At 34.1% G+C, this 288,358-nt stretch overlaps 1 protein-coding gene across 1 annotated transcript; it reads right to left on the bottom strand.

Moving 5' to 3' along the window:
• Window positions 1-60,830: 60,830 nt before the first annotated feature.
• LOC123393487 (bifunctional heparan sulfate N-deacetylase/N-sulfotransferase 4-like) lies at window positions 60,831-63,022 on the bottom strand. The gene is made up of 2 exons (XM_045085569.1): window positions 61,801-63,022; window positions 60,831-60,911 (listed from the first exon to the last, which is right to left on the bottom strand). Exons 1-2 carry the CDS (start codon window positions 62,776-62,778, stop codon window positions 60,831-60,833), a joined length of 1,059 nt encoding a protein of 352 aa, XP_044941504.1. The 5' UTR covers window positions 62,779-63,022.
• Window positions 63,023-288,358: the final 225,336 nt, after the last annotated feature.

Raw genomic sequence — 288,358 nt, 5'->3', positions numbered from 1 at the left:
ATAACATAATTAAAAACTATTTCAAAATTTCTTTATTTATTAGACAGAGAGAGAAAGAGAGAGAGAGAGAGCATGCATAAGCAGAGTAAACAGCAGGATGAGGGAGAGAGAGAAGCAGGCTCCTCACCGAACACGGAGCCTGATGTGGGGCTAATCCCAGGATGCTGGGATCATGACCTAAGCTGAAGGCAAATGTTTAACCAACCGAGCCACCTAGGTGTCCCACTTGTGGTAACTTTTAAAATATATTTTCTTAGCAACTTGCAAATATACAATATTGTTAACTATCAGTATCAGACTTCAGAACAATTTAAAAAACCAGAAATTTTAAAATTAGGAAATAGTTTTTCTTTAACAGAATCTAGGGATTTATTTATTGTAAAAGTAAATTTAATTGTTCAATCAGTTACTTTATTTTTAATTATAAATTTGTTTTAATTATAATTAGTCACTCAAATATAACAAACACATAAAAGCTGTCAAATATTGCTAATTATTATTAAGGGAGAACATACTATTTAATAAACAAAATTGGCTTTTTAAAACTTCAGCATACTATTACAGAAAAAGCAAGGATGGATTACTATTTTCTTTTTTTGTGAAAAAAGAATTCACAAAATTTTACTTCAATTCAGTTATACTTCATAACCATTTTTAATCAACACATATATTTTTCTTTGTTTTACCCACCAAACACATCACCACGATAGAGAGCCATATAATATTCTTTCTTTACAAAACATTTCTATGTAGAATACTCTTTTCTCCAGAACCCTCCTTCTTTAGCCATTCCTTCTTTCCCTAAACACTCTTAAATTCTCAGTATCATTTTCCTGCATTTAGGTGGTGGATATTTAAACACCAAGCAGGTTAGTCTGGGCAACATCATGTGTGGATTTGATTTTCCCTTGCTACCTAATTCACTTCCTTGAAAGGAAGCCATTTTATTTTCTAAAGGAAGCAAGTAAACATTCAGATGACAAGGGGTTAATTCATTGTAAAAATGAGATAGTTTTACAATGACATGTCTTGATATTTAGGAATAATAAGGCAATCATTTTTAAAAAGTTTTATCTAGAGCAGTGCTTCTCAAATTCTTTGAAATAGAGATCATCCATAAGCAAAGCAAAGGCTCCTTGTGCCCAACATCATAGCTCATTTCTAATTTAGGGGGCACAGAAGGGAGTGTAGAGTAGGATATAGTTGTTTGGTTATAACAGTCAGAGGTCTTTTTCCACAAAAAAATCGAAAAGAAAAATTTAATATATATCTACTGTATTAATAAAGGTATGACATTATGGGTCAGTAATAGGGTATGGTTGTGTTTGAACCACAATACACATTTTTCTCAAGATGTAGACGTTTTTGTTTTTTGTTTTGTTTTGTTTTTTAGATAAAATGCTGTTGAAACATATAGGTCACTAAACATATCTGTATTCAAATATTTTTATTAGTAATTATAAATGAAATTAAGCTAATAATTTATTTTCAAAAATTAAAAAAAAAATGATAGTCACGGGGCTGCCTTGGTAGTTCAGTTGTTAAGTGTGGGACTCTTGATTTCAACTCAGGTCATGATCTCAGGGTCTTGAGATTGAACTCCAAGTCCAGTCAGCCTCTGAACTCAGCCAGGAGTCTGCTTGAGATTCTCTCCTTCTCTCTCTGTCCCCTGCCCCACCCCTCCCTTGAGTGTGCAAACACTTGCACACATGCACTCTCTCTCACTCTAAAATAAATAAATACATCTTTAGAAAAAATGATAGAGTGTGTTTCTATAATTATTCTATTTAAATGAGTGATTTGTCAGTTATTTTAAAATGGATTATAAATCTTCCATTACCAATTAGTACCCTAAGCGGAGTTTTGCATATATAACTAAAATTAAGTGGTATATGTAGCAGATGTGTGTTATTTTTTTTAAGAATGAAAAATTCAGAATATTTTAAAAATAAATTATGGAGCTAATAAAGTGCTTATAAAATTGTTACTAGATTTATTGCCCATGCTTAGTAAAAATCCATCAATCAGTACAATAGAAAATTAAAAAAAATGAGAATATGAAAACTTGGATCTTCTAAAATTCTTATTTTATTTCAGAAAGTTGTGTCAATTCCTATAAAAATTTCTCTGTGAGAGAACAACTGCTACTTTTGTTAAGGTGATAATTATTTTTGAGAGAATCTATTCTTTCTGTGTAGCTCTCTCTTCAAAGCTACCTCCCACATTTTTTTTCTTTTTCTTTTTTCTTTTTGGTCTCAATATTCATGTAAACAGCCCAATTCTTGTTCTTGCTTACTATTTCTCTTGTATCCTTCTTTATCAACATCATGGTTGTCAAATAACTTGGGCTAAGGGAAGAACCATCATCTATGTAATACTTTGTTTTCATTTAGCTGTGCTTAAAAGAATGTTTTCTGGAGCACCAGAGTGGCTCTGTGGGTTAAGCCTCTGCCTTCAGCTCAGATCATGATCTCAGCGTCCTGGGATCGGGCCCTGCATCGGGCTCTCTGCTCAGCATGGAGCCTGCTTCTCACTCGCTCTCTATTTGTGATCTTTGCCTATTTGTGATCTCTCTCTCTGTGTCAAATAAATATATAGAATATTTAAAAAAATAAAAGCACGTTTCAGACATATTATGCCAAATGTATAATTGTGGATAAATTACTAACCTTGTCCAGTGGTCTTCTTAAATTTTCCTTCAAAATAAAATATACTACTAAGTAAAACACTTTTCAAAATATCCTCTAAAATATAAAACCCTTTAAACAAGAATTATACATTTATATGAAGAGTTTTATAAAATATATTACCTGGAAAAAGAGGATTTAGAATAGCTGACTTATGATGTATTTTCTCCCTTTATTGAGGATATCCCCAGAGAAAAAGAAAAGAAGCAGGGAAGCCAGTCAAATCTTGTTATCTAAATCTTTGGGTAAATTGACTGATTAGATAGCTAGAAGGAAGAGAGCTGGCTTCTGAAATGCTCTGAGAATGATGCCCTGTCTGAAAATTATCTTTACTAACAGAACTCAGCATCTTTCATTCTCCAAAGGAATGCCACACAAGTTATGAAACCCTAAGTTTATGAAATGGGCAAGTTTCATAATTTAAGTTCTCCCCACTATGTTAGGTACCCCAAAAATGCCCTTTAAGGATCCCACTTTATGGGCCAGAGTGGCAAGTCCAACATTGTAAGAGGAACCTGAAGTACAGACTTGATAGCCTAGAACATACTGTATTTCATATGCGCTTCTTGATTGCCGATATCCTTAAAATTGTTTAGTAAAGTGTGATACGGACGGAGTAAGAGATCGAATTCATGTCAATCTGATTGGACAATCTGTTCCTATTTGTTAGCTCAGTACTCTTTTTTTTTTTAAATTAAAGATTTTACTTATTTTGTTGGAGAGAGAGAGCTAGAGGGAGCAGGAGCAGGAAGGGAAAGGAATAGGAAGCACCCCACTGAGCAGGGACCCCGATGAGGGACTTCATTCCCGGAACCCTGGCATTGCGACCTGAACAAAGGCAGATGATTTACTGACTGAGCCACCCTGGTGCCCCCTAGCTCAGTATTCTTATCTGGAGAATGACTTTGATGAGGCAAAGATAGGTTATTCACTGACAACATTGATCTCATAAACATGAAGAAACAAAATGTAAACTCAAATACAAACTTAAAATTGGAGAATATTATTGAAAGTTTCTGACAGTTATCAGAAAGAATTTAAGCTCATTAGTAAGTTGCCATCTTTGTTACTAGTTCTATATAACGGCAACGATCAAAGAATTATTCTGTAAAAATAACATTGGCCTGCTATCACATGAATAATATATATTACATTTTTAGAGTTCACATATCCTGTGGTGTTGATTTATAACCATAGATGAACTAGAATTTAGTATACAGGGACACAATTTAAAGTGGTGGTTAAATTAAGATTTATTTACTTTCAAGCTTACTAGTCTTGGATATATTTCTAAAAACATGTTTAGCCAACATTTGTACTTACATAATATGACTTTATCGATAAAAATTATATAAATTCTACAAAGATTTCTTATACACTAAACCATTTTCTTAAATAATATCTATCAGGCTTATTCCTTTCTATCAAAGTGTCAGTATGGCAATACTGACATCGTCATTGAAGTGATTTTTGTAGTCCTAACAATTACTATATATGATTTTCCATTAACATTATTAAATGTAATATAGACTGCTTTACCTTCTAACATTCTTAGCTCTAATTCTAGAATAATAAAACCTTATCTTTCAACTTTTTTGGGTAGCTAATTTTTTATTTGATTGCATATGTATAAAACTGAACTTAATTTTCTATAGTGTAACAAACAGTGTATCATTGATTATTGAAGCTGATTTTTATTAAAACACATTGGTTTGGGTCAGAATAGACCTTTCAAAGAGAGATTATAGGAAGAAATCATGATTGTTGCTGTCTATACTAGAGAATAAGGTGGAGGTTAACTTTTCAGTAAGATGTATCTAAGCTCTAGTTTCTACATGTTCCCCAAACATCCCCCCAACATAAAAACTCACACAAACATACACACTCATAAGCCTACAACCACACTCAGGTACACATGTTCTCAGTCTCATTTCTTGAAGGAAAAGACTATATTACACACACACACACACACTCATACACACACAACTTGTTTTTTACATAAATTCCAGTTTAAAGGAAGAAGCCATGATATGGACCCTCACCATCTCTTTGGCTTACTGTCCTGCTTCTCTAGGCTAGCCAAATTAAAGTCAGATAGGAGAAACTTGCCTTTCCTCACTCACCATGTTTTTGTTTGTTTGTTGCCTTAATTCAGATTTTCATCTCAGATATCTTCTGTACCACAAAAGAGATGAGCAGACACAACCTTGTGATGTGTACTCCTTGGCAGTTTATAGAAAAAGGAGTCACTGAAGGGTTTTATGTAGGACCATACAGACTTAATTGATTCATGTTTTAAATGAATTCTTCTAGTACTTTTGTAGAAAATGAATCAAAGTAGAATCAATAAAAAGTTAAGAGGGTGTTACAGTTTTACAAAAGAGAGGATAGGAACCTTAAGTAACCACCATCATCATCATCATTAATAATAATAATAATAGAAAGAATAATAGGGGCTAATGTACCTTAATGGTTGGAGTTTACTACATAACCAAAACCTGACTTTATTTTGTGTTCACTATCCTTTTATTCTTTTATTTTTTTAAAGATTTTTTTATTTATTAATTTGACAGAGATCACAAGTAGGCAGAGAGGCAGGCAGGGAGAGAGAGAGGGGGAAGTAGGCTCCCCGCTGAGCAGAAAGCTGATGCGGGGCTCGATCCCAGGACCCCGGGTTCATGACCTGAGCTGAAGGCAGAGGCTTAACCCACTGAGCCACCCAGGCACCCCATCCACTATCCTTTTAAAACGAATACAATAGGTGTAGTGTTTCTCGTACTGCGAGAAAACTTGAGCAGTCTTCTGACTTTTCTGCTCAATCCCAGACAGTATGCAGTCCTAGTTTTTCACAGATTCATTCACTTGGTAATTAAAAATACTCAGATGGAAGTATTAATTGCATTAATCACAAGTCAGTCTTTTCTTTAAAGATTTATTTATTTATTTATTTTAGAGAGAGAGAGTGCACACAGGAAGGGGCAGAAGGAGAAGGCAAGGAAGAGAGAGATCCAGGTGCGCCACTGAACACCCAGTCTCATGCTGGGCTGACAGGGGGACCGACTTCACATGCTGAGATCAGGACCCCAGTGGAAAGTGAGTCAAGGGTTGGAGCTCAACTGACTCAGCCAACCAGGTGCCCCACAAGTCAATCTTTTAAGTAAAACTTTTCTCTTCTCTCCCTACCTCAGTCTACATCTTGTGTTGAAAAGGAGGTATGCTCAGCTTTTCCTTTCTCCACTAAGCCCCACACTTCCTCAAAGTTTAGTTGCTGTTTGACTACTTTTCAGATTCAAAGGAAGGATGATAGGGAAAAGGGGTAATCTGGCTGACCCCTTCTTTTTTGGGGTGTTTTCACAAGTTCTTTGAATGTTTCCAATGTTGTGAATGCCATGATATTCTCAGGCTGTATTTCTGCATGCTAGGTAAGGTATTTTATTTCCCTGTTCGCCTCTCCTTGCCATTGAGTTTAACAGGTAGGCAGCACCATACATATATTCCCAGAAGTTCCTCTTGGACAGGACTTAAAAATCTACTCCTTTTTTCTGTCCTTGGATTTATATTTGCTCCCTCTGAAACACAGATGCATCCTTTGCAACTGAAATGGGAAATGAAAGCCTGCTCTCACCTAACTTCTCCCCCAAACTAGTCTGTCACCTCATATAGTGATTTCTAGATTTATTGATGAGAACAATATGTCACAAAACTATAGGTAAAACATATCAGACTCTCTGAGTTGCTCCCTAAAGTGCAATCTCTGTTTGAGATGAAAAAGAGAGTAACCTATATTCTATCTTCTCTTGGGAAGAAGGAAGGATTTCATAAGATCTCTTTGAAATTTTTTTTCAAATTGCTCCTGATCTTTTTTATAGTCTCATAGTGAGAGTGAAGTTTCAAATATCATGGATATGGTTTTGACTATTTCCTTTGTAAATCCTTATCCTGATCTGATTTTATAATTCAATATCTATTGTACCTTGGTTGCTTGCTGGAAACTTAAATTTTAACATCACATTAAAGCACCATTTTTTTACATTTAACTTTTTGTGGACACTTATAAAAGCTTCACATGTATCAACTCACTACCTTCTCACAATAACCCTGAGTGGAAGAAATTATTATCTTACTGATTCATATAAAAGCACTTACAGTAGAGACAGATAGAAGGGCATAAATTCCAAGAGATATTTAGGGGATATAATCAGTAATAAGTCTTGATTAGATGTTAGAGGTTATGGAGGATTAGATACGACTCTTGGGATTCTTAGCATGAGTGTCTGGTTGGATGAACTTGCTATCAAAGAATAATAATTTTAAAAATGCAGAGTAAAAACCCTTCCAAAAGTGATGGGTACACTTTGGACAAGACCTGCCAGGGGTGATGCTTAACAAGTGGCTTAGTATTAAAATCTGAATCTTGGGGAAGAGATGGGGTAAAAATAAATATTGGAAAATATCCATCTATATGTGATTGCTGAAACCCTATTGATCAACAAAAAGAGTCAGAGAAGAAGATATAGGAAGCTAGAGGAAAACAAGGAAACTATTGTATGTTTGAATTTATGAAAACAGCATATCAGGAGATTATCACTGTATGAAATGATGACATAAACAAAATAAGAATTGAAAAAGACTAACTGGGAGTAGAAATTATGTGGTACTTAGAACACTTAAAAAGAACAAATTTACCACACAGATGTTGTAGAAGCCAGATGACATTGGGTAGAACTGAACATAGAATGTATTAGTTAAGATCCCTGCAAAAAGGATCCATAAAATTAAGATAATTAGAGGAGCATTTAATGAAGGGGTGATTTATAAAAATAAGGGGAATAGGGGTGCCTGGGTGGGTCAGTTCATTGAGTGCCTGACTCCTGATTTTGGCTCAGGTCATGGTCTTAGGATTGTGAGGTAAAACCCTGCATTAGGCTCTACACTGGGAGTGGACCCCATTTAAGATTCTCTCTTTCCCTTTCTCCCTGCTCACCCTCCTCTCAGAAAGGAAGGAAGGAAGGAAGGAAGGAAGGAAGGAAGGAAGGAAGGAAGAAGGAAGGAAAAAAGAAAGATCAAAAAGGCTAATACAATAGGCTAGGTCCTAAAAGCAGGATTCCATTATCACTTCCAAAGCTATGGATAATGTGATGGGACAGGTTGCCAGAACTGAGAGAAAAATAATTCTGTGTGGAGAGACCACCTGAAAGAGGTAAGAGTTCCAGTCAAGATACCCAGAGTGCAGGGTGGCTCAGTGGGTTAAGGCCTTCAGCTCAGGTCATGGTCCCAGGGTCCTGGGGTCAAGCCCCGCATTGGGCTTTCTGCTTGACGGGGAGCCTGCTTCCTCTTCTCTCTCTCTCTGCCTGCCTCTCTGCCTACTTGTGATCTCTGTCAAATAAATAAATAAAATCTAAAAAAAAAAAAAAAGAAAAAAAAAAGATACCCAGAGTGCAGCAACTCCACAGGTAAATGGATATTTTTATCTCACTTCCCTCCTGCTAAGATTCTACATGTGTCTCATACCATCAAAACTCAACTGGACATTGTAGGACAAAGTAGTTCATTGATATATTCCATACAGGTCAGCCTGGATCTGGAGAAATGAAGATATCCAGCCAAATATGGTTAAAAGAAGTGTTAAAATCAAGAGTAGACTACTGTTTAAAGAACTCTCAATAATAAGAAGAAAAATCAGCTGGCACCAGAAAGGAAGGCATGAGAAGTCAGAAATGAGTTGTTAGAATGAATAAGCATTGAGCCTGTTAACATGCTATGAAGAAGGATGCCTTGATGGAGGATGGGTTGAAAAAGTAGGATCCAGAGCTGGTCATTATTAGAACAAGATTCTAGAGGAGACAGAGTTAGGGTCAAGGCACAGGTTGAGGTTTGGTCTTATATAGGAAGAGAGACATTTCTTCCTCTTATATTTTAGAAAAAAATAAGGATCTATGCATATGTAGATATGTGTTATGTATGGGAAATAATATCTTAGAGACATCATCTGGGTGGCCTTCATTTTCTTCATAAAGTGTAGGATAAAACTATTAAGATTGAAGACTATTGAGTAAAGGACAACATAAAGTATCTTTTTAGATACAGAAAGGGCTATACAGAAAGGTGTGTCTCCACAAGTTCCAGTTTTCAGTTAAGGCAAGATAAGGTAAAAGCCTTCTGTGGAAATATTGAGACATCAGGGAAGTTGGTTCATAAGCAAACAAACTGCAGAGAATGAAGGTTGGGGTAGTGTCTGTAGTTGCAAGAGTAAAATATTTTTAAAAATATTTTTAAGATTTATTTATTTATTTTAGAGAGAGAACAAGTGCAAACAGGGGCAGAGGGAAAAGGAGAGAGAGAATCTCAAGCAGACTCTATATTGAGCTGGGAGCTCGATCCCCACCATGATCCCCTTGAGATCATGTCCTGAGCTAAAATCAAGAGTCAGCTGCTCAACTGACTGAGCCACCAGGCACCCCAGAAAATATATATATATATATTTTTTTTTTGTAAACTAGGAATAAGTGAGTATAAAGCATACCTAGTTAATTTTTTTTCTTTTAAAACCAGGAAGTCAATATATTTTATCTCATTTTGTGATTTTATTGCTCCTACTGTTTCCTGTTATGCAGTAAAGGACAGTGAAGAAGGAATATTCTTATGCACAAATCCATAAGTTATAGAGTTGGAAAACAAGAGTTTTGAATGCTTATAAATGGAGAGAGAAACAAAAGTAATACCCTTGCTGAAATATGTCAGAAGTTAACAAGCCAGAAAATGCCAGAGACATTTTCCTAACACTAATTATAATATAAAAATTACAAAATATGATCTGATCAGAAGTAGAATCTATTTGGATGATTTTCATAATTTTTATTCTTTAAATCTGAGCATCCAATAAATTCTTAATCTAATTTCCAGATAATTGTCTTACTTAGAAATTACATGAGAAATAGTTATTTTGAACTTAATTCTGACCTCCACAAAAATGCTTACTAGCAATGTCATCTTGACATAAACCTTAAGTCATAGTAGCTCTGTCATCCTGTGTTTACTAGAGAAAGAATGGAATTCTGACAAACCAGGCTTTTTAGTAAAAAATAATAAAATAGGAAAATTTTATTATTATTCAACAGTCAAAAATGTTGACTGAAAAGCCAACTCAAAAGGGATGAATAGAAGATGCTAAAAATGTAATTCAGATAATACAGTTGCAAATAATTACATTGAAAAATTTAAAGCAAGGTAAGAAAAATAAAGGGTTAGGTGGAAAATTCTCCAAAGATCTAGGAATTCAAAAGAAGTGTGTAAGATAAAATGAAGAATGGGTCACTAGGAACAAATAAAAAACAGTGTCATATTCTTTTGAGGACAGGGCTACAAGTATTGAGTTTCACACTTTAGTGGAGAAATGATAGATAATTTAGAAGAGTGTTAGAAGGATATTTAGAAATCTTGATACCATATTTTGTAAGGGATGGTTAAACAACTGTAACCAATGCAGCTAGTTGAGTTAATTCTTTTACTCAACAGTGTCATTATCCCCTTTATATTGGGTCCTGCTTCTCTATCCCTGCTATGATCTTAGGCATATTTCAAAAACTATCTACTTTACATTGTTGGAATAGTTTAATTTTCAGGGATCAAAAAAAAAAAGTCCCATTAAATAAAAGCTTTGATCCCCTATCTGATTTAATATACCTCTTCTCCCCAGATCAGATTTAAGGCGGTGAAGGCAGTGGAGAAGGAAGAAGCAGTCTACTCATTAGTTTTTCTCTATCTGGTCCTTAATGCCTCCTTTCTGGAACAAGCTGCTTCTGGCTCCTCCATGGCCCAGGGAATAGGTGAGTGGAAAAGGGCCAAGATCTTATTTGAGTAGCAGGGATTAATTGCTGATATCAATTCACTACTTGGGTAGAACTTTTGCAAGATGGGTATAGCCTGTGCCATCCATTCTGAAAGTATGGCTTCTTCCATTAACACTCTCTCTTTACTCTGCTCTGACAGGCATTCCAGGACTCTGATTCCTTGGCATTATTCCAAGTAAGAGTAAAGCAACAGTCTTCTCTCTTCTAATTTCTAGTTGGCTCTATTGAAGCTGTTTCTTTAAATAACTCTTTCCCTACCCCCCCATTCATGTTCTGTAATAATTCTGAACACCCTCATAAAGATTAAGCATGCATGTTGGGGAGTAGAAATCAACTTTTTTTCTATCCAAACAGAAGAGGGTGAAGAAAAGATTCTGAGTATGCATCTCTATAAATAAATTATCACTCTGAATGTCTTCCTTTGATTTTCCTCTTCTTTTTTATAACTGAGATATAAGAAAGGGGCAAAAAGTCCACCCATCATCCAATACCTCTCTTTAGAATGTGTTGGCACTTAATGTCCATGGACCTCAAAAACAAAACAAACAACAATAACAACAACAACAAAACAAAAACAAGAAAAGCCACGAAGAACATCTTGTCACTCTTGTTATCATGAAAAAGGCTTAATGTTTATTGTACTTAAGGGTATCTAATGACACGGAACATTAGAGACTTATTTCTCTATCTCCAGAAGGAGATTCAAGATCACCGGTGATGGATTTAGTGATACAAATGCGGGAAGGAGTCCCATCTATTATAAAGGGATGAGCTGCTCTTCTCTGGAAATTTTCAAGTAGATTTTGGAACTATTTAGTGACTATATAGAGCCGAATCATGTGTAAGCCTGTTCTTCTTCTGGAGGATCACAAAGTTCTTCCATGTATGGAATAATGTATGGAATATGCTTCTTAGTCTTTAGTAAGATTTTGAATTCTCTAATTAAATAATTAAAATGGTAGTCATGGAACAATCTGAAAAAGAAACTTAACAATAATCCTGACTGCATTTATAGTTTTCTTATTTTGTTTTAAATTTATTGTTTTTCAGTGGAATCATTATTAATTTTTCATATAGGAAAATTCTCTGCTCATAAATGTTTATTAGAATACTTTATTTGATAGACTAATTACATAACATTGTATTAAAAAGTTATTTTCTATCACTGGGTTTATTTGAGAAGTTTCAGGGTAAAAGCTGTATCAGTCTTCACTCAAGCCATTTAAAAAGAGAAAATTTAACAGACTTAAGTTAATGTTTTCTCTTTTCTGTACTGTCTCAAACATTAGAGCATGCGTACCTATTTGAACTACTAGTTAAGGAATAAGAACATCCCACGTGCAGCTAAGTGCATTGTGAATGTTTCCACACAATGAATGTATCAGTCACATATGGATGACTCCCCTGTCTCCTTGCTCAGTGGCTCCTTGTAAGCCGCATACCAAAGATTTAGCAAAAAAAATCTAATTCATTCTATGAAAGTCAACTATAAAATTCTGCTTACAATGGAGAATGTCATTACCAGTAAAGATACAGAAAGATAATGGGAGCATAACCTGGATTTATCTTATGCCACTGAATGCAGGCCAAAATAATTGAGATTCTAGCTTCTTTAGTCATCTTTGGAAACCAAGATTCAAAAAATGATTAGACTGCTTTCTTGGATTAAGACATACTAGTTTTAACAAGTAATGGGGGAACACAGAATTAACAAAAAAGTAAATGCTAAGTGTGCTTTTCATTTTAAAAATCTTACTTCTCAAAGAAGAATGATATTTTCATAAGGTTAGAAATTTTTTTCTAAGTTAACTACTACATAACTTTTCTTAATAGAGCTTTTTCTTTACTAGGTTTTTTTTTTTTTCTTCAAGATTTTATTTATTCACTTGAGAGAGAGGGGGAAAGCACAAGCTGAGGTTGGGGGAGAGGTAGAGGGAGAAGCAGACTCCCCACTGAGCAGGGAGCCCAAGGCAGGGCTCTATCTCAGGATCCTGAGATGATGACCTGAACCAAAGGCACATGCTTAATCATCGGAGCCACCCAGGCACTTGTATTTGAATACAAGTTCAAAGGAAACTACAATTTTTCTGTATATTTCCTTATTATTTTAATATAAACAGCTCTGGTTGCAATAGTTTATAGCTGTAAATGATTTTTTAAAAATATAGATTTAATCTAAACAATACATATCTTCAGTTTGAAATATACTAATTTTACGTGTATATGTATATATCATAATCAGTTTAAATTTTCTAACAAGGAAAACTCATAATAGTAAATATATATAATTTATAAAGTTATCTAGAATAAATTACTTCATCCAGTCATTTCAGTGGATGGATGAAAATAAAAATCTTTATGTATTCTCTTTTTATGTATGTAGAATCTGAAGTAATAGATTAATAAAATTATCAATAAAATTAATAAAACTGTGATTATATAATAGAATTCAAGAACAAAATTCTTCCTAGGACCTTTGCTCTATGTTTTTGTATCTTTTCTAAATATAAAGCATCGACATAAAGATATGTTTTAATGATACATGACTAATCAACTTCCTAAGTGTGATGTCTAAGAATTTTCTTAACTATGAAAATATTAAAACAAAACCATTATTGAATAGTAACAAAAACTCTCAAACATCATATTGTTATCACATAAGGAACACAATTATATAATATCTTTCATATTTGTTTTTTTAAGCTAATATTTTTATCAGCAACAGAAGAAGTGAAATAGGAAGCAAAAGTTATTTAAAATAGAAGACTAAAACCTTTAAAATACATAAGGCAGGAAATAACTTTTTACATACTATTTCACTTGGTAAATTATGTTGTATTTTAGGAGAGAGAAAGATGGAGGGAAAGGAGGGGACAGAGAAAGGATGTGTATACTACAAGTGCTTTCATGAAAAGAGTATTCAGATGATTTAGTTAAGATCAATAGGTGGTGTTCTGAAAGCTGTTTCTCCTTTGTAAGAATGGTGGCCATTAATGATTCTTTCAGAAAGAAAAAAAGATGGAAAAAGGACAGTATTCGGTAGTACAGTGAACATTGCTAGAGAGTAGTGACTCAAGGAAATAGAGCCAAAGCCAGAGAAGTAAAGGCAAATGAACAAAATGTGCCACCAAAGGAAGAGAAGATTATGGGTATCTCTCGAATTTTGAGTTGGACATATGACTGCTAATTCGTGGATCAAAAGTTGTGTCTATATATCCATAACAAAATGAGACATATATAACTTTGTCTTTTGAACTATCTATCTACAGGTCCTGAAAATTCCTATCAGGAACATTTTTTGGTTGTTCTTACTATATTGTTATGTATATGTATATGTATATGTGTATGTGTATGTATGTAGGTATGTAGGTGTATGATAAATATGTCTTTATCTCTAGAATGTTCTTTATGATGAGGGATTATTTATTTAAATATTTCTTCAGGGCATAAATTTAGTATCTGGAATATTGTGTTCAACAAATATTTTTATAATTAATGAATAAGAAATTGTTTTGAATAACTAATGCTGAAGGCCAAAGTTAGAATCCTAGTTAAATCTAGTAACTGTTAGTTCTGAGTTGCTATTACTGATGCAGATATTGAACAGCATAAGCCATCAAAATTATGCCAGCTTCCATACTCTAAATTCAAATTAGAAGAAATAAACTTATGAGAAAATATCTGAAGAGAGCAGCTAGAGGATGGAGAATGACCTAGTAAAATAAATGGGTCAACAGAGATGGAAATCTGAGGTAAGTTTATAGGTGAATTCTATGATGAACACATGTTTTGACTGCATCTGAAGGAAAAATCAGAAAGTCAGGGAAAAAATCATAAGTCAAAACCTCATCTATCTAGAATAGACTGTATATTTCGTGGTTTAGAATAAAACACCATTGTCTTACACATCATATATGTTCAATTAGTATTTGTTTAATGAGTAAATGGACCCAAGTGGAGTTTTCTTCACCATTTTATGCAAGTAAGAAACTATAAACAAGGACTACTGCAATAAATTTTAGAAAGTCCAATAACCTTTGTAATTTTCCCATGTTTGTTTCTTTTGTTGTCTTCAGACTTTTTAATGTAGTTATTGGCTAGAAAAATCATTACAATTAGATTTTTTGTAAACTTCAGAGGCAATGGGAACAGGAAATCTGAGGAAAATGATGACAACAGAAATGGGTACCCTAGGCAGAAGAAAGGATGATGAAAACCATCAAAGAAGCTTAAATTTCTGACTTTATGCAACAGAAGACAGCTAGAGAAGCCAAATTAGGTTTGACAAAGGATGCAATGGCTTAACATTCATTCATTCAATTTAACATTCTACCAAAAAAAAAAAAAATTAGCAGAGCGTTTTGGTGCCTCAGTCCATTCATTAAGCATCTGACTCTTGGTTTTGGCTTAGGTCATGATCTTGTGGCATGAGCTTGAGCCCTGCATCAAGCTCTGTGCTCCGCATGGAGTCTGCTTCTCTCTCCCTCTCCCTCTACTTGTCATCCCATTCATGATCTCTCTCAAAAAAATAATGATATATAAAATCTTTAAAAAATAATCACCCAATCTCTAATTGTATATTCATATAGAAAATTAAATATACGGTTTAAAATAGCTCAGGGATGAGACGACATGGATGGACCTAGAGGGTAGTGAAATAAGTGAAATAAGACAAGGAAAGAAAAATACCATATGATTTCACTCATATGTAAAATCTAGAAAACAAATTAAAAGGCCAAATCACACCTGTGAATACAGAGAACAAACTCCTGGTTGCCAGAGGGAAGGGTAGAGGTATGGGCAAAATAGGTGGAGAGTGGGAGTACAGGCTTCCAGTTATGGAATTAATCAGTCACAAGAATAAAAAGCAGAGCAGAGGGAATATAGGAAATGATGTTGTTGTTTTTTTTACAGTCAATGATATTGTAATAGTGTTGTATGACGAGAGATGTTAGGTACATTTGTGGGAAGACTAACATAACATATAGGGATGGTGAATCACTATGTAACACTGTGTGTCAACTATACACTAGTTAAAAAAATTAATTAAAAAAAGCTTTATGATAATTTATTTTCAAAGAGAACTTGTTGAACTAACTTTTTAATATGTGACTTTTTCCCTTTTAATATTAAATTATAAGCAATATTCTGGGGATATGGTAGCTTATCTCTCTGAATTTCCCATAAACATGAAAGTATAGAGAAACTAAAAATTATGGACTACATCTAAAACAAAAGTATGTGAACACATATGCCAATGAAATCCACAAAAATATATGAGTAGGGTCAAACTACCTAGAGGTACAAGATCCATGTAATTTCCCAACAGTAGAAGAGGAAACAAAGGAAAGTAATCGGATCTGTGAAACACCGGAGAAAATGACCCTGACATCACTGACAGTGCCCTCAAGAAAGTACTGTGTGCTGATTGTAGAGAAGTTGTTGAGCTGGAAAGGTTTTTATGCATCCTTTTCATAGAGGTCAAAGGAAAACACTGTGAAGTTTAGAGTAGCTAGAGAATCTAGGCATATGAACCTCAGAACTCACCTACAGAAGATTCCAGTGTGAACAAATTCTATACTGAGGGAGAAAAGAAACCTGTTTGTAGTAGAATGCAAATTGAGGAAGAAATGAAAATAGGGCACATGAATTGAAATAAAAGGTGTCCGTGTGTGTGTGTGTGTGTGTGTGTGTGTGTAGGCACACATATGTGCATGATATAATAGAACCAAAGCTATTCATACTGATTATATCAATAAATAGAAATGCTTTAACACATTTATTAGAAGAAAATGTGTTCACCTTGACTAACAAAGCTATATCTCTTTGCACTATTGTGGATTGATTTCTAGATTTTTTTGGTTAAAAAACCAAATCAAGGATAGAGAAGTGCACAGTGTATAATGGTTTTTTATCTTAGAAAAGAGGGTGTATATGTAATATATATGTATCTACTTATATTAAAAAAATAGAATGGTAAACCAAAATTAGCTTTTGAAGGGTAACCTACATGGGATTGATAGAAGATAGGATAGAGATAAAAGTCAGACTTCTTTAAGTATACCTTGTTTAGTGAAGTTTTCTTTGGAAGCATCTAACAATTTTACATGAATTTCAAACATTAAATTTTCAAAAAGCAATCTATAAATAGTAAAAATAAAATGAAAGAAATGAAGGTACATATGTATTTAGTTAGAGGTATAACCACACAGTGGGGTACTAGCCAATGGGCCTTTTAATCAAAGTAATTGTTCTATAAATTTCTACTGGGATAAACCTCAAGAACAAGAAGAACTTGTTATTAATAATTACATTGGTGTTATTATTCTAATAATGTTGGGAGATAATGCATATTGTGAGATATGGCAAATAAATCATTTGTGCTCTTTAGTTACTCTCAGTGTCATTGAATGCCTCTCAGCTTTGGAGAAAGGAGATACACATGTGAAACAGAAATAAAACCTGTGGTTTAATCTGAATTGAAAATATGACATTTAGATAATGCATTTCATATTAAAACAATGAACGTTCTCAGAGCAGGAACATGTATTTATTTAAGTGAATTTATATATATTCACATATATATATATACACACATATGTATATTTTTTAATTCACTCATTCCTAAGGATACGGAAAACAAAAAGCAAATAACTGTCCATAGTTGAAGACCAATTAATCAACACTCTTTTTTGAAAACAAGTAGGTTAAAAAAAAGGATCTATTTCTCCCTCCTTTATGAACTCTACCAGTAGCAACCAAATAGTAGAGATGTTTATCTCTTCTTGTCTCTACTACTCCAACTAATGAATAAATAAGGAATTACATCACCATTTTATAACACCTAATGAATTAATGGAGTGAGGCATTGATCATGAATGGCTGCTAAAACTACATAGACAACCAGATATTGTCTGGCTTCTGATAAAAGAAAACAACCTCCTTTTTGAAGAAGTCTTACTTGAATATTGAATCTGGGTCTCATCTTGTCTCTAGATCCAACTCTCAATTTATAAAAAGTACATAGGATTGGACAAATTATTTAACAAATGATTATTTTTTCTTAGATCTCTTTATTATTATTTATTAACTATAACTATTAAAACATGTAAATATTTATCAAGTGTCTCAGCCTTCCAAAAAAATTTTTCCAGTTAATTGAAAGAAAATTCAAACAGGTTTAAAAAATCCTCAATATTAAACAAGGCTATGATGCAAATCAATTCAAGGTGATTTCTGGTTAGCCATGTGCTGACAGCCTAGCTAATGATATTCTCTGAGAAAGATTACCTCTGAATGAAAGTGTATCCCTGAAATATGAATGTAAAAAAAAAAGATTAAATGTCTTGTTTTGAAGTTAATTTAATCACTGAGCTTTGATATCTATCTCCTTTTCATTTCAAGAATGTTACTGATCATTATAACCAGAATTTGGTGTTTTCCATTTATTTTTCCCTGACACATCACATTATGTACTGGTGAGATAGTCTGAGGCCCTGCCTATAGGTTTGAATTTTTTCAACACAGACTCAGTAAAGACTCTATCTATCAAATATTTGTGGGTGTAACTTGAGAAATAAAAAACAAGTGGTAATTTTTTCCTTATGAAGTAATGGCTTCTTGTGAGAGGGCTTAGTTACTCAGTAATGCATTCATTGTCATCAAATATTTATTGAATGTCCATTATAAGCAAACTTCTAAGGGGGTCTTAGAGATATGATTATTTACTTACTAAATATATTTAACAGTTTATAGTAGTTACTATATGCTGAACATCTTTACAATGGGAAGATATGATTTAAACTCAAGAGTTTGGGCTCAGATTCTGTGACAAAGGTTCTTAAATTTTTTTCCATTCACATTTTAATGTCCCAGTAATTTACTTCATGGTGTTTCTAGACTAAAAGAAATACATCTTAGAGTCCTATTATTGTGCATTTAGCTTCCTAAACTTAATAATAGTAGTATAGGTGGTGCCTGACAAATGTCCCTGTGTTTCTCTCAAATATTTAAAAGATCCTGGGAGTTTATTGCATGCCCCAGGGTGCCAACATACAAAGTTTGGGAAATACAGATTTACTTGTTTAACCACTACAGATGTAGTCCCTACTCCTTGTGTCTTTGAACACAAAGAAACCAGAAATATCCTATCAATTTTAAAAATTATTTTTAAAAATCAAAACAACATACAAACAAAATTATGACTAAAAATGCAAAATAAAATTCCAACAAATATGTATTTTAAAGTATTTGTTCTCAGTCATGGTCTTCTACTAATATACTTGAATGTGTCTAATAATTGGCAGAAGTATTATAAGAATGTTAAAGTATCCAAGGTTTGAGAATGATGTACATTTTAAAAACAAAAGCAATTCAAAGTTATCACTAACATGTACTTCATTTCCACATATTTTATTGAATGGAGGAAATAAACTATTACACACATATCTAGCTTATCAGAAATTATTCATTACTTATCTTTATATAAGATACATTCATGAATATAGTTAATATACTTGTGCTCATCATGGGGCATATCTTTTGCAGAAATATGAAGTCAGAAACTACCTTTTAAAGCTACATAAAGGCAGCGTGATAAAGAATATAGGTTTTCAGAAATGAGAGACATGGAATAGAACCCTGGCTCAAAAAATAAATAACTGTGAGGTCACGGAAAAACTACCAAATGTCTCTTTGCACATCAGTTTCCTTATCTATAAAACGGGCAAATAATATTCAATTTGCAACTTGTGATTTGAATGATACCAAGAATACTTATACATGTTATTAATGGAATCAATATTGAATAAATAAAATAAATAAGAGATATTAAAAAGTTGACTTCATAGACTGTTATATGAATAATCAAAAGGCACTGGTACTACAGAATGGGAAGAAATTACAGCTTGAGAGATCAAAAAAGATGCACAGGAGTGGCTTTTGGAAGTAGGTTAGAGAAGTGACTTTCAAAGTTTTTGCCATGACTACATACAAATAAATACATTTTTATTTGACTCATTAATTTTATATAATTTTAAATATAATTAGATTTTTATATTTGATGCATCTTGCTTCTAAACAACCTTCTAAATCATTTTTATACCCCATAGATTGGCAGAAACTGATTTAAAGAATGAGCAGAATTGGAGTTGGAACATTTATTTCAGAATCAAATAATACAGAAATTGGGCTGATCCTTCTAATAGTATGGTGGACATAGATATTGTCCAATAAAGTTATAAACATAAAATTATAAAATTATAACTGTACTTGGAATAAATTACAATGGCATATGTGTTTTATATCCCTGTGCTCACTAAAATTAAGAGAGGAAAGTTTAAAGATTCAAGAGTAATAAACACATACACACACACAACTGTAAACTGAAACATGAGTAGGGAGCAATGAGGAAGAAGTAAGTGAGTAGGGGAGGGTATATATATATATATATGGTAAAGGGTGTTTTATAGGGAAACAAGCTAAGTCTTAGAGCCATGGCAAGATGGGAAGGTAAAGTAAAGATTCTCCAATTAAATCAAGGGCCTTGTTAAGAGTTAAAATAGTCTACATCAATTGTAACTACTAATTCAGTAGTAGAAAATAATTCAAATTCACTCTGGTGAGAAGGATCCCTAAGTGTAGTCCCTACACATTTTCACAGGTTAAACTCAAAATCAAATGTTCCAAACATGTAAAGAAACATGCCCCCATGAGTAAAAGTCAGTAGGAAGGAAGGAAGGGTGGGGAGCGGATTTATACAACCAAGAATACCAGATACTAGAGTTATTAGAGGAATAATACAATATAATTATGTATGAATGTGTAAAGAAAAACAGATAAAGTAAGCAAGCAAAACAAAACAAAAATAACCAGGCAAATTTCACAAAACTCGCCAATAAACATATGAAAAGATTCTCAAACTCATTAGTAATCATGAAAATTCAAATTATATTACAATGGATGTTATTTCACACTCACTGGATGAAGAAGAATTAAAGTCTAGAAATGTTAAATGTTGGCAAGAGTGTAAAGCAATGGGAACTTTTATACTCTCCTAGTGGGAATGCAAATTGGTAGAATCATTTATAAAACAATTTGGCACTAATCATAAAAATGAAAATGTGCATTCTCTACAACTTAGCAATTCTACACATAAAAAATTCTAATGAGCTCTAATAAGAAAAACACATATATATGAGACCCTTTGCTTTTACATGCAAAGTCTAAGGGTAAGGGGAAAATAAACCTACATCCATAAGGGGAACAAGGAAATTTGCCTAGGTAGTAGGGAAAATTTGCCTAGGTTCTGGAAGAATTTACAGCTATAAACCAATTCTTAAATATGTTTGAAGTCCAAAATCATGAGCAAAACAAACAAGAAATAAACAAAAAACCTCATTGGGAAATTAAATTAAAAATTATCTTTTGTTGGTAGTGTTCCCTAGGAGATTGATATAAGTGAATATAGATCTCTTAGGGGAATTCAACTTCAACTGAGAACTGTAGTAATCTCCATAGGGATAATGAATGAAAGGAATGGACATGCTTTTAGCTGTGGAAGTTATTCAATAGGAACCTTCTCTCACAAGGGTGTTCTAGGTCTTGCTATTGCTGAATGCCTGACCTCTCAGCCATAGAGACTGACATTGAACATTTGACCTCCTACCATAACTTGAGACCGCTTTCCTCTGGAGCAGGCAGTGAGTATCTTTGCAGAAGTGACATCTGCTCCTAACATGGATTTGCCTTCCCTGTTTACAGTACTTTTGTGTTTTATTTTGCTTGGATTAAGGTTGAGATACAATAGCAAGAGTGAGGAGTATGTTGAGTCTTATTTAGTAGAAGGAAAAATTGATGTGAGAGAAAGGAGGAGGAATTGTTGTTGCAAAGTTCATGAGCAATCAATTACATATAAGGCTACTGATTCTTGAAATGGCAAAGGATTGGGGGTTATGGATAGTTGAAGTAGATCTCCTGGTACCTTGCCCAAATTACTTTTACCAAAAGGTATATCCATCTCCCACGTGCTGAAGTACTTTCTGCTAATGGCCCATAGCTGTTCCCTTCTATAAGAATCACTTATATCCTAGGTAACACAGGAACCTTAATGCTAGACAGTTACGCAGAACTAGCCCCAGGCCCCACTCCCATCCCAGACAAATGACTCTGAAACAGCTTATGCCAGAGATCCCCCATGGAGAAATATTGAAACTAGTTTCTAGCTGAGATCTCTTCTTCCCCACCTGGCCCTGCCCTGTTCTAAGCATTTTCTCAATAAATCTCTTAAACAAGAATTCCCTGTTCAGATTCTGCTTCTAGAGAGCCCACCCACAACTATATGGTCAACTAATTGCCAACAAGGCAGTGAAGAATATCCAATAGAAAAACGTATTTTCAAAAAATGGTGTTGGGAAAACTGGAGAGCAACATGCAGAAGAATGAGACTGGACCACTTTCTTTTCTTTATTTTTTCTTAAAGATTCTATTCCTTTGAGAGAGAGAAAGAGCACAGAAGGGGAGTGAGTATCAGGCTCCCCATGGAGTGGAGAGCCTGATGCAGGGCTCAATCCCAGGACCCTGAGATCATGACCCAAGCCAAAGGCAGACACTTGACTGATGAGCCACCCAGGCACCCCTGGACCACTTTCTTACATCATACACAAAAACAAATCCAAAATGGATGAAATACCCAAATGTGAGACAGGAATCAATCAAAATCCTAGAGGAAAATACAGGCAGCAACCTCTCTGAAGTCAACTGCAGTAACTTTTTTGCTAGACACATCCCCAGAAGTAAGGGAAACAAAAGAAAAAAATGAACTATTGGGACTTCATCAAGATAAAAAGTTTCTTCACAGTGAAGGAAACAACAAAACTAAAAGGTAGTCTATGGAATGGGAGAAGATATTTGCAAATGACATATACAATAAATGGTTAGTATCCAAAATCTGTAAAGAACTTATCAAACTCAACACCCCAAGAAACAAATGTTCCAGTTAAGAAATGGGCAGAGGACATGAAGAGACATTTTTCCAAAGAAGACATCCAAATGGCCAACAGACACATGGAAAGATGTTCACTATCACTCATCATCAGGGAAATACACATCAAAACTATAATGAGAAACTACTTCACACCTGTAAGAATGAGTAAAATTAACACAGGAAACAACAGGTGTTGATGAGGAAATGGAGAAAGGGGCACCCTCATGCACTGTTGGTGGGAATGCAAGCTGGTGTAGCCACTCTTGAAAACAATATGAGGTTCCTCTAAACCTTAAAAATAGAACTACCCTGCAACCCAGCAATTGCACTACTAGGTCTTTATCAAAAAGATACAAAAATACTGATTCAAAGGGATACATGTACACTGATGTTTACAGTAGCAATGTCCACAATAGCCAAACTATGGAAAGAGCCCAGATACTGATATTGATTGACAGATGAATGGATAAAGAAGACGTGGTGTATGTGTTTGTGTGTGTGTGTGTGTGTGTGTGTGTGTGTATTATATATATATATATATATATATATATATATATGAATACATATTGGAATATATATTGAGATATATGAATATTGGAATATTGCTCAACCATCAAAAAGAATGAAATCTTGCAATTTGTAATGACAGGAATGGAGTTAGAGTGCATTATGCTAAGCCAAATGAGTCAGTCAGAGAAAGACAAACACCATATGATTTCACTTGTATGTGGATTTTAAGAAACATGGGGATGAATATGGGGAAGAGCAAAAAAAAAAAAAAAAAAGATGGAGGCAAACCTTAAGAGATGCTTAACTACAGAGAACCAACCAAAGGTTGATGGAGGGAAGGTTGCCTGGGGATGTGCTAAATGGTTGATGGGTAGTAAGGACACCACTTGTTGTGTTGAGTATTGGGTGTTATATGTATGTGATGAATCACTAAATTCTACTCTTAACACCAATATTATACTATAGTTAACAAATAAATAAAAATAAAATTCCCCCAAAATTTTTGAAAAAAAATGGTGGTAAATTAAAAACAAAAAAAAGAGAGAGAGAGCCCAAACTAAGATAACTTCAAGGAAATCACTGTCCAGATCTTTATCTTCTGTATGTTCTTTTTCCAATTAATCTGTTTAGTATTTCCTGCATTCATAGTAGTCCATCTGCAACTTGTAAAGGACACCATACCACTTACCTCAATTCTGTCCTACTGTGGTACATTTTCATGATAGCCTCCTTTAATTATTAATGATTCACCATAAACGCATTGGTTTCTTATATTTCCCTGTTTGGTATGTATGTATGTATCAGATTAGATAGATATAGAGATGCATTTGGTAGTAAGAGTAATCTGTTAAGCTTGCATTTTAGCCCTTAGTTCTTTATTCATATATCTGAGGGGCACCTGGGTGGCTCAGTCAGTTAAGTGACCAACTCTTGATTTTGGCTTAGGTCATCAGCTTAGGGTGGTGCGATCAAGTCCCATGTTGGGCTCCTTGCTTAGTGGAGTCTGCTTCTCTCCCTCCCCCTTTACCTCTTCCTGCATGCTTACTCACACACTCTCTCTCTGTCTCTCAAATAAATAAATTAATCTTTAAGAAAAAAGAAATATGAATTGGGGTGATTGGAGTAATGACAGCTGTTGATTAATGTATCTTGCATTTCTGAATTGTTGTCAAATATTCATTGCACTTTCTTTTCATATTTTTGAATAAATACATCTCACATAGTCTCAAAATTCATCCCAAGTATGTACCTTTAGCTGGAATAAAAATCACATTCTAACAGCTTAAGTACTTAATGGTGTTCATTCTTTTAAATGTAATTGGAATATTTTCAAGATTTTTAAATTTTATAAATGAAACAAGATGGGATTGGGAGGGAGACAAACCATAAGTGACTCTTAATCTCACAAAACAAACTGAGGGTTTCTGGGGGGAGGGGGGTTGGGAGAAGGGGGGATGGGGTTATGGACATTCCGGGGGCGGTGTGCTTTGGTGAGTGCTGTGGGGTGTGTGGACCTGGCGATTCACGGACCTGTACCCCTGGGGATAAAAATATAAGTTTATAAAAAATAAAAAATAAAAAAAAAAGATTTTTAAATTTTACAAAATAAAATAGATAAAAACCACTGAGAAAAAATTTGTAAGATTTTGTTTCCAGATATAGTAGTAAGATAATTAAAAACCATCTTATCAGATATATCACAAACTCATCCAATTAGAGTCAATTTTTTTCATTTTATAAAATATTTACTATTTTAAAAATCTACTAAAATAAAATATGCTAGGACTCTAAAATAAAATGAGTCTAAAATAGACTCATTATATTTTAACAGTTTATATATTTATTTTTTACACAACCTATATATATTAATAGCACTATTTTTGGGTTTTTACATCACTGTTATTAATTATTCCCCAAAGATAAACACCAGATAAATAGCCACAAATTTGCCAAAAAAAAAAAAAAAAAAACATGGCTTTTAGCCACACATTTGCCAAAAATATCCATGGCTTTCTTTGCTTTGCTCCATAAATAATATTCTAATTACACATTATTAGCATTATTATAAATGTAAGAAATTAAAATAGCACATATATTTATGATTATCTTACAACATTTTAAAAAGGAATAATTAAAATCAAACAGACATTCTGTTTGATTTTAATTTTCATTGCTTTGTTTATAACCTATTTGATAAGATGCATTCATAATTTATTTCAGAGTAGTTTAGATATTATTATTAAAAATGTATTTTTAAAAATTTAATGGGGATAGGCTTTTTCTGAGAGCAAATAAGTCTAATTTGGCCAGTAGCCTTGATAGTAAAGACCACACTTGATTTTTTGGGGGTTTAATGTCAGATATATTGAAGTTAATTGAGCCAAATCCACAGCTCCATAGTTATGATGGCTATATATCTATGTATCTACATTTTTATGTTCTTATTAACTATCATCTTTTGCTTTCTCTCTAATTTCCAATAAAGTATCTTATGAAAAATAATATAATGTTAAAGTTGTAATAAAATTAACAATATTTTGATTTTTCCCAACCCTCGTTGAGTATCAGATTAGACAAAATGCTATTATGTGAATTAATATGTAAAGTATTTATTGGATAAATGTGGGAAAGTATTTTTGAGTTCTTTCCAGAAACTTATTAAGGGACAATCTCTAATGACTGGGTGAAAATTCATCCAGTTAAACAGCAGGAGCTTTATCATTTCTTACCTGAAAAAAATTTAAAAAGCATCTAACCTGGCTAACTTTTTTTTTTTAATATAATTTTTTATTTTTTATAAACATATATTTTTATCCCCAGGGGTACAGGTCTGTGAATCACCAGGTTTACACACTTCACAGCACTCACCAAAACACATACCCTCCCCAATGTCCATAATACCACCCCCTTCTCCCAAACCTGGCTAACTTTTTATTGATAGATCTTTAAAAATAGCCTTTTTTAAAATAAGAGATAGCTATGTGGGTTTTGTGTGTGTATGTATGTGTGTGTCAGGAGTGGGGCATAAGCATGCTTTCACATGCATCTACTTTGGAAGAAGTTAAAAGAATTGAATCATTGCTAAAAGACAACTTCTACTCCCAGTTACTGTTATATAAACAAGGCTTTTAACATTTACTTTTATAAAAACAAAAAGAATAGGAAGATAACTGGTGTTGAACTGGTCTCTTTCTAAAAGAAGACAAAATCATCCATGGAAACATAAACTAATTGAAAAAATTCTTTATTCAACTCCTAAAGAGATCATTTCAAATAATATATTTTATGCTTATTAATTCCTTTTCAAAGATCATTGCATTTTGATTGAAATCATACTAATGATGATGCCAATTCAATCCAGATGTATTTTTTAAGACTTAGAATTTTATTGAAAAAGAAAATAGAACACAATACAGATTTCAATGCATTTTTCTAGAATTATGTAAGAGATTTCCATATCTACATTACATTAGGCTAGTGTTTTTTGTGTGGTAAATTGAGTCGAATCAGAGTTGTAGGAGGAAAATAGATGAAAACAGGGGTTTCGCATATTAAAGATGGACTTCTCTGCGGTTACTCTGTGTCTCCCAGCCCCCCATCACCGTAACTGAGGATGCTGAATTATTTTTTATTGAAGACAGTTGTTGGAACCACTTGGCTCAAAACAAGATTTGTGCCTCATCTTTAGAATAGTGTACTCTATCAATACCAATATTTTGAAACTTATTTGTTTTGCAAGTTAGAGATGATAACCTTTCAGGAATGCACTGTGTTAAAAATTGACATTGGTTAAAAATGGTGACTTTCCTTTGGAAGTTGGGTAAAAGCTAAATATACAAAGGGTAGTAGAAAAGGAGACCAGTAAGATGTCAGGACCTCTCACCGTCTCTTGAGAACGTTGTCACTGACTATTGTAAACCACTCCTGCTAGGAATATCTTTGCAGGTTACACATAGGTCAGCCATTTGGTAGATCTTTGCTCTAGATATAGATGACCAGGTAGTACTAAGCACCTTCTTGAGAAGTTATAGATTAAAAATTTTTGTAATTGTGTTTTTCTCCAATGAAATTTAGCAGCTGGAGTCATAGGTTAACTGGACAGTTAGATACAAAACAAGGCTGGAGTGTGGCCTGTGAGATATGGGCAGAAATTGCAAGTGTATACAAGGGATTAAAACTTAGTGAATTGGGGGCACCTGGCTGGCTCAGCTGGTAGAGCATATGACTCTTGATCTCAGGCGTATGAGTTCAAGTCCCACATTGGGCATGGAGCCTACTTAAACCAAAACCAAAACCAAAACTGTAGTGAATTAGTTGGGAAATGAGAACGTGTGAGCAATAAGGATGATATAAACAATTTTTGGAGTTGGGGTGATAGAGAAAAATATAAGGTGATGGAATGAAAAAGGAAGTTTAAAACTGAGGTTATGTAAAATATATGCTTGATGCTATTTTTGTTATATCAATACAAAATAATCAGATTGTAGACTTGGAGTTTTTATACCTCATCATAGAACCTCTAGTCCATTATGGGAGTGACTTATTTTCAATACCTTGCTTTCGTATTATATCATCCATTAACAGGAAAGACCCTCATGATAATATTTTGGGTCTGTTCTATGTCGGTGTCCTGGGCAATCACAATCCTCAAACTTGTAAAAATACTGTACCACCATTGAAACTTCTCTGAAAGCATCAATTGCAATTATTACAAAGTGACCTTCCAGAAGTATGTAAACAGTAAGAGTCTACTTAATCTATCATAAATTATTCTGGCTTACTTGGTATATGTTGCTTTGAAAGTGAAGTAACACACGCACACACACACACACACACACACACACCACTTATTCAGTTGTTTTTTAATGGAATGAAATAATTCAGAGGCTGCCCAGAGATATTAAGATACTTATAGTTATGGTCATGGCCATGCTTTAGAAACATACTTCTAGGTTTCATAGAAATAATGATATCATTTTATGGGAAACTTTGCTTTCATTTTCAATAATAAATCGGGTAGAATTATAGCTTGTAATATTTTAGTCATGCTTGGTTATTGTATCCATGAATCTTAGCAGGTACTACTGGGAGGAGAATGCACAGTTTGTGAGAATCATAAAGGATTTATAGTCTGTGTTTGCATGTTCTCTCCCAAAAGAACTGTGACTAGTCACAATTCTAAACTGTGAGATGTGAGATGCTATAGTACATTAGATACTTACAACTGTAGAAATAAGTAGGGTGTACATGCATTGATAATATAATATCTCCTTTGAACAACAACAAAAAAAATAATATGTTTGTAACGCAAAATATTCAGTTCCAGAAACAAATCCTCTGATTAAACAGTGGAAAATGGTGAATAATCCTTTTCACCATGACCAAGTGGGATTTATTCCAGGGCTGCAAGGTTGGTTCAACATCCGCAAATCAGTCAATGTGATACAACACATCAATAAAAGAAAGAACAAGAACCATATGATACTCTCAATAGATGCTGAAAAAGCATTTGACAAAGTACAGCATCCCTTCCTGATCAAAACTCTTCAAAGTGTAGGGATAGAGGGCACATACCTCAATATCATCAAAGCCATCTATGAAAAACCCACCACAAATATCATTCTCAATGGAGAAAAACTGAAAGCTTTTCCCCTAAGGTCAGGAACACGGCAGGGATGTCCATTATCACCACTGCTATTCAACATCGTACTAGAGGTCCTAGCCTCAGCAATCAGACAACAAAAGGAAATTAAAGGCATCCAAATCGGCAAAGAAGAAGTCAAATTATCACTCTTCGCAGATGATATGATACTATATGTGGAAAACCCAAAAGACTCCACTCCAAAACTGCTAGAACTTATACAGGAATTCAGTAAAGTGTCAGGATATAAAATCAATGCACAGAAATCAGTTGCATTTCTCTACACCAACAGCAAGACAGAAGAAAGAGATATTAAGGAGTCAATCCCATTTACAATTGCATCCAAAACCATAAGATACCTAGGAATAAACCTAACCAAAGAGACACAGAATCTATACTCAGAAAACTATAAAGTACTCATGAAAGAAATTGAGGAAGACACAAAGAAATGGAAAAATGTTCCATGCTCCTGGATTGGAAGAATAAATATTGTGAAAATGTCTATGCTACCTAAAGCAATCTACACATTTAATGCAATTCCTATCAAAGTACCATCCATCTTTTTCAAAGAAATGGAACAAATAATGCTAAAATTTATATGGAACCAGAAAAGACCTCGAATAGCCAAAGGGATATTGAAAAAGAAAGCCAACGTTGGTGGCATCACAATTCCGGACTTCAGGCTCTATTACAAAGCTGTCATCATCAAGACAGCATGGTACTGGCACAAAAACAGACCCATAGATCAATGTAACAGAATAGAGAGCCCAGAAATAGACCCTCAAATCTATGGTCAACTAATCTTCGACAAAGCAGGAAAGAATGTCCAATGGAAAAAAGACAGCCTTTTCAATAAATGGTGCTGGGAAAATTGGACAGCCACATGCAGAAAAATGAAATTGGACCATTTCCTTACACCACACACAAAAATAGACTCAAAATGGATGAAGGACCTCAATGTGCGAAAGGAATCCATCAAAATCCTTGAGGAGAACACGGGCAGCAACCTCTTCGACCTCTGCAGCAACATCTTCCTAGGAACAACGCAAAAGGCAAGGGAAGCAAGGGAAAAAATGAACTACTGGGATTTCATCAAGATCAAAAGCTTTTGCACAGCAAAGGAAACAGTTAACAAAATCAAAAGACAACTGACAGAATGGGAGAAGATATTTGCAAACGACATATCAGATAAAGGACTAGTATCCAGAATCTATAAAGAACTTAGCAAACTCAATACCCAAAGAACAAATAATCCAATCAAGAAATGGGCAGAGGACATGAACAGACATTTCTGCAAAGAAGACATCCAGATGGCGAACAGACACATGAAAAAGTGCTCCATATCACTCGGCATCAGGGAAATACAAATCAAAACCACAATGAGATATCACCTCACACCAGTCAGAATGGCTAAAATCAACAAGTCAGGAAATGACAGATGCTGGCGAGGATGCGGAGAAAGGGGAACCCTCCTACACTGTTGGTGGGAATGCAAGCTGGTGCAGCCACTCTGGAAAACAGCATGGAGGTTCCTCAAAATGTTGAAAATAGAACTGCCCTATGACCCAGCAATTGCACTATTGGGTATTTACCCTAAAGATACAAATGTAGTGATCCAAAGGGGCACATGCACCCGAATGTTTATAGCAGCAATGTCCACAATAGCCAAACTATGGAAAGAACCTAGATGTCCATCAACAGATGAATGGATCAAGAAGATGTGGTATATATACACAATGGAATACTATGCAGCCATCAAAAGAAATGAAATCTTGCCATTTGCGACAACATGGATGGAACTAGAGCGTATCATGCTTAGCGAAATAAGTCAAGCAGAGAAAGACAACTATCATATGATCTCCCTGATATGAGGAAGTGGTGATACAACATGGAGGCTTAAGTGGGTAGAAGAAGAATCAATGAAACAAGATGGGATTGGGAGGGAGACAAACCATAAGTGACTCTTAATCTCACAAAACAAACTGAGGGTTGCCGGGGGGAGGGGGTTTGGGAGAAGGGGGTGGGATTATGGACATTGGGGAGGTATGTGATTTGGTGAGTGCTGTGAAGTGTGTAAACCTGGTGATTCACAGACCTGTACCCCTGGGGATAAAAATATATGTTTATAAAAAATAAAAAATTTGGGACACCTGGGTGGCTCAGTTGGTTAAGCAGCTGCCTTCGGCTCAGGTCATGATCCCAGCGTCCTGGGATCGAGTCCCACATCGGGCTCCTTGCTCCGCAGGGAGCCTGCTTCTCCCTCTGACTCTGCCTTCCACTCTGTCTGCCTGTGCTCGCTCTCACTCTCTCTCTTACAAATAAATAAATAAAATCTTTAAAAAAAAAATAAAAAAAAATAAAAAATTAAAACCAAAAATTAAAAAAAAAAAAAGAAAGAAAAAAAAAACAGTGGAAAATGGTTTCTTGAAATGATATATTGCATTTTATTTAGATTGTAACTATTGCAGTAAAATTGTTCTAAGTACCTCTAAACTTACTTAAATAAGAATATACTTTTGGAATTTCACTCAATTTTTATAGGTAAAATTCTTTCTTACGTTATAAGATTTTACTGAGCCAGGAGGTATTCACTGGCTTCCTTTATTTACTTTGTTTGTGACAAGAGTAGGTTATTATTTGTATTTTTTAGTTTTATTAAATTCTTACTTGCTTTATGATTTTATTTAGTTTTAAAGGTGTTCCCAACAGTAGTTCAAACTTTAGAGCCTCTACATAGTTTACCTAAGTTTATATAAAGCATATATTTCTGTAAAATATATGTGGAAATTGGCCTCTAGCTTCCCAAACATTGAAGGATTGCCTTGAAATTTTACACGAATCTAAACCTAAACACTTTTCCATCTCTAGACTTTTTTAAAGTGCTCACTTTGGAGCACATATACTAAAATTCTAGGCTTTCTTTTAAAATCAGTGGTTGTCTGTGGTTGTTCCACAAGCCAGAATTGTCAATAGGTACAAATTTATTTATTTATTTTAAAAATTAATTTATTTTGGAGGGAGAGGGAGGGGCAGAGTTGAAAGAGAATCTCCAGCAGACTCCACACTGAGTGTGGAGCCTGAAGGGGACTCAATTCCAGGACCCTGAGATCATGACCTCAGCCAAAATCAAGTCCAATACCTAACCAACTGAGCCATCCAGGTGTCCCAGGTAATCAGGTTTTAACATCATTTTACCCCTTATAAAATTTTTATCCAACTCTCTTCAGAAGACACATACATATAAATTTTCATTCACCTATTCATTCAAATATTCAGTGAATACTATAAACATTGTACAGCATTAGCAATTTAATTCTAACTCAATTAGCATGAATATTAAATACCTGCCTAGAGAAAGGTATTTAAGAAAGAATGATAAACACTTTGAAAACTTTATTGTGATTTCTGAGGAAAAACTACAAAATAAATGCTGATATGAGATGTAGCTGTAAACTAATTTAAAAGGAAAACCAAAAATATTTTATGTCAAAATGTCTGTGTATTACTTAAGCAATATACAAGTGTATATAAAGAAATAAGGTCATTTTTTTCCATATAGAGCTCAGTGAAAAACTATGGTGGCCAGCATAGCATATCCTGAACCACCAATAAATGGAGGCTCCAACATACATTATGGAAGATTAATTTACTGAGTCAAGGTAAAACTGAATGAGAAACACATTTCTCTCAGGGTCAGTGGCCATGAGAGACTATGTAGCTGAAATAGGCATTTAAACAAAATTTTGTTGTCTGATTTACAAAGAAATTTGGATAGTAACCATTGTAGAACATGCTAACTACTAGTAAAGGATTAGTAGTGGAATTTGAGGAAAACACAATATACTCGATGTACTGAAATAGAATGGACTTATCCTTTAAAAATGATGAGAGCTGGGGTGCCTGGGTGGCTTAATTGGTTGAGCATTGGACTCTTGATCTTGGCTCAGGTCAGGTCTCCAAAGTTGTGGGATCAAGGCCATGTCAGGTTCTGCACTCAGGATAGAGTCTGCTTGTCGCACTCCCTCTGCTCCTCCCCCTGCGCGCACTCTCTCTATCTCTCACGTAAATTAATAGATAAGATTTTTTTAAGATTTTATTTATTTACTGAAAGACAGATGATGTGTTGGGGCAAGGTCAGAAGGAGAAGAAGCAGCAGATTCCCTGCTAAGCTGAGATTCCCCTCCCCCCGACTGGGGCTCAATCTCATGACCCTCAGATCATGACCTGATCCAAAGGCAGACATTTGACCAACTGAGCCACCCAGGTGCTCTGATAAACAAAATATTTTTAAAAAATTATGAAAGTCATATATTCATTTTTCAACATATAAATGTGTGGACTCAATATGCTATACACATTAAACATATAGTATTATATGTCAATTTTATCTCAATAAAGATGAAAAAATGATCAGATAATTGTCTCAGTACTCTACATTTCATTATTGTCTGAGACCTAATTCTGTCTCCTTTTCTCTTCCATGCTCTTCTCTGCGCAGTTTTCATTGACTATTAAATTCTATCCTCTGCACTCTCAGACTACTTTACTATATACATGGATAGCTCAGACATTTACCTGATGAACACAATCACAAACAAATGGTGCTCAAGAATATAAAAATTTTCTTGGAAATGCAAAAGTCTTGTGTGCTATTTATCAAAACTATTGTTATAATAGCTACTGTCCTAGCATGTACTTACACTGTGGGGGAAGGTAGTCTGATGAAGAGAGTGAGGAAATATGAATTGAAATAATGTGGTCCCTCCAAAGTTGTCTCTGAACTTCTGATTTCCTTAGTTAACACCATTCTGGTTTTTTTTTTTAGCCTCCCATAACTACTCAGTTTTGACAGTGATATTGCCCCCTTCTTACACTGAGGGGATATCTATTTAATACCTAAAGTTTCATTGTTTCATTATCTCAGGCATGGAAACAATGGATCTTAATCATATTGGTTCTTAGTAAAGAATCTTTTATCTACTGAATCTCTATATGTTACCCATTGAATTTCTTTATTTTTTAAAAATATTTTGTTTATTTATTTGACAGAGACAGAGATCACAAGTAGGCAGAGAGGCAGGCAGAAGGGGAGAAGCAGGCTCCCTGCCGAGCAGAGAACCTGATGTGGGGCTCAATCCCAGGACCCTGACATCGTGACCTAAGCTGAAGGCAGAGGCTTCTGCTTCTGACCCTCCCATATGCCCCCTGAATTTCTTTTTTTCTTTTTCTTTTTTTTTTTAAGATTTTATTTATTTATTTGACAAACAGAGATCACAATTAGGCAGAGAGGCAGGCAGAGAGAAAGGGAGAAGTAGGTTCCCCACTAAGCAGAGAGCCTTATGTGGGGCTTGAACCCAGGACCCTAAGATCATGACCTGAGCTGAAGGCAGAGGCTTAACTCACTGAGCCACCCAGGCATGTCCCCCCACCGAACTTCTTTAAATGCTAATAAGTAACCATGAGTTTCTTAGAAAGAAAAAAAATAACAAAAATATATCAAGTTTAAAAATTTTATAACACTTAATAATAAATGAATATTTACAATATTGAAAACATGATCTATTTAACATGTTATGAAATGGTATGAAAAGATAAGACATGGCAGGTTCACTCTCAATATAAGAATCATAGAACTAGACAAACAGAACCTCTTATTATCTACTGTGAGGCAAGAAATCATTGAAGTCACGCCCTTAACATATGATTTGTACTAAATATAAAAGGAATATCAGATAGAATGTAGTTGAATTGAATTTTTTTGTGTGATTTGGTGCATTTATCTAGGGCAGTATTTTTTAAACTGGAGTCCTTGGATTTATAGCAGTGGTCATATATGTTCTCTGTTACACTCATATGATATACAATTTTGTATTTTTTAATGATTGTCCTTAGAAAGTATCATGCATATTCCAGATCAAGTGGAAATATGATCCTCAAACTTTTTGATTTTATATAGACTTAAACATATATGTTACAAAATATAATTATTAGAAAAAAAAGATAAAAACCTAAGGATTTGAAACCTGATGTTTTCTTTTGACATTCCAATGGGGTGCATCCGACTTACTTTGTAGACTGCTGATCTAGAGAAATATCAAAGGTCATCAATGGCTAGACTGCAATGAGGTTTATGGTATAGACCTGAACAATTACAAATCAAGAATTTCTTCATATGTTATTATTATCTGGAAATCTTAGGTTCTCGATTCTTGATATAATTCCTACCCATTGGTTGATTGCTTTATAAAATTCACAAAATCCAAAAACTCAAATCACGTTTGACTTGGAATTTTCTTTATTCCATTACCATTACATTGCCCATTGGAAACACCTGCACAAACCCATGAATAAATAGGAAGCTGTATCTCTACACCTATGTTATTGACTTGTATAAATCCTTCCACTGTTTGTTTGTTTTTTTTTTTAATTTGGAAGTAAAACAAAATAAAAATGAAGCTTTACCTGAATTCAATTTGTCAATCATATCAGGTCCTAAATCCAAACAGATTTTGTAGTTTTGTTTATACTTCCATTGTATAGCCTAGTACAGGTGATATTAATGCCTAATTTTGTCCTCTATTATAATGCAATCTATACAAAGTAATACTTATTTGATTCTGTAGTTAATGAGAAATAACATAGCGATAATTAATAAGTGGTGGGATGACACCAAGTAAAGGCCAACAGGATGTACAAATGAGAGAGTCACGGATGCCAAGAGAAAGTGTGAGGAAGCTGAACTCAAATGAATCTTGTACAGTGGATAGTACAATAGTCACACCATTCATATCACTCACATTATGGGTAACATTTAATTTAAGCAACAGCATCATCTATTACTTTAAATTAATGTTTATTTTGGTACTAACCATTGGGTAACTTTGTTTAAATTTAAATCATAGCTTTCACAGGGTCATAACTGAATGCAAACTATAAGTTTACATATGGCTTAATATTAACAGTTTTTTGTTACAATATAAAATGATTTAAATTATCACTGTGATTCATAATTGTTTTTCTTTAGAAGAGACTCAGAAAACATTTGAATTTTAAGAACGCTGATAAGGATATGATTAAAAATGCAATGAATAGTAAATTACATTAAAGTTATGATATTAGCTTATACTTTTTAAAAAGAGTGAAGCAACCCCTGTAGGCCTCTAAATTAGTTGTAATCATGTAAGAGTGATGGATATGTTGATAGAGTTAACTCAGTTTCAAAAGACTCTGGATTTGTCTTGGAGGTTCTTTCCAATTTAATTTAAGTTTCTCAGCCAGGGAGCAGCTCAAATGATTTGTAGTTTCATAAAGCATTCTGAAAGGCCATTTCATTGGCCATAGGAAATAAACTTAGAATCAGATTCCCTCTACCCAGTTTATGATAGAATGCCACTTTCACAATGTGCCATACAACTTTTATTAGAAATTGTTGTATCACCATAAAACCAAGCTCTTCACTGTATTTCTGGTCATGCTCAGTAAATAAATATTTATACTATCATTTAAGCATAGTTTATAGACTTCCAGGACCATGGATCTCAATATTAATATGATTTCTTTGTTTCTAAAAACTAATTGTGCTTCCTTTAAGAAATTTAAATTATAGGAAAAAAGAAATCATTCCTGTCTCGGGATGCCTATGGTCAGATATTTCAATTTTGAAAACTATGCTGCAGTAAATTCTAATGATAACAATAAATAGCAACAAATTTGAAAGAAAAAGCAACATCATTTTGGATGATCTTTTTTGTGTTTTTATGCTTTCTTTTTTGTGTGTCTCATTTATGCATACACACACATATATGGTAAAATTACCTTTAGGAATTAAAATTTCAATTTAAGTGGAATTGGTAGTCCTCATAGATTACATATTTTAGGCAGCACTTATTTCCGTAAGGATTTTAATAGAAATAAAAATAGATTAGTTTTAAATTTTCATATTAGTATATGTGTAGTTACAAATGCTTTCAATGGTTTTAACTTAATACTCCTGGTTTACTATTTATATTTATTTTTTGTCTCTACTTCCACTCTGCGCACACACACACACACACTTATAAAGGGGTTTATTTAAAAAGAACGTGAAAGCAAAATATATCATAAATATAACCATAGCAAGTATTCACTTTAGACCTAACACCTAAATTCAAATATGGTAGGTTGTCATTCTTGGAGCTGCTATTATTACTAATGATCTGGCCAAATTACACCGTTATGTCAGTGGTTTAGTGAACAATGTATCATAGCCTGTGATGGTGTGTTGGTCATCTAAGCTTGAGAAAAATGCAATCAAATAGATCAGCTAGACAGACTGCTTTATAGCAGATGATGTATTGCCTAACAGGAAGAGCATCAATATAGTCAGTGTTTATGAATACGTATTGCTAAATGAGGACTTTGCCAACGTAAGAATTGATATTTTGTATTAATGTATTGTCAAATAGGAAGAGTATTAGTATATTACACTGTAGTAACTTATCCCAAGATGACAAATATGTAGGTAAATCAGAAGTACATAATCCCAGAGGCTGATGCTTCTTCTGCTTATAAAAAAGAGAGATCTTTTTTCTCTTGAGTAATGGAGGTACATTTGTGCAGCAACCTCTGCCTGTAAATGGGAGTAGATGGGAAGGAAAGAGGAAATAGCCAAACAAAGAGTTGCTAAAATTGTTCTTTACAACAGATTACCTCAACTGGCAGTCTCAGGTGAACCTTAAGCAGGAGAAAGAAGCAGAGAGAGAGGAGAAAAAGATGGAGAAGGTGGACAGGGGTGAGAAGGCAAAGGGAACTGAGAAGGGAGGTGAAGAGGGAAAGGAGCAGGCGAGTGGAGGAAGAAAGTCTCAGCAATATTGTAATCCATGAGGGACTTGCAGAAAAATGTCAGCCAGAAATTAATTTCAGTTATTGAGGTGGGTGAAGGATTTTGTAAAGTTTGATATACAGTATTGGGTTTTACTTGCTTTTATGTTATGTACTATTATATTATAGTCTCCTTTGAATCTACAAACCTCCATCAAAATCTCTTTAAAATAAGTGCTCTATGTGGTATTTTGGGAGAAGAATCAAGAGAATGTGGCAATATGCAAGGGAACAATCCGGATGTAGAGACAGAATGCTCAGTTCTGTTTCTGTGTCACCCTCTGGTTGTACAGCTTTAAATAAATCATTCAATATTTATAGCATCTCATTTTTCTTATCTTTAACATAAGTATAATTATATAACCGCTTTAAAATTTTTGAGACGATTAGAGGGAATGTAAATTACCTATCACAATGTATACATTCAAAATATATATTTGAAGTATAATTTTTCAGGTTGTTAATAAATAATAGGAAGAAAGTCACCAGATCCTTTTCTAAACTTTCTCATTTATTTTTCCTCTTTTGTTAAGTTATGAATATGTGTTTCTAAAATTAGACAAATGTTTTCTTTGGAATGCTTTGTATTGCACAAAGTCTACTTGCTTAAAATTAAAATCTCAAATTGGATTCTTAACAGCCCTGTTTGTGTCAATGGATTGCCCTTCGCCTCACTTTCTAGTTTCATAATGTAAACTTGAAGTTATACTTATGATTCCCCGCTCTTTGTTTCACACATGCAATTCACGGAGTTCAGAGATATGCTCATCAAATATCTCAGGTTTATCTCTTCCTTCCAGTACTTATCGTGGCCACTCTGATGTAAGATCCACCACTTCAGTGAAGGAGCACTCCATGCTCCCTGCTTCCCTGATACAGTCCACTTTAGGATATAATTTCATGTAGGATATAATTTCTGCTGCAGCATACTACAACTTTCCTTGAAAGTCTCTCCTGGCAAACCTACACCACTCCCCTCTGTAGATCTGTCTGTAAGAGCAAAACGAAATATAAAGACACTGCTAGCGTTGGCTAATTTCATTTGTGACTTTTAATGCTTCCCCACAAGGACTTCAAAATCATTCATTGTTACCCTTCTTCCCTTTTGCAGTTTCCATGGGGAGTCCTTTCTCATCTCGCTCCTTTAACCTTTCTTGAATAACCAGGTCAATATTCAGCTTCATGAAATTGACCTAAGTTTTTTTCAACACTGTTTATTTTATTGTCATTCTTTAAACAGTAAAACATTCACTATTTTGTAGTTCTCTATCTCACTTACTACTCCCAACTATAATCTCAAAATGCAAGCTATTTTTTTCTCTCTCTTAATGGCATCACCCGTATTTAAAATGACCCTAGCTCAATCTTTAGAATAATTTGAAAATGTTTATTTTCTTCTTTTCCTTTGAGATGCTCACCACCATTATCCTTTTTTCTTCTTTTTTTATCCTTCTTCTTAAGTGGTGAATTTTTATTTGTCAGGTGTCTTCTATATCCATCCTGTCCTGTCTAGTCCCACTGACAGAGGGCTAATTCAGGTCTTATTAAAGTCTTTTGATTTATTGCCACAATTCCCTGAGCCATGTCTCTAAGGGCTTGTCTCCTGCCTCAATTCCTTCTGTACATCCTGCTCTGCTGTTTTTCAAAGACAGAACATTGGCCAATTTCCTGCTTAAAACAAAACAAAACAAATACTCAAACATCCAATGATTCTTCATTTATTGCAGAATAAAGTCTAAACTCCTTTATATGTTCTTTGAAATTCTACATTTGATATTTAAGTAATACAAAAATAGAATTTTAGTCTCCCTTTTAGATTTTACACACAAATATAAGAACAAGCTACACCTGATAAATATTGCAGCTTCCTATCTCAGAATTTTGCTGAGAGACTCTTTTGACTGGAGTGTTCTCTGGTGGCATTCCCTTAATCTTTGAAGACCTGGTTAAAACTCCACCTTCTCCACAAAATTTTATCTCTCTCTTTTTTTTTTTTAAGATTTTATTTATTTATTTGACAGACAGAGGTCACAAGTAGAGAAGCAGGTGAGAGAGAGGAAGGGAAGCAGACTCCCTGCTGAGCAGAGAGCCTGATGCAGGGCTCGATCCCAAAACCCTGGAATCATGACCTAAGCCCAAGTCAGAGGCTTTAACCCACTGAGCCACCCAGGCGCCACTTATCTTGTTATTTTTATCACAACTAATTTTCTATTCATCATTAGTAGCTACAATAACCATTCTTTAATTGTAAAGTGCTTTTGTCATATTTTTATAACACAATGAAATTATTTGCACACAGTACATTATTTGCATACAATAGCTGAATAAAGATCTTATTCAAAATTTCCAACTATTCATACTACATACTAGCCCTAATCATGTAAAACTGTACTTTGATTACTAGGAATTTCATTAATACATTTTATTGACAAAAATCCAATTCCTTTGACTCTCAGCCATGGCTAATCTAGTTCTATATAGAAAAACATCTCTTATATATTGTTGCACTCTATGACCACCAGTAATTGACAGATATCAGATAAATCTGAAGTGTTTCTGTATTATTACTAACATTTATAACTGAACATTAGCATATAATACTCTGTATTTTTATATTTACTGGAATTAGATAAAATTTTAAAGTAAGCATAAAGAGGTATGACTTGCTGATTAATAATTTTTAAATGACTATCAGAGACAAATATTCAGACCTTTGAAAAATCATTTTTATGAATGTTATTAGATATACAAACACATATACATATATAATATGTGCATTTGTATGGTTTATCAAGTCTAATGTTTATCATGGATGAATTTAATAGACAAATAATACCTAATTTTTAACTTAAGCTTCACTATAAAATATTTAAAAAATGTATAAGATAAATTTGGCAACAGAACAAATTATGAATTGATTCCTATCTTAAATTTCCATTTGCTAGTCACATCTTCCAAAGAGGACAGTCAGATTACAAAAAAAATATGTTCAAATAGAAACACTTAGAGAAAAAAAATCTACAAATATAATGATAAGTGGAAAACCTCAAGATCAAAAGTCAATACTGAGAGGTATTGCAGTGTTGTTACTGTTAAGACTCTGACACCAGACTTCCAGAATTCAAAAAACAATTTTGCTATCTTCTGATAATATGACCTTGGACAAGTTATCTAACCACTGTGCATATCTGTTGCTTCTTCTATGAAATGGAGTACTAGAAGCCCCCATGAATTAGACTGCTTTGAAGATTTGACTTAAAAGCCTGTGGAACACTAAGAATAATGCTTTGCATGGAGTAATAGTTTAAAAAAAGATCATCTTTTTACTGGGGTTACATTTTTACCTATTGCTTTGTAGTTAAAATTTTTCACTTTAATATTTCATTTCACTCATTATTATGACATCCTTATTTCATTTCTCTTTCAGTTAAATTAACCAACTCTGGTAAATACACTAAAACTATGTTAAAGTTATGAAACATCTGGCAAAAATTACAAAAAATTGAAAATCCAATTATTTTGTTTCCAAAAACAGGTGCTTAAAGGTATACAGTTTACATTTAGTATTAACTATTTAAATATTTCAATTTGGTTTTCCAAGGTTTTTGTTTTATTTGACTTAATAAGCATATCAATTCAACCATAATACTTGAATGAATGATTTGGATACACAGATACAGTTCTGTTATCTGTGGCTAGAAGTTTTCTACACAGCTACTCATATACATACACACATGCACACATACTTACAGGGCACACACATATCAGAATGGACAGTGTTCAGATATGTGATTCTTTTTTTTTTTTTTTTTTTTTTTTGACAGACAGAGATCACAAGTAGGCAGAGAGGCAGGCAGAGAGAGAGGAGGAAACAGGATTCCTGCTGAGCAGAGAGCCCGACGCGGGGCTCGATCCCAGGACCCTGGGATCATGACCTGAGCCGAAAGCAGAGGCTTTAACCCACTGAACCACCCAGGCACCCCCAGATATGTGATTCTTATTTCTCTACTGCTTGATGTCTTTTAGAAAGATGCCAATGATATGATTAAATCACTGTTGCAAAGCCCATAAAAAAGTATAGAATTTAGTAAATAATAAAGTTAGTAGGCAAATGCATATTGTATATTTACATATTTGTGTAAATACACATATATACATATATGCATATATATGCTTATGTATATAAATGTATGTGCAAATACACACATGTGCACTTGCCTGTTAACTTATATATATATGCCATGTGGGTATATGTACATATATATATGTATACATATACACACACACACAGGATCTTTTCTGTTCTTCTTACTATGCATAGGAAATAATAATTTTATCTTTATATAGCTATCCATCCATCAGAACCATTATTGTTACTAATAGTACTTTTTAAAAACTGCTTGAATAATGTTAATGATATTAAAGTATATTATTTTCCTAAGTGCTTATTCTTTACTTTCATTTGAATAGCAAAACAACTTCAATAATACCATTGCAAATGGAAATGCCATATATTTGACATTTTTTAAATCATGGGTTTATTGCAACAGGAGTTTTCAAGGTAATTATTGTATGACTGCTTTTTAAGTTTGGATGAGCTAGATATCCTAGTAAGATATTTGATCTATGTCCATTTTTCAACATAAAAAACAATCTTTTTGTTTACTGTGAAATTTTATTATTTTGCTCTGAGATTTTAAAACATAGTTGAACTTTCCCCTCTCCTTTATTTTTTCTTTTTCTTTTCCTTTTTGTTTTTGTTTTAACATTTTAAGACACTGCAATTAAGATGTGCTTTTCTAGAGCAGAACACAAAGCTTTGAACTGGTTTCTCCTGTTTTAAGGTGCATGCAACAATGTTTGAGTGCAGCATTTTCAGAACCTGTTTTAATTCAAGATCTCTTTCAATGCCCTTTTTTCAATAACAATGTTATAAGTGAAATTGTACTCCACAGAAACTCCAAACCTTTTTTTTTTTTTAAGTAGAGTAGAAAGTGAGGCTTAAGTAAATCATGTAAGCTTAGCAGACAGCAAAAATTAATTGTGCTTTTTTATTTTTAAAAATGGTTCCAGAAAATCAGAAAAGACTAGTAGCTGACAGTACAGAAAGTGCTCTTAAGTTATAAACACACACACACACACACACACAACTCAAAATTAGATTTAGAGGCCACAAACAAAGAACTTCTTTTTTTCTTAATAGCACATAGCACTGAACAGCAAATTATTAAAACTACTCCTAGTGTGATGAAGAGTAATTGTCGAAAGTATATAACTTCATCCCTCAACAACCGAGATAAAACAGGCAAACCAATCAACCAATCATCATAATGATTATATATAAATATATATACTGATTCTATAGTATTTTTAAAATATATATCCACCAAATATATAATATATATTGTATATAACAATATAGAATCAATATATATCTTTATTTATAAGAACTGGGAACTCCATCCCAGGACCCTGGGATCGTTACCTGAGCAGAATTCTGGCAGACATTTAATAAACCGAGCTATGAAGGCGTCCCAGTTTCCCAAGTTTTTTAACTACTAGTAACCAAGGAAAACAAATTCTACAAACACACACAAGAAGCCACAAGAAATCCTAAAACTTTTAAAATAGTTTCCTGGAACTCACCGAACTCACCTAAAGCTGTGCTATAGGAATTACTTGGAATGGCTTACTTTGAGGGTTATTCCCTCTAACTCCATACATCTCTAAAATCCTGTCATTTCAAGTGTTGTCTCTGGTGTTTCCTCAAATATTTCCCCTTCTACCACCACATAATTACCATATAAAAATGCTATATTATTTATATCTTATGTAGACAATTAAAATATGGTAACAAATGGCTATCTGATGCATAAATCATTCAAGTGGAATTTACTTATATTCCAGAGTAATGATACATGATTGCTAGTCAATGCCTTCCTACTTCATTCTGCAAAGCTTACTAGGTTCTTATTTGTGCCATTTGGGAAAAAAATTCAATAGGTTTTATGAGCCTTAGGACGAACAATTCTCATCAGTGACATTCTTACATCTCAATTTGGAAAAACAATTTGAAAGAGCAATTTGCTGTATTTACTGTAAATTACTACTACTTTTTTTCCACTATGAAAATACAAAAAAATATTTTTATTTTGAGAGGTCAAGGTCATCTTACTTAAGTAGCCTAAAAGCTTTAATTGCAATCAAATGAGTTGCTAATGTCATTCTGAGAAATTTTAAAATAAAATTTAATCTTAAAATATTTATGCATTTAGAAATTAAAATTTCATTTAAAAATATTCAAATAGGGAAGGAATTTAATATTTGAAACAAATCATACAGTTTAAGATTTGTCTTGAATATAAGGAGTAACAGGGAGTAAATTGTGAGGGTCCCTCTTAGGTATGTATTAAATATTATTTGGGTTATAGTATGTATTTGGAAATTTATATAATAAAGAATGATACATGTTTTTTCTCTAGCAGCAATATTTTACATCAATATTTTCCACATACCCAAAATGTTATTTTTTTTCTTTATAGGTCTAATAAAGCATTTTTAAAAGTGAGAAGCTTTAAAAATAATTAAGCAAATTATAGAAACTATAATACATGAATAAAGTAAGCAAATTTTATCCTTTAAGTTAGTATTTAAAAACAATTTCTGAGTAAACTGAAATAAGATTTTGGATTATTGCTCTATTATTAAAAATATGTGAAATAGTCTACAAGTTATGAGTACTTTATATGTAAAATGAAGCCAATGTTGGGAAAATAATAGTGTAAAAAAGCTTATGTAACTTTTGCATATTTTATTTATTTATTTATTTATTTTTAAAAATTTATTTATTTGACAGACAGAGATCACAAGTAGGCAGAGAGGCAGGCAGAGAGAGAGAGGAGGAAGCAGGCTCCCTGTTGAGCAGAGAGCCTAATGTGAACCTCAATCCCAGGACCCTGGGATCATGACCTGAGCTGAAGGTAATGGCTTTAACCTTTGAGCCACCCAGGTGCCCCTTCATATTTGATCTTATATATGAAGTGTTTATTGTATATAGTGGCTATTCTGGAATATTACATTGAATAGAAAATGATAACTTAAAATAAAAATGACTTTAGAAAACCATTTATTTATTGAGTTCAATTCCCTTTGTGAAATAAATTGAGGAATAATTAAACATTGCACATAGCATTATATATAGATGGATAATTAAATAGATTTTAAAAGAAGAAAGGTTAGATTATTCAAGGATAGAAGACAATATTTGCCAAATGTAAGTTTCACTTATACAGATATTCTTAAGGAAGCAAAGTGTTATTTCCTTTTTGTTTTAAAGATTTGTTTATTTACTTATTCTAGAGAGAACAAGCACGTGTGTGCATGAAGGGGACTAGCAGAGGGAGATATTCTTCAAGCAGACTCCCTGCAGAGCATGAGCCAGATGTGGGGCTCATCCCATGATTCGAGATCATGACAGTCTAATGCTTAACTTGTCTGAGCCACACAGGAAACCCTGTTTACTTTTAACTCATATTTATTTGGTGCTTTGTTCACTGCAACCTTCTTTTAGGTTAACTGCATCTTAAAAAGAAAAATAGATGCAGCAGATATGTGGTGTGAATTTCATAAAGCATTTGGATATCACATATTTTCTACCAAATATTATTTATGAGTTATTTTCAAGCAAATAAAAAAACACTTGTATTGTAATCCATTCAGTTTTCAAATCAAAAGAAGGGGTGGTCGACAAATTGTGCTGGCCTTTTCAAATATATATTTTTAGAAATTCTAAGAAAGTTTGGCTTTATAGCTCTGAAACATTTATTTTTATGTAAATGCAGTATTTTTGCACATATGTTCTATAAATTCTATTTGTTTCATTGTCTTAGATTAAAATTTCTTTATAATTATTATAATATTTAATGCTCAGTATATATTATAAGCTTAACAAAGGGTTATTAAAATTATTTAAATTATAGCCATTATGGAAAACAGTATGGAAGTTCCTAAAAAAATTAAAAACAGAACTATCATATGATCCAGCAATCCTACTTCTGGGTATTTATCCAAAGGAATTGAAATCAGGATTTTGAAGAGATACCTGTACTACCACATGTAACCACAGCATTATTTACAATAGCCAGGATATGAGAACAATCTAAATATCCATCAACAGATGAATGCATGAAGAAAAATGTAGTAATGCATCCAATGGTATATTATTCAGTCTTAAAAAAATATTCTGACTTATGCAACAACATGAAAGAACCTAGAGGAAATTATGCTAAAATAAAGCCAGACCCAGAAACACAAATACTGTATGATTGCTCTTAATGTGGAAACTAAAGTAATCAAACTCACAGAAGCTGAGAGTAGGATGGTGGTTGCCAAGGGCTGGAGGAGGGAGAAATGAGATGGTATTGAGCAGAGGATACAAAATTTCAGTTATACAAGATAAATAAGATCTGCAGATCAACAGTTCAGCATAATACTTATATATAATAATATTATATTGTATATTTAAAATTTGCTAAGAGGATAAATTTATGTTAAGTATTCTTACAACCATAACACCAAGACTAAGACTTAACACTAATACCAATCATAATGGAAGTGGGGAGAAAATTTAGAAGGTAGATAGTGAATAAGTTTATGTCCTCTTTTGGGGTGACTGTTTTATAGGGGTATACTTCAAACTCACCAAGTTGTATACATTAAATATGTACAACTTTTTACAATAAAGTGGTTAAAATTTTTAAAATACCATCAATGCCTTGACATTAGCTAATGTTAAATAAATGACTGCAAGTTTTAACTATGCAATACAGACTTCAGAAACTACTTTTAATTGTGTGTTCTAACATTTAAATGAGTAGAGCACCTTTTTTTGTTCATTTAAAAGTACTATGCTACTTTCATTTAAAAGTGCTATGACTTGATATATTTGTCATTCATTATATGCATTTGCAATCACATTGAATGCATCATAAAAGTTATAATATAACAGAAATATACTTCTTTATAACAGGAAATATACAACTTTATTATAAGTAACTAGAAGTATTTGTTTCATATATTATCTTTCTGAAGAGCAAAAATTTTTTGTAGATTTATTTTTCAGTTCAAGTAGGTGACACACCTAATAATGACAACTTGCAGATTTCATTATATGGATTTACTTTAAGCAATTAGGTGGATAAATTAAAAAAAAAACCTATGATCTCAGTTTAAACAAAATTAGTTTAAGTTAGAAAAGATATATACCACCACTGTGTTTATTGCAGCATCATTTACAATTGCCAAGACATGGAAGCAACCCAAGTATCCATCCATAGATGGATGGATAATAAAGAAGAATATATATATAATATATATAATATATATATATTATATATATATATCGCACACACGCACAATGGAATATTACTCAAACATAAAAAATGAGATCTTGCAATTTGTGACATGGATAAACTTAGAGGGTACTATGCTAAGTTAAATCAGTCAAAAGCAAATAATAAATAATTTGTTTATATGTGGAATCTAAAAAAAAAAAAGAACAAATGAGCAAACAGATTCTTAAAAACAGAGAATGAACTTGTGGTTGTCAGAGGGAAGTGAGGTGGAGGGAGAAAAACTAGGGGAAGGGGATTAAGAGGTACAAACTTCATTACAAAATTAATGGAGATGAAAAGTATAGCATATGGAATTTAATCAATAATATTTTAATGACGTTGTTTGGTGGCAGATGGTGGCTTATCATGGTGAGCACTGAATCATACAGAATTGTCAAATCACTACGTTGTATACCTGAAACTAATATAACATTGTATGTGAACTATGTTTCAGTGATAATTTTTTTTAAAAAAGAAGGTAAATAAAAATAGTTTACATTACTATACTGCATAAAATATAAGAGGCTATGAATTAAAAGACATACCATAATGTCTGAGATGATAAAATATGAAACTAAATGTGAGTCTCAGAATGAGTAAAATATAGTAATCAAATTATTGAAAATTATTGAAAAAACTTTTTCAGTAAGTTACAGGAATCATTTTATCAAACTCCATTACCAAGAAAATTATCTAGACAACAAACAAAGAGGCAACCCACACAATGGGAGAAGATATTTGAAAATGACATTACAGACAAAGGGCTAATATCCAAGATCTATAAAGAACTCCTCAAACTCAACACACATAAAACAGATTATCATGTCAAAAAATGGGCAGAAGAGGGGCACCTCGGTGACTCATTGGGGTAAAGCCTCTGCCTTCAGCTCAGGTCATGATCACTGGGTTTTGGGATTGAGCCCCACATCGGGCTCTCTGCTCACAGGGAGCCTGCTGCCCGTCCCCCCCCCCACCTCTCTGCCTACTTGTGATTTCTGCCTGTCAAATAAATAAATAAATAATGTTAAAAAAGAGAGAGAGAGAAAAAAAATGAGCAGAGGACAAGAACAGACTTTTTCTCCAAAGAAGACATACAAATGGCTAACAGACACATGAAAAAATGTTCATCGTTGTTAGCCATCAGGGAGATTCAAATTAAAACCACATTGAGATACCACCTTACACCACTTAGAATGGCCAAAATTAACAAGACAGTAAACAACATGTGTTGGAGAGGATGTGGAGAAAGGGAAACCTTCTTACACTGTTGGTGGGAATGCAAATTGGTGCAGCCACTTTGGAAAACAGTGTGAAGATTCCTTAAGAAATTAAAAACAGAGCTACCCTATGACCTTGCAATTGCACTACTGGATATTTACCCCAAAGATCCAGATGTAGTGAGAAGAAGGGTCATCTGTAGCCCTATGTTCATAGCAGCAATGGCCACAGTTGCCAAACTGTGGAAAGAACCAAGATGCCCTTCAACTGATGAATGGGTAAAGGAGATATGATCCATATATACAATGAAGCATTATGCCTCCATCAGAAAGGATGAATACCCTACTTTTATATCAACATGGATAGGACTGGAAGAGATTATGCTAAGTGAAGTAAGTCAAACAGAGAGAGTCAAGTATCATATGGTTCACTTACTTGTGGAGCATAAGGAACAACACAGAGGACATTGGGTAAAGGAGAGAGAGGTGAGTTGGGGGAAATCGGAGGGGGAGATGAACCATGACAGACTGTGGACTCTGAGAAACAAACTGAGGGTTTTGGAGGAGAGGGGAGTGGGGGGTTGGGTGAGCCTACTAGTGGGTATTATGGAGCGCACATATTGCATGGAGCACTGGGCGAGGTGCATAAACAGTGACTTTTGGAACACTGAAAAGAAATTTTTAAAAATGGGGACAAAAAAAGAAAATTAGCCAATTTTTACAAAATGTCAGGTACTATCCTTAGTACCTCAGTATCTGTCAGTTAAATTATTTAATATTCACGGACACCTGTTGAATATGTGCTATAGATCTCACTCTACAAATGAAGAAAAAGTGTGGTATATAAACTTAAATAACTTGCACATAATTATAGTTAAAGACCAATAGAGTCAGGATTTAATCCTTACCTCAAATTAATGTTTTAAGTATTATTTTTGCCTACAAAAAGAATAGTTTTATTCCCATCTAAATCAAGTTTCCTTCAGTGAAACATGTTCATGTTCAGAAAACAAGCAACTTGTATTTAGATCAGATTTGTTTGAAGCAGATTTTAAGATGGGAATGTAGCATCTTCCCATTATTCAGTTGCTAAACCAAAAACACCCAAAAAACCAAAAACCAAAAAAAAAACAAAAACCAACTCTCTGTTTCTCTTCTTTGCAGAAAGAATGCTATCATCCCTAAAAAAGAAAATTTTAAATCTGGCTTCCATTGCTGCTTTTCAAAAGTCACCAGCCAGTCTAATCTTTTTTTTTTTCTTTCCAGGAAGAATAATTTGTCTTGTATTATTTTGTGTCATTATAATATATCTAGGTAGGGAGTTATTTTTGATTTATCCTGCAAATTTTTTGTAAGGAAGCTTTCTGTATTGGAAAATTGTTGTCATTCATTGATTTTGAAAGAGTCAGAGTTATTATTGTTTGAATATTATATCTCTATTACCTTCTGGAGATTAGATCAGATTCACTAGTTTAAAAAAGATTTCATATTATATTTAAAAAATCAACAATATGAAATTATATTTTGTTACAGAGACACAACTAAGTCCATAAGACATAGAAAGGTTGAGAGTAAAATCATGCATAATGATTTAGTGAACAAAACTGCCAAAGTGGAACTATAATAATATTAAACAACAACAACAACAAAAAATCTTAGTTAAAAAAATATTGCAGATATGATAGAAGTCACTTCATAATGATAATGATAAAGGTTTTAATTCATCAGAAAGATATAATAATAGTAAATGTCTAAGAAGTCAAAAAAGCAGAACTGTATAATATATAAATCACAAATTGAAAGCATTAGCAATAATACTGTTTTTACGATAGTCAATGTAGATATAGGCATACCTCTCACGGATCAAACAGATAAAATATACACAGATCAGCAGACAAAAATTTAGAAAGGATACATAGGATTCGAGCAACACAATTAACAATCTTACGCAAGGATGAGAACTAGATCTCTGAACCTGGAGAAGATATAAGCTTTTCAAGCACACATGTAGGAGGAACCAAAAGAAAATGAAACATTGTACTCCCCCATAATACAACTCCAAATAAATTTGCAAACACTCACTATAAAGTTCATACTGAATTAGAAATCAGTTTCAAGAGGATACTTAAAACGCTTTATATATTGGGAAAATTTGAAAACACACTCATGATTGATTCAAAGGTCAAAAAAAGAAATGTGATAAAAATTAGAGAAAACTCATAACTGAATGATAATTATACCACTTTTAAAAAGCACACACAGTTATTTAAATTGTAATCTTAAAGTATATGACCCTGAAAACTATATTAGATGGGGAAGAAGGGTAACACTTAATGAGTTAGTTATATATTTTAAGAAGACAGAAAAAGAACCAGAGAATAAAACAAAAATTCCACAAGGGAAGAATGTACAAGGATAAAAGCAAACACTGAAAGGGAAATAAAAAGGAACAATGAAGAGTACTAAAAAAAGAGAAAACAAAATTAGCTAAAATGATCAATCAAGAAAATAGAAGAGGAAAAAATGGACATTAGAAATGAAACTGTGATATAACCACCTGCTAGAGAGATTAAAAATATAAAAAATTTTTATTGTGAACAAATTTAAACTAGACATATTGAGGTAATACAATGGAAAATTTTCTTAAAAATATAAATTATAAAATAACTCATAAAGATAGTTTAAAAAGAAAAAATATATAATAGTAATTTTAAAAGAGTTAATAATTTTAAAATATCCCCAAGTGAAACTTTTAGGTTCATATTATTTTATAGAGAACATTTAAATAACAGATAAGGTCAGTATTTCACAAACTTCTTGAGATAGAGATGACAAAACATACATACCAAAATATGCCCATAATGTATTTAAAACACAGATATACTTTACTACAATAAAAATTAAGTATTTTTCATCAATGAAATGACCTTTAAAGAAGTGAAAAGTCATGTAGTAATGCAGGAGAAGATATTTGGAAACATATCATCAACAGAGGATGAATCCAGACTATATAAAGAACTAAAAATCAATATAAAAACAAATGATTCAAAGTTAAAATGAGAAAACAACACACAGGTTTTGCAAAACATATAAAAAAGTAGGAGAGGAGAGATGAATAGGTAGAGCACAGAGGATTTTTTCAGGCAGTGAAAATGTTCTGTTTGATACCATTATGATGAATCCTTATCCTTACACAATTGTCCAATATAATAGACTATACAACACCAAGAGTGAAACTTAGTGTAAGCTATGGATTTTGGATGATTATGTGTCAGTGTAGGTTCATCAATTGCGAAATATATCACTTTGGTGGGGGATGTTGATAATGGGAGAGGCTATGTTATGTGCGGGGGCAAAGAATATATGGGAAACCTCTGGACCTTCCTCTCAATCTTGCTATAAACCTAAAACTGCTCCAAAAAACAAAGTCATAACAAAAAAAGTCAATGTGATGAAAGCAAAAATTGTGAGAGAACTGTCTCAGATTAAAATAAACAGATTATGTTGATAAGCATTATTACATTACAAATCTTGATTTAATCCTGAAAAACTAAAATAAGATATAAAGTAATTTTTAGCCACTTGGATAAATTTTTAATATAGTGTATAACAAAATATTGTACATTTAAACTTTCTCAAGTATGATACTGTTGTATTTATTGAAGGAGAAAATCCTTTTCTTAGGCAATCAACACTGAGGCAGTTAGAAATGAAATCGGATGTTTTACAATTAAAAATATGGAAATTTGAAAAAAAATGGCCATTAAGTACAAAAAAGTTATTCAACCTCATAAATAATCAAGAAATGCAAATAACAACTCATCTACAATTATATATCCACCAAATAGCAAAAAAAATTAAAAGTCTTACAAAGCCAGCATTGGGAAAAACAAATACTACACAGAAATTAAGTATCGCGAACTAGAATTATAATCATCAGTGTAGAAGAATCTAAGGAATCAAAGGGAAAAATTGCAGAAAATTTGTATTGTATGTATGGTAACATTCACAATGTATGGTATCTTTCAAAATTCACGAAATTACCTCTCCAGCAGAAAAAGTGGTATGTGACAGGGAAGGTGGTGGTAATATTCTATACCCTAAGCTAAGTGGTATGGACACAGCCATTTTTCTTCTTATCATGCTTTAAATAATATTCATCATATACACTCTTTAAAATGCATGAAATGTTTCAAAAGTATAATAATAAAGGAACACATCAGAAGAATATTTGATTTATTTGAAAAAAGAAAGTAGCAGGTGGAAATTTTCAACCTCAGCAAAGAGCTAGAGAGCGCAGCTCAAAGTAGACATGAAAAATTATGAGTTGAATGAAAATAAAATTCAATGTTTATAACTACTTCAATAGTTTAATCTGTTATCTTAATAGTAGTATTAGTATTAGTAGTAATAATAATAATAATAATAATAATCATCTAACTGCCTCAGGATTATATAATCAAGATGCTTTATTCATGATAATTTGTTTCAGAACATGTGTATTTCTATAGTAGTATAAAATGAGTAAGTTTTTGTTTTGTTTTGTTTTTCTCTTTAGTTATTCTTTAGAAATGAAACCATTTTGTGGTATCTTTTGATGATTATCATAACAAAAATATGGGGGCCTTAGCAAAAGAGGCTCATTATAATCTGAGCATTAATCACTATTTATATCATCACAGAGAATGACAAAATATGCAAAACTAATCAGAAAATATCCACATAAATATCCCCAGGGCTTTTAGGCGTTAACAATGAGATTTAAGAACTCGAATCAGGGTTGTTTTTCTACCTTGCTGAGACGTGGCTAGCCTGCTTGCTTTTACCAAAATATTTTCTAACATTTTCTCTTTCCCATGGAGACAATTGCTACATCTCAAGTAGCAAAATGAAGCTCATGGACTTTAATTGTGCTCTTCCCCTGGTGTATCAAGAGATTGTTCTCTACTCAGTAATTATCTATATTGTATACTGACCAAAGTGAGCGCTCATGTTCGTGTTAGATCCATTACTATTTAACCTGTTTTGAGTGCAAATGAATTCAGGGAATGTCCAATCTTAAATTAAAATTGAATTTGTATGGAAAAAGCTTTTGTTCTGTGCAGAAAATCCTCACTTAGTAAGAGGTCTTATTTTAAAATGTAATTTAAAAAAATAATAATAATTAATTGATACCCAGAAAACAGATTTAAATGAAAGTATGCCTTTAAAACCCTTGTTCCAATAAAAAATGCAGACATGTTCAGAATGAACACTGTCATCAAGATAATCATATGAAAATAATCACATGAAACTTAAATAAAAATCTTTCATTAAAAATGTAATTTCTGGGGCACCTGGGTGGCTCAGTTGGTTAAGCGACTGCCTTTGGCTCAGGTCATGATCTTGGAGTCCCACAATTGAGACCCACATTGGGCTCCCAGCTCCATGGGGAGTCTGCTTCTCCCTCTGACCTTCTCCCCTCTCATGCTCTCTCTCTCTTTCTCAAATAAATAAATAAAATCTTTAAATATATATGTATATATATATATATATATATATATATATATATAAAAATTTCTGGACACAATAACTAAAAATGAGGCTCTAGCTTTCTTGTTCCCTTTATATTTAACCCCTATACATCACTCCACATTTCAAGGATATTTATGATAAAGTCATTTGGTACACCTCACAGTCAAGTTAGAAAGGGGTCATATTGCAATTCTTGTTAATCACGAGGTCATAAATAAGAAGGAGAAAGAATTCATATTGCCAAATTCCAGATAAATGATTGTGCTTACTCTGTTGCATGAACACCATGCTGTTTACAGTTAGGCATTCCTTTAATTTTATTCCTTTGGACAATAAGCATTTATTGAGGTTTCAGGCTTTCTTCCATATAATTAATGAAGAGGCTGTCAGATGGCTACTATCTTAGTACATGAAAAAGTTTTCCTCTGTATGAAAGTAACTTGTCATAAACTTGGGTTTATTACAGGATATCCAAAAGATGCATTCAACCTGTTTTCCTTCCTTGATTTCCCTTTGGCGATCATCACTAAGATTAAGCTTGATGATATTTCCACCTCTGACAGTGTCCAAAAATTCAGACTTGCTTTTTTAAATGCCTACTGCTGAATATCCCTATACATTAAATCATTAGACCTTAAACAGAACGCCTGATTTTCCAACACCTTTTCTTCTGCCAGATTCTGCATATGTTAAAGCATACACCCAGGAAAAGCCATGATGCTATCACATCTCCACCTGTTTGTTCCTCCTTTGTGTATGTGCCTAAGTCCTGTCAATTCTACTTCTGCATAAACTCTCCTACTCTCCCCTTTCCATCCTAACGACCACCAAGCTAAATTGAGTAAATCCTAGAATTCAGGCTCTGTTCTAGCAACTTACCATGTCTTATTTTATTATAACCTCACTATAATGCTAAGAGGTGGGTCTTTTTACACCAGTGTTACAGATCTATAATCTGAGAATTGGAGAAGTTAATAAGTAGGTCCAAAGTTAACAGGTTACTGCTGGCACTGAGACTCAAACCCAAATCCACACCATTGTTTTCTAAAAGAAAGCATAGACATTAGTGACAGTCTGGGTTTGTTTGCTCTGCCACTTATTAGCTACATGAGTATCTTAATATTGCCAAGCCTCATTTTATTCATTCCACAAATGTACAAAATATTTCCTCTTAGTGTTGTTGTGAGTATTTAATGATATTCCTGTAAATTATTAGCACAATGCTTAGTGTATATGACTATGCTAAATAAATCATTTTCAAAAATATGTGAGAATTATTATTTCTATAATAATAATATATTATTATATATAATATAATAATATAATATATATACTATAATAATATAATGCTACCTCCTCCATGAAATTTCCCTAATTCCTATATATTCCTATATATATTTCTATATAATTATAATATAATTGTAATAGGTTCTTTGAGAGGTCTCCACAAAACAAAACAAACAAACAAACAAAAAAAAACATGTCCCTGATTCAAACAATGCATTTTTCTTCAATCCCAATTCTGATCATATTACTTTCTGGTTTAAAATTTTCAGTGACTCAAATAGTATCCTTCTGCAAGAAAGCTCTATATTATGGACACAACCAGTATCTTCAGCATTTAATAACACTTACTTTACTTCCTTACTTATTCATCCAGCCAATGCAGTCAACTTACCATTCCCCCAAATCTAATATTTTTAGCCAAATCTTAGCTTGGGTTGATCCATTGACCATGAATATACCACCCCCTCCAGATTTGCTAGTGTTATGTCATACCGTGACCGAGGACTCAAATGCTACCTCCTCCATGAAATTTCCCTAATTCCTAGAAGAATTCCTCTTCTTTGTTCCTATTCTTCACATTTTGTCATGGTATATTTTACGTTCTACCTTGTAATGCAGATAATTGTGAACATGTCCTGCCTATACTAATGAAATCAAGAACTGAATATTTTATGTTTGTGTAAATTCTATAATAAAAAATGACATTCAGAGCCCATAGATGAAATAATTATTTCTCACCTGTATAAAGATATAACTGGATTAAGTTACATGAAGTTAATAAACAAAATGTAAATCTTTTTAGTTAAATGCCCAATTTGGAAGGGATATTACTAATATATATTCTCTCTCTCTTTTTTTTCCCATTCTTGTCTTTTAAAAGTGTACTTTTATATCACTTTGGTAACTTTTTAAGTACAGACAATATTTACTTCCATAAATAAATCTCTTTTTTGGAAGAGAGAGTTTTTTCTTCCATTGACAAAGTCAAAGTCAAAGTACCACATGAAAAAATTCAGAAGAAAATCTGAGACATTAACATTGAGCTTATAAATCAAAGAAGAAAATTTTTTATTAAATACATCTATATGGTGGCTGTCCTCTTCCAAGCCTGGAAATAAAATTTAAGTTTTGTTTGAGTTTTTCTGAGATCACTATTCACTTTTGTCTGCTTATCTTTTGAACCAACCAAGCACCCTCAAATCATATACCTAATTCTTGCACCCGGGCATCTAAGGAGTCCATGAGGTACTAAGTGCAGTCCTTTTCTTAGAGTCCTGAAGATTAAGGCATTCTAGGTCAGTGTGAGGACTGCAATTTCAGCAAATCTTGCTGATGGCTCCTTTCTTCTGTACAGCATTATTGTTATGCTTGAGCTCTTGCCTTCCAAGTTCCCTGTCATGTGTCCAATGCTGAACTCCATGATGTCAAATGTTGTCACATGCTACCCTTCTTCTGTGATTAGGGCACTGCCTTCTATGTCATTTTTCTCAGGTGGAAGACATTCTTTGCCTACAGACTAATCCCAGAACTGGGTGCCTTCAGTCTGTTGTGTAATATCTTTGATAAAATCTAATCCCATCTTCCTGGGCCACTTTTTGGTTTTTATGCTACTGTTACTGGTTGCATGTCTTGCTCACTTACTTAGAAACTGCCAAAAACTTTCAGATGCTTCTTGCCTGATTGTCTGACTAGGCCATCCATGCAACTCCTATTGCCTGGATGGTTCTGCATTGCTAAATCTACACTGGTTGATAAGTGTCAAATATGGATTCCATTTATCATATATAATTTTTACTTTTCAGCTCCATTTTTGATAGTGATCCTTTCAGTCTCGGATATCAAGGATTCTAAAAAAAAATGTTTCCCTATTAATTTGTCAGATATAATAACCTGTTTGAGTTCTAATTATAAAATGTTAGAAAACTAATCTTTTCATTTACCAGTGTAGCCTCTCATCTTCTATATCAATATTCATAGCACCAGAAAGTTCCTGTTTTCTTAGATCATGACTTTAGAAATCATAAATTTTTTTTCTTTTTCTCTTCCAACCCTTATTGAAATGGTTAATCAAGATTTTAAAATTTTCTTCTATGATAGATTTCTTCTTTCCTATTCATAGTAATCTGATCTTTGTTAAATGTGATAATTCCTACAAATGCCTTTATATCTATTAACTTCCCATCTTTCACGTTTTGGTCATTCTATTTTCACAATATCTTTTACACTTTAAATCTCTGGGCATATGATTTGCAACTCAGGAAATATGTAGTCAAATAAGTGCATGGAAATATCCAGGTTAAGATATTCCTAAATCGTTTTATCTGGATCAAGCTTTAACACTAATCTAGGGTACAGATCCATCAAAAACACCATGTAGAGGGAAAAAAGAAAAAGAAAAGAAAAGAAACCAATTAGTTTGCTCCCCTCCTTCTTCTCCTCCTCCTCCTCCTTCCCCTCCCCCTTCCCCTCCCCCCCTCCTCCTCCTTCCCCTCCCCCTCCTCCTCCTCCTTCTTTTCTTTCTTCTTTTTCTTCTTCTTCTTCTTTTGTATTTCAGATTTATAACATAGTTTTTTTTTCTAGTTCTGCCCCCTACTTAAAATATATGTCACTTGTTTTGAGATAAACCTCAAAACTACCCTTAAATTATTTTTTGGAGGGGAGGGAGGTGGGGGCTTGGGAGAGCCTGGTGGTGGGTATTAAGGAGGGCAGGTATTGCATGGAGCACTGGGTGTGGTGCATCAACAATGACTCTTGGAACACTGAAAAAATAAAATTTAACATGTTTAAGTTTCCTTGTTATGTTCTTTCTGATATGTACATGTGTGAGAAAAACTGTCTCATTGTCTAATTTTGGAGTTGGTTCATGTACATGAGGATGCTAAGTAAGAGTTAATGCTAACGATTATTCAGGGAGTCAACTTAAAGAGAAATCCCCATCTACTGGGGTCATTAGGACATGTATCACCTTCTCATAAGAAGTAGGACTTAAAATATCTTTTGAAATAAAGGTAGATTCAGAGAACATATTTTAGTCAGGGCACAAAGACTGAGAAAAGAGATCAAGGTAGACATGTGCCAACTATGGCTGAGGAAGAGACAGTGAGCTAGCCTAATACAAGCAGCATGTATTGAGAAATATTAAGAATAAATATTGAGAAGATAAATTGAACTGGACCATATAGAACCTTAAAATAAGAAGTTTAGATTTATTAGGCAGAACATGTCTAATTGTCTTACATGCAGTAGATAGTTAATAAATAAATAAATAAATGCTTTTCTTTACAAAATGTAAAGACACACAAAAATCCTAATAATGATGTTTTTTTGCCAACAAAGTAACAACAGGAATTGATTAAAGCATCAAAATTATTGATAACATCAATAATAAATCTGATTTCCTTGCCGATGTGGAAGCTTACATTCACCATGTTCATGTTTTCAAAGCCCTTATTGGGAAAGAACATTTATTCTATCTTAGGAAACTATGATAAAAAAACATATTAATTTTACCAAACACCTATGACTGTACCAAATGTTCCAACGAAGAGTAAAGTATTTTCCATAGAAATCAAATTAGTGGGCTGCAAGAAGTTTTTTAGAATTAAAATTTTAATAAATAGTTTAGCCTTTTATTATTTTTGCTTTCCCTAAAAATGCATCATTACTCAACTGTTATGACATTGGGAATGAACATTACATACATATATTTAAGGCCATTAAGAAAATGAGAGTTGTCTTCAAAACTAGTAAAGAATAAATTCAAGTATACAAGACATTACCCTAAAAAGCCTGAGGTCATCCTGTTAATAGAAGTTTAGATGTACAATATTTTGTGATTGCCTTTAAGACCACACAGAAATATTACCAGGTCAAAACATGACCATATTCTCTGACTATATTGATAGTCATATTTTATAATCATTTGAAATATAATTAGTTTTTAGAAGATCATATACATAAATAATTTTTCTCTTATATCTTGAATTTTTATATATATGATAAAATTTTGGCAACAATTAAATGATAGTTACTGCAAATACCGGATCTTAATTTTGTTTGCCTTGGAAATGAACCTACTGATTTCTATCTCAATGGCTTTAGTTAGAGGAAGGCATGATAAACTCAGATAAAGTATGTAGGTTTCTGAAAAAGCTAGATACATGGTAGCTCAGGTCAGGTAGAACCATGAAGTGAAAAGAATATGGGTTTTCAAGTTCAATTAAAAACAAAAAACAAAAAACCCTGGGAGCCTGGGTGGCTCATTCATTAAGCTTCTTTCTGCCTTTGACTGGGGTCATGATCCTAGGGTCATGGAATCGAGTCCTGCATCGGGTTCCCTGCAGGGAGCCTGCTTCTCCTTCTGTCCCTTCCCCTGCTTATGCTCTCTCTCTGAAATTAAAAAACAACAACAACAACAACAACAACAACAACAAAAAACCGAAAACTTGTGTTCTTTCCACTGTATCAAATACTGAATCTTAAAAGTGTTAATTCTTTAGCAGTATGATCCAGAATCTCTATCTCAAAATGGGAAAATATGTTCAAGCTAAAATATGCTAATATATTTTTTTATCAACAGAGTGAAGTGGTTTTGTAGGCAAAACTGTTTAAATTTGTTGTTAAATGCTCCCAGCTATGTGCTCCAGGTTTAATTGTGGGAGTGGCCCAGGGAGAGTCCGATCATGTAAATAACCAAGAATTTTCAACCATGAACCATATGCTTTCCCATATGTGTTCTGTTGAGGAATGGAATACCTTTACTTTCTATTTCAGTATTACAGAGAGAAATTTTAGTTACCATGCAATACTCTTGTTTTAGTAAATTCAGGGAGAGTTTGAAGGAAGATGGGTCTCTCCTCATTTTTACCAGTGTATGATTAAATGTTACAATACCAGAAAAGGAATATGAAGGTGAAGAACATTGGAGTATTGAGAATTTCTCTACAAATAAATTTTTTTCTTTTTCCACAATATCATATTAGTCTAAAAATAAGGTCAAAATAAAATCAAATGCCAAGGGCTGGGACTAGAATTTTTATACTTGGAGAACTATTTCCTCTTGACCTTTAAATAACCAAAAGGGTAATAGCTCTCACATCCAATCAAGTTTCTGATACTCTTTGATAAACAGTTCTGAGGAAGAATCAGCAACAAAAGGGGTAACAAAAGGGCAGGAAGAAGTATTTTCTTCAAAGTGACAGTCCATGAGTGTGTGTGTGTGTGTGTGTGTGTGTGTGTGTACTGTATATAATTAAGATACATGTGCACATACATATACAAACTACATATATACCCATATACAGATACAACATTCCTGATCCTTTCTCTGCCTGTGACATTGTTCCAGCTTTTGTTAAATTTCGGTATTCTATTACTTTGTTGGAGATTATGTCACTTAAGAAGTCATCAGTGAATATTGTATAATGCATCAGGGAATATTGTATAATAATGAATAGCTATTTGTTTTTATTGAGAATAAGTGAAAGAGCTGAATTTGAAATAAAAAATTTGTTAGAGTTATAAAAACCTTTTCAATTCATGTTTTGTTAAACTGAAATTAGGAAACACTTTCCTTTTAGGATTTCAGTGTAGGAATCACTCAGAGAACTTTTAAAGTATATAACCTCTTCTTAATTTTATGATTTTGAAATAAAAAATAAAACTAGAATTTATACTAATTAAAGGAATAGCAAATACAAAACAAGTAAGAAAAAAAAAAGGATCTAGAGAGAACTCAAGAGGCATCACTTAATTCCTTTACAATAATGTCCAAAATAAAATATTTGGGTACCAGTCAAGTGATGTTTCGTTCAGTGGCTCATTAAAAGCGAAGTTCGCTGGTTCACATGTACTTTGAATGTTTTCAAAAAGTGATTTTATATCGCTGGTCTTAATCGTATTTTACCTTCATGGTCATAGGCCTTAGGATGGAGAAAAATGCTATCATTTTGAAGTAGTACTGAGGTTTCTTCTTTGGGGGATTAAAAAAACAGGAGTTCAAAAAAAACATGCTATGATCTTAATAATCTTTATTTCTCTCATAATTTTAAGTTGCGTGCTATTTCTATGTTTGCTAAACTTATTTGTCCAAGAATGAATTTAGTTATATATAGGACAAGGCAGACACAAATGAGAATATTGAATCAAGAGGAAAAAGAAGGAATTATTCTCAGAATTACCTACCTAACCAAGTGGCTTTTTCCTCTACCTAATAGCAATTGCAAGGTAAATGTGTTATATAGTCAATTTGATCATAACTGGAAGTACTAACACTGTTGTGTTACCCCAAATAATATGATAAGTTAATAAAAGAGATAATAATGGAAGACTTCTGAGTTCAAATCCAATATACTTTCTCTACAAACTGTATTTTTGCTCATATCTATATTTACGAATCTACGAACATTTCATATAAACAAACACTATGCTTATTGGAAGTTACAAAAGATCCTGGGTTCCTTCTCTACCTTGTATTTCAACCACCATTGTCAAACCAAAGTAGAGCCAAGAGATCAGTGGAGAGATCAAGTTTTATGATTACATTGGTCTTACTGCTACGAACTGCAACATGTGCTAAAATAAGGGAGACAGTTCTCAGGGTTCCACCTGAGATGTCTCTAAGAAGATTAAGTTCAAATGTTCTTTCGGATATTTTAGTTCTATCCCCTCTGAAGCATCTGGGTATGTGTGTGAGGAGTAGTCAAGGCTTAGTTCAAAACTTTTTTAATGCCTAATTAATCTCAAACATACCACATCTGAAAATTTTGTGTCATTAAGAATCCAAAATATTCAAAATTATATTTTATTAATACCACAGTTAGTGAAATAAAAATTACGATGTTATTTATAAATGTTCTTACCTTTACATCTTTGACATTCATCCTTGTTCCCTCTTTCCCAACAAAGATATCATCAATGTCCACAAGAATATATCTGTCCAAGGACAGTGTCAGCCTCTTCCCTGACAAGAAGGAAATGGCATCTATGAAGATGAGCTTATGTAGCCAAAAGTTTAAGTTGTTGCCGAAAAGAACTCGCTGAATTCCATCATGAAGTCCCAGATCCTGGATCACCGTCACATAGAGTGGTTTGCTGGATGAGGATGAAAGGGATTTTTCTGTCCGTAATTCAGTTAAAAGCACAGGCTGGTAGGTTGAATGATTATATTGGAAAATAGTCCAGTCTTCCCCAGGAAGAGGGCCTTTCTCAACCTTGGGGGCTTTGGTAATATGCAGCAAAGGAGACTGAGGGTTGACAAAACAGTCCTTTAGAGCTAGATTATTGAAAAGGTTTAATGGAAAGCCTTTTAATTGTGTACTTGGTAAGCTGTTCTCATTGGCTTTATGAAAACCGATTATACTAACACTGTATTCCACACAGTATTTTTCTAAAAGCTCTCGATTCCATGAGTCCATGCTGACATACTTCAGAATATTTTCATAAATAACTAAAATATATTTCCCTTTGCCATTATCTGTAAGAGGAGGTATATCCCCCTTGCCAGGGGCAATGACCATTTGGTACTGAAATCGGCTAGATTCCAAGATAGCTATGATATCTTGACCAAGTTGAGAGTATTGGCTCTCCACAAATAGGAGGACGGTAGGATCAGTTTTGGATGTATCAATAGGTTTAATTGTTTTTAGCTCCAGTGAACGATATGGTAGACTTTTGATGTCAGCACATTCTGCTTCTGCAGTGGTTTCAATAAGTGTCATTTCCTGTTTATAGCCAGAGTAGAGGAAATAGGCAGAAATGACAATGCTCACCAAGCAAAAGGTAACTAAGAGAACAATCAGTGTTCGAAAACTTCTCCGAAGCTTCACAATAAGATTCATTTTTTAAAATACCGCTTTGGAAGTTTATTCCAATTTCTTTTCCTAAAGTGCCATAGTGAATAAAGTATGAGATGGTGCAAATATCACTCCCCACAAGTTCATGTAACCATTGCAAACCATGTAAAATGTTTGAAGGGGTCACAAGTAAGTTAAAGCTGGAAGGCGATGGAGCAGAAGATCAAAAGTTGAAGAGATTTTGAATTTGTCCAACACCAAATATTGATGCAGAATCCTTTAAACATTATCTGGAAAAAAAAAGAAATGTAATGACTAAAACATAACTAGAAATAGAAGTATTTATGTGATAGATATGCTTATATACAAAAAACATACATATTGGAGATAATTTTAGTATGTTAATATGCTAAACTAGTAATAGGCTGAAGTTTATAGTCTAAGTTTTTATTATTAGAGTAGATTTGTTCATGTCCTCAAAAATACAGAATCTTAATCTTATTTGATTTTGGCAAAGAGTATACACACACACACATTTTTTAGATCATTTTTCAAACTAGCCATCTCAAAAGAGAAGAGAGGTAAGAAAGAAAGCTTTAGTGCAAACATTAATTACCATAAAGATGGCTTCTACAGAACTGGTAAGCATTATTTACATAAAAAATTAGGAAATCATGTATTTGTGTGGGAGTTGGAACAGTGAAACATGTTCTTATTTCTGTTCAGTATCTGGAGTGCCAAGCTGAGGGAATTATTTTGTCTTAAGTATACAGTTGCTACAGTTTTTTCCCTTCAATAATGTATCCTTTTCAGAAGTTACAAGGAGGCACTTGGTCTCCTTCACTGTAACAGCCAAAATAGATAAGATTTGTCCTCTATTCTTAAAACAAAGCGCAAAAAAAAACTATGGAAGAAAGAACAAAATGGGAACACCCATCCTCAGAGGCCTCTAATAAGAGGTCAGGAACCTACATAAGAAGGAAAGCTTTGACATGTTTGTCTCAAAACACATTCCTAAATTTGGCTTACTCCTATAATCAGAACTAAAGTGGAACTTTTATTAATTTATTTTTATCCATTATTAATTTTTATCCAGCTGTCAAATGTTCTATTTCCTTATCACTTTCTTTAGTTCAAAAGAAAAAGAATGTAAATATAATTAAAAAAAAACTTTCCCCAACTGGCCTCACCACAAATGGATATAATTTTCCATTATTAGATTTTTTTTTGAAGGATGACTATGATTTTTAGTGAATTTCTTTCTAGAAAATTTTTCTTCATTCTCCTCAAAACTGTTTTAGACTATTTATGGAATTTTCCATTTCCCAATTTGCCAAACTAATGTAAAACTAGTGGAAAGCAATCAAAGAGTTCATATTTTCAATCTGTGATACATATACTTTAATACATAATAATACTGTATATTATTGACATACAACATCATAAAAATCAAAGTAGCCTGTATTATATAATGTAAACAAGTTGTATATTGTATATATTGTATCATATTTTAACTACTTTATGGATTTTTGTATTTTGCTTTTAAATTTAAGGAATCTGTGTAATTAATGGTTATTAATGATTAAAAATTAATGATGAAAAAATCGAGTTATTATACTTTATAATATTGTGTCACTACTTCCGTTTTATATTTTTATGTTCTGAAATACATTTTTCTTAGTTGGTAATTTATTTATTTATATATTTACTTATTTATTTAAAAAAATATTTTATTTATTTATTTATTTGAGAGACAGAGGAGGACGCAGGCTCCCCACTGAACAGAGAGCCCAATGCAGGGCTTGGTCCCAAGACCCTGAGATCATGACCTGAGCCTAAGGCAGAGGCTTTAACTCACTAAGTCACCCAGGCACCCCTTAGTTGGTAATTTAAATAAAATTCAATAATAACTTGAAATAACTTTTGTTTATGTCTTAGATTTCGGAAAAAAAATTGAAACAATCCCCCAAATCCATAATTTGGGATTTTATAATTTCTACCAGATATTTTAACTCTTCATATGCAATATATATGTTTATATTTAAAGAAAGAGAAGACACTTGAATCTTTGCTTGTAAAAGACAGTAAAGCAATTTGTAAAAACTTCCCAGTGATTTAATATTTACTTTAAAGGAAAATTAAATTCTATGTTAGGGACTTACTAATATTGGTATCCCAACATAATTCTTTAAGATAATTAATTATTTGTTGTCCAAAAACTTTTCAAGTGTTTCAAAATTCTATTTCCTATAAATAAATTGAAATGTAATTTACTAAAAACAAATGAAATACAGCAATAAAAAGGCTTTGATTTGGTTAAAATGTATAAATCAATTATACCCTATCCTCTATTTTTATATGTATCTGATAATTTTCATAAAGTGTATTTTAAAATTAAAAATTAAATTAAACATTATATAATAAATATTGAAAGAAATCTGAAACTTGTCAAAGGAAATTAGCAAGTCTTGTATTATGTCTATTACTAGATTTCTCCAAGTTTATGTATTGATTTAGAAATCCATTTAAGCATACATGGAATTAGCCCATCCCTACCTTCCCACCCCCTACTTCACCCACTAGAGCAGAAATCTATTTAATCCACATACCTTGGGGGTTTGTTTAGTATTTTAAAAATAAATTTAGTTGGGAATTTAAAAAGAAACTAAATGTTTGAAAAGTTAATACTTTGTTAAATCCTTATCTGTTCTGACATTAAAGATGTGATTTTTATTTTTGAATACACAAAGGATGAGATGTCAGTTTTGCATATTAGAACAGCTCATGTTAATATGCAATAGTGAAAAAAATTAAAAAGCATATGGAACTAGAATTTGCCAACCAAAAGAATAAATAAAATTTAAATGTGACATTTATTTAACATTAATATGTTCAGAGTTAGAAGAATGATAGATATATATTATCACTATTGTAGATAAGTGAATTTGAATGTGTGAGTGTGAGTGTGAGGATGAGTGTGTGAGTGTGTGTGTGTTTGTGTGTGTGTGTGTTTTATCCTAAGGAGTTATCCTTCCCATTCAATCCTCCTACCTATCCTTCCCTAACAAAAATTATCCAGTGGAAGTGAGCAAGTCTGGGCAATAAAAGATGGTATAGCAAAGATGTTTACTTATGTTCTATGCCTGAAAGAGGAGATGGTTTGACATTGTTATGGATGTCTAAGCAATGTAGTCTGTGATTTGTTTGAGTCTCTTTTTGTGAAATATAGAAAAAAATTATACACACGCACACACACACACACACACACACCCCACACATATCTGCCCTCCAGTTCCTGGCATAAAGCTCCTAAAACACTTGTAATTTCCTAAGTGATAAGAGCACTAGGAGCATCTTTTGTTCTAATATTTGGTCTTTGACCCTGGTTCCTGACACAGAGCTCCTAAAGCCCTTGGAATTTCCTGGGTGATAGCAGTATCTTTTTTTCTAGTGAGGCAATGCTTATTGGGCTCCTGGTGGTCACTAGAAAGACCAAGCCCTATTTAGAAGCTTAGAACATTCAGCTTGGCCCTCATCTACAGGATGGGGAGAGGGAATTTGGATCAGTGATGGATCATGACCAAATGATGAAGCCTTTATAAAATTCCCCAAATTTGGAGGTCTGTAAAGCTTCCATGTTGATGGAGATATCCACAAACCAGAGGGTGATACACAGGGACAGAAACTCCTGCACTTAGGACCTTACCATACCTTATCTTATGTGTATCTTCATCTGGCTGTTCATTTGTATTTTTTATCATACAAGAAATTGGTAAATGAAAGTGATTCCAGGTTGTGTGAGCTTTCTAGGAAACAACTGAATCTGAATCCAAGGTTAGGTTGTAAGAATCCTTGATTTGTCTCAAAGTCAGAGAGAAGAACTTATCATACCAATTGAGTTAAATAAACTTTAATCCCAAGTCTGGTAAATCTGCCTTTCACATGTCCTAATACTTCTATCATTAAAAATTTGGAAAGGGAGGCCTACTCATTATTTTTTGAGACAAACTATCCCCCCAAACTGGGGGTCCATGACCCCTGTGCAGGCTTTGGTGAGAAATAAAGGAAGATTTTAGGTGCTGCCTTCCTTGTTCTCTTTCTTTTCTTGTAGCCTTCCAAGTGTGACTCATCACCTCAGTGGTAGTAGAATAAAAACCTCTCAGAAGCTGTCACTCTCTTTGAAGATTAGATAATGTGAAAACAATATTGTTTCATATATCTATTTTAAGAATGTTCTTTGACTTATTTCCAGAATGCATTTATAGATTTAAAAAGAATAGTCTGTGAAATCCATTTACCAAGGGTTCTCAATCATTGTAGATTTCTAGTAATCTCTGGTAGCAGTAGCAGCAGAGAAATTAGTAAACAAAGCAACTGTAGAAACTATTACAGTTATTGCTATTTTTTGGAAAGAAGGAAATTCAGAAATAAGCTGGGGACTAGGAATCACAATGAATGTATGAGTGATTGTTTCTTTTTTGAAGGAGATGCCATGAACTATACAGATTATCACAGAGGTTCATTAAAATTCACCTGATATTGAAAAAAAAAAAAAAGCAAACCCACAATATTTACCACAATAAAAAATTACACAAATTGTGTAAAAACACAATTACCAGCATTTACTGAATGGTCACTACTTGACAGACACTATGCTACATTTTTTGCACCCATCATTCTGTTTAGTCATTATCGATCTATTTTTAAAATGAGAAAATGGAGATTTAGGGGACTTACGAAAGGGTCTGAGATCATGCTATGAGTGATTTTTGATGCCAGGGTTCTGTGTTCCACTGTTGCATTGGTAAGAAAAACTGAGTTAGATGAAACCAAAAACCTAGCAGTTAGCATAATTAAATAATTTAACCCAAATATCAGCAAGTTTTACTTCAAAATTTCAGATACTCCAAGCCAGAAATATCCACCAAAAATGCAGATAATAATCTAGACATGAATTGAATTAGTGCAAAAGAGACTATGTTGTAAGTTGAAATGACCTAAGAATTTAAAATAGTTCAACTTCGACTTTTCATAATACACTGGGCAAGGGGGAACATATTTTATCAAGTATCTCATTTCCACATGCTTAATGAGTTTTGTCTTTGATTTTAGGAATATTATAAAGAATTAGCTCATATTTCACATTAATAAAGCAGCAATTTTCCATTGTGTATATGATGGGATTGGGAGGGAGACAAACCATAAGTGACTCTTAATCTCACAAAACAAACTGAGGGTTGCTGGGGGGAGGGGGTTTGGTGGAAGGGGGGTGGGATTATGGACATTGGGGAGGGTTTGTGCTTTGGTGAATGCTGTGAAGTGTGTAAACCTGGTGATTCACAGACCTGTACCCCTGGGGATAAAAATTTATAAAAAATAAAAAATTAAAAAAAAATAAAGCAGCAATTTTCAATAAAAAATTATGTTATGTAAACACTTAACCATTTATTCCCATGTATTAATGATACTTGCACTGTCTTGGGGAGAATTCCAAAATTTATAATCATCTTCCAAGAAAGATGGAGTTTTTTTCTGAAATTATAGTTCACAACACGTAAATGGAAATGAAATATACCAGAAGAGAAATACCAATGTACTTAGTGAAGTGAGGGTGAATAGTGCTTTAGAAAACGTTTGTTTGATAGCTTTGTATGTGTATGGTTTTTTTTGTTTCTGGATCCCAATGAAGGTTATTTCTTTTCTGGGTCAGAACAAAAAATTCTTGAAAAACACTGCTCTAGAAGGTGCAGTTAATTCAAATTATTTAACTTGGTATTAAGAGAATTATAAAGATCACAGAGGCTTTAGCTAAAGATAAATTTATTCTCTTAAGATTTTGAGTGCTTTCTGAAAATATCCATTATTGATTAAACAGAATTTGAGACTAATTGTTTGATATCACACAGGTTCATCTCTTGGAACTTCTTTAAGCTTCCAGACCTCAAAATATTGGGATATATATATATATATATATATATATATATATATATATATATATATATATATATATATATATATATGGTTGTTGCTGGAAAAAAAATATATATGAAGGCACAAAGTGATAGGTAGTTGTTATATTTAATAAAATATTATATTTAATAAAATTTAATAAAAATCAAAGTAGTAAGCTTGATTTATGATTTTCTGAAATAATATTTTCTACTCATACAAAACCAGATGACTATTACTAAATTGTCATACACTTCATATTTTCTTGATTTCAGTGGCATAAAATACATTTATTTTAGGCCCATATGTGTGCATTTTTATCAGCACAAACTCCTAAAAGTGTCATTTTAAATAAAATGATAATATTATTATCACCGAATTATATTGTAACATAATATTATACTAGGCACATGGCTCTGAGCTGTCAGCTATATTCACACTTCAAAACATTATGAAGGGAACTCAGTAAATATAAGAGTAAATGTCAGGTAATTTCTTTTATTACCATATACTGGAGATAGATAGATATAGATAGTACATACATATGGTGCATATTTACCATTTCATAGATCTTGTTCTCTAAAGCAGAAGAAATGATGATTTTCAAAAGAAAGAGTACATTTTTACTAAGATAAAAATGTAACTATCTATGTGTTTATCTTGTTTATTAGAAAGACCTGAAAACTTTGAGAAGAAGGAAAATACTAACTGGACATTGTTCTGCTTTGCCATATAAAGCTTGTAGATATAGCAGCAGATATGCTATTTGTAACCAAGTAGAGAGGTCTAGTCAAGGAATTGTTGCATTGAACTCTGTATCTATTTTTATAGACAAGAGTTCATCAGCAAATTTTACCCTTAACACCATTAAAATAATATCTCCAGAATCTGTAGTTCACAATTAAACAGCATCAAACAGCTTTGTAATGCCTGTATCTGTTCTAAGGGTCTCTAAAATTCAGATAATTCCCTTAGGACTTTGGGATGACTTTGAGATATATCTGTGACATCTATCTCATTTTTGTGTAGATTTGGGCACAATGTTTCCTGGGATATTCAGAACAAACTAGGACTATAGGTGTCTCAGTGGCTCAGTCAGTTAAGTCTCTGAATCTTGATCTTAGCTCAGGGTTATGAGTTCAGGCCCTTTGTTTTAAGCCTAGTTAAAAAAAAAAAAAAATCAAACTAGGACCAGTTTGGCTGTCTAAAATTCATTTCCGTTTTGGATATGCTCCTATTTTCTCCCTTAGGGAAGAGACAAAGACGTTCATCTAGCACCTATTCAACACATGAAAGTATTAACATTTATTAAGAGTATACTATTTTCCAGGTACACTGCAAATTCAACTGTAACTCATATCATTATAAAAATTACCTAAGTTCTTTTGTTTTCATCTGTTCTTAATTTCTTCTCTTTATTTACTATTTTGCTTCCATCACCAGAAAATCTTTCTTTTTTTCCTTTTATTTTCTCTCTCTTCCTTTCTTTCTCTTTTCTTCCTTTCTCTTTTTCCCTTCCTTTCTCTTTCTCTTTTTCTCCTTTCTTAAGAATCTTTCTTTTTTTCCTTTTCTTTCCTTTTACAGTTACCAATTTTTTTTTTTTTCAAATAAGATTTAATGTGAAGAGTAGGAGCATGCATCAGTAGGTCTACGTAACAATGTTTCCTTTTTTTCTTTCCACATAAGCACTGTATATGGGAACCACAAAAGGTAACCAAAGAAATACAATATATGGTGCCTCCTTGTTTGGATATAGTTATATTAACAATTTTGTCTCAAAAGGAAACTTTTTCTATAAATTGTCTCATTTACAAAGGTGATGTTAAAAATGTTTTTAAGATTGACACTGCTAAGTTTTTTTCTTTATGAAATTTATGTATATTATGAAAAATTTGAAAACATGGAAAAGTACAAATAAAAATATTTTTTAACAAAAACCTCTCATGTATTTCTTTCTATTTCTTTCTCTATATGTAATTTGTTTTATGTAGTTGTGTATGTTTACTTTTGTATGTTTTTATGTGGTTGCAATTATGCAAAAATAAATTTGTTCTATATAAGTTAAAAAACACAATTAGTTATTATAAAAGTGAAAATGATAAAACCCTCCTTATATCCCTCATTGCTTTTTCATTTCTATTCCTAATCATATCTTGAGGATTTCAGTAACTTCTAAGCCTGAAAGCCCTACTACCTAATTTCCCAATTTTCTTTTTTCTTTTTTAAACATTTTCTTTATTTTGAGAGAGAGAAAGAGAGCACAAGCTGGGAGGAGGGGAGAGAGGGAGAAGCAGGCTTCCCGCTGAGCAGGGAGCCCCTGATGCAGGGCTCAATCCCAGGACCATGAGATCATGACCTGAACCAAAAGCAGACGCTTAACCAATTGAGCCACCAGGTGCTCCCAATTTCCCAACTTCCTATTTTACAGAGAAAATAGAAAGTGAGGGTTGAACTAGCTGAACATCACCCTGGGAGTCAAGCTGACTTCCATCAATGTTTCCCAAACCTGGGAATTCTCACCTTACTTATTTGCCTCCTGCTTCATGGAAAATGTGTATTTCTTACCAAGACAACTTCCCCCCCTCTTTTCCAGAACTTCAAACTCTCTTTTCTAAGGCCTTAGTTAAAATCTGGGGATAATCATTTGTTAGTAATGACCATAAACAACAACTACTTATGCTTTGTTAGATACTTAAAATATTTTGATGTTTGAACGGCTTTAGTCTCCACCATTTGCTTGCTACTCTTAGTCTATCTGCTTGGCCCTGTATTTATTTTAGTTTGAGACTCCAGGTATAATTTTCTTTCTTTTTTTTTTCTTCCCCCAGGTTTAACTCACATCCATCTTCATAAAATTTCTTATCACAGATACAGTCATCCCAACCCAAGCAACTGCCTTAATATTTTTCTTTACCTTTAGAGTCAAGTTTTTTGATAGAGTTTCTCTTGCAAAATTTTTTTTTTTTTTATCTCATCAAACCCACACTTTACATGTTGAATAATTTGCAGTTCTGGATTGACCAAAGTTGTTTCTGCTATTGCTAAGTCCAATCAGCTCTTCTTCATCTTGGGAAACTTAAGTTAGAGAAAATCATTTCAAGAAAAATCACTCCTGACCTTGCAAAAGCTAGTTTAGATGGGTATATCTCCATTGTGCTCCCCTCGTACAGCCTCTATCACAGGATATTTTAATTATCAGTGATTTTCCATAAGGTCAGGGACTGATTATTCAGTCACAGGAATCTATACCGCTTTGTAGATCACTCTGCATGCCATATACTAAAGACAAAAATAGTCAATGACACTGGTTAAGAGGGAAGGCCAATTTTATTCAGGACTATTGTGATAGGTAATAGGGATGACTGCTATGGAGTTTCACAGTGGGATAAAGTGATTGGGCTCAACTCATACAGCATGGGTAAGGGGAATTATAGTCAAGGAACAAGGTAGAGGTCAGTGGATAGAAAACTAAGAGATAACATCAGGGGTTAGGGGTGGTTCTGGCTAAACCCACCTAAAAGGATTCTTGCTTAAGATAGGCTAGGGTGCTTAGATATCTTTTAAAGCATGGTGGAGGATGAGTCATCTGATCAAATACCAAAGGTATCTGATCAAATACTAAAGGTGATCAGATATTGAAGATGGCATAAATTGATGGTGAAATTGAATTGACTTCTTGTAAAACTAGATTTTATAAGAAAGTGCATAGATCGCCCCAGAAAAAGGTGCAGGAGACTGACTAAAGTTGGTCAAGCAAAGAATATTTGTCACATGCACAAAATAATCAAGCCAAATCAATTTATTCACATATGACATATATTTACCTTCATTCTATACCCCCAAGATACAGCTCAATGCAATTTTCTCCATGAAATTGTAAGGTAGAAGAACAAATCTCAGCTTCAGCTTCTTCATTACAAAATTAAAGAAACCTAATTTAGAAATGCTTACCTTTCTATATTTTTCCATTTTCATCACCCATTCCATTACCATTTTTCTCTTTTCATTACTCATTCATCAAGGGAGATGTGAAAGGATGCTCATCGAAGGATTGATCATCTCTATCTCATACTTTTCTATAGCATTTGAATTTTTTTTTAGAAGAACAAGGTACTATCTTTGTTAAAAAAATGTACTATCTTTATAAAAATATTTACAAAATAATCTAAGTAGAAAATTTTAAAAGGGGGTAAGTGTGCAAACATTAAGTTTGTTTTAAATTCTAAATTTCATAAATTTGGTGAATAATAAGCCTTCCCTGTTTATGCTGGTCCCTGGTAATATTTTTCTTCTAAATATCAGAAAAGCATGTTCTCCATATCTTTTTATCATAAATTTACATTTTTATTTAACCGATTCATGTTTCTTTCCAAAATGATTGTGGGTAAATTTTCAATAGATTAGTCTGTATATTAAGTTTCTTTTCACACTAGGTTTCTCTCCCTACCCTCAAACATAACATGCAAAATTAGATTACATAGTAGAATTTTAATAATCATAACTCAATCAATAATCACAATCAACCATAACTTAAATTGGTATTTCATATTTGTAATAGTTCTTTGGAACAATTAGCTCAGAATTCAAATCTAAAGTTTTAAAAACTGGAAAATAACTTACAACCAAATTATCTTCAAATGATGCATCAATTATTTCTGATAAGCCCAAATTGGAATATTTCTTTAAAAATACAAAATTTATATTTTTCTGTTACTAAAAGGGAAATAAAATACTCAGTAAAAAGAGTGGTAGATCCTCAAAAGTCAAAGTTTCATCTACCCCTGAGATAGGTCCTGGCATCTCTGATCAACTTGAATCTTCAGGAGTAACAAACATACTTCCAAACATTTGCCTCAGTTGATTTGCAGAACGTGTTCAAGACCCTAGTGCACACAGAGCACTGGGGTATAGGAAGCTGCAGCTCTGCATGTACAATAGTGTTTCCATGGTGGGTGGCCTTGCTAAGACACATCCACTGACTTCTGGATAGGGATACTGATGACAGGCCACAAAGCCAAGATGAACCTACCAATTGGCAATCACAGATGAGACCTTGAAGGGCACTGAAATGCCCTTGTGACAAGACAGAAGAGCCAATAATATGTGGGCTATTGTTACCATTGAGCCCATTTGTACCCACACACAGTGGTGGTCTGGAGATATTTGGATTATATTAATATTTGTATGTTGTCCCCAGAATTTACTTTATCTCAGGCTATCATTTTGTTAATACAATGATAAATATGATGCTTTTTAAACTTCGATCATTAAATTTGTACTAATGTTATTTTCTAGAAGATTTTTCTTCATGAACTTTACATTCAATCCTTGATCTTGCATTTCAGAGAATGGAAAAAGAAATTTTTTTTTCACTAGGTACAGAATCTGGCTACAAAGAACCCATAATGTCACCTCTGCCAAATGAGTGATTCAGGCTACAGACCTATATTCTTTACTTTTTTTTAACAATTGAAAGAATATTTATAGCTAATTTTTACAAAATAAGCCAAAGTAATAAAAAATGTTAAGAGATAGAATATTAAAACTAACATCTTTCCTAAAGTTTTAAAATGCACACCCAAAACTATAATAAAATTATGATTAAAATTATCAAAAAAGTAATATATTAAAAAGAAATAATTTGTTCTCAATCCAGTCAACATTTTTTAATAACACAGCCCGAAAAAATGGATTAATAAATCATACTTGACATTTGTTTTTTAGGATTCAAAATTTTAACCTATATATTGGTATATATCATTTATTTGAAAAGAGGAAATAAGATGTTTGTTTTTTAAATGCATTATTTCTGGATTTCTAAACAATCTTTGGCTCTTCTAGCTTTTTCAACACCAGAGGGCGATATGCTCTTGCTTTTATTACAAAACTAGAATGCACCAGCTCTCTCTTGACATTTTATCAAAAAAATAGAAAGTGATAACTAGATAAATACGGAGCGCATAGGCAGCTTTGCTCTCAGGACAAACACCCTACTGTTGACATTAGAGAAATATCAGATATTCCTAATATTAAAACATCAATTACCTCACAATTTTACATCAAATACATTTAGTCAATTCTCTTCTTTAGGTTTGTAATAAACAACCGATATCATATTGCTTGTTAAGATCCTGTTTCTAAATTCTAATTTTTTTAATTGAAGTCATTATCATCATCATCATCACTTCTTTTTCATCTTCTGTTTCTTTTTTCTGCTGTACCCAAGAACCCGAGAAAGGAATAAATGAATTATCACTTCTGCTTGATATCTTGCTAGATCTGGTGAACTTTTAAGACCTAAATCATTTTTTAAGAAAAAAGAAGAAGAATATCTATAATTCAAAGCTGTATAAAACCAGCTTTGCCATATATTGTTTCCAAATTATTTTCTCTAAAATGTATTTATTTCTTAATAATTTTAAAGGAAGGATGATATAGTTTTACATTTCTCTATTATCTAAGCACATTTGCACATTAATTTTATTTGCCCCCAAAACACATGATTTTTAATAATTTGAATCTTCTTAAATGATTAGTTCTTTTTCATATTCTAAGAGCAAAGAAATAACCTAAAATGAATAATAAACAAGCATATACAAAAGAGAAAAGTGTACACAATGATCTAGGTTGTCTCTCAGTTTACTCTAAGGTCTCAGTTCTGATGTGGAAATATAAAAAATAAGAACAACATTCAAATAACTTAAAATTGTGATTACAATTTCTGTTTAGAATGGAATTATGACATAAATAAGATTTCTAGACACGAACTTCTACTGCTCACAGTTATATCTTAGAATTGTAACATTATGTGCTTCCATTATGGTTTATTATTTACCTGAGAACACATAAAAATACCTTTTTATATGTAGCTGCTTTGCAGATGATTTAAAAGATAATGGATCATTAGGAAGTTGGACATGCACTGAAATATCAACTTAATCATCCTTAGTACTATTTACAAATGTATAATAAAATTTACTTCTACACATGTTTTGAGGGCTTTTTTTTCCAAAGATGATTTTCCTAAATTAGTCATTAAAATTTTGTTGAAGAAAAACACTTTTAGGAACTAAAAAAATCATGTTCAGTATCACAGAGTATGTCATAGATGGGTACTGAATAAGACGGTAATATTTTACAAACTGTAACTGGAATAGAAACATCAAGGTGATTGAAAATGCACTCCAAAAAATAGTTCTTAATTAGATTTAGTGACATCAATGTGCTTATGTTGTGATTAAGGCCACACGCGCGCACACACACACACACACACACATCATCATCATCATCATCATCATCATGATTATGGTACTTTTCAAAAAAGTGGCTATAACCCAATATTGCACAATCTTCATTGTTAGTATTGAAATGTGGGCAGACAATGCTACTGATGCCTCTGGAACATGGCTGTGGATGAAAACAACCTAACCTAAGGGGAATCATCTCTGGATCTGCTGCTTCATGCACTGGCTTCTGATTCAGAGTCTGCTAGGACATGTCCATTGGTTGGCTATCAAAGAGGCAGGAAAATAATTAGCTGTTATGTAATGTAAAAAGATAGAAATTCATAACGTCATGAATTTCTCAAGCACAGTGTTCAAACTGCTTAACAGAGTGAAGATAGAAGAATTTATAAAAATGTGAATCAACCTAAATGAGCTTAAGAATATAAATTAGTAATAGTAAAGCATTCTAGGACTAAAAATAAAATCAAAGGCTAGTTAAATCAGAACGATAGCAAAAAGTGAGAAAGTAGTAAATAGAATAAAAATGTTATAAAAACATTGTATTAAGGTCATGATATTAACCAACTTAGCCATTAGTAAGTTAACATACATATTCTGATTTCTAGTGCAACCAATAAAAAATATATGTCTTCAAAGCTAGTAGAGCAGAAAAAATGGAAAAACATGAAAAATACTCAATTAAAAAAAAAAGAATAAAGGAGAGAAAAGGGAGCCTAGAGTAAATAGGACTAACATAAAACACAAAATAAATAGGTATTTTTATTTTAATAATTACAATAAATATAAATAAACTAAATTACCTTTTAGTTTAGCAAATAGAAAGAAAAAAATCTAAACACAAGCATATGCTGTTTGCAAGTGACATACAAAAGGATGTGTGAAAACAAACATCTGGAAAAAATGTATCAGTATATTTTAATTAAAAGAAAGATGATAAAAGTATGTAAGTATTAGGAAATTAAATTTAAGGCAAAAAGAATTGCTAGAGATACAGAAATCACTTGATATTGATAAAAGTTTCAATTTGCTAAGAAATCATTAAAATGTAAATTTGCATGCATCTAATATAGTTTTATATGTATAAAACAGACATAGGCAGGGCTATAAGGTGATATTTACAAATTTCCAATCATAGTAGAAAACGTGTAAAGATTTCTTAAGAATTGATTGAAAAGCTGGAGAGATGATTAGTGAGGATAAAGAGGCCCAAACAACACGTTTCACAAACTTAGTCTAAAAGACATATTTAAAGTACGATACTTAATAGCTATAGAATACATACTGAACTTGGAAATATTTATAAAAATTAGTCATATGGAGCTCCAAAGCAAGTCTCAACAATTTTCAAAGAATTAAAACTCATGTAGAGTTGTACTATAATCACAATATAATTAACCTAGAAACTAATAACAAAATAACTAGAAAATTCTCATATATCCAAATTAAAAAAAAAAAACATAATCTAAAATAACTTATAGAAAAAAGTTAAATGGATATATATGTTACAAATTATGTCCCAAAGTAACACATGCCACAATTTGTGGATTTAGCTATTATGATGTTTAGAGAAATTTAGAGCTTAAAAAACACTGAAAAGAGAAAAACATGAAAATTAATAAGTTAATAAGGTAAGCATTCTTCCCAAGAAGCCATAAAAAACCATCAAAATAATAATAAAGATGGTACAAGGAAAGACATAACCAAAAAAGAGCAGAAAGTAACCAGATAAGAATGACAGTGAATAGAAAAATGAAGTCAAAACTTGGTTCTTTATAAAGGCTAGGGGTGTCTGGGTGGCTCAGTGGGTAAAAGCCTCTGCCTTCAGCTCTGGTCATGATCCCAGGGTCCTCGAATCAAACTGCACATTGGGCTCTTTGCTCCTCGGAGAACCTGTTTCCTCCTCACTCTCTGCCTGCCTCTCTGCCTAGTAGTGAGCTCTGTCAAGTGGATAAATAAAATCTTTAAAAAAAAAGGCTAAAAAAATTGACAAACCTCTGCTGATATTAAGATAAAAAGAGGTAATCCATACATAACTGATAGGAATGAGAAAGAGAAGATACTATATTTGCCTAGTTATTAAAAAGATAAAAGAAAATTATTTATCAAGTTATAAGAAATTTTTAAAATTTTATATCAATTTAAAATTTCAAAAAAGTGTAGTTTTATAAAATCAATTTTAAAAAGTCTCTATAATGGAATATTACTCACCCTTTAAAAAAGTGAAATCTTGCCATTTGCAATGATATGGGTAGAGCTAGAGATTATTAGGCTAAGTGAAATAAGTCAGTCAGAAAAAGACAAATACTATATGATTTCACTTATATGTGGAATTTAAGAAACAAAACAAATGAATCAGGTGTGAAATAGGGGGAAAGAGAGGCAAACCAAGAAACAGACTCTTAACTATAGAGAACAAACTAATGGTTACCAGAGGGGAGGTAGGTGAGGGGTGGTTGAAATAGGTCATGGGTATTAAGGGGGGCACTTATGATGAGTTCTGGTTATTGTATGTAAGTGTTGAATCACTAAATTCTATTCTATATTTGTAATACTGAGATTAATATTACACTGTATGTTAAGTAAATGGAATGTATTTATTTATTTTTTAAAATTTATTTTATTTTTTTCTGTGTTCCAAGATTCATTGTTTATGCACCACACCCAGTGCTCCATGCAATTTGTGCCCTCCTTAATACCCGCTACCAGGCCCTCCCAACCCTCCAACCCCCTCCCCTCCAAAACCCAGTTTGTTTCTCAGAGTCCCCAGTTCCTCATGGTTCATCTCCCCCTCCGATTTCCCCCAACTCACCTCTCCTGTCCTTCACCCAATTTCCTCTGTGTTATTCCTTATGCTCCACAAGTAAGTGAAACCATATGATAGTTGACTCTCTGCTTGACTTATTTCACTCAGCATAATCCCCTCCAGTCCCATCCATGTTGATACATGAAATGAAATATATTCATCCTTTCTGGTGGAGGCCTAGTACTCCATGGTATAGATGGACCATATCTTCTTTATCCATTCGTCTGTTGAAGGGCATCTTGGCTCTTTCCACAGTTTGGCGACCGTGGCCATTGCTGCTATGAACATTCAGGTACAGATGGCCCTTCTTTTCACTACATCTGTATCTTTGAGATAAATACCCAGTAGTGCAATTGCAGGGCCATAGGGTAGCTCTATCTTTAATTTCTTAAGGAATCTCTACACTGTTTTCCGAAGTGGCTGCACCAATTTGCATTCCCACCAACAGTGTAAGAGCATTCCCCTTTCTCCACATCCTCTCCAACACTTGTTTCTTGTCTTGTTAATTTTGACCATTCTAACTGGTGTAAGGTGGCACCTCAGTCTGGTTTTTATTTGACTCTCCCTGATGGCTAACAATGATGAACATTTTTTCACGTGTCTGTTAGCCATTTGTATGTCTTCTTTGGAGAAGTGTCTGTTCATGTCTTCTGCCCATTTTTTGATGTGATTATCTGTTTTTTGTGTGTTGAGTTTGAGGAGTTCTTTGTAGATCTTGGATATCAGCCCTTTGTCTGTAGTGTCATTTGTGAATAGCTTTTCCCATTCATGGGTTGTGTCTTTGTTTTGTTGACTGTTTCCTTTGCTGTGCAGAAGCTTTTGATCTTGACAAAGTCCCAGAAGTTGCCTTTGGAGACATGTCTTTAAAGAAGTGGCTGTGGCCAATGTCGAAGAGGTTACTGCCTATGTTCTCCTCTAGGATTTTTTTTTTAAGATTTTTATTTATTTATTTGACAGGCAGGGATCACAATTAGGCAGAGAAGCAGGCAGAGAGAGAGAGGAGGCAGCAGGTTCCCTGCTGAGCAGAGAGCTGGATGCAGGCCTCCATCCCAGGACACTGAGAGCTATTCACAAATGATACTACAGACAAAGGGCTGATATCCAAGATCTACAAAGAACCCCTCAAACTCAACACACAAAAAACAGATAATCACATCAAAAAATGGGCAGAAGACACGAACAGACACTTCTCCAAAGAAGACATCAGAAAGGATATATTGCATTTCGTGTATCAATATGGATGGGACTGGAGGGGATTATACTGAGTGAAATAAGTCAAGCAAAGAGTCAACTATCATATGGTATCACTTACTTGTGGAGCATAAGGAATAACACAGAGGAAATTGGGTGAAGGACAGGAGAGGTGGTTGGGGGAAATCGGAGGGGGAGATGAACCATGAGAGACTGTGAACTCTGAGAAACAGACTGAGGGTTTTGGAGGGGAGGGGAGGTGGGGGATGGGTGAGCCTGGTGGTGGGTACTAAGGAGGGCACAAATTGCATGGAGCACTGGGTGTGGTGCATAAACAATGAATCCTGGAACACTGAAAAAAATTAAATTAAATTAAAAAATACTTTTGTGATCCCATTCACAATCTTCTTAACCTCTTAAAATCTTTCATTGTGCTAATCAGAATACATGATCAATTATTAGCAAAATTCTTTCCATATATAATATAGTGAAACTCTTCTCTGAAAGTTTTCTTCATCTCCTATCCCTAACCAAAACCTGGCTCTCCCCTGAAGACCTCAGAGCCCTTTGATGATAGTTAGAGTTTCACATCTTGTTCTCCTACTATTAGGTCAGGAGGTTGGTTAGATGCCTTGTTTATTCCTTATTTTCCTTATTGTCACTTTAAGTTTATTGTCTTTTCCTACTCTATTAAAAACCTCCAATTTTCATCTAATAGGATTATACCACCCCACCTCTTCTTAAAGCAGTTATTAACTAATGCCTGGGTTAGATTTTTTTAATCCTAGAAAAATCTTAGATTTTGGATAACTCTCACTTTTTTTTTTTTTTTTTTTTCTTATTATTTATTTGACAGAGAGAGAAATCACAAGTAGGCGGAGAGTCAGGCAGAGAGAGAGAGAGAAGCAGGCTCCCGCCGAGCAAAGAGCCCGATGCGGGGCCCGATCCCAGGACACCGAGACCATGACCCGAGCCGAAGGCAGCGGCTCAATCCACTGAGCCACCCAGGCGCCCCAACTCTCACTTTTTTAAACTATTAGATATTCATATAGATAATTCTTTCAACACTATACTCTCAGGTTTTGAGTTCCTCTCTAATTCTGTTGCCTTTCTTTCTATAATTGCCATCCAGTCTCAGAGTCATACACTAGATCTTTTCATTAAAACAAATAAATGTATAACTGTAACAAATTCATAATATTGATTTTACATATTTTGCTATCTAATCTCGATCCCTATGTTTTTAGCTCACTTCACCTACTGCCCCAACTTCAACAATATTTCAAACCCCTAACATTTTTAAGCCCTGATCCTTTCACTTTTTACTTTCTCTTTCTCTCTCTTGGTCTTACACTTCTTCTTGCCCAGCTTAAATTCCCTAACCAATCATTATTTTCATTTCTTTTCATATACTCTCAAACCTTCTTATCCTTTCTTATTTTATGATGCACATTTGTCTAAACAAACTGGGTAAATCCCACAATCCACTAAATCTGTGTCTGTAACTCCGAAATTGAATAGAATTTCACCAAACAGACTATTTACCTCTTAAACTCATGATCAAAGGCTTCACATGGGTCTTTAATGCTGCTGGCAACCACACGGTATTTTTTCAGTTCCTAAACTATCTCTTCTCCTAGATGACTATTAAGTACCCCTTTCTTCTCTCTTCAAAGTTCCAACATTTCTTTTCTTTTCTTCATTCTCAGCTGATGATCTTGTTTTTTATTTCACAAGGAACACAATAGCAAGAATAAAAGAATTTCTGTAAGTTCTTTTTACCACACTTACCCACTCATTTGAGTAGATGTTCTTCACTGGATGAATTATCCATTCTGGCTAATGACAACCATTGTGCATTATTTCCAGGCTTTATCACCTCCTCCTTAAAGACATCCCTTCAGTAGTATTTTTCCCTGTTTCATGTGGTCACAGTGTTTTTCTTGTCTATGGAATATTTATGCCAGTATATAAACTCAGTTAAGAATTTATTACATTAGGGTCACCTAGGTGGCTCAGTTGGTTAAGCATCTGACTCTTGATTTGGGCTCATGATCATGGGATCATGGGATCAAGACCCTAAGCAGGCTCCATGCTCAGAAAGGAGTCTGCTTGAGACTCTTTCTCTCTCTATCCTTTTCCCTAATCATATTTGCTCTCTTTCTCTAAAATAAATAAATTTTCTAAAAAAATAATTTATTGCAATAGTTCAGATAAATACTTAAGACAATAGAAATAGAGATTAAAAATAAGAAGCAAAGTTTATATGGAGAGCAAGACTCAGAATAGCTAGCACAACACTAAAGGAAAACAAAAGAGGACTGACACTAACAAACTTCAAATTTCACTAGTAGCTACAGAAATCAAGACGGTATGGTACTCACAAAAGAACATACAAATAGACCAAGGGAACAAGATTAGAGAACCCAGAAATAAACTCCACAAAGATAGTCAACTGATTTTTTTTTTTTTAGATTTTTAATTTATTTATTTGACAGAGAGAAATCACAAGTAGACGGAGAGGCAGGTAGAGAGAGAGGAAGGGAAGCAGGCTCCCTGCTGAGCAGAGAGCCCGATGCGGGACTCGATCCCAGGACCCTGAGATCATGACCTGAGCCGAAGGCAGCGGCTTAACCCACTGAGCCACCCAGGCGCCCAGTCAACTGATTTTTGACAAAGGAGTAAAGTCAATTTAATAGAGAAAGGATAGTTTCAAGAAATGGTACTAAAACAACTGTATATCCACATACCAAAACAAACAAACAAACAAACACAAAGGAATGTATGCACAGACCTCAACCCTTCTCAAAAATTACCTAAAAATAAATCATAAATGTAAAACAAGCAAACAGAAAAACTATAAAACTCTTAGAAGATAACACCAGACAATCTAGATGATCTTGGATTTGGCAATGACTTTTTAGATACAACAAAAGCACAATCCATGAAAGAAAGAATTGATAAATTTGACATCAGTAAAATAAAAATTAAAAGTTTCTCTGTGAAAGACACTGTTAAGAGAATAAAAAAGACAGTCTAAATACTGGAAGAAAATATTTGAAACAGGAATATCTGATAAAAAAAACTGTTATTCAAAATATATAAAGAGCTCTTAAAACTCAACAATAAGAAAATGAATAAACTGATTAAAAATGAGCCCAAGATTTGAGCAAATACCTCATGAAAGAAGATATACAGATGCCAAATAGACAGTAAAAAGAGGCTCTTCATCCTATGTCATTAGAGAATTATGAATTTAAATAACAATATGCTTATAACTAGGTTTTAGAATAGCTAAAATCCCAAACAGTGAAAATACCAAATGTTGGGGAGGATGTGGAGCAAAGGGAACTCTTATTCATTGCTGGCAGTAACGCAAAATGGCATAGCTACTTTGTAAGACACTTTGACAGTGTCTTACAAAGTTAAACATAGTCTTATACAATCCAGAAATTGAGCTCCTTGTTACTTGCTCAAGACAGTTGAAATCTTATGTCCACACAAATACCTACATAGGCTGTTTATAGCGGCTTCCTTCACAATTGCCAAAACTTGGAAGCAACCAAGATGTCCTTCAGTAGGTAAATGGATAAACAAACTGGTACATCTGTAAAATAGAATATTATTTAGGGCTAAAAAGATAAGAGCTATCAAGCCACAAAAATATATGAAGGCATCAAACCAAATGAAAGAAGCCAATTTGCATGCTGTATAATTCCAATTACATAGCATCTGGAAAGGCAAAACTACAGTCAGTAAAAAGACCTGTAGCTGTCAGGGGTTGGAGGAGTGAGGGAGGGATGAATAGGTGGAGCACAGAGGATACTGAAGGCAATGAAACTATCCTTTCTGATACTAAAACAGTGGATACATTCATTACACATTTGTCAAACTCCAGAAAATGCCTAACGTCAAGAGTAAACCCTAATGTAAACTATGGACTTTGGGAGATAACAAAATTTCAATGTAGTTTCATCAATTTTAAGGAATATTGGTGGTGGAGAAGGCTAGCATGTGCACATGTGGGGAGGTACCTAAAACTACTCTAAAAAGTAAAGTTGAATTTTTTTAAAGCAAAAGCAGTTTCTCGATGTTTTGATATAACTTTCTAGCTCTTATAATTTTGCAGACCCTGTGGGTAGCATGGTTGGAATCATTTAAGAAGCACAAAATAAGAACCACAATAATTTATTTAAAAGGAATTCTTTTATTTACCCACATTTTCTAAACAACACTAAAGATTTCCAATTCATAAAACAAAATGGCACTTCTAAAATGTTGGTTTTTCTACTCTCCATTTCCCCTGTACCCCAAAGCTACTCTGGAAATTCTCACACGACAAAATTTTATCTCTGCCACCTGCTTCACTGTTTTTTCCCTTCCTTTCCTCTTATCCTTTCTCTCTGAGACCCTATTATATTATCCATTAACCTCACAGTCAAAAAGCAAGATACCCTTCTCTTTAGTGGGGGGAAATGGAAAAAGTTTAATACTGTTTGTTAGAGGTTCAAGGTTGTGAATACTCTCATATGAATTATTTTTATTCTGTCGCATAAGAAATAGAAGTATCATGACTTGGTGATTGAATGGATCTAAAGGGGTAAAAATTGCCCAAAGACTTCAGCCTTTCAGTCATTCATTCAGTACTTTTGAATGCTTACCAAGCGCCAGATGTACTATCCACTGAGAAACATTACCTCTACTCTTTAAAAGCAATGAGAATCCATTCTGTGACACACTTGAATACAAATTACAATAGAACATGGTATGTACAAACTAGGGAAAGTACACAGTTATATGCTAGCAAAGGTGTGAGAAGAGAAAAATGAGTAGAATGTAATGTATTATTTTTGAAACACCTGTGAGATATTCAAAAGGAATGTCTTCTACTATGCCATAAATCATAATGGAATTTAAGGTCTGTGCTGGAATTATAAATTAAGGATTAAGAAAAGCTATAATGTCAAGTGAGAAAGCTAAGGAACACTGTGTACAATACAATGATAGAGGTATACCATTAAAACCTTTACACTGAATGAAGTGTGGTTAGTGGAAGAGAGCCATGGAAGCTATAAGCAAAGGTACACAAATACTTCTGAGCAAGAACTGAATGCTATTTTAAGTCAAGAAATATACTGAAAATTAACCTTGGTTTTGGTGACCTTAGCAAATGCCCATTAGTGTAATGAAGTCAAGTAAAAGATTAAAGTGAGTTGAGAAGGTTACAGTAGGTGGTGAACGAGTTCAATAAACCTGCAAATAAAAAGAAAAAAAAGTGAGAGAGTTCATAGGAGCACAAACTTGATGTCATGAGGACTACCTGCTTATCAGCAAAGAAAGAACTCTATGGATATGCTACAAGATTTCAGAGAAAGGAAAAGAGTCCTGTGGATTCTTTATTTATTAGAAGAGGATATAAAGAGGGAAGTCAATTTTTCTAATCACTGATGGATGAGAGCGTTGGATTTAGAGGAGGAAAGAGAGACTTGAAAGATCCTTGAAACCAAAGATTTGATTTTCCAGGATCCAGGATCAGGCAGAGGAGTGATGACCAATTTTGCCCTTAGAATCCCAATGCATTGTTCTTTTTCTGTGCTTTTCTCTATACATTTTAGTTAAATCAACTTACAGACAACAGCAATAAAATGATTGCTATTGACTGGCAATTGCTTTGTTTAGTTCAATAACCTTTTTTTAAAAAAAACATTATTATATTTAGTATGGTTCTGCATCCTTGTTAATTCTCTCAGAAGACAATCATGGAAGGTTATCCATGAAACATAAAATGTTCACTTAGCCCTCATGTTCTTATAGGCAAGGAAACTCCAAGGTATATTGATGAATGAATGAAAATACAATGTGGTAATGTACTTATTGACCTATTACTGAGTAACAGAAAAAGAAAAAAAATTGCCCAATATTTAACATGGAAGCTTAACTTCAAGGAATCAGAATTTATTAAACTATAAATTATAAGAAATATATTAATCATCTCTGTGACTAGAGTATGTTACAACAGTACAACACTTACATTCACAAGTTACATTAATGTATAGCATCTCTTAGAAGACAAACTTTTGATGTTTTAATTATTCTTTTACTGAATTTAGGTAAGCTATCACTTGGTCACTATCATAGAATTTGTCTGCATCAGAAAGAACAAAAGATTATTACCTCTTAACATTCATTTATCTCAACCTTCATTTCTTTACCACCAACTTTCTTACCTAGAAACCCCTAATGCAGTCAAGTTAATACATAAATGCCTGGAGAAAATTTATATATATATACCTTATGTATAAATAGATATAATTATCAATTACCAAATTATTATTCAAATAACTCAAGGAATGAATAAATGGAAAATTTAATACATAGAAGACAAAACTAGTATAACTTCACATGGCTAAGTGAACCCACATTTTCTGATTGATTCTAGACCTCCTCCATTGCCACCATTCTGCTTTGGAACCCTAAATATCAAGAAGTAGAATTTCATTACCATGCACAAGACTCATAAAGAACTCTACCAAAATGGAAATACTGATCATTTTCTTTTGGAGATTTAATCTCATAACTGTAGATCTTATAAATCTTTTAGTTACAATTTCCATCTTTTACATATTTCTCTTATTTCAGAACATTCATGATTTTACATAGCACAAAGCAGTCAGGTAATTCTTTACCAAAGGGATACATGCTCCATTCAATTTCACTGATAATCTGTGCTTGTTGTTTTTCAATCTAATTGCTTCATATTTTATGTTCTTTTAACTTTTAGATACTGCAGAATAAAATACCAGCTTGGCTATCAACCAGAAATAAAATGGGTGGTCACATGTAAATATATCCCATATAGAATTTCCTCCTCCCACTCAAAACTAATCCAGGATGCAGAGTTCTGAAAGTTTGGAAAAAAGCATAATAAAAAATTATGGGGAGAGACTTGGAGTGATTTCAAGCATTCTGTTACTTGTCAGAGGCAATGTTTCTCGAGATGCTCCTATTTTAATACTTGATGACTGGAATCTAGAATTATTACAAACGTTACTTATGAATGCTTTAAAACGATGCTAGGCACTGTACCAAAATAATTCACTTAGCAAGCCTATTTGATAGAAAATACTGCAAGAATTTGAAATATAAAACATTTTGTTGATCTTCAAAATATCTTGGGGAAAAAAGAATAGGAAGAGTGCTCTGGTTTTACATATGGAAAATTTAAGGTCAATTTAAGACACTAACACATTTGGGGCAAAACTTAAAATATATTTTGTATCTTTTTCACTCTCAGTCTGAGTCAACATTAGTAATTTGGAGAAGTTAAATCTATTGTCCAGAGGCTGCTGTGGAAGCAATTTTTGCCATTAGTGGGAATGAGGTAGTAGTTAACAAGCTTTCCTGTATTTCTCCCTGTGTGAGTGCAAGAGGTGTGGAGAAGCCTCTAGAATGAATATTCTGCCCACCTATAACTTGCACAAGCTCTTGGTCAGAAAACTGTTCAAGAAATTTGAAGTAAACAATTGCATACAATTTTGTAGCAGCATAGTTTCTGCATGTTTGTACAGTTTCCACATGTAAAACAAAACCATTTTTTTTTCATTTTCCCTATTCCTTTTTTCCCCCCAGAGATATCTTGAAGGTCAACAAAATGTTTTACATTTTATACCCCCCAGTATTTTCTACCAAAGAGGCATCCTAAGTGAATTATTTTGGTTCAGTGCCTAGCATTCTTTTAAAACATTCATAAGTAACTTTTGTAATAATTCTGGAAAATATATCAATATAGACACCACCTAAACTATTTTTTACTGTTTACTAGATAAAATTGCAAAGTAAGTAACATTTGTATTTGTTTTAATTTTATCCAGCTTTAGTTTCTGAATCTTTGCCTTCTTGTCTTCTTCTAAACCCATGTTTTTCCTTACACCAGCATGCCAGAAAATTAAGATAAACTATTTAGCACTTTTTTTCCTGATGGTATTTTCCTCTGGTTTATGATCTGTTTTCCTCAAGATATTTGAATGTGAGTTAATTTTTGAAAGTCTGATGAGTCAGATTAAAATGTTAGTCAATGATCTCTGATCATTTAACTTTTATTTAATATCGTTAATATTCATATATAATAAAAATACAGGAAAAACAGTGCAAAACAGTGATTTAGATCATTACCTACAAGTGAAGGGGATTGAAAATAGTCAATACTTATACTAGGGGTTGCTTTAAATCAGTACAAAATGTTACCTTGCAGGCCAAAGTCAGAGTACTGATGCATGTAATTAATACTTAATTCCATTAATTTAATACCTCTCATGTTTCCAACTTTGTCCTAGGAACTTCATATTTATTATCACATTTAGCTTTTCCAGCGGTTCTATGAAGTAGGTATTATTATCTCCATTCACAGATCATGAATCTGAGGCACAGAAGAGTTAATAAGATTTTTCAAGGTTACACTACACACGAGGGCAAAGCTGGAATTAGAAGCCAACTTTGGTGGAATTCAACATTACCTCTTGCCTTCTATTATGTCATAATGCTAACTCATCTTTGTATCAATTCGCATTTGTTTACATGACTGCAATTCTTCTCTAGTAGAGCTTAAACTTTGCAACTCAGCCCAACAATCTCTATATTCTTTATCATTTAAAAGTTCGTAGAGGCTAGAAGTATCGCTTTTATTCATGCATCTAATCTGGAGAAATTTTCTTTCTTGGACTGGCTCAAAAGAGGAACAAAACTAATATATTTAAATTTTTAAAAATCAATCCTTCACTTAATTATTATTTTATTATCTTCAACAAATTATACACTTTGTAAAATTACCCTTTTGTGAAGTTGCTTTTGCATTCTAGAACATGTCCTGAGAAATACATTCCTGACATGTAATTTTACTCAATTTTATTTACTAGAAATTTGTTGACCAATCTTTGAACCAACTCCTAGAGATTGTTTTTAGGTGAGTAGCATGATCACTGTAAAATCTTCATCCACACTCCTTTATAGCTACATAATGAAAAACATAAGGAACCTCACCAACCATGTCCTGCTAAGGAAGAAAAACCTTCTAGAGGAGTCTTCTGGATAAGCAGCACTCCAACCTGTGGTGGTTGTTTTGATTGACTAGAATCTCACTGATTTTAGGATGTGTTGTTCTTCCTGATTTTGCATAGAAACAGCCTCCCAATATCTTTCATATATTAGTCCTCTGGTGTCATATAATACAAAACAAAGTCCACTTTCATTAAAAAAAAAAAAAAAAACTCTTCTACAACATGTAAAAGTTCTTTTTTTTTTCTTTAAAAACTGTTTCCTCAGTTATTGCTCATAGAATGTGCCTCACATTTTACATTTATCAAATGCTTGCTATTTGCCTGTAGGTGAAGATCTCCCTAAGCAGTCCTGCTATTGGAATATTTTGGTTAACTGGGGGCACTGATATATATACAGTATTTACACCTTAAGGCAATAGGTGCCATAAGACAACTGTGAGAGAGGAGCAGAAACAATGATCTACCATGGAGGAAGAAGGTCAGGGAAGACTGCTCCTAATATGAGATGGTAGGAACCTGACATTGGCAAATAGGCCACATGATGTCAGACCTCTGCCAAGGAGGATTACTGATCATTGTTCCCTTGACTTTGGTACTTTGATTTCATTAATTCATTTTAAGTTTCATTAATACTGTATTAGCCTTATCATATTTTTGGTACTTGTTGAGTTTGAAATCCTTTTGTAATTGGTGAATTTTTTAAAAAAAAATTCAATAATTACATTTATCCCTCTGTAATACCAATGTAAGTCTATTACTCCAGCCAACTGAGTGATCTTTGGAATACTGTTTCTTATACCCACTGATTTGTGAAAATGAGACAGGGGACTAGTTCTGCTACATAAGTCTCAATAATAGCATTGACTTTCAAGCTGTAGGGAAAGATACAATAATTTGAAATATTTACTCACTACTTTTAAAATACCTTAAAAATGTAAAGAGTAGAAGCATAGTTGAGATTTACATTTTCTAAAACTGATGGTCTTTCTGCTTTACAGAGAAAGCAACATTAAACAGTGGGCCATATCCTAAACTTTACCAAACAATTTCACAGAATTGAAGATAATAATCAATTGGCAGAATAAAAATTCAGCTTGTCAGCTATCATATTACGGTAGGTTGTTGCTCTTTGTCACATTTTTCTACAAGATTGAAGCAATATTCTCAGTTTGGCATATAACTTTTTTTTTTTCTAAGATTTTTATTTATTTATTTGACAGAGAGAGATCACAAGTAGGCAGAGAGGCAGGCAGAGAGAGAGAGGAAGGAAAGCAGGCTCCCTGCTGAGCAGAGAGACCGATGCGGGGCTAGATCCCAGGACCGCAGGATCATGACCTGAGCCAAAGGCAGAGGCTTAACCCACTGAGCCACCCAGGTGCCCCTGGCAGATAACTTTTAAATAGGTTTTCTGAGTGTCAGTTTATCAGAAAGATATTTGCTGATCAGCTCTTACGGCTTTCACTAACACCCTTTAACCCACCACCTAGATCTATTCATCTTCAAAGTACTTACAGCCCTATCATAGCATCTTTATTTGTTTACTGCTTGTCTCCCTCCCTCCGCAACAAACACAAGCCTCCTAAGAGATATTTTCTTCACACTAATATCTTGAATGGTGTCTGGCACATATTTAAAATAATAGATAATTTTATCATTATCACTATAGACATTATTGAACAAAAATGAAAAGCCATTTTCTCTATTTAAAGTGAAAAATATGTCCAGGTGGAAAAATAGAGTAACTTAAGTACTAAATTGAGTTCAACCTCAATTGACCAATTTGAGCATCATTTTTGTGGCTATTAAGAAAATGCCCTATTCCAAGGAAAGCAGCTTTGCAAACTGAGATATCAGGAACCATAATACTTAACTTTTAAATGATTGCCTATGTTTTATTTTACCTTTTATAGTATGCATATCAGTTGGATTGACATAACTATTACAGAAAGACTGATAGGGAAACAAAAATAATTAAATTTTAATTCTCATTACTCATTTGCACTTTAGAGTAATGAATAGAATTAGGACTTTTATATGTGTTCACAAGAGCATATGCATCTCTGCATCTGTTTCCTTTCCTGGTATTAATCCTTAGAGCAGCTATATTTATTCCTGAGGTTTAAGTGATTTTTACGTAGGTGTGAAAGACTATTCAGTACCTTAAGAAGAACTCTTTTGAGATGTCTGATGAAATATGACAAATTCTGTGGATCAGCAGTCTACAATTGAATTTCTGATTAAGGAATGGAGTCAAGCCAAAGCATGTTATTGTGCAAAATGGCTTTCCTTTCTCTCTCCTTCTTCCATTAGTATAGCAGTCAGTCTTTGGGCTGCATATGAATGCTACTATGTTTAAACTACTAAATATAAAAATGATTTGTGGGGATTTAAAGTATCAGTACAAGGATTATTTACATGTATTATTATTTTATTTTTGCCACTAAGCTGCATTTGCTGCATGCTAAAGATTCTACTGCCAATGAAAGGGAAGCATATAGAAAAGAAGAAAAGAGATTCTACTTAAAGAATTCAGTAAATTAAATGGAAATTCATAGGTGGGAGAACAGCTAAAATTTAAAGTTGACATCATTACTTCTTTGACATGAATTTCCCATCCCATCTTATCTTTCTTTTATTGTTCAGTGTAGTTTAGCCACTTTTTATGTGCATTTTTCCCACCCACTCCCATGTTCAAACTGGGCCATTAGATAAATAATCACTACTATGCTAAACATGAGTGGTTTACTCCTGGATTTTGCAAGAGAGCTTTGAAGCTGATGTGGCCAAAATGAACAGAAAATAAAGAGAAGAAAGGAAGATATGAGGGAAGGAAGACAGAAAGGAAGGAAGGAAGTCAGAGAGATAGGAAGGGGGTGGAAATAAATAAGGAAAAAGGGAGGGAGAACAAAATGAAGAGAAAGAGGAAAGGAGGAAATAGAAAGGAAAAAGAAAAAAGAAAAAGGAGAAAAAGTAAGAAAAGAGGAAAGGAGCAGATGAACAGTGATTAAAGAAGTGTATCTACATTTACTTTCTGCGTGAACATACTGAACCTGGCCAACTGACTTTTAGCTTCCACAAGGTATGAAGACAAATTCCATTAAAGGCTTGTAATATGGAGGCTAACTATTTAAATAAGACACAGCACAAGTCCACCTGATGATAGAATTCTGAAAGGGCACTGTCCTTTAATTTGGAGAGATAAAAAAAGAAATGTTTGTGTGCTTGCATGTGTGTGTGTGTGTGTGTTATCTTATTAAAAGTTGCCTCTTGGGGCACCTGGGTGGCTCAGTCCTTAAGTGTCTGCCTTTGGCTCAGACCATGATCCCAGGGTCCTGGGGATCTAGCCCCGCCTCCCGCTTCCTGCACAGCAGGGAACCTGCTTCTCCCTCTCCCACTATACTGCCCCCCTCACCCTGTGTTACCTTTCTTGCTGTCTCTCTCTATCAAATAAATAAATAAAATCTTTGAAAAATAAAGTTGCCTTTTTATTGAGCACTTCAAATATTAAAACAATAACTTCAAAGAAGTGTAAAAAATGAGAGTGGTACAGAAGTCTCAATTCTGCAATTTAATGAAGTTATCACTTTTGTTTTTTAAGATACCCTGAAAACATCATCAAATTTAGTTCTCAAGCATTCAAACATAATCTTTTTAACCTTTATTTTCTTCTCACATATTTCCTTAGTTCTAATTAATTAATTATGATTATCATTTAATATATCTCTTGAAAAAATATTTCTGAAGTAGGCTATATATGCAAATTTCTTTAATGTGTCACTTAAAAGGGAACATTTAATTTATTATATTCAGGTTGTTTTGTTATAATATTTTCCACGGCCTGAATTATATGGATAATCATGAATATAAACAAATTATAAGAAGGGAAAGGAAATAGATACATCAAAGAAAACATTTACATCAGTAGGAGTAGAGAGTGTTACTATTCACATTTTTTAAGGATTTTATTTTTAAGTAATCTCTACACTCAACCTGGGGCTCAAACTTAACAACTCCAAGATTAAGAGTTGTATGTTCTACTAACTGGGCAGTCAGGTGCCTCACTACTCACATTTTTTAAAAATCTGTTTTGAAATGTACAAAGCCATTGATGTGTTTGGATTTCATTACCAGACTATTTTGGGCTTTGGAAAAATCTGTTATCAATTCAATACTATTCTAAAAGAAACTAGTTTTGTCAACTCTAAGATGTGATAGCATTCCTTAGAAAATTGAGATAAAAGAAGCTTGGAAATAGGATTGTTTTTATAAAAGTTCTGCATTGCAATTGACACCTCTAACTTCTGAGCCTTGCTGAAATAACTTTAAAAAGAGTGCATTTAACACTCTCTGTAACAGCATAGGTGAAAGTTTCCTGATGTGTTAAAGAAAACTTGGCTAAATGTTATTCAACGATGGCTGAAGGCAGTAGCATTATGTCTGACACCTGACCTATTTCTCTCACTTCATAAACTTAAAATAAATCAACAGACAACATGGTTCCCCTTTTTCCTACTTATTTGGAGTACATAATGGTTGAGAGATAACTTTCTCTTTTGTCTTTAGCTCCATAAGATATATGCTATAACTGTTTTAGTATGTCTAATTCCACTGTAAATTTTACTGAGTTACTTTCATAAAACCTTCCCACTTCTTCCTTTGGACATGTATCCATAGGTGGCATCTCTGATCACTCTGCCTTCACCAAGATAATGGTTAGCTGATACATCTCATCTTTATTTCTTTTTTGATCTTAAGTATAAACTGCATTTCATAGGAGTTTCTGCTACATTTGTTTACATTTTTCGTTACAGCAAACTTTATACAGGAGAAAACTTCATTACTTTAAAATTTACTCTAGTCAAAAGGTATATTTGTTCTTGAATGTCCCATGGTTTGTACTAGAGAAAAAAAGTTACACTTCAGGTTAGACTTTAAACATAATGCATTATCAATGAATTTAGCCCAGAAAGAATTAGCCTTCTGGGTGCACAGCTTCTCTGTCTTGGCTTCCAGCCAGGGCTGATATTTTAGCTTTATTTTATAAGTTTCCCCAGCTGCTTTCCTAATCTGGGGAGGCAGCATTAGCTAGAATCTTCTAGTTTGAACAAAGCATGCTAAATGCTTCTCTGTTCTCCCTGAGTAGTTGTTACTCAGGGAACACAGAAAGTTTGATCTTTGGATTTTATTCTCAGTGGCACCCTTCCCATTCAAACAGAATGTGCAAAGGGATCATATAAACATTAGACCTATTGAGGACAAATATTTCACTAGTTCAGAAGCATTTCTTTAGCAATTTTAGGACGTAAGGTTAGCATTGAGACTTGAACTAAGAAACTGACTTTGTTTTAAATCCAATTACAAAATTATTTTTGGGTAGGAGAAGAAAATAGTTTTAACAGTTTTAATACTCATACAAAATGAAAAAGATTGTCCTTTGTTGAGGTGAATATATATATATTAACATGTATTTTTATTCTCTCACATATAGAAATTCCAAATTATGATTTTAAATATTTATGTATAAAATAGCTTCCATTTACTTCATTTTGATATTTAAGGAAAATCATTTAAGTGGACACATTTTTTTGAGAATAAATTCAGTTGGCAGAAAACAAAATGCAATTTATATATGTTTACAAGTTATTAAAAAGAAATGTCAAAATCCTCATGAAGTTTTTGGCTTTTTAAAAACTTCTTAAATTTCAGTTAGTTGCCTTTTTTAAAAAAATTTAGAATGATGCCTGTGTTTGTAAATTGTATCTATATTTTCTCTCTAAAAGACGTAATTTTCATGTTAGAGTTATTATCATACACAGTACATTTTTTTCAAAGGATTCTAAGCATCAGTCTTAGTTATGATCAGTTGTCATTAAGATACAGTAAAAAAAAATGACTATCTGCTTAATGTTCAGTTTCTAAAAATCTCAGCTTATCATGAGACTTCTATCATATTCTGTGTGATATTAATCATTATAAGGTAAATAGCCACAGGATTTATTATTATAAAAATGTCACAGCAGATGTTAAATGGTATTAATACCCATTATCTTATTGAGATAAATGGTAAGTAGCAAATACATATTTCTTACTAATCACTTACTTTTTTTTAATGAATTCCAGTTGAAGGTTTAAACTGCTTGATTTTATATTCTCTACAAACATTTGCTTCATGAAGAAAACATGACCAACATAGCATCAACCTGGCATCTGGAAATAGCTAATTGATGTATTTTTAAGAGAAAAATTTAAAATTATTATTTTGAGATAAACACATTTTAAATCTTTGGAGAAAAATAATTGCCTCCTGGTTTTGGAGAAATTCAACTAATTACAGTAACTTTTGTCTTCATTAATTTCCATTTGTGGCGAGAAACTCGGGATTTGAACCATGAGGTTGGGGAGAAAGTGAATTACTAAAATTATTAAGAAAACACATCAATAACTGTATGCAATTTAGTTAAATGTTTAGGATTTTGAGCTGATGAAAAATATTCTGATAGAAGACATCATCAAAGCAAAAGGTGAATTTGAAAAAGACATAATAAAGTGTAAACTACTGAAACTTTTTCAGAGTTATATTAGAACTCACAGTATATATAACCTATCATCACTTGAAAATACCATGATGATAACTGAAAAATACAGTAGTTTATTAATCGGGACACATTATAAAGAAAATACAAGCTTAAGGTTTCATTTTCATTTGGCATTCTCTAACAGGGATATTGGAAGGGATGAATAGAACCATATTTAAATAGCATTTCATATTTTCCAACTTAATTTGTATATGAAGAATTTGGAGGTATTTACAGGTATAGCCTAAAGCTGTTTTGGGGAATCTAAGTCAAAGGTATATGACATACATTATTCTGAGAATTTATTTTTCTTTCCTAATAGGACCTAGTAGAAAAACGTCTATTTTTTAAAAGCAATTTATGACTGTATCATACAATTTCAAATGTCTGTGACAGCTGTTTTTCTAAAGCAGACCATTAGAACAGGGCATGCCTATAAATCTCAGGTCCCAAAGAGAGGAGTTCCCATCTTGAGCAATTCGAATGCCATGTTATCAGTAACACTTTTCAGGGAAACATTTATAACCACACAGTGTGAATGCTGAGTTTGTAAAACGGGCATTTTCAATATGAAAGGCTAAAATTGTTATCAAGTGAGTTGTTTATTACGCAAATGTTCTGACAACAATTAAAAATATTTCAGGTTCTATCTCTTTTTTTAGGCAGGACTGTATTTTCCATTTATAGTGCAAATATAACTTCTACAAAGAGTAATGACAGATAAGCACACACATACTGAAAAGAGAGATTGAATTTGGTCTAAAACTAATATCTGCTTCTACATAAATCTTTCACAAATAAAACTTTATTGTGTTCAACTGGTTTACATAGCTAAGCAACATATATTCATTTATTGCACACATTTCAATTTCAGCAAATTAAGCAAGAACTTACCTAGAGAAGCATTTCAATTTTTTTTGTTTGTTTGTTCTTATCCTAACTTGAATGTATCCCGAGTTAGAAAGTGAGATATCCAGTATTCAGATTCACTCGGCTCCAGGTTAATTAGAAGGAGCTTTCAGTTCATACAATCTGCCTGAACAATATTCCGAGAGCGCTTTTTAGCTCCAATCCTAGTATCTGAACTCTTCCAGCAGTCTCTTTTTATTTATACACACATTGTCCTTTTCAAAACAAGCAGCCAGCTGGAATGATTCAAACCTCTGTTCAGCACACCGTTAAAATGCAGCTTCCTCCTTGGACACGAGAATTACACCAGGGAGCGGACCGAGTACAGCAAAAAGGCTATGAGAACTATTTAATCACCGGAATACCAGCTGCTTCTGCTCTGCTGTTGCTACTGCTGCTGTGCTCCTTGTTTAGCTGTAGTCGGTCTTTCCCTCCCTCCCTCTTTCTCTCACATCTCCAGAACTATAAAGGCAGCCCTGCCGGATTATGATTGGCAGAAACAGCCAATTCCTTCAGCTAATCATCCTCAAGACTTTCAAGGACCTGGAGCTGTTGTGATGTCATGCAGTCAGTGGGATGTTACACATGAATACATTCCAACAGAAGCTAATTCAGCCATCAGCTGCATTCCTCTCACACCAAGGTGATTGATTAGATGCTCCTTGAGGATTTGCATAATCTTTCATGGTACAGTTGGACTATTTCCATGAAACTCGAGAGTAAAATTCCACTTTGCAGCTCTGACACTGTACCAGAAGATTCTATTGGGCAAAAATGAAAAGTTCGAGACAGCGTTTTCTGTGGTAAATGTGTGCCAGTCAAACACATGAATTATGAATTCAATAAAAGCCAACAATGAACAATAGGAAACTTGAAGAAATATTAGTGGATTGCAGACTCCTAAATCATTATTTACTCAGAAACAGAAATTACATTTATTTGCTTTATGTACATTATTTTGAACTTCATTCAAATACACACATATAAAAATAAAGTGCTTTAGAATGCATTTCTTCATTTCAGGCTGCACGATTCCCAGGGTTCTTCTTGCTTTGGTATCTTCTTTTGGTTCCACCATTTCAATTAATGGAATAGGATGTCATCATGACTATTCAACCCAAACCCCTTATAGGTTAGAGAACAGAGCTACAAACTTTCCTCAAACCCAAAGAGCCCTTCTGGTAAAAGTGTGTCTTTACTTCTAAAGAATTCTACTTGAATTACTGGGACAGTATGATTGACCTTTTCTGTATGTTGCAGGCTGGTGGCTGGGATGGGGGCTGTCCCTCAAAATACAGCATTTATTGATGATGGGGTCTTTTGAATGAATGATATTAATGCACTCAGTGCTATTCATGTTATACTGTGTAAGGTTTTGAAGGTCAGGTAGCTAGCTGTACACATATGCTAGGTAGACGATAGAAAAATTTCACCATACTTAAAGAATATCTAGCAGTTGTTTTGTAACTTACAAAGACCATCACTAGGTATATCATAGATCATGTATCAGTAATTTTTTCAGAGGTATAAACTAAAAGTATAATAAAGGAAAAATTTATATTTTAAAAATCCTCAAGGAGGAGTCCAGGAATACTTACTACCTTTTAAGAATCTTCGGAATGCAAACATGCATTAGAAGATCAAATCAGAATTTCCATAGTCATACACATCAAAATTCAAAATGGATAAATTGCAGTTAAACATTTTAGCGATGTCTGAATAAAATAATTATTATTAGAACAGCATCATGCCAAACATTAACTGCTCAGAAACAAAATAAATTAAAAAGCTAATTGAAGATTTTCCATTTTATGTAACTTCTCATACTAAAAATTCTTCTTGGGGTGCCTGGGTGGCTCAGTGGTTAAAGCCTCTGCCTTCGGCTCAGGTCATGATCCCCGGGTCCTGAGATTGAGCCCCGCATCGGACTCTCTGCTCAGCAGGGAGCCTGCCTCCTCTCTCTCTCTGCCTGCCTCTCTGCCTACTTGTGACCTCTGGCTGTCAAATAAATAAATAAAATCTTAAAAAAAAAAATCCTCTTTAATTTAGTCATCATTTATGTTTTAGCTATGCAAAAATGAAAAGAAACTTTTTTAGATACTTAAGTTCTTTACCTTTTAACATATATCTACTTCATAACTCAATAAAGAATGCTACTTTATCAGAGTAATTTCAGTTATTGCAACTAAATGACAACACAGTGATTCTGATCATGAAACCATGGCATTTAAACATGGAATGGGATTTATATCCTCAGCACTGATGATGACCATCTTTGGTGTTTGATTACAGGTGAAATTAATGGATCAGTTTTTTCTCTGATATCATTCCATAAACATTGTTGTAATTAAAGAAACATTATTATTTGGAGTGAGTAGAATAATAAAGTGAAAGCACTTTGACAATGTAAAAGCATTATATATAATATTAATGGTGGATATTTTTAACATAAAATTTTAACATAAAATACATTAAATATCTGTTAAAAACAAAAACATCTGAGATTCTGATTTCAAATACATAGTAGGAAAAGAAAAAATATATACTCTTCTTTTCTCATAATTTATTCAGAAATAAAATAAATCTTCGGGCCAGAGGGGCTCATCAGATATACACATGTATAAATGATGGAAACCAACCACAAATTGCTTTCCTTCCTACTCCTAGAGAAAGTTGGAAATATTCACACTGCCCGTATTAAACAATAAAAAGAAAATAATCCCCAAAGTAACTTGAATAGTTTGCTCATAATTCCCTTTGTATATTTTATTTTCTAATGATTGAAAAACACTTATTTATGAAATTATTAACTTTTATGATTTCCTAATCTAGCATGTTGAGGACATGAAGCAAATGATCTTGAGTATTTCCAGGAGGGAATATAACATGCAAGAGACAATAGGGAAGAATTACTTTCTCAAAGTAATTTTTAATCACTTTACCTGTGCTCAAGGTCAATTTATAGACCTTGCACATGAGTCAGATGTTGCATCTTTCCAGTTAGCTTGAAATAATATATATTATGCAAAGTATTTGCCCAAATGCTAATAGTTAAATTCTATTATTTTTCTTTTGACACCCCATGAAGTACAATATAATTTGTCCTCTGTATTCAGACATAGTTCCAGACATATACTAATCCTACATGATCCTTATTAAAGTAAGTCGAATTTGTTGAATTAACACATTTTTCGTGTACCCCCTAATTTTTATTTAATTGCTATCAGAGCCTCTTTTTTTCTACAGACTTTCTTGAAAGTTCAAAACCATATACATGTATATGTATATGGTTTCAAAACCATGTATATGGTTTTGAAATTTTAAAAATGAAAAACATCATAACTATTCTATAATACACCCTTGAAATGTACATAAAGTATGTAAAGTATATATCAGTGCCTACTTATTTAATAGAAGAAACAAAACAGAATTGAGCATATTTATTAAAAAAGGAAATTCATTTTTTTGGTTTTATATGTCAATTCATTTTCAAGTCAAAGTCAGAGGATACTTTTATCTACTAATAAAAATATTATAAGATCAGAAACATTCAGCAAATCTAACAATTTCTAAAATTCCTACTTATTATATACTTTCTTATTAACCTCTCTTCTGTTGTTACTAAAGGCAAGTTCTAAATCCATCCCTAAAATGAACAGAAGTTTGAAAAGAAAATGCTAAAGAAATATGTCAAAGTACCTTGTAATTCCTACTTAAAAAAAAAAAAACACTTCACAAGCATGTCCATATTATAAACCAAAGATATTATAGTTTTAAATATATATTTATTTCTCCTTTTATTTTTCACCTCCTTAATTTTGCAAAAATGACAATTTTGAATAATTATAAGTAATTTAAATTACTAAAGTTTATGTATGCAGGATTCTATTACCACCGTACAACTTTCTGTCCTCTTTTCTTTCCTTCTTTTCTTTTTTTATCATGAGGAACTTTCTAGTTGTCTCAGCTAACACAAAAACACCCTTACTAATTCCTTTTTAAAGGGAAAAGCATGAAGAGAATAAACTGCAGTGTTCAAAGTTTATGCCTTCAGGGGGGAAAAGCCTCTAATTGAGCTATGAGTGACTAATACAAAAACTTTTTTTTTGAGGAAAAACAAGTGAGAGAGAAGGAGCAGAAAGTCAGCTTTGCTCCATAGAAATCATATACGTGGTGGAAAAAAGTAATGTCAAAGAGCATTACTTATATAACAAGCACTCCAGACACAGACTTAAATGTTATCTTATTACACATCTGGATCTCTTGTTAGCAAGCTATTGAGTGGAGGAAAAAAAATGGTAACCACAGGCTGGAAGAAAGAATCTTCTTGCCAGTATCACTGTAGCGCATTGTTTTAGCAAGAGAGAAATCGGCATGTTAATGCTTCACATAAATCCTTTGAAGATGCAGAGCTTGATGGGCCAAGTGAGGAGAAAAAAACAGTCTAAACAGTCCAATTCCAGTTTGGCTGACAGCTGCCTAAAGGAACATGATTCTTAATAAATAGCAGATGTTGGCCAAAACATCATTGAATCACGAAAATCTTTGTTGTGTAATGAAAGGGTTAGCACTCAAGTGACACCCTGGGTGAGGTGAAAGAAGACAGTAGAAATTAAATTTACAATTATTCTATGGTCTGATCCCTGCTATGAAATTTTCAGTGTAAAAAAAAAAAAAAGAAATTTTCAGTGTATTTCTCTTTTTGAGGCTACACAAAGATGGTTCGAGTTTATAAAGTACATTAATTAGGCCACAACTCCAGAGGGAGGCTCTTATCAGAGGAGAATCTTTAAATACCACAAAGTACTTCAGTATGAATGAGATATCTACAATAGGCGGTTTCACTTTATTTCTTCATCTCTTTCTCTTTTCTTTGTAATGTGTTTGCCAAAATTTCATTATGGCTTAATGATACTTTCCTTTTGAGTTAGGCCTTACAAATCAAGTCATTTTATATCCTCTAATTTAAGTCCCAAATGTTCAAACTGAGAAACATACTTGCGGCCCACAATCCTAGCGTCATGATAATTAATTTGTAAACACTCTTTCAGTCATATAGGGTATTTTGTTTCATCTGATAGCAAATTCCTTTTATCTAGGTATCCCAATATCATTTGTTTTCTGTCTGCTTTAGTCCTTTGGGGAAAGGCATCTCATTTATGAGCTACTTCTACTAATGCTCTGATCAGCATGGGAATTTTTTTTTTCCCCCACCATGGGAAATCTTAATGTTTCACCACGGCTTTGTAAATCAGTTTCTGTCCTGTTAGCTCCAATGCCTCACTCTAAGTTATCATCACTCTGGGATAATTCACTGGATGTTCCCACTCTTTCTCCTATTTGGTTTCAATATAGAGATTTTTTTTAGGGGGGTGGTGTTGAGAGAGTTAGTTGTGTGCAACTGTATAAGAACATGATGTTTGAAAGCTATCCAGCAATGTTTGAAAGTCTCTTTTATACATGAGAAGTGATGCAAGTAAACATATGAGTTATAAGGTCCTGAGGCAGGCTGTACTCCATAACCTGCAATCCCAGCCGTGTCTTCTACAACCAGCTAGTGCTTAGGTATACAACCCTTTGTTGCCACCATTATCTGCCTTAGAGACACACACTGATTTTTTTTTTTTTTAAGATTTTATTTATTTATTTGACAGAGATAGATCACAAGTAGGCAGAGAGGCAGGCAGAGAGAGAGAGAGGAGGAAGCAGGCTCCCTGATGAGCAGAGAGCCCGATGTGGGACTCGGTCCCAGGACCCTGAGATCATGACCTGAGCCGAAGGCAGCGGCTTAACCCACTGAGCCACCCAGGCGCCCCCACACTGATTTTTTTTTTAACTGAAATATAGTTGATACATAATGTTATATTAGTTTTAGGTGTACAATGTAGTGATTTGACAACTGTATATGTTATGCTATGCTCACCACAAGACACACACTAATTTTGCATCCTAATTATAATCTTAGCAATAAAGTCTTTGTTTTGGGGGGGCAGAGATCATATTTTTTTTTCTTTTGAGACTTGTAGCCTCAATATCAGGATCAGTACCATGGCACAGAACATATATTTGCACTTAAAAAAAAAAAAACACCCAAACTTATGAATAGATGAGTGAATGAATAAATGATGGCAACTCAGAGCTAGGAAGGAACTGGGGAAAGGAGAACACTAAGATTTTGCATACAAATATATTTTCAACGTGATCATTGTACCAGTTCTTTACTCCACAAATTGAAGAAGTAACAACAAATTTCAAAACAAAGATGCAAAGATACATTATAAAGCAATTTCCCATGGATTTAAAAAAAAAAAAAAAGATTAGTTTTCCTTTTTAGAACCCATGTCATTGAAATCTCCCTAATATTACTCCAAACAAAAATATTTTGGTAAGAATAGTCTTCTTTAAATGCTTATATTATATACATTTAACTTAATTCATATTTGTAGAATCGAAAGAATGACACTGTCATTTCTAAATGCTCCATCACAGAGTATAATTTGTCTATCTTCTGTATTATAATAAGTATCATATGATTTTCAGGCTGTAATTGAAATTTTCTCTTTCCAAATAGGAGTTATACATAAAATGATTATACATGAACTGGAAATAGATGCAGTATTCTGAACACAGAAATATTTTACTAAAAGAAAAAAACAAATACTTGAATATAATATAAGATAAATAAATAAAATGAAGTAAAACGAGTTATGTAAAAATTAAGTAAAATAATACCGTAACCACCCTTCATAATAAAAGAATGATAAATATATTTGCCAGCTCAGCTGTTTATATCTTTTAGAGGGTAGGGAAGAACTCAACAATTAAATCAAGATGGGAAAAAGAAGCATGTGATGACCACAGAAGTGTATCAAGGAATATGCTTATCGCCCTTCTAAAATCTTCAATATTTTAGCTTCCCATAGAGGGCAATATTGTATAAAAGATGGTGAACCAGGAATCTGCCAATTCATCTCTGTTGATGTGCTTTAAAAAAAACTGCTGTTACTATAAATTTGATGTTGTACTTCTCCTCAAACTGACTAATATATAAAATGATGCACACAAAAACAGAGCAGAGACTCATCAAAGCAAAGAAAATTCATTTGGTATCCTACTTACTGGTAGATTACTTGAGTGAATAACCTCCAGTTTCACCTATAATTGGACTCCATCCCTGAATCTAGATAATAGACTGCAATCTATCATTTAGTTATTTAGTCTAGTAGAAATATTAATGAAATAGTGCCTTCTTCAATGCCTGGAAGAGAAAGGTAAACTACAAATAAGATGAAAGCCATGTCTATATTTCAAATCTAGCATCACTGAATCACAAAAGTCTCCGTCATGTAGAGAAAGGGTAGCGCATAAGTGAGACCCCAGGTGAAGTGGGAGAGGACAGTGGAAACTAATCAGGGATATAACCATAGTGTAAGGATGGGGTGTTTTAAAGTCATACTTAGCTATCGTTACTTTATTGTAAGTCCTTTCCGGTCAGATATGCTAAATAAAATTACAACTTGAAGCATTTACCTTCAAACGACTTCTATGGTAACTGCTAATTTCTGTTGAACTTATACTGAAAGTATTGAAGGAGACATGATATTACTTTAGGTATTCAATTATCTATAGATTTTAATACACATGGTGATTTGGAGTACATGGAGTACATGGAATTATGGGGCATGCTCTGGTGGTCTATCAGCTATGACTCAGATGAAATTCTAAAAGAGAGATGGCTTTCTACATGGGATGTCTTTTCCAAGACTATTATGATGATATCATATCAGAAGTACTTTAAGGCTAACAGAAATGAATTAAAATGAATAAGACTATAAGTCATATTTTTAGTTTCTTAATCTTAAGAAATAGAAAACCAGACTTTTTATTTGGGATATTGCTTTGTACATAAAGGTCAAGTCAAAGTAGAATGAATTGTTTAGTTCAAATTGTCATGCTAATCTTTAAAATAAAGTTCATTACTTACCAAGCACAACTTCTTAAGTCTAAAAAATTTAATATTCCCCAGGCAGCCAAACTAAGGAGTGTGTGTGTGTGTGTGTGTGTGTGTGTTTGCAATTAAGCAAAAACTTGTCCCAGATTTCTAACAATCTGGTTTACAACCCTATCACATATTTCCAGATTATCTTGGAAGAAGTTATTCTGTCAGCATTACTCACTATCTGGCCTGGACCTTCTGTCTTTACAGATGTGTGTGTGTGTGTGATGTGTGGAGGGAGGCTATTTGTTGAACTTGATATTCGCAGTCACTGGTGTCAGCAGAGACTTGTTTCAAATGCTTGCTTTTATAATACATTCAATACCAAAGTTATGTTATCTTCAAATCATTTTTTAAAAAGTACTTCAGAATAAAAGATGTTCTCACAGATTGTTGTGAGTTTCACAATGAACCTATGATTAGTGTATTACTGTCCACATTGTACAGGTTAGAACACTGAGACATAAGCAGCAAATCTGGAATCTGCAAGAGGACTCATTGATTCCTAGCCTTGTTATCTTTTCACTATACTAAAAACATTCTCTGAATGGATCTAGTCTAGAGAATGATCTTTTCTATAACTCTGTAAGTTGGGTGGCCTTTCAGGTGGCCATCTAAAGCCTTATACTCTGTAATACACTAGGTGAAATACAGATGAGAGGAGAATCAAGCTCTCAGTATTTCAATATGGCAAGTTAGCTATAATTTGGCAGGATTCAAATTTCAGTATCTACTCCACAAATACCTTATATGCAAAAACTTACCTAGTACCAGAACTGGTTTAAAAGTCCTATTTAGCAAGAGGGATTTAAAGTTAGGCTTTAGAAAACCTAAGCAGTATGGGGAATAAGAGTCATAGAAGTATGCTAATGGAGGAAATAAATGAGGGAAATTTATAAGATTTCTGCATACTTTCATTTAAACTATAAAATTTATCTTTCTGGTTTGAAAAAGAGAGGTGAACCAGAAAATTTTTCATATCCACCTATGTTATTACCGATTGTCAAATCACACACACACACACAAAAACACACACACACAGACTGAAACAAGAGTTCCATAAAACAATCGTTACTCTAAATATGTGCAGTGAATGTGATACTTTTTTTTTGTTCTATTTCTTTCCATTGCATTCCATTTCATTGTACTGCATTGCATTGCATTCCATTCCATTCCAAAAACATTTTGAAATGCTGATCTTAATCTATTAATGTAAAATGAATGTAATGAGCCCTGTCCTGCCTTTGAAAGATACAAATCTGCATTCATGATATATCTGATATATCTGAATGTAAAAAAAGATCAAGTAATTTCCTTGTCTTATATTTGGAGATTTTCCACCTAGTTTTTCCATTTAGTTATTTCTATAACCTTAAGAGAACACCTTTTTTATTTCATAAAGTGACATCAATGGATTATGCTATTCTTTGGAGAATATAGAGCCAAAGAGACAGACCAGGTTAACATATAAAGATAGAAAAAATGGATCTCTTAATTATACACTTATAACACTGGCCTCTTAATGTAGAGAACAACAGAATAACTAATATAGTAATGCTCTGTAGGACTTTAATTGTTTGCAATTATAAATTTATAGACAAACACTTAGAAATCCCAAAATTCCAATTATGGGGAGAAATGAGTTGCCAAAAAGGAAGCACTCAGTATTTTTTCATTATTAATTGTGGGAAAACAGAAAGTCTATACTTCATTGCATCATAGAAACCTTACTGCCACCTTATAAGGCTAGAATGATTTTAGAGCGCCACTAATAAGCTCATTTTAGTTGTGTACTGTCTATAGTGACAGTATTTCCAACCCAACCTTAAAGTTAACAAACAAACAAATGCTTTTCTTTTGTGTAATGTGCAGCTATAACTTGAAGGGAAAAAGATCTGTTTCAAAATTTAGAAAAAAGTGTAATGGAATACATTATCAACCCTACGTCTTTATTTCTTCCAGTATTAAAGCCCTTTGTCATGTGACTTTTTAGTTCCTCCCAATAAAAGGGCTATCTTATTTTCCCATCCTTTCACTTTCAGTTCTGCTATATGAGGAGTTTGGGCCAACAGAATGATGAGAAAGTGATATCATGCTAATTCCAAGCTGAGGCCTGAGAGGCATAAGAGTTTCTACTTACTCTCTTAGAAATCCATTATTACTGTAAGAAAGCCATAACTGCCTGGCATTAGCTCAACATTGCCCAGCTAAGATGTCCTGGCCAAGTCCAGCTTAACGCAGAACCCTAATTGACCTGTAGGTGAATAAGCAAGCTTAGTACATACTAGTACATACACAGTATGTGCATACTATACATTACATAGCCATATCAGCTGATTCTTGACCAACACAGAACAGAGACAGAGGCAAACTGCATTAATGTGATGGACATGAAAATAAATGGAACTGTGAGTTATATATTAATATTGCTCTCATTATATAAATAATGGAATAGATAGTACAGTAATTAATTCACTTTAATGCTGCAATTTTTGGTTATGGAGTTTTAGATAAATACTTAGAAATACAAATTTTGGGTAATTTGATTTACAGAATTATTTAACCGACACCTAAATTTGCTTTCTTCTGTATCTTAAGTCTTTTCCAAAAAACCTTTTTTTATTCAATAGATTATCTGTGTTGAAGCAAGAAAAAATGATCATACATTTTCCTATCACTAGAATTTATTATATGATTTTGAAAATGATTTTTATCTAAAAGAAGACTTTTTTGTTTAAATACACTTTTTAAAATGTGTAAATTTCAAAATTTTTCTCTCTTTCATTTAGTTCTGCCAATTTCATGGAGCAAACACATTCTATCTTTCCTAACAAATTTGCTATGGTATTGCAAAGGTAGAGACAGACCTCAAATCCAAAATGTCACTCCTAGACTCAATAAAATTTTTTTCCCCCAGTAAAGACATGGAATGAAATCCATATAAAAACGTTTAAAAAAATGAAAAAACAAACCACCTTTTTTTTGCTTTGGTACCAAATAATTCTTATAGAGAAATATTTTCTTTGACTGATAAAAGGATAGAGAATCACCAATTTTACTGTAAAGGAACCATTGTGAAGAATATAGGTTTAACTATAATAAAATCATTCATAACTTAAGACATAGCGTTTCATGTTGGAGAGATTTAGTCTGCTTAAATAAAGTAAGATAAATTAATATTTCATTAATTCATACATACAGGATCATTTTTCTTTTCTCAGTAAAAAATACTAAACAAAAAAATAAACGACAGCCTCAGAATTTGGTTCCTTCAACTTCAAGGTAGCTGTTGATTTGCCATCTCCCCTTTCTATTAAATTACTTGAACACATATTAATAGTTTCATGTAAGAAATATATTAACAAATGGCTAGCACACCTCACATCCCTCATCTTTTGATTATAAGAAGTAAGAATAGTAATATCCCAAATAATAATATGAAGTAGTAATAATTATGACAACATTTATAGTGCCGCTATTAATCTCACCAAGCAGCAACATAGACAGAGCAGTCAGTTTCCTGAACCCTCACAGGGCTTGCGCTTCCTTCATTCAAATTTTTAAACAAAATCAAGGTCAAGCTGCAATAGGACCTGGGATAGGACATGGATAATATGAATGTCAGCATTTATAGCCCACAATGAATTGAGGTATAAGAATAATAGTAAAAGAAAAAGGAGAGGAGTAGCAAGTAAGAACAGAACAGAAATGATGCTGTACCATGATAATGATTATAGCACATTGAATGAGCCTGGTATCTTCTAAGCAATTTACTTCTATTAACTCACTTAATCCCCATGGTTAAACTTGCCTGGTAAGAATACAAAAGAAAAAATTAGAGCACAAAAGTTAAGAATGTATTTGGTTGTACACACTGGTAGGTTTGACATCTGAACTTAATTTGTACAGCTCTTGAGCCCATAGTTTTAACATTATGTTACTCAAATAGAAAGAGAAGCAGCAGCCAGTTTTGCTAAAATGGCAAGACTGTTGACTCTTTCACCCCATACTTTTCAAAATACTATTAAATCTTCCAATGACTTATATTTCAAAATGTCTGAATTATGAAACACAGAACAATATCACAGTGGAAAACAAAGCAAAACATTAAATCATTACTAAGATAACTCGAGAGGCAATTCATTAAAGGAAGGTAATGCCCTGCCAGACAACAATCAATAAATTGAATAAATCAATAACAAATTAAAAAGAATTCCAGAATAAAACTTAAGAACGTATCTAGTAATATGAGAAGCCTATAAGTAAAACTATAAAATCTAGTTTAATATGGAGAGTTCTAGTTAATTTCTGTTTTGGGGCTTTCTGTTCCCTGGCTTAGCATTTTTCTGGATTTTGCATTTTCCTTAAAAAATATAAATATTAGTAACTTAATAAGCTAGTATGATATTTATGAACTCCCACTTGCTATGCCAGCTTCTGCCATATTCTCTTGCAGTATGTCAGACACACAGACAAAGCAGAGTTTACTTTAAAATCTGGTTAATATGAGAGACTATTAGTAATAATGCACTTCTTTTCTCTTTCTTTCTTTCTTTCTTTCTTTTTTTTTTTTTTTGACTATTCCAGTCTCAACTTAACTCCCACCTCTCTTTTGAGCTCAGTATTCAGAATATTTGCTGATAAAATGAAGGTGTTTGGGTATTAGTAGTCAAGAACCTAATTTATGCTGCTGAGATGCTTTAGAGAATGAATGCCAGATGCATGAAGCCACCAGAATGCCAGTCAGTTGGATTAGTGGGAAGTAGAATTTATATCTTTATAAATGTGAAATATATTTTGGGTAATAAAGAATAAAGAGTCCTACCATAGGATTTAAAGAGATTATAGAGAGTAGTTAAAATATTCTTGCTACAGTGGTTTTGTAATATATTTTTGCCGTAATGTACAACTATTTATACGACTACTTGAAAATGCTTTTTTATTTTGCAAGAGTGCTTTCCTATAGCAATGAGATAAAGTTCATATACAATAAAAAATATTTTATTTAATTTTTTAAAAAATTCAATAAAGCATCAACATTTATCACCTACTAAGACTATTGTGGTATCATTTCCTTTTAAGACAACCACTGCAAATCTGCTATGTTAGCTCTAGGATCTATTTAAAACATTGTAGTTAATTTAATTAGAATGTATCCTATGATGAGAATTTATCACATAGAACTCCAGAAAAGCTTTTACAAATCATTTGTGAGGTGGAGGTTTTCATTTAGATCATGTGACTTCTCCAAAATTGACTTTCATCATTTTCAATGAAAGTTTCCTTCCTTATGAAATGAGATATGTTAGTATTGGCCCTCTAGAAAAAGTATGTTAGTATTGGCCCTCTAGAAGAAAAATAATAACACAAAAGTTAAATGATGTAATTTGAAGACAGTGCATTCAGGGATTTTTTTTTTTTAAGATTTTTATTTATTTATTTATTTGACAGAGAGAGATATCACAAGCAGGCAGAGAGGCAGGCAGAGAGAGTGGGGAAGCAGACTCCCTGCTGATCAGAAAGCCCGATGTGGGCCTCAATCCCAGGACCCTGGGATCATGACCTGAGCCAAAGACAGAGGTTTAACCCACTGATCCACCCAGGCACCTGGCATTTTTAAAAAAGATTTTGTTTATTTATTTATTTTAGGAAGAGCGCTAGTGGGAAGAGGAACAGAGAGGAAAGGAGAGGGAGGGGAAAGAATCTTAGGCAGACTCCACATGCTTAGCGGTAAGCCTGACTTGGGGTTCCGTCCAATGACAGTAAGATCATGACCTGAGTTGAAACCAAAAGTTGGATACTCAACTGAGAGCATTCAGGGATTTAAAATATGAATCAGAAAATTTAAATCTATTAATGGTTCAAATTTTTTTTTCCCAGTTATTGGAGTAAAAAGTAAAAGCTACTAAAAGGTAACATGACATTTGAGAAGGGAGGGGGGTGGGGGGATGGGTTGATTGGTGATGGGGTTTAAGGAATATACTTGTGATGAGCACTGCATAATATAGGGAAGTGTTAAATCACCATATTGTACACCCAATACTAACATTACATTGTCTGTTAACTAACTGAAATTTAAAAACTTAAAAAAAAAGAAAGTTAATGTGACATTTGCTATTACTGTAAATGTTATAAACTCAAACTCAATACTGAAGACAATAGTAATTTATTTTACAGTTAAAAGAGCAAATTTTGGGGACGCCTGGGTGGCTCAGTTGGTTAAGCAGCTGCCTTCGGCTCAGGTCATGATCCCAGCGTCCTGGGATCGAGTCCCACATCGGGCTCCTTGCTCCGCAGGGAGCCTGCTTCTCCCTCTGACTCTGCCTTCCACTCTGTCTGCCTGTGCTCGCTCTCACTCTCTCTCTCTCTTACAAATAAATAAATAAAATCTTTAAAAATAAAAAAAATGTTTTAAAACAAAAAAAAGCAAATTTTGGTAGGGCAAAGCATTATGGTACAACAATGTTTTTATTAAAATAAGTAAAAATATGAAATTGAAATGTACTTGAAATTAGTTCTGGTGCATACATAACTACAATTCTAAACAACATCCAATACTTTCCAAATGTAAAGAGAATGTGTACTTATTATAACTTCCAAATATTTGTGCATGTATATATATAGCTAGAGTAACTGAACTACAGTATTTTTGTAAGGGATCTGATAGCTGATGAACATTACATATATATTACACATATATGTAAATTTATCTTAGTGGTATGTGCTTTTTCGCTTTGCTGCATGTCATCAAATTTTAGAGAAGTTGAGGCCTTTCAAGAACTGTTTTGTAAATCAACTTAAATGCTCTACAATGGTACTTAACTTTTAATGAATTAATCCTCCATATTTTGTTTGAATCTTCTTCTTCTTCTTTTTTTTTCTTTTTAAAGGTTTTATTTATTTGACAGAGATCACAAGTAGGCAGAGAGGCAGGCAGAGATGAGTAAGCAGGCTCCCTGCCAAGCAGAGAACACGATGTGGGGCTTGATCCCAGCACCCTGGGATCACAACCTAAGCCGAAGGCAGTCTGTCTTTAATCCACTGAGCCACCCAGGCGCCCCATGTTTGAATCTTCTTCTAATGCATTCAGAAAACTTGAATAAAGTATTTCAAGAATGGAAGACCAAGATTTCCTCAAATTTCAAGGTTTACTGACATAACTATCAGCTACAAAATTTACAAACAGAAAAGCTAAAATTAAGCTCTACAAAGGCAAGAGTGTTACTGAATAAATCAAACTATGTGAGCTCATAAGGTGTTTAAAATTGAATTTTTGAATTACATAATTGTATGTTGTAGTGTCTTGACGTGTAGGAAGAAATTTGGTTTTTCTATTTCATGGAATACATTTATATTCTATACTGGAATGGGATAAAATGGTAACCTACTATACAAAAGCATCTAAATTTGTTGAAACAGACAAAATAATCACAACTAGCAATAGCTTTCCTTGAAATAAAAAGTTGCTGAAGAAAAGTACTCTGAAAAATATCAAAAGACTGAACTTTTCAAAATATTATCCACTCTATTTAAAAAGAGAACAGAGAAGAGCCTTCAAAATTATATTAAAAAAAAAAAAAGAGGTATTTCAACATTGCCAGACTGAATACTTCCTCAATTAAAAATAATTTGGTTCGCAGAGAAGAGCTAATTAAAAGTGTAAATAATTAGAATTTATTAATTATAAAGCAAAACTCAAAAATAATTGTAGGTGATGTTATAAAAATTTAAAATGTCAGTGTAAAGGTGTAGTTGGAGAAAAATATTTATGACACGCTAAGAAACAAGAATATGTACTGATAATTATTATGTGGTTATTCTTTTTAATCATTATGAAGTTTTTTAAAAAGATTTTATTAAATTATTTTTATTTATTTGAGAAAGACTGTGTGAGCAGAGGCAGGAGCAGAGGAAGAAGGACAAGCAGACTCTGTGCTGAGTCTAATTGACTCTGAGTCTGTGAGACTCTAATTGAGTGTAATGCAAGGCTCAATCTTGGGACCCCAAGATCATGACCTGAGTTGAAATCAAGAGTAGGACACCCAACCAACTGAGCCACTCAGGGACCCCTCATTATGAAGAGATTTTTTAAAAGTTTACTTTAATTAGCATAATATATGTGTTAGCTTTAACATTTTTGAAAAAATTTTATTTTTGAAAATCCTTTCAGAATAGGATGCTTTCATAGGTCTACTAAGTGTGCAGAAGCTTTTGATCTTGATGAAATCCCAAAAGTTTATTTTTGCTTTTGTTTCTGTTGCCTCCAGAGACATGTCTTGAAAGAAGTTGCTGTGGCTGATGTCAAAGAGGTTACCTGCCTATGTTCTTCTCTAGGATTTTGATGGATTCCTGTCTCACATTGAGATCTTTCATCCATTTTGAGCTTATTTTTGTGTATGGTATACGAAAATGGTCCAGTTTCATTCTTCTGCATGTGTCTGTCCAATTTTTCCAGCACCATTTATTGAAGAGCCTATTTTTTTCCATTGGAAATTCTTCCCTGATTTGTCAAAGATTAGTTGACCATAGAGTTCAGAGTCTGTTTCTGGGGTCTCTTTTCTGTTCCAGTGATCTATGTGTTTGTTTTTGTGCCATTACCATGTTGCCTGGATAATCACAGCTTTGTGATAGAGCTTGAAGTCAGGCATCATGATGCCCCCAGCTTTGGTTTTCTTTTTCAACATACCCCTGGCACTTTGGGGTCCTTTCTGGTTTCATACAAATTTTAGGATTGTTTGTTCCAGCTTTGTGAAAAACGTCAGTGGTATTTTGATTGGAATTGCATTGGAAGTGTAGATTGCTCTGAGCAGAACAGATATTTTAACAATAATTATTCTTCCGATCCATGAACATTGGCATATTTTTCTGTCCCTTTTGTATTCCTCAATTTCTTTCATAACTGTTCTGTAGTTTGTAGAGTACAGATCCTTTATCTCAGTGGTTAGCCTTATTTCTAGGTATCTTGTGTTTTTTTGTGATATTATAAATGGAATTGATTCTTTCATCTCTTTTTCTTCAGTTACATTGTTAGTGTATAGAAATGAAACTGATTTCTGTACATTGATTTTGTATCCTGCCACATTGCTTAATTGCTGTATGAGTTCTAGTAATTTGGGGGTGGAATGTTCTGGGTTTCCCACATAAAGTACCATGCCATCTGCAAGAAAAGAGAGTATAACTTCTTCTTTGCCAATTTGAATGCTTTTTATTTCTTTTTGTTTTCTGATTGCTGAGGCTAGGACTTCTAGTAATATGTTGAAAAATAATGGCGAGAGTGGGCATCCCTGTCATGTTCCTGACTTTAGGGGAAAAACTCTCAATTTTCCCCATTGAGAATGATATTTGCTGTGGGTTTTTATGATATTAATGTATGTTCCTTCTATCCCTATACTTTGAAAAGTTTTTATCAGGAAATATCATTTATGATATTAATGTATGTTCCTTCTATCCCTATACTTTGAAAAGTTTTTATCAGTGCTGTATTTTGTCTAATGCTTTTTCTGCATTAATTGAGAGGGTCATATGGTTCTTGTCTTTTCTTTTATTAATGTGCTCTATCACACTGATTGATTTCTAGATGTGAACCACCCTTGCAGTCCAGGAATAAATCCAACCTGGTCATGGTGAATACCTGTATTTATTTTTATTTTTTTTATTTTTTTAAGATTTTATTTATTTATTTTCCAGAGAGAAAGAGATAGAGAGAGAGCAAGTAGGGGGAGCATCTGGCAGAGGGAGGAGCAGGCTCTCTACCAAGAAAGGAGCCTGATGTGAGACTAGATCCCAGCACCCTGGGATCATGATCTGAGCTGAAGGCAGATACTTAATGACTGAGGCACCCAGGCATCTGGTGAATAGCCTTTTTAATGTACTGTTAGATTCTATTCTCTAGGATCTTGTTCACTGTTTTGGCATCCATGTTCATCAAGGATATTGCTCTGTAGTTTTCCATTTTGTTGGGGTTTTTGTCTGGTTTTGGGAGTTATGGGTAATGGGTAATGCTGGTAATGCTGGCATCATAGAAAGAGTTTCTATTTTTGAAATAACTTCAGTATAACAGGTATAATTTATTCTTTAAATGTTTGGTAGAATTCCTCAGAGAAGCCATCTGGCCCCAGACTCTTCTTTTTTGGGAGGTTTTTGATTACTGCTTCAATTTCCTTACTGGCTATTAGTCTGTTCAGATTGTCTATTTCTTCTTGTTTTAGTCTTGGTAGTTTATAAGATTCTAGGACTGCCTCCATTTGTTCCAGATTGCTTAATTTATTGGCATATATTTTTGGTAACAATTTCTAATAATTGTTTATATTTTCTCAGTGTTATTTGTGATCTTTCCCCTTTCATTCATAATTTTGTTAATTTGGGTCCTTTCCCTTTTCTTTCTTTCTTTTTTTAAAAAGGTTTTATTTATTTATTCTACAGGCAGAGAAACAGGTAGGGGGAGGAGGGAAGCAGGCTCCCTGCTGAGCCAACAGCCCAATGTGGGGCTTAATCCCAGGATCCTAGGATCATGACCTGAGCTGAAGGCAGAGGCTTTAACTCACTGAACCACCCAAACACTCCAAGGGCCCTTCCTCTTTTCTTTTGAATAAGTCTGACCAGAGGTTTATCAATCTCATTAATTCTTTCAAAAACCAGCTTCTTGTTTCTTTGATCTGTTCTACTATGTTTCTGGTTTCTATTTCATTGATTTCTGGTCTAATCTTTATATTTCTCTTCTCCTCTCCTCCTTGGTTTAGGCCTTATTTGCTGTTCTGTCTTCAGGTCCTTTAGGTATAAGGTTAACTTGTGCATTTGGGATTTGTCTAATTTTTTGAGAGAGGCTTGGATGTTTATGTATTTCCATTTTAGGGCTATCTTTGAAGTATCTCATAGGTTTTGGACCAATGTGCTTTCATTCTCATGGGTTTCAATGAATTGTTTAAACTCTTATTTAATTTCCTGGTTGGCCCAATCATTTTTTAGCAGGATGATCTTTCACTTCCAAGTGTTTGAGTTCCTTCCAAATTTCCTCTTGTTGAGTTCAAGTTTCAAAGCATTGTGATCTAAAAATATGCAGGGAATAATCTCAGGCTTTTGGTATCAGTTGAGACCTGATTTGTTATCCAATATGTGGTCTATTCTGGAGAAAATTCCATGTGCACTTGAGAAGAAGGGTATTCTACTGTTTTAGGATGGAATGTTTAGTATATCTCTACAAAGTCCATCTTGTCTAATGTCATTCAAAGCTATTGTTTCTTTGTTGATCTTCTGCTTAGATGATCTGTCCATTGCTGTGAGTGGAGTGTTGACATCTCCTACTATTAATGTATTATTATTACCATATGGGTTTTAAAAAAAATTTTGGTTATTAATTGGTTTATATAATTGACTGTTCCCATGTTGGGGACATATATATTTACAATTGTTAGATCTTCTTATTGGATAGACTCTTTAAATATGATATAGTGTCCCTCTACATCTTTTACTACTTTCTTAGTGTCTGGGTGGTTAGTTTAAAATCTAATATGTCTGATATGAGGATTGCTACCTCAGCTTTATTTTGAGGTCCATTAGTGTGGTAAATGGTTCTCCATCCCCTCACTTTCAATCTGGTGGCGACTTTAGTTCTAAAAAGAGTCTCTTGTAACAGCATATGGGTAACTACTGAAAGATACAAATTTGGTGTTATTTTATTTCTATAAAGTTTCTGTTCCTGTAGATTGTCTGTTTCCTGGTCTATGTGACTCTTGGGGTCTCTCTTCACTTACAGAATTCCCCTTAATATTTCTTGCAGGACTGGCTTGGTGGTCATATATTCTTTCAGTTTCTGTCTGTCCTTAAAGCACTTTATCTCTCTATCCATTTGAGTGATGGCTTTGTTGGATAAAGTATTCTTGGCTGCATGTTTTTTATTTATTACCCTGAATATGTCTTTCCAGCCTTTCTGGCTTGCCTGGTTTCTGTGAACAGGTCTGATGTTATTCTGATGTTCCTCCCTCTATATGTAATGAATCTCCTCACCCTGATTGTTCCTTTGATATAAAATTTGTAAGCTTCACTATTTTAGATCAGGGTGTTGATCTATTTTTATTGATTTTGGGAGGGGTCCTCTTTGCCTCTCGGATGTGAATATTTGTTTCCTTCCCAAGATTAGGGAAGTTATCAGCTGTGATTTGCACAAATATACCTTCTCTCCCCCCCATCCCAAGAATTCTGACTTTGGAACATTTCATGGCATCAATAATCTCTACAAACCTACTAGCAGCCTTTCTCTGTTTTTCTCAACTTCCTTCCTTTCCATGAGTTTTTCTTCTAGATCACTGGTTCTTTTGTTTTCCTCATTTATTCTGCCTGTTCGAGTACCCAGTTTACACTGCATCTTGTTCATAGCAGTTTTAAGTTCAGCCTGATTAGATCTCATTTCTGCTCTTAGAGATTCGATATTGTCACTAATTCTTTCTTCAAGCCTAGCTATTGACTTTATGATTGCAATTCTGAGTTCTATCTCTGACATTTTGCTTATATCCATATCCATTAGTTCTCAGGCATTTATGCTTATATCCATATCCATTAGTTCTCTGACATTTTGTTTATATCCATATCCATTAGTTCTCAGGCAGATGACATTGTCTCTGTTTCTTTGTTTTGTTGAGAGTTCCTCTTGCTAGTCATTCTGTTGAGGGATGGTTGAGTGAGTGAGCAGAGTCCAACATATCAACCATGACCCAAGCAAGATGCACCTCGGAAAATCTGGAGTGGTCGGAAGATACCAAAAAAAAAAAAGCCAAAATGAAACACAAGGATAAAATGTTTAGATTGTAAAAGGGGCTATAATCTCTTGGTGTGGACAAAACAGGCTGTTTCTGTTGTTCCTGGGTGTGTTTTGGTCTGTATGTTAAAGGACACTATGCCCCAAAATTAAAAGGAAAGTAAAACTTGTATATATATAATGAAACTGAATAGAGAGAAAACAGGACTAAAATAAAGCATATATCTATAAAAAATTTTTGTTTGAAAAAATACAATTTATAAAGTGACTATGAAATATAAGTTGATATAATAAACATCTAGTTGAAATGAGGAGAACATAAAAAACAAAACAAAACAAAAAAATGGAGAAACCATAAGAAAAAGAAAAAAAAGGAATTTTATCTGAAAAATAAACTAGTCATGTAGACACAACTGGAGCTCAATATACTACTTGCCCCTGGTGTTGGAATTTTATGGTCTTGTGGGATCTATAGGCTTGTCATCCCCCTATCTCCCCATTCTTCCAGCCTGTCTTCTGTGGAAGGGGCATGCTGCACTGTTTCTCAGGTAACCCTGCCTGTGTGGAATTGCTCTGCCCCTGTTAAGGGAATGAGTTCAGTGGAAAACAGTCTTCTGTGTGGCTTTGGTTCCCTGGGGGATTTCCACCCCTCTTCAGAGGAACAGGGTAAAAAAAAATGTCTGCAGCCAAACCTCTGGCCCTGAGCAGAAAATTCAGTCTTCCCTCTGATAAAACCTCCAAAACAATCAATCTCCATTTCTCCATGCACCACTGAAAATTGCAGCCTCTTGTGGTGCATGCCCTCAGTACTCTCTCAGAGGTAGTCCCAGGGACCCAGGAGGGGCACTACCCTTTATAATTCTTAAACTGTGAGCAGCTGTGGGCTCCCACATGTACCTAAATCTCTTGGATCAAAATGGTTTGATAGATATCCAATTAAATTCAGGGGACTAGTTGAAATGGAGTCCCCTACTCCATTTCTGCCATCTTGCTTCCTCTCCAGCTTTATTTTTTATTCCTTTTTAAAAATTTTTATAAGATTGTCAAATAATCATTATGGGAATTGTTTTAAATGAAACAAAGGAAAGACAATTTTGTCTATGTTTGAGCTTGATCTGTTAAAGGGAAGAAGTATAACTTTGGGGACTAGATAAAGACATGTTCTATATGAATGAACACCAAAAAGGAAGGTTTCCAATCCTACTACTGGCTCACTACTCCCTGCTAAATGTTCCCTACTAAAATCTTGCTGGATTTCTAGTTCATAGAAAAGCAAAAACAAAATAAAACACCCAATAAATTTCCCAGTTTCTACTCAATGTTGAGGTGACAATAATGAATGCCCAAGACTCTGTTAGGCTATTATTTCATAAAAGAACTGTCAGACCCTAACTGAAGTTTTTAACTTCTTGCTTTTTTTTCTTTTCTTTCTTTTTTTTTTTTTTTTACTAAATATTGCTGTCTGATGGATACAATACCTGAGAGAAAGAGATTTCTAGTAAATAATTTGTATGCTCATAAATATTCAGAAAATCAATGTTAAAATTAGTATTACAAAGATCTGTTATTTGGATTAACAGGGAAAGAAATCAATCAGTGGAAACATCATTTAGTTATTTCCATAATGAAGCAAAAAGAAATCTTGATATAATGAGAAAAATAGTGTCTGTGTTAAAATGGATGGTGTGAAGAAATGGTCATTATTAAAGATCTGACTATCTTATTTGTTCGAAATATGGTCTTTTTGTATCTTTCTTTACTACAAAAACTAGATTGGAGTTTCTTGTGGAAGAGGAAGAATAGGTAATACAAGAAAAAATTTTTTTTAAGATTTTATTTATTTGACAAAGATCACAAGCAGGCAGAGAGGCAGGTAGAGAGAAAGAGAGGAAGGGAAGCAGGCTCCCTGCCGAGCACAGAGCCCGATTGTGGGGCTTGATCCCAGGACCCTGAGATCATGACCTGAGACAAAGGCAGAGGCTTTAACCCACTGAGCCACTCAGGTGCCTCAACCAGAAAATTTATATTTGAAATTGCAATAAACCTGTCCTAGAAAGAAAAGAGGAATCCAATAGTAGAGAGTTGCATTCATGAAAAAAAAATAAAATGTGATCAATTTGATGAACCTTGATATTAGAACCATCATAATGTACATGTTGCCTAGAATATGTATATTTCTAATGCTACATCTAAGGTATATAGTTTTCAGAAATCTTATGCTGCTCGGGAACTTTAATACAAACTTTTGAAATCATACACATGACATGTTTACTTAATTATGATATGTCATACCAATAAATATTTTTAGGATTACGAATAATGTAAAGCTTCTTCTCCTGTATCACACATGTAACATAGCTGGTGCCATATATAATTGAAGAGTGATAAGCATTTGTTGAATTGAGTGGCAAATTTTGTTAAATTTTAACAAATAGTGATTTTTAAAAAGAGCGATGGAGAGGAGAAGAGAGTTGAGGGAAATTGGAGGGGGAGATGAACCATGAGAGACTATGGACTCTGAAACACAATCTGAGGGTTTTGAAAGAACAGGGGGTGGGAAGTTGGGTGAGCCTGGTGGTGGGTATTATGGAAGGCATGTATTGCATGGAGCAAAGGGTGTGGTGCATGAACAATGAGTTCTGGTACACTGAAAAGAAATTTAAAAAATTAAAAATTAAAAAAATAATAAAAAAATTTTTTTTAAAAAGAGTGAAACTTGAGGTCCCTGGGTGGCTCAATGGGTTAAGCCTCTGCCTTCGGCTCAAGTCATGGTCTCAGGGTCCTGGGATGGAGGCCTGCATCCGGCTTTCTGCTTAGCAGGGAGCCTGCTTCCCCCTCTCTCTCTGCCTGCCTCTCTGTCTACTTGTGATGTCTGTATGTCAAATAAATAAATAAAATTTTTTAAAAAATTTAAAAGAGTGAAACTTAACCTCACATCACCTCCCAAAATTCCTGAAGTTCCTAGACTTAATGAGTGTTTGAAGGCAATGTCAGTAAAGTATTTCTTGTCCTTTCAAATTAATAATAAAAAGTATATATTTATTCAATAAAAGGAAGAATATAATGATGGATTTATTTTGTTTCCTCTTATACGAGTTATCTCATCTTGTTTTCTAACTTCAGCAACTTTTTATATCTATTTAGTATCATTTCATTTAACAAACATTATATTTATATCATTTTATGCTGTACAACAACATGATAATCACTGGGGATATAAGATGAATAAGATATGATAGTCCACTATTTTAAGAAATTCAGAATAGCAGAAGAAAGAGGGAAATACTCACAGAAATGATGAAATCTGTGTATAATATATTGGGTATAATGACAGAGTTATATGCAGGATTCTCTTGGTCACCAAGAATGGGCACTTAGTAATAGCAATTAACATCTATGTAACACTAATGTTGTTCTATTCCCTGTTCTAAATTCTTTACATTCTTTACTCTCATTTATATTATACAGTAATTGCATCAGGAGTGAACATGTGTGCAATAAGTTAGAAACACAGGACTATATCTTGTAATGCTAAAAGAAAATGTTGCTTTTATTTTTGAAGTCTTGGTGTACAGGGAAATGGCTATTGCTATTATGGCACTATAAGGGAAAGAGCCCAAGGAAAAAAGCCTGCAGGAGGAGAGCACAACTAAAGGGAGTTCAAATGAAATTCATAAACTTGGATCCACTAAATTAGGCTAAACTTGAATCGTGTGCTATCTCTGGACCTTGAGCTACATGGACCAATAAATTCCTTTTTGTTTTAGTGAGTTTGAGTGGGGTTTTCTGAGACTTGTTACTTGCAGCTGAAAGAGACAATTGATTTAAATACCATGATTTTGCAAACTTTTTTCAAAGCCCTCCCAGCCTTTACACATTTCTCCTCTCCCTAATAAATTCCAACTCATCCACTAAGGTTGAACTCAACTGTAATAATGTATATTAAGCCTTTCATGATCTCTCCAGTCAGAAGTAATTAATTATCCCTTTGGCTTCCACTGCACTTATGGCATTGATTTAACTTTATATTGTATTTTAGTTAGCTGTTCATCATGAGAATTTCCTCACTGGCTTTGTGATTAGAAAAATGAGGTTCAGATGTCAACTCCTCAGATTACTATTTGGAAGCCCATTAATTTTCTCTAACTTAGAGCTCCTTTATGTTTGTAAAATATTGATAAAGAAAGCTAAATAATAAGACTAAATAGAATGAAATTAGAGAACACACATATTTAGGGTTTTGTCTCCCCTGAGAAAGATATGTTGAGGTCCTGGCCCCTAGAACCTCAAAATGTGACATTATATCTGGAAATAGGATTGCAGATGTACTTAGTTAAGATGAAATCATGCTGGAGTAGGGTGGGCCCTTAATTCAATATGACCGATGTTTGGGGTGCATGGGTGGCCCAATGAGTTAAAGCCTCTGCCATAGGCTCAGGTCATGATCCCAGGATGCTGGGATCAAGCCCCACACTGGGCTCTCTGCTTGGCCCAGAGCCTGCTTCCTCCTCTCTCTCACTGCCTGCCTCTCTGCCTACTTGTGATTTCTGTCAAATAAATAAATAAAATCTTAAAAAAAAAATGACTGATGTTCTTGTAAGAAGAGGATCATGTTGAAGAAAGCAAAATGGAAAACACCATGTGACAAAGAGGGCAGAAACTGAAATTATCCATCTGCAAGAAAAGGAACAGGAAAGACTGTGACAGGCCACCAGAAGTTAGAAGTCCAGGAATAATTCCTCTATAGATTTCAGAGGAAGCATGGCCCTGCCAGCACCTTGACTTTGGACTTCTGGTCTTCAGAACTATGAAACAATAAGTTTCTGTTATTTTAAGCCACCCAGTTTGTGGTACATTGTTAAGGCAGAACTAGGAAATTCATAGAGTATTTGAGAACCACTAGGTATGCAGTAAGTATCAGATAAATGTTAAAGGATTCTATTCATTTTTGTACACAAGTACTGAACACTTATTCTTATATTATATATAAATATGTATTATATATCAATTATGTTTAAGTAATATAATATAATAATATATTATATATGTAACATACATAATATATATAATTTTTATTGTCTGTATAACAGATCTTTAACTTATAATAAGATTAATTTTGTCATTTCAGGTAAAGTCTACATGACCTCTCATCTTATTTATTCTCTTCTATGACACATCGGCAATTTTAGGTCTAACCATATCCCATAACAATAGCTATATGACAGCAGTGATAGCTGTTCCTCTATGACTCTATACTAATTTTGCTCTTGCACATTATATGTTAAGAAAAATTGGTTTCCTTGATCATTAGCAGGATTTCCTTTATAAAAGGGCCAGAAGCTATCAAATCATATAAAAACAACTCAAAGTTAATGCAGTCATATCAGAGTACTCAATGTTCTCATGGCCTCTAGATTGTAATTATTTTATTATTTTATTTTTATAAGTTCATTATGGAAGTTAATTATGGAAGAGCAGTCTAAAAATGTATGAAATCATGCTTAAAATGCATTATACATAACATTTTGAATTGACATTATTAAATAAGACTTTTTTAAAAAGACTGATAAGAGTAGTACATGTGTATTATTTATAAAATTCCCTTCTTGCTTCCATTTCTTCAAGTAGAAAATTTTGGTCTGGAGTTACTCAGGCATATGAAGTTGTATCTACCTGTGAATGGAGGTATATATTATGGGAACAAGGATATGTGAGTATAAGATATTTTGAATACTCTATAAATTCTGGCATCTGAAGCTATACAAATAATATACACTTGATTCCCAAGCTGTGTTCATTACGTATGATGGAAGTCTGAAGTGTCAAACCTTATGTTTATGGGTGTCTCAGAGTACACACAGTGACAAATCAAACCACATATTTTATAATGACAACTGAAGTCTTGAACACCCTATGCACATTTTAAAGGGATACACTCTGATCTGGAGTCTGAGGTCAAAAACACTGAAAATGTGGAATCTAAACTCCTGCTCTATGGTCCACATAGGTACTGGAAGTATTCCTTTATTTTAGTTCTTTACACATTAATATCTAAAGCCATACAGACAGGGCTTGAGATCTTTATTAATTGTTTTTTCTTTTCACCCTGAGTCATAGTTTTAGGGGCTTGTATTTAGGTATACCTATGTGTACAAGCCAGGAGGTCAGGATTTATTTCATTATTGACTTTTAAAACTCTGGAATATTTTGTAACCAATTAACTTAGCTGGTTAGATTCTTAGCTTAATGTAATCGAATTTGTGTTCAATCTCACAAGAAAATGATCTCTATCTCCATCCTTCCTACTTCCCTTCCTTTCCCTCATCATTGTAACTATTCATAAGTACTAACACTAAGCTTTCTTTTTAGTGTGTGTTCAGATATTGAAAAGGAATCTGGATAAAAATATGATGAGATATGCAGAAAATAACAGAACTACTGGTAAATATAAAAGTACCATCAAATCTGGTTCAGTTCAGTTCAGAAAACCTACATTTAAGAACTGGGTCTTATGCTAATTAACTAAGAGACAAAGATTAATGATTGTCAAGTCACCCAAAATTCACTAACAGAGACAAACAGCTATAAAAGGAATCATAATAAAGTTAGACTATTACAGGTGGCATTGAGAAGTTATTAAAAACAATTGCTTAAGAACACTGAGATGAAAATGATAGATGTTAATTGGGACAATGGGCATACTATCTCATTGACAAGTATTTTTTGAGAGGTCTATAAGGATGACCAGGAGTTGGATAGATTGTTGATACAATAGTTAAAATTCTTAGTCACAAGCCACCAAAATTGCCTCTTTAGAGTTTCTGATTTAGTAAAATCTATGCGAGATGTACTCTTTCTTTTTTCCTTCTTTCTTTATTATATTTTACTAATATGGCAAACTGAGAAAGAAGGTTAGATGTAGGGCAGAGAAAACAATGACAGATATCCACTGACACTAAATGTTAAACCAAAGACATTGAACTATAAAATGAAGCTATCAATAGTGTTTTCCTAAAAATTAAAACTTTAGTAGAACCTCATATGTGACCTGTAAAATACTCATAACACAAAAACATACATTTATATGACCATAGACTTTTCTGCTCATGTATACATTCAAATGTATTATACAGGATTCTTTAAGAGTGGATTTTGACCTCTAAACTTTAAAATGAATGAAATGCTAAATGTAGTAGTATATTTCAGAAACTATATATTAATTTAAAAGATCTATGTGTAAAGTTTTACAAAGTCTTAGTATTCTACAAAAACTGATAACAAATTTGAAGAAGTTATTTTTATAGTTTCACAAACTGTGTAAGAGTAGTGCTTAGGGAAATACTAGGTCTTTGTTGAATGAGAGTAAAAACTTGAATTTCAATCAGATATCAGTTTCCTGCCAAAGAATTGTCTCTGTTACCTAATATAGTTACTTCAATGGCAAAACCTATTAGATTTAAAAGGTCAAAATTTGGATCCCTCTCTTTTTATTTAAGAAGTATTAAATGGGCTGTTGTGCATTGAAACTTACTATAAAGGGCATATAGACAATTTGTTACTATAGCTATTAGAGTTATTTTATAAATAGAGATTTATTTGTTCATAGAAGACATTTACACCTCTGAATTATTACACTGTTATATTGACCAGGCAACCTATGCAGCACTGGTTTGGAAATGTTCCCTAAGTAGGTGCTAGAAAAAAATTAATCAAAAAACATTTTTTGCTAGAGAATTGTGTATTAAGATATTATTCTTAGTATTGTAAAATTCAGCTCTCAAATAATTAACATTATATATTATCCTAACACAAAAAGTACCATGGCCTTTATTATATTCCAGGATTTAGGACTGAAGCTTAAATTGTCATAGATTAGTCACAGAAACAGGATGACTATAGTTAAAATAGGTATGTGAAATCAAAGATTTTATTCATTCTGTGGAATGTGAGAGACTCACAGAGTTGACATGTCCAATTTTATTATATTTTATTACATATTATTTTCAGTTTTTTAGTTATTTTAATATATATCATTTTTATATCATATATATATGATATAAATAAAATACAATATATATATATATATATATATATATATATATATATTGTATTTTATTTTATGGTGAATACATTTTATTTCATGTCTCCAAACAGATCAACTGATAGTAGTTGCTATGAGGATAAGAATAGAAAGTATTCAGGGGTGCCTGGTTGGCTCAGTGGATTAAAGCCTTTGCCTTCAGCTCAGGTCATGATCCCAGGATCCTGGGATCGAGCCCTGCATCGGCCTCTTCACTCAGTAGGGAGCCTGCTTCCCCCTCTCTCTCTGCCTGCCTCTCTGCCTACTTGTAATCTGTTTGTCAAATAAATAAATAAAATCTTTTTTAAAAAAAACAAATAAAATGGAAAGTATTCAGGCTACATTACAGAGAAAGAGTATCATAATCCATTACAGATGTCTGTTAAATAGTTATAGTAAAGATAATAATTAAATATGTGATAGAATTTGATATTCCTGAATCTCATATTGGAGGTTTATATAGTTATAGTCGTTTCATCAAGTTGCAGTGCAATATTGTGTCTAGTTAGAACACTGGAAGTTGTTTATCATTGTCTATCTTTCACATTTAGTTCTTAAGTAAAATGTCTATAATATAAAAATAATATTTATTAATTTTAATCTTGAGAATTTTTCCCACATCTCTTATGTTTATATCATACTGGTCTATCTATGTTCAGAACCATGTTGTTAGTTACTAAAGAAGACTCCTAATAACCAGGCAATGCTAACTCTCATTAATTAGCTTTCCTCTAATAAGGTCACTTTTTTTTTTTTTTTGAAAGAGAGGAGGAAAGGGAGAAGGAGAGAAAGAATCTTTTTTTTTTTTTTAAGATTTTATTTATTTATTTGGCAGATCACAAGTGGGCAGAGAAGCAGGCAGAGACAGAGAAAGGGGGAAGCAGGTTCCCGGCCCAGCAGAGAGCCCAATGCTCTCTGGGTTTGATCCCAGGACCCTGAGATCATGACCCAAGGTGAAGGCAGACGCTTTAACCCACTGAGCCACCCAGGAGTCCGGGAGAGGAAGAATCTTAAGCAGGCTCCATGCCTAGCATGGAGACTGATGTGGGGTTGGGTCCCACGACCCCGAGATCATGACCTGAGCTAAAAATAGAGTTAGACGTTCAACCAACTGAGCCACCCAGGCAGCCTTCTAAAATAGTCATGTTAATTAATGCTAGCCAAAGACCAGATGTAGAAATAACAAATGCAGCAGGATGTGTTCACTGATAAAAGACCCATGTGATTCAGAGATCTAAATGAGAGTGCAAAAGACACAGAGATCTTGAGGAGGAAAAGAACATGTAGAGAACAGAAAAGTGTACTATCTACATAGAATAAATCATAAAGGAAATGAATCAAGAAAAAACCACTATGGTAAGGCGCAAATACAAAAGAAAGGGCCACGTAAAGATTAGGAATCTTTTCACCTGTATAGATTAGGAATCTCCATTTCTTCAATGGTGAGCATCACTGTATTTCATTCCAGAAAAGAGTGAATGAACATGGTGAGCATATCACATTCAGGTGAAGTAGTATTAAAATAGGTGTTGTGAAGTGAAGCTGAGAGGAGGAAAGCATAAGGATGAAAAGTTTGATCACAAACTGGTTTTTATGTTATATGACAAAAGTGAAGAAAAAAAAGTGAAGAGACATTATTTGTTCTTTTGTAGAGACTGACCCAATAAAATGGCATTAGAAGATTGTTCTAATACCTGAGCAGAAGCTAGATTAAACCAGAGTTGGCCAACCTTTCATAGTTGGGGAAAGGATATGAGCTATAATCATCTTCTTAATAAATGGTTGGGATAATGAATAGTTGTATTTTAGCACCAATTAGTTCAAAGGTGAAAAGGATTAGCCAGGTCAAGAATAGCCAAGGGTATTTAAATTGCATTTCAGTTGCAATTTCTTCTAGCAATGTCCTCAGCTTACAGTTCATTTAATCTTTCTTCCCACTGTTGGCTGCTCCCTGCATATAAACAGGTGGAAACTTTAGGAAACTATTAAGAATGATCAGGGAAGCCCCGAGGATTATTTTAAGAGGCAAAATCATTATAATCTGGTAAAGAATTTAAAGTTGTCTTTAGAGAAAAAGAAAAGTATATTTGAAAGTATAAAGAATGAGAATATGGTGGTAAGCTTTATGTTAATGTAGATAATATAAGGGAATGGTTGTTTTTTGCAGATACAAATAATAGGTTTATAGTCACCATATATTTTCAAGTATCTACTTATTTTATTTGCTTCTTAAATATATATATATATATATATACACACACACACATATATATATAAAATATCAGTGTGCTTCTTAGTATATCATTATGCTTTTAAAATATATATAGATTATAAAGTATCACTATTGATTAATTGGTTAGTTTTAATTTTCATGTATGTTTTCTAAAGACAACTTGAACAAATTATCTGCATAGTGGAAAATATATAGGATCACAAGATAATGAAGAGCCCTAGATTTAGTTCATCTCCCAATGCTAACAATCTGAGAACTTACTTAGAGCCCTCTCCTTTCCCCAGTTTTAGTTTGTTTTGCAATGAAATTGGGAAATCAGACTAGCGTATCTCTAAATTCTTCTGGACTCTAAAATCTCAAGTTAAATATAAATATTAATAGTGAAATAAAATCTACTATAACTGGCATAACATTTAGTGGTCACTTGACTCATGCAAATGAGTAATGGGGATTTTGAGTCTGATAAGATTAAAAATGAGCTTTTTACTGTATGAGTTTAGATTTGTGTTTTTTTTTTTTTCTATTAAAAATCCCTTTCTCCAGGCGCCTGGGTCACTCAGTCGGTTAAGCATCTGCCTCTTGATTTAGACTCAGGTCATGATTTTGTGATTGTGGATCAAGCCTTGAATCTGGCTCGAGCTCAACATGGAGTCTGCTTCAGATTCTCACTCTCTCTCCCATCCACTCACTCTCTTTCTCTCAAATAAATAAATAAAATCTTTTTAAAAAATCCCATTTCTCCAGCATTCTTCCAGTGAGCTTCTCAGTGAGAACTTCCCTGAGTATTCTGTCTAAAATTCAGGTCCTACTTTTACCCATCTAAATCCTCTCTTGCTTTATTTTTCCCTATTCTCTAACATGCCATATAATTTAATATATTTGAAGTATATATTTGTACAACAAGAATATAATATAAATGATGTACTTGTAGATGTAGGAAAGGGGTGAATTCACCATGCAACTTGTCATGGTTTGAAGATTAGCCAGAATGATAATTTGGACTCAGATAAAGTTACTTTTACAGAGCATATTTTCAAGACAGCAACACAAAGGATATCCATAAAATCAAGGCTATCTGTGCATTGACATAAGTATTATTGACTTCTTAGTTCCTTTTAGGAATATCAATGGAATTCAGTTCATCTTGGCAGCCTGAAAAAAGTAAGAAATCTAAAAGTTAGAAGAATTCAAAAAATGGGGTCTCTCTATACACAGAGTTGATCCTAACATCATTTTCAAAGAAGATATATGGACCAATTTGGGAAAAAAAATTGTGTAAGATATTTTGGTAAAGAGATGGTGTTGGGCTTGCATAGAACCTCCTAGAGTCCTATTAAAACAAACATCGGATTTTAAAAAGATAAAAGAGTTGCAACAATCTGATAAAGTAAGGGCAAGGGTGGAATATTTGTCAATCTTAGAGAAACTTACACTAATCACAAGAGTGATGGGGCTATAATAAGAAGCACATTCAAGGCTAGTAATTTGTGCAGCAGAGTAGGCAGTAACAACTAATCCTGGGAAGCTCATTCTCACTTTCCTGTGCAGAAATCATTTTCTGACACATATTTTTTCCCCTTAATTCCCTTCTGATTTTTTTTTTCCCTGTATCCACTCAGAACCTGTAACTCCTAGTGACCAAGTAGAAGATATATAAAGGGGAATGGGTCTTAGGCTCTTGATCCTGGGGTATGCAGGATTTCAACAAATGTTTACTTTGTGTGTGTGTGGGTGTGTGTGTGGGGGTGTGTGTGTGTGTGTGCGTATGCATGTGTGAGTGTGTTTAGCTTGTATGGTTGGGGAAGGGAAGGTCAAAGGCAAAAACAGTAAAAAGAGTCATAGAACCTGTAAATATTACAGAATGAAAGAATGTGATTTTTTAAAATGCCAGGTATGCTTAAAGAGAAAAAAAGTGCTTTAAGTAGTTTAAGGCACCATTTTTTTCCTAGTAGTAGTTTGTTTTGCAAAGAATGAGCTTTTGGGCAGGGGAACCATACAGTGTCACTCCAAATCATTGATTCTCAAGCTGTTAACTCCCTCTTTAATATTATAAACATAGAAAATTAATTGATGGTTAAATAATAAGAAATTCTCAAGATAACTTACAATTTAATAAAATCAAACCCAAAAATATGTATTAAAATTTCAGACCAAATTAAGAAAATCTATAAAGTACAATTGTGATCAGGCACCTTGGAAAACTACTTATCCTTAAAATTATTCTAATTGAGGAATACAAGTACAAGTACACAGCTGATTAATTAAAAGATGACTTCTAATGTAATAAAAAATAAAACAATTTTGAAAATTGATATTTTCAGTAGGTAATGAGGAATCTGAAATTATGTATGTAAAAAGACATACCTTCCTTACTATAAAGCAAGATTTTCAATCTTAGCACTATTGACATGTGAGGTTGGACAATTGCTTTGTATGATAGCCTGTCTTGTGCATTACTGTATGTTTGACAGCATCACTAATCTCTGTCCACTGGAAGACAGTGGCAAAATTTATCTTCTTTGAGATCTGCTAACCAAAATTATCTCCAAACATTGCCAGTTGTTCTCTAGGAGGCAAAATTACTCCTAGCCTTGCAGGTATAAAAGCAAACAGGCAGATTCCTTATAATATATAATAAGCACAAACAAGCAAAGTAAAAATCTAGGAAGCATAAGAAAAGGAAGAAAACCTACAACATAGGAATAGAAACATATATTTGAAATTTTAGCATTATAATTTAAATTAATTTCTATTAAAGTCAAATTTAAAATTTACCTTTAAGAAAGAAATAAGACTAAAGAAAGCTTAAAAACATAAAGCAGAAATATTCAAAGAGAAATTATGATGATAAAATTAATATTAAAAATATTGTTGAAAGATATATTAATCACTGGGAACAATAGGTTAATTTTATAATGAAAGAGGTTAAATCTACAACCCTTACATACAAAGGAATATGGTATAAAGCAAAAAATATTAAAAGTATAAGAAGACACCGACAGTATGAGAGACAGAGAGAAAATTAGCACATGGCACTCTATATGTGATAGAGCAATATTACAACTTGATACTAGAAACCGCAGAACAATAAAAGTCAACATTTTTAAAAAATTGCTATAAATAGGACTCTTTTCTTTCTAAATAGGGTTCACAAGATTTCCTAGATGTTCTGAATAACAGTTAATAAAATCTGCTAAAAACTGAAAAATAAAGAAACCTATATTTGTGGGCATATGGGCATATGTGTGTATATTACAATCATAAAGGCCATAATTTATAACTATAGCAAGTAAACCTAAAAAGTAATAGCAAGGATAACAAATAACAATGATCCCAGGAAACACATAATATATCAAAACAGAGAAGGTACAAATAACAGCATTCAGAAATTTTCACAAAACAAATAAAATACCAAAATGAAAAGTCTCTAAATAAATATTGAATAATTATAATAAGAGTATGCTAAGTAATTTACGTATAAATTTATTTAATCTTCAAAATAACCCAGTGAAATAGGTACTCCCAACATTCTCATGTTATAGACCACCAACATTTATAAAACTGGGTAAATAAGGAAGAATACATTTGGTCTGTGGGTGGATCAGGGAATGGAAGGGTTCAGGGAAAGAGAATCAAGCATTTCCTCTTAGAGGTACTGCATTTAAAATGCTTTTGCATGGGCTTCTCCTTTGTCCTGGAAAGCTCTACCCTGGGGTTTGCAGGGTCTATATCTGATCCATCTTTTATGCCTAGGTCCTGTGGTAGTGTATTACTACTAATAACCAATTAAGCATTATTAACTAGCTAATTAATTAACAAATGGGAAAAAAAGATAATATTGGAGGAGAATCCTGGAAAAATATAAAAGAAAAATTGCGGATTTTAGAGCTATCTGTGATTCACAGGATCCCTGACAAGATCCATTCTTCTACTGAGGTGAGTGTATGAGGACATATCTGTGATGGTTGTATATAGATGAATGATTAGGGTCAAGTGAGGGCAAAGGAAGAAATTTGAGTTCTAGCTAGCATTATGGAACAGTTTGCCAATCCTACAAAAGTAAGATTTTTCAAGTTGCATATTTTGGACAGGAAATTTTGTTATCAATGTTGTACTTACTGAATAGACTGTTATTTACAGTGGCATGCTGGAAGACTAGGACCCTTCATAATCTGCTGCTTACAAAAAGTTGCAATGTTCAATACTAAAAACAAATTTTGTCACTTAGCAAAATAAAGGTAATATATATTCAAGAAAAAAATCTGTTACTGTTTTCTGTTATTTCAAGTTATGTTCTTTTCCAAGCAAAGAGTCAATATGCTTTAGTCATGTGGTTTAAATCCTGGAGTAGAAGGGTTCTTTTAACTTTGAAGTTCACTGACTTTCTTGTTATCCCTTCTGTTAATATATGATACACTGCACTCCATTTTTAACATTCTAAGTTTGTTCTTTTCTGAAGAAGAGCTCTACTTTAATTCCCTTTACTTCTTTACTCAAACCAGCTCATGCCTTAATGAAGCCTGGAGGAATATTTAGCCTACAGTGATTTGGCAAACATTTAATCAGATTAGATGCTGCTACTTAAACCTATACACATATATATGTACATTTATTATATAAATTTTCTTTTAAGGTGTTTGTGTGTGTGTATATGTATGCACACACACATAATATATATATTTATATATTATGTAAATTATATATAATGTAATATATGTATAATATAAATTTCTTTTTAAGGTGTTTGTATATATATATGCACACACATGTGTGTATACGTATGTATACATATATGCACACATACATGTATATGTATACATATATGTATATGTGTGTGCGTATATACATATGTATGCATATGTGTATACATGTATATACATGTATGCGTATGTATACATATATGTGCATACATGTACATATATGTATGTATATATACAGGTATATATGTGTGTATGTGTATGTATACATATATATGAATACATGCATATATATTTGTATATATGCATATATATACATATATGAATATATATTTGTATTTGTATACATACATACATATATACATATGTGTATGTGTATATATACATATATGTATATATACATGAATTTGTGTATATATATACACGAATATATATATGCACATATATATACACGAATATATATGTATGTGTGTGTGTATATATATATACACACACATAAAAATATATATATTTTTGTGTGTATATGTATACACACACACACACACAAACACCTTAAAAGGAAATTTATTAAATAGTTTTTAATTTTGGAATGCTCTTTTACACAGAATGGCTGATTTATGTTTTTCTCTAGGGGAATTTTCCTTCATTTTCTCAATGTTTATTTGAATGCTTTGAGTTATATCTTTTCAAAATTTATCTATAGTTACTTCCATATTTCATGTTTCTTTCCTTTTTTGTTATTTTCTTTTGGGAAATTTGTATTTAGGAGATAATAAATAAACATCTATTATTTCTCTGACATTTAATATATTGTTTTGTTAATATTGCTGAACAGTGATGTTCAGAAACAATGTCACCAAAGTGGCTGAAGTAGACATTCAGAATCCTTTATTAAAAATATATGTATTTCCAATTGGTATTCATTACAAATATTTGTACCTGTGGAATTATTTTTTCAATGTCTACATTTTATATCTTTAAAGAAAAATGAGGACTAAAGAAGAAATGACATATTTTAAAGCCAAAAAGTCATAGAACATGGATTTGAACATATCATTCTACTTTTCCTATGGGATTCTCTCATCTCACCTGTTGCCTTTTAAAAATAATTTCTTTAATTTTTTTATAAACATATAATGTATTAACACCTGTTGCCTTTTATTTATACCATCAGGACAAAACAAATCATCCATGACCATGCCCAATTCATACCTATGTATGTGGACATGTGTGCACACACATTTACTAGGAATGAGCAATTTCTGCCTTTCTAACTGTAACTTATAACTGTAACAAGTCAAAACTTGATATTGACAGGCACTTTGATACCTGGTTCTCTTTGATTTGGACCCTCAATATGATTATTTTTATGTGAGATGAATGGTATTAAATTTGTTTTAATTTTTTTTTAAAGATTTTATTTATTTGAGAGAGAGAGAGAGAGAGAGAGCATGAAAGGGGTGAGGGGCAGAGGGAGAGGCTGGCTCCCTGATGAGCAGAGGGCCTGATGTGGGACTTGATCCTGGGACTCCAGGATCATGACCTGAGCCGAAGGCAGTTGCTTAACAAACTGAGCCACCCAGGTTCCCCAAATTTGTTTTAATTTTTAATGGATTCAGGATCTTCAAATCAAAATATCCTTAAGGAAAATAAATGTAATGAAGAATAAAAAGAAAAATTTTATTACAACTGGAAGTGATGACATAGACAACTGGAGAAAATATATATATATATATATGAAATTCCATATTCTTTTATCTGTTCAATTTGGAATCAGAAGTAAGAACTATAATAGTATGAATTTATATTCTCCTATAATGTTGTAATGTTGTTCTCCATAATAATTACTTGGGAGTTTATGAACTTACACAATTAAGGTCTTCTTTGCTCAAATGTTTCCCAGACATTGTAGAGGTAGTTGGGTGCTTGGATTCATAGTGAATTTGATAATTATGGTAAGACACTGACATAATAATTAATCTTGCTAAGCTCCAATATTTTAATCTATGCAAGACAAATTATGAGAGTGGAACTAGAGCATATTATGTTATATGTAATAAGTCTTTCAGAGAAAGATAAATACCCTATGATTTCACTCATATGTGAAATTAAACACAACAGAGGAACACAGGGGAAATGAAGAAAAAAATAAAATAAGATAAAAACAGAGAGGGAAGAAAATCACAAGAAACTTTTTTTTTTTAATGAGACTTAACTATATGAAACAAACTGAGGGATGCTGGGAAGGAGGTGGGTGGGGGAATGGGGCATTGGGTGATGGGTATTAAGGAGGGCATTTGACATAATGAGAACCAGGTGTTGTATGAAACTGATGAATCACTAAATTCTACACCTGAAACAAATAATACACTATATGTTAACTAACTTGGAGCTAAATAAAATCTAAAAGGAATGCAAGTTTAACATTTATTGAAACCATCACACTAAAGTGATATAATTCAACACACATTATAATAAAACATCCAGTAATCTAGGATTAGAATGATTACAATTCTCCCAAACATATAAAGATTCTGTAAATAACCTATAACTATCTTATAATTATCAAACTCGTTCTCCTCAAAACAGGTAGAAGACAAATGTGTTTTTACTCATTCTTTAGTCATCACTATGAGGAAATTCCAAACCAGTGTATTAAATAAAATAAAAATTTAAAAGACATAAGATTTTGTTCAGTAGACATGATTATATGTAAAGTCCAAAAGAATCTACAAAGTGAAATATTAATATTTATCTGTGAGTTAAATGACTAGATATAAATAAAATCAATACATAAAAATCAGCTGTATCTCAATATACTAACAACACAAAACTGAAAATGTAACTTGAAAATCTATTTAAAATAGCCTCAGATATGGTGCCTTGTTGGCTCAGCTGGTTAAGCGACTGCCTTCAGCTCAGATCATGATCCTGGAGTCCTGGGATTGAGTCCCACATTGGGCTCTCTGCTCGCGAGGGAGTCTGCTTCTCCCTCTGACCTCTCTCTTCTCATGCTCTCTCTCTCTCAAATAAATAAATAAAATATTTAAACTAGCCTCAGATATATATATATATATATATATATATATACATATATATATATTAGTTATCAAAAAAGAGTCAAATATGTATAGATTATGTTGCTGACAGAAATTTATAAAGACAATTAAATGCAGATGTATGTCATATATATATTAGTGACTATTGTTACATGTCAATTCTCCCCAAATTGTTATAATGAGTCAACATAACCTCAGCTTAAACAGCTTCATTTTGTGAAAATTTACAAAATGATAATAAATGGCAAGATTTTTGATGGCTGAGTAACATTAGTGCTTTAAATACTGGGATGCATGTGCCCCTTCAAATCACTATTTTTGTATCCTTTGGGTAAATACCTAGTAGTGCAATCACTGGATTGCAGGGTAGTTCTATTTCTATCTTACTGAGTAACCCCCATTCTGTTTTGCAGAGTGACTGCTCCAGTTTACATTCCCATCAAAAGTGTAAGAGGGTTTCACTTTCTCTGCATCCTTGCCAACATCTATTGTTTCCTGAGTTGTTAGCTTAAGCCATTCTGACTGGTGTGAGGTAGTATCTCATTGTGATTTTGATTTGTATTTCCCGGATGCCGAGTGATTTTGGACATTTTTTCATGTGTCTGTTAGCCATTTGATGTCTTCTTTGGAATGTCTCTTCATGTCTTCTGCCCATTTCTTGACTGGATTATTTGTTTTTTGGATGTTGAGTTTGGCAAGTTCTTTATAGATTTTGGATACTAGACCTTTATCTGATATGTTATTTGAAAATATCTTCTCTCATTCTGTAGGCTCCCTTTTAGTTTTGTTGATTGTTTCCTTTGTTGATTTGTTTCCTTTGCTGCACCAAAGCTTTTAATCCTGATGAAGTCTCAATAGTTCATTTTTGCTTTTATTTCCCTTGCCTATGGAGATGTGTCTAGCAAGAAGTTGCTACAGTTGAGGACACAGAGGTTGCTGCCTGTGTTTTCCTCTAGGATTTTGATGGATTCACATTTAGGTCTCATATTTAGATCTTTTATCCATTTTGAGTTTATTTTTGTGCTGATGTAAGAGAATGGTCCAGTTGCATTCTTCTGCATGTGACTGTCTACTTTTCTCAACACCATTTGTTGAAGAGACTGTCTATTTTCCATTGGATATTCTTTCCTTCTTTGTCGAAGATTAATTGACCATAGAGTTGAGGGTCCATTTCTGGGTTCTTTATTCCATTCCATTGATACGTGTGTCCATCACCTATTTCCAAAGGACCAGGATAGCCTTCACACTTGACAAGGCATAACCTCTTAAAATTAAATCTAGTCTTGTGATCCAAATACCTGGGTCAAATCTCAATTTTCTCACTTCAATTGTAACCAGCCAGAAAGGGATAATTTTTTTTGTTCTGTTACTCCCTAAATAAAAATGAGTAATAAACTAAAATTGATAGTGCTTTTTAAGAGAGACCTAAAATATTTTGGGGTTTAAGAATCTTATAAAACAATCTCATAAGCAAAGAATTCTTTATAAGAAAATAAAATATTAAAATTCAATATTAAAATTCAATTCAATGTAACCACAAACAGAAGACAATGCATTTGTAAAATGTACAATGTTTCTAGAAGTATCAATGATAAAAAACAAAACAAAGCAAAAACATATTTTAAGCTAGTAAGTGAAAGAAAAGAGATTCTGATATTGCAAAATGGAAAATTCAGCTTACATATTTATTTAAACTTTCCTAATGATTCAGGTAATGATGAAATGGAATAATTTACTAAAAGAGGATTTAAAAGCAAAATTAGTGACATTATAGAAAAGTCTCGAAAGATAATAAAATTCAGTCTCATAAACTATTCTGTTTCAAATTATAAAGTGAGCATTTATATTACAGGGGTAACTTTTAGCTATGAATTGATATGACATTAGAGTTTGAGGTTATTATTCTACTATACTAGGTAGCATATGAGAAAATAAATTAGATTTCTTAGCAAAGGGAGCTATAGTAATATGCTTTCTCATATAGAGTGGGCATTCAACAAATATTTAGGGAAAGAAAGAAGGGAAGTATGAAGAAAGTAAAAAGGAAAACATGTCTCTTCTTGAATAGCATCACAAACCAATCATAATTTCATAATACAATTTTGTATTATGTACATAATGAAGGTCTCAGATAATAGAATAAAAAGTAACAGCTTGGCAGGTACAATTCTATGCATTTCATATTAATAGTTTCATTCACTTTATACAACATATCTACAGAAATAGATATTATTATTCTGTTCATTTTACAGATGGCACAGTCAGTGGCAAAGCATTTTACTTAAGGGACCAGAGCTAGGAAGTGGGGAAGGTAAGACTTGAAGCCAGGCTGTCTGATTCCAGAGCCATTGCTGAATACTGTACAATACAGTTGATTTCTGAGATTGCTCCCCCTCAATGTTTTTGGGGGAAAGTCATTACACAAATTCATAATGAGGATTTTTTGACTTGGGAATAATAGGAAATAATGAGACACTAACTCAATGTTATATTATGATTTACTTTTACAAATGCTTCTTATAGGGTCACAATATGCATATGCATATATATATATATGCATATGCATATATATATATATATATATATATATATCTTAGACTCTGATGACTTCTGAAATTCTAGCATGTATATCAGGTTATTTCTACAGTATAATGTATATTTGATGGCCTAAACATACCAAAATAGTATATTAATTTGTGCTAACTTGAGGAATTTGTTTCTACTTTAAATTTATAGGAATATTTATGTAATTAATGAAGGGAATTCTGAAAATCATAAAGTAATTAAGTTCATAAAATTGATAATCAAATGTTTAAAGAACTGACATATTTCATGATAAAATGTTTTTTCAATTTAAGGTTTTATTTTTCTTATCCATAAAAGGTCACGGAGGAAGCCAACTCTTTTGTGTTTTCATCACTCCATCACTTAAAAATGAAGCAAAGAGAAAATGCACTTCACTCCACTTTATATTACCTATTATATTCCACTGGTCTAAAAGAAAGTAAAAGAAAAACTGTATTCAATATATCCTAATGTCCTACTGTCAATGGTCTGTGGATTAAAAAAAAATAAACAAAATCTGAAAAAAATAAACAACCCATTTTACTCATAATGTCCCTTAGTTGCTTGACACTTATTCTAAAACAATATACCAAAAATATTCAGGGTATTTCCATGTCTTGCTCTTAACTTATTAGTTGTATTAAGTGATACCCTACGTCCACACATCTATTTGAGGTATTTGTTACCCACAAAACCTTTGTTTTAACAAAAAGTTTTTTGATGACCTTGTGGATGTGAATGTATATTTGTGAACCACAAGAAGGACAGTGAATGAAACGAAGTGTATAGAGTACGTGGGGTGCCACCTGCACACAGCCAAACCTTTGACTAGGCTGGAGCCTCTACACAAAAGACAGGATATGATGAAAAAGGTTGAATTTAAGATATTTTATCAACTGGAGGAAAAAAGTGCTGCTTTCAGTATCACATGAAAAAGAATGGCAGGGAATGGGAAGATACTTTGTCTCTTTATTTCTGTAATGAAGTCAACATTGCTTAGTCATGTCTACATAAGCAGCAGAAGACAATGCCTTTAATAAGCCAATGACATCTACAAGGTAAATTCAAGGTTTTCAAAGGAAGGGAACGCATTGTGTAAGGTTTGGAGATTAAGAGGAAGAACATGGCAGATCTCTCTGAGTTCAAATAACAATTGATTGTTTTGTGACCGCATTTAAACCATGCTTTAGGGATTTTCAGGAAGAACCACGAAGACATATCATTAGAAAAGAAGAGGAATTGAGTGGCCTACATGTAGAAATAAGGAATTATAAGGAATAATAACAGTAAAGTATATGCTAAGTAAATGACACTAATGCAAACTCATATTATTTTGCTTGATGGTGAAGCCTGGTGGAAACCAAAATTTCACTTATTTTCAATTATTTGGTAGACACCCCAACAGTGTTACCCAAGTAAGTTGGGCACCTATCAGTTTAAATTGATAAATGCATATCTTAAAATAACCAATTATCTTTATGATTGATATGGTTATTTATTAAAAATCTTCTTATATTTTGGCATCATTTATAATTAGGCAACAGCTCTACTATTCTAATCTTTTCTAATCTTTCTTTCCAGATATCTTGGACATAGTGAGATATTATGTTAGTACCTAGAGATGTTTTGTAAGTGTATAGTGTTTTATAAAATTGAAATGAAAACACACACATATTTTCATGATATTTTCAGGGAAAACAAACAGATATAGCAATAGTCACTCTACCATTTGTATATGCATTTTGTGAATGTATTAAGAGCCATGGAGATTAATTATCTATCCAATTTTGCATGTTATACATATCTTATTACTATATTATTGGATATAATGCCAAGTAAATCTCTGGCACAAAATGTGATTATATGCCTATTAGTTTATTAGTACTATTTAATAGTTACCAAAATTCTTGAATAGGTTCTAGTTTTCATTTATAAAATTTTATGAACTCAAATCATTTTAATTTTGGACTCTAGCTGTAATTGTAAAATGTGATCACATAATCTAAGCTAAATGACATAATTTTAGTATTTTTAAAAAAGATTTTATTTATTTATTTGACACAGAGAGAGAACACAAGCAGGGGGAGCAGCAGAGGGAGAGGGAGAAGCAGGGTCTCCACTGAGCAAAGAGAGTGACGCAGGGCTTGATTTTAGGACCCCTGAGATCATGATCAGAGCTGAAGGCAGACACTTAACTGACTAAGCCACGCAGGTGCCCCCAATTGTAGTTTTTAAAGTACCTGTGGCTAATACAACTCAGCACCCCAAAACAAATAATTCAACTGAAAAATGGGCAGAAGACATGAACAAACATTCCTCCAAAGAAGACCTCCAGATAGCTGACAGACAGTGAAACCATATAATTGTATTTCTTTGCTTGACTTATCTCATTCTTAGCATAATCTTTTCCAGTTCCATCCATGTCAGTGCAAATGGTAGATATTCATCCTTCCTGATACCTGAGTAATTGTCCACTGTATATATGAACCACATCTTCTCTATCCATTCATCTGTTGAAGGACACCTTGGGTCCTTCGTTTGGCTGTTGTGGACATTGCTGCTATGAACATTGGGGTACACGTGCCCCTTTGTTTCACTACATCTGTCTTTTTGGGGTAAATACCTAGTAGTGCAATTACTGGGTCATAGGGTAGCTCTATTTTTAACTTCTTGAGGAACCTCCATACTGTTTTCCACAGTGGCTCTACCACCTTGCATTCCCACCAAAAGTGTAAGAGGGTTCCTGTTCTCTACATCCTCATCAACACTTGTTGTTTCCTGTCTTGTTAATTTTTGCCATTCTGACTGGTATAAGGTGGTATCTCATTGTGGTTTTGATTTGTATTTCCCTGATGCCAAGGGATGTGGAGCATTTTTTCATGTGTCTGTTAGCTATTTGTATGTCTTCATTGGAGAAGTGTCTGTTCATGTCCTCTGCCCATTTTTTGACGTGCTTATCTGTTTGTTTGGTTTTTTTGTTTGTGTGTGTGTGTGTGTGTGTGTGTGTATTGAGTTTGAGGAGTTCTTTATAGATCTTGGATACCAGCCCTTGATCCATAATGTCATTTGCAAATATCTTCTCCCATTCTGTGGATTGCCTCTTAGTTTTGTTGACTGTTTCCTTTGCTCTGCAGAAGCTTTGATCTTGATGAAGTCCCAAAAGTTTATTTTTGCTTTTGTTTCTGTTGCCTTTAGAGACGTGTCTTGAAAGAAGTTGCTGTGGCTGATGTCAAAGAGGTTACCTGCCTATGTTCTTCTCTAGGATTTTGATGGATTCCTGTTTCACATTGAGATCTTTCATCCATTTTGAGTTTATGTTTGTGTATGGTGTAGGAGAATTATCTCATTTATGGTTAAAATACTCTTAAAACATGCAATATACTTATTGCAACAATGAAATCTACTCCCTTAGGTAACTGTCTTTGAGTTTTTTCATATATTCGACAATTATATATAGTGAACACTTCTTATAGTCTCCTAAGACACAGTGCTAAGGAAAAATGGAAACAGGTCATCCCCTCATAGAGCTGACAGCTGAGGCTGAGTAGGAATAGGCAGATATTAATTAGAATGTTATATCTGTGAGAGATGTTTAAAGAAAGAAATATAGACCTATGAAAATATCTTAAGGGATTGGGCATAGTGATAACTGAGGTGAAATATGTTTGAGTAAAAATTAAGTAGGAAAAGTTAATATTAAAACTGATCAAAAAACCCCCTCATTATCTATATTAATAGTGACCAAAATAAAGGGGTGAAAAGGAACAAACTACTTTGATGAACTGCAAATGATCCTATGTAGCTTCAACCTAATGACCAAGGAGTAACAAAGGACAAAAGCTTGGAACAAGACCAAGTATTACTGGAGAGCTACAGAGGGGCTGGGCCATGTTAGATTTTCTTTGCTTTTCTAGGAATTTAGGACTTTATTTTAGGGAGCAATACGGCACCATCAAGATTTTTGTTGTTGTTGTTGTTTTCAGAAAATTCACTTTATCAGAGAATAAATGGGGTGATCTCAATCTAAAAAGATCTAGATCTAAAAAGAGTAGATCTAGAAAGAAATTTTAGAAAGCTATTATAACAGAGCAAGTAAGAGATAATGGTTTTTCCCTGCAGTGGCACATTGGATAGAAGTCCAAAGAACTAAAAAAATATTTAAATGATAAAATTTATTGGGATGGATTAGGGGAAACAGTGACTTTCTAATGTACACAATTGACTGTATATCGGTGACATTCATTGAAACAGGTAATACTGGAAAATAACAAATTTGATGGGGAACATGAGAGTTTGGTTAGCATTTGATTTTGGATAGGTTGGTTTGAAGAGTATTGATATATCAAATAAATGTTTTTGTATATCAAACAAGGTGATGATAAGTGAAAGAGATGGTATAATATAGTTAACTATACTGGTTTGAAACCCCAAAGAAATGTCTGGGTTAGATATAAAAATCTATAAATAATTTTCATATTTTTATAAAAATGATATCCTAAGCTCTGTTACACTTTGAAACTAAAAATAAAGAAAAAAAAATGGAACAATGGGGCACCTGGGTGCCTCAGTGGGTTAAGCCTCTGCCTTCAGCTCAGGTCATGATCTCAAGGTCCTGGGATTGAGCCCTGTATCGGGATCTCTGCTCAGCAGGGAGCCTGCTTCCCCCTCTCTCTCTTCCTGCCTCTCTCCCTGCTTGTGATCTCTCTCTGTGTCAAATAAATAAGTAAAATCTTAAAAAAAAAAAAAAAAAAAAGAACAAGAACGGAAAAACCTAGGATTCAGTCTTGAGGAACTCATGGTATTTATTGTTACAAAAGAGATCAAACATGAAGTTTCAGGGAGTATGATGTAATAACAGGTAGAAACAAAGAGGATTTTAACTGACTGAGCCACCCAGGCATCCTCCAAAAAGAATTTTAGAATTAAGGGTCAACACTGTCAGATACTATTGAGAAGGCAAATACGATCAGGATTGAAAACTATGGATTTGCACATTTGATATGGAAGTAATTTGTGTCCTTGGTGAAAACTCTTTCACTGAAATTTTTAAAGCGAAAGTGAAATCATGGTTAGTTTTGTAGTTGGCAAGAAGAAAAGATATGAAGAAAACAAACTTCCTTTATTCTGCTAGTAGAGGAAGAATTGATACATAGTTTTGTGTGTTTGGCCACTTTCTGTGTTTGGCTACCAAGGAATTAGGAAATAAGTTGGCTAGGTTTGTTTTTGTTTTTGTTTTTTTAGAATTTGTTCATTTATCTGATGAGGGAGAGAGCACATACAGAGGGAGCAACAGAGGGAAAGGGAAAAGCAGGCTCTCCACTGAGCAGGGAGCCAGATATAGGACTCCATCCCAAGACCCTGGGATCATGACCTAAGCTGAAGGCAGGTGCTTGATTGACCAAGCCACCCAGGAGCCCTGTTTTTTGGTGTTGTTGTTTCTTTCTTTCTTTCTTTTTTTCTTTCTTTCTTTCTTTCTTTCTTTCTTTTTAATAATAGTATTACCATCCATGGTATAATACTGGTAGAAAGAATACATAGTATATATCTTCCACCTAATTTGAAGTATTTTTACCTAGATTTATTTAAAATTGACCAAACTATACTGGGTAAATACAAAGTGTTTTGTCCAGCATTTTAAGAGAGAGACAGAGAAAAGGAGAGACAGAGAGAACTGAATAATATGGAAAATAACAAAATGTATTCAAGTAGCAAAAGTACTATTGTTTCAGCTTTTAGTAACATATGTCCAAATTAGGTATTGTGGGTCTTGAGGAAAAAATTTGTTTTACTGGAACAAATTAAAATTACTATATCATAGTAATCATTTGATTTCTGTAGATGAAAGTGCCAGTGACATTTAATTATTTTCTAATTTTTCAAATTTCCTGGAAAATAGCCTACATAATTTTAGTGAATAAATTACATAAATACAACAAAATATTATCAGCAACATCAGCGTGTAGGCCAAGAACCTTCAAGAATTGTTCTGTTAAAAATCTATTGAAGAAAAGAAAATCTATTGAAGTAAAAGTCAGTAACAAATCTTTTATTTTATTTTTGAAAGCTCTTTGTCATCTACCATAATGTGATTTAATATATTTACCTGTGGTTTGCTAAGATGTTAAAATAAAATGAGAACACATCTCCTTATTGTTGGTCTGTGAAGGAAGTTTCTCCTATGCACTTTAACCCATAAGCTTATTCATTATTCTAAGGCTTTCAACCAAAGGAGAGTGCAGTTTAGTGATGCAATTATGATTATGAAGTTCTGGGGTCTGTTTTTAGTTCTCCACCTAGCTTGTGTTCGGTGAGAAATGAAGTCATTTAATTTTAGTGGAGTAGATTTTTTTGTGTATTTTCTTCCATTTACAGAGTAGTCCAATGAAAGGAGCCCACATATCAGCTCAAGAATGACTGAAGAGAATTCCCATGGATCAGAAAAATTCCTAGAGATGGTAAAAAATTTGGGTTGGTTTCAAATGTTACCTACTGGTGACACATGAACTAGTAGTATTTATTAATAAACTACATTAGAATGATTTTTGCTCCTTATTTTATCTTTTGCACTTCCATCTCTTTCTAGATTAATTGACTCACATTATGGATATAGGATTGAAATAAACTTCATTTCATTTGCTGGCTGATAAAACTGCTGCCATTACAATTTTGTAAAATGTTGACTATATGTATAAAAGCTTAATGTTTATTATGTTCCAAGATGTTAAGTAGACCACTGTAGAAATCAAAGTAGGATATTTGAAATGTTACCACTAAAATATGTAGATCAAGGGTTTTTCAGTTTAACAGCAAATCTTTAAGAAATAGTGACTCCCAAATTTATTTGGTTGTGTGTTTTCTTTGAAGAATATATGTGACCACCACTCAATTGACTACCCTCTAAGAAATGCTAGATGGGGGGTGCTCCTGGGTGGCTCAGTGGGTTAAGCCTCTGCCTTCGGCTCAGGTCATGATCTCAGGGTCCTGGGTTCGAGCCCCACATCAGGCTCTCTCTTCAGCGGGAAGCCTGCTTCCCCCCCCCCTCTCTCTGCGTACCTCTCTGCCTACTTGTGATCTCTCTCTCTGCCAAATAAATAAATAAAATATTAAAGAAAAAAAACTCCTAATAAAGAAATATTAGATGGAATGTCCTTTAGAGCATTGTGATTACATACTGAGTTCCAAACATGTAAATTTTTTTTTTTTTTTTTTTTTTTTTTTTTTTTTTTTTTTTTTTTTTTTTTTTTTTTTTTTTTCCATTTATAGCATATTCACAGAATATGCTATTTTATTTTATTTTATTTATTTTTTTTTTTTTATACACTGTTGGTGGGAATGCAAGCTGGTGCAGCCACTCTGGAAAACAGCATGGAGGTTCCTCAAAATGTTGAAAATAGAACTGCCCTATGACCCAGCAATTGCACTACTGGGTATTTACCCTAAAGATACAAATGTAGTGATCCAAAGGGACACATGCACCCGAATGTTTATAGCAGCAATGTCCACAATAGCCAAACTATGGAAAGAACCTAGATGTCCATCAACAGATGAATGGATCAAGAAGATGTGGTATATATACACAATGGAATACTATGCAGCCACCAAACATGTAAATTTTATAAAATATTTCATAACCACTGGAGAATAAAATTGCTATAAAATTGTGGCTTCAATATGGTAAATTCATTATTATTTAATATCATTCACTTTCCCTTCCAGTAAAAATATTAAACACTTCTACCCACTGGCCATGACTTTCAGTGTCCCTTGTAGGAGGGGCATACTACTTGTTCTGTTGATAATGAGCTTGACCACAGACCTATTTTGACCAAAGATATATGAACATATGTGTTATAGCTTTGTATAAAGTGAATATTTAAGAATGATTGCATATTTCTGCTTTAATCTGTTATAAAAACAGCATATCCTACACAGTGGCTGCCACTTAAAGCCTAGATTCTGGAATAAGAATTCCATTGAGCAATGCTGGACTCTATTCATAGCTGCTGAGATCTGTTAAGTGGTTGTTGTTCTATGCCACCCAGATTCTGAGTTGTATGTAACAGCTGAATAGAAAAATATACATAATACTCATTATTATGGGAAAGTATGATTAATTTCATTTTTTTTAAAAAAAGCTTTAATTTGGGAAAAAACTTCACACATCTTTTTTGAACTTTATGCAAAAGATCAAGGTTCTTTGTCATAGTCTGGAAGTTGAAAGAGAAAGCTTTTTTTTTTTTTTTTTTCATTAAAAATATGCTAAGAATTTGGAAAATAATCTCACACTGGGAATACTTTTATTTTTCTTTCTTTCCTGAAGGTGTTCTACTGGATACAGAATTTGCAGCTGACAGTTATTTCTCCTAGCCCCCAGGATTTGAAAAAGTTATTAATTCTTCCTGGCTTCCATGGTTTTATATGAGAAATCCACTGTCATTTGAATTGTTTCCTCCTACAGTCAATGTGATATTACTCTTTGGCAGCTTTTAAGATTTTTTTCATCTTTAATTTTCAGAAGTTTCATTTTAATATGTCTAGGCCAGAATATTTTGTTTGTTTGTTAGCTTGTTTGTTTCCTTTGGAGTTTGGTCAGCTTCTTGAATCCATAAGTTTATGCCTTTTTGCCAAATTTGGGAAGTTTTCAGCCATATGTCTTTGAATGCTCTTTCAGCCCCATTCCTCCTCCTAATAAGGAAGCAGGAGGCTGGCTGAAGACAAAGCAAAAGCTGGCACCTTGCACCCCCTCTCCATCTGCTCCCCTCAGTAATATGTGTAGCATTCCTCAGGCACCCCTGACTGCCATAAGAAACAAATAGTTAACTTGCAGAGATCACAATCCTGCAAGATGGGAGTCTCTCTTTTTTTACAAATGTTCTAGAGATCTACAAACAAAGAAGTTACCTTATCAATAGCATGACTTCCAGAAGCAAATAACTCAGTTCCTCAAGCCCTAATGTCTCCCTCCCCACCATAAACAAAACTGCAGGAGGCTGAGGTAGAAGGAAATGTAAATATAGTTAAATCTCTTCTAAACCTAAATCTCAGTAACAATGAGCTTGATAGCAGGATTGTGACATCCCACCAAATATCTCCCAACTATTTTGATGTTAATGGCTGGCCAAAAGACAACATTGACCATGCGGCAAGGGCAAGGCCTCTGGTAGGCCTCTGATATCCTGGCATTTTGTAGGTCCTCTTTAGCATGTGAAAACTCCGTTGAAACCTTCCTTCCCTTCACCTTCCCCCAACTGCAGGGTAGTAACCTGCCATCCCTCACAACCCAGTGCAGCTGCCTCTCTGTCTGCCTCTCTGTCCTGTCCCGCGCTTTAATAAACCACGTTTTTGCACCAGAGACATCTTAAGAATTCTTTCTTAGCCGTGAGCTCCAAACCTCACACCACCGAACCTGACACAGGTTCTGGGACTTCATCACTCTTATCACCTTCTGGGATTCCAAATATAAGAATGTTAATTATTTTGTTGCTGTCTCACAGGCCCTTAAAGATCTATTTACTTTCCCAGTCAATTTGCAATTGGTTCAAATTTGCTAAATTCTATTGATCTATTACCTCTATCATCTGATTTTGTTATCCATTATCTTTCCTCTATTTACTGTTCAGCCCACCTATCAAGATTTTTATTTGTTTTGGGTATTATATTTTATGATTTCTATAATTTCCATTTTTAAAAATTTTAATAATTTCTATTTTTGTTACAATTTTCCCTCACTTTGTTTCAAAAGAATTTGTAATTGCTTGTTGAGGTATTTTTATGAGGTCTGATTAAAATACTTGCCAAATAGTTCAATCATCTTATTTATCTCAGTATCAGCATTATTTATCTTTTCTTATTATATCTGTGATTTTCCTGTTTCTTGATTTGATGGTTTTTTCAATTGTATCTTGGACATTCTCTCTAATACGTTAAGAGACTCTGGGTTCTGTCTGAATCTTTTATTTATCAGGCAGTCATCTGTTTAGTTTTAGTAAATAAGTTCTGAACTACTTTTGCAGTCTGTAGTTATAGTATTAATTTAATTTTCAAAGCTTTTGTGTGGCTATTTTGGTCAGTTTTGCTGATTTAGTGCTTTTGGATTTCAGTGGTTCCTGTTGCCACTGCCTGGAGGGTGGGTGGAGTTTCTCTATCCTAGGCTACCAGGTGTCTTGAAGTGGGTGGGGGTGGGGCAGTTGTCCCTGGTATGTGGAGATGGAGAGGCTGAACTAGGCCACTTGTTGTAGGGAATCCCCCTTCCTGGTGCTTCCCAACCACCCAAGGCCTCCTAATGGGGAGAGGAATCTTTGGTTGGGGAAAGGAGGATACTTACCAGGTTAGGAGCTTATTAGGACAACAATCCCTTGCCTACGTATATAGGAGCCCATTTTCACCTTCTGACTGATCTTCCTTGTTCATGCTGCTTTGCTTGTTTGTGTTATCAGCAGGGCTTCCATTTAATCTGGGAAAAGAATGAACCTATCTGAATAGACTTCTTTCACTTGTTTAAAGTTTGGGAAATTCTGGCCATGAATTGTCTTCCTCTATTATGTGAGGAGCTCATAAAATACCTTGTCACTATGTTGTTCCTCCAGTCCTGAAGTCTCTAGCCAGTTCAGCTTCCTCTTCCACTTTTTAAAGTTTTTCTTTGATTATCTCTTGCATTATTTCCTAAGTTCACAGTTGTCCTTAATAGAGAAAAGCAGGGAGAAACGAGTCTTGTTATCGTGTTCGAATAGACATTTTTTTTAATTTTCAATTTTTTTATTAACATATAATGTATTATTAGCCCCAGGGGTACAGGACTGTGAATCACCAGGTTTATACACTTCATAGCACATACCTTTCCCAATCTCCATAACTCCACCACCCTCTCCCTACCCCCCCACCCGCAACCCTCTGTTTGTTTTGTGAGATTAAGAGTCTCTTATGATTTGTCTCCCTCCCAGTCCCATCTTGTTTCATTTATTCTTTCCCTACTGCTCAAACCCCTACATTGCATCTCCACTTCTTCATATCAGGGAGATCAATGATAGTTGTCTTTCTCTGATTGACTTATTTTGCTAAGCATAATACTGTCTAGTTCCATCCACATCATCACAAATGGCAAGATTTCATTTCTTTTGATGGCTGCATAGTATTCCATTGTATATATATACCACCTCTTCTTTATCCATTCATCTGTTGATGGACATCTAGTTCTTTCCATAGTTTGGCTATTGTAGACATTGCTGCTAAAAATATTTGGGTGCACATGCCCCTTTGGATCACTACATTTATATCTTTAGGGTAAATAGCCAGTAGTGCAATTTCTGGGTCATAGTGTAGCTCAATTTTCTACTTTTTGAGGAAACGCCATGCTGTTTTCCAGAGTGGTTGCACCAGCTTGCATTCCCACCAAGAGTGTAGGATCCTTGCCAGCATCTGTCATTTCCTGACTTGTTAATTTTAGCCATTCTGCCTGAGGTGACATGGTATCTCATTGTGGTTTAAATTTGTATTTCCCTGATGCCAAGTGATGTGGAGCACTTTTTCATGTGTCTGTTGGCCATCTGGATGTCTTCTTTGCAGAAATGGCTGTTCATGTCCTCTGCTCGTTTCTTGATTGGATTATTTGTTCTTTGGGTGTTGAGTTTGATCAGTTCTTTATAGATTTCAGATACTAGCCCTTTATCTGATATGTTGTTTGCAAATATCTTCTCCCATTCTGTCAGTTGTCTTTTGGTTTTGTTAACTGTTTCCTTTGCTGTGCAAAAGCTTTTGATCTTGATGAAATCCCAATAGTTCATTTTTGCTCATGCTTCCCTTGCCTTTGGTGATGTTTCTAGGAAGAAGTCCATTTTCTCCATGTATCTTCACATGGTCTTCCCTCTGTTCCTCTGTTCATGTCTCTGTGTCCAAATTTTCCCATTTTATAAAGACACTAGTTATATTGGGTTATGATGGTCTACTCTAATGACCTCATTTTAACTTGATTGCCTCTGAAAGAATCCTATCTCCAAATAAGCTCACATTCTGAAATTCTGCAGGGTTAAGGTTTCAATATATGAATTTTATGGGACACAATTTAACCCATGACATCATCTCCACTAATGTTAACTGTTCTCTAAACTGCTCAAAATCGTGGTGTTTCCCTTGATTCCTCCCTACTTCATATTCCCCATCTTATATATCATCGAAACTATGTTCATAATAAAATTATATAAGCATTTGACTCCATTATTTGAAACAGCTATATCATGGTTCAAGCCATTATCATCTCTATCCTAGATTATAGCTCTTTGTCTTTTGTATTTGATGTTAACTCCTGTGGTCTATTCCCAACATACTGGCCTATATGACATTATTAAAATATATATGGTATCATGTCATAAAATCTTCCAGTGGGTTCCATTATAATGTCCTTCTAACTTTATATGACTCCTTATCCACTATTTGTATTTCATGTCCTGCTCTTCTTCTTGTTATATCTGCTATAGTCATCCTGGTTCCTTAATATTCTTGGACATTCTTCAAGTGTCCAGGCATGGTCTTTCCTCAGAACTATTTCAATTGCCATTCCTCTTTCCTAGAGTGTTCTTTAGTTGATGTCTAATAGCTTACCTCTCTCATTTCCTTTAAGTCTTCACTTACATCACATTTTCAGTGAGCAGTTTCTTAGTACACTGTGTTAAATTTTGCCCATTTGAGGCCTTTCATGACTCCATGTTCTTTATTTTTTACCTCAGTAGTTACCATCACCTAACATAACATATATTTTACTTTTCCATCTGTAATTTTATTTGTCTTCCACTAGAATGGAAATTGTATAAAATTATGGATTTTGTGTTCTTTCATATATTAGAGTATCTGTCAAATAATGCTCACTTGATAAATATTTGTTGAATATATTAATTTACATGAAAAAAATTGGAAGGTACCAGTATTTAGTTTCCTAAAAATTGGGTAGGACATGGAAAGGCAAGGTACAGTTAGGGGTTGTAATTTTTTTTTTACACACTTTAAAAACAAGTATGTAGGCTACACTTTGTAAGCATTTAATAAAATAGAATAAAAACACTCATCTATATTAGATTCCATATTTTAAAAAAATAATAAGACATACCCATAACACTGCCTTTATTTTCATATAACTACATTTTCTATGAAACTACAAAATATAACTCTTTTGGATGTAATTATCAACTGCTGGCCCTTCTCAGGCTCAAGTTGTTTTAAATAAATTAATAATAGCAACACAGCAAATAATATTATTTCTAAATGTTTAAATTGTACACATTTAGGTGGTAGAAACTTGTTGAAATTGACTACTTGTCCTTTCACTTACTTCTCTAACATTTTTCGCAACAGGATATTCCCAGTGTTTCCTCATTCCATTAAAACCCCAAGGTATGAAATTAGGTACCTTCAAAAAAGCCTAGGTTTCCTTCACTGGAGAATATTAGCAGAGGGCTATTGGCTCATAGGAAAGTTGGTGTTTGGTATCTGTCCCTTATGCTGCTAGTGAGGCAATTTTTTTTTAAAGATTTTATCTATTTATCTGACAGAGAGAGATCACAAGCAGGCAGAGAGGCAGGCAGAGAGAGAGAGGAGGAAGCAGGCTCCCCGCCGAGCAGAGAGCCCGACGTGGAACTCGATCCCAGGACCCTGAGATCCATGACCCGAGCCGAAGGCAGCAGCTCAACCCACCGAGCCACCCAGGCACCCGAGGCAATTTTTATCTTTAAAAAAATTTCCTTTCTGATTATGAGTCCACATTGATCTTACAAATTTAACATAGCATCTTGCTTACTCTACTTTTTAATAGTGTGTGGTTGCATTGATTACCAAGTTTTTCTCTGTATTGACATTGGCACACCAGATGTCAGGCCGAGATAGCAAAAAAGACAACCCAGGGTACAGGAGGTACTATAGAAGCCAGAGACCATGACTGGACTACTGGCATATAAATGCGATTTAATACATTTCCCCCTCACAAACTTCTATCCCTGTACATCACATCCACTGTGATTTTCATCTTGCTTCATTTTATTTTTATGTAGAAGAGAAGAAAAAATAATATTGTTCATTATCTATGTTCTCCACTACAATCTAAGTTATAGGAGATTTTATTCAATTTTGTTTACTATTATGTTCCTACTGCCTACACAGGTTCTTATTATGCAATAGTTCCCTAATAAATAATTGCTAAATAAGTGAATTATTATTTTTTTTGTTATAGAACTCATAGATAAAGCCATCAAATGAAAATGTCTAAAGGAAAAAAAAAAAGCTAGGGGTGAAGAATGTAGTTAGGTCATATATTGTTTCAAGACAAAGAAAAAATTAATCCAAAATCATGGCAGAAAAGAAGTCACTAGAGATAGGAGAAATAAACAAAACAACAATAACAGCAACAAGTGTCAGAAGCCAGAGAAGAAAGGAATTCTAAATTGGAAATTTATGGTCAATATCAGCAAATGTTCATAGTAGTCAAGGAAATTAAGGAAAAAAAGTTGTCCCATTATGTTTGGTAGTATGTACTGTTTTGAACCCAGTACGAGTAGTTTCAATTCAGTAGTAAGTGACACACTATACTGGTTTCTGGAGGAGTTAATGGACATTCAGGCCATAGAAAGAATACATGTCAAGTATTTTCTCATAGTATAGTACAAAGGAGAGGAGGTCTTTAGTATAGTAATAGGTGGACATGGAGTCTCTGAAAATGTTTCGTGTGTGTGTGTGTGTGTGTGTGTGTATGTGATTTTCTTAATAAAAACAGAGTGATTTGAAAATGCTTTATATTCTGGGAGTAAAGAGACAGTAGGGAATTGAAGATAAGAAGAAAAGGAGATGATGGGTAGCTCAAGATCCTTGAAGAAACAGGCCCCAAAGCACAAGTAAAAAAGCACAAGTAAAAGGTCACCCTAAACAAGAATAAGGGTGGACTTCTCTACTAAGAGCAGAAAGCACAATGTAGCTGGTAGGAAAGTAAGATTATTGGGGAGAATTTATAAGTAGCAGAATTGACTAATTGATTGCAGGAAAGTTGAAGGCAAGGTCTCCTGCCAAGAATGCAGGGGTAAACAATAGAGGGATATATCTAGAGAGAGACCAGAGATGAGGAAACATGGATTTTGGAGACTAGACACAGGATTGACACAAGGACAGACTATGGTCTTGAAGTAGGACTTTCATGAACCTCTGTGGCATTGTTGGGATGGCATTTGTAATGCCCACATATTTTCAAGGGTGGCTTATTTTCATTGTATACTTTTGGGTGCCAAGGGTAAAACCTTAGGAGTTATATCTCTGTAACATTCATATTAGAGTGAATTTATTATTAAGAAGTTGGATATTCTATAAAGGGCTTGAATTAAGATAGGAATTAATGGTTTGATGAACCCGAAGAACTAGACACAAGAATTTAAAGAGCTAAAATGATATCAAGAAGTTGTGGAATCAGGATGTTAAGTAGATCACAGAGAACACATATAAATGTTTCAAATTCCAGGGTTAAAGATATGCCAAGATATTGCTATATTTAGTTGTAGAGAGAACTACCTAATCTCTGTGTGCCAAAGTCCTTGGTGAATACAAAAAGTGATGATGAAAGAAGGGCAAGGAAACTGTAGTGCTGTTTGGCAGGTGCCTAAAAGCAACTGCTTTATATGACAATGGAAAATTAGTGGCTTGGAAGCAACATGAGTAAGGAGGGAGAATGCTATGCATCCTCCCTGACCAGAAGTAAGAATGAGCTGCCCTCTTTATATGGATGCAGACACGGAATTATCATACAAGAAAAGTGAAGTTTCTGTTGAAGCATGCAAAGAAAGATAGTCCTGTGGGTTCTAGTGTTTTGTTTTTTTGTTTGTGTTTTTTTAAACAACAGAGTTAACAACTGAGAGTATGCAATTAAACAGAGTTAGGAGGAAAGACAGTAGTGATCACAGAGATGGTAGAAGCACAGAGTGGTATGGCTAGTAATGTTGGAGGGGATTATAACTGTAGTTCGGGGCAGAAGCCAATTATTAAAGAGATTAGATATCCTAAGATTAACTGGTACCACATTTATGACTTATAAACTATGGCATATAACATTTCTATGGCAAACAAAATAAAGCATTTCCTCTGCAACCCCTCTCCACCAAAAAAAAAAACCCCAAAACAAAAAAACAACCAACCAAACAAACAAAACCCAACAACAACAAAACAACTAACATTTTGTTGAATTCTTATTAAGTACCTAAGAGAGCTAAGTAAGCACTTTACATGTACACACTAGTTCCAACTTCATCTCAAACCAAGGAAGCAGGTGTAATTTTCATATCAGTTTTGCAGGTGTGTCACTCACTGAGTTTCTTGAATTGTGTAACTTATCCAAAGTCAGAGCCAGAGTGTAACAGAAATGAGATTCAGACTGAGGCCAGTTTTATTCCAAAGTTTTTGAGTTTTTAACTACATTATTATACTGACAAACTTAGCTGGATAATGTTTCTGTGTTTCTGGCACAATCACTATAAAATAGCATTTTTTCAAGGTTTGCAATAGTGTATTAGTAAAAATTGATTGGCTTCTCTGTAGAACTCAACCCAGTCTGGAGAAGGAAGGAACAGGCAGTACCTGATATGCATTACTGAGCTCAACTGATTATGCAACTTCTTTTTACCACTTATTTAAGTGTGGAAAAAAGCATGGTGTGGCTAAGCCTGAATTACTGATGATAATGATGATGAAATAAAGGGGAAAAAAGGATGGTGAAGAAAAATGTAGAGGGATAGAATCTTATGCAGTTGAGTCTCTTGTCTTCCCCATCCCAGCTCCCATAGGACATTTGCCTCTGTGCCTTTATACACTCTTCTGCTTTTTGGGAAGATGAAGACCAAAAACTTCTAGAAAATTGTCATGAGATAATAGCAGTATAATAATAAAGTGCTCTGAAGTATTATGTCTAAGCAAGGACATATGAAACCTTGGGAGCAAGTTAAAAGGGCAGAGGTGGGGAGGAGACAAGATGGTGGAGAAGTAGGAGGAGGCACTGTTTCAACCTGTCCCCTAAAGTGAGCTGATTACCTACCTACCTACCAAAGAACTCTGATCACCCTTGAAATCAGCATGAAATTAGAATTATACACTTCTGGATCTCTATGGGGGCAGAAGACACCAGTCGGCAGAAGCATTCCAGCGTGCACCTTGCCTGCACTATGGTTGATACATTCAGCTACACATGTGTAGTGTATGTAAAAGTGTATGTGACCACCAAGCGTTCAACCATCTCTCACCAAAATGACTAGGAGGAAAATGCCCAACAGAAGAAAAATTCAGAGACTGGGCCTTCTGCATCAGAGCTATTGGATATGGACATAGACAGTATGTCAGAAAGGGAATTCAGGCTAAAAATTATCCAGGCAATAGCTAGGTTGGAGAAAGCCTTTGATAACAAAATGGAATTGATTAGGGCAGAAGTGGAAGTCAGCAGGGATGATGTTCACAATGTTCTGAATGAGTTCCAATCTAATCTAAATTCTCTAAAAGCTAGGGTAACTGAGGCAGAAGATAGAATTAGTGATCTGGAGGAAAAACAGATAGAGAAAAAGGATCAGGAAGAAACCTGGCAAGAACAGCTTAGAAGCCACAGAAACAGAAATAGGGAAATAAATGACACCATGAAATGTTCTGATGTCAGAATTATTGAATCCCTGAGGGGGAGGAGAAAGAAAGAAGACTAGAAAATATAGTCTATCAAATTCTCCATGAAAATTTTAATTTTCCCAATCTCATGAATGGAACCAGCATTTGTGTACTAGAGGCAGAAAGGTCTTCCCCCAAGATCATAGAATCTAGAAAGACCTCGAGATGCCTGATAGTGAAAATGATGAATCATAATTGTAAAAGCAGCTAGGGTGAAGAAATTCCTTACATACAGAGGAAAACCCATCAGAATAACGTCAGACCTGTCCACAGACACCTGGAAAACCAGAAAGGGCTGACAAGATATATTCAGGGCACTAAATGAGAAGAACATGCAGCCAAGAATACTTTATCCTGTAAGACTGACATTCGAAATGGATGGAGGATAAAGAACTTCCAAGACCAGCGAGGTTTAAAAGTGTATGTGACCACCAAGCAGACACCAAGGAAATATTAAGGGGGGTTCTATAAAAGAGGACAATTGTAAGAATACCATTGAACAGAAATATTTGGAGACAATCTACAGAAACAAAGACTTCACAGGTAACATGATGTCAATAAAAATGTATCTCTCAATAATCACTCACAACATGAATGGCCTAAATATGCCCATAAAATGACACAGGGTTGCAGATTGGTTGAAACGACAGGACCCATTCATATGTTGTCTACAACATGACCCATTTCGAACTTAAGGATACATTGAGACTGAAAGTGAAGGGATGGAGAATCATCTTTCATGTCAGTGGGCCTCAAAAGAAGGGTAGTGATTCTCATATCAGATAAATTAGATTTTAAACTAAAGAATGTAGTCAGACATACAGAAGGACACTATATCATTCTTAAAGGATATATCCACCAAGAAGATCTAACAATTGTATATATTTATGCCCCCAATATGGGAGCAGCCAATTACATAAGAAAACTGTTAATCAAGATAAAGAGTCCTATTGATATGAATACATTAGTAGTAGAAGATCTTAACATGCCACTCTCAATAGACAGATCATCCAAGCAGAAAATCAATAAAGAAACAAGAGCATTGAATGACACATTGGACCTCATAGATATATACAGAACATTCCATCCTAAAACAACAATATTCATTCTTCTTGAGTGCACATGGAACCTTCTCCAGAATAGACCACATACTGGGTCACAAATCACAGCTCAACCTATACCAAGAGATTGAGATTATTGCCTCCATATTCTCAGATCACGATGCTTTTAAACTGGAGCTCAACCACAAGGGAAAGTTTGGAAGGAATTCAAACACCTGGAAGCTAAAGACCACCTTGTTTAAGAATGCTGGGATCAATCAGGAAATCAAAGAAGAACTTAAACAATTCATGGAAACCAATGAGAATGAAGACACTTTGGCCAAAAACCTATGGGATACAGCAAAGGCGGTCCTAAGGGAGAAATACATAGTCATCCAAGCCTCCCTCAAAAAAATTGAAAAATCCAGAATACACCAGCTGTCTCTACACCTTAAAGAACTGGAGAACCAACAACAAATTAAGCCAACTCCACACGCAAGAAGGGAAATAATCAAGATTAGAGCAGAAATCAATGAGATAGAAACTAGAGATACAGTAGAATGCATCAATGAAACTAGAAGCTGTTTTTTTAAAAGAATCAATAAGATCGATGAATCATTGGCCAAACTAATCCAAAAGAAAAGAGAGAAGGCCCAAATTAACAAAATTATGAATGAAAAGGGAGAGGTCAAAACTAACACCAAGGAAATAGAAACAATCATTAGAAATTATTATCAACAGTTATATGCCAATAAATTAAGCAACCTAGATGAAATGGATGCATTCCTGGAAAACTATAAACTTATAAAATTGAAGTAGGAAGATATTGACAACCTGAATAGACTGATATCTAGTAACAAGGTTGAAGCAGTGATCAAAAGCCTCCCAAAAAGCAAGAGGCCAGGACCTGACAGGTTCCCTGAGGAATTCTACCAAACTTTCAAAGAAGAAATAACACCTATTTTCCTGAAGCTGTTTCAAAAAATTGAAGCAGGAGGAAAACTTCCAGACTCTTTATATGAAGCCAGCATTACCCTGATCCCCAAACTAGGCAAAGACCCCACCAAAAAGGAGAATTTCAGACCAATATCTCTGATGAATATGGATGCTAAGATTCTCAACAAAATCCTAGCGAATAGGATCCAACAGCACATTGAAAAGATTATCCACCGTGACCAGGTGGGATTCAACCCTGGGTTTCAAGGATGGTTCAACAATCACAAATCAATCAATGTGATAGAACAAATCAATAAGAGAAGAGAGAAGAACCACATGGTCCTCTCAATTGATGCAGAAAAAGCATTTGACAAAATCCAACATCTGTTCCTGATTAAAATGCTTCAAAGTATAGGGATAGAGGGAACATTCCTCAACTTCATAAAATCTATTTATGAAAAACCCACAGCAAATATCATCCTCAATGGTAAAAAAGCTCACAGCCTTCCTGTTGAGATCAGGAACACAACAAGGTTGCCCACTCTCACCACTGTTGTTCAACACAGTATTAGAAGTCCTAGCAACAGTAATCAGACAACAAAGAGAAATAAAAGGTATTCAGATTGGCAATGAAGAAGTCAAACTCTCTCTCTTTGCAGATGACATGATTCTTTATATGGCAAACCCAAAGACTCCACCCCACAAACTACTAGAACTCATACAACAATTCAGTAATGTGGCAGGATACAAAGTCAATGTACAGAAATCAGTTGCTTTCTTATACACTAACAATGAAAACCAGGAAGGGAAATTAGAGAACCAATTCCATTTATTATAGCACCAAGAACCTTAAGATACCTGGGAATAAACCTACCAAAGAGGTAAAAGGATCTGTACTTGAGGAACTACAGAATATTCATGAAAGAAATCAAAGAAGACACAAAAAGATGGAAGACCATTCCATGCTCATGGATCAGAAGAATAAATATTGTTAAAATGTCTATACTTCCTAGAACAATCTATACTTTTAATGCCATTCTGATCAAAATTCCACTGGCATTTTTCAAAGAGCTGGAGCAAACAATCCTAAAATTTGTATGGAATCAGAGGAGACCCCAAATTGTTAAGGAAATGTTGAAAAAGAAAAACAAAACTGGGGGCATCATGTTGCCTGATTTCAAGCTTTACTACAAGGCTTTGATCACCAGGACAGCATGGTACTGACATAAAAACAGACACATAGACCAGTAGACCAGTGGATCAGAGTAGAGAGCCCAAATATGGACCCTCAACTCTATGGTCAAATAAACATTGACAAAGCAGGAAAAAATGTACAGTGGAAAAAAGATGGTCTCTTCATTAAATGGTGCTGGGAAAATTGGACAGCTATATGTAGAAGAATGAAACCCATCCATTCTCTTACACCATATACAAAGATAAACTCAAAATGGATAAAAGACCTCAACATGAGTCAGGAATCCATCAGAATGCTAGAGGAGAACATAGGCAGTAACCTCTTCTATATCAGCCACAACAACTTCTTTCAAGATATGTCTACAAAGGAAAGGAAACAAAAGTGAAAATGAAATTTGCAGATTTCATCAAGATCAAAAGCTTCTGCACAGCAAAGGAAACAGTCAACAAACAAAGATGCAACCCATGGAATGGGAGAAGATATTTGCAAATGACAATCCAGACAAAGGCTGATATCCAGGATCTATAAAGAACTTCTCGGGGTGCCTGGGTGGCTCAGTGGGTTAAGCCACTGCCTTCGGCTCAGGTCATGATCTCAGGATCCTGGGATCGAGTCCCACATCGGGCTCTCTGCTCGGCAGGGAGCCTGCTTCTCTCTCTCTCTCTCTCTCTCTGCCAGCCTCTCTACCTACCTGTGATCTCTGTCAAATAAATAAATAAAATCTAAAAGAAAAAAAAAAAGAACTTCTCAAACTCAACACACATAAATCAGATAATCATGTCAAAAAATGGGCAGAAGTCATGAACAGACACTTCTCCAATGAAGATATACAAATGGCTAACAGACACATGAAAAAATGTTCATCGTCACCAGCCATCAGGGAGATTCAAATTAAAACCACATAGAGATACCACCTTACACCAGTTAGAATGGCCAAAATTAACAAGACAGTAAACAATGTGTGTTGGAGAGGATGTGGAGAAAGGGGAACCCTATTACACTGTTCATGGGAATGCAAGTTGGTGTAGCCAGTTTGGAAAACAGTGTGATGATTCCTTAAGAAATTAAAAATAGAGCTACTTTTTGGCCCTGCAATTTCACTACTGGGTATTTACCTTAAGGATACAGATGTAGTGAAAAGAAGGGCCATCTGTACCCCAAAGTTCATAGCAGCAGGGGCACAGTTGCCAAACTGTGGAAAGAACCAAGATGCCCTTCAATGGGATGAATGGATAAGGAAGATGTCGTCCATACACACTATGGAGTATTATGCCTCCATCAGAAAGGATGAATACCCAGCTTTTGTATCAACATGGATGGGACTGGAAGAGATTATGCTGAGTGAAATAAGTCAAGCATAGATCCAATTATTATAGGGTTTCACCTATTTGTGGAGCATAAGAAATAGCATGGAGGACATGGGAAGGTGGAGAGGAGAAATGAGTTGAGGGAAATTGGAAGGGGAGATGAACCATGAGAGACTATGGACACTAAAAAACAATCGGAGTATTTAGAAGGGGTGGGGAGTGGGAAGTTGGGTGAGCCTGGTGGTGGGTATTATGGAGGGCACGTATTGCATGGAGCACTGGGTGTGGTACAGAAAAAATGAATTCTGGTACACTGAAAAGAAATTTTTTAAAAAAAGGCGGAGGTGGGATGGAAGACTCTGGAGATCAAGGAAATGAGGGACTGGAACAGGATGGAGAGAGAATTTCAACAATAGCAGAAACTTGGGATTATCTCTGAGGTAAGAATTATTATTCCTATTTTACATATATGAAGACTAAATATTCCAGATGAATAGTGGCTTAAATCTAGGTTACTTATCTAATTAGAAATAGAGCCATGATTCACATTCAGAAGTCATCTACCTACAATATCAAGACATTTGCAAGGACATTCAGCTTTTGTAAAATTAACACTGAGTTAGATCTGATTCACAAGGGAAGTACTATTGTTCAGATAAATATCATATCATAGTAAACCTCATACTGGCATGAAAAAGATGGCAAAAAAAAAAAAAAAAAGGGCCGAGTCAGAATAAAAGTAGCTGCTATATATGTAATTTTCTGACATTGGTAGAATTCAACCCTGTATATCTTTTAGCTTATTTTTTTTGTCTTCTCTCTGTATCTAAAATTTTTGGAAAAATATATATTTTGAAATGTTCACTTTATAAATGTATCAACACATTCAAATATAGAATAGCTCTAGTACTGACCTCCAGGGTTGTAATTTATGTACATTTAAAATAAATACTTTCAGTAGTATTTGTTACTATTACTTCTAGTTTTTCATATTCCATTTTTTATCTCACTACTCTTTATATCTGATTTTCAAAATAGAGTTATTCCCTTCAAGCAACTTGACTTTGAAAATCAACTTGTGCTTTGGCAGACAAGAGTATAATGTGCATCTTTTCTTTCTTTTCCTCTCTCTTCAATCAGTTTATAAAAGGACAATGTTTATCCATTATCAAGAGTTTTAATAGTACTTACAGTTTTTATAATACCTACAGTCAGTGGTGATTCGTAAATATGCTATAGGACCAAATTTTATTAGAAAGAATTTCGACCATTGTCATCAGATCTCTCGTTTCATCCCTAGGTTGAAACCTCTGGAAACTTAGATGTATATTACATTTTACTGAATAATACACTGCGATCTTTTTTTTTTTAAAGATTTTATTTATTTACCTGACAGAGATAGATCACAAGTAGGCAGAGAGGCAGGCAGAGAGAGAGAGAGAGGGAAGCAGGCTCCCCGCTGAGCAGAGAGCCCGATGCGGGACCCCATCCCAAGACCCTGAGATCATGACCTGAGCCAAAGGCAGTGGCTTAACCCACTGAGCCACCCAGGCACCCTACACTGCGATCTTAGTCTTACTTTTGGGGAACATGATAAAATCCTTAACTAAAGTTGCCTTTTTCCATAAACAGGTAGAAAGGTATTTTCAGCGTGTATTAATTTAGTGAAAAACTGAAGTTTTTCTTTCATAATATAATTTATTTTTTACCCTCTCTCCCTCTGTTGGGTTCTCTTTTGGTTTTACACAAAAGTTCACATTTTTTTGAAATTGAAATAAATATAAATAGGGCAGTAAAGTAAATATGTAATTTTCTGACATTGGTAGAAATGATTTTTTTTATATTATTGCTCATTTTTATATTATTGCTCATTTATAATTTATATTTAGTATGAGGAATGTTCTAAAAATTTGAAGGCAAACTGTCAATTAGCACATTCCAGAATATGTTCCCAAATCTCCACAAGACATACTGCAGTTGAAGTCTGAGCATGATCAACAGGTTAAGTGATGTCTCAAAGAATTCACAGGAGAAAAGTACTAGACACAAAGGAGTACAATCACTTTAAAAATGTATACCAAACTCAGTTACTCATAAACCATGAACCAGAATTAATAGAACAGACCAATAAAACACTTCCAATAAGTATCTTACACATTTCCACTGGTTTAATGAATCATAAGGAACTTTTTAAATTACTTTAAACTTAATAATGTATAATGATTTGAAGGCAAGTAGTAAAGTTATTAGTTGTGGGCAATATAATCAACTACATGAGTCATTCTCATTTCGGGAGAGGGTTGCCAGATAAACTATAAGATATTTAGTTAAATTTGAATTTTATATAAACAATGAATTACTTTTAGTATGTCCCAAGTTTTGCACAGGACATACTTATTCTAAAACATTATCTGTTGTTTATTTGAAGTACAAATGGACTGTATTTTTATTTGCGAAATCTGGTAGCCCTTTCTAGAGTTTGATTCCTCATTACCACTAAATATTAGGGACCCAGTATCTTTTAACAACTTACCAGGTGCTTTTTCTTACAGGTAAATTATAAAAACTAGAACTATTTATTTATATTAAACTAAAAATGGAAGTTACAATAGAAAAGTTGTATATAATTTATAGAATCCCAGAAACTATAGTGTATCTTATCAGGTAAATATTACCTTGAAAAAAATAGATAAAGCCTCTAATTGTTACCAAATTCTATTAAAGGGCACAGATGAAAATACATCCTACTCCTGGATAAAATGATCTCACAGTTTCAAAATGTCAACTTTTCAGAAGTATTAATTAACTTTATTGGAATTTCAATCAAATTCTGTGTGTAGATTATTTAAAGTTAATTCTAAATTTATTCTAAATGTTTTCAAAGACAAATGTGGAAGAATGAAGTCCTCAAAGAGTTAAGTCAGTTTTGAGAGACAAAAGTACTAAGTGGAGGGTATGGGGAAGAACTAGCCCTGTCCAGTAGTTAAATAAATATTGGGCCATCATGGTATAAATCTGATGCTAATGTTACAAGAAAAGACAAGACCAGACCAATAGAACGAAGTAAACAGTTCAAAAATGGACACTGGTATATTTGGGAAATTTGTATATCATAAAGGTCATACCATTAATTAATAAAGTATGAATTGTGTAGTAAATAGGTTTTGAAACCTTATTCACATAAGGAGGAAAAAAAAAAAACCTGTATACACATGATTTCTACTGGATTAAAGACCAAATAATGACAGAGTTAACTAAAAAGGTAATAAAATGAAAAGTAGAAGAAAAATATGATCTCAGTGAGATGATAGATTGATTAGAAATTTCAACTAGCACCAACTAAAAGGTAAAAATTGATATGAAATTCTAAACATTGACAGATTAACAAAGAAAAGGCACATTGTGCAGAGTTTGTTATGTTTAAAATTCACATGAGACTAGTATATACAATAAGAAAATCCTACAAATCAATGAGGAAAAAGTAAAAAAAAATAAATAGTAAAAAACTGGACAAAGGAAGTGGTGATACAACATGTGGGCTTAAGTGGGTAGGAGAAGAATAAATGAAACAAGATGGGATTGGGAGGGAGACAAACCATAAGTGACTCTTAATCTCACAAAACAAACTGAGGGTTGCTGGGGGAGGGGGTTTGGGAGAAAAGGGTCGGATTATGGACATGGGGGAGGGTATGTGCTTTGGTGAGTGCTGTGAAATGTGTAAACCTGGTGATTCACAGACCTGTACCCCTGGGGATAAAAATATATGTTTATAAAAAATAAAAAAATTAAAAAAAAAAACTGGACAAAGGACTTTAATAGATGACTCAAAAATGGAGAAATGCAAATGAAGAATCAGTAAATTAAAAAGTATGCTCAGTTTATTAAAATAATCATTAAAAAATCCCAATTAAAATAGCAAAAAAAAAGACCCCTATAACATGAATTCACAGATAAAAAACAGAGCATTTAAGTGACATATCAAATTATGTCACTGACACATTATTGGCTACTCTTTAATCGGAATCAAACTACTACCAGAAAGACAGAGGCCCAAAACTGTTTTCTAACTTTTTAAGATTCTTTCATCATTTTCCCTACTGGAAGAATACTTAGACACTTCCTTTGTCATTGTCATACATATGATAAAATCCTTATCAAAGTCTTTCTTATAGTTTTCTTTGGTTACTATCTTCTATATTTTGAAAATTTTATATGAAATTTCAGATGAAAATTATTTTCCAGAGACTTCTTTTGATATCACAAATATTTCTTTCCTTAACTGTTTCTTTCTTAAATCTTTATTTTTAAAATTTTATTTATTTACTTGAAAGAGAGAGGGAGAGAGATCACAAGTAGGCCAAGAGGCAAGCAGAGAGGTCGGCTGAGGGGATAGGAGAAGCAGGCCCCCTGCTCAGCAGATAGCCCAAGGGGCTCAATCCCAGGACCCTGAGATCATGATGCGAGGCCTGAAGGCAGAGGCTTACCCCACTGAGCCACCTGGTTGCCCCACTGTTTCTTTCTTCAGTTTGTATATTTTATTTGACTTTGTATTTAATTTTATTGATCTACTTATGGTTTCCTGTTTCAGTCATAAAACATTACTATGAGAAAAGTACTTTCTTGGCCTCTCTTGTTGGATTAGACTTCTCTATAACTCTGAGGTCTTTCCCAATCCACTTTCTTCTTTCTTCCAATCTCCTCACCTATTTTCATTTTGTTCCCAGCCTTCATTCTTTATCTTGCCATTCTTTCCAGTGTTAAGAATGGGCAATTTTGAGCTCTGGGTATGTATGTGTTGAAGTTAGCAGTAGTATTTTTCACTGGTTATGGAACAATCACAGTAGGGAGATGTGAGCAGAACTGCAAAGAGTGTGTAAGACAAATGATGTAATTCTTCACCTATTTTTTTTTTCTCTGCCAATGAGTTGCATTAAATGTCAAATACATGTTTTATCTCCAGTTTCTCATTTTGGAAACAACTTAGCATTTACATTACATAAAATTGTAGTCTAACTAAAAGAAAGTAGAATGTTTACTAGAAGTTTCAATACCATTCTGTGATGTCTTCTCAATCTAGAATAAAATTAAAACATAATGATGACTGCAGGGAAACACCAATATTCATGCAAAATTATTCAATACATATTTCTACCCAGGGTTTTGACTTCTATCCTGATAAATCAATTTTCTTGGGATTTCTTTTGTTCTTAGTAAATAGCACAATATTCCTCTAAGGCAGAAGGTTATTACAAGTATTTATAATTAAGGAAATTGAGACATTGTTAATCAAAGACAATCAGTCAAGCACAATTGATCATGTTAAACTAGACCCAAGAACAGAGAGAAATAAATAGTAATGCCAGCATCTAAGTTCATAAAGGAGGACAGAAATGCCTAAGAAAGTAACATTCATTACTTACCTCCCTAAACACTAATGATACCTCTTCTTTATACTGGTTTTATTCTTATAATAGTAAAAAGCATTATATTCTACACCTATATAAGCATGTCAATGTATAAAATAATACAATAATGGATAGGTCTTGTTCTCTCCTTATTTATGTTCAGTTTGTTGAAATGTTTGGGTTTTCAAAGGTAAAGGAAGAGATCTTGGGTTATTTTCACTTACATCTTCTACCTATATATTCATTAGCTGCTATCCCAATCCCAGTAATACTCTTTTTCTGCTTTTGCATTTCACTTGAATAATATATTATTTGCCATTCAATAAACAAAATTATGTAAGTCTTTGCCCTGATTGCTTTGCTCCAGTGATTTCCTATGTCTTTCTTACTATTTCTAAGCAACTATATTATGTTTAGCACCATTCATCATATTATCTGTGCAAAGGTAGGTAAAACTTCCAAAATTAGTATCTGTGGCATACAATCCAAAATAAAATGATCTAATCTTTCACAAGTAAGTAGAAATATGAAATGTTTCTGGGTAGAAGGGTCAATGAGACCAGTAGGGCATTTAACCTACCTTATCCCCATAGTGCTTCAAAAAATAAGTACACCATTATGTGCTTTTTGATTCTATTATGTCATAGTTGTCTTACATCTCAAATCATTAATGAAAACAGTTTATAAGCATGGAATGGCTGATTTAAAATAAGTAATTTAAATTTGTTAAGCACTTCTAAAATATATCAAGGAGAAGTTAGATTGAGCATATAGTAGAAAAGATAGTATTATTAGCATTCTAATAATAAGGATGATTATATAATTTTGTTAAAAAATGTACAATATGTAATCAAAGTACTTTCCAAAGAAAAGATTTTATGATTTTATTTACTTGAAAGAGAGAGAACATGAGCGTGAACACTGGCAGGGGGAGCAGCAGGCAGAGGGAGAGGGAGAAGCAGGCTCCCCCAGAGCAGTGATCCTGATGTGGGGCTGATCCCAGGATGCTGGGATCCTGACCTGAGGCAGACGCTTAACTGACTGAGCCACCCAGGGACCCCAAGAGAAAATAATTTTTATTGCTAAAATATCTTTTCTGTATTTTTTTAAAAGGAATCATGAAACATGTTTTAAATTTAAAATAGAACATATTGATATTCCACATTGACATCATTTTTTTAATTTCAAAAATTATGAAAGTATATAGAAACAAATAGTTGATGTCAAGTAATGACATGAAGAAGTCTGCTTTGTTACTTACTGAAATCAAATAATATCAGAATATCAAAAAAAGATGCCTTTGAATTGTTCAAATTCACTATTCATTGTGATCACATTCAATCATAAAATCATTATTTTACAGAAATAAACATCATTTTATAAGCTTAGGTTTTAGTGGAGTGAAACAAAAAATAAAATATATAAGTAAAATAAATCATATGTTAGATGGTGATACATGTTATGAAAAAAAATAAAACAAAGAAAGGACCATGTTACCAGTTTAATTAGGGTGGCAAAGAAAGGCTTCACTAAATCAAATGGCATTTGAATACAGACCATGGAGCAAGCCATGTAGATGTGTTGGGAAGGAGAATTCCAGGTAGAGGAAGAGTGGGTCCAAAGCATACCTGGTATGAGACTAGCGCAGCAGGAAAGTGAATTTGGCGGAAATGTCCATTGGTAGGTTATTAAATCAAGATTCAGTATGTGATTAAATTGGTGGTGGGGCTAGTGGGATTGAGAACCTCATGTTTACTTACACACTTCTCAAAAAGTTTTGACATTTAACTCTGAGTGAAACAGAGGCCCACTAAAGGGTCCTGTGTTGTGTGACTTACATTTTAATAGAATAGTTTTACATCTGTGTGGAAGAAACAGATTGAAATGTGACAAGAAAAGAGACAGGGTAAATAGGTGCAAGGAAATTACAATAATACATTGGAAACATATTGGTGGTTTGAGCCAGAGAAAAAGTAGTGGAAGCAATGGAAAATGGTAGGATTCTGGAAAATTTTTAAAGAAATTACTAATAGGTTTTCTGGAAATTGGAAATGAGGTGGGTTTTGGGGGGGGCATGAAGTGGTCACCCAAACTTTTGGCTTGAACAGAAAGGATGATTTTGTCACTAATCTGAAGGCAGGGTTATGGGAAGAGGGAATTTGGGTGGTGATAATGGGAAGGGGTGGTTAACCAATGAAAGCTTAGTTTTAAGAATTTTAAGTTTAAAATGCTTGTAGGAATGAAAGAAGAAACTCTAAGTGGATGAACATGAATCTAGAGTTGAGGAGAAAATTTTAGAGGGGAGATATAAACACAGTCATCATTATTACAAAATGTTATTTAAATAATAAAATTGGGATTTAATGAAGATAGAAAAGACATGAAATTAAAGGTCTAATTGCTGGGGCACACAATATAGAAGATGAAGCAGAACCATTAAAAGAGAGTGAAAAGGAGTAGCCAGGTAGGGGGGGAAAAACAGGAAAATACGAATTTGGAAGATAAGCAGAAATAATGTTTCAAAGATAAAGGAGTGTCAAATGTTGCTAATAAATCAAAGATGAAGGGATGAGAAATGACAGTTGGATTTTGCAGAGTGGAAATAATTAATTACTCTTTCAAGGAGTGGTGGAGCAAAAATCATATCCAAATGAGTTCAAGAAGATATATTGGAAATAGCAAACAGAGGAGATTGAGAAGGTTGGCTAAAAAAGGAAGAGTTGTGAGACTGAAAATACAGGGAGAAGTGAGACTGAAGTAAAAATGACTCAAATTACTGTAAATTTCTACATTTCATCCAAATGAATCCATTCTTTTAAAAAAAGCTATTATATTTAAATTCAATTAATTACATATCATTAGTTTCAGAGGTAGAGTTCAGTAATTTATCCCTCGCATATAACACCCTGTGCTCATTACATCAGGTGCTCTCCTTAATGCCCATCCACCAATTACCCCATCCCCCCACTCATCTCCCTCCAGCATCTCTCAGTCTGTTTCCTACAGTTATGAGTCTCTTATGGTTTGTCTCCCTCTCTTATTTCATCTTATTTTATTTTTCCCTCCCTTCCTGTATGATTCTCTGTTTTGTTTCTTAATGTAAATCCATTCTTAAACCTTAGAGTACCTGTGTATCTGAATTTAATTAGCCTTTGCAAACCACTATTTGGTTGATTTGCATTTTTATTAACAAGGGCCTCAACTTATAATAACTGAGACATTTTTTAAGTCTATAAGTCTATTTTTTCAATATTTTTCCTTGAATGTACAATTTCACAGTAGATGAGTAACTCAAACCAAACTCACTATGAAATGGAAGCACAGATTTGATAGCACCGACTCAATTTCTCTCAGGTACTTAAAGGAAGAAACTGTATGAAGACATATACCTATCCATAACAATACTTTCCTAGATTGCCTAAATAAATGTTCATTCCTTTGGAATCTCCTTTGATGATGGAAACCATCATCAAAGTTTAATACTTAATATAAATACAGCGAAATAAAAACTACATAAAAGGTAGAGATCGTAAGATGGCTTTTCTTACATTAAGGGGCTGTTTTTGGCTAAGGAAGTTTCATAATGTATCAAATGTTACACTTTCATAGAGCTTTGTTCAGGCACATAAAAAGAATATAGACAAACCAAAATTACATTCATTTTCACTTCATAAGCATCCTTTGGTTTTCCCTCTAATGGGTTATGGGTTATGGTGAATCAAAATAAAATTTAAACAAAACCACACATCTTCATGGATTTACATTTTATCATCCAAAAGAGGAAGTGAGAACAAGTAGTCTCAGCAAGAGCAATTCTAGAGAAGCCAAACAGAAAAATGAAAGGTTTCAGAAAAAGCATGTTTCTTTGATGACAGAGAAAGTCACATTCATGTCTATATTTAATTTTGTTTCATTTCAATATTGGCTTTAATGAACTTTATATAAAATATTATTATTTAAAGTTGTTTACACACTCATCCCCTCATGAACTATATTTTTAACACTTTTAATGAGTGAGAAAAGAGTTTCTTCCTGTTTCACTTTGACAGCTTAAATAAACTAAGTAATTCATGATCTTTGGGAAAACATCATGATGGTGAATTTAAATAATGTATTTGCATTTGAACACACATCTAAATGTGATGCTATACTTTCCCCAAAATATTTGGAGTAGTTGACATACTGTTAACAATATCACTGATTATGAATGAATCTAGATATTATTAAGAATAATGTGAGGGGCTCCTGGGTGGCTCAGTGGGTTAAGCAGCTGCCTTCGGCTCAGGTCATGACTCCCAAAGTTCTGGGATCGAGCCCCATATCGGGTTCCTTGCTTGGCAGGGAGTTTTCTTCCTTCTGTCTCTCTGCCTACTTGTGATTTCTGTCTGTCAAATAAATAAATAAAATCTAAAAAAAAATAATAATAATGTGAATCCATTATTGAAGATATATACAATTATTAGATTTGATGAATTTGATTATTACTTTACATTTCAATTTAACTCAGTTTGACTTAGCAAAAATTCTATTAATCAGTTTAATATATAAAAGTGCAATTTTGTTGGAAAGACAAGAAAAAAGAGGTACCCTCAATGTTCCCAACACCTACTGAGTGACATCTTATTAACAACAAAGATATGTGGTAAAATCAGAGTATGAACATTTTATTAAGGCAAAAGGATTATGAAAGGTTTCAGAAAAGAGATGATATTTGAGCTGCATCTTAACACTTTAAAATGAAAGAACTGGTTCCCTATGCAATATCTCACCCATATTTCCTCCTCAAACCATGCTAATTAGGTTTTCTTCTTAACCCTTTCATTGAAAGTGCTGTTGGTTAAGGTCACAGACATGAATTGTTAAGAATTTTAATCATGAATTTTCAACAGTATACAAAACAAGGTGACCACTTCTTTCATCTTGAAAGTCTCTTCTTTTTTCATTAATATTTTATTTATCATTTTTGATTCTCTATCCCTGGAGAGGATTGGGCATCAATATCATTTCTATATATTCTTTCCCTGATTTAGGTATTAAATTTACACCAGACTTATACTATGTGTTGGGGAATGTTCTCTTCTTTCTCTCTTTTTTTTTTCATTCCTTTTTATTTTGAGAAATTTATATAATATTAGAATTTTCAGATATATTTGTTTAAATATTTCTAAAACTAGACTGCTGAATACATTTCCTTCACAAATTTTTTTTTAAATACAGAACAAATTTCTTTAAAGTCTATAAGGATATTTATGTTTTATAGTTCTCCATGAAAAGTTTAATATATGTTTTGTAGGAATTTGTCCATATGTCTAATCTCAAAGTTATTAACATAACAATCATTTTTATTCAACTCTCAAGGCCTTTCTACTAACTTTTCCATCTGTCATGATTCTTTGCTAGATCTTAGAATTTAGGTTGCAACTCAAAGGTAATGTCAAAGAAGTATTCCTTTACCCCATTACATAATTTTCTTACAGATGTCATTTCTTTCAGTATCATTAACTGAATCATTTCCTGAAATTCTCTGATTTTTACTTTTTACTCTTACTAGGATTTAAGCTTCATGAGACAAGGGAACTGGCCTGCCTTTTTAGTCACTCTATTCTGAATTTCTAGAAAAGTATCTAGGGTATAATACTGGCATCATATTTTTTTAAATACATGAGTGGTACTTGTTATTGTTGGAAGACAATTTCCTATAGTTTCCTCACATTTCTGCATATCCTGCAGTGAGACATTGGGTACCATTTTGTTCTGGATTACCTTTTCAAGGTTGTTTATATAGTGAACAACCTTTGAAGATAGGTGTAGTGTCTCCCTTTAAGCAAAGTCAAGACATGCTTGTTTAATATAATAAAGCTAAATAAATAAATAAATAATAAATATAGATAAATAAAATATAATAATTTTTCTCTTTAAATATAGGGTAGGTAAGTTTATGCTCATCATTCCAATCCTGAAACACAATCCAGTAAGTGGGCCCATGTGGGCCCATCTGCTTTATCCTTATAGGATCATGGGGCAAAAAAAATTAACACCCATATGCTGATGCAAATACTGCCTTTAGTATGTATGTAATTTAGTTATTTTTCTCTGACCTGGGAGTCTCATATGTTCTCTCAGCATTCATGAAACCTTATAAGCTAACTTGTTGCCTTGCTATAGGGTAAGATCTCAACTTCACATTTCTTGAAAATTCCAAAAGAATTGGCTATAAAGATATGATTTGAGGTAAAGTATGCTTGGATATAATATGTTGAGGATTTAAGCCTCTTGCGCAAAATTACAGTGAATAATTTTGGGCAAGAGAGATTTGGGCATTTGAGATTTGGGGGTTGGGTCACATGTATTCTAATATAATCTAATATTAGAATGAACCCCCATGACTATAAAATAGGCATTTTTAATCTTCCCTTTGTATGTATCCCTTTAATATCTTTAGATATTTCATGATTTTATTTATATTTATATGATAATTGTTAATGACCAAGATGCATGCTATGTTCTCAGTTAAAGCCACTTAGTATTTTATCATTCTGGAAAAAAAATCTTACCAATTTCCTACAATAAAATGGGGCTAAAACAGAATCCTTAATTGCCAATAGCTCATTTCTATTTCAGTTGTATCAAAGTATCTATTTATATATTTTTTACAAGTTCCATGCATATGAAATCTTATTTGCTAATAAGCCAGAGTAAAATACTTAAAGTAATTCCAACATTATATCTTGAAATGTTTTATGGAGTTGCTACTTCAACTCCAGTTGTACATTTTTTAAGTCAAGAAAATAATTCAGCCAAAGTCTATTAAAGCACAGTTATCTTATTTGTTACACTAGCTTTGCAGCTACCAAAATTTCCTTGAATTATAGCCTCAGAATTTAACCAAGGTCCCCCATCCTCGCTATCCATGGCTGAAATCATCCTTAATAATTTTCTCTGACTTGATACATAAACAGCAATATATTAACTTTATATTCCATCTGGATATGGCTAATAAATTTGGGTTACTCAGCTTTAAAATTGTTTTGGGAACATAAAACTCATTTAACTCATCAATTATGTGGTTGTAGTCACTGTCATTTGGCTTTTTAGAGTATAAATAACTTGCTACAGTTAAGCTACTGAGATGTTTTATAAATTTTATCAGCTGAAGGATTATTGCAGATACATGCAATTGTAAAGAAAGACAATCAGTATCCATGCATTTCACAAATTATTCAAACTGTAACTTAAATATCCTTATAAAATATATTCCATAAAATGTACAAATATTTACTGTGGCATAAATTACTACATGTGATATGCTGTAGTGACTTTCCTTCTAAACGACTGATATTTGTAAAACAGGTATCAATTATTAATGTTAAAGGGCAAAGAAGTTGCATAATATAATGTTATTTTGAAAGAAATATGTGTGATTAATTAAAAAATAAATATGTAACTCTTTATTTTGTTATTCATATATACATAGAAATAATCAAATACTATTTAACTTGTTACTGAAATCTTATTAGCTTCCAATAAATAGTCCTAAAAATAGGCAACAATTAGGTAAACTTTTTAATAAAAAGGTAATATGTTAGTGTTTTTACACTGTAAAATACTCATTAAATACTTATGTACTTAATTTCTCTAACTGAAATTTTAATAGTATTCTCAATATTATTTTAACCAAAAATTGGCATAAACAAGCAAAAAATTTTCTTTGTTCTATTCATTTCAATGAAAGCAAAATACTTGCAAAATTGTTTTCTTTTTGTTTGATAGTGTTTAAAAAAACACAGAATATGTCATTTTAGCGTCCTAAAACTCCTGAAACATGTTTTTCCATTATTTGAAATAATATGCTTAGGGAAAAAAAATGGCAGGGCATTCATAATTATGTAATGGATGTATAACAGTGTTCAGAAGTTAAATCATAGTTCTTGGGTTTTTTTCATTTGAAAAGAACCAACCTTTCCAATTTGCATGATTATCTAATTAATATTTGCTCATACATTGGAAAATGGGAAAAGTATTCTAGGATATTTATCCTTTGCACACTCTATTTTACTACACATATATACAAAAACACACAGATACACATCGGCACACATATGTACAAGCATAGGCACTCTCGCTATTCTCAGGAATGAGTACTTACTGAGAACATGAGAAATGAAGAATGACATTCTTCATTTATGAACTGCTTTTATTTTCAACACAATCTTTACTGATAGAGAAATAAGCAAAGAAGTTAGGTGAACTTCCCTAATCATCACTTGGCAAGGGATGCGGCAGGGATTTGAACTCAGAGAGTCCAGCTTCTGAGTCCAGGCTCCTATCCATGACACTCTGACAAAATATTTTGAAAGTTCCATTCATCAACCTTGATTAAAATATATTTTTCTTCCTAGGTTGCCTGGATGGCTCTGTAGGCTGAGCAACTGACTCCTGCTTTTGGCTCAGATCATGATCTCATGGTCCTGGGACCAAGCCCTCACTGGGCTTAGCACTCAGTGGGGAGTCTGCTTGAAGAGTCTCTCCTTGTGTGCCTCCCCCAACATGCACACACTCTCTTTCAAATAAATAAATAAATCTTTAAATACATACACATAAATATATGTATGTATGTATATATATGAATTTATATATACATAGACATATATATGTATATACAAAGTTTTCTTCCTGAAAGTTCCTGTTAAAAATCAATGCATCTCTTACTTTTGAAGCTAGTAGACATAAGTCATCTATTTAAATCAATGAAATGACTGCATCATGCATTAAAAGGATTGACAAAAGTTGCTACTCAGTATAAAAATTAAAGGATGCATTATTTCTTAAATTCTTGCATGTCCATCCGCTCAGTAGTAAACTCCCTGGACCCCAAAAATAAGGGGAAAAAATGAAAGAAAAGAAAACCTTTATAATTTCATCATAAAGGAAGCAACTCATAGTCAGTTCAATAATAGATTAAAGATAGACCCTTTCATTTATTACATGCAGATTTCAATATATTCTTCTACTTCAAGTACAACCTTTCTTGGTACAGTCCAATTTTTTGCAAATAAATAATTCATTTCACTTGAACATGTTTTTATTATATGAGATATGGGGCTATATAATAACATGCTCTGGCAGAAATAATTGAAAATTTACTAAAACAGCATAAACATTTGTAGCATAACGTGATATATTTCAAGTAAATTTTATATTAAAAATTCTTGTTCCTTTACATTCGAAATGTGTACTACTTCCATTCTCTTCTTTTAATGGTCATTCTTTTTAATTCTTTTTAATGGAGAACATGCATAGTCTCTGCTATGTTTATTTGAGCTTAAAATTCACCAGAAAGGTTACTTAAAGCAACACACGTTCTACACTGAGTATGGAAGACAGATCTCAAACAAATAAATATTTTAGATTTCAGAAAATGAAATCTTACTATAAATAAAAAGTTCACACTTATGCTTGAGCTAATTGTGAATTTATGAAAGTAGTGCTTCCTTTCCTCTTTTTACATTGGTTGTGGTCACTATCACTATTCTAACAAACTGCTTGGAAAAAATAAACAATTTATAGCTTTGTGTATGCCTAAGTAAAATTATCTTTTGAATATTTACTGATGGAATAGTAACACCAATAATATTTGTTATATTTGTTAATATAATGAAAGTAACATTAAATAACAATGAAAACATATATTTTATATGTTAACACATGATACTATAATAACTAAAAAAAACTCCATATACTAACTTTTAAAATGCATTATCTATTTTTGTCTTAATTTGATATGAGAAAAGCTAATCTGAAATGAAGACAGAAATATAGCCAGAAGATAGGTGTCTGTCTGTGGTTTGCTGACTCCTTTAACTAAATATATACCAAAAGGCTCAGCACATCTCTGCTGCAAATGCAAAATTAAATATTAACAATGTACATCCTAAACTAATACAGGTGATACCTGAATTTTAAGCTGGAAGCTGTTTTGGATACATACTTAGATGTGAAGAGTTCTATTAACTATACATTGATGCTGTTAAAATCAGAAGCACTTTTAGTAGAACTTCTGATAGATCCATTAATATCACAGGGGCTTCCAGTTTGCCAACATATTATTCACAGAATAATTTTTATTTTATTTAGGGACACTATGTCATAGAGATATAGAGTGTCTAAGTAGGCAAAATAAAGATTCATGGTTGTGTTTCTATTATTTTTAGCTTTCTGAAAATATACATCTCAGATTAATTAAAAAATAATATAGTTTGTGCACTTTTAGCTGTTTTTATCATACAAATTTCCAGAAAACTAAAATGCTCCTTTTCTTTTTTACCTAGAGCTTCCATGTGAATGTACTTTGTGATATAAAGGAAGAGATTTACATTAAATAAATAAATCTTCTCGTGATAATCTGAAAAATTCAGAAATACTTAATAAAGATAAGATATATGGAATTATTTTAAATTCTCCTCTTTTTTAATATCTGTTACAAAATTTATTTTTATTGATGGCTGAATACTTTCAAGTTATGAGAACAAGTTGCTTGCTTTAATTTACACCTTCCTTCTGTTTTCCTCCTCCTATCAACCCTTCCTTCCCCTCCCCTTTTCCCTCTTCCTCCTGTCTCCTTTCCTCCTTCTCTCATTCCCTCCTTTCCTTCCCTCTTTCCTTTCTTTTCTACTCTTTTTTTTTTTTTCTGCAATGAACAAATGATGTAGTCTGTGCATTCAGGCTCTGTAATTCAGTGAATGTAACTGGTTTTCAACTGGAGAGAAAAGAGAGAACGGGAATCATCTGTGAATGATTTCCCAAAACAAATGCTTATCTTCTGTAACCGCAGGGATTATTATATTCTCAGTTATTGCAATCTGGAATAAAGAACATGCATATTTTTAAACATTCCTAGGTGATTATGCTGTTACTCCCTACATAATTTTAGGATATTACAAAGATGCTCTGCATATGTGATGAACACAACTGAACACCACCATACACAAATGTAAAGGACTTCAAAATATTCCAGAGCAAACTGCAATAAATTTTCCAAAAATTAGTAAAGACTAGATAGAAATACAGAACAACCTCTTTTTAAATGAAAATAAATCATTGAATATTCCTTATGGTTTTTACATAGGAATTCAACTTTCTCACATTCTATGAATTGGTATGTACATGCACAGGATTGTGTTAGTATGACCCAAATCTTGCCTCAAATGTGTTTTGATAAAATTGAAAAAGTTACAGGTCTTAAATTAGTTATATTCTAGGATTGTCTAGCTAAGTACTTATTTCAAGGTATTTTTTATTTCATAATACCTTGGTATTAATATTTTTCAGCATGAAAATAAATTAGTGGTGTATCTTATCTATCAGCACCTTGTGAGTTTGATTAGTGGAAGTTAGCATTCTAAAGTCAGATACTTCTGGATTGACTAGGAACATCATATTTTATTATTTAATAGCTGAGGGATGATTCTAGTTATGGTAACTTCAAGACAGTCCATGCCTTGCCTAGAATGGTTGATGCTCTTTATCCTAATTCCTTTACTACTATTAAGTCCAGCATTAAATATTAACAAAGGCTATAATACATAGAACAAGTAGGTAGGACATTTTGAAATTAATAATTCAGGGAAGCCTTATAATGTTTAGGAAAACTATGAAGTTTAAAGGACATCAGTTTATTGACAGTAATGTCTATACGATGTTAACCAGAAAGCAAGTTATATTTCCTATTTCAAGGAAAAAAAATTAAGATAAAAGAAGACAATACAGTAGAAAACTGAGTCAAGCCCTCTACATAACCAACTGAAGATAGTACTTGTTATTGGTATCATCATTACGCTTATTGCTGTTATGTTTATCTCTATGTTTCTGATTATATTTTAGCCATTTCTTTAGCCAAAAGAGATATAGTTTGCCAGAAGTTACCTTTTGAAGACTCTAGAGGATGATCATGCGTATTCTCAGTCATAAACCCATAATATATCGGTCTTGACATTAGCAGATGTATCAACAAGTTAAAGGTCACACCCTGTACAAGTGACATGAAATTTATTTATTCTTACTCTTTTTTACTTTGAGTCATACCCATAAAGAAAATGTATTAATATTATAATTCATTGTTTAGTAGCATATAGTTTAATCTCCATGTAGTTGTGGTCTTTCCAAATTTTTTCTTGTCGTTGACTCTAGTTTCATAGTGTTGTGGTCAGAAAAAGTACATGTATGATTTTAATCTTTTGTACTTGTTGAAGCCTGTTTTGTGACATAATATGTTCATCTTATTCTGGAGAATGTTCCATATGCACTTGAAAAGAATGTGTATTGTGCTTTTTTGGGAAGGAATGTGCTGAACGTATCTGTTAAATCCATCTGGTCCAGTGTATCTTTCAAAGCCATTGTTTCCTTGTTGATTTTCTGCTTAGATGATCAGTCCGTTGATGTGAATGGGGTGTTAAAGACCCCTACTAACACTGTGTTATTAATTAGTTATTTTGCATTGGGTGCAAAAATATTTACAATTGTTCTATCTCCTTGTTGGGTTGTCCTCATTATAATTATTATATAATGCCCTTGTCTCTTATAGTCCTTGTTTTAAAGTCTAGTTTGTCTGACACAAGTGTTGCTACTCCAGCTTTATTGTGACACTCATTTGCATGACAAATTCTCTATCCCCTCACTTGCAGTCTGCAGGTGTCTTTAAATTTGGAATGAGTGTCCTGTATGTAACATATACATGAGTAATTATTTTTTTTTAAATCTGTTCTGACATCCTATGTCTTTTGATTGGAGCATTTAGTCCATTTACATTCAAAGTGATTATTGATAGATATGTATTTACTGTGATTTTATTACTTACTTTGTCATTGTTTTTGGAGATTTTCTCTGATCTTATTTTGTCTTTGTCACTTTTGGTCTCTCCTTTCTACTCAAAGAGTCCCCTTTAGCATTTTGTGCAACCCTAGTTTAGTGGTCACAAACTCCCTTCACTTTTGTTTGGGAAACTCTTCATCTGTCCTTCTATTTTGAAGATAACCTTGCTGGATAGAGTATTCTTTTTTTTTTTTTTAAGATTTTATTTATTTATTTGATAGACAGAGATCACAAGTAGGCAGAGGCAAGCAGAGAGAGAGGAGGAAGCAGGCTCCCTGCCGAGCAGAGAACCCAATGCGGGGCTCGATCCCAGGACACCGGGATCATGACCTGAGCCGGAGGCAGAGGCTTTAACCCACTGAGCCACCCAGGCGCCCCTGGATGGAGTATTCTTGACCACAGATTTTTGTCATGCAGCACTTTAAATATATCATGCCACTCCCTTCTGGCTTGCTGTCTGTTGAGAAATCTCCAGCTAACATTATGGATGTTCCCTCGTAAGTTAAGGACTTCTTTTGCCTTGCTGCTTTTAGTTTTTTTTTTTTTCTTTATCACTATATTTTGCAAATTTAATTATATGTCTTGGCACTGGCCTGCTTTGGTTGATATTAATGGGAATTTTCTGTGTCTCCTGGATCTGAATGCCTGCTTCCCTTCCCTGATTAGAAAAGTTTCCTGCTATTATTTCTTGAAATAAATTTTCTGTCCCCCTTTTCTTTCTCTTTTTCTGGGACTCCTATAATATGAATGTTATTACATTTGATAGAGTTGCTGAGTTCCCTAAGTATATTCTCGGGCTGCATGATTCTTCTTTCTGTCTTTCCTTCAGCTTCATTATTTTGATTATTTTGTTTTCTAGGTCACTACTTCATTCCTTTGCATCTTTCAGCCTGCTCTTCATTATATCAAGCCTGTTTCGAACATCTTTCCACTCATACGTGGAATTTAAGAAACAAAACAAATAAGGAAAGAGAAAAAAGAGGGGAAAAGAGAGACAAATCAAGAACCAGACTCTTAACTAGAGAGAATGAAAAGATGGTTACCAGAGGGGATGGGTAAGGGGATGAGTAAAAAGGTGATGGGGATTAAGGAGTGCACTTGATGAGCACTGGGTGTTGTGAGGAAGAGTTGAATTGCTATATTGTATACCTGAAACTAATATTACACTGTATGTCAACTAATGGGAATTTAAATAAAAAATTTAAAAAATGTGGCCATTCATCAACACAATTCTAATGTTTTAGCTTCAAAGATCAGGTCATCCAATTAGCCTTTATCATAATCTTTCTGCCCTACAAAATGAGGATATGGGATTTCATTATTGAATAATTAAATTATTTAGAGCATATTGGATTGCAAAACTAACTAGAACTATATAGTTGATATAATTTGTTGAGGCTAAAATTGTGAGAAGTTAAAATAATTTTTAAAATGATGACACTTTCATGATTTCTAACATTATGAACATTTGAGACAATCCATGATATGGCAACCAAAATAGTCAATTCTTCACATTCATTAAAAGAAACATGGTATTTAGAACTAAATAGGTGACAATCAGGTTTCCTTTACATACTCTTCAGATTATATAGGTATTACCATTTTCAGTTTTCAAATGAGATAGAGTGTGAGATGAAAAGACTTACTATTATTGTGAAGGCACTTACCCTTAGAACCAACATATGTAACATTTGAATGAACTAGCATGTATTGTTCTGAATGAAAGAACACAATGATTTCTTTTAAATGGTTGTTCAATTGTTCTATGAATGAAGAATGACAGTAATTTTGTAGGATTTCCAATGATATGATTTAGGCTAACAGAAGAAAAAAATCAGTAAATATGAAAGAACTAACGAATACAACAATTTTCAGTAAGGCAGTCAAAATTTGAATATATTCCCTAGTATAGGCTCACATAATGATAATGAGAATGTTATATAAAGACTTTAGTCATTATGTAGGTAGTTGAACTATACAACATTTAAAAGTCCTTCTGACTTTTTAATTCTTGATTTATTACGATTCTATTTATTATTTCACTCACTTTTCATTCACTAAATATTTGACTTTTCTTATTATTTAAGAGTAGTTCATCTTTTTTACCAATATAATACACCTTAGCTTCTTTCTATTTGAAAATTCATTCTAGTTCTCTGATATTTGGCAACCTCTTCCTCCATTGTGTTAATATAATTCTGTCACAATTTATATCCCTATTTTACCTTGCATTCAAGTGCAGAGTCTAGCATAAGAAAGGAATAAGCAACCGCCATTCTACACCACTGAATCACTTAATTTTTTTCTGAATCACTTTTTTTTTTTAAGATTTTATTTATTTATTTGATAGAGAGATCACAGTAAACAGAGAGGCAGGCAGAGAGAGGGAAGCAGGCTCCCCGCTGAGCAGGGAGACTGATGTAGGACTTGATCCCAGGACCCTGAGATCATGACCTGAGCCGAAGGCAGTGGCTTAACCCACTGAGCCACCCAGGCGCCCATCTTTCTGAATCACTTTTAAGACAAATGATTTACTAGGTTGAGCAGAGTGTCATGTTGTTTTCTAAACAAACTACATATTTTACAAAAATAATGCTAGAAAACATAAAATTAATGTGAAAACAAAGAACATAACTTCTTTATTATAAATGCTATTTGGTTTTAATCTGATTAATCAGCCTTACAAAAAATAAAACCCCAATTTTTAGCTAAACACACTAACAAGGCTGGAAATATTAATCTTACGTAGATGTTGCCTCTGTTATGGAAAAAAATTGTTACACACTAAAACTAATACAATGTTATGTCAATTAAGAATTGAAATTAAAAACTAATACAATGTTATCTCAATTAAAAAAAAAGTTTCAAGTTACCAAATAGTTTTTTTTAAAAAAGCTATTTCTGCTGTTGTTATTTAATTGAGGTATTTAAAAGAATTTTTAATTGTAACTGAATGTCTGTATCTGTCTTTTGTCATCAAATAACATTTAAATTTGAAATAGGTTAAGCACTGTGTGCTGAATCCCACCCACCTACAGTGTGCCAGAAAATTATATATTGTCTTCTTCTAGATGGTCATCATTAAGTATGAAACACTGACACTGATGGAGTAAGGTTCCTAGCACTGTGCCTAGCATATTAATATGTGGTAGATATTAGTATAATAAAAAAGGAAAAACAATCATTAATTAAATTCATATTTTCCATAAAGCTGGAACTAATGTCAAATACAATGAATACTTGTGTTCTAAATCTCATTGGCTTAAATGAAGGCCCAATTCTAAAATTACAATTTTGTATGTTATAAATATAAAGTTGTAAAAAAATAAAAATAAAGTTGTATATTTAACCCAAAGCAAATTACTGAAGAACAAGCTTATGTAAATAAATCAAAAATAGCTATCAAATATTATGTTAAAATATAGAGTCTACAAAGGGAAAGGTAAGAATTTTTCTCAGTAGTCAGATGTCACTCTCATCCCCAATGCAAGCACTTTATTCTGTTTGTAATCAAATAATAACAAATAACAAATCACTTTTTAAAGTCCTTTTTATAACTATACTTTGGCTTCAACTTTTTAGTAAGAGGTATATACAACTTAGAGTGAATAGTGAAGGGTATTGAATGGTAGAAATAGTAGTAATATGTAAGATAAAAGGAAAATAAAAACATAAAGATGATTTTTATATAAAAGAGGACTCTATAAATGTCTTAAGCTGTTCTTTGTGCTTTTTCTTGTCTTCTTTCTTTCCATTCTCTTTTCTAAAAAATTCATTTCCTAGGACATGAGGTAGTGAGGAATGGGGATGAATAGGCAGAAATCTGAAAAGTAAAAGCTGCAGCCAACCAGAGCCCAGTCTGTAGTAAATTCTATGTAAGTATTTGTTAAATGCAACAAATGAACAAAGAAATAAAAATACATGTTAAGGGGCACCTGGGTGGCTCAGTGGGTTAAAGCCTCTGCTCAGGTCATGATCTCAGGGTCCTGGGATCAAGCCCCGCATTGGGCTCTCTGCTCAGCAGGAAGCCTGCTTCCTCCTCTCTCTCTGCTTCCCTCTCTGCCTACTTGTGATCTCTGTCTGTCAAATAAATAAATAAAATCTTAAAAAAAAAATTTAAAAATTTAAAAAACATGTTAATTATGGTAAATATAAATATTTACTATAAATATTAAATATTTAATAAATATTTAAAAATAAATATTTATTATAAATGAATTTATAATATTTATATTATATTTATATTAAAAATTTATCGAATATTTAATATAAATATAATATAAATATTACTTATAATTTCAGGTTTAGCTTTGAGATACATTCAAGTAGAAATATTAAAATATTGATTTATCTAGTCCCAATAATTTTGGAGAAAATTCCAAACTGGAATCATCCATTTTCAATCACCAGCACATAGTTGAATGAATATGCACTCACAAAGGCCAAAGTAAAATGCAAGTTTCTGAGGGTTAGAACTGAGCCCTGAGAAGAATGATGGAAATATTGGAAGATAAATTATTTTCTATAAAATATATCTATAGGAGTGTTAATGTCAGTCTTAATGTTTAATTCTACTATAGATTATTCATAGGAAATTATTCACAGAAAAACACAGAGGTATGGCTAGTACTAAAGAGGAATACATATGTAGATTGATTAGAGAAGAAATTTGACATTTAAGATTAGAAACAACCCTCTTTGGGTTGATAAAATGATGAAGCTAGAGATACCTGGTACATTTATAAACCAGAAAGAGATAAAAATACATGTTACCACATCCAAAGTATGATTACCAAATTAAAAGTATACATATATATATATATATTTTTCACTTTTGTAGAATTACTGAAAGCTTTATAGTAACTGGCTGGTAAATTCTAGCAACACAGATCTGCTTATAGCTGAGGGAGGGAGCATGGTGAATCCTAGCAGTATAGAAAGGACAATTACAGAAACTGCAGTGAATGAGTCATTTCAGAAAGGCACACTGTCTGTGAATTCTAAATAAAAAGACTACCCATCTCCATTTATTGTCAGCTGTCAGGCAAACATATATTAAAATCAAGATTTTGTTTGCAGAGTGAGAATGAAAAGATTTGCCAGTCTCCTACAATAGCAATTGAATTAAAGTTTTTTGGTGTTAATTATAGCTATTAATATAACTCTGTTGTAAAAGTCCCAATTCCTTATTTTAGTCATTCCCGAGAGTGCAAGGAAAAAGAGCTATGTTGATGAAACTAATTACCTAGTAAAAAATATTTTAAAAAATTGTACTGAAAATGATGCTTCATTAATATGAATCAATAATGTAGTTTGACTGATAAAAAGGGTAATGTAATCTCAGGCTGCATTAACTAAACCAGAGCATCACATCACAGGAAATAATAGTTTTACCATACTTAAGTTCATTAAAAATTAGTTTAAAATATATGAATCTGGGCGCCTGGGTGGCTCAGTGGTTAGGCCGCTGCCTTCGGCTCAGGTCATGATCTCAGAGTCCTGGGATCGAGTCCCGCATCGGGCTCTCTGCTCAGCAGAGAGCCTGCTTCCCTCTCTCTCTCTCTCTGCCTGCCTCCCCATCTACTTGTGATTTCTCTCTGTCAAATAAATAAATAAAATCTTTAAAAAAATATATATATATGAATCTATAAGACTTACACTTTGGGTGAAAAAGTTCTAAACTGTACCAGAATAGAAGGGATTAGAAATCACTTTATAAGCAGATCAGTTTTTTCCTGGTGATTATGTGTTTAGAGATCTTTGCTTGGCTTTGTCAGGAATGCTTTTTCCCCAGATCTTCTCATGATGACCCTTTCTTATTATTCAGGTCTCAACTCAAGTATCACTTCTTAAAGATGAATGCTTAGATCACTCACTGTATCTAATGTTTCTCCCTCCCAGGGCAACACCTTTTCATCAACTTGTTTATTTATGGTCACAACAATGTATAATATCTTATATATCGGTATATTTTCCATCCCGAGAATGTGATTTATGCCAGGCGAAATTTGTTCTGCCTAACATATTCTTTTATCTCCCACCAACCACTGCATTTGGAACATAGTAAGCCACTGATATATATGAATCAGAAATGTTTTGATAGGGCATTCCACTATATTCTACTAATTTTTCTATTAATTATTAATAAACCAATTCTACTAATTTTCAATAAACTCAAATAGAGTATAATATCCTCTTGAAATGTTTTAATAAGGATATTTGAACTAGAGAAGCCTAAAGGAAAATATAATAGCTTGATTGAAATAGTCTGCATTTGTTTCAGAATACAGAGTGAGAATTTATAGTTTGAATTTGAAAGGGGACATATTTCATGTCAGTGTAAGAAATACCTTCCATACAACAAAAATATCTTGAACGGAAGGAGCACCTAATGCAGAAAAAAAGTATGTGAAAATTTCTAGTACCATATGCTAATTTGTTAATTATACTGTAAAAGTTTGAAATGGCCTGGATAGCCTTTAAAATCCTCCAAATTTTTAGATCTTAGCGTGATATAATCCATAATTTGTTACACATTTTATTATGTAGATATTATTAAAATTTTTATCCAGCAGTATAATATATTCACTCCTATGCTTTCTACTAAGTTCACATATGTTTCTTTAGGAACATATTATTAATATCTCACTTCTTTACATGTTAAGAAAAAAAATACAAAAAAATTTTACCAATTTTCATGTAACAGAGGAATAAACAATACAATCACACCAACAGTTAATTCAGAAAAATTACATTATTACCAAGAATTCTGTGGTAGTTATAACTGTCCTCCATGATACTATACTAAGGTTTTGACTTTGAAAATGCAGAACTATATACAATTGTGTTATTCATAAATTAATCTAATTTTAGATCCATTTATCTTTCCCTATGAATAGTATTTACAGATGTTACACCTGCTCTATTAAATGTAAAAAATTACAAGACATTTTCTCTATTTGTTGGAAGAGGTTACCAAGAAGATGTGACAACCAGCTGACCCTCAAGCTGGACACAGGTAATTGGAGGCTCCTGAGCCCTCCCGGCCTTGGAATGTGTCTTGTCCATGCCTTCCCCACTCCCCAAAGCTTCTCTGAGGGCATAGTCTTAAGATAGAAATGTGGTATTGAAGCTCTCTTGACTGGGTAAGTAACTGAACCGTTTAAGGCCTATATATGAACTTTCAAGATTTTGTCATGTGGGTGCAGAGATCTACTTGTCTTGTCACCAGACAAGAAGTTCCATAAGTATCCTTGCTTATGAAAATTGCCACCTACCAATCTAGAACAGCCTGCTTCTTTCTTTAGTCTCTCCATGTTCTCTGTGTACGGGGGCTGATTTCAGATTTCACTCAGAGATTCCCAAGGATGTTGTAAATGTGGAATTGGCAAGCCAGCTAGGAGACTGAAGAAATGGGCTTTGGGAAAGGGGAAAAATCTTGTGTTGCCCACTCATCTCTACATGGGGAGATGTGACCTGTATGTTAGGTCCTTAGGGACTATCTCACTGAGTACAGGGATACCCTGAAAATGCCAGCTGTTTTAATGCATTGTTTGAGCACTGCATATAGCACACCTAGGCTAGAATGTAAAATAAATAGTTGCCAGAGGGGGCTGGCCTTTATTGTGGGCAGTTTGACTGGATAAGAATGCCCAACTAGAGGCTGAAATTCAAGTTAGAAAGTTGGAAGAAGAGCTGAGATTAGAGAAGGACATGTGGTTGTCCACAAAGTACTACCTTCAGGGTTAGCAGACAAGAAGAAGGGGATAATAAATCACAGAACTTAGTGTGCCATTTTGCAAAACTAGAAGGGCACATGATCTCAAGGGTTAAGATCTAGACACTTGTGAAAAAGCAAGTGTCATAATTTGCAATGAGATGTCCCACTAAACTGCGTTAGTTATTTCACACCTGTGGGGGAGGGGAAACCACTCCAACTCTCCTTTGTTCTGCTGCACATTGGATCTGTTGAAGCACATGATACCTGGAATGGAATACACATCATTGAAAGAGGGGAGAAAAGTGGGAGTCCCGTTCTGGCATATCCCACTTACAACCCCCTCCTCATGCCCGACAGTGCTGCCTCCATTGGTCAACATGTATGGTATGCACAATCTGGTCAAATTCCTAAAGCTACACCCACATTAACATTTAAGGATCAAGCCACAAGTGTTAATCCTTATAGAAAGGAAAGATTCCTCATACAAGTTTCTACTAAATATCTATTTCTTTGACCTTAGACTTCCGCTGCTCCTGTGGTGTCCAGGCATAGTACGGGCACCTGATGGAAATGCCTTTCTATGGCAGGCCCACTTGTTTGCCCAACAAAGGAATCAATCCAACTGTTAGGTATGTGGGCAGCTGCTTCTGTCTAGAGTATTGGGATTGCCATGGTTGGTATCACCATCCCAGGGAAGGGACTGGAAGGCCCTAAGCAGTACATTAAGAAAGAACAAGCTAGGACTGGTACTTCTGTTTTTTTTTTTTTTTTCCTTTTTTAAAATTTTATTTACTTGAGAGAGAGAGAGAGAGCATGAGCCAGGTGAGGGGCAGAGAAACAGACTCCTTACTGAGCAGGAAGCCTGAATAGGGACTTAATCCCAGGATTCTGGGAATATGATCTGAGAATTGAAGGTAGATGCTTAACCACTGAGCCACCCAGGCACCCCCAGGGCTAGTACTCTTAATTCATCTGTTATTACCAATATTGTTCCAGAGACCCAGCCTGTGGCACACATTATCATTGACACTGAGCATGGGTATTTTTTTTCTACCAATAAAACTGCGAAGCAGCCCATCAAACTGCTGACTAGAAGGGTCCTATAAATCACTATTTATCACTAAGGGTCCTTCTAATCACTATTAGAGCCATGGATGGCTATGATTATATTTGGGATAGGTTTATGTGGCTTACCTTGGGTTATGGACAACCTGTATTTTATCTTTCTTGTTGGAAACAGAAAATTCACTCTAAACAGAATCAACCCAATTATACCAGAAATATGGAGCAGATATCACTGGAACTGTGTAACCATTCTGTCATACTAAAGGACAGGCACTGATTTGGGATTGACTCATCTGATTGCCCAGGTATTTTTTTGTTGGCCCAAATGGTACCCAGTGGTTGTATGGCACAAATCTTTGGCCATGGATTTGACCTCCATGGTTGGACCACTGCACCTTGGGTTTTCCTTCGTAGAGGGAGAATCCACACACAGTAACAACTGCCAACCTCTCTCTTCTCAATACCAGATGGCACATTCTGTTTTCCACTGATGAAATCAATTGGCCACTGTCTTTGTCCCCTTCATTGGCCTAGAAGACATTATAGCACACATAGAAGCCCTTACTAAGTTCACCCAACAAATCTTAAATGATACCTAACAAAGCCTGTCCTCCATAAACACTAAAATGTATCTAGTGAGAAAAGCAGTCATCTAGAATAGGATAGCCTTGGACTTTATTACTGCCTCACAAGGAGTCGCCAGTGCCATTATCCAAACAGAATGTTCTGTGTTCATACTTGATCAGTCTGCTAGTGTGTCATCTTTATTAAATCATATGAGGGTAGAGTAAATGCCCTGAAGGATCTAACCCCCAGCCTAAGAGACTCAATAAGTCATTGGTTTGAATCATGAACCTCTTGGTGGAAAAAGCTGTCACTGGTTTGGGGAATAATTGTCTTAACTTGTGTTTCCTATATTGTTGTGTTTGCCTCCAATGCAGCCAGCTGTTTGCCAATGAGCCACCTCCACATTAGTGAAACCCTTGCTGACTGCTCAGGGATACATTGCAGAATGGGGGGTTGGCACATATGAGATTGGAAGACCTGGTTTATGAGGGCTGGGGTGTTGGAGGAGGTCTTGAAGAAGATGTAATGGCCAGATGACCCATAAACTGGACCCCGGCAATCAGGGGCTCCTCACTCACACCCCTGTCCTAGGAATGTATGTTCTACCTGCCTTTTCTGCTTCCAGAAGCTGCTCGAAGAATATAGCCTTGAGATAGAAATGTGGCATTGAAGCCATTTGGACTTGGGTGTGTGACTGAACCCAGTTAAGGCCTCTATATTAACTTCTAAGATTCTGGTGTATAGGTGCAGAGATTTACTCATCTTTTGCCCAAGACAAGTGTTGTCAGTAAGTTCTTTTGTTTATTAAAATTGCCACCTGTCATTCTGGGGTAATCTGCTTCTTTCATTGATCTCCCTTTGCCTCCATTTACAGAGACTGGCTTCAGATTACACCCAGAAGGTGCCCAAAGAAGTTTTGAACAACACTATTTCCAATATTCTCTTATAGACTTCAAAGTATGCAATTATTCTTTTTGTTGGAAGTAAAAGAAAATTACCTGTAACTATTTAAAGCATAAAAAAGATAATTTATTGGCTTATATACCTAAAAATCCCTGAGAGAGTTCTGGCTCTTATCAGCTGAATTCATGAACTCACTCTTTCTCTTCCCATCACCCAATTTGATATTATTCTCTTTTGATGTCTTCAATTTAATGTAGGCTATCATCCAAAAAATTACTAAAATAGATTTTGTTAATTTAACCTTTTCAGTGAAAGTGAATTTACTTTCACAATAGTTCTAGCAATTTCTCATCATTGACTTTCATCAGTTCAGTTTGAGTTGGATGAGTTTTTCTGGGAAGACTCAAGCCTGAGCCAATCCCTGATTTTTCCCAAACTAACAGCATGAACTGATAATTGGATGGCAGGGACATTGCTCTCAAAGGAAAAAGAGAAGGTGCTTGTTCTGTTACTAGAAGAATGGGAGATGGTTGGGTGGCTAGTAAAATCATAGTCATTCACTACAGGATTTCTTCCTGCATTTGGGAAATTGGTGAGTAAGTGTGGGGTTACCTTAGTCATCGCTTCTCCTTAGTCTCTTCTCCTTCTCCCTCATTTTAATTCTTCATTTTAAATTAGTTCTTCATTTTATTATTTCCTGATATAATCTTCCTTCCCTTATGGTTCATTTTCTTTGCCCATTTGTGGTTCCATCATATCCTTCTTGATGCATTGTGATCCTAACTGCATAGCTTTTTATATAAAACTAGAGGATAATTTTTTGTTGAATTTCTAATGCCTTTCTGAGAAACCATTTCATTGGCCTTGAAGATTGATGCTGAGTTTTAGGCCCGTTTTCTTATCATACAATTTAAAATGCTTTTTCAGATATTTTCTTATAGTGTTATCTAGAGCTCAGTACTTTTTTGTTTTACAAATATGTTCATTCACTTCATAAATAACTTCATATTAGAGTTGTTCTCACATAAAGTATTTGTGTATATGCCCTAAATAATATCTCTTTCTAGAGAAAGATAGGTAGGTAGACAGATAAAAAGATAGATATCTAGATTTAATATACATATAACTAGTCACCATAATGACTAATCTCTAAAGCGTCACATTTAAAAATTATTGAATTACAAGGACTACTCTAAAAGCCTAGAGTAATTTTGTAGATCTTTATTGTAGGTATCTTTAAAATAGCACCCAACATATTCCACAGAAAATTTATCTTTAAGCATTACTTTCTTTCACCAAAGTTTTCTAGCAAAACTCAGGAGCAGGGAAAACAAAACAAAACAAAGCAAGACAATACAAACAAACAAACAAAAAACCAACACATGTGCGCGCACACACACACACCCCCTCTGCTAGTCCCTTTCTATCCTGGTTTCTCACTACACAGCTTGCTTTCCTCTCTATTTGCTCCTCCTTTGTTCTTCATCTTCATGCACCTATCATGACCTAGTAGAATCTAGACTGTGTTTCTGTTTGATACTGTTTGAGAATAAGTTTCTTGGTTATAATGATAAAAAAAATTATTTACCTTTCTTCCTATTTTATCACTAGATTTCAGAAGACTTTAGGTTACTTTCAAACTTGAGAATTTCATAGTATATGTTCTCCGTTAGAAAATGTATTAAGATGTCAAAGGAGATGATTAATAGCACAGATCACTAAGGAATCATCTTTAACAAAACTGCCAGCTTATCTTTATGAGGTGTATCCTGTTTCCAAACAGAAGGTATAAAATATAAAATAAAGGTTAAGACTCTGGAGTCAGTCAGACTTCAGAAATGCAGAAATGTTGCTCACTTAAACATTTCAACTGCCTTATCTGTAACATGAGGATGATGTTAACTTATATATCTCACAGAACTGCCAGCAGCAAATGATCTAATACATGACACATGTTGAACACCTAAGAGTACTGATTTTTAGTATTTCTTAACTGAAATCAACAACTCATTGAATGATTACTCAGTTATCTTATGAACACCCATGGTAGTTTTTGAAAGTATGGGCAGATAGTATTAAAATTTCCTCTTTATTTTTCTTCTGAAGTAATTTGACTTTTTTGACGTTAAAAAAGGTTATTTTTCTATAATAGGTTGGTTTGCTCAGCAATTCTTGATTACAGGTTTTGTACCCTGGTTTAATTAGTGTTCTATAATTCAGTGTTCTCAGTGTTCTATAATTTTCTTGATTTCATGTAGATCCCTTCTCACATATAGGGATCACAGTTCTAATCTTGCAGACTTCTGCCAATTAGTATTCACAAAAAGTAGTTTGGCCAACAGTTACCGAATGCCATTCTCAAATTCTACAATATATTCCATGGATGTTGACACATTCCAGAGGACCCATGATGATTTTGTTCATTTGACCTGTATTATGGTCCCAAAGCACATGTTACCTATTTCTGTTACATTGTTTTCATATACACTTTAATTGTTTATGTGGCTAGTTTCTCCACAGTTTGACTAAGTTTGCCTTGGGCATTTTACTTCCATCCCCTTATCATCATTCCTCTCTAACTTCTATCCCTCAAAACATGTGCATATATACACACACATACACATACACATACACACACTAGGTCCAGAACACATTAAAGAGCTAGTAATTGTTTAGTGAATGAGTACATGCAATATTTTTTTAAAGATTTTATTTATTATTTATTTGAGAGAGAGACATACAGACAGACAGAGATAGTGAAAGAGAGCATGAGTAGGGAGGAGAGGAAGAAGTAAGTTCCTGACCAAGCAGGGAGCCCTATGCTGGGCTTGATCCAGGACCCTGAGATCATAGCCTGAGCCAAAGGCAGAGGCTTAACTGACTAAGCCATGCAGGTGCCCCAAGTACATGCAGTATTAAGTATAATTTGATAAAGTATCTTGAGCTTCATAGTGGAAAAATCCTCCTAACCCACTGCTTACAAAAGACTAAAATATTCTGTTGTCATTTTAGCCATTTTCTTCCCAATTTCACCCTTAATCTCAGAACCACCAAAATTTATTGAGCCTTCTTCCTCATTTTGATTAAAGGGGAACCAAAGAAAGCAAGCATTTCTTGAATATCTATGAGACAGTATAGCGTTAGATACTAAAGTGCGGAGAATTGAAGTTGGGTAAGGTTGGGTCACTGGGTCCCACGATACTGTTTTGAATAAAGTATCAAGTACAAAGAGACAGTGAGTTAAGGTGGCCAGAGAGATTGCTACAAGTGTATGGGTTATGGAAGATTCTTGCTACAAAATCTTAATCACATTGTTCTACTTCATTATTTAAGATTCCATTCACAGAGGTGGGGATGTCAAAGTATCTTGGAGATAGGAGAGCTGCCTGGATAGAGGTATCAAGAAAACAATAAGGTAAGTGAAACATTTTCTTTAAAAAGCTTACAAATTCTATTATATGCTTTTGGAAAACATTTCTACTTTATGTATTTTAGTTTATACATAAATTATCATAATCTATGAGATTCCAGACAGCTTTTATTATTCACATTTGCTACTTATTCTAATTTTCAATTAGTTCAACACTGGACAGCTAATTCCTACAGGGTCCTGTTGAGACAAAATCTGAACAATTTAAAAAACATTTTTTCTACTTTAGTATTATTAATTAATCTAGATTATATTTATGTAATTTAAATCTATTAATACCCTATTAAATAGTTATTTGTGAAGGTGTTTCTCTGGGTTTTAGGATTTTGTTATTGTCAGCATGAAAATATGGAAATTATAATATAGAAATCTGACAAAGGCCAATCAATATGGAAATAGTATTTGTAAAAACTTCCTTTTTTCAGAAATTGAGCTTGAATAAAAATCACTAACATGCTATATTTTAATAAACATTCTCGTATTTTTAACATGTAAAAAAATTATGAATGCCCCACTTATGCACCATAACATAAGGAATGTTATAAAGGTAACACAGTTATTGAAATTAGACTCTACTTCACAGTTACATCACAACCTGCCCCTCTCTCTCCCTAGTATGTGTCCACTACTATTATATTCCAAAATTAGGTAGTGGAATATCTGAATAGGACTTATGAAAGAGGTGACACATCCTCTAGCTTAAAATAAGAAGTTGGGGCAGCTAAAACATGTTTGAGATTGACATCATAATGTCTTCTAATGCAAGACAAAGGAGCCTTAAGAAGATATTGACCCCAAATAACATGGTGCCTCTTCTAAAATGATCAGTTTCCAAAAAATTAGTAAATATCAAAATAAAGGATTTAAAATTTCCATAAATATACTTTAAAATTTAGAAATTGAGCAATGGGCATGAACTCACCCTCCAAATATAAGTATTTTGGTAGAAAAGTATCAGATGCATTGCCCTAAGAAGTCCTGTTAACTGCCCCTTCTCAGGATAGGGGCAGAATGGAGACCACCCAAGTTTCTTAACAGGGGTGGTCACCAAGAGGTAGTCATTTGGAGTTTGCATAACTCCTGGCTGGCTTCTGACAGAACAGCAACTTGTAAAAGTTGCAGAAAAGACGATGAAGAAGTATAGGAAATGAGCTAAGCCATAGGTTTGAGAGGAAAGAACAAATTTGATGACTTTTGGCAAAGTGCTGACTTAAGAACTGTGAATCATCAGCACCTATCTAGAGACCTTTTACTTTTCATTCTAGGGAACATAGTTGTGCCCACTAATTTGAGAAACAAAGAGAAGAGAAATTATTATTTTTTTAAAGTTTTTATTTATTTATTTGACAGAAAGAGAGATCACAAGTAGGCAGAGAGGCAGGCAGAGAGAAAGGGGGAAGCAGGCTCTCTGCTGAGCAGAGAGCCCTGTTATAGCCAAATAATGGGTCCGTGATTAAAGGAGCAAGACTGATACAAAGCGAAGGTCAAGCAAAGCTTTATTTTGCACCAAGCATCAAGAATCAAGCTGGCTGGCCAGGGCCACACCTCTTACAGAGAGAGGGCGACCTTTCTCTGTTTCACAGACTAGTTTTTAAGGGCAAAGGACATGCAGTGGGGCCTGTCCACATACTGGTGGCCAATGAGATTGTAACACACACAAAGAAACTCCACGGTGATGCTAGGTGACCAATTGAATTACAATTTACCCTAGTAGACATTAGAACCTGCCTATTACACCTTGATTAAGATTGGTGCCAAAAAGGCTCCCAAAGGCGGGGGGGGGGGGAGCATACTCCTTGGTAGTTAGGGAGACAGTATGCAACCCTCCACTAATCAGACATCTCCACCTGGTCTGATGCATCCTTGTTATCTGTGTTTTGTTACCTGAGGCTGCCTTCCTGGACTTGTTTTTAAGTAGGTCCCCTGGGGGAAGGGGAGCAGGGACAGTTTAGGGTTAAACAACAATGTTATTGTTTAACCTCAATGGAAGCCTCTGGCTAAAATATAGAAATATAAAATAGGTCCTTACAAGCCCGATATGGGGCTGGATGCCAGGACCCTGAGATAATGACCTGAGCCAAAGGCTTAACCCACTTAGCCACCCAGGTGCCCCAGAAGAGATATTATTAAATTTCCTTACTATCTATAGCCCATTGACAAATCTCTGTAACAGGCAAGGTGACCTTCCTCTAGAGACTCAACTGCTTCACTATTGATACTTTGCTAAAGGCAAAAGTCAATCTTAGCCCAACCCCCAGGATCCTGTAAGTCTACTTTAACGTATAAAAGTTCTTTTGGAAACTTCCTTTATTTCTAACCATTCCCCTAAGATATAGGTTGGCAAATATCCCCCAAGTATATGACCTACTGAAATACATCTGAAGGGTCTCATGATTGAGCTTTTACTAAACAGTAGTAAGTGACCTTTCTTAACAATAGCTAGCCCCCTCAGGACCCTGGAAAACTTGTTTCCAAAAATACCTGGGAGGATTATGCTATCTCTAACCCCCTCCCAACTTGAAGATACATAATTACCACCCTTCACAAACCCACTGCAGCTCTTTCTGTCCACAGGTCTTGTGTCTGTGCTTTAATAAAATCAACTTGTTGCACCAAAGATGTCCCAAGGATTCTTTCATGGCCATCAGCATCTGTTCCACTGCTTGCTACTGCTCTTAGCATCTCTGTGTCAAACTTGTCAAAATTTGTAAGATTCCATCCACAGACCACAGTGAAAATAGCTGCTTTCTCATAAAGGCAATGGGACTTGTTTAGTCTATTGTCAGCAGTAATTCCCCCACTTCTGAAAGCCAAAAACCATTTTTCAGCTATTCTAACATGTGCCATTGTTGACATTCTAATATCTTTAGGATCAGGGCATATATTTCACCTGATGTTGTCTTTTGATGGTAGAATATAAACTAGCTTCATATCTTTAGTCAGTGCAATCTTAAATTTGATCACAGTTTGTGAAAACAATGTCTTCAGAATGCTCTAAGATTTCAAAAAGAAAAAAAAAAGCAAAGCAAAAAAAAAAAAAAAGTGTTGCCTTATTACAATACCCTAGAGGAATGGGGCATAGATATTTGTGCCATACCCACACTTGGAAAAAGAGTAGAACTGGTTAGTTGTTCTAATTATAAAATTAAAAGTAATAACCTGAAATCCAGAGTTTACCAGAACAGGATACATAAGCATTTAGTTTACAGTAGATGAGAGTCACCAAAGCTGACTTAAAGAAATTTTGCTCAAAAGTGACAGGAGGAAGGTTAAGAAGGGGATTCCAACTGAGAAAGGCTGAGTGAACCGAACATCATAAAATCAGGAACTTATAAGGGAATTATAAATGACTAGCCAGGCGAAAATGCATTGTGAATGTGCTTCAAGAAAGAGCTAGCTTTAAAGAACTGCAAAGCACAGAGAAATTCAATGCCAAATAACATCAATAACTGTCAAGTAACAAAATTCTGCCCTTTACCTCTTTTCTTACTAATCCCCCACTCTCTTTAATTGTAAGGCAGCCTACCACAGCCTAGTAAGGATGGGGGAGAGTAATAACCTAGGCAGGAAATAGGAAAGAAGCCATGGATTCAGCCCTTTCCATCTGCAAGCTTCCCCTCTGGAAGTCTCATTTTGTTGAAAGGAAGAAGATCGAATTTTGAATTCAGTTCTTAGTTTTTAATTATTATGCTGGACAGATCTTCTTAACTATTCAAGTGAGATCCTTCTCATTTGAAAGAAAACTGAGTACAACCAAAGAGTTAAAGAACTTTTCATCTAAGGCAGGAAAGTTCTGTTCTCACAGAACAGGTTTAAGTGAATAGAAAGAGAAGAAAAATAAATTTGTTTTCTGATTATAAGAACCCCATTTGTTCAATGAATATTTCCATAAATAACTTCGAATTACAAAATGTTACCAGACGTATCTTTCAAGTGATATGAATGGAATATCTAAAAGATCAAACACCTAACATGAAATTTCTTAACTATTTTATCAGAAAAAAAAATACATGTTTAGTTTATAGAATCAAATTCTTAAGTTGAGGGAACAGAAGGCAAGCCAGGGACAAAGCAGAAGTTGACACTCAGAAACCTTCCCCTCCCCCAAAATCCCTGGTGGGACGTAAGTGACATTCTTCCAGAAGCTCCCATCTTAAGTTAATACCTTGCTAGAGGGGGAAAAACAACCTTAACCTGACAATGGCAACCCTCAAGGCCTTTTGTAGGTCCTCTTTAGCATATGAAAATTCTTTTGAAACCTTTTTCCTTACCTTTTTCCTTACCTCCCCCAAACCCATGATCTATAAACTGCCACCCCTCACAACACCTGGCCAGTAGCTCTTTCTGCCCATGGGCCCTGTCCCCATGGTTTAATAAACCACCATTTTGCACCAAAGATGTATCAGTAATTCTTTCTTGGTTGTTGGCTCTGGATTCCACCCCACTGAGCCTCACTTATATTCTAAAACTTTATCATTTCAAGGAAAGATTTTAGAAATTTTAATAATTCATTAAAATTTCAACTATCTTATTAGATTGGCTTATTAAAATATAAATTGAATTACCCATAATTTGTTTTTATGTCAATATACACGATTTCCAAAGACTGACTACTTTATTTTTTGTCTTCACACTTAAATATTTGTGAAAACAAATCATTAATGAATGGATAAACTAATAAATGAATGAAGAGGTAAATGAATGAACACACTAAAGAAAATGTACCTGAAATTTGCAAAAGGTGTCTAAATAATCTTACTTGGCAGAGACTACTTTATTTTCATTAATGTAAAAAAGGAAGTGATTTGAGCTTTCTGTCTGTACTGAAAAAAGCACCATGGATTAAAAAATGTTTTATAGTTTCAAATAGATTCTTAACATTATATTTGAGTCTAATCAGAGTATTTAATGCAGCTAATTTAGTGCAGCTAATGCAGCTAATTTTGGTCTTCTTTCCTGAGAGTCTGAGTCTATGCCTCAATGAAAGCAGGTGAGGGGAAAACCTTCCTTTACTTAACCCCTATAGTGGCTCCACAGAGAAAGAGTAGCTACATGAGGGAATTGTAGCACAGAAATCAGGGTAGTTTGTCTCAAGAGAAAATATCAGGTGTTCTGGTAGAAAAGGGTAGGTCACTGTTTATATTCATCAGTGATACCATGGCTTTCTCCTAGATATATGGGAGGAAATGTAGACAAAGGAATGAATGTGCAAAACTTAATTTCAAAAGGTTACTAAAAGTGAACAAATATAAAACATGGAGGATTAGATGCCTCTTCTATATTTAGCCTTTCTCTGAACTCAATATTAAAAAAAATAAGTGAAATGATTAGGCTTTGATGATATCAAGTGTCATTTCCAGGTTTAAAAATGGAGGAATACTATTTTCTAATTTGGAAACTTAATGAGCATTTTGGAAAATAAGAATATTGTTTCCATTTGGAATTAAATGAGGGTATCTGTGCCAAATTCAAAGCACTGTGCTTTCATACTGTATTAACGTCCATTTAAGCTGTCATTAATAGAAATATTTTTTAAGAATTGATTGCATACTAGTAACAATCCATTTTTCATGCTTCTTGAAACTGTCTCACGACAGTTTGCAGCTAATTTTATATATATATACTAATATATATTTAATATATATATTATATATATATATATATATATATATATATATATACACTTTCAAAATACAGGAGATATGATGCTCTGGGGCACCATTTAAAATTAGTAACTATTCATTTTACCCTTGCTACCTTTATGTTGTCTGACTATTCTTTGGTTTATGTAAGTTTTAGGTACAAGAATCTAGAAGGTTGGAGTTTGTTTTAAATTTGATGGTTTTCCATTTGAAGTAAGTATACAAGAAAACATAACAGACATTACCTAACCAAACACAGGGTTTAATGAACTGTCAGATGGCAAGGAAAGTGGGCATAAGAGAAAACAAATGTTTACATCAATGCAGGCTCCAGGAGACCCATCAGTATTTTCACACAATAGATAGTGCATTGAATATACACTAGGAGTCTTAGAACTCACTCAGGTTTGCCTATTATTAGGTGAGGATGGCAGGTGTGTGACAGGTTCAGCCTGATCACAAGGACTAAATTTAAATATAAAGGCATATTTCAATTCTTCTTAGAGATGCAGTGTGGCAGCTGGAGAATAGAGCCTGAGCAACACAGGTGAGGGAGATGCTGAGAATAAAGTGACTCCTGGCAATTAATCACACATGTCAAGGAACAGTCAAGAGGATCTGTTGAATTTGACAAAATAAGGGACTCCACATGTCCCTGAAGAACAGGGCTTCTAATTCCTCTGGTACTGTTGACTATGTTTGTTCTAACCAGAGTGGCACCGGGATGGATATTAAATGAAAGAGTAGAAATTAAATAAATATAAATTAATGTCATTTGATAATATTATGGAAGTTACTATAATTTACAAAAACACTGAAAACAATAGTAGACAATCTTGAATTTTGTATATGATTATACATTTTCATTTCCTTTGGTGTTTTGGGTTACTTTTTTCATGTCAGTTCAACTCTCTAATGATCAGAGACATGTTATATCCTCTGATTTGTCCATACTTGTGCCTAGTTAAACTCACTCCTATGCTATACTTGACTCACACATTGTTAAAAATCTATTATTTACTCTTTAGTCTCTCTCATCCCTAGCATCTAGTCTGTCACTAACTTTATCAGATTTGCTTGTGAAATATCTTTCTAATCCCACCTCATATGATTCTCAATTTCTACTTATCTAATTTCTCTTCTTCAAGACTGCAAGAGTTATTTTCTAATGTAGACCTGTTTATAACACTCCTCTGCTTAAAGGAAAAGACTGGAATAGCAACAAAAGAAAATCACATTTTTTAATTAAAAATGTGGTGAAAGTTTATGTTTTGACATGAACTTATTATATAAAACTAAATGCATGTAATTCAAAAGAGTCTATATTGTCAGTGTTTTATTTTAAACAATACACATTATATACTTTGTGAATGTAAGCTTAAAGGATGCTCTTTGCATTGTTCATTGTTTGTGTAGAGGTAATAATCATGTATTTTTTAAAAGATTTTATTTATTTGTTTGACAGATCACAAGTAGGCAGAGAGGCAGGCAGAGAAAAAGAAGGAAGCTGGCTCTTCACGGAGCAGAGAGTCTGATGTGGGGCTCGATCCCAGGACCCTGGGATCATGACCTGAGCCGAAGGCAAATGCTTAACCCACTGAGCCACCCAGGCACCCCATCATGCATGTTATTGATAATGCATGCTTTTGATAGTGGGGCACTGATCTTATGCTCAATTAAAAACATAAAAATATATTGATGAAGAAGACATACAGATGGCAATCAGACGCATGAAAAGATGCTCAACCTCATTAATCACCAGAGAAATGCAAATCAACATCACAATGAGATACATCTTATTCTTATCAAATGGCTAGAAACAAAAAGACAAGAGAGAATAAGTGTTGGAGAGGATGTGGAGGAAAAGGAACCCGCATACACTGCTGTTGGAATATAGACTGGGATAGCCATGGTAGAAAACCGTGTGGAGGTTCCTCAAAAAATTAAACATAGAAATACCATATGATCTAGTAATTCCACTATCTGGTACTTACCCAAAGAAAATAAAAACACTAATTCAAAAAGATATATGCACCATTATGTTTGTTGCAGCATTATTTACAATAGCCAAGACATGGGAGCAACCCAAGTGTCCACAGATAGATGAAGAGATAAAGAAGTGATACACACACATACATACACACACACAGAGAAATATTACTCAGCCATAAAGAAGGTTGAGATCCTGCCATTTGCAACAATATGGATGGATCTAGACGGTACTATGCTGCATGGAATTAGTCAGACAGAGAAAGACAAATCCATATGAATTCACTCATATGAGGAATAAAAAAACAAACAAGTAAATAAACAAAAAGAAGAAACAGACCCATAAATACAGAGAACAAACTGATGGTTGCCAGAGGAAAGAAGAGTGGGAGAAAGGCAAAATGGGTAAAGGGGTGTGGGAGATACAGGCTTCTGGTTACAGAATAAGTCACAGGTGTAAAGGTATAGTATAGGGAATATAATCAATGGTATTATAATAGCATTTTATGGTGAGAGATGGTAGCTACACTTGTGGTGAGTATAGTATAACAACATAGATTTGTGGAATCATTATATTGTACACCTAAAACTAATGATGTAACATTGTGTGTCAACTAATCTCAAAGAAAAACATTTTAGATAAAGAAAGAATTTGAGTGAGAGATGAGAGATTTAACTTTAAATTATTAGGAAATTACTGCATTAAATTTCTTATTCCTAAAATCTTAATTGAATTTAAAATGTAATTTTCTTGCCTTTTTAACTATGATTACTTCTTTCACTTCTTACTCCTCCCAGACATCCCCAACCAAGATCAATGACAAAGTCATCCTTGAATTACTGAAAATGTCTTCTTGCAGAATGTTTGTATATAAAGGGAATTTCCTAGGAGGAAGAAACTATATAACACAGAGGACCTTGCCCTCTCTGTCTTCTTCTCATACCCTCTAAATACCTATGTCCTTAGAAGCTGTAATTTGTTAATGGAAGATTAATCTAAAAAAAAAAATCAAAGATTATGTCTCACTGAGATGAATAAAAGCTTTAAACATTTATGTTTAAATCATTTATGATTTGCGAGAGGCATTTATATTGTCTCATAGACCCTTCTTAAACTTCTGTCCCCAATATTTTTCTTGAAATAGAAAAATGTTTAATGATGAAATTAGGAAGGAGAGAATAGGCAGACAGGGGGGAAGTAGGGAATATATTATTAATTTGGTCATGGTAATTCTAATTCAGTTTAGCACCAGTTCATGACAGACAATAAAAATTCAATAGACATTCGTTACTTGAAATAATGAATTCAATAAATATTAGTTGTATATTCATTATTACCAAGACCTTTCTAGACTTGGGGAATTTCTAATTTAGTGAAGAAATGCTGTATGTTGATTCTTGAACTCAGCAAGTACTTAAGGAACACATACATTATGACAGATTCTGAACAGCACTTTGGATCCAGGGGAGAACAAGCCAGTTGTAACTCCTGAATTCACAAATCTTACAGGCTGGTGTCATAATATAAGATATTTAAATGCTAGGAACATAAATTGAAAAGTATTTACTTCTACCTAAGAGAGAATGAAATAATACCCCCAAATTTGTTGAGCATCTATTGGTGCATCTGCCAAGCATTATACATAAATTTGTCATTTATACCACCCTGAGGGTTTTTAATAGTGTGACTTGTTTCTGAACTGCTAATGATAATTTCATGTCTACCAAAATAGAACAATTTATTATAACATGTAATTTTATTTGGCCATGATTCTATTTTATCTCTCAGTCAATTATTTGTTCTAAGTTGTTATCCTCAATTATGTTTATTATAAAGTATGGTTTACAAAACTATAATCTCTTTATCTGCCATTTCTTTTTTATTTTGATTTAAAGTTTTGACTCCTATGTCTGACAAAAGGAAAGAATGATGTGTTTAACCTGCTGAAAAGAAATAAAAGATGTATCACACAGGATATTAAAATGGAAGTCATATAGATATTGAAAGACCCATCAGAAAGTGATTGAGAAAATAAATGGCAAAGATTATCATACAAATTAGGGCTGGTGAATGGAATTTCATATTATGAAAGATATCAGGAAATTTAGAGCAACTTGGCAGTATGGCCAAAGAATTGAACATGAGGTAGTCGAAAGAAAATGTGATGAGAGCAGTTGTTAAGTTTGCTGCTATCTAAACACCTGTCCTATGCTGCAAACTTTTTTATATAGGGATCATGCTATGAGGGTTCCATAAAAAACTCATCTAGTTAAAAAGATCATGTCCAACAATGTACCCCCCTCCCAAATTCAATGGGTATCTGAGCATGATACCCCTTATATTTCTTATATAAGGACAGCGAAGGTCCTAAAAAGAAGTAAAATTTGAGCTTGATCTAGAACAATATACTGTTTCAACAGATGGCCAATGAAAAGAAGAGAATATTAGTTAGAATGACCTAAATATCTATGGAATATTATGGGACTTTGAGAATATACAAGGTAAGGCTACAGTCAAGATGGGATTTGGAAAATGCAGAAAAAAATTGGAAATTGAAAGAAAAACAGTTTGGAAGTAGTACTGAATTTTGATGTTATTAAAGTATTTGCATTTATTTTAAATAGTCTTGACATAAAGTTTAAAATATATTAACATAAACAAAAACAAAGAAAGAAAATTAGAAAATATGTGGCATTAGATTTTTTTCTCTAATCCCTATTTATTAATTTTATAAGTTTACTAATAGGTATCTTTTTTTATATATTAATCTCAATTATCTAGAACATGGCCAAGAAATAAATAAGGTAAAAATAACTATAAATAGCCATAATTTTTTTCTGGAATTCAATTCTTTTTGTTGACAACAGAATATCTAACATCCTCACTTCTACTTAACAATTTAAATTTTCTACCTCTACTTCATGATTAGTCCACAGGAAACCAAAAGCAATAATTTTAAAAGGTCTTAGATGAAATTTTTGCTTCTGGGTATGAGGGAGTAGCTTGCAGCAAAATAAGGCCAGCTAAAATGCAAAAGACAAATCTGTTTCTAATTGCTAGCAAGGATTTGAGGGAAGCAAGGAGAGGTAGGCTGATGTTCTATAAGCTGCTGTAAGCACAGCACATTTGCCAATTCTTAGATAAGGTAAAAAGGCTATGAGGTCAGACACAGAGCTATTACTATGAGAATGGAAAACTAGCAGAGCTTTCAGCAATTTCTTAAGTCTGTGGAGAGAAAGTAGAGGTTAAAACTACAATGGCAACCAAGAGTACAGAAAAATTGACCATAGGAAAATGAGGTAAAATCTGATTTTTCTTTGGAGGATTTACTGAATTCTTAAACTGCAGAGACAAAGAAGCAAATAAGCTAAAGGGATAGTTACTCAAAAATATATTATTGTTGACAACCTTAAAATGCTGAAGAGACTAAAAGTAAAATGGGAAGACATAGCAAAGAGAGGGGCTTTTAGTAAAAACTCACCATGAGTTTATCAGCGCTTGATGGGATTAAGGTATTCAACCCACTCTTGAAATACTCCAGGATTGACAAAAGACATCAACCCACAGACAAGAAATGCTAAAAACCCAAATAGGGTAATTACAGAGAAAGGAGTATCATCCTTCACTAATACCATCAGAGTTCTGTATCCGGGTAAAGAAAGCAAATACTGCTATCACTTAAAAAAAAAAAAAAAATAGTGAAGCTGGAATGGGAAGATGATATGTGGGAAATATGGTGAGCTTGACTCTAGGATTGATCAGGAAGCAGGCAAAGAAAAAGGAGAGAGATGTCCCCATGAGAAGTCCACCACAAGATGCAGAAGAGTCCTCCATCACAGAAGGGAAGGCCTCCTGCCCAAGGAGGAACTCAGTGTTCCAAGTTGAACCTCCTTGGTTTTTGTTTGGATTATATAAAATGAAAGGGCTGGTGGATACAATTTTTGATATACATATGTAGCAATTTGCAGTTGTCAATGTTTTATATATTTAGTCTCTTCTTATCTCATGCTGTAATTGAGGCAGGACAGATATATTAAAAATCTTCATTTCAACCACAGTAGAACTTATCTTGAGAAAAGTTGATGTGTTATTGTATAGGATTCTTCTGGCTTTAACTCTCTAGAACATGACCTCTAAAGGAATGTATGTTTTTAATACAAAATCAAGTCTTTGAAATTAAATATTATTAAAGAATTGTAATTAATACTTTTAGGAATGAAAATGATATTATGGTTTAGTTTTAAAGAACACTTTTATTTTATACATATATACTAAAATATTTTTGACTATGACACCTGGAATTTGCATCAAAAAAATCTAGGGAATAGAATGGCAATGTTCTATATCTTGTTTTGGGTGATTCTGAAATGGATACACACAACTGTTAAAATTAATCAAACTGAAAAGAAGATTTCTAAATAAGAAAAAAACATATCATAAATTAACTACAAAAGACAATCTAGAAGAAAATAACAAAGCCTGTGCACCAATGCTATCAAAATCAAGACAAGCATAACTACAATAATGAAAACAGTGTGTTTTGGTCTAGGTATAGAAAAATAGACCAATGGAAAAGAATAAAACAACTAGAAAAAAGCTCAAAATTATATAGTGATCTGATACAACAATGTTTATCCTGTAGTAAAATTAGGAAAGAATGATTTTTTCAGTAATGGCCATGGGTCAACTGGTTAAACATGTAAGGAAAAAAATCAGTCTTACCTTCTACTTTACTTTGTGTTAAACAATTCCAGATGGCAAATAAATGTAAATGCCAAAAAGAAATAAAGAAAGAAAGAAAGAAAGAAAGAAAGAAAGAAAGAAAGAAAGAAAGAAAGAAAGAAAGAAAGAAAGAAAACTCTTATAGAAGAAATCATAGGAGGGCACCTGGGTGGCTCAGTGGGTTAAGCCACTGCCTTCGGCTCAGGTCATGATCTCGGGGTCCTGGGATCGAGCCCCGCCTCAGGCTCTCTGATCAGCAGGGGGCCTGCTTCCTCCTCTCTACTTCTGATCTCTCTCTGTCAAATGGATAAATAAAATCTTAAAAAAAAAAAAAAACTTATTTATGAGCAGTTAAAAAAATAATCTTGGTAGATGTTACCACTGCTCACAAATATGCTTCTTCTATATGTCTGGGCATAGGAGAAGATTGTACTTCCCTATTTCCTTGAGTTAAATAGTGATTGTGTGACTTGTTTTGGCCAATCTAATCTGAAAAGGGAGTGAAGCGTCTTCTGCTGGATATCAGTGATAGATTCTTCAGTTTGAGTCTTTCTTGCTTCAGTGATTGTGAAAACATATACTGATTTGGAGGTGCCATTAAATTCAACAGCAGCCTCGAATTCTTAGTAACTGTAAGGATAATGGTCTGGGATGTGTTCTACATCCTCAGTGATGTGTGAGCAAAAAAAAATTGGGGTAAGCCAATGAAAATTTAGGATTGTTATTACCACAGCATACGTTAAACCTTCTTGAAAGATTTAAGAAGCTAAAGTAGAAGGTAGAGCAGGAGAATTAAATCCCAGGAGATCTAAAAGAAGTTGGGTAGAAGAAAAGCTAAATATTCAAACTAATCTCAGGAACTGAGTCTTGGAAAGAGTCTTAGGAAAAAATGGGTTCTACATGTCAGAAACAGAAAATGTTATGGCATGGTATAGCTCAAACTATTTATTCTTTCCTAGTGGAACTGTGAATGTTACCTTACTTATCTTTGTTAACACCTTAATGAAATTTTATTTCATTTTTTTCTATTTTAAACAGGCTTTAGAGTTCTGGAACTAGAATAACTGTAGTCTAGGATTTTGAACTCTAATTTCAGAAAATAGAAAATGACTAAAAGCAAGTTTCAATATTCATATTCTTTGGGGGGGAAAGAAAACTTCTAGCATTTTATTAATGCTTTATGGTGATATTATCTTGTAAAGTTTACAGTGAATACAGAAAGGTAATTACGGGGTGCCTGGGTGGCTAGGTTGGTTAAGCAACTGCTCAGGTCATGATCCTGGGGTCCAAGGATTGAGTCCTGTGTTGGGATCCTAGCTCAGTGAGGAGCCTGCTTTTCCCTCTGACCCTCCCCATCTCATGCTTGCTCTCTCTCATTCTCTCTCTCAAATCAATAAATAAAATCTTAAAAAAAAAAAAAAAGAAAGAAAGAAAGAAGGAAAGAAAGGTAATTAGGGATGCCTGGGTGGCTCAGTCAGTTAGGTGTCTGCATTCGGCTTGGGTCATGATTCCAGGGTCCTAGGATTAAGTCCCTCAAAGTGCTCCTTGCTTAGTGGGGAGCCTGCTTCTCCCTTTGCCTGCCACTCTCTCCACTTCTGCTCTTTCTTTCCCTCTCTCTCTAACAGACAAATAAATAAAATCTTTTTTAAAAAGGTAATTAAAAATTCAAGTATTCTGATTCTTGATATATTAAGGAAATGTAACACATCATCGATCTTTTTTTTTATTCATATGTTGTCCTTGCCATTTTATTTCAGGCATCTGGGTCTATTTTACCAAAATATTCCTAAGAAGTCTTAAGACTCAACTGAAAATATTCCCACCAAAGAATTTCAGAAAACTATTCTTTCTGGTTGGGAAGGCACCCTTACATATAATGATGAGAAGAGATTATTTGTCAGTGAATTCCAGGAATATTCCTTAAAAAGTTTCATACTTTGCCTTTTCCTCCTTATTGATTTTTAATATTAAAACAAACAACAGTATTGTTTTTATCTCGAAGGTCAAATTACAGAAACAATAAACTGGCTAACAGTAAGAACGATTACATAAAATCAAATAAACTAAAGTTCCAAAATTCAGATGAACACTTTGTCCTTACTTTGGCTTGCTTGTGGGAATTTATTGAAGAAGGCTTTTAAACTTCATCAGCAAAGCCTCATACCAGCTAATGATAGTATGAGGGAAGAAGAGGTTTTGCTATGTTTAAATTCCATTAGAGTATTGTGGGTTTTCACTTCCTAAGTGGATCTTTTAACTTCTGAAGAAAATCCTTTGAGGTCTAAGATTATTTGCCCTCAGAAAAAATATGACTTCAGTTACTTTGGAAAAAAAGAAAAGAAAAGAAAAGTAACTTTAAAAAATATATACTCAGAAAATATTTTCCTACCATAAATATGTAAACAGAATTCATTTTTAAATTAAATTGTCAGTTATAATGCACAAGTTTAAATTTTCAATTAAATGAAATCAGTGAGACTGAGCATTAATCAATTGAAATTTTTTTCTTCCTTTTTCTTCCTTTCACTTAAAGAAAGAAGCATTAAACAATGAGAACAAATAGCTCATTATAGCAATAGGTAAAATGAAAAAAAAATGAGTCCTTTCAAATCTTATGAGATACATATTTTCCAAATTTTGGTGCCAGACTTTAATAAAGGATAGATTAAATTCTAGAGCCTCAGGCAAGATAAAATTTTCTTATCCTACCTAGGGTTGTTCATAAGTTCATGTTAAATAAATCCATGATCATATGCGATAAAATGCATAACATAATTGTGATACACTTATATCAATTGTATTGGTCATGTATGTTCAAATATTGCAAAATCAATATTTTTAAGAATTATATCCTTCTGATTCACTAACTTACTCTGAAGCATTTGGTTAGATATAGAGGATTGACAGATCACAAACATTCATCTCCTTATGAAAACTCACTAAAGTAGGAATTCTAAATGTATAAAAATCCGTAAGGTCAAAGAGAACAAGAAAGCATATCACCACAACGGAGAAGCAAGGCTCCTCGCTTAGCAGATTTACAACATAATGCCTGCAGGGGGCGTGGCTGACAGGAAAAATAACCGTTTCCACAGCTCCTGGACACTAGTTATTGAAGAAGCAGGGATAAGAGGGGAGCTGAAAACAGGAGATGGTGTAAAAGCCTGTATTTGAACTCCTCTTTCCCAGGGCACTTCCCTACAACGGATAAGGTACTTTTTCTGTTGGACAGACAAAACACAGGGGATGCCGGTGGCCCACGTCACAAAGCCAAACTAAAAATCAGCCTCCTATAGGGAAAAGCCTCACAGTGGAGGAAATCTAACACACACTAAGCTCAGTCCTCCAGCTCTAGTGAGTTTACGTGGCCTCGGGAAGTAGTACCGACCTCCTACCAATCCCGCCCGCGTGTCCTGCGGCGCCTCTTCTGACGCTCTATAAATGCGCTCTTACCCAGAACCCCTTGGGCGGAGCTTGAAGCGTACACGTAGGCGTCGGCGTACGAGGCACCGCGTTTCCCCTACTCGTGGGTTGTTTTCCACTGGATGAAGGTCAACCTTGTTATTAAATTGAGTTTCCACTTGAAAGTTTTTGGGGTGATGTGGGACGATGTCTGCTGAAGTCCCAGGACTGCTGCTAGACACAGGGGAAGGGACCGTCCCATGGGCTGGTTCGAGTGCTCTTCGGGCATCTCCGGTAAGATAGTCTCTGTTCTAGCCCTGCTTATTTTGCATCATGAACGTTTGAAGTTCTTCCTTCTGGGTGAAAAATTGGGGTGTGAGAGGATGCAGATTTTCATGGTGAGATGTAGTGGGCCACAGTTGGGTTTGTGGCTGACCTCACCTATTGGGTAAGCTCCTCACGGAGGACCTGGCAGGTCTCAGGAACTGTGGGCAGGCCGCAGAAACACTAAGTCTAGTTTTATTATGGAGAATTGTCTCAACAAGGGAAAATAATGGGTACTCCTGAATCTTAGAAAGCAAAATGATAGCCATTAGGACTCGTCAAAGGCTCAAAGTAAGTCCACACTATGAACTGCTGTGGGAGCTCTTTCAGAAATAAGATAGGAAATTCAGACTGTTTTGATCAATAGTACATCAAAACCTAAGCAGGCATCAATCAAAGTATTAAAAGCTCACTGTAAAGAAATCATCTCTTGAAAGGATTTAATAGATCTGAGAGACTGTCTCAGAAGACAAAGGTACAAAATTGGTGGCCAGAGATGGAGCATTTAAAAGTTGTTAAAGCACTTGCCACCTAACTCTAAGACCCTTGTGTTATGGTAATTGGTCATGGAATGGATTAGATTGGCAGATTACTTGCTAACCTCAAGAAAATTTCTGTGCTGTCAGTACACTGTAAAAACTATGAAATCCCCAACCCAGTGGTACATCCATCTTAGGTATGCTCCAAGAGACCCAAGGCTTAGCTAAAGAAATGGGATCCTCAAATTTCAAAAAATCGAGGGTGCCACATTTCTGTCACACCTGTTTATTTTGCTAAGAACCACGGTACTGTAATTACAGTGGCCTTTACAGGAAACATTCCAATTAGGTGAGATTGTTCATTTGAGAAGTACACTTGAAAGAATTCCCAAATCAAACAAATAGAATGAGATGCCTGTTTAAGTGGGCATGCATATGTTTCCAAAAGAGTTCAGGATTCCAAAGTAATAGCTTCATTGAAAGATTCATGGCAAAAAAATAATGAAAAATTAAAGACACAAGGATATCTAAAACAAAAGCCATTAGATTTGTGTGACTCTTAACTACTCCCTTCTATTCTTTACCTGAGTACTCATAGTCTACAATATTTCTATATTAATTGCCTTTCCACTCAGAAGAGACTATAAGACCATAAATAAAAGCTAGTGGCCTTATAGTTCCATATCTGCCCTCTAAGGAGGTCCCCCCAACATGGGCCTCTTTCAGTATTGACAGGACTCTTGACGGATTCTCCAGTAAATTGCTATCAGCTATTTCCTTAAACAGACAAGGGGAAGCTAAACATTAATTGAAAACTTTGCCAAATTCTGGTAGATACCAGAACTATACTCTCTACTGTAAATTCAATACACACTCTGGCCCTAAAGTTTCGTTTTCTACGGAAACATAATGCTTGGGAACCACCAGCACAGAAAAGCACAAGGCCAGGCATGGAGCCATAAACAGGATTTAGAAAAAAGTAGAACTGCAGTAGCCTTTCTCAGAATAAACACTGCAATATGGTATGTATCCTGCAGCAGGAAATGAGAGGATGCGGCTAAAGATAGACTCTGTGCAGTTCTTCCTACAGCAAAGACCTCTAATTAACAAATTCTTTATAGAAAACTTCCTGTCAACCTCAAGTGTCTCAGTGTTAAATGTAATAGGACAAGACAGTAAAGGACTATTAGATATTTGAGGAAGGCCACTAATATGAAAAGAGAGTGACCAGAACTAACAAATTAGAAAATTGATAAAAGGAAGCCAGTGCACAAAGCAGAAAATAAAGTTAAAATAGAACAAATTGCCATATAAAGATATGTGAAGGTATTATATCCTTAAAATAAGTGCTCTGTTCAAAAAAATAATAAGAAAAAAAGAAGGCTTGGATAAAATAAAAACATTTAATTAATGCATTGAAAGGTAAAGTTGATAAATTCTGTGTCATGGAGGTGCCTGGCTTATCCAGTCTTGTCACTTGATCTTGGGGGTCATGAGTTTGAGCCCCATGTTGGGAGTAGAGATTGCTTAAAAAAATGTTTTGTATCATGACTTTATGCTACAACATGAGTCCTGCAGAGGTAAGACACTCAGAACAGAGAAGCGAGATAGTTTTGGTTTCATTTAGCCCTTTCTTAGGAGAACTGGTAGCTAGTATTTTGCATTGTATATCAGTATATTTAACTGATAGTAGTGATAGTTATTAGTTGTTGAGGTATAATTGACATATTAGTTTTAAGGTTGCAACATATTTGTATATTTGTGAAATAATCACCACAACATGTCTATAAATTTACATTTGTCATTATATAGTTACAAAAAATTGCTTTTTCTTGTGATGAGACTTTTAATATCATCAACTTTCAAATTTGCAATACAGTATTATTTACTATAGTCACCATACTGTATGTTGTATCTCCATGACTTAATAAAAAGTCATTTAATTTCTTTTTTTAAAAAGATTTTACTTATTTGAGAGAGAGAGAGACAGAGATAGTGACAGAGATAGTGAGAGAGAGCACAAATGGGGAAGAGAGGGAAAAGCAGTCTCCCTGCTGTGGAGGGACCCTGACCTGGGGCTCCATCCCAGGGCCCTGGTGTCATGACTTGAGCCAAAAGGCAATTAACTGACTGAGCCAACCCAGGAACCCCATACCCATGACTTTTTAATATTATAACTAGAACTTTGTACTTTTTAGCCTGCTTTACCCATATTGTCCCCCACCCCCTACATCCAGCAATCACCAATCTGTTCTGTATATCTAGACTTGTAAATCTGTAAACTTTTTTGTTTTTTAATTCTACATATAAATGAGGACATATGGCATTTGTCTTTCTCTGACTTATTTCATGTATTGTAGTGTTCTCAAAATCCATCCATGTTGTTGTAAACAGCAGTATTTTGTTCTTTATGGCTCAGTAGCATGCCAGTGTATGTGTGTGGGGGGGGAGTTGTGGGGACATCTTGAGCCATTCATCCATAGATGAACCCTTTGATTGCTTCCATATCTTGACTATTGTGGATAATGCTACAATGAACTTGGGGGTGCATATATTTTTTCAAACTAGTGCTTTGGCCTTTTTTGGATAAATACCCAGTAGTGGAATTGTTGGATGATATAGTGGTTTTATTTTTAACTTTTTGAGAAAACTTTATACTTCTTTTTTTTTTTTTTTAATTTTATTTATTTACTTGACAGATCACAAGTAGGCAGAAAGGCAGCCAGAGAGGGAGGAGGAAGCAGGCTCCCTCCTGAGCAGAGAGCCTGATGAAGGGACTCAATCCCAGGACCCTGAGATCATGACCTGAGCTGAAGGTAGAGGCTTTAACCCACTGAGCCACTCAGACACCCCTATACTCTTTTTTTCACTATAGCTGTATCTTTTTATATTCCCATCAACAAACAGCACACTGAATTTTCTTTTCTCTACATCCTAACATTATTTCTTGTATTTCTGTTGTAACCATTCTAACAGGCGTGAGGTAATATCATATTGTGGTTTTATTTGCATTTCCCTGATGATTAGTGACCTTGAGCATCTTTCGATGCATTTGTTGGTCATCTGTACGTTTTCTTTGGAAAAATTCTATTCAGATCCTGACACTTTTAAATCAGATTTTTTTTTTTTGCTATTAAATTTTATGAGATTTTTAAAATATATTTTAAATATTAACTCTTTGTCAGATATATGATTTGCAAATGTCTTCTCCCATTCAGTAGGTTGTTTTTTCATTTTGTTGATGGTTTCCTTTGCTTTTTGGTTTAGTCTCTTTTATTAGTTTTTGCTTTATTGCCTTTTCTTATGGAATCAGATCCAAAAAATCATAACCAAGACTAATGTCCAGCAATTTTAAGAGTGAGCCAAGACTAATGTCAAACAATACTAATGCTTGTATTTTCTTTTAGGAGTTTTATGGTTTCAGGTTTACATGCAAGTCTTTAATGCATTTTGAGTTAACTTTTGTGTATGGTATAAGATAGTAATGCAGTTTCATTTTCATTTTTTTTTTTAACATGTGGCTGTCCTGTTCTATCAGCACCATTTATTGAAGAAACTATCTTCCTCAGTATATATTTTTACATAAATTAATTGTATTATTATTTTTTATTTTAAATTAATTTAAAAATAACTTTATTATAAATTAATTGACAATATATGTGTGGATTTATTTCTGGGCTCTCTGATCTGTTCTACCACTTTATGTGTTTGCTTTTATGCCAGTACTATGTTGTTTTAATTATTATAGTTTTGTAATATAGTTTGAAATCAGAGACAGTGATACCTCCAGCTTTGGTCTTTTTTCATAAGATGGCTTTGACTAACCGAGGGTCTTTTATGATTCTATACAGATTATAGGATTGCTTATTCTATTTCTGTGAAAAATGCCACTGGAATTTTGACAGGGACACAACTGAATACCTGAAGTAAACAGCTTCAGGTAGTATGAACATTTTATTTTATTTTATTTTTATTTTTATTATTTTTTTAATATTTTATTTATTTATTTGACAGACAGAGATCACAAGTAGGCAGAGAGGCAGGCAGAGAGAGAAAGGAGGAAGCAGGCTCCCTGCAGAGCAGAGAGACTGATATGTGGCTCCATCCCAGGACCTTGGGATCATGACCTGAGCCGAAGGCAGAGGCTTTAACCCACTGAGCCACCCAGGCGCCCCTAGTATGAACATTTTAACGATATTAATTCCTCCAATCCATGAGCACAGAATACCTTTCCATTTATTTGTGTCTTCAGTTTCTTTCATCAATGTATTATAGTTTTCATTGTGTAGGTCTTTCCCTTTATTGGTTATATTTATTTTGTTATTTTGTTATATTTGATGCAATTATAAATGGGATTTTTAAAAATTTCTCTTTCTGATAGTTCATTATTAAGTGTATAGTAGTGTAACAGATGTTTGTATATTGATTTTGAATCCTGTAACTTTACTAAATTTATTTGATGGTAGTGCTATTTATTGTAATCATAGGACATTAGAATAACAAATATCAGATTTTCTAGCATTTTCCTTTTTTTTCTTTTTAAGATTTTATTATTTATTTGGGAGAGAGTGAGAAAGAGATTGAATGAGAGAAAGCACAAGAGCAGGGTGAGGGGCAGAGGGAGAAGCAGACTCCCCACTTATCAGGGCGCCCAATGTGGTTACTCCATCACGGTAAGTCAAGATCATAACCTGAGCTGAAGGCAGCAACTTAACCCAACTGAGCCACCCAGGTGCCCACCATTTTTCTTATTTATTAGTCTCTGGTACTTGTGTGCATAGGTGAAATAAAATTAAAATTTTATTTTTATTTTTGTCAGATTTTGCCCTACATTGTAATACCACAAACACTTGTAATACTTGCTGTGAAGCCACCTTTGTCCAGAATTTTAAAAAGTTAGTTTTTCATTTACAGTTTCTCTGTAGATATTCATTGTTGAAATTTTGTTTTGTTTTTAGGAGATTTCGGTAAGTTACACTTTCTCAGGTATTTCCCCTCACTTTTTCATATGTATACTATCAAATGTTGCATATAGTATAATTTGCATTTGAAAATCTTATTTGTGGTATCATCAGTCATAATCCTTCCTAATTGGGTGGGTGATTTAATTAAATTTACAATAGCTTAATATATTTTATTTCTTTTATTTTTACTTTTTTAATTTTTTTTATAAAAATATAATGTATTTTTATCCCCAGAGGTACAGGTCTGTGAACCACCAGGTTTACACATTCCCTCCCCAAAGTCCATAACCCCACCACCCTTTCCCAACGCCCCTTCCCCCAGCAACCCTCAGTTTGTTTTGTGAGGTTAAGAGTCTCTAATGGTTTATCTCCCTCCCAATCCCATCTTCTTTCATTTATTCATTTCCTACCCTCCAAGCCCCCCACTCTGCCTCTCAAATTCCTCATATCAGGGAGATCATATGATAGTTGTCTTTCTCCAATTGACTTATTTTGCTAAGCATAATACCTTCTAGTTCCATCCATGTCATTGCAAATGGCAAGATTTCATTTATTTTGGCTGCATAGTATTCCATTCTGTATATATACCACATCATCCTTATCCATTCATCTGTTTATGGACATCTAGGTTCTTTTAATAGTTTGGCTATTGTGGACATTGCTGCTATAAGCATTTGGGTGCATGTGTCTCTTCAGATCATTGCATTTGTATCTTTAGGGTAAATACCCAGTAGTGCAATTGCTGGGTCATAGGGTAGCTCTTATTTCAGCTTTTTGAGGAAACTCCATGCTATTTTCCAGAGTGGTTGCACCAGCTTGCATTCCCACCAACAGTGTAGGAGGGTTCCCCTTTCTCGGCATCTTTGCCAGCATCTGTTATTTCCTGACTTGTTAATTTTAGCCATTCTGATTGGTGTGAGGTGGTATCTCATTGTGGTTTTGATTTGTATTCCTCTGATGCCAAGTGATGTGGAGCATTTTTTCATGTGTCTGTTGGCCGACTGGATGTCTTCTTTGCAGAAATGTCTGGTCATTAAACAGACATTTAGGGTTTACCAATATCTTGAATATTTGTTCCATTTCTGTTCATGTCCTCTGCCCATTTCTTGATTGGATTATTTGTTTTGGTATTGAGTTTGCTGAGCCTGTTACAGATTTTGGATATTAGCCCTTTATCTGATATGTCGTTTGCAAATATCTTCTCCCATTCTGTCAGTTGTCTTTTGGTTTTGTTAACTGTTTCCTTGCTGTGCAAAAGCTTTTGATCTTGATGAAATCCCAATAGTTCATTTTTGTCCTTGCTTCCCTTGCCTTTGGCGATGTTCCTAGGTAGAAGTTGCTGTAGCTGAAGTTGAAGAGCTTGCTACCTGGGTTCTTTTCAAGGATTTTGATGGGTTCCTTTCTCACATTGAGGTCCTTCATTCATTTTGAGTCTATTTTTGTGTGCGGTGTAAGGAAAGGGACCAATTTCATTTTTCTTCATATGGCTGTCCAATTTTCCCAACACAATTTGTTGAAAAGGCTGTCTTTTTTCCATTGGACATTCTTTCCTGCTTTGTCGAAGACTAGTTGACCATAGAGTTGAGGGTCTATTTTGGGTTCTCTATTCTGTTCCATTGACATATGTGTCTGTTTTTGTGCCAGTACCATGCTGTCTTGATGATGACAGCTTTGTAATAGAGCTTGAAGTCTGGAATTGTGATGCCACCAACTTTGGCTTTCTTTTTCAATATTCCTTTGGTTATTTGAGGTCTTTTCTGGTTCCATATAAATTTTAGGATTATTTGTTCCATTTCTTTGAAAAAAATGGATGGTATTTTGATAGGAATTGCATTAAATGTGTAGATTGCTTTAGGTAGCATAGACATTTTCACAATATTTATTCTTCCAATCCAGGAGCATGGCACATTTTTCCATTTCTTTGTGTCTTCCTCAATTTCTTTCAAGAGTACTTTATAGTTTTCTGAATATAGATTCTTTGCCTCTTTGGTTAGGTTTATTCCTAGGAATCTTATGATTTTGGGTGCAACTGTAAATGGGATTGACTCCTTAATTTCCCTTTCTTCTGTCTTGCTCTTTCAGTATAGAAATGCAAATGATTTCTGTGCATTGATTTTATATCCTGACACTTTTCTGAATTCCTGTACAAGTTCTAGCAGTTTTGGAGTGGAGCCTTTTGGGATTTCCATGTATAGTATCATATCATCTGCAAAGAGTGATAGTTTGACTTCTTCTTTGCCAGTTTGGATGCCTTTAATTTCTTTTTGTTGTCTGATTGCTGAGGCTAAGACTTCTAGTACTATGTTGAATAGCAGTGGTGATAACGCACATCCCTGCCATGTTCCTGACCTTAGTGGAAAAGCTCTCAGTTTTTCTCCATTGAGAATGATATTTGCAGTGGGTTTTTCATAGATGGCTTTGTTGATATTGAGGTATGCGCCCTCTATCCCTACACTTTGAAGAGTTTTGATCAGGAAGGGATGCTGTACTTTGTCAAATGCTTTTTCAGCATCTATTGAGAGTATCATATGGTTCTTGTTCTTTCTTTTATTAATGTATTGTATCATAATGATTGATTTGCAGATGCTGAACCAACCTTGAATCCCTGGAATAAATCCCATTTGATCATGGTGAATAATCCTTTTAATATACTGTTGGATCCTATTGGCTAGTGTTTTGATGAGAATTTTCACATCTGTGATCATGAAGGATATTGGTCTGTAATTTTTTTTTTTTTTTTGATGGGATCTGTCTGGTTTTGGGATCAAGGTGATGCTGGCCTTATAAAATGAGTTTGGAAGTTTTCCTTCCATTTCTATATTTTTGGAACAGTTTCAGGAGAATAGGAATTAATGCTTCTTTAAATGTTTGGTGGAATTTGCCTGGGAAGCCGTCTGGCCCTGGGCTTTTGTTTGTTTGGAGATTTTTTATGACTGTTTCAATCTCCTTGCTGGTTATGGGTCTGTTCAGGTTTTCTATTTCTTCCTGCTTCAGTTGTGGTACTTTATATGTCTCTAGGAATGCATCCATTTCTTCCAGATTGTCAAATTTGTTGGCGTAGAGTTGCTCATAGTATGTTCTTAGGATTGTTTGTATTTCTTTGGTGTTAGTTGTGATCTTTCCTCTTTCATTCATGATTTTATTTATTTGGGTCCTTTATCTTTTCTTTTTGATAAGTCTGGCCAGGGGTTTATCAACCTTATTAATTCTTTCAAAGAACCAGCTCCTAGTTTCATTGATTTGTTCTATTGTTTTTTTGGGTTTCTATTTCAGTGATTTCTGCTCTGATCTTTATGATTTCTCTTCTCCTGCTGGGTTTAGGCTTTCTTTGTTGTTCTTTCTCCAGCTCCTTTAGGTGTAGGGTTAGGTTGTGCACCTGAGACCTTTCTTGTTTCTTGAGAAAGTCCTGCATCGCTATATATTTTCCTCTCAGGACTGCCTTTGTTGTGTCCCACAGATTTTGAACCATTGTGTTTTCATTATCGTTTGTTTCCATGAATTTTTTCAGTTCTTTTTTAATTTCCTGGTTGACTCAATCATTCTTTAGAAGGATGCTGTGTAGTCTCCATGTATTTGGGTTCTTTCCAAATTTCCTCTTGTGATTGAGTTCTAGTTTCAGAGCATTGTGGTCTGAAAATATGCAGGGAATGATCCCAATCTTTCGATACTGGTTGAGGCCTGATTTAGGACCGAGGATGTGTTCTATTATGGAGAATGTTCCATGTGCACTAGAGAAGCATGTATATTCTGTTGCTTTGGGATGAAATGTTCTGAATATATCTGTGATGACCATCTGGTCCAGTGTGTCTTTTAAGGTCTTTATTTCCTTGTTGATCTTTTGCTTGGATGATCTGTCCATTTCAGTGAGGGGAGTGTTAAAGTCCTCTACTATTATTGTATTCTTGTTGATGTGTTTCTTTGATTTTGTTATTAATTGGTTTATATATTTGGCTGCTCCCACGTTGGGGGCATAGATATTTAAAATTGTTAGATCTTCTTGTTGTACAGATCCTTTGTGTAGGATATAGTGTCCTTCCTCATCTCTTATTATAGTCTTTGGCTTAAAATCTAATTGATCTGATATAAGGATTGCCTCTCCTGCTTTCTTCTGATGTCCATTAGCATGGTACATTGTTTTCCACCCCCTCACTTTAAATCTGGAGGTGTCTTCGGGCTTAAAATGAGTTTCTTGGAGGCAACATATAGATGGGTTTTGTTTTTGTATCCATTCTGATACCCTGTGTCTTTTGATTGGGGCATTTAGCCCATTCACATTCAGGGTAACTATTGAGAGAGATGAATTTAGTGCCATTGTATTGCCTGTAAGGTGACTGTTACTGTGTATTGTCTTTGTTCCTTTCTTATCTACTATTTTTAGGGTCTCTCTTTGCTTAGAGGACCCCTTTCATTATTTCCGGGAGAGCTGGTTTGGTGTTTGCAAATTCTTTCAGCTTTTGTTTGTCCCGGAAGCTTTTAACCTCTCCTTCTATTTTCAATGATAGCCTAGCTGGATATAGTATTCTTGGCTGCATGTTTTTCTCGTTTAGTGCTCTGAATATATCATGCCAGCTCTTTCTGGCCTGCCAGGTCTCTGTGGATAAGTCTGCTGCCACTCTGATATATTTACCATTGTATGTTACAGACTTCTTTTCCCGGGCTGCTTTCAGGATTTTCTCTTTGTCGCTAAGACTTGTAAATTTTACTATTAGGTAATGATGTGTGGACCTGGGGGGTTAAGGGGGTAGGAGAAGAATAAATGAAACAAGATGGTATTGGGAGGGAGACAAACCATAAGTGACTCTTAATCTCACAAAACAAACTGAGGGTTGCTGGGGGGAGGGAGGGTTGGGAGGAGGGGGGTGGGGGTTGTGGACATTGGGGAGGGTATATGCTTTGGGAGTGCTGTGAAGTGTGTAAACCTGGTGATTCACAGACCTGTCCCCTGGGGATAAAAATACATGATTATTAAAAATAAATAAAAAATGAAAAAAAAAAAAAAAAGAAGGGCTGTCATGGTAAAGAAGACTCTCAGGATACTGGAGGCCTGGTTATTGTCATGCCAAGGCTGTTTTTCCCTCTAATTAGGCACTAACATGAAGACAATTGGGAATTTCCTAGTGGAATGTCACCTTCCTCCTATCAAACATCCTTGTCAGTGAGTTTTAGGTTTGGAAGAATTTTAACTTTATTTACATTTCCTTTCCCTCAACCTCCTTCAGTTTTATGGAGGGGAGGCCAATGTTAGGGCTTGAGGAACTGAGTTACTTGTCTCTGGAATTTGGGCTATCGATAGGATAGCTTCTTTCTTGTAAATCAGTAGGACATTTGTAGACTGAGAGAGACTCCTGTCTTGCAGGATTGTGATCTCTGCAAGTTAACCATTTGTTTTTCTTTTAGGGCAGCCAGGGCTGCCTGAGTAATGCCACACATTTACTAGGGTGTGAGGGAGAGAGGAAGTGTAAGGTGCCAGCTTTTGCTTTGTTTTAAGCCAGCCTTCTGTTCCCTCATCAATTTGACCTTCAGTAAACTTTGAAGTTTCACAACTGCTGATAACTTTGTCAGGCAATAGGATAGGAGTGGGGAGGGGCAGTGGTAGACGGGTGCGCCAGTTCAGAAAGCATGAACATAAGGGACCTTGGCCCATCTGCCTTGGTGTCTGCTGAGGTTACTTAGGTCTATGTGCTGATAATTAAATGTGTCTTCCAGAGGCCATTGGGAGTGATTTTCTAATTGGTATTTTGGCCAAGCAACAGTACAGTAACATCACTTTTGCAGGTCCTGGTCCAGTTCTAGGGTTTAATGATTGGCCAACAGGCCTTCAACACCCCAGGGATGTTTTAGGGTCGAATTTGGATTGGGAGGTCCCCATTATTAGTTGCCGGGCAACCCAAGGGCTGGAGGAAGGCGTCCCCTCATCTACCACTGGGTTGCGGAAAAACTGTGTCGATTGCTGTGGAGGTTAGGACGTCTCCCATCCTCTTGGAGTCATGGAGGTCACCTGGTGACCGGCAGGGTCTACCCTGATGTGGCAGCAATTAGGGCAGGGCCTAATTTTTTTTTTTTTTTAATTTCTAAAAAAGGAGTTGATAAAGTAAGTTGGTTGGGAGAATAAAGAAAAAGAAAGTGGAGAAAATTTGCTCGGGTTGGAGACTAGAACAAGCCCAGAGCTAGATTTAGGGTATATTTTGATCTATTAGGAGAAGTTGTACCCCAAATTTTTTAGAAGAATAAACCCTATGTGTATACAAAAAATAAAGTTAGAAACAATGAAGGATAAAATATAACTATAATAATGAAGGTTCAAAAAAATTATTATTTTTTAGAAAAGTATTGTTAAGATAAACTAGTTAAAAAAAACATTAAAAGAGGAAAGGGTAAAAGTTAAAAAAAAAGTTAGAAGAAAAAGTTAGAAGAAAAAAAATTAACTGCAAGCCTAAAGAATCATGGGGAGAAAGCCATGAATTCCATGCTTTGCTTTTTCCTCCTCTGGAATTCCACTGTGCTCCTTGGTAAGTGAACTTGGTCTTGGCTGGATTTCTTGTTGATCTTCTGGGGGAGGAGCCTGTGGTAGTGATTCTCAAGTGTCTTTGATGGAGGCGGAATTGCCCCGCCCTTACCAGGGGCCAGGCTAAGTAATCTGCTCGGGTTTGCTTTTGGGAGCTTTTGTTCCCTGAACGCTTTCCGTAGAGTTCTGGAGGACTGGAATGAAAACGGCAGCCTCCCAATCTCTGGCCAGGAGGAGCCAGGAGCTCGGGGCCCCACTCCTCAGTGCCCCCTCAGAGAAAAGCACTCAATAACTCCCATCTCCCTGGCCTCTGGTCATGCTTGGAGAAAAATGCTCAATTGCTCCCGTCTTCTTGGCCTCTGGCTATGCTCTGAGCTCACCCAGCCTGTGACCAGTTCAAGGTTATTCTGAGGTGAGAGCTCACTCCTTGGCTTTGTCTCTGTAGCCAGCTTCCCTGCTCAAACACCTGCTAGCTCTGTGACACGCAGACACCCCCAGTCCTTCCATGACCCTGCGGTACCTGGGGCCACACTGACTCCGTGTGGGCTTCACCCTGGTTTAGCCTCTGGAGCCATGTCCCTCAGTGGAGCAGACTTTTAAAAGTCTTGATTTTGTGCTCCATTGCTCTACCGCTTGCCAGGAGCTGCCCCCCACCCCACGGGTCTATCTTCCCTTGCTTTGGATTCACTTCTCCACTGGCCCTACCTTTCAGAACAGATTTTCTGTTTCTAGAATTGTTGCTCTTCTTCTCTTCGATCTCCTGTTGGATTTGTAGGTGTTCGCAATGGATTGATAGGCTATCTAGCTGATCTCCTGCTATCTGATGTAGTCTCAGCCTGCTACTTTTCTGCCCAAGGTTCAACCATCTAATATATTTTATTTCTTATTTTACCCTCCAGAGAAGCATATCCGGAATTGGTTTATTTTTCTGCTTTACTTTTTCCTAATTTATAAAATCTTTCTTTAACTTGTCTATCTCCTCCACTCTTCTTTCTTTGTGTTTGTCATATTTTTTCAACTTCCTAATTTAATGTTTAAATAATTATATCCATTTTAAAATTTTTATTTTATTTTATTTTTAGATTTTATTTATTTATTTGACAGAGAGAGAGATCACAAATAGGGAGAGAGGCAGGCAGAGGGGGAGGGCGAAGCAGGCTCCCTGCTGAGTAGAGAGCCCAGTGTAGAGCTTGATCCCAGGACCCTGAGATCATGACCTGAGCCAAAGGCAGACTTAACCCACTGAGCTACCCAGATGCCCCTAATTATATCCATTTTTTAAAATAAAAGTGTTTGACTTTATCTCAGAAAACAATTGTGGGTACATTCTAAGACACTTGAGAGAATTCCCATTTTCAAAAATGATCTCTGATTATGGGTAGGATATCCAAATTGAGCCAAATTTTTAGAAAAAATGTATATTATTCAAGTGAATATTTTTAATGAAAAGTTTGTCAACTTATAATTTTATTACTTTTTGAAAGAAGATGTGACATACAGTTTCTACTCACTGGAGTTTATTGAGATTTTTTTCATGATCTATTCTTTGAATCTGTTTAGGAAATAATTTTTAGAAATAAGAGCTATCTTACAAATTTAAATTTATTAAATGTACTATACAGCTCCCCTATATCCTCACTTTGTTTATGGCAATGAAATTAGGCAAGGGCAAATACTATGTTTGTTCACTTTGTATGTAAACTACATTTTTGTAAGGGCAGTGTGTGTGTGTGTGTGTGTGTATATATATTTTACATTTATTTTGAAAGACTGTGGGTGTTTTGTTAGTGTCTCTTGTATTTCCTTTAATTTATATTTTTATTTCTAAGACTTTCTGATTTATATATATTTAAAGTTCTATAGTACAACAAAATATTTTTTCTATGGACATTATTTGCTCTCTCTAATGCTTTTGCCTTGATGTATATACTTCATTGTTTATTATTTTTTATTATAACTAACTTGCATTATTTTGTTGGATTTCTTTGATAAAACTGCTCAAACTGTTACTTATAATTTGTGAATTTTATATGTTTCATAAATAATGGATATATAAACCTTTAATATCAACAGAGTTTTTTAAACCTTCTTAATGAGTTTTACACTTTCATTTTTTAAATAAACTATTTGTTTTATTTTGTGATTTCTGTTCTTGATGCTTTCAGTGTTTTGTTATTATTTTATGGACTATTATTCCTTATATGTTCTTTAATATAGAAAAAACAAGTAGTGTACATGTTTTAAATTTTGTTACTGGTCAGTATATACTAATAGTCATTGCTAAATGTGATGTGCTAATTCAGTTTTTTATTATGAGGGTTTTTTTTAATATTTTATTTTATTTGACAGAGATCACAAGTAGGCAGAGAGGCAGGCAGAGAGAGAGGAGGAAGCTGGATCCCCATGGAGCAGAGAGCTTGATGTGAGTCTAAATCCCAGGACCCTGAGATCATGACCTGAGCTGAAGGCAGAGGCTTAACCCACTGAGCTACTCAGGTGCCCCTTATTGTGAGTTTTAAGAGTGAGGAAGGATTTTTGATGTCTTAAGAGTTGAAATTGCATTTGACTATAGGTAATATAAAACCAAATTACATTTGCTTTTAGAAATAGGTGTTTATATATATTATGAAAAACAAATCTGTAAGTATGTCATGGCAGCTGTTAGTTTAGAGAAGTACAAAGGGGCCAATATCCCCGATTTATCTTAGCCTTTCCCTAATTGTCCTTTCAGGTGGCCTCTCAAGGTCTAGTCACAAATGATTTGTGATCAAGATAAGAAGAAAGAATCATCCAGAGGCTTTACAGGAGTGAGACCTTGCCTGGAAGTAGCTAGCATTAACTTAAGTGAGATGAGCAATTTTCCCCTTGTTATTCTCTTCCATCCTCTTCCTAATTTGAGAGCAGGGAGTCCAATATGGGGCTGGATCTCAGGACCTGAGCCTAAGATGGATGCTTAACCTCAGAGCCACCCAGGAGCCCCCCACATAAGTTTTTATGATGAGAATGTCTGTCTTGCATTAACTGAGTCAGTTTCTTGATTATTTCTGCTTTTGTTTATTATGCTTAGAGGGGCACACCCAACCTCAAATGTGAGAATATTGATAGATAAATGCTTTTACTTAAGTAGTTTCAGGTTTTGCATCCTTTATCTATATTTACTTGGCCATGTAATAATGTGGTCAGGCTTAACCTTTTTCTGTTTAAACAATTCATGATTGTCAAAATTCTTTATATTGTTTATTGTACCTCATAATTTATATGCATCTTATGTCAATATTGTTACTGATACTAAGTGATTCCTTGAAAAATGTTTGAACTCAAGACAAAGTTGAATGAAGGGTATTATGTATTATTTTTGTTTGTTTGTTTGATAAATTATTCTATTTACATGATGTAGTTCTAAGTCCATAGTGCTTAAAATAAACTCTTTCTGCTCGATTAAATATACTTTTAATCGTGGTGCCATTCATACAATATCTCTAATCAGAATCCTATCTCAGGATTATACAAAGGTGCTCTAAACATGCTGTTTTAACCTCCACTGATTCAAGGACTCTGTCATTATCCCATTTTCCAGGGTGAGGCGATTTCTAATCACTTCACATCCTGGTTAATTTCATGTGATAAGCTTGAAATTAATAGATGAATATACCTCCTTGTTTCTGAAAATGAAATAATTTGGATTAAATGGATAAAAAAAGATTTAAGAAATGACAAAAGTGAATTTTTCAAAGTCACGCATATTTTAAATGACATTTACCTACAATTTTCCTGCCTACAAAGAAACAAAGGCAAAACCCTCTTTACCCTTTCAAAACTGATAAAAAATAGATTTAAATGGAAAAAAAATCCATTTTACTGTTGGTTTATATACAGTGTCTAAAAAGTCACAGAAAACAGGCAAATAATTTTTTCAAAATATAATGGACCATATATATTCTATGTATCAGATATCTAATATTGTTTCATTTTCTTTTTATAGCAGTGAGGCATTTTAAAAAAAGTATTCATTTAAGCAGAGTCATGCTGAAGCACAGCTTTTATTGTACCTCTTTCAGAAAACAATTCTTTCAAAAATCATCCCTTCCTTGTATCTTTATAAAGAAAGGTAAGATCTGGTGATGTTTAATGAACTTTAAATATATGCTGAATAGTGTAACTTCAGATTTATTAGTAGTGTAACATTAACAAAACACCTCTCTGTGCTATTTGTGAAGTAGAGGTATGCTATTACTATTGAAGGAGTCAGGGACGAGTTGCAATCTGTTTAAGAAATGCACATTATAGTCAAGTATGGCTTGGTATTCCCTTGCTGTTCACTCTTATGAGTGCAAAAAGCGGTTTTTGCTAACTCCATTTTGCTGCTCATGGAAAGCTGAAAAATCAATAGCTGCAGGTTGATGAAACCTAAATCCATTTGATTCCTCTCCACCATTGCCATTATGCAGACAGTCAAGTGTGATGTATTTAGTTCATGCAGTACTTATTACTCTCAAGCACAGCTTCTCATCAGGGAAAAATTAGACCAGATGAGAAGTAATCAAGAAATTCTGGAGAGGTTGCAAAGATCTTTTTAACTGCTTCCTTTTTCTTTTCTTTTTTTTCTCCCTTCTCTGTCTTTGGCTCTCCTACTCTTTTGCAAAAAAAGAAAAGTTAAGATCTCCACCACAAAGCTCCAGAAAGTTTTATAGAAATGTTCTATGTCCCTTTTTCTTTCAATATTTGTATTTAGTAACAGTCACAATAAAGGACACTAGCTGAATAAATGACAAATTAAGAAAAATTCTCCCTTACTAGAGCTACCGGAGTCATCACTTTGGCAGATTTGAACAAATAGAAAAACAGCTTAAACAGATTTGGACATTTCCATTTTTTTTAATAGGTTATTTAATAAGCAGCTATAAGTGGTTGTATAATCCAGAGTTCAGATCATGGTCTTTGGCAATGGGCTGTCTTGGTTCAAATCCATTTTTGGGGGCACCTGGGTGGCTCAGTGGGTTAAAGCCTCTGCCTTCGGCTCAGGTCATGATCCCAGGATCCTGGGATTGAGCCCCGAGTCGGGCTCTCTGCTCCGCAGGGAGCCTGCTTCCTCCCCCCTTCTCTCTGCCTGCCTCTCTATCTACTGTGATCTCTGTCTGTCAAATAAATAAAATCTTTAAAAACAAACAAACAAAAAACAAATCGATTTCTGTTAATTACTAGCTGTTTGATTAATCTTGGACACATTGTCCTCACTGATCATCAGTTTTATCAATGTCAAAGTTTTGGTCAGAGAATAAAATGGGTAATCAATATAAAGCATTTAACACTGTAAACATTCAATATGAATTATTTGTTAATATTAATCCCTTACACAGCAGTGGTTGGGTTTAAATATACAGCAACACTTCGAATGTTACAGACATTTGACAAAACCTCTTATATCACATTGCTGTAATGTATGTATTGCAATGAATGATCAAATGATCACCTGGTCCAGGTTCCTCTTTTGGTAGCTAAAATACTAAAATGACAGTTAAAGTGATTTGCCTGAATGTAAATATCTGTGCTTGGTGGAGATCCAAGATTAGAATTGGACGTCATCACTTTCAGAAGTATCTTTTACTTTTAAACTCCCATCTGTGAGTTTACCTAGATTGCTTTTCAGACATGGATGGGCAAGATAGACTCCAAATTCTAGAAACAGAATTTAAGGTGAAAACTTGGTCACAGGGCTATACAAAAGGAGTACCCCTGCTTTCTAATTAAAGGTGTAAGTAGCTGACCACTTGGAATGGGTTAGCAGCTGGCAAAAATAATTTTTGACCAATGGAACAGGAGCTATTGTCCTAGGAACAGACAACTGGAAGGCACTGAAACTGTCCCATTCTTGCCAGACAAAATAGTAAAAATAAAGCAGTGATATTCCTCAGGAAGAAATGAATCTATGTTCATAGACTTTAAGGAATTTGAAAGTCTCTGTCATTTCTGTTTATTTCAGTTATGTTGGTTTTGTAGAAACCAGATAGATTGTGACAAATGGCAGTGGATTATCATAATTTTAACTAGTTGTTAGCTCCAGTTACATTTGTAGCCCTGAAAGGCTACATGTATAAGGATAGCCTTGGACTCTGAGTATAGTATGATGAACACATTCTTTTCACTCTCCTCAGTTGAGAGGATCCAAAGCTGTTTGCCTTTTGTGAAAAGAACAGAGGGATGTACTGTCTTGACCTACAGCTGGGTTAAAATTATTTTCTTTTCTCTACTCAAAAGTAATCTGCAGTAGGGTGCCTGGGTGGCTCAGTGGGTTAAGCCTCTGCTTTCGGCTCAGGTCATGATCTCAGCGTCCTGGGATCAAGTCCTGCATCGGGCTCTCTGCTTGACAGGGAGTCTGCTTTCTCCTCTCTCTCTCTCTCTCTGCTTGCCTTTCTGCCTACTTGTGATCTCTGTCAAATAAATAAATAAAATCTTAAAAAAAAATAATCAGCCATACCTTGATTAGATATCTTGACATTCTGCAGAATATCACACTGGGTCACTATTTTAATTATGTAATGAAAATTGGACCTAGTGAGCAGGAAATGGTAGTATATTTAATATATTATGCTAAGATGTGTATGTCTGCCTATGGGAAATAAACTCTACAAAAATTCAGAGACATGACATGTTAGTGAAAATTTTTAGATTATTGAAGTAGAGTGGTTGAACAATGTCAGCAGTGTGGGATGTGTCCAGTGTTCAGGGAATCTGCTGGATTGTCTCTTGTACTTCCATGCTTTTGTAGTGACCATAGTTCTAACAAGGCAAGGTGGTAAAGAGTTCAGAGCTTTGTGGGACTCTTTAATAGGAATCAGCCCACCACAAAAGCAATCTAGAATGGCTGAATTGCTGATTCAGGCTGAGAAAAATCTAGAATGTATGGTGGAAGAGGAAAATGATGACTATAACACAATGGTGAGTACAGTCTGTTTCAGTAGCTATGACATACAGTTTTTTGTACTTCATATAAAAAATGGTCAGCCACTAATTTAAAACTCAATGACAAAAAAGACTAAATTGGTGCAAGTGATAGACAGTAGTATCAGGTGCTTGGGTTGCCTTCCTCTGCGTCTTCTCTGTCTCACACAATTCTAGATGAGACTTTGTGGATAGTTCTGCATAGGTTTTGATACCTGGTGCCAGTGGTTACTTATCTGTTTTAAGGCTTCTTAAGAGATTTACTCCAACACTGAATAGTAATCTGAAAACAAAAAGCCATTAACAACCCTTAACCACTATGGTGGTAGGAGCAGAGGCATTAAACTCAGGGGAATAATTCCAGGAGACATTCAGTACCCTTGTTTGGATATCTTAGTTGGAACTTAACCTCAGTTGTTCATAGCAGTGTGTATTATTTCACATTTGCTGGTTTTTTCTCCTTTCCTCAGCTCTTCATGTCCTTCACTCCTACTTCTTGAGATTAACTCCTAGAAAACTACCTGCTTCTAAGTTATTTTTTCAGGCTCTGTTTCAAAGGTTTCTTATAGCCTCTGAGAATAAATCTAACTGCATGGTTATAAGAGATAAATGTTTTTTATTTTTTAATTTCTAATTTTTAAAGATTTTTTAATATTTATTTATTTGACAGAGATCACAAGTAGGCAGAGAGGCAGGCAGAGAGAAAAGAAGGAAAGCAGGCTCCCTGCTGAACAGAGAACCCGATGTAGGGCTCGATCCCAGGACCCTGAGATCATGACTAGAGCCGAAGGCAGAGGCATTAACCCACTGAGCCACCCCGAGATAAATATTTTTATAGAGCAATTATATCAAAGTTTACCTGAAACAGTTCTTTGAATGAGGCCTACAATATCTCATTTTGTTTTCACACTATTTCCTATAATGAATTATGTATATAGTTTGTATATAATAGGTCATCATATATTTTATACATATAGTATTTTATATATATATGTAATGTTTACTCCTTGTTTATTAGTCACCACTATATATTTTAAATTAAGTTTCTTTCTTCCTATGAGGTAGTTCCACCCAAACCAGTACTACCTTGGCTTTCAGTAATCACCTGTCTCTGAAATTTAAAGAACTGTATTATATCATAAATGAATTAGAGAAAAACAGAAAGGCCCAGTACTTACAAATGTAGTTCAGGACTCCTGGGGGAGTTAGATTAGGGAATCCAAATGCTTCACTGTTTGAATAATATATTTATAATGATATTAAATTTAGTAGGATTAGACACGTAAGAGAATTGTTAAATTCATGCACAAACTGACTTTAGTTACCTCTTACAGTGCATTGTTACTGGAAGCACTCTTATTATATTGTGAATCTCTGTGGCATGTATTCATTAGAGTCTTTTATTACATTTTCAAAAGCTAGAAATGCAATTTATATCAATTTGCTTTCCATACTTCTTAGGGAATTTGATAGAATATGAAAAAGTTCTACTGAGTTCCTGTATGATGTACTGATAATTGGGATATATACCTGTACAATTCACTTGTTAAAATGTCTAATGCTTTCAGATAATTCACTAAAAAATATATAAGGCTACCAACTTCTTCCAGCTTCACAGGGTCTAGAAATATTATTTCTGAATATACACAAACACACACACCCCTCTTGATTTTCTCTGCTACATTTTTGAACTTGGCATAGGACAGACATGGAGAATTAGTAAAGGGCAAGAAGGCAACTATCTCATATAATTCTATATAGCAAATCATTTACTTAACTGTGTTTATTATATAACAGGTGTTAATCCTCAAAGACCTTCTGTGTGGTAGATTTTATGTTTTGATTTTTTTTTAACAGGTAAAGATATAATAATATATTGGGGCTTAGAGAGGTTAGGCAATTTGCCCTAGGTATCATAGCTAGTAAGTGGTATAATCAGATTCAAATCTTTCTGGCTTTGTTTTAAATTTTAATATTTTCATGACCACTACCTTTTTGTTTGTTTGTTTGTTGGAATGTATTTATCTTATGTTTCAGCAATTAACTGATTTGAATTCAGGTATATAACTATTTGTTTATAAATTGATATCTTACATAATTTTTTGTTACATAATATATTTCATTTCCTCTTTATATGCTCATCAAGGCATTTATTATTATGTTAACAAAAGTTTTGCTCACCTGTAACTCTGTCTAGACTTGGTGTTTTTTTGAAAGAAAGAATTTTATAAATTGGATTATAATGGTATATATAGAATACTTATACTTGTCAGTGATTTGTAGCAAAGGTGTATGATTTTACTTCTCTCTTCTATATTATACTCTGAATTTTTTCCTTAATATTATTATGCATATTAGCAAAATATATTTATATTATAGATATAGCTATTTACATATTTGAGTTACTTAAAATAGGTTAAATATTCAAAAAATAATTTGACTTTGGATACTGAAATGACTAAGAATTTCAAGAGATGCAAGTAAAAAGGAATAAATTACATATAATGAGAGAGGATTTTGAACTAATGATGTGAAGAAAATAAAATATTGAACCTATGTGATCTGACCCTATGCCAAAGTAAAGACTTTTTAGATGAGGCTTGGTTAAATATCACTTTATGTGGTAATTGTTCGGGTCCAAAAATATGACTTCATCTGAAACAATGCAGACTATTATTCCTCACTTCATTACTTCCATGTGACTAAATCTAAGGGCATATTTCCCACTTACATTATTTGACTGCTATCCTGGTAAGAGTATTGACTACATACATTCCTGCAATACCATTCAGTCATAGTCCATGCCTGTTTCTCTAATGAGTCCTTTGTAGTGTCCCTCATAGGCTTTTCTGTTTTTCCACTGTTCTGGAAGCGTTTCATGGCTTGGTAATGTCATTCAGTATTACTAGGGTTTTAACATGGTTTTCCCTATCCCCTACCAAGTCCTGTAAAGCCCTTCACAGTCAACATTATTTTTTCTCTCAAACCTGCTCCTCTTAGTTACTCATAATATTTTTGACAAATCACATCACTTTACATACAATGAGTTTCCAACTTCAGTTGATATTTCCAATGATGGCTTCTGCGTCAGCTTGGCTAGGCCACAGTACCCAGATATTTGGTCAACCACTACTATAGATGTTTCTGTGATGGTAACTTTTTAAAAATATTTTATTATTTATTTGAGAGAGAGAGAGAGAGAGAGAGAGAGAGAACAAGTGGTCAGAGGGAGAGGGAGAAACAGGTTCCCTGTTTGGGGCTCTGTCCCAGTACCCTGGGATCATGACCTGAGCTGAAGGCAGATGCTTGATGGACTGAGCCACCCAGGCATCCCTCTGTGATAGTGTATTTGATAAGATTTATATTGTTATTAGTCTTATCCTGCAGATAGTGAAGGCATCTAAATATAGGTGAGCAGCATAGTTTTTGAGATATATGATAAATCACATATGCATAAATATGTTAATCATTTTCTGTTTGTAATATTGCATAAAAATTGCTGTTCCTTCTGTTGACACTGAGATCTCACAAGTGCCTGAAGAATCTCAGCAAACCAGTGGTGATTTGTAGACTAACCTTGGTATAGTTTTATTGTTGAAACCTTTTTATAGGAGTGATTCTTAATCCTTTTTTCAATTATATTGAATAAGCAGGGTATTTTAATATTTGTTGCTAAATTATAATAATGGTTGAGAAAATAGGTTGCTAAATTATAATAATGGTTGAGAAAATAGGTTTAACTTACTTTTCATTCACACATATTTGTTAAAAGAGGAAAATAAATGTAGATGTGTATCCTACCAATAAATGTAGATGGAGTCAGTGACTAGTTTTTACTTCTCCTTAAAGTTGTAATTTCAACCTAACTGCTTTTAGAACATGATGATAACTTTTTACTTCTTCAACTTTGACCAGTCTTAGAAAGTGTATTTCACCTTTGAGAAACCTTTATTTTCATCTAAAAAGACAGAAAATTTATTTAACAGAGTAATTGTAATAAAGTATTAAAAATATGTTATGATCAAGTTTTTTAAATCCCATATATATATATGGGATTTAAATATATATATATATAAATCAGGGTAGATAATTTAAATCTTTATACTGGCATTCTCAAATCTAGAAATTCCTAGGCTTAAGGGATAAACACAGAAATAATACTGTGTAATTCCCCAGTATAACTGCTTTCAGGCACGAGTATATGCATGCAAATACCTTCTACAAATCAGAAGTGCCATGCTATACTGAGAGCAAGTTTAAATGAAATAACTCTTTCCAAATGGGTAACTTCCTCTAGTGAGCAGGTTAAAAATTTCCATAACTGTTGTTAGAGGCTCATAGAAAACTACCATCCTTATGACTGCTAAGCCTCAGACATAGGGGAATAGCGTAACTTGATTCTACATGAAGTTGCGTTCTCAGATCTTATTGGTGTTTTATAACTAATGTGTATATATATATATATATATATATATTAAAGATTTTATTTATTTATTTGACAGAGAGAGATCACAAGTAGGCAGAGAGGCAGGCAGAGAGAGAGAGAGAGAGGAGGAAACAGGTTCCCCGCCGCGCAGAGAGCCCGATGCAGGACTCGATCCCAGGACTTTGAGATCATGACCTGAGCCGAAGGCAGCAGCTTAACCCACTGAGCCACCCAGGCGCCCACTAATGTATATTTTTAAAGTGAAAACTCTCACTGATCAAATATCAAAGACCTTTGAAATGTTATTTCTTGTTTAAAGAAAAATGATCTCAATATTTTATATAACCTCTATTGTATGTTCATTGTTAAATATTGAATGGAATTTTGAGCATTAGTATTTAGTTTGTGTAAGTACTGTTACGTTGGGAAGGTAACATAAACCTTGATAATCATCCTGGAGCACGATTCAAACAAATAAATACCTTTTCTTGTTAACTGTTTTATTTTATTTATTTATTTGTTTATTCTTAAAAGATTTTATTTATTTATTTGACACACAGAGATCACAAGTCGGCAGAGAGGCAGGCAGAGAGAGAGGAGGAAGCAGGTTCCCTTCTGGGCAGAGAGCCCGATGCAGGGCTTAATCCCAGGATCCCGGGATCATGACCCAAGCCGAAGGCAAAGGCTTTAACCCACTGAGCCAGCCAGGCGCCCTTTGTTAACTGTTTTAAAGGAAAGATAATGAGTACTTTTGCTACCTGGCTTAACACAGGCAGACCCACATTAAGAATAGTATTGTAGTTCAGAGGAAAAATGTGAGTTCTGTAGCTTTGACTGCCTTTTTTTTTTTTTTTAAGGATTTTATTTATTCATTTGAGCGAGAGGGAGAACATGAGCGGGGTGGGGGGAGTGAGGTGGGAGGCAGAGGGAGACTCCCTGCTGAGCCAGGAGCCTAAAAGCTCCATCCCAGGACCCAGAGATTGTGACTTGAGCCAAAGGCAGACAATTAACCATCTGAGCCACCCAGGTACCCCTACTGTCTGGGTTTCTTTTATTTTATTTTTTAAAATATTGTGTTTATTTGACAGACAGAGTTCACAAACGGGCAGAGAAGCAGGCAGAGAGAGAGGAGGAAGCAGGCTCCCTGCTGAGCAGAGAGCCCAATACGGGGCTCGATCCCAGGACCCTAGGATCATGACCTGAGCCAAAGGCAGAGGCTTTAACCCACTGAACCACCCAGGCACCCTACTGTCTGGGTTTTGATCGTGGCTTTCACTTATTGGTATTTGAACTTGGAAATAATACTTAAGAAGTGTGCACCTCAGTTCTGTAAACTGGTTGTAATGATATAATATACTTCGTATGAACAATACCTATCATAGTAGATGCTCAGTAAATGTTAGTTACTCATTATGAGAAATGAAATGTATGTATCTAATGTTCGAACACTGGTGATTTCTAATTTTTTTCTCTCAGTGACTGTTTTTGTTAGTTTGATGTTTGCATCCTAAAACCTTCCTAAAATTATGTTTAAGATTTACCATGTTGAGGTTAACTTTTCTTGGGAATGTTATAATAGTCCTTGAAATAAATGCCTTGAGTAATATTACTGGAGCTCAGTTTTGGGGTGGCATTTTTTATGTTTTACTTGAGGAACATAGAAGGCTGGAGCTGGAAGAAAACTTAGAGGCTGCTATTTACAAGAAGAGGGGGATCTGGACCCAGATGAACCTTCTGAATATCACTGAACCAAGGGTAGAGGATCCTGAGACTTAAATCTTTTGTTTTTCTTGTTATGCTATTCTGCCCTTCTTCTCAGCAATTAAGTTGCATGTACATATTCTTTCTTCTTTATGTATGTATTTCTTAGAAGTGAAGAAGGCTGTTATGATTGGAAAATAAATTTGTCAGGCTAATTTATATGCAGACAGTATTTTCCTAGCTTTCTGATTCTAAATAATCCTTATACTATTGAACAAATGATTAGGCATTTTTCACATCTTAGGATGTAAGACCAATATTGTTAAATCTTTAATCATGCCCGGAGGCAATACATCAAAGGAATCAACCATTGTAATGATGATGACTTCAATTAACTATTTTGTAATCCAATAATGAATTTCAGTAGAGTTCTCGAAGAACTTTCCAGGCATTATTACCGTAATCTTCATTGCTCCTATTTGGTATTTATTTAGAGTCCTGAACATAATAAATAGAAAGGCACAGTCCCTCCCACCATAACTTTCATTTCTTAGTAGAATACACTGCAGAACAATGTGTTGACAAAAGGTAATATTTGCACCTAAATTTTACTACTGTGGATTAGTTATAGGTCTGTTGGTTCTTTATGAGAGAGGAAAGAAGAGGTAGAAAACAAATGAGGAATTGTTTTTTTGGCTGTCAGAAAGCCAGGCAAAAGCTCTTGCTAAATATTAAAGCTGCCTCAATCTCTAAATGAAGTTGCGATATTCACTTACTTCCCAAAACACATGCAAGAAAGATAACAAATAGTATTCATTACTTTTAACTCTGGAGAGCTGAGACATTAAGGATCCAGACAGTTGGATCCAGGACCTTGTGAAATTCTCTTAAACGAAACGAAATCAATTTGGTGTCTCCTTCTATACGACAATTTCTTTAACAACTCAGTGTCTTTCAGAGTCTAAATATATGTTTTCTTTTAACAATAACCATCAGCTTATTTAAGAAGTACCTGCCATTCTTGGTAGGCAGAGTGAAATGAGTGAGTGTGTGCACATACACCTATTATTTTAAAACCTAGTGGTCTTTGACTGACAGATCCTTTGATATGTGAAGGCTTGACAAAAATTCTGCTGTGTTTGGGGTGCCTGGGTCACTCAGTGGGTTAAAGCCTCTGCCTTGAGTTCAGGTCATGATCCCAGGGTCCTGGGGTAGAGCCCTGCATAGGGTTCTCTGCTCAGCAGGAAACCTGCTTCCTCCTCTGTCTCTGCCTACTTGTGATCTTTGTCACATAAATAAATTAAAAAATCTTTAAGAAAAAAAAATCAGCTGTGTTTGATCATTTCCTTAAAAGGCTCTTCTGGGTATAGGAAAAAAAAAAAAGATGATATTCATGTTCGTTTCCCATTTTTTTAGTAATGTGACACCTAAAAGGGGAGAAAATAGAGCTTATCCACAAGCTGTTGAAGGCAATACTACGACCCCCTGGTGACTAAGATTTTTGTACTCATTTCTACAAAAACGGTGATTTTCTGTAAATTTATAATGCATGGTTCCTTTATGTTTCCACAGCTGTGTCTGGAGTGCATTTTATCTGAAGTATAGCTTAACTCTTCTCTCAAACATGTAAAAGTAGATCAGAATGACAGTAGTGTATCCTATAATTTTAACTAATTATGAGTTTATTAGTATAATTTTTGTTGTATATACTAATGGGTAGAGAGAGTATGTGGAGCTTAAATAATAGGCTTATTATAAAACCATGTCTTAGAAAATACTGTTTTTTTAAATTTTAGTTAATGAATCTAATTATTTAATGTGTCCCACAGCAGTTTCTTTATTAATCCAAATAAAATGGGTTGTCAGTGATCAAAAAAATTTTCATTTCAAGCACATTCCTTATTGCTTGTCTTATTGTAACATTTCCAAGAAGTGCCTCTCCTATCCTTCTAAACTCTCTTATGCATTCTTATCCCTCACCTAGTGATACTCTCCCACTTCCTTCCTAAATAATTTGTTTTTGTATACCTGCATTCAGCTCAAGCAAGACCCTCTCTTTGGGACTATCCCTAGCCTCCATCAGTTAACTTTTTAAAAAATGTTTTTACCTTTATGTTGCTGTTGATTTCATAGCCTTCAGGAAATAAGAAATTAGGAAACAACAATAGAAAATGAGTATTTTTTATGGAACTCCAGTGCAGGTATCTGAGCAGAGAGCCAAATCATGGATGAACAGAACAAAAGCCACTGTAGTGTGGAACAGAGGCTTGATCCTAGTAGCCAACAAAACAAAATCCCATTTTTAGGGCTAGCCTATGATACTAAATATAAAAAGCCTGACTTATTTCTCTCCTAATCAGTTTTTTAAAAAATTATATAGTATCAGAATACATCAATTTCACTTATATTTTCAAATTGCTTTTTATATAAATTTTCATAGTATTTTTTTATTTTGCTAGCTGGTAATAATTGTTCAAAATAATTGCACCTATTTCCTACAAGTTTCTGCTTTATATAACCATTCCCTAGAGGAATAACTCTTTCTCTGTATTCCAATGTATGTAGAAATGCTAATTTTGTTATATTGTATTGTATTATTATATTATATTATATTATGTTATAGCCTGGCCCATTTGACAACAGTCTTGGCCCTGTGACTGACTTTGGTCATTTGAACATGAAAAGATATAATGTATGACAGCTTTAAGAGCTAGCAAGAGATCACAACACTTTTTAATTTCATAGCTATGAAACTAGCAAGTTCCAGAACAAAAGGGATTTAAAATTGATAAACACAGTTAGCCCTAGGAATTTAACCAAACAATAGTGCTTCTTTACTATTGTAAATTACTGAGATTTGGAATTATTTGTTACTACAGCATAACTTATTTTTAGTTGATTAACATCTGCTTTGTCCATAGTTAGTTTACTTTTTAATTTGTTCCTTCTAGCTTGGTCATATTTTATTAAACATCAAATGAGAAATTCAACCGTTTAATTATTTTCTTAAAAAAAACTGATTTTGCTTTTTCACATCTCTATTTTATCTTTATGTTCTCTTTATTTACTAGTGTTTTTGACAAATTATCATTGTTAATAGACAATACCTTTATTTTATCATCACTTTTTTCTACTTTCTTTGGGTTTATTCTGTAAGTCTTTCACACCTTTTAAACATATCATTAGCTTATTTAGTCTTAACATTTCTGTTCTCAACTATATAATTTTTAAGCTATAAATCCCCTTTATTAGTGTTTTGCTTTAAGCCTACAAGTTTTAATGTATAATTTTGTTTTAATGTCTTTTTAAAACTGAGATAGTTCGAATATGTTTTCAAAATTTAAAGCAGATGGTTGTTGTCTTTGTTTATATTGTCATTATTGACTTTGAATTTAATTGTATTGCAAGCAAAGTAAGTGTTCAGTGTGAAAATGATTTTTGAACATCTCTAGGCAGGTTTTTTTTTAAAATATTTTATTTATTTATTTGACAGATAGAGATCACAAGTAAGCAAAGAGGCAGGCAGAGAGATTGAGAGGAGGAAGCAACCTCCCTGCCAAGCAGAGAGCCCTGTGTGGGGCTCCATCCCAGGACCTTGGGATCATGACCCAGGCTGAAGGCAGAGGCTTTAACCCACTGAGCCACCCAGGTGCCCCTCTAGGCAGTTTTTAGTGCCAAATTTATAATATGTGTGCTACAATATAATTCGTATTTTCTCATTGTTAGGTGCAAGGTTCTGTGTATGTCCAACAAATCATACTTATTCATTATACAGATGCTTCTTACTTTCCTAATCTTTTTACTTTGATTTTTCATTAATTGAAAATTCTGTTAAAATTTTCTACTAAAATGGTGAATTTGTCCATTTCCCTGTTTTGCATGTTATTATAAGATAAGGCAATTTTATTAAGAAATAAAATGTTTAAAATAGTTATATTTTCTTACTGAGTTGCATCTTTAATCATGTTCTTAATGCTGCTTTTTCTTGATGTTATATCACATTAACAGTGTCAATACCAACTTTATTTTTGCTAGTATTTCCCTGTATATATTCTTCCATTTTTATCTTTCAGGATTTCTTTTACTTATTTTAAGAACATCTTATAAACATCATATCCCTAATTTTTTTTTTAAGATTTTTTATTTCTTTATGTAACAGAGAGAGAGATCACAAGTAGGCAGAGAGGCAAGCAGAGAGAGGGGGAAGCAGACTCCCTGCTGTGCAGAGAGCCCACTATGGGTCTCAATCCTAGGACCTGAGATCATGACCTGAGCCGAAGGCAGAGGCTTTAATCCACTGAGCCACCCAGGTGCCCTATATCCCTAATTTTTAAAATCCCAATTTGAAAATATTTTGCTTTTAAATGAAATTTATTGAAGATTAATTGTCCATTGAAATCTGCTTCTTCTTTTTCCTGCTGTTTCATTTCACTGTTTACATTGACTTTCTAGCCTTGATCAAAAATTTTACGTATGTTCTGTACATTTGTACCTCTCATTCTATTTTTTCTATGGAATTCTGTCTACTTCTTTCTATTTCTTTGAAAACTGAGCTTTATATTTCTTTCCTTGTAGAGGTTATTATTTGGAAGTTACATTTACTAAAGGGTAGAATATATATTTTAAAAATAGAATTTATTTTATTTTAAGATTTTATTTTTTTATTTGAAATACAGAGATCACAAGTAGGCAGAAAGGCAGGCAGAGAGACAAGAAGGGAAGCAGGCTCCCTGCTGAGCAGAGAGCCCAATTCAGGGCTTGATCCCAGGACCCTGGGATCATGACCTGAGCCGAAGGCAGAGGCTTTAACCCACTGAGCCACACAGGCGCCCCTATATTTTAATACCATGACAAAAAAAATAAGGACCATGGAGCTCTCTAACTTATTTTCATTCCTTATAAAATTCCATGCCCTTTGGTTTTGACTTTTTTTTAACAACCAAAAAAGAAATAGCATTTTTATTATTTACATAGAGAAAGTTTAGATTCACCTGTTTATTTTTTCTCACTACTAATATAATTTTCTTCTTCCCAGAGTACATTTTTTTTATAACTCCCTTTACTTTAGGTCTTTTTTTGGTATACTATCGTTTTTCTTTATCTGAAAGTGTTTTATTTCATTCTCATTCCTAACAGGGTCCTCCAGCCCATGACCATATGGCCACACTCCATGGGTCTCAGGATCCCTGAGTGTCCAAAGGATGAGAATGATCCCAGTTACTTGCTTTACCTTTTTCAGGGTTGGTTCCTAATCCACTTTGGGGGAGGGAGACCATAATTTCAGGGAGAACCTCAAACTGTCAGGCTCGAAAATTTAGGACTCTTTAAAAAACCCAAATCCTGGCTTTTGGGAGCTGGTTCTTTTTTTTTTTTTTTTTTTTTTTTAATTTTATCTATTTATTTGACAGAGATCACAAGTAGGCAGAAAGGCAATCAGAGAGAGAGGGGAGGAAGCAGGCTCCCTGCTGAGCAAAGGGGCTTAATCCCAGGACCCTGGGATCACGACCTGAGCCAAAGACAGAGGCTTTAACCCACGGAGCCACCCAGGCGCCCCACAGGTGCTGTCTTAATACAAAACAAGTGGTACCAAGAAAGGACTTTTTGGGGAGTTGAATAGGAATAATGTTTGCTCTGTCTCAGCTTCGGTTTTCAGAATGGTGGGTGAAGGGTCCATGTGCGATGGGGATGGGAGGTGGGAGTGGGACTCAGAAAGAGCCCTTCTTCCTCTCTGAAATATTTTTACAGCCAGCCACTCTTCCTTAGGTTTAAGGTCACTCTTTCTTCAGTGCCTGCAGGGTTCTGGGGGGCTCCAGTTGAGCATGTACTCGGGAGAAATGCTGGGTTTTTGAAGTACTGGAGTCTCCTAAGGACACACACAACCATGGCCACTGTGGGTGTGGGGAGGTGGGGACCTGCAAAGAAAAAGAAAATTAGATTTGTTAACATCCCGACATGTTACAATATCCTACTTCAGTTTTTTGGTTTTTTTTAAGTTTCTTTTTTAAAATTAAGAAATCTGGTTAAAGATTATTTACTGTTCTTTTAAAGGAGTTCTCTTTTTCTGTCTTGAAGAAATTCTTTTAGCTGCTGCATACAGTTTTATTTTCAATCATCTGTATTTCTTTTAATCATTGAATACATTTTGTATTTCTTGTACCTGTGAATTTAGGTCTTTCACTGGTTCTGAATAATTTTATTCTTTATCTCTTAAATACTTCTTTCAATCAGGTCTCTTCCTAGATGTACATTAGAACTTACTGTCTGGTATTCATCCTTTCTGATGGAGGCATAATGCTCCATTGTATAAACAATGAATCTTGGAACATTGAAAAAATACAATTAAATTTAAAAAAAAAGAACTTACTGTCTGTACTTTAAGACCTTTTTTTGGGGTGTGTGTGTGTGTGTTTATCCTTGTCTAAGTTCTCTCTGAGTAGATTCATTAGAATTTTCTTTCAGTTGGATTATTCTTTTTCAGCTATGTCTCCTATGCTCTTTAATCCATGTTTTGAGTTTTTTTCTAACGGTTATATATTTTAATGAAAAAACTTCTATTTTTCCCTTTTTCAGATATGCCTATTGATTACTCATCTTTATAATTCTGATTTTCTCTTCTTTGAGCATCCACTTCTAGGAATATATATACAAACAATTAGTAGCTTTAATATCAGAAGTACTGAGTAGTCTTAAATATGTTTTTTGTTGGCCTACTTCTCATTCATGACATTTTACTTGATTGTATTATTAACAGAATCTAGATATTTAGCTCAACAAATCACAAACTCCAAAAATTTGGAGGCCTAAGTTGATGAGATTGTCTTCCACAAGAGATTTGCTTTTGCTTCTCTGTGATATAGAGTCCAATATGATATTTGAAATACAGCTTCTTTGCTTATTACTAGCAATGCCTTTAGAGCAAGCCTCTAGAGCAAGCCTTTTATATGTGTTCATTGATCAATATTCTATGAGACCATTTCTTATGGGACCCATGGAGATTTCTCTTCTTTCCTATGAGCCTAAAAATACAAGGATAATTTTATGCATAATTTGTAGCATAAGGATTGCTTTGAGTATCTAGCCCCTAAAGTTATATTTTCTACTTTCAAAATCCCTTTTAGTCAAAGAATTGATGTATTGACATTTTGAATGCTGTTGAAATAAACCTACATAGTGTTAAAATTAAATGATATTTCTTTTTCTTTTTCTTTTTTTTCTTCTTATTGGTAATTTTATTTGGGAAAGAAACAACGCAAGTCGGGGGAGGGACAGAGGAAAAGGGACCAGCAGGTTCCCCTTCTCAGTGGGGAGCCCACTCTGGGGCTAGATACCAGGACCCTGAGATCATGACCTGAACTGAAGTCAGATGCTTAACCCACTGAGCTGCCCAGGCAACCCAAAATATATTGATATTTCCATTAGCAGGTATTTATGTATATATTTTCATCAATTAAGTTATGTGGCAAATTTATTAAATAAGATATCATTGGTTATGGGTAGGGATAAAAACTTAGAGAATATTATTTCTTTCTTTACAACTGTATTATATTATACAATTTAAATTATGAGCCTATGAAGTTAGAAACTTTCTTTTTTATTTAATATATAAACATGATTTAAATTGATTATATTTGTTTTAATGAAATAAGGTACTGAATTAGTAGCTAATGCTTTGGAGAGTGTTTATATAATAGAGAAGCCTGCTATCATAAATCACTTTGGTGAATAGTTTTTTATTGAAGATCATCAGAGTCAGCACAAAAATAAATTCAAATCAAAGTATAGCTGCACACATTTTAAGACTTTAATAGAATTAATATACTCATATTAGGCTTACTCTTAATGTTTAATCCACATCTTTAAGTAGTATTTAGATAAAGTTTCTTTCATTTCTATTTCTGTTTTACCAAAAATGTATGTATTATGGAATATAAATATGATTTGCAATGATGCCTTAGGTATACTATTGTATACATTAATTTTTATACCTGAAAGGCTAAAATTAATTTGATATTTTAGAGTGTTGTCAAGTTTATTTAGAATAAAATAGAAAATCCACATTTTGTCAATAAAACTGAGAGTTGCTCCTGCCATTCAAGGCCAAACAAAAGCTACATTTATTAATACATTAATAGTCAATTAATTTTTAGCATTCCATTATGAGAATACTGCATCATATAGCTATACATTTCAGTGAATCCTGATCCTAGAATGATATCATAAAAATGACAACTAAATATTTATTGCTTTCTGTATCTTCTTGCTGTTTGTGAAAGTATTGCATTAAGACTCTTAATAATATTTCATTCTTAATTTCTGTAATAAGAATAGAAGCTCTACCATAGTGTTCGCAGAGTGAAAACTACATGGATAAATTGTTTATATCCCAGAAATTAAGCCCACAATGAATCTACTTGATTTTTTAAAAAATATAATCTTTATTTTAGGTTTTAATGTATCTTTATAGTTTTAAGAAATCCATTTTTCTTCTTTGAAAATTCTGTGCTACCCTAGCAGAAAGGAACCGTCTCTTGAATCTAAAAGGGAAAAACCCCTGGCAAAAACAATGTGCCAGGCAGGGTACCACATATATAACCTACATTAGGACATTAAAGTCATTAAAAAACATAGGAGGTAAATGGTAGTATTATGGCCAGTTTACAAAGGAAAGTGATATGGTAAATTGACTCTCTCAATATTTCTTTATCTTGTTATGATAGCTTGAATTTCTATAAAATCAAGATTGAAAATGGGAAGTATAAATTATAAAGATTTCCTCGAGTACACATAGCTTTGTTAGACATGGAAGCTAAAAGTGACCACTTCAAAATGGCAGCAGTATAGTTCTCTTGAAGCTTTTGAGCAAAGTATTTAATTTTTCTTCTGTGGGAGTTCTGCTAAGTGGCTCTAGTGTCCAAAGGGTCCCTTGACTGAATGTTGCCAAACTAACCACAGTGGCTGGGTCCCTCACCAAGCCAGCTTTACAAAGTTATCCTGGAGGGCTTTCCTGATAGGTTAAACTAAGCTCTTCAGTTCTTTATTTCTTTCTTTCAGATTTTATTTATTTATTTGACACAGAGAGAGCATGTAGGCAGAGTGGTGGGTAGAAGGAGAGGGAGATGTGGGGCTGGATCCTAGAAGACTGGGGTCACGACCTGAGCTGAAGGCAGCCTCTTAATCAACTGAGCCACCCAGGTGCCCCAAGCTCTACAGTTCTTGAACATTTCTTTATGTCACTTAAAACCCTATAATAAATTGCTTTCTTCTTAAAATTTTTTCTTCTTCAGTCTTAAGCAGGTTATGTTTTCTGCAACTATACTCTGGTGTGTAAATCAGAGAAGGAAACTGAGGCCAAAAAAGGCAAAGTAACAACATATGTAAAGCTAGTTAATTATAGACCCAAAATTTGAGTCAAGTAAGTGTGGGCCAGTGCCCCAAATGTTCACTTATACAGCTTTGCCTGTAAATCAGATATTTGACGGGCAGATATATGACATGCTATCAGAAAGGGGCTCTTTGGGAAATTCAATGGGTATTTGAATAAAGTTTTTAATGAAATGCAAAATCAGGGGCGCCTGGTTGGCTCAGTGGGTTAAAGCCTTTGCCTTCGGCTCAGATCATGATCCCAGGGTCTGGGGATCAAGCCCTGCATTGGGCTGTCTGCTCAGCAGGGAACCTGACCACCCCCCCCCAACTACTTGTGATCTCTGTCTGTCAAATAAATAAATAAAATCTTAAAAAAAATGCAAAATCATAAAAATTGTTCCCATATAACTCCAAGATTATGAAAACACATGAAATGCTTTCCAAAAGAATGAATGTGTAGACTTAACCGTACTTGAAATCAGTGGTGCCTGATATATAGTTGTGTGACTTATTCAACTTTATTATGAATTATCATACTTATTAAAACAGTGACAGGCTTATTCAAATCATTGCTAAAAAATAATCTAAAAGAAAACAGAAAACCAGGAATAAAGAAACAAAATGAAAGAAAACACATTTTCTGGAGAGAAGTCAAGATGGCGGTGGAGTGGCGACTGAGATGAACATCAGGTTGTGGGAGTTCAGCTAGATAGTTATCAAACATTCCAGACACCTACAAACCCAACAGGAGATCGAAGAGAAGAAGAGCAGCAATTCTAGAAACAGAAAATTGACCCCTTTCTGAAAGGTAGGACCAGTGAAGAAGTGAATTCAAGCAATGGGAAGATAGACTGTGGGGGGGGGGCAGGCAACTCCTGGCAAGTTGTGGAACAACAGAGCATAAAATTTGAATTTTTAAAAGTCTGCTTCACTGAGGGACATTGCTCCAGAAGCTAAGTGGGGACAGTGTGGTCTCAGGTCCCACGGGGTCACAGAAGGATCGGGGGTGTCCGAGTGTAGCAGAGCTCACAAATATCAGAGCAGGGAAACTGGCTGCAGAGATGGACCTGAGGAGTGAGCTCTCAGCTCATGGTTACCTTAAACTGTGATCTGCGGCACAATTAGGCCACTGCTCTTTGAGCAGGGACACCACAAGTGGCAGATCCAGGGAGACCCACCTTCATCTGCCAGAAGAACAGAGTAGTAGAACAGAGCAGGCCAGGTGAGCTCAGAGTGAGGCTGGAGATCAGGGAGATAGGGGTGATTAAGTGCTTTTCTCAAAGGGTACACTGAGGAGTGGGGCCCTGAGCTCTCGGCTCCTCTGGGCCAGAGATTGGAAGGCCACCATTTTCATTCCTGTCCTCCAGAGCTCTGCAAAAAGCGTTCAGGGAACAAAAGCTCCTGAGAGCAAACCTGAGCAGATTACTCAGCCTCGCCTTTGGCAAGGGTGGTGCAATTCTGCCTCAGGTAAAGATTTGAGATTTGAGAATCATGCAACAGGCCCCTCCCCCAGAAGATTAGCAAGAACATCAAGCCAAGACCAAGCTCACTGATCAAGGAGAACAGTGGAATTCCAGAGGAGGGGAAAGCAAAGCATGGAATTCATGGCTTTCTCTCTGTGATTCTTTAGTCTTGCAAAGTTAAATTTTTTAAATTTATTCTTCTTATTCTAATTCTTTAACTTTTCCTCTTTCCTCTTTTAACATTTTTAAACTAGTTTATCTTAACAATACCTTTCTAGAAAAGAAAAATCTTTCTGAACCTTCATTATTATAGTCATATTTTATCCTTCACTGTATCGAGCTTTATTTTTTGTATATATTATAGGGTTTTTTTTCCTCTAAAAAATTTTAGGATACAATTTCTTCTAATAGATCAAAATACACTCTAAATCTACCACAGGGCTTTGTTCTAGTCTCCATCCTGAGCAAATTGTCTCCACTTTTTTTTTCTTTTCCCAACCAACTTATCAATTCCTTTTTTAGAATTTTTTAAAAAATTTTCATCTTTACAGTCATATTCCATCCCTTTATCATGTTTACCCTTATTTTTGTATATATATAAGTTTTTCTTTCTTTAAAATTTTGGGAGGTAGTTTCTTCTAAGAGACCAAAATATACCCAAAACCAAGGGGTGGCTCTGTTCTATTCACCAGTCTAATTATATATATATATATTCAACAGTCCAATATATATTTATACATATAACTTTTAATTTTTTTAAAATTTCTTTTGACCCTCTTTCTTCCCCTGGTTTGGGGTCTCTTCTGATTTGGTTAGCATACATTATTCTGGGGTCTTTACCACAATTTTAGTATTATATTCTCTCATTCATATATTCTTATCTGGATAAAATGACAAGGCAGAAAAACTCACAACAACAACAAAAAGAACAAGAGGCAGTACCAAAGGCTAGGGACTTAATCAATACAGACATTGGCAATATTTCAGATCTAGAGTTCAGAATGACAATTCTCAAGGTGCTAGCTGGGCTCAAAAATGGCATAGAAGATATTAGAGAAACCATGTCTGGAGAATAAAAGCTCTTTGTGGAGAAATAAAAGAACTAAAATCTAACCAAGGGGAAATCAAAAAAGCTCTTAATGAGGTGCAATAAAAAATGGAGGCTCTTACTGCTAGGATAAATGAGGCAGAAGAAAGAATTAGTGATATAGAAGACCAAATGACAGAGAATAAAGAAGCTGAGCAAAAGAGACAAACAACTACTGGACCACGAGGGAAGAATTTGAGAGATAGGTAATACAATAAGACTAAGCAATATTAGAGTAATTGGGATTCCAGAAGAAGAAGAAAGAGAGAGGGGGCAACAGAAGGTATACTTGGAGCAAATTATTGTAGAGAATTTCCCTAATACGGCAAAGGGAACAAGCATCAAAATGCAGGAGGCATAGAGAACCCCTCTCAAAATCAACAAAAATAGGTCCACACTCCATCAACTTATAGTAAAACTTAAAAGTCTTAATGACAAAGAGAAAATCCTGAAAGCAGCCCTGGGACAAGAAGTCTGTAACACACAATGATAAAAATAGTAGATTGGCAGCAATTAGATTTACCCACAGAGAACTGGTAGGCAAGAAAGAACTGGCATGATATATTCAGAGCACTAAATGAGAAAAGCAGACAGTCAAGAATGCTATATTCAGCTAGAGTATCATTGAAAATAGAAGGAGAGATAAAAAGCTTCCAAGACAAATATAAACTAAAAGAATATCCAAACACCAAACCAGCCTTAGAGGAAATATTGAAAGGGGTCCTCTTAGCAAAAAGAGACACTAAAAGTAGTAGACCAGAAAGGAACAGAGACAATATACAGTAATAGTCACCTTACAGGCAATATAATGGCACTAAATTCATATCTCTCAGTAGTTATCCTGAATGTAAATGGGCTAAATACCCCAGTCAGAAGACACAGGGTATCAGAATGGATATCAACAACAACAACAACAACAAAAAACCATCAATATGCTGCTTACAAGAAACTCACTTTAGACCCAAAGACACCTCCAGATTTAAAGTGAGGGGGTGGAAAATAATTTACCATGCTAATGGACATCAAAAGAAAGCTGGGGTGGCAATCCTTAGATCAACTATATTTTAATCCAAAGACTATAATAAGAGATGAAGAAGGACACTATATCATACTCAAAGGGTTTGTCCAACAAGAAGCTCTAACAATTTTAAATATCTATGCCCCCAACATGGGAGCAGCCAACTATATAAACCAATTCATAAAAAAATCAAAGAAACACATCGACAATAATACAGTAATAGTAGGAGGTTTTAACAACGCCTCTCACTGAAATGGACAGATCATCCAAGCAAAAGATCAACAAGGAAATAAAGGCCTTAAATGACACACTGGACCAGATGGACATCACAGATATATTCAGAACATTCCATCCCAAAGCAACAGAATACACATTCTTCTCTAGTGCACATGGAACATTCTCCAGAATAGACCACATCGGTTCTCAACCAGTACTAAAAGATTGGCATCATTCCTTCATGTTTTCAGACCACAATGCTTTGAAACTGGAACTCAACCACAAGAAAAATTTGGAAGGAATGCAAGCACTTGGAAGCTAAACCTTGCTTAAGAATGTTTGGATCAACCAGGAAATCAAAGAAGAACTTAAACAATTCATGGAAACCAGTGAGAATGAAGACACTTCATTCTAAAACCTATGGGATACAGCAAAGGAGATTCTAAGGGGGAAATACATAGCCATCCAAGCCTCCCTCAAAAAAATTGAAAAATCCAGAATATACCAGCTCTCTTTACACCTTAAAGAACTGGAGAATCAACAACAAATTAAACCACCCCCCCACACAAAAAGGGAAATAAGATTAGAACAGAGATAAATGAGATAGAAAGTAGAGATGTAGTAGAACACATCAATGAAACTAGAAGCTGGTTTTTTGAATGAATCAATAAGATCTATAAACCATTGTCCAAACTAATCCTAAAGAAAAGAGAGAGGACCCAAATTAATAAAATTATGAATGAAAAGGGAGAGATCACGACAACACCAAGGAAATAGAAGCAATCATTAGAAATTATTATCAAAAGTTATATGCCAATAGGTTAAACAGACCAGACAAAATGTACCCATTCCTGGAACCTATAAACTGAGAACTGAATCAGGAAGAAATTGACAACCTGAATAGACCAATATCTAGTAATGAGATTGAAGCAGTGATTAAAAACCTCCCAAAAAATAAGAGCCCAGGACCTGACATATTCTCTGGAGAATTCTACCGAACATTCAAAGAAGAAATAAAATGTATTCTCCTGAAGCTGTTTCAAGAAATAGAAACAGAAGGGAAACTTCCAGACTCTTTTCATGAAGCCAGCGTTAGCCTGACCACAAACCAGGCAAGGACCCCACCAAAAAGAATTTTAGATCAATATCCCTGATGAATATGGATGCCAAGATTCTCAACAAGATCCTAGCTAATAGGATCCAACAGTGCGTTAAAAATATTATCCACCATGACCAGGTGGGATTTATCTATGGGATGCAAGGGTAGTTTAACATTTACAATCAATGTGATAGAACAAATTGACAAGAGAAGATAGAAGAACCTCTCAATTGAGAAGAACTCCTCTCAATTGATACAGAAAAAGGATTTGACAAGATACAGCGTCCGTTCCTGATTAAAACCATTCAAATTATAGGGATAGAGGGAACATTCTTCAACTTCCTAAAATCTGTCTATGAAAAACCTACAGCAAATACCATCCTCAATGGGGAAAAGCTGAGATCCTTCCCTTTGAGACTGGGAACACGACAAGGATGCCCACTCTTGCTACTCTTATTCAACATAGTACTAGAAGTCCTAGCAATAGCAATCAGACAACAAAAAGAAATAAAAGGTATTCAAATTGGCAGTGAAGAAGTCAAACTCTCTCTCTTCACAGGTGACATGATACTTTATATAGAAAACCCAAAAGACCTCACCCCCAAACTACTAGAACTCATAGAGCAATTCAGTAATGTGGCAGGATACAAAATCAATATACATAAATTAGTTGCTTTCTTATACACTAACAATGAAAATATAGAAAGGGAAATGAGACTCAATTCCATTTACTATAGCACCAAGAACCATAAGATACCTGGGACTAAACCTAATCAAAGAGATAAAGATCTGTACTTGAGGAACTACAGAACACTCATGAAAGAAACACTTATGAAAGAAATTGAAGAAGACACAAAAAGATGGAACAGCATTCCATGCTTATGAATTAGAAAAATAAACACTGTTAAAATGTCTATATGGCCTAAAGCAATCTATACTTTCAATGCCATCCCGATCAAAATTCCACCCACATTTTTCAAAGAGCCAGAACAAACCATTTCTAAAATTTGTATGGAACCAGAAGAGACCCCGAGTTGCTAAGGAAATGTTGAAAAAGAAAAACAAAACTGGTGGGGGCATCATGTGACCTGATTTCAAGCTTCACTATAAAGCTGTGATGACCAAGACCACATAGTACTGGCACAGAAACAGACACATAGACAGTGGAACAGAATAGATAGCCCAGATATGGACCCTCAACTTTATGGTTAAATAATCTTTGACAAAGCAGGAAAAAATATACAGTGGAAAAAAGACAGTCTCTTCAATAAATGGTGCTGGGAAAATGGGACAACTATATGTAGAAGAATGAAACTCGACCATTTTCTTATACCACACACAAAGATAAACTCGAAATGGATACAAGACCTCAATGTGAGGCAGAAATCTATCAAAATCTTAGATGAAAACATAGGTAGTAATCTCTTCGACAGGCCACAGCAATTTCTTTCAATATATGTCTCCAAAGGCAAAGGAAACAAAAGTGAAAATGAACTTTTGTTACCTCATCAAGATCAAAAGCTTCTGCACAGCAAAGGAAATAGTCAACAAAACAAAGAGGCAACCAGCAGAATGGAGAAGATATTTGCAAATGACACTACAGACAATGGTCTGGTATCCAAGATCTATAAAGGACTCCAAATTCAACATACACAAAACAGATAATCATGTAAAAAAACGTGCAGAAGGCATGAACAGACCTTCTCCAAAGAACACATACAAATGGCTAACAGACACATGAAAAAATGTTCATCATCATTAGCCGTCAGGGAGATTCAAATCAAAACCGCATGGAGATACCACTTTATACCAGGGAGAATGGCCAAAATTAACTGACAGTAAACAACATGTGTTGCAGAGGATGTGTGTCAAGGGGAACCCTCTTACACTGTTGGTGGGAATGCAAGTTGGTGCAGCCACTTTGGAAAACAGTGTGGAGATTCCTTAAGAAATTAAAAATAGAGCTACCCTATGACCCTGAATTGGACTACTGGGTATTCACCCTAAAGATACTGATGTAATGAAAAGAAGGGCCATCTGTACCTGAATGTTTATAGCAGCAATGGCCATAGTCGCCAAACTGTGGAAAGAACCAAGATGCCCTGCAGTATACAATGGAGTATTATGCCTCCATCAGAAAGGATGAATACCCAACTTTTATATCAACATGGATGGGACTGGAAGAGATTATGCTGAGTGAAAGAAGTCAAGCAGAGAGAGGTAAGTGTCATATGGTTTAATTTACTTGTGGAGCAAAAAGAATAACACGGAGGACATTGGGAGATGGAGCGGAGAAGTGAGTTGAGGGAAATTGGAAGGGGAGACAAACCATGAGAGGCTGTGAACTCTGAGAAACAAACAGGGTTTTGTTGGAGAGGAGGATGGGGGTTGGGTGATACTGGTGGTGGATATTATGGAGGGCACATATTGCATGGAGAATTGGATGTGGTACATAAACAAAGAATGCTGGAACACTGAGAAGAAATAAAATAAAATGGAGAAAAAATGATAGTGCTTTTCAGTCATATATCAAATATTTTGAGTAGTTCATTATGCAACCCTTGATCTTACTTAAATCTTCTGTTTTAGCAGGCCTGTAGTGGCACCAGGCTCATAGGGTAAAGAAGATGGTGCTTCATTACTACTTTGTGGGAGTAAAAGTCAAGGTTTCCTACTTAGCCTTTCTTGACATTTCAGGGGGTTGGGAGGGTACATCAATACTGCAGGGTGGGGTTAAAGTTTAAAGTCTTCCTACAGCCTCTACTGATACCATCCTGGCTGAGATAAGAGGAATACCTTGTTCTTGTTTCCGTATGTCCTCCATCAGCACTCTGTGGGGTAGCCATTTTCCTGCCTGATGAAATAGAAGTGTTAGACTACCTAGCTAGGTTTACCTGACTTTTATCATCACTCCAGTAAGGAGTTATGGCCATTGCTGAAATGTGTGAAGGTGAGGTCACAATTTTGTCCAAGACATGTAGGCAAAGTAAGATGATTATTTATTTATTTTTTTTTGAAAAAGATTTTATTTATTTATTTAACACACAGAGAGAGAGAGAGAGAGAGATCACAAGTAGGCAAAGAGGCAGGCAGAGAAAGAGGGGGAAAACAGGCTCCCCACTGAGTAGAGCGCCCAATGCAGGGCTGGATTCCAGGACCCCAAGATCATGACCTGAGTGGAAGGCAAAGGCTTAACCCACTGAGCCACCCAGGTGCCCTAAGATGATTATTTAAAGGATTTATGTCTTGCTAACCTACCATTTCTTGGTCCTTTTCTCTAGAGAGAAACCTTTTAATTTTTTTAAATTTTAAATAAAAATAAAATGTGTTTATTATGGCAAAAGCACTTTACATATCTGCCTTTTTTTTTTTTGAGATCTGTTCTCTTAACAGAATTTAAAGTGTACAATACAGTATTGTTAACTGTAGGTACAATGTCAGAGTAAATCTCCAGAACTTACTCATCTTCTTTAACTCAATGTTTATGCCTATTGATTACCGCTCCCCATTTCCCTCTGTCATGCCCCACCCATGACAACCACCTTTCTGCTCTTTCTAGGTGTTTGACTATTTTAAATAAGTCATATAAGTGAAATGATTTTGAATAAGTCACATGTGAAATACAGCATTTGTCTTTCTGTGACTATTTATTATCATTTATAAATATATTTATATGTATTATAATATGTGTAATAAATATTATTTATAAATATTATTTCACTTGGACTAATGCCCCCTAGGTGCATGCATGTTATGGTATATTGCAGAATTTCCTTCTTTTTTGAAGGTAGAATAAGATTTATATAAATGTAAATAACATTCATCTTTCAGTGGACATTTAGGTTGTTTATACATCTTGGGTTTTGTGAATAGTGTTGGAGTGGACTTGGGAATGTAGATAGCTCTTCAAGATGCTGATTTCAGTCGTATGTCATAAATACCCAGAAGTAGGATTGCTAGATCAGCAGCAACAGAAACAATATGGAAGTACCTTTAAAAATTAAAAAGGGAGGCTTTTTCTTGAGTTACTTTTTTTCTGAGGTTTCCAGAATACTGGCTTTTCTAGTACCAAGTGTGGAACTGAGGAGACTTACCACCATGTTGATGCTGAGATCGTTATCCAGTCTACTTTCTTCTTTTCATTTTTTAAGGCCTCCTTAGGTTTGTGTTATTTATAATATTTAGGGTTAATATGTGTACTTAGTAGAAGAAATAGAAATTCATCTAGTTCATCTTGTCCCAGACTCAAAAACCTTGCAGTACCCTTTAACTTGGTATCTCTGTTTTCTCTTTTTGCTCTCCCTAAGAAAGGGAAATTTAAATTTAAATTAAAGAATGAAAATAAGCTACAAGTAAATCAATAAAAGAAGTAGGGTAGAACAATATAATTAATTGTTCTAGCAGAAAATATATTTTTATTTTATAAACATATCTATATTTTACAAATTGTGCCTTTGAAGGTTTTTTTTTTTTTTTATCTACCTTTGCCTCTTTCAGTTTTATCCCAGTGTCTAATTATTACTTTCTTTTATTTCAGTGTCCTCTTTTCTATGGTATGATACTGATAAAGATTTTTAGATGCTTTGTATTTCATCTTCAAAGCGTCTCTTCTGCAGTATAGGCAATAGTAATTTTCTTCAGCCTTTTATTGATACAGATTTGATTCGGGGCTATTTGAGAATTAGTTTTATATTTTCTTCCCTCTCAGACCCTCACCTAAAATGTTTACTATTATATATTTCCAAATCAGTAGTACATTACTATCTTCATTGAATCATTTTCTAGTGAGATGAACAAATAAATAGTTCTTACTCATTTAACTTGAGATCTGGGATTAATTTAGAAAGAGGAAAATAAAACTGTCATATCAAAATATTATATCTGTTTTTTTCTTAGCAATACAACTAAAACTGGATACATAACTGGGTTATGTAAATAATAATGAAACATTTATAAAGTTATTATATCTAATAGAGGAAGAGAGTTATATAAACATACTGTGTTCACTTTCAGTGACAACTATGATAGTATAATATTTTGGGTTTTGTTTTTTGGTAATATTACATAATTTGGTAATCTATCTTTTTTAGGGGAACATAGAAATTCAATAAGAAAACATTTTGTTTGTTTAAAAGGACATTAGAATTGTGATCAACATTTATGATGTAGAACTGTAGAGTATAGCTACAATTCATTGACCACTTACAATAATATTATTTTCATTTGCTGTATAATTGAGTTTTTACAAAAAGCTTTGGAAGTATGTATTAACTCTTTTACATATGAGACAAGTGAAGCTCAGGGACTTTAAGCAACTTTGTCACTGTTGTAATTATTAAATACAAGATCCAGCTCCATCTACAGTGTAAATCTACCTTTCAGTATTATTTGCCACCTTATAGTACATTAACTATTTTAAGATTATTTAATTTAGTGAATAATATTTCACTAAATGGGCAAATTATATTTCTTCAGTTTTGCCAGGTCTTTCTCCTTCCTTCCTCCTCCATTTTTTTTTTTTAATATTATTGAATAATGACATGGACCATTTATTTATTTTTTTTTAATTTTTTTTCTTTTTATAAATATATATTTTTATCCCCAGGGGTACAGGTCTTTGAATTGCCAGGTTTACACACTTCACAGCACTCACCAAAGCACATACCCTCCCCAATGTCCATAATCCCACCCCCCTTCTCCCAAACCCCCTCCCCCCAGCAACCCTCAGTTTGTTTTGTGAGGATAAGAGTCACTTATGGTTTGTCTCCCTCCCAATCCCATCTTCTTTCATTTATTCTTCTCGTACCCACTTAAGCCCCCATGTTGCATCACCACTTCCTCATATCAGGGAGATCATTTATTTTTTAAATGGGAGAGAACTCATTTCCATCTTACAAAGGATTTCACAATATAGAAGAATCGATAAGCAAATTTTTCTGAAGTTCTGCCTCTTTCTTGAAGGTAGATATATGATGCTGTGCTGATAGGATTTTTTAATGCCTCAGTGGAAATTTGTACGGATAGCTGAGTACTTTTTGGAATGGAGGAGGCCAGAATCTGAAATGTAAGAGGTGTGTGAACAACATCCTCTGTATTAGCATGTTAACTAAGCATATCAGAACTTAAAAAAAAAAAAAATCAGATGATTATTTAAGATACTTTTCAAAGGGTATAAGAGGCATGATTATTTCCTTTGAATAAAACAAATTTCACATAGTTTTCCCCATAGGCTTAGATGTATGCAAAACTACTTTCTTGTCTACTGCTCATGCTCTTCTGTCTTCTTTCCCATTCTGACCTCTAGGGAGAATGGTTTTCCATTTGTCCAGGTCCTAGGTCCTCTTTTTCTACTTCTTTTTAATCATATTGAGAATTTCTGACAACCCACCACTTCTGAAATCCAGAGAAAATCCTATTTTAAAACTTTGATTTAATGGAAATTTATTATTATTATTTTGCTACAAACATAAATAATCTTCATTTTTTTAAAGATTTTATTTATTTATTTGACAGAAAGACAGAGAGAGAGGGAACACAAGCAGGGGGAGTGGGAGAGGGAGAAGCAGGCTTCCTGCTGAGCGGGGAGTCCCATGCAGGGCTCCATCCCAAGACCCTGGGATCATGACCTGAGCCTAAGGCAGATGCTTAATGACTGAGCCACCCAGGCGCCCCATAAATAATCTTTAGATTAGAGAGCTTGAAATTTCTTTTTTAAGATTCTGTTTATTTATATGTCAGAGAGAGTGAATACACGAACAGGGGAGCAGTAGATAGAAGGAGAAGCAGGCTACCTGCTGAGCAAGTAGCCTGGCTCCAGTTTTGATCCCAGGACCCTGGGATGATGACTGGAGCTGAAGGCAGTTGTTTACCTGATTGAGCCACCCAGGTATCCCCTTAAAATGTTTCTTTCCTGAGGAGACATCTTAAAATGTCTCCAGTGATTGAGAAATAGAGGGGAAAAGAGAGCCATTTGATATAGATTATAATATTAAAATGAAAATTCTTGTCAAACCCTAAATAAATTTCAGTATTATGAATATGAATTATTACCAAGAGTAATAATAATAGCTAACATTTACTGTTTTCTTACTATGTGCATTCAACTAAATGTTTTACACTAGTTATTTCTTATGTGGTAGATATTAAAAATATTTTCATTATATAGATAATAGAATCTAGGTTAAGCAAATCAAATCACTTATCAATTGGAGAGAGACTCAAGATTTGATCATAGCTGCACTACGTCTATAACTTACATTCTAAGCCACTGCAGGATACTCCCTCTAAAAGGTGCCGAGGCCCAATAGAGACATATGCACATTGTAAAGACAGATATCACTCTTTAAATATTTTTCTTAACTCCATTTTTACTGACTTGCATTTTTCAGGTATTTTTTTATGAACCTTGACTGAACTGAGAATAAAAAAAATGCCACTGGTTTCAGTTGACAACTGATATAGTCTCTTAGATTTTCATGTGATTTCTCAAGCTGCTTGTGGGAGTTTAAACATGCCATCTTGGGAGGAAAAGAGAAAGTACTTCCATTGGTTATAAAAAGTTTCCAACAGTAGTATTTATTATTGATTTTATCAGAGCCTCACTGGATATTATGCTATAACAACAACAAAGAAATGCAAAGACCTGTGGTCAAAAGATATAAGGTAATTCTTTAGAAAAAAGGGGTACCTGGGTGGCTCAGTGGGTTAAAGCCTCTGCCCTTGGCTCAGGTCATGATCCCAGGGTCCTGGGATTGAGCCCCACATCGGGCTCTCTGCTCAGCAGGGAGCCTGCTTCCCCCTCTATCTCTCTGCCTGTCTCTCTGCCTAATTGTGATCTCTCTCTGTCAAATAAATAAATAAAATCTTAAAAAAAGAAAAGAAAAGAAAATATAGTAAGGGTACTTTCTCTTTTGTTTGCAACTGCAACATGGCCCTGTACAGTTTTACTAGGACATTCATGGCTCTGTTCTGCAAAATACTTTGGTGATTCAATCAATATATTCTTACAAATACTAAAGCTAGTTATTATTTTTAACAAGTTAATTGACAGAAAACAAGTCACAATTTTTGAAGTATTCTGGTTTTGGTTGTCTTCATGTGTTTTTATAGGAAGATGAAAAAGGTTGTATGAAGTGACACTAACTATCCTTTTTTAAACTGGAATATATTTTAGCATCATCTCTTAACTAAAACAGAAGTGACCTGACCCAAGAATATATACTCGCATGTAACATTGTATCACTAAATACCTTTTATTTAAAGATAGAGATTCCAGTTGCATGTTGTTTCCAAATATTGTGGGAAAAACAAAGGAACTCAGAAAAATTTCTATTCATTTTATATATTCAAAGACATGTTCAGCTCTGGAGGATGCATCATCAGTACTTCACTCGCAGTCTCAAGAATTCAGAAAACAGATTCTGCAAGACAAAGTTCTCCTCAAGAACATGTTGTTCAAAATCTATTACCATGAAGCTCAGGTGTTCTCAGTGCAAAAGAAAACATCTGGCAGCCGGTGGTCATGATATACTGGTATCCATGATTCTGGTAAGGTCAAACACCTGAATGGTATTTTGAATGACAAGAGAATGATGTCTCAAGATACTGTGGCATTTCCACCATTACTCATAAATTTATGGCTTAACAGTTTTAGCAAATTTTCCACTGCAAATAACTAATACAGTTTTTATACCATTTTCTCACAGGCATTTCGCAAAAGTTGTTGATGACATTTTTTAAGGGTAAACTAATTGTGGCTTATGCTCCTGGAAATACAAGTATTTATGTCTTTATAACAATCAAACTTTAGGAAATACCAATTAATTTCCTGCTCTTATTTTCTAAGTACAATGAAGTATTTAAGGTCTGTTCAGTGTGTTGTGCTTTGTGTTCATGTCTTTGCACTATAAAACTAGAAATGGTTCTTTTATTTCTTTGTGATTTATTATTTTTTCTATGATTTCTCTTTATTTAGCATAAATCAGGAGTTACTCATATCTGTAAGCTGAGGAGATTATTTAGCAAGTTTCTTGACAACAAGCCTTTCAATCTGTTTTATTTTTTATATACTCATGACTGTATTTTGTTAAGTGAATTACATGATTTTTTTCAAATTTTTATTTAAATTTTAGTTAACATACAGTGTAATACTGGTTTCAGGAATAGAATTTAGTGATTCATCACTTACATACAACACCCAGAGCTCAATACAGGTGCCCTCCTTAATACCATCATCCATTTAGCCCATCTCCTGCTCACCTCCCCTCTAGCAACCCTCAGTTTATTCTTTATAGTTAAGAGTCTTTTATGGGGGGCGCCTGGGTGGCTCAGTGGGTTAAAGCCTCTGCCTTTGGCTCAGGTCATGATCCCAGGGTCTTGGGATCGAGCCCCGCATCGGGCTCTCTGCTCAGCGGGGAGCCTGCTTCCCTTCCTCTCTCTCTGCCTGCCTCTCTGTCTACTTGTAATCTCTGTCTGTCAAATAAATAACTAAAAAAAAAAAAAGAGTGTCTTATGGTTTGCTTCCCTTTCTTTTTTTCCCTTCCCCTATGTTGATCAGTTTTGTTTCTTTTTTTTTTTTAATTAACATATAATGTATTATTAGCCCCATGGGTACAGGTCTGTGAGATGTTTTGTTTCTTAATTGCTCCTTTTGTTTTAAAAGAGGGAAATGAATATATTGACTTTCATTTAAATACCTTTCTCTCACCCTGTAGATACATATAGATATGGAGAGATGATATTTTATATATATAGATTTGCAGAAAAATGAAACCAATGAGTAGCATTGGTTAAAAAATAAACTAGTGAGTGGTATTTTATCTCAGTGGGCTCAGTAAAAAGGTTAGTTAAGACTATAAAGACTGTAAATGCTCTGAATATTAATCATCACTAATAGTTACTATTTGGAGTCTTCTGTGTTCTGAAATAGAGGGTCTATGTAAATCTCAGCACTTTCTAAACTTATCAGTCACCGATGACAAAATTTTGATAGAACAAACAATCATCCCTTACCCAATACTGTTGAGCCCTTCATTTGGAAATAGTGGGGATCCTATAATTTTATATCCTCATGTAAAGAGATTTTAAAAAATTCATCAAGTTTTTAATCATTTAGCACATTCATTCTTTTAGTAGGCTTTTAGTAGATATGTATTACTTGTTATGAACCACAGAAATATTACAGGCAAAATACTGAGTAAGGTGCATATCCACCCTCAGGGAATTTGCTGTCTAGTACACATATAGATGGATATTAGCATCGGAAAGAACCTAATTACAGTCTTCATCTCAGTACTTAAAATATAGCCTAGAGCTGTTATATAAGGAAATAGATTATATATGTGGCTCCTATTAAACAATACAAGATATACAATCAATAATAAGCATCTTTAAATATAATATTTAATAGTAGCATTCAAATAGAGATACTGTGTTACTAAAGGAATAACCTCAAAATTTCTTAGATGGTTTTCTAAGGAGTTATAAATTGTAAAATTCTAACTCTTGCTTTGTATCTATTTTGTCATCATCTTTAAAAACAATTAAAGGCCTAGTGAACAATAATTTTTCATTAATCATAAAAGTTGAATTAATTTGTGTTTTTAAACCTATTTTTATAATACAGTTGGCTTTGTGAAAAGGCATCTCTTTATAAGTTAAGATCATACTAAAATTATGCTAAATAAGGAAAGGTATTATGTATTTAAAGTGTACTTTTTTAAAAGTGAACTTAAAATTGAAAAAATAAACAGAAAAGTGTACACATCATCAGAGTTCAATTCAACAAATTTTCACAAAGTAAACCAGTAATCAGTACAAGCAATATTAATGATACTGAAGTTACCTCTTGTACACTTTAAGTCATTCCCCTACAAAGCCAACTAGTGTCCTGATTTCTTTCATGTTAGAATAATTCTGTCCTTTTTGAACTGTATATAAATAGGATCATGTACTATATACTCTTTTGTGTATGCTTCATCCACTTGCTAGTTTGTATCTACCTGAGGTTTATTCATTACCATTATTGTGTGGTATTTCATTGCATGGATAGCACAATTTGTGTATCCCTTCTAATATTGATAGACATTTGGTTGATTACAGATTTTTGTTCTTATAAATTAGCTGTTGTGAATATCTGTGTATGTATTTTTGCTGAAATGATGGCTGCATATGTTTAGAACAAATGTACTCATGAGTTTGTTTTGTCATAAGCATTGTGCTTATGAGATCTAACACATCACTGTTTATAGTAGTAGTTCATTCATTCTGCTTATTCTGTAATGTCAGAGTACTGTTGTTTGATAATGTGTTTTCTTGCCTTTCTTTTTGGTTGCACATTTTTCTTATTTAGGTTGAATTTGCCTAGAATGATGTTTGCCCCAGAGAATGATTGTTAATAGCCTCCTTATTCTTTAAGTCTTTACTGCCATCCTGAAACAGCTTCCTTTGTCATTCAAATACTCAGCAATCAATGTTTAGTGGCCCAGAACAAGGAACTATTACTGTTTCCATCATGTGAAAACCTGGAAAAATACTATCTACAAAGAGTTAAAAATTCTTCTAGCATTTTTTAATTAAGTAGCTATTGACTTTATGGTTATTTTATTTCCTTTTCTTTTTGGAATCCTTTATAATTAAGCAAAGTCAATGCCTAATTTACTAAAACCTTTCCTTTTATTACTCTTTTATCTCACAATGTTTCTAGAAACTTAGAAAGTTATGGGGAAGAAAAAACTTGCTTAAGCTTGTTCAAAATAAAAGGTTATATAAAACTAAAGAAAGCATTACTCAGTTATGTCTATCCTATCAGGTGGCTCTGGGCCTCTCATCAGCACATTGCATGCTGGATGGTTCTTCACACAGTTAGCTTTATCTCTATTTTAAACAATCGGTTGTCATTTATACTTTTTCTCATCTTGATGTTTAGTTAGTGATAGTATGTAAAGCTCTATCTTTTCTTTTTCACATAAATGCAATTCCTTTGCTTAAGTAAAATTCTACTTCCCAAAGACAATATGTATTTGGAATTTTAGATTGTTATTATTAATACATAATTCCAACATTTTCTAGAGACTTTTGCCAATAATGGTGTTAAAAGTAAGGCTTATAATGTACACTAGTTGTAGTGTGGAATTCTCAAATCCCACACGCATTCTAAGACAAACTATCCAAAGTTATCCTCAGTAACTTTTTAGAATAGGTTGAAAAAATAAACTATAGCTGTGTCCTTATGGTATTATCTATTTTCTCTTTTTCCCAAATGTTTTAGAGAACAACTTAAAAAAAAAAATTTAATTACTTATTTGAGAACCAGTGATCAAGAACAGGAATGGGAGGCGGAGGGGCAGGGGGAGAGGGAGAAGCAGACTCCCCACTGAGCAGGGAGCCTGACACTGGGCTCTATCCTTGGTTTCCTGGATCATCACCTGAGCCGAAGGCAGATGCTTAACTGACTGAGCCACCCAGGCATCCCAGAGAACAACTCTTGATGTGGTAGATTGATACATTTTATTTCTGGATGCAGAAACAGCAGAAAGGGCATTTGGGAAGAATGCATTTAATACTAACTGTTTTGAGGATATTATATGAACTGTCAAAGTAAAAAATTGCACAGAGTTAAACAGGGGATGCTTTATTCAAGACTATTGTAATAGACTATTGTAATAGGGAAGAGAGAGTGAACTCAACTCCACTGAAACAAAAGGCAAGAGGAGTTTTAAAAGATGGGATGAGCTAATGGAAGAGTGCTAGAATACACTAGGGATGGATTAGGCTATCTGTATGATTCATTTGTGTGATTAGGCTATCTGCATTTGCTAATTGGCTTATCATATTTAGGGTCCTTTACCCTCCCACAAAGACTAGAAGTAGGGACACTATCTTTTTTATGATTACATTTCAAAGATATGACTTCCAGATTCTTGAGAAAGACATCCTTAGGTTGTAGAAGATTTATATCTCATGAGGCACAGGAATAATTTTCAGTGACAAGTTTTCTAAAGTAAATGCTGTAAGAAAAGGGAGATCAGAGAGCTATAGTTAGGAAGAAACTGATCTAAAGTTTATTCAAGTTGAGGAGGTTGTTAGTGCCTTGTTGTTTAATACAGAATACTTGTTTTCATACAAAGAGTGTGTTACAGAAATACCTATGTATTTTTAATCCAGGATTTTGTTTCCACAAAAAAAACTAACTAACCTCATACTTAGTTGTGGCTTGAAAATGAGCATGGACCCTTACTCTTCTTTCTGCTTAGGCAGTTATAAAAACAAAAAAGGAAATATTTGTTATATTGGGCATAGTTAATATCTAAAGATATATTCCTATATTTCAGTATACATATGCACTAATTCCTAGGCATAACTTTTTTTAAGAATTCAAAATTTAGTCTTAATACTTAACTGCTTTTAATAGCTTATTCTCAAAACAAATCCAGTTTATCTGCTAGTTTTTATAAGCTAGACCTGATAAGTTTAATTTCTTTTGACAAAAATGAATCCCAAAAGCAGTGACACCTTTTAGGCCATAGACAGTTTCCAAATTGCTATAGTTTATTATTAATCAAATAAAAATAATAAACTATTATAGCATTCTTGCCTTATACATATTGAGTATATTTAATCACTATTAAAACAATGCAATTTTATCATCAGAGAAGAAAACATGGAAATAATATTAAAATTACCTGGCACATGTTAACTGCTCACTGTTCAGAGGTCTGTTGATACTTCGTGGTTTGTACAGGGTTATATAAATTATCACTTCCTGATTTGCTCTTAGTCATGAATTTCTTATCTCCTACATATGCTATCCTATGTAAACACTTTCTCCATCTGCCTGTCAAATTGCTACTTCTAAATTTCACATTGCTACATATAATAAATGAATGATGTAAAATACAAACTCTATTAAAATTTATTTTTTATGAAGTGGTTTTATGCTTTTTATCATAAATAAATGCAAAAAAGTTTTTAAATAATTTATCCAGAGCTATACTACTCCTAATGTAAAATAATTTTTCTTCATTAATAAATCAAGACTACAGACTGATTTTTAAAATCAGAATGTATATCTGAGAATTGCTGAGGTACCTCTCATTCCATAATGCTTAAAACATTTGCTTTCTAAAATTTGATCAAATATGAGTTTATTTTGAGAACAAATAAGCATAAATGAAACTCCTTTGACTCTCACAATACTCTAATATAAGAGCTAGTCATAGCTCTTAAAAACAAAGCAAAAGAATAAACCTTTTTTGTGGTATTATTTTAAGAGTTTTGTTTTTTGGAACTATGCATAACTTTCTGGTTTCAATACATCTTTTATAAACATGATTTTATAGACATGCTGAGTCATAGGATTAAAAACTTATCCATTCTTTGCCTTTTATTATTTTGTTCTGATCTGCTCACAAGTCTAAAGCAACCATATGAGCCAGAGTGGCATCACAATGAGAAGAGCCTTGAGTTGCATTTTAAGTGTATGTGATGAAGTTTTAGAATATAGGTGAGGTTCAGTGGGCTGGATTTAGGAGTCCATTAGCAAGAAAGAATTCTTGAGACATCTTTGGTTAAAAATAGTGGTTTATTAAAGCATGGGGACAGGACCCATGGGCAGGACCCATGGGCAGAAAGAGCTGCTTCCCTGGGGTTGTGAGGGGTGGCAGTTTATGTACCATGGGGTTGGGAGAGGTAAGGAAAAAGGGAAGTTTCAACAGAAATTTCATGTGCTACGGAGAACCTACAAGGGTACTGCCAGAGGCCTTGTCATTGTCAAGGTTATTTTTCTCTTCTTAGCAAGGTATTAACATTAAGATAGGTGGGATGTTCCTAAAGAATGTCACACATGCCTCACCCCAGGAGTGGGAGTTGGTGAAGTTTGCAGAATCAGCCTTTTGCATTGTCCTCAGCCAGCCATGTTTTCCCTCATCATATGGACTCTGACAGATGAATAATTTCAGTTATATAAGTCTTTCTGTATGTTTTCTGGAAGCTCTAGAAGGAAGAAAGGGGAAACAAGTTAGGGCATTGAAATGTCATCAAAGGGGAAGTAACTTGGGTGTGCCTGGGTGGCTCAGTGGGTTAAGCTTCTGCCTTCGGCTCAGGTCATGGTCTCAGGGTCCTGGAATCGAGCCCTGCATCGGGGCTCTCTGTTTCCCACTCTACCTCTGCCTGCCTCTCTGCCTACTTGTGATCTCTCTCTCTGTCAAATAAATAAATAAAATCTTAAAAAAAAAAAAAGGAAATGACTTAAAACACTTGGGCGCAGAGAAAGTGAGGGTGAGTGGTAGTAGAGAGAATGAGACTAATTTTTTTTTTCCACATTTATTACCATGGCATTTTCTACTCTTCTGTTCCTGCTTTCTGTGATTCTGCTGAGATGTCTGTTCAATTGTCGGGAAAGAGATGTACTCTTCCCCTCCTTGCACTCTGCTAGACAACATTTCTCAGTCTTTCTGCTGTTACTTAGAGACATGTGACAGAATTGTGGCCAGTGTACTATTAGAAGAAATGGTGGGTACCAGTTCCAGAGTTGATTGCCTTTTTTTTTTTTTCCCCACTGAAATAATTCAGAGCAAAGCCAGAAATGGCAACTAATTACAAGTTTCAGCACTACCACAGCATCACCAAGTTGAGAAAAACTTCTAACCACATTTTTTTTTCCTGCACTTTTGGGGTAGGTTAAGGCTGATTCTTAGATTTGTCTCTTAGATTTGTGTCACACAGTGTCCCAGATTTTCTCAACTTCCTCATTTGCTGGCAAAATGCAGGTGTCTAATGATTATCTCAGGGTCTTTGGAAGCCAGATAAGGGAGGAGCTTGTTTATTTGAATAACTCTTTGAAGCAGAGTTCCCCAAAGGCCAACTGCTATTGAACTTCATGGTGAGAGAAAAATAATCTCTGCATTAAATTACTGAGATATGGGGCGCCTGGGTGGCTCAGTGGGTTAAGCCGCTGCCTTCGGCTCAGGTCATGATCTCAGGGTCCTGGGATCGAGTCCCACATCGGGCTCTCTGCTCAGTAGGGAGCCTGCTTCCTCCTCTCTCTCTCTGCCTGCCTCTCTGCCTACTTGTGATCTCTCTCTGTCAAATAAATAAATAAAATCTTTAAAAAAAAATAAAAAAATAAAAATACTGAGATGTTGGAGCTGTTTTTTTTTTTAATAGTAATTAATAATACTTACCATGACTAACACAGATATATTTTATTGGTTGTCATTTCGTACTACTGACATATAGGAGACACCAATGTAGACATTTTCCCATCTGTAAAAAAAAAGGCATTACTTAAATGTTTTGCCTATTCTGTGTAGCAGAATATTAGCTATAATGTTCTTTCGAAGTCCACATGACTCACATATCTCTGTTTAAGCATATTGCAAAAAATTCTTTACATTGGGACTTAAAATTTTAACAGATATAACAAATACCTATTTGAATTACAGAATTCATACTATCACATGAAGTTACATTATACTTATATTTATTATATAGTTTAATATATGAGTATATGTGTCTTATTTATTTTTATGTTTATATATAACTTAATATATGTGTGCATGTTTTATTTAATATATACTTAAATTTGTTATATATTTAAAGATAGAAGTAAATGTTATATATTTAGATGACTGCAGAATAAAAATATCACAGTGAAGATTTGATGTTAATTTTAGGTATTTTATTTGAGAGAGATTTGGAGATAATCGCTTTGCCAGTTTTCCTAAAAGAAATATTTCTCATTCAGTTCTTAACCTGAATTTTTTTTGTTATATCGTTCAGTTCTGAGGGGGTTCTTTTTTGTTATTATTCATATGCTGGGATGTTGTCTTCATGTAAAAGAATCTCCATAATCTTTGGAAAATTACTGAGTCTTTGTTAAATTACACAATTTATTTTAAGCACATGTTTGATGTCTTATGTTATTCAGTATTTAAAAAAAAAAAATAGTGTGTACTACCTCCCTGACAATAACTGTGAAAAGTGTTGAGAATTTATTTACTTGGCAATCTAACAACTTAATCTACTAGTTTCATAGTTAACAAAAACAAAAACATTAAACTATTAGGTCAGAAGCAAAGGAGTTTATTATAGCCATATCATTTGCCAGTGTATCAGTTTTCCCTTCCATGATGCCCCAAGCACCAGTTCTGGCAAAACAACACTAAGAGGATCCAATAGTACCTGTGCTGGGAGGAGAGTAACCACAGTCTTAGTAAACTTGAATGTAATAAGCAGGAGGGATGGAAGAGAGAAACATTCAGGATCTTTCAAACTGTTCACTATAAAAACAGTCTTGGAAGAGTTCAAAACGAAGATAGTCAGTGTCTCTGCTTGTAAGATAATGCAGAAACCTGAGGGATCAATGGAGATTTGCCTCCCAGTCCTACCAAGCAGCCTCTGTATCTGTGGATGCTTGTAGGTTTCTATTCAAGATCCGTAGGTTATATTAATCTTTTTTTTTTGTCCTTACTACCATAATAGGAGATCAATTTCATTCTACTCTATTTAACTAAAAAGAGTAACATCTAGATTACAATCTGAGCCAAAATCTGTTTCTCCTGCTGAGCTGAGTCAGAATGTTTTGATGCTTATTTAAGTGTCATCCTTAACCAGCTTCTTCTCTGCATTCTGTTTACAGCAGCTCATGGCGTTAATATTTAATTATCCACAGTCTCTTATATGAGCAGTGTGAACCACAAACAAATGATTGCTGGACCTTTCTTCCCCTTAAGAGATGTAAATCACAATGGCTACAATAAGACATGATCCATGCATGTAAAAATAACAAAATATAAGGGACTGAATGTGAACATAGTTAAATGCCAATGTAAATATTAGTGCTATATAAAGTCATTAATTTCAGATAAATGCTATTTATAAAAATGGATGCTAATGGACCATCCTGCCTAAATAAGTCATTTAAAGACTATTTATTTATTTATTTATTTAATTTATTTATTTGACAGACAGAGATCACAAGTAGACCGAGAGGGAGACAGAGGGAGAGGGCGAAAGCAGGCTCCCTGCTGAGGGAAGAGCCCGATGCAGGGCTCATCCTAGGACCCTGAGATCATGACCTGAGCTGAAGGCAGAGGCTTTAACCCACTGAGCCACCCAAGCAGCCCTAAAGAAATTATTTGAATAGAAGTTTTAATTAGTTGAACATAAAGGTATAGTTTTCAGATGTCAACAAAATTAAATTAATCGGTTCTGTCTCAAAATCACTTTAGAGCAGCACTGTCCAACAGATAAATAATATGAGCCTGATATGCAATTTTGAAAGTTCTAGTAAATGAGTTAGAATAGAAACAGCTGAAGTTAATTTTAATACATTGTATTTAAGCCCATATAGCCAAAATATTACTTCTATTAATCAATATAGAACTGTTAATGCGTTTGTTTATATTAATTTCTATATTTAAGCCTTCAAATTCCAGTATGTATTTTATACTTAATGACATATCTTTGCTTAGGCAAGACACATTTCAAGTGCTAAGTAGCTGCAGATGGCCAGCACCTATAATATTGGGTAATGTGAAAAATAAAAAGTCAACTTTCATTTAATTGCTTCATCAAACTCATAAAATGGCCATTAAATTAGAATTTCACAATGCCAAGATACCCTCTATGTATGCATCTGAACAAAAGTTTTGAATGTAGTCTTTCCATTATAGCAGAATGATACAGAGGTAAGACTATTGGATTAAGAGCCTAGAGTCACAGGCTCAAGTTTCTACACACTAGCATAGGACCTTGAGTGAATCATGTAAACTCTTTGGTCTTCCTCGTATGTAGATGGAAAACTTTAGGTTTTATGATTTATAAAGTAGTTTTAGTTCTAAAATTCTGTCAGTATATAAACCAAATAAATGGCTAGGGGGAAAATATAAAATACCATTAACATGAGAAATAGGTAATCAGGGCTTTGGAAAATCAATGGCTATGCTTTATAAAAACATAGCTACTAACTCTACCTTGTATTGGGTTTTATAAAAATCACATAAACATATGTAGTTATTTGACATTAAGCACTGGTGTGGCCTGAGAACTAACATTTAACAGAAATTATGGGGATTATCTCATATTGGGATTGGAGGGTTGTAAAGTCATATATCTTTAAGTCATATATTACCAAAAATTCTGTTGAGCCATTGCATCTAATTCAGAAATGCATTTTTTCTTCCAAAAAGAAGTCAACTACAATGAAATAAGCAAAAGGTAGAGGGAACAAACAATGTATTAAGCATGCTGCAGTCTTCCTAGACACATACATTAACCTGTCTGGCTGAAGGTATTTGCTAATTCATTTAGTGCAAAACGTTGTCTTGAAAACTCACAGCTGGTCACAAATCCAATCTTTTACAAAGCTATATACCTGTAGGCAATTCAAAGAAATATTCAAGTTCAACTTCAGCTGCAATAGGAAGTTAATCATTAAGTTACCTTCCTGATTTTCTTGTACTACTGAGTCAATCACATTGAATTTTCCCTTTAACATTTTGGCTTTTTTTTCTGCCAAAAAATTATTTGGCTTTAGAAGGAGAGAAACACACACACACACACACACACACACACCAGTACTGTTACAACAATTATAGGGTGTAGGAATATTTGTTTGCAATTACTGAGTCTATCATTCCTTTGCTAATAAGCTTCTGTGTTTGATTTCAGAAATAAATATTTTATTATTTCCTCAATTTTTATGGCAAGGTAGTGGTCTGTATACAGTCAGTAAGAATCTACCCTGCCTCTTATTTAACCAGTATCAATTGTACTACAATGTTACACTCTGTGTCATATTCAGAATAAATCTTATTGAATCAGAGCCGAAAACCCTTCTATTAAATAACAAGAGTTGTATTTTATTTGCAAAGGTGGTGTGATTAAAAACAGACAAACAGGAAAACTGACCTGTTGTATACTGAAAGGTCATTGGCCTCATTTTCTGGCAAGCCAAAAGCCTCGGTATATTTTAAGCACCTTGAATATACAGAAATTCTTCAAAATTAACAAATATTGCAGGTGAAATAATAAAGGCTTTTAAAAAGTCCCATACTGTATTTCTTAAGTTTAGGATAGAGATTAATTCTATGGCTTTAGCAGTTGCTCAACAGTTTATGTTTAAGGAGGTTTAAATAGTTAATACCTTTAGTTGCAGATAGAATAAATCAAAATGTGACAAGCTTTCTTGTTAAATTGAGTACCATTTAAGATTATTTCTGATCAAGCTTTCTTGTTAAATTGAGTACCACTTAAGATTATTTAAAGAAAAACTATAGGGGCACCTGGGTGGCTCAGTGGGTTAAAGCCTCTGCCTTCAGCTCAGGTCATGATCCCAGGGTCCTGGGATCGAGCCCCACATCGGGCTTTCTGCTCAGCAGGGAGCCTGCTTCCCTTCCTCTCTCTCTGCCTGCCTCTCTGCTTGTGATCTCTCTATCACACAAATTAATAAATAAAGTCTTAAAAAAATTAAAAAAAAAAGAAAAACTATAAGTACCTACAAAATTTTAAAAAAAAACAAACAACGAATATTACAGCAGTTCTAACAATACCTAAAATGTATTCATTTCTTTAGGAGAATTCACTCATTATTCCACTTATAAATTTATTTTTGGTAGAAAAGATAACTTCAAGGGCTATAAACATTAACTAGGTTTGTATTTAACCTAGCAGCCTTTTTATAATATATTTTCAAAAGGCCTTTCATAATGGACTATATATTTTAGTTCTTTAAATGCTTGTGGCATCACCATCTTACTTCATTAAGGAGTTAAATGAAATAATACACACATTCTATTAATGGTAGTCATGTTTTTAACATGTGAAAATGATATTTTAACACTTGAATTATTTTGAAGATTATTTTGAAGGGTAAATTATTCATGTAATTCAGTTATTTTAGCACTATTAGAAGAGTCAAACCATACTTCCAGTTTATTCATCTGGGCAAATACCTCTTTAATTAGGACAACAGATTGCTCATCTACTCAGACAGCTGCTTGTATAGTAATACTTGCTCACTTCACTGTACCTACCAATTCTAAATGATTATTTCACAAAATATTCCATCCAAATAATTCTCTTGAGCCCAGATTACAAAATCTGAAAACATACTCTTCCAGTCTCCCCTGTCTGATACTATTAAACCACTAGAGCCCAGACTTAAAAACCGTATATGCTTTGCTAACCTCTCCCTTTTCTGAAACTGCAAAGATTCTATCAAAGATATATTCTCCTTTAATAAAGGTCTAATAAACTTAGCTAGACTAGAACAATAGGTTATTTTGATGGTCTTTTGAAAAGAGAGTTAACAGTGTATCTTCTGGGCCATGAACTGGACTTTGACTTATTTTGAAGAGTTTTTGTATTTATGAGAATATTCTAATTTGTATGTAGAGAACATAACTTTTGTCAGATGATAAAAGTGCTCTGCGTATCAAAAATGTAAGGTTCAGTCTTTAAAGAATTTACACTCTGGATTATTTTAATGATAATTAAGGTTCTAGATCCACCTTATTGTTACACTTACAGAAGCTGAGCTCTTTAGAGAGGTACATGGAAAAGTTGTTACTCAGCTTTTTCTAGGCACAGGAATATTTTCAGTTCCTTTTAAATTTCTGTCAGGTTTCTTAATTGGATACCTGTGTGTAAAAGCCATGATAATGGCTGCTAAATCTCTTATTGTTTTTTTGTACTCTCATAAAGCACATTAATATTTATATTATATAATGAATAGCTTCCTGGGACACATATATATCAGTTTTCCCTATGTAAAATGAGTAAAGGAATCCAGAAGTAATGAAAAAAATATGTAAGGGAAATTTTAGCTGAGCTATGACATCAAGAGTGGTAAGAATGTGTCACGTCATTCTTATTTTTATTATAATAGCATTTCCCTTTTTTTATCCAATACTTATACCTTAGAGGACTTTATATAAAGCTAAAATTATAGAAAATGTAAGTAGTGTAAGGAAATTTTTTCTTGATGGGCATTCTTTTTCAGCATTTTTTATGTTTTTGATGCTTGTTTTTTTCCAAATTATTTTAATTCCTAAATGGGCAAAATGAATAAAAACCTTTTTTATTTATTAGCCCATAGATTATCTGTATGGCCTGAATTATGTGCCTGCCTGCCCAGAAATTATATTTTTGTAAAACTGTAATAAATACAATGGACAAGGTAGGAATTGACAACAACTACTTATACCTCTCTCACTTTCTCTCCTTTTTTTTTTTAATCTTGAGGGTAATTAACTTTATTTGCTTTATTAAGTGAACACATTTATAAAAGTTCAACATATATAAAGTTAAGCACCTTATGACACATGCGAATGAATAATATTTTTGAGTATTCAAAATATTTTGAGCAGAACTTTTAAAACAACAGGAGATACCTGTTATCTAGACCATGACCATCACAACTAAACCAATAATATTGAAAGCTATTAATGAAAGAAATAATTTTTCATGTTTAATAAAATTATTTTAAAAAATTAAAAATAATAATTCTCAAATATCTGCATACATACCTGTCTCTTAACACGGCTCCCAGGACACCAGGATACTTTCAAGTTCTGTGCACTTTTTTCTACTGGAAGGATGTGGATGAAGAGAAGTATAGACTCATTAGTTCCCCTGAAAAGAGAATCAGATTAACTGGCCTCACCAAATCTTCAGAGGGACTGGTGAGGCTGGAAAACATTGATTCATTGGTTTTGAGATAAGTACATTTTCTTTTTTTTTGAGTAGTTAGTATAAAAGAACACATGTCTTGAAATCAGGAAATGTGGATCCTTGTTTGAATATCACTAATTTGATGTATAACAGTAGGACCTCTATGATTTCTTGTCCTATTTCCAGGAAAAACAGAATCTATTTTTAAATAGGTTTAAGCTAGGTAATTTTAAATGTTTTAGATTTAAATTTTATACAAATTTGAGGGACGAGAACAATTCCCTTTTGGTTGTTTTTTGGCATCTCCACCCCAAGTCATTATTTTCCTTGAATTGAAAATCAGGAGGAGAAGAACCAAAATTTAGCATACAGGGTCACAGAAGCATATGTGGATTTATGTTGTATAATTATGGATATTTAAAAGATATTTAAATACTTATTTCCTGATACTTCAGCTATTGACACATCAGCAGGACTAGAATTTTTTTATGATTAGATCATGCTGTTTCATTACAGATCACATACACATACATAAATACATATATATCCACATATATAGTGTGTATATATGTGTGTATATATATACACATCTATGTGTATATATATATACACACACAATAGTTTAACCTGAATAAATTCAGCAAGTCTTAATATGACTTTTCTCAAGATGGAGGGGGAAATTCTTTTTTTCTAGTAAATTCTGCATGTAGCTGTAAATGAAAATATATTTATGTCTTAAATGTAAGACCAGTAAAGCTTCAGCATAGCACAATACAATGGGTCCAAAAAGATCAAGAGTGTATGTAACCTTCAGGGATTCATCACTTTGAGGCCAATGGAACGGACTAAGTTTAGCCTACTATAGCCAGCCAAATCTCTCCACACTGACCTGAGCTTTGGCGCAAATAGATGCCATTTTTTCAATCTGGATTAAATTACTTTATTCTGTGGTAGATTCTCCACCATCCTCATCCTCTCCTTGTCTGCCTTCTTTCATACTGAAGAAAGTAAGAACTCTAGCCTTCCTCTCCCTGAGACTGTGCAAAAGACTAGAGGCAGATATCATTAATTCAAAATTTATCATATTTAAGTACTGTTATCTATGGAATTTTTTTCACAGATTTTTTTACTCTTATTTTAGAATTCAATTGCCCAAATAATTCAATACTCTTTATCTAAATATGTGACTAGATATGTCTTCACCTAAATACCCCCTACCAAGAATAAAAACCATCCCCACCTGCCCCGCTGCCTCTTCGCTCTTCATTCTACTTACTAGCTATCACACTACATGTTTTTATTTATTTATGCTGTTTATTCTGCACTTCCTGGCTAGAATGAAATTCTGAAGAAAGGAGTGCTTTATTCACTAACACTTTGTACATAGTAGCTGCTTACTAATTCTTTCTAAAATGAACAAATACTGTTCAGCAGATTCATTTAATTTTTATCATGAAGTTAAAATTCCACATTGTGTATGGTTCTCATAGCCTCTATCAACAGAGTTTTAAAGTTAGGTTGAATACAATGTTTAGATGATAATTAGTCCTCACCTTTTTCCTTAATAGTCATGTTTTTAAGCCCACACTAATGACTGAAAGTTTGAACACCAGGACTTTCAAATGCAGAAACCTTGCTTTTTAGAGAATATGGTGTTTGGGCATTCCATAAATCATGGCCAAAATGATAAAAATAAATAGTTTATATAATAAATAAAGGGGTTGAAGAATGCATATGTGCACAAGCTAATTTCTGCCCCAAAGTAATTTAGTTTTCATCTGCTGAAAGACTAGAGAATAAGAGAGTAAAACTGTAGCTGGGATCTTTGCTTGGTGCTGGAAAGGGACTTGGTACTGGAAAGGGACTTGCCCAACACACAGTGAGCTATGGATATGTTTTATGGGAATTTGAGAGCAGTGGGCCTTACCCTTCACTTGCTTTCATACATCTCCTACAGCAGCCTCACTTGGAGCAGGTATCACTTTGGCAGAAATGGCTGAGTCAATGTAGTGAAATAAAACTTTACACATATTTCAGGGCTTCTATTTAAAAAAAAAAAAGTCCTGGTTTTCTAAGCCATGGAAATGTATACAACATAAAGATAAGGGATATTTGCTTTCACTTCCCCAAGAACATCTTACTCTTTAAATATCATGAGAAACAGATATAGTAATTTGTCTAGTTAATTGCCCTGACACAAGAAAGCTGAATGCTTAAGCCTGGACCAATGTGTTGGAAAGATAAAAGACATCCTTTCTTATAAAAGCCACAGATATCAGGGGTTTATTTGGTCCTTGGAAAGAAGTATTTATATTCCAGAATATTAGACTGAGAACCCAGGATCTGTCCCATCCACCCCAAAGAAACACATTCCCCTCCCCCATTCTTTTGGCAGATGAGGAGACAGTTTTCTTTCCATTAGGTACACAGAAAAAAGTCCATTGTTTTCCAGCTGTTACCTTTGACTACTGAGTTACTTCTCTGGTACACTTGGCCTGGTTTTCATCATGTTGCAGGAGGATAAAGCCTGAGCCAACGAGTGTCAATTTGTTTATTATTTATTATAAGATAAATAATAAGAAATCTGTATCGAATCCAGAACATCTTGTGTACACATTCAAGATAAAATAAATGAAGATGCATTCTAAAAACTCAGTTGTTGGGTGTTAAGGAAACCTCTGCTATGTTCTGTGGCAGAACTTGATGCTCCTGAGCTAAAGTTCTGTGTTACCTTTGAGGGAAAACTCACAAAAAGACATTAACTTTGTATGAGGATCTAGGAGATAACAATCTGGTGGTCAGTAGCCATGATAGGACAAATAAATGCCTAAAGTCCAGTGAAATTTGTACATTTGATCATACCAACATACCAACAAAGACCAGCTGACTCATCAGGTTCTTATTATAGGGTTAAATATAACACCCACTGCAGCATTCTTAGTCCAACACATAAATTAGATCACAGTTGGGAAGAGGAGAAGGAGAAGGGAGAAAATCTCGAGAAGAAACCAGAATTAATTCCTCAAAAAGCTTAAGTCCTCCATAAATAACAGAGCTAACTTTGGGTTGGCAGATTCGTTTTTCATTTTCAGCATGAATGGAGCCTCAAAGCCTTAGTCAGTTTCACTGTAAGTATAAAGAAGTCATAATGTTTTTGCTTCTCTGTAAGCATAGGAAATTTTTTTTTTCAAGTTTAATTCCTTTTCATTTTCTTAATTTGGGTGGACAAGTTGATTCTGATGTAGTGTTACATAGTTTACTGCCTGGGTACAGGCTATAGTTCTATGTCTATGAACATACTTTCTCGGTAGATACTTTTTTGAGGATCTTATGGGAAAATTGGAATTTTTAAAACATGTTTCTATATCTTTTTTATTTACTAGTTGCATTACTTCCTGATTTGCTGTATTACACAAATGGAATAAAGTAATATTGGTATTATTTCAAAGGAGGTATGTTTTTTGAGAGGATTCAGGTTTTTTATATCCCATGTTTTGTGTTTACCATGCTCCTTTATCCCTACTGATGCTCAAAAAATTACAGATTTAACATGAATACATATATCTAAATCTTTTTCTAAGTCATTTTGTTTACTTTTGATGTCTTGATTATGTTTTCTTTTAATAATATTTTCATCTGTTAGTGATATTTTATTCAACAAATATCCATTGCGTGCCTCTGAGGAGACAGGTACTTTTCCAGGGGTGTATACAGGAGTATAAAAAAGCAAGGGTTACATTATATTAGGAAGAAGATGCAATAAAGACCACAGATTTATATAGTGTCTTAATAGGTATTATAATAGCAGATAAAAATAAAGGGGCAAAAGAGATATGGGCTATGTGGTAAAGCAGTTTTAAAAAGGGGTCATTGAGAAAGTGAAACCTGAGCAAATATTTGGAAGAGGTAAAGAATACACCTTTTATGTATTTGACACAAGCATTTCCCAGCAGAGGCAAGCACAAATGTCAGGACCTTATGGTGGGAGCACACCTGGTACATTCCTGAAATAGCCACCAGACCAACATGGCTGAAGCAGAGTGAATTGAAGGACTAGAGTCAGAGAGGAGATGAGATCAGAGAGTTGGGGAATGAGAAGGCACAGATCACCTATTAAGGTATGCTATCAGGTTTAGCTTTTAATTTAATAGTATATCACTACATTTTTGGGTTTTGAGCTACAAAATTTATCATGATCTTATTTTCATTTTAAAAAGAGCTTTTTAGTTGCTGCTTAGAGAATGCATCGATTCCTGTAAGGATAGAAACAAGAAAAAAAATTTTGTTTGTTTGTTTTGAAGACTTTATTTTTCTATAAGAATTTTAACTCCACAGCAAAATTAAGGTACAGATATTTCCCATATATTCCCTGCCCCACAAGAGTAGTGGGGCAACCACCAGAGTGTGCATTTGTTGTAATTGCTGAACCTACATTGATATGATCACCAAAAGCCCATAATTGACATTATGGTTCACACTTAGTGTTTTGCATTCTATGAGTTCGGACAAATATATAGTGATATATAGTAATCATTACAGTATCATGCAGAGTAGTTTCATCACCCTAAAAATTCTCTATGTTCTGCAAATTCACCTCTTTTCCCCACTAAACTCTGACACCCACTGATCTTTTTATAGTCTCCACTGTTTTGCCTTTTTCAAAATGTCATTGGGGCACCTGGGTGGCTCAGTTGGTTAAGCATCTGTCTTTGGCTCAGGTCATGATCTCAGGGTCCTAGGATTGAGCCGTGCACTGGGCTCCCTACTCAGCACAGAGTCTAATTTTTCCTCTTCCTGTATCCTTCCTCCCCCACTGTGCTCTCTCTCTCTTTCTCAAATAAATAAAATCTTTAAAAATGTCATATTGTTGGAATCATACAGTATATAGCATTTTCAGAATGATTATTTCTCTTACCAATATGAATTTAAGGTTCCTCCATATCTTTTTATGGTTTGATCATTTCTTTTTACCACTAAATAGTGTTCCATTTCCTCGATGTATGCAGTTTATACATTTACCTACTGAAGGACATCTTGGTATTGGCAACTATGAATAAAGCTGTTGGAAACAGACCTGTACAGGTTTTGTATGGACATAAGTTTTTAACTCCTTTGAGTAAAGACCAAGGAGATCATTTAATGCTGTGGTTTTCCCTGAGTCATCCCCTCTCTTATGGATCCAAGAAGATTTGTTGATTTTTCAATGTGTTTAGCTTTTTACTTGTTAGGATGGAGTGGTGAGTTCTAAGCTCCTTAGATTTAAAACTGGAAATAGGAAAACTATCTTTTAAAATATTAGTCATCCAGGCAAGAAATGATAATGGTTTAGACCAAAGGCATGAGATGGTAGTGATAAGAAAAGCTTAATATATTTTAAAATTAGAGTCAGTAGGGTTTGATGACAGATGTGGTGTATGAAAGAACAGTAGCAATTAAAGACAGATTTGAGACTGGAGGGGTGGAATTTATTGGGGTGTGTGTGGGTGTGTGTGGGTGTGTGGGTATGTGTGTGCATATGTGTATGTTTTAAAACTGAAAATCAGAAAATGTATAAACTATTCAGTTAATTACCAGTGTTGATATTTCATTTACAGGTAGAATTTATTTTATTTTTAGAACAATTAAGTTTGTTTTTTCCAGCAAAAAAACAATAGAAGATTCAACAGAATTAATTTTTGCTTTTTAGGAGGAATTGAGATTCCTTTGGAAATATTTAGGTCTTGTTATTTTTGAACTAACTTGGAAAAAGTATATTTTACAAAAATGTTTACATAGGATACCTTCTAGATATCTATGTTTGATTTTGTTTTGAGGTTTATGGTGATAAGCAAATTATGTCATAGAGAATGTGTGTTTTTTTTTTAAAGATTTTATTTATTTGTTTGACAGAAAGAGATCACAAGTAGGCAGAGAGAGAGAGAGAGGAGGAAGCAGGCTCCCTGCCGAGCAGAGAGCCCAACGAAGGACTTGATCCCAGGACCCTGAGATCATGACCTGAGCTGAAGGCAGAGGCTTAACACACTGAGCCCCCCAGGAACCCCATAAAGAATGGTTTTAAGATTTTAAGATTATTTATCATTCTTTCCTAATTAACTAGTATTTATTCCTCTGGATTAACTACCTTTTTAATTCAAGATATGACCACACAGTCTTTTATTATGCTGGTACACAAATAACTAGAATAAATTAAATTTACAAGGTTCTTATGTTTCAGAATTATCAATAATTTTTGACATAAACTTTTCATTAGGACTAGGTATAATTAACAAAACTGAATAATGTATTTTTTTCCATTCTCTTTTTTTTTTGAATATTTTATTTATTTTACAGAGAGAGAAAGAGAGATCACAAGTAGGCAAAGAGGCAGGCAGAGAGGGGGGGGGAAGCAGACTTCTCACGGCAGAGAGCCCAATGCAGGGCTTAATCCCAGGACCCTGAGATCATGACCTGAGCTGAAGGCAGAGGCTTAACCCACTGAGCCACCGAGGCACCCTTTCCATAGTCTATAGAGTTTGGAATTTTGGTCATTACAGAGGAAATAATCTATAGAAATAGACAAAAATAAAGGTACAGTGAAGTCATAGTCTGGATAATTCTCTTAAATAGCTTACACTTGGTTGAAAGATAATTTAAGAATTTGACAAGGGAGGGTTGATAAGCATTCACTGCTCTCAGAAATAGAAATGACTTATGCCATTGGCATAAACAAGCTTTGGCCCAGTAACCTCATTTATAACGTCACAATTTAAGAGAATTACATGTTAAATGATGTTCCTCTGAGATAATTTTTTAATAGTCAAATTTCAATTAATACTTAATTTTCAAGGCCAGTGATTTAATGATAAATTCACTTTTTGAACAATGCACCATACCAAGTAACAGAGACTAATTTGATTTTTTCAAGTCTGTCAAGTGAAAGGCATTCATAATAATGTAGTGATCACTCTATATTTGTATGTTAATGTTACCAGGTAGTCATCTTGAAAGACTGGAAATGATTAATATGTTGTTGCATAAACCAGAGATAATGTTCACTACTTGATAGAGACAGGAACATTTAGGACAATTTAAAAACATCTGCCCAGGAAATTGTTTTCCAAACTCTGAAAATTATATGCAATTATAAGAATTTTACCTGACTATACTTATAATTCTGACTTAGTGACAGCTTAACTGGTATTAAGCTTCATTTTTCAGCACTAGGATTTTGGAATAATCACTGTGTGCCTGTAATTTATACTGCTTCATCTTCCTTCTTTGTACATGCTGAAAATGTTTTAGCAATATACTTTTAAGAGGGTAATTAGGTTGGAATATAAGGTTGATTTTGTTTTTTAAAGCTAGTGAAAAGAAATTTGGCTTTACTGCGCTTACCTAAAAGTTTGAGAACTAAATTTTCTCAATTTTAATTACATTCTTTTATAAAATAATGCCAAGCCAGTCACTTCCAATATCAATGCTTACATTTCAATTGCATGTATTTATTAATAGCAAAATATGAGACTACTAAAAAAGAGAGGAAAAATACAGTGAAGATTTCATGGCAAAATACAGATTTTTATCTTAGGCAAACTGATATTCAGATCTTAGCTTCACGGCCTACCCTGTAGCACCACTTAATTTCAGTCTTAGTTCCATCTATAAATGGGAAATATTTATGCTGGAAAGAACAATGAGATGATGTGTGTAGTGTATATTAAAGGGACCATCACATAGTATTCAATGAATAATAATTATTACTGTTGACCAACAATGTACTTTTAAAAAATAAAATTACATTCGTTCACTGTTATTATTACCAAAGCATAATTCCTCTTGTTTTTCATTCACATTAATATAAAAAAACTTTACATATCAAAAGAAAATAAAAGAGATTACATGGTTATTGAAAAGATCATGAAATTATATATGAAGGTCAAAGGGCACTAGCAGAATAGCAGTCATAAAATTATATGAACTTTTAGACCTCACTGGAGAACACAGCTCAACATCTTTCTGTGTAATGTATTTCCTTTTCAGATCTTCAGCCTGCCATGGCTGTGTTTGAAAAAGTAGACCATAATATATTTTTTTACATGAAGCTACGTTTTTGCTTCCAATCTGCAGAGAGGGAAATTGCATCCAGATAACAAATAATGGCAAATGTACTTTAATTGAAATTCTGGAATACTGGTTACAGAGCCCTGAAGGCTACAGAAAAGGATTTGATGCCTTATAAATTTGAAATTTAAGTCTCAGGAAAAGAAACCTAACAAGAATAAATAATATAACTGCTTAGTGTTTTCCATCAGTGTTTAATATCTTTAAGCAGAACTCTAGTTTTTACTTTAATACTATAGAAATGATATGTTAAAAGTGCTAAGTAAAATTATAAAAATGACAAATATATACTGTATTTATGAAGTTATTGCATTAACCTTCGTTTTCCTGGGAGTCTCTTCTTCATTTTGCTTGGTACACCTCTAGAACTATTATTCTTCTATTGTATTCAGGTTAGATACAACAGCAAAACAACAAGTTTCAAAATTTAAAAAAATCAATAAACAGGCGCCTTTCTGGCTCAGTAGGTAGAGCATGTGACTCTTAATCTTGGGTTGTGAGTTTGAGCCCCACATTGGGTATAGATATTACTTAAAGAATAAAAAAAATTAAAAATTAATAATCTGTCATTTATAGACTTGTATGCTCTTTCCAATATTAAGGCAGTTCTGAATGAAAACTTTTTTACTTGAACAGCAGTTTTGCAACTTCTGTTAACAAGAATTTCAATAGAGAAAAAGTTGAAACAGCTGCATAATACACCATCATCATTCTCATTATAACAATCAAAACCATTGTTTCTAATAACATAGGAAAATATACACTGTTGGAACAGAAAACTATGTTTTATAGGTAAATAAATATATATTGAATGTCTGCTATTGACACATATTTTGAATCTAAATCTCAAATAGGTTGCAAACTTGACAACTTAAAATATTTAATTATATTTAATTCTCTTCCAACTTTAGGTGATGGTTATGTTATATGGGGTTAAAAGAACTAGATGGGACAAGTATAATAACTGTTTTATTTTCTTAATGCCCATTTGTTTTAATCTTTTCTCAACTTTGAGAAACTTGGTTTGTTGATAGTAATAGTTCAGGAAGAATACATAATTTGTCACTCATCTACTTTTTCAGTGTATTGGTTGAATAGACTTCTTCCAGTATAAAGCTAAATAATAAGATGTATGCATTTGAATCATATTAGCTTTTGAGGTGACAAAAGAGCCAGCTATAAAGTTACTTGTTGAGTTGCAGTTTATTGAAAAGCATCACAAACTTTTTAATTTTTAAGAACAAGGCAAGACAATTATCATTGTCTGTTATTAGCAGACAATGATAATTATACTGCTTTCATAAAATATTTTCAGAAGATAAAATGATGCATTTATCTAATCTTTTTATATATCCCTCATAGTTTAAGTTTATTTAGTAGTATCAGGAAAATAGGTGTATTTTATTTTTTAAAAAGTTTTAATTTACTTTTTAAATTTCTTTTCAGTGTTCCGGAATTCATTGTTGTTATTGAGTGGTTCTTAATGCTTACTTTTTTTGTCATCAAATTTGTCTATTTCAAAGAATGTACCTATATATTAATCTTACTAGTGATTTTCATAATTAGTTGATAGAAGTTACATTTTCAATCTAATAAATTACAATTATCTCCATTTCTAACTAATAATGAGAGCATGGTAGTAAATCTACTTTACTTTTCCAAGATTTTCCTTTGAGCTAATAATCTGAATAGCCGTATTTGTTCTCTAAGACCTGTGTATTTTGTTCATTTCAAAACTTTTCTAAACAATTTTCAGGGACTTCATACTGACAAATAACTCTGAAGCATTCCTGGAGTTGACAAAACAACTCATAGTAAAGGGGAGTTAATGTAAATTATCTGCTTTGAAAAGATACTATGCTGAAAATACTACTTTACTAACAGAAATAATGCTTTCTACAAGCTCTGAATGATAAATTTGGGTGGAAAATGATAGGAAACCAAAAGGTAGTTCCCTTATTGAATAATATAGATTGAAAAAGAGTGAAGCAATTTAAAGAGCTAAACCTTTGGGGGACCTTTGAAAGAAGTACTTGCCAAAGACAACTAACATTTTATATTGTACATGTAGAAAGCAATGCTAGTTTTCATTTTGCTGCATGAGGAAATTAGCATATGTCCCATGTGTGGAATATTAAATATCTGTGTTTATTTATAAAGATTTCTTGTGTCAGTAAATAAATGCTATTTGTGGAATGTATTGTAGAATATGGAGAAAAGAAAGAAATTCCCCTTGATTTCTGTTGCTAAGAACTAAATTATCACTATCTGGGCCAAAATAATGATCACAAAAATGGAATGGGTACATATGAAAAATGTTTCGGAACTGATTGTATTCTTAGATGTTAGGCATTCTAATTTAAAATAATCTAACTTTCTATAGTATTACAGATGGATAGGAACCTGCCATTTACAGACAATTTTTCAGTAGGAAAAAACAAAAAGCAAAAAAGACATAATATTCTTTATTTACCTTATCTCAGTCTCTTTTTGTTTTCTTTTACGTTCTTGTCCCAAGTAATTATTATATTGTTTTTGTTTCTCAAAGATCAGGTAATTCTGTTCTTTAGCCTACCATACAGTGTTATTCTAGTTTAATGCAATTTTTTGGTATTTTTCTTAACTCTCTTTTTCCATCTTTTAAAAAATGTTTTATAAAGATATAAACCCATTAATGAAGAACTCCATATATAGCTGCATTACTGTCTGTAGGTGTGTTGCCCTACTTTTCTGGTCAAGTTATCAGTGTCAACATTTTATCTTTAAAAATCACAGTCTTTCTTGAGTTTGGCTATGGGACAATGTCTTTTTTTTCCTTTAGAACTTACAAAAATTATCTTTTTAAAACCTAATTCTGTTTAATATTTCTTTTCTTGACTGTTATGATTTACCAAATTCACTGAATGCAGATTGGCATTTTTGCTGATTCTTTCCTCAGTCTCCTGAATGATAAATTATTATAAGGTCATGTGGTCTAATTTTGTCAAAATCAGTCTTGTTGCATCAAGAGTCAGAAAATATTAGAAACAGGTATTATGGGGGTGGAGCATTTCCTAGCCCTGCCCAAGTACCTATACTGAAAATTTCCTAGTACTGTCTCCATAACTTTGGGGATTGAGGACTGTATTTCTATTTTGGGGTGGGGAGGCTCATTGGCCTTTAGCAAGGAAGGTAATCACAGTTAAATTTCACATAGATACTCAAACTCCAGGTCCCTCTGCATAAAGACCCACAGAGGAGGGGCTGGTAACTCTTTTACATATTTAATGACATTTGAGCAAGGTTCCTCAACATGGGCATTTTGGGAAACTGACACATGTTATAGGATGATACTATGCAGATGTTGGCTTGGCTTCCACTTGACTCAGTTGTCTCTCTCTATGGCCATCTAACAATACTATTACTTTGCTTCTTTCCCCAACCTGCCCTCTCCATACTTTTGTCCAGCTACCCCAATGTAGTCTTTTTTTTACCACTACCACTGTCCATTAATCTATTTGAAGTATACCCTTGATGTTTCTTTTTTTTCAGTACCTTTCATTTTGATATGTGTATGTACACATACATATATACAGAGATTATCATTCAGCCATCAAAAAGAATGAAATTTTGCCATTTGCAATGATGTAGGTGGAGCCAGAGAGTACTATGCTGAGTGAAATGAGTCAGAGAAAGATAAATACAGTATGTGAAATTTAAGAGACAAGACAGATGGATGTAGGGGAAGGGGAAAAAAAGGAGACAAACCATAATTGTTGGAAGGGAGATAGGTGGGGGAGGGACTAAATGGGTAATGGGTTTTAAAGGAGGGCACCTGCATTAAGTACTGCGTGTTGTATGTAAGTCATGAATCACCAAATTCTCTCTTAAACCCAATATTACACTGTATGTTAACTAACTAGAATTTAAATAAGAATTTGTAAAAAAAAAAAATCTCCCCCACCCCCAAATTACTGGTAATTACAAATAAACTTTACCCTATAGATTATGTCCTGTAAACTCTATTATAAATATTATAGTGTAAATAATTATACACTATACTGCCATCCTAAATTTGTCTGGGTCCTTTAACAATTCTGTATATCTGCTTTGACATTCAACATACTTCCTTTGATGGAGGTTGGTTATGCTGTAGGGCCAAGAGAGATTTTTGCTTCAACCCTTTTCAGATGATAAAACATGGATCTCAATACACGCCACCCATATCCTTTCACTACGCTTTGTGAGATACTACTAACACAGTAAAAGGTTATCTTCATTAGCAGAGAACTTTCAATATGTCATTGAAAATTTTTGGTACAAATTTGCTTATTTTCCTTATACAATCTAGTGACATATAAGGAGGGCCCCATCATTTATGTAATATGTACATATATGTTTTTCCAGGACAACTAACAACAACAATAAAAATAAAGTGACAACAAAACTAAATAAATAGCCTAACAGTTAAATTTTCTCATAGACATATTTAACTCACTAAACCGGAATAGATTATAACTAAATTATCTAAGGGAGATTAATTTGAGTGAAAGGAACTTCTATCACTTACAAATTTGGGGAATAGTTAAAAGGGTACATACTGTTTTCCAGAGTGGCTGTACCAGCTTATATTCCCACCAATAGTGTAAGAGGGGTCCCATTTCTTCCATCCTCACCAACATTTGTTGTTTCTTGATCTGTTAATTTTAGCCATTCTGACTGATGTGAGGTGGTAGCTCATTATGGTTTTGATTTTTATTTCCCTGATGCCAAGTGATGTTGAACATTTCTTCATGTGTCTGTTGGCCATTTATATGGATTCCTTGAGAAATGTCTGTTCATGTCTTATGCCCATTTCTTTTCTTTCTTTTTTTTTTTTTTTAAATTTTCCCCATTTCTTGACTGGATTATTTGTTTTGGGGTGTTGAGTTTGATAAGTTCTTTATAGATTTTAGATAGTAGCCTTTTATCTAATAAGACATTGGCAAATATCTTCTCCCATTCTGTAGGTTGTCTTTTAGTTTTGTCGACTATTTCCTTTGTTGTACAAATGCTTTTTATCCTGATGATATCCTAATAGTTAATTTTTGCTTTTGTTTCCCTTGCCTCTAGAGATGTATCTAGCAAGATGTTGCTGCAGTTGAAGTCACAGAGGTTGCTGCTTGTCTTCTTTTCTAGAATTTTGATGGATTCCTGTATCACATTTGGGTCTTTCATAAATTTTGAGCTATCTTTGTGTATGGTATAAGAAAATGCTTTCATTCTACTCGTGGCTGTCCAATTTTCCCAATACCAATGGTTGAAGAGACTGTTCTTTTTCCATAGGATATTCTTTCCTGCTTTATTGGAGATTAGTTGACCATACAGTTGAGGGTCCATTTTGGGGTTCTCTCTTAATTCCATTGATCTATGTGTCTATTTTTGTGCCAGTACCATTCTGTCTTGATGACTACACCTTTGTTATAGAGCTTGAACACTGAGATTATGATGCCACCATCTTTGGTTTCCTTTTTCAATATTCCTCTGGCTATTTGGGGTCTTTCCCAATTCCATACAAATTTTAGGATTATTTGTCAAGCTCTGTGAAAAATGTTGATGTCATTTTGATAGGGAGTGCTTTGAATGCGTAGATTTTTCTGGGTAGCACAGATATTTTAACAATCTTTGTTTTTCCAATCCATGAGCATGAAATGTCTTTCCATTTCTTTGCATCTTCCTCAATTTCTTTTGTAAGTGTTCTAAAGTTTTTAGAGTACAGATCCTTTACCTCTTTGGTTGGGTTTATTCCTAGATATCACAATGTTTTTATTGAAATTGTAATTGAAATGGATTCCTTAATTTTTCTTTCTTCTATCTTATTAAAGTACAGAGATACAACTGATTTCTGTGCATTGATTTTATATCTTACCATGTTGCTGAATTCCTGTATGAGTTCTAGCAATTTTGAGGTGGAGTGTTTTGGGTCTTCCACATAAAATATCATGTCCATTGCGAAGAATGAGTGTTTGACTTCTTTGCCAGTTTCAATGCCTTTTATTTCTTTTTGTTGTCTGATTTCTGAGGCTAGAACTTCTAGTAATGTGTTAACAACAGTGGTGAGAGTGGGCATCCCTGTCAAGGTCCTGACCTTATGGGAAAAGTAGTTTTTTCCCATTGAGAATGATATTCACTGTGGGCTTTTCATATATGGCTTTTATGATACTGAGGTATAATCTCTCTATCCCTACATTGTGGAGGGTTTTGATCAAGAAAGGAGGTTGTATGTTTTTCAAATGCTCTTTCTGTATCATATGGTTTTGTCCTTTGTTTTATTAATGTGATATGTTACATTGATTGATTTGCAAATGTTGAAACACCCTTGCAACCCAGGAATATAGCCCACGTGGTTGTGGTGAATAATCCTTTTAACGTACTGTTGGATCCTATTGGCTAGTATCTTGGTGAGAATTTCGGCATCCATGTTCATCAGGGAATTGGTCTGTGATTCTTTTTGGTGTGGTCTTTGTCTGGTAAGGTAATGCTCGTCTTATAGAACAATTTGGAAGTTTTCCTTCCATTTCTATATTTTGAAATAGCTTCAGAAGAATAGGTATTAGTTCTTTAAATGTGTGGTAGAATTCCCCTAAAAAGCCATTCAGCCCTGGACTCTTGTTTGTTGGGAGATTTTTGATTACTGCTTGAGTTTCCTTGTTGGTTGTGGGTCTGTTCAAGTTTTGTATTTCTTCCTGTTTCAGTTTTGGTAGTTTATATGTCTCTCGGAATGCATCCATTTCTTCCAGATTGCCCAATTTGTTGGCATATAGTTGCTCACAATATATTCTTTAAAATTGTCTATTTCTTTGGTATTGGTCATGATCTTTCCTCTTTCATTTGTGATTTTATTAATTTGTGTGCTTTCTATTTTCTTTTTGAAAAATCTAGCTAGGGGTTTATTATTATTATTTATTATATTTATTATTATTATTTTTAAATTCTTTCAAAGAACCAGCTTCTAGTTTTGTTGATCTGTTCTACTCTTCTTTTAGTTTCTATTTCATTGATTTCTGCTCAGTCTTTATTATTTCTCATCTCCTATTTGGTTTAGGCTTTATTTGATCTTCTTTCTCCAGCTTCTTTAGGTTCAAGGTTAGTTTGTTTATTGAGACTTTTCTAATTTCTTGAGAAAGGCTTGTGTTGCTATGTAAACTTCCCTCTTAGGAACACCTTTGCTGCAAGGCTTTGAACATTTGTGTTTTCATTTTCATTTGTTTCCATGAATTTTTAAAATTCTTTAACTTTTTGGTTGACCTGTCATTCTTTAGTAGGATGCTTTTTAACCTCTAAGTATTTGAGTTCCTTCAAAATTTCCTCTTTTGATTTTGTTCAAGTTTCAAAGCATTACATTCTGAAAATTTGTGGGGTATAATCCCGATTTTGGTACCAGTTGAGATCTGATTTGTGACCCAGTATGTGATCTATCCAGGAGAATGTTCCATGTACACTCAAGAAGAATGTGTATTCTGTTGCTTTAGGATGGAATTCTCTGTATATATCTGTGTAGTCTATCTGGTCTGTCGTGTCATTCAAAGCCCTTGTTGATCTTCTGCTTAGAGGACCTGTCCATTGCTGTGAGTGGGTGTTTAAGTCCCATATTATTATTGTATTATTATCAATGTGTTTACTTTATTTTGTTATTAATTTGTTTATATAGTTGGCTGCTCCCAATTACACTCCCAGGCAATTTTAATTCTTAGATCTTGCTGGATAGACACTTTAAGTATGATATAGTGTTCCTCTTCATCCTTTCCCACAGTCTTTGTTTTAAAATCTAATTTGTCAGATATAAGGTTTGCTATTCTAGCTGTTCTTTAGCATGATAAATGGTTCTTCACACTCTCACTTTCAGTCTGGCGGTGGCTTGGGGTATAAATTGAGTCTTTTGTAGACAGAATATTGATGGGTCTTGCTTTTTTATCCAATTTGATAGCCTGTGTCTCTTGATTAGAACATTTAACACATTTACAGTCAGAGTAACTATTGAAGGATATGAATTTAGTACCATCGTATTTTCTGTAAAGTCCCTGTTTCTATATATTGGTCCTATTTCTTTCTCTTCTGTTACTTTTAGGCTCTGACTTCACTTACAGGATCCCCTTTATTATTTCTTGCAGGGCTGGTTTAGTGATCAGAAATTCTTTTAGTTTCTGTTTGTTCTGAAAGTTCTTTATCTCTCTTTCCATTCTGAAGGACATTCTTGCTGGATAAAGTATTCTTGGTTGCATGTTTTTTTCTTATTTATTATTCTGAATATATAATGGCAACCCTTTCTGGCCTGCCAGGTCTCTGTAGATATGTCTGTTGCCAGTCAGGAACCCCTTGTCTCGAGCTCCTTTCAGGATTTTTTCTTTATCTCTAAAATTTGCAAGTTTTGCTATTATGTGTCTGACCATTGATGTATTTTTATTGATTTTGAGGGGTGTTCTCTATGCCCCTTGGACTTGAATGCCTGTTTCCTTCCCCAGATTATAGATGTCCTCAACTATAATTTGCTCAAATTAACCTTCTGTCCCTCTCTCTCTCTTTCTTCTTTCTCTGGGGTCCCAATAATTCTAATATTGTTTTGGTTTATGGTATTGCTGATTTCTTGAAGCCTATCCTCATGATCATTAATTGTTTTTCCTATTTCCTCAGCTTCCTTACTTTCCATCATTTGTTTTCTGTATCACTGACTCTCTCTTGTGCCTTATTTACCCTAGCTGTTAGAGTATCTATTTTAGCCTGCATCTCAATTTTTAATTTCGGCCTCATTAGATTTTAGTTCTTTTATTTCTTCATCAAGGCATTCTCTAGTGTCTTTTTGCCTTTTTAAAGCCTAGCTAGTATCTTTATAACTGTTATTCTGAATTCTAGGCCTGATATTTTACTTGTATCTGTATTGATTAAATCTATGGCAGAGAATATTCCCTTTGGTTCTTTCTTTTGTTATAAATTTCTCTTTCTAGTCATTTTGTCCAAAGAGGCATAAATGAATGAGAGTGCAAAATAAAAAATACCAACCACAACCCCAGTGAAATACACTAGATAAATCCAAAGATAATAGAAACCAAAAGGAAAAAAAAAAAGGGAAAACAAAAAGAATATAATCTCACCAGTGTATAAAATAAGGTGTTATTCTTAGTCCAAAATCCCAAAATTGTAAAGAAGGAAAAACTTATATGCATTCAAAAATAAAATTGAATAAAGTGAAAAGAAACAAAAAAATGAAGACTATATCTATAAAATGTAAATGTAAAAATGAAAAATTAAAACAAAACTTAAAAAAGGCATTGATAAAATAATAGACTAGTTGAAAAGAAAAAAAATAAAAAGAAAAACAATTTAAACTGAAAGACTAAAGAATCATGAGAAAAAACCTTGAATTCTATAAACTATTTTCCTCTAGCACAGTAGTTTTTCAGTTCTGTGTGATCTGTAAACTTGGTATTAGCCTGATGTTCCTGCTGATCTCCTGGGGGGAATTGCCTTTTGCACTGATTCTCAGGTTTCTTTGCCTGAGTTTCACTGCCAGGTTCAGTGTAAGCTGCTTGGGGTTTCTTGCTATGTATGGCTTTTATTCCCTGAAGGCTTTCTGGGCTGCTTTAGGGGATGGGGAATAAAAATGGCAGTACCCTGATCTCTAGTACCAGTGCTGGATGTTTCCATCCCCCATTCTTCAGTACCCTCTCAGGGAAAAGCAGTCATTCACTTTTGTTTGCACTAAACTCTGCAGACTCCTGCAGTGCACATGCACACCAGTTCTCTCAGGGGAAGTAGGAGGTTTCCCCAAGATTTTGTTGCTTGCTGGGCCCCTGCTTGGAGAGCAGGCACCTGATCCTGCCGTGGTTTTGAGTTTATGGTAATAGTTTACTTTCCCATTCCATTGCTTAGGAACTCTGTCACACTCAGGCACCCCCATTCTTTCTGTGACCTTAGGGATCCTGAGATTATCACTGCCCTCCTAGGATTCTGCCCTGCACCACCTGAATGCCTTTTAAGCAGGGAAGTCTCTCATCAAGCAGACTTCTAAAAGTTCTAATTTTGCACTCTGTTATATCATTTTCTGGTAGTCAGCCTACAAAACTTCCTCCCTTCTCCACCCCTGCATGGTTTATCTTATGATATATCCCCTCAAATTCACTTCTCCACACCTCCTACCTTGCAAAAATTGTTCACTTTTCTACTTGTAGAATTGCAGTGATTCTTTTCTTCGAGCTCAGATTGAATTTACGTTTGTTCAGAATGATTTAATAGATAACTAGCTGAAATCAAGGGATCAGATGAAATGAGGGTTCCCTATTCTTCTGTCATCT

Source organism: Mustela putorius, unplaced genomic scaffold, assembly GCF_011764305.1.
Source record: "Mustela putorius furo isolate JIRA1106 unplaced genomic scaffold, ASM1176430v1.1 tig00000868_pilon_pilon_pilon, whole genome shotgun sequence".
NCBI classification, from domain to species: domain Eukaryota; kingdom Metazoa; phylum Chordata; class Mammalia; order Carnivora; family Mustelidae; genus Mustela; species Mustela putorius.
This window is presented reverse-complemented; position numbering and strand designations above follow the sequence as displayed.

What these genes read in the sequence shown, in the direction of transcription:
- LOC123393487 (XM_045085569.1), bottom strand. Translation starts at nt 62,778, where the DNA reads ATGAATCTTATTGTGAAGCTTCGGAGAAGTTTTCGAACACTGATTGTT. An exon ending in TGAATGTCAAAGATGTAAAG is followed by an intron (nt 60,912 to 61,800) that starts GTAAGAACATTT and finishes AATCCCCCAAAG; the next exon opens with AAGAAACCTCAGTACTACTT.